Source organism: Drosophila navojoa, chromosome 2 (genome assembly GCF_054131105.1).
Source record: "Drosophila navojoa isolate 15081-1374.11 chromosome 2, UAZ_NAV_1.0, whole genome shotgun sequence".
NCBI lineage: Eukaryota > Metazoa > Arthropoda > Insecta > Diptera > Drosophilidae > Drosophila > Drosophila navojoa.
Genome location: NC_142890.1, coordinates 27,540,948 through 27,752,984, shown reverse-complemented (window position 1 = coordinate 27,752,984; position 212,037 = coordinate 27,540,948). Strand labels below are relative to the sequence as shown.

Genomic DNA, 212,037 nt, shown 5'->3' with positions numbered 1-212,037 from the left:
ACAAATGTCGTCATCGCCAGCTCGTTTGATTGAGTAATCGAGTTGGTGCTACGAATTGAGCCTTCCGATGGTAGTTCCATATTTTGGGGAACTTTCGAAACAATTTATGCGTTTGTATAGCTGCTGAAATGCGGGAGGTGGTGGTGCCGCTGCTGCCTCTCTCTTATCAGTCGGGGGTAGTCGGGGTCCCCTTAAAGCCTTTGAGATGATGGATTACTTTTGATTTTGGGCATTGGCGTTTGCGATAAAATATACAAAATAAATGCGCCTAATTGTTGTTATTGTTATTTACTCGCTACCTGAGCGCGATATTGTTTTCAGGTCGCAGCTTATATCTTTCAGATACAAGCGTAAAAAGCCTGTATATGTTCTTTCGAGGGCGCTTGTTTAATTGTTTACAGAGTCAAGGGAGAAAATCCAAGAGTTCTGCTGACAATCAACTTCATTATCATAACTTTGAAAACTTTACACTTACCCTTATGCTGAGAATTTTTTCAAATATATTTCTATATAATCCATTCTCACCCTTTCCATTCCATTTAACTAGAAAACTCCAAAGTCTACATAAACCAATTTACAGTTTCTCATGGAATATTATTATATTTTCCCCCAAAATTTGTCATATATTTCGTATAATTTAAAAAATATCAAGTAGGCTCCACGAACCTTTTGAGTATCTCACACACAGCTACAAATATATTTATGTTAATTAGTTTTATAAAGATAAGTGGGATGTTTCCTAATAAATTACCGTCTATATACATAATAATATTTTATGTTATAATTCTCAAATCTCTAGCACCATAGAGTGGTGGGTATATAGAGTAAGTTCTAGCACTTTAAATCGAGGGTATCAACAAAAACATAACCAGATTTTAAGTGCTTAGCTTTAATATCTGTGAAATGATTTCGACGAGCAATTCATGCATACTCTTTCACTTACTGAATATTTACTACTACTTCGAATTAATAATCAATAATCTTGCCGAATCGAACACATCCAATCAATGCTGATAAGCCTCCTTTCGGCTGAATAATAAAAACTCATTATAAAGTTTTCACTGTAAATGTCAATTAATAGGCTATTATGTGAATCATTGGTTTTTTTTTTTTTTTTAGAATTTCACGACTCTAAAATTAGTAGTAGAGTAATCAAATTTGTTGAGTCAATTTAGTTCAGTTGACGAGTAAAAATCCAATAAAAGAAGAGTCATGCTGAAATATGTAAAAAATAAGTAAGAAGGTTGCAGTCGTGCATTACCGACTGCGGAATACTCATTCACACCCCATAAGCAATAGTAGCCAAGTTTAGCTTTAATACTGTAGAAGTTTTTCTCGATCTGCCACGCCCCTACTGGGCGTAGACACTTCATTTAAAGCCAGCTCATGGAACAAGCTAACCGTAAACTAGCTGCAAAAATTTGGATGCTTACGCTCAATAAATGAAAAAATTACAGGGTATTTTTTGATATGCCACGCCCCTAAAGAGGCGTAACAATATTATTTACGGAATCGACAGAGGAGGTTACTAGTAACTTAACTATCCAAAATAGCTCTTAAACTTTAGGAGATATAATCTTTTGCGGTTTGCCACGCCCACAATGGGCGGACATATATCCACACAAAACTTGTTAGTCTTGGGAGGTCAGCCCGAGTATACATAACAAATTTGGAGTCTCTAGCATCAATAGCTGAGTTTGAAAAATTACTATATCTTCAGGTCCGATTTGCCACGCCCCTAAAACATATAATTTGCTCATGAATCTTTAACATTAGCTCACGCGCAAAATTTTAACATTCTAGCTTTAAAACTTTAGGAGATACAGTTTTATCCGATACGCTCCTAATGGGCGTAGAGCCGTAGCACGTGATCTTGGGTGGTCGACGCGGATCTACATTCTAAATTTCAGCTTTCCAGCTCTTCAAATAATATGATTTCTGGCATATCGAAAAATGGATTTTGCGATTTTCCACGCCTCTAGATCGGGAAATTTTAACACTTTATAAATCGGAGATATACTCCACTATGTGATCCGAATTTCAAGTCTCAAGCCTCAATAGCGCCGAAATGAACTGTGTTCACACGGACAGACGAGCGGACAGCAAGACGGACATTACACAAAACCAATATACTCATTTCTCTTTCGTGACTGAGTATAAAAAGGTTGAAACCGGCGAGTAATTGATAAGCAAATACTTTGAAATACTTTAACATTTTCTTTTTTCTTTATTTTTAATTCTTAAATTTCATTGTCAAAATTTAAGTGTTATGAATGAACACAAAAATGCCAATAATATATTGATAATATGTGCTATCGTAAACCCATTTAAATCCACCTAGGCGAGTCGCAAATGGCATTTATTGTGTGGAAGCTTATGAAAGCTAGATAGATTGGCCGACCCATTTCAGAGTTACGCATTAGATATATCGAAAAATATTATAGGTGTATATTATTTGTTAGAGAGTGTGTATATATTTACCATCCACTTTTTAATTAAATTTAATTACCAGATGATTAAGTCCTGATGTGATCTTAAGCTTGATGTTCCAAGTTCCATATTTTCTTATCGCTCAAAGTGCTTACAATAACTTCCAGTGAAGTTGCATATATTTACCATATATTCTTCAAACTTACCCCACACGACTGACACGTTAATCAAAACTGTATTTCCTGAACACCCCACATTAATAGCTTGATTTCACTTTGATGCAATTTCTGGTAACTATTGTGACCGTATGAAATCTACACATTTTTATACCCTGAACCCATTGAAAATGGGAAAATCAGGGTATAATGTTTTTGTGTAAAAGTATGTAACAGGCAGAAGGAATCATCGCAGACCCCACAAAGTATATATATTCTTGATCAGCACGATGAGCTGAGTCGATATAGCCCTGTCCGTCTGTCCGTCCGTCCGTCCGTCTGTCCGTCCGTCCGTCTGTCCGTATGAACGCCGAGATCGCAGAAGATATAAGAGCTAGAGAGCTGAAATTTTTTGTGCATACTCGTGTATACCATACGCAGTACGAGTTTGCTTTATTTTTTCGATAACTCATCCGATAACATTTTTATCGAGAATAATCGAAAAATTGATTTTGTTTTTTGAGCCTCATTGGAATACTATTAAACATAGAGACTTCAGATTTACTGTGTATATATATATGATGAATACAAACATTTTGTAATCAACAGATTTTGGATACCACGCCCCCTTCGCCCCCAATTTGTAAAAAACGTATTTCAAGTACTAGAGACTTGTGCTTTAGAATGTACACACATTTTGACCATATGATAACGCTCTGAAAATTTCATTAAGATTGCATGTCTACGAAAAAAGTTATTCATCAAATAAATTCTCATACTATTGCCCACACTGCAGCGCAGCCCAAGCGCAGTCGCTGCTTACTGCGCAGTTAGCAGAGCGCGGGCGCTTGAGGGTGGATGCATGTGTATGTATGTGTGCGTGCATAAAAGAAGTGCAGAATGATAAGAATATCAGCTTGGAGGGTTCAGGGTATCTCCTAGTCGAGCAGTCTCGACTAGAGTCTTCTTACTTGTTATATATGTATCTAAAACTATTTCGAGTTTGCGCACGGCCTTTCACGCCATTTTGAATTATTAAATGCATGAATCACAATTGGTGCTTTAATGTGCTTATGGGCATTGAATGCTATGACAATCGTTGCCTTCAAGATTGCTGCATAAACAAGCCCCCAAATTGTACTTAAACAAATTACCAAATATTGTGAAAACCTTGATAAAAAGAATTCGAACAAACGAACGCTCGGCGATAAATACAAATGCACCCGATTCGAATTCCAGAATTGATTGCTGTCTGCGCTATTTGGCAAATAAATGATAATGGATGTCGTTGGATGGGCTTAACTTTCGTCAAGTGACACTAAATTATTAGCAATTATCGTAGACAAACGGTTCGAAACGACTTTAAAATTGGGCATAAATTTCCAGTATAATAGAAGAAATATAGAAACAAAAATAATTTGGGAAAAGCTCTCGTAAATTTACGATGTGTCTTTCAATTGAAGCCGTGGGCCATGTGATAAAGAGCCTTAGACATATGATACTGATAGACATATTATGATAATTGGCATGTTTTACATTTTGAATGATCGTCAGGGGCGTCAATACATCAAAGTTCAATCATATGTGTTAAGACTTAAATATGTTGGCTCTTTATTTATATAACTTTATTCATTCTCATGCTTCAACCAATCGCCCTCTTCATACATACATACATATATATTTGTATCTGTTCAATTGATTTCTGGTTTTACAGCATGCTTTTCATATATATTTAAATATATATATATATTTGTGTAAAATTGTTGTTTTACAAGTGTAAACTAATTGATTAAATTGTTTGCGCAGCATTTTACGAATTATCTTCTTCATAACATTTCTTTATTATATAATGCATACGAATAAATATATATATATATAGCACTATCTTGCTGCACATGATTTGTAAGCAGTTTTTTTTTATTTATTGAATTAAATCAGTTATTGCATTTCATTTTTGTTTACAGTACGTTTCTTCTTCTTTATATTTAAAATATTTATATGATTCACAAGTTTCATTTGAGAGTTGGTTTTCTTCTTTTGAGTATTTTGTTTGGCTTCTTGTGTGAACCTTTGTAAAACTAAGACGCGAAATAAATAAATTATTCTAAAATTTCACACGTTCATTCGGTTTAAGTTGCAAGTTTTGAAATTCATATATATTTTATAACTTTTGTATTGGATTAGATCTGTATTTTAACTTTTTGGTTTAATAAGCACTACACGTTACAATGCTGACAAAAGTTCGGAGTATTTTTTTCTTTAAAATTAAGCATACAATAAAATTAATTGAATTAGTTTAGAAAATTCGAGTACCAAAAAATTATTAGTATAGTTAAAGTTAGGAGCTTGTTAGGAGTTCTTGACGTTTTCAATTTGCATAAATACAAATAGGCTATTTAAGTAAGTTTAGGATAGGTTAATAACGTTTAACATATATGCACGTATATAGACGTAGATATATACATACATATACATATATTTATATAGGTATGCTCATTGGTATTTGAATAGTTCGGTATCTTTTTAAATAGCTATCAAAGCTCTCTAGACCAGATTGGCCACATGCGTTGTGTCCATGTGCTGAATTAAGACGTGTATAAAGGACATCTCCTTGCGCGCATTCTCCAAAATCACCTTGGGATCATCTGAAGTGCATCGCAAACAATTTGGCGCAAATACCATTGCCAGATTCGACGAATCCATTTTGGTGCAGGCAACCACCTCCGGGTTGGAGAATTGTTGCAGAAAGTGTATTAAATACGTTAGGACCTGTTGTCAAAAAAGAAAATAAACATAAATGAAATTAGAATTCGACCAGAAATAAAATATTATACACTTACCAGTTGATTAATTTGTGGCAACTTATTAACTATTTCTTTGGCTTTATCGGGATCCTCAGTATTCACGCAATCCTCATAATAATCATCGGGTATAAGCGGATCGTATAACTCACGATACCATAACTTAAGCAAACTAGCAGGCGCATGTGCATCAACTGTTGAATAAAAATAATATTTAGTATTTATATTTGATGGCTGGAGTTTAGTTTAACACACCCATATTGTTCTTATAGTCAGGAACATCCCACCGATCCAAGCGGCTCTTCATGCAGTTCACCTCATCCACATCGGCGGATACACGAAAAATGCCCTCAGTTTGTTTGCCATTGAGCAGAAGCACCTAAATACATATATGTGAATAAGTTGGGCTATTTCTTGACTTGAATTTCTGGTAATACTTACATGCTCTGAAAGCGTGGTTTGTATCCAGGGTAGTTTACGCGTTGGAAACTTATCCTTTTGTAGATCCATCACCTCAGAGAGCGTGTTGCCAAACATACTGTTGCGTAAGATTTGTTGCTGAAATTCAAGCAGATTAAAAGGCAACAGATATATAATGGGTCTGTCAAATAATATATCTAATAATAATGCATTATATACAAAATAATACAAAAGTCAGCTAACCCGTGCCTGCTCCACCTCATCGACGGTGGGCTTCTTGGCCAATCGACGGCCGCTGCTGCCAATGCGATCCAAGCGGCGGCAACAAACAGTTGCATAATGTGAGATCTGCACGTGTATTGGCCATTTACAGACTTCTAAAAATCCAGTGGCAAACGAGGGATCACGATGACGATTAACATAGCTGCAAAGAGATCAAACAAAAAACCAAATTAGTTGCTTTGAATAGGTCTATAACGTGTTTGGCGCCTACTTGAGCAGCGTGGGCTGAAACGTCGGAGAAGGTGGCACAAACGATAAACAAATGGCCATTAGCTCCCAGCCGCGTATAAGTGACTCGCGTTTGGGGTTCTCCGTGGTCTGACGGCATAGCTGCACATAAAGCTCATCGCGTAATCTGCACAAGAAAAGCATATGATGAGAATCGAATCAAGCTTAAATTTCAATTTCAATTCAGGTATACTAACTGCTGTTGCGGTAGGGAAGCTACAATAATATCTATGGCCACCGAATTGAGGTTCATGCCCATGCGTGCCTTGCGATCACCCATGTAGATTTGCACCAGCTTGAACAGCTCAATGGCCGTCTTTTTGTCGGCCTTATCGCGCGACAAGGCCAACATCGGGCGACTTATTGCCTCCGCCGTCCAGCTGAGCATGTCCCGCACAGATGCCTTCTTGCGGAAGATGCCCTTCGAGTGCATATTCAAATTGTCAGCGGCAAACTTCTCAATATCACATTCCTTCATGCACGCCAGCGTTGGGGCACCGGGCGCCCGCTCGCTGGGTGGAAATATCTGCTGTATGGTGGGCTTTAGTGACGGCGGAGCCAGCTTATGATTGCCGCCACGGCTGAGGCTGCTGCTGCTGGCCAAGAGCTGGGATTGCTGCGACTGCGGCGTCTGCTGTTGCTGCTGCTGCGACTGGCCATGATTGGGCTCATCTTTGGTTAACTGACCGGCGACTAGACGGGAGATTTGACGATTGGGCGAGGGCAATGTCTGAGATTGCTTCTGTTTGGCGCTGGACGCATCACTGGGATCCAGATGCAGCTGCTGCTGCTGGTGGTGTGGAGGCGCCGGTGGCTGACCCAAGCCATGACCATGGCCATGGCCATGACTAGCGAACGGATAGGCGGGCGTATTTGAGTACAGCTGCTGATTGTTGTGCTGGTTGTACTGATGGCCCTGACCCACTGACGAAGGAGGGCAATGGGAGACGGTGTCATAGTATGAGATCTGATAACGGGGCTTGGGCTTGGGAGCCGCGACGGGATCCTGATTGCCGCCAATGCCCTCCAGCACGGCCTCCACGTTGTCGGAACTGTCGATGGGATGGACATAGTATAGAATATAATATACACAAAAAAGTTTTCAATTTGCTATGGCTTACATATCCTCGCGACCAGCTGGATCGTAGGGCGGATACTGATAGGCATAGTAGGAGACGCTGTCGCCCATATTGGCGTAGTCATCAATCATGCCGTAATTGTGCTCCAAATAGCCGCCATGTGTATCAGAGCCACCGTCGGAATCCTCATTGTCCGGCTCATGGCCAGAGAGCGAATGCTCCGACTGGCTATCCGAGTGATACGAATCCGAATCACCAACGCCATCGCCATCCCGTCCATAGTCATATCGACCATACAGCTTGGCCTGCTCAATGATGTAATGCTTGAGCGGCAGCAGATGCGGCATCTCCTGCCCACAATTGCTGTACAGAGGCGAGATGTTGCCATTGTCGTACTCCACATCGCTGCTGTCCGCATGCAAATGGTGCTGCTGCGTCTTGCTACGCCGCGAATCCCGCTTCTCACACGTGTTCTGCAGCGGATGATAGCCACGTTTGTCCAAGCTGGAGCTGGCGCTGTGCCGCAACGAACTCTGACCGGGATAATGGTGAGATGACTGCGAACGATTTGCTGTCGAGCTGTTGGATTTCTGACGCCTGGCCGTCGAGTCATTGGAGCCTCTGGACGAGTGTGTTAGCATGCCCAGATTATCGGAGCCGGCGCTTGGTGAAATGGGCGCCGCTTTGCCCAACGACATCCGCTCCAAGCTGAGACGATCCATCCCTGATCCAGGCTGCTGCAGCTGTGGCGGCGGATTCGTGGCGCTTGTCTTGGCCTGACGAGAGCTCTTTGTCTGCGGACTGATCGGACTCTGTGGACTGGAGTCGCTCGAGTGTTTCTTGTGGCCGCTGCTGCCGCTGCCGGTGGTGCCTTGGCTTTGGCTCTTGCTAGCATTGGTTGTGTGTCGGCGCCGTGAGAGCGGTGTATTCTCCACAGACTTAAAGTACTTTTCGTGCATGGAATCGTCGCTGGCGGCACCGCCATAGACAGCACCACCAACACTGACGCCACCACCACCACCAACGCCACCGCCATTTGCTTCAGCGCTGCTCTTCCGATACGATTTACTGTGATGCCCAGCCGCGGCTGGATTTATGGAGGAGGACATAAAGCTGCCGGAACGCGCCAATGAGACCTTGTACTCACGATCTGTAAGAATTTGAAATAGTGAACGACTTGAAGGGAGTAAAGAAATTGTTTGCGAACTTACCCCCAATAGCTGATCCAAATGGTTTACCCGAGGCGGGAACTGCTGCGCCGCTTCGTTGTGCGTTACGTTGTTGTTGCTGCTGCTGTTGTTGTTGTTGTTGTTGTTGTGCGTAGTTGTACTGTCGCTCGGCATCGGGCGATATCTTCTTCTTCTGCGCCTGCGGCGTATGTATCGAATGTGTGGGTGAGGCAATATCGGATGACTTGGAGGAGCAATATCCCTGCATATGGCTGGGCAGCAATTGATGATCGAAATACTTGTTGCTGTCACCAACATACGATGAGGAGCCTTGCGGTAAATTATGCGAGCTGACGCTTTCTTGCAACATCTCAAAGCTGATGAAAGCGAGAGACAGACAGAGGCAGAAGAGGAAGCGGGAGAGAAGCAAAGAAAATAATGTTCTTATTAAATGTGTGTGAGGTGCCAAAGTGTGTGTGTGCGTGTGGATTAGAGACCCATCCATTGGAAGCTTATATACCCAAATAATTTAATAAATAAATAAACCAACAAAATCCATATACCACATAGATATTAAATGGAGATAAAATAATAAAAAAAAGCAAATTAAATTAAAATTATCATATTAAAGTTGTGTTCTAATTTGAAAATTTTTGAATATTGTATAAATATTAATTAAAACAAAAACACAAGATCAGAATTTAAAATCTATATAGCAATTAATTATGTGCTCGGTATTAAATGTCGCTTATATTGAGCATACGCCCAGTCGACCAAGTCTATAAAACACTCATAAATAACCATTTAATGGCATAGTTTTTATTTCCTCCAAGCCTGCACCACTTTTAAAAACCTTCACAACCTGAACCCGCTTTTAACCTAAGTACTTACGCGCCATTATCCTTGCCGCCGTGCTGATGCTTCTGCAAGGAGCCCAGACGCAGCGGCTCATTTGGCCCTGATGCACCATTAGAGGCATCATTGAAGCGCCGATAGCCATGAGCGCTGGACAGACTCGAATCACTTGATTTGCCCGACTCCTTGTAATGATTGCAAGAGTCTATTGAGAGAGAGAGAGAGAGAAAGAGAGAGAGAGAGCGATAGGGAAAAGAGTTTAGTTTGAGTGATTTAGTATATAGTCAGCTCAATAACTTACCTTGTGAGCGACGCGATCCGTAGCCCTGTTGCTGCTGTGATTGCTGTTGCTGCTGCTGCAGCTCCATCGATCGGGCTGAGTCACCAGTGCCAACGCTGCAAAAGAGGAAACGAATTGAATCACATTAAGTAAATAAATATTCGTGCTGCTGGCAATTTTCAATTGAAGCTCACCGAAAACTTTGACGGCCTCGTGGACTAGAGATCATTTCGCTGCTGATCAGCTGCTCCTCGGAGCTGGCCATGGCGCCGTTGCCACGTTGGGCACGCCCCTTCTTATTAGCTGCCGACATGGGCGATGGCTGTTGCTGCGGCTGCTGCTGCTGCTGATGCTGCTGCTGTTGCTGCTTAGCCACCGATTGCTTCTGTGGCGTGGTTTGCTCTCGCCGCTCACTCGGATCGGTGTTCTGTTTGAGGGTCTGCAGCTTGGCCAGCGGTATGATGTCACACTTGCTCGGCCGATGCCACACGGTCTTCTGCGTTGCGGCATTATAGTAATAGAAGCGCTGCGTGTTCGTATCAAACAATTCCCACCATTGCGATGAGTCGGTTCGCTTAATTGGCACATCCTGTATAAGAGAGAGAGAGAGAGAAAGAGCGGGAAAGATAAGCGGAATGAGTGAGAGATTTAAATGAAAGTGAATCAGCTGAGCTAAGCTCATACATATATCATAACTGCATTAGCAATGTGTGCAAGTATGCGTGTGCGTGTGTGTGTGTGTGTGTGTGGGAGGTGTTGTGTTGAAAATGTCAATTATGCAGCATATTAAATGTCATTCACATTCCTTTAGGCTAGCCAACAGATCACAATGGAAGGGAGCTTTGCATATACATATGTATATATACATTTCACCTGAACGATAAAATCAAAACAAATAAATAAAATTCCGTGAATAGCCCTCAGAAAATAAAGTACACAAGTATATTTACATTTGCATAATTATTTCCTCGAGCACAATAGAATCATATATCTTTTTCGCCATAAATCAGATAACGCTTTTCACCCAATATATCTCGAGTGCACGTTTGCACAAACATCGAGCGAAATTGAATATTATATTTCATGAAAATTGACGTAAACGTGTCTTCATCCTCATTTCTCTCGCGCCCAGCATTTGCACTTGTCTGTTGTTTATTTCACTCAACTTACTCTGAACAAAAGCTGTGCAAAAACAGTTTTAAACTGGCTCAAATCAAATTTAAGATGGGTATGTGGATTCTGTGGATCCAGACAGCTCAAGACGCCATTTCACACATTTTATGAAAATAATGAATAGTGAATCATAAAGGGAAATGACTATACAGATTTTTAATTCTAACGATGTTGCTACAATTTGACTTTACATCTTTATCAGAGCTTGAATCTGTATTATGCAGTCGGCTACGGCCGACTCAAGGGCTCTCTCATTGCATCGGGCTTAATCAGCGTATTTCGACCCAATCGGCTGCATCTAATGGACAGTTTTGTTTGTTGTTGTTTTTCTCGTTGGCTTTATAATCGTTTCATTAGGTCTTGACAAAAACTCAAGTTTCCTTTTTAGTCCAGGCCCGTATATATGTATATGTATACGTACACACATATGTATATGCAGCCATCTCTTTCGGCTCTGCTAGTCGGCCTGTCTCTGTTTGGCCTGCTGGGCTAGTGCTGAGGGTTATATTTCTGCGCTGACCTTGAACTTTGCAACTGCAACTGCAGCTGCAACGCCCAACGCCCAACACCCCGACATATAGAATGAGAGCGAGCGCGCGCGAAAGAGAGAGAGAGAGAGAGAGAGACCAAGAGACAGGCCCTGACCCAGGCCCAGGCACGTGTTGTTTTCTTCTCTTTTAATCTGCCACATTTCTGTTGTTTTTGTTGTTGCTGTTGTTGTAGTAGTCTGATAACAGCAACAATGCGCTTTGCATTCACATTGAAAGCTTTCGACTTGGCTGGCTTTTCATTTCTGGTTTTCATTTCCATTTCCATGCGTTGCGGGTGCATTGCATAATTTTAGTTTTATTTTTATTTTTTTTGCAGCGCTGATTGGGACAAGGCTGCTGAGCAGGGCGAAGCGACATCATCGTTACGCTTTTTGCATTGTTGCGTTTCCAACTGTCAGTCCGTCCATCAGTCACTCAGTCAGCCAGTCATTCATCCATGCAGCGAGTTGAGCCGTTGAGCCGGACAGTCGGAGAGACTGACAGCGCATAAGTGGATCTGTTTCACTTTCAGCCCGCCTCCCAGCTCCTCTCCAGCGCGTGCCACTTGGGGCAGCAGAGAAAACAACAGATATAACTAGCTTGATAAGCAACGAAATTTGTATACCCTTAGTTGATATTTAATATAAAAGCGATTGATAGATAGATAATTTTAAATAGAAATATTTCCAATATCTTGATAAATAGCGCTTGGTTTACGATCCAAGAGACAATTTATTGTGGTTACATTAACTGGCCATTATTTCTTAGCTAATTGACATATCTGATTAGAATATCACAATAGCCTTTAGTGGAGCAGAGTATATACACACTGGTGTCTGTGCCTTCGACACGTCCTCATTTTGGCCTTGTGCGATATACCGAATATCTTGTAATTATGGAAATACAACAGCAACAACGAAAACAACAACCACAAACGCAACAAAAACTGCAACAACAACAGCAATAATAAATAGCAGCAGCAATGAGGTCTACATCTTTATCTCATTGATGGAATTTGTGCTTTTGCCTCCATTTAAGAAAATGAAATTAGAGCAACTCGAGCGCAGACACTGGCAAAAATAACTTTAGGAAAAATCTGTCGAAATTAATATGCATGGATTATATTTATGCACGCAAACAAATGAGAAACTGACAATATTTATAAATATTAGTCATACGCCTACAACATTTAACTATGAGTCAAAGCCAAGAGATGCGCAAAAAACAATTTGATGATTCTTCACACACACTTTATACATAAATTAAAGCATTGGACAACTGAACTATTTTATTGTGTAATAAATTAAGTAATATTTACAATTTACAATGTTGAAGCACCTATTTTCGAGTAAAGTCACATATTTAAAAAAAAACTAACAAGATAATAATTTAATGTCAAATATAAATATAAATTATTAAATATCTATAAAATAAGTTAGTAAATAATAAATAATGAATTTAATCAATTCAGTAATATAATTATGTAAAATAGAAAATAGAGGTTTAACCAAATGGATAATATTAGGAAATTTAACATAACAGAGACAAATCACCTGTTGCTCCAAAGCTAAAGCCCTATAATACCAGCAACAATTATGTATTTAGTAAAGTTCTTCAGCAAACTCAGGGAACTTTAGCTCAAGGTTTTCTGTTTTGGGCCCCATTTTAATTGCTAAAATTCCATTACTCCAATTGCTTCGAATGGGCACTGCATTCCTTTGTTTTCCTTTTCATTATAAATTCATTAAGTTTCGCTGCTTATAGAACGCGCAAGCTTATTGAAAAACAATTAAGCTTTTAATCGTGGGGCCAAAAGCGATTCCTAATCAGCATAGAACGCGGCCTATCAGCGCCGATTGCCGAGGTCAGTAATGCTCCCTCACAGACCCGTGCGCCAACAATACAAATGAGCAACACATCTGTGAATGATCGTGTGAGGCACGCGAGGGAGCGAGCGAAATAAATGAAACGTACACGAACATTCGGTCCCAAACATAAAGTTGTTTGTAAATTAGGTCATCATTGATATTACAAAAATAACAAAAAATAGAGAGAGAGGAAAGACAAACAGAAAAGAACTTCAGCTAAAAATAACATTGACGATAACATCGATCAAAGCAATCAAATGAAAAATTTGAAGAATTTTTGCAAACCCATTTCAAAATGTGTCAACAGCGGAAATAATAAATTCAAATGAAAAAAAAAAAAATTAATAAATAATAATAATATGATACATTATATATAAATATTATATATAAAAATATATAAATAAATAAATATTTCTTTGCATTGTATATATTATATATTATTGATAAGGTTTGTAGCGTTAATACATATGTAATTCTCTCGCAATTGCAATAATCACAACGAAAAACTTGCAAAGTAATATATTAATATACTTAATGTTAGTTAATAATTTTCCTATTATAATATGCAAATAAATATGTAAAAATAAATTATATTTCGCAGTCATTAAAACAGATTTCTAGAAACATTTGAATTTTTAAAAGTTGTTTTCTCAATTTTCCCAAAATTTGTAGAGCATACAAAAGTTGGTCCAGATCTAACAGCGCCAAAATTGTAATTGCTTTAGACTGATAATTAATTGGATTAATGGCGCGTGCACTGTTGTGATAAATATATAATTGTGAATGAAAAATATATACACAAAATACATATATTTAGATATATCTATATACTTGCATATATGTAACAAATTATGTGTAACAAAATTATTCTAATTAAAAATTCTGTTTTATATTGCTTTATGGCAAAAACACATGTTCGAGATTATCCATTATGGCTTTTGAGTCAAGAACATTTAGCAAATCTTTCTACAATACTTTCCAGTAAATCAGAGAATTAACCTTCTAAGCCCCACTTTCCACTGAACTTAAGAATCAAGGGAGTTGCTTAAGAACCCCATTTGGAATTGTATATAGTTTCATTAATGGCGCAAGCTCTCAACATATGAAACCGATTCGATTGAGTCAGCTTTTAGATATGGAAATTGGGAAACTTTTAACGAATTCGAATGACAAATTGTTTGATTTATAAAACTGTTCTAAATTCTCGGATGTGAAGAAATTTTATAATGCCCACATGGGCCACAGAGGAAGAAAATTAAGTGAACTTACCCATGGGAAAAATAATTAAAATACACATAAAATTATTACATATATAAATTATATTTAAATCAAATTGCTTATTCATCGGTCATAGCGTAAACCCCATCAACAAGTCTTAATATTTCCTGTAGCTGATGCAAGGCACAAGACAATGCCAACTACCTTTAATAAGCGAAGTCCATTAGCGATATTTATGCGCATTTAATTGCCATTGTAATTTCCAAACAAATTTATGCAGGCCGTGCAACTTGGCCAGGCTGATAACCCACTTGGCAATCAAACACAAAATATAAAATACAAAAATAAAGACAGGAAGCCGCGACGGCCAAAAGCGGTAAAGGGAATAACTAAACGATAGTCCAACGATGTGCATGAGTATGTGTGCGTTTGTAAGTGTACGCGCATAATGAACATTTGAAATATTTTGACGATTGCGTAGCATAGCCCCCAAAAACCACAAGACCTCCATTTTGGGTGGGTTGGGGCGCAGGCGCGTGGTTGAAAGCCACATAGTGCAGTCTTTATGTGCTTAGTTTTGGTCCGCTTTGGCGGACGCACGTAAGCATTATAGCTGACTGATTTTTGCCTCTCGCTTCTTGCCCGTTCCCTCTAAAGTTTCCTCCTTCACTTTTCTGCTTTTGCGACGTTTTGTAACACTAAGCGAGCAGCGTGTGGGCAACTTTGCTGTGCTTCTTTCCTAACCGGAAGTTTTACAAAGGCAAGTGAGCAAAAAGTATGAAAAAAGAAGAAAAAGCGAAGCACCGAGGGGAAGTATGCCAGAGAGTTATAATAAAGTCTTTAAGTGCATTCCAAAGCGTGACGGCCATGAAATACCCTTTAAGATCATAGATGCACATGCATTTGCGCATACAGCTTAGCTACACATTCCTCATTACCAATACACCCCATTTCTAGCTATGCTTAGAGGGTAGCAAATAGACAGTGGAGTCAACTTGCTGTGCATAATTTTCAAATCACGTACAATGGACGCAGCAATTGTTGCTGTCTTTGTCTTCTATAGCTGTTGTCGCTGCCTGCCGCTGACACCAAAAAAAGAGCAGTGGCAACAGCAAGAAGAAGCAATGACGACGTCATTAAAACAAAAAGCTGCCACAGGCAAAAACCGACAAAGCCAAAAAAAAAAAACAAATTGCTAATTTAAAGCGCGTTTGCAGCTGGGTGGGCGCATAAGAGCTAAAAAGAGCGAGACAGAGACAGACTGAGAGTGAGTTGAGGGTGAGAGTGAGCCTGCATGTGTGTGTGTGAGAGTATTGGTTTCTCTTGTACTGCCATGTGCCGGCCTGCATGTCCCTGTGCACGGTATGCTGCATCCAATGAATAGATTATATTGCGCAGCTAAAGGATTCTTCGTTCACTTCCTCATGGCAACTCGACAATAACTGCAGTGACATCTGCGTCGGCGCCAGCAGCGATGTTGCAGCTGAATTTAGGGCATATGTTAGGGCTATACCATGCTGCGATAGTGTGCAGTAAGGGTATACCTATTTTCAGAACTATTTTGCATTAGATTAGAATTTTATTTACAATAATACATATTTCCCTATTGACTAATTGCAATTAACTGTCGTAGTTAAATAAGAAAAAAATATTATGCTGCAAAAGTGTGAAGTAGAGTACATGCAATTTCTGATTTATTTTGTATACTTACATAAATGGTAGTAATAAATAGATAATTATACTGATTAACTATTCTCATTAGCAAGAAAATACTTTTAAATATTTATATTCTCAACTCAATTAGCAGTGTATTAAAAGGAGCGACCTTTCGTTAATGGATTTTCAGATTACGCTCACTTCCTGCAGAGCCAAACTCGGCCACACGAGTAAACATGTAAAAAGTACGGTAAAGTGTGGGCGATGACTCAAAAGAGAGCGAGAGTGACAAAAACCGAAAAGCAACGCAGCAAACACAGGCAAACTCATACATAATAACAGCAAGCAAGGCAAACTCACATACACATATACTCACTCACACTCGCACACACACTTGAACGGGAGAGTGCATTCAGAAGGCTTCGGTTTTTTAACTGCTATGCAACTGGACTTTGTGTGTGCGTGTGTACGTACATATGTTCATATATGTAGGCATATTGCCCCTGCCAGAAGGGTCGCAATAAATCTCAGCGTGAAATGGACAATAACACCCAAGTGAAGCCAAACGCTAGGCAACACCGTACTCCGCCTGTTCTGCAGTGTGCATGCGAAGGTTTACAGTAGGAATACATAAACACACACACAGAGAGACACATACACCCATGCCTCTGAGTGCACACAAGCAAAACGAGGACGCAGTCGAGGACATTTTGAGAGCCTCAGAACAAAATCAATGCAATTTTCACTACTTCCGGCAGTAGAAAAATAAGTAGGTGTGACTCAGTTCATCGTATCGATGTTATAAATATTCTGTAATTATTTCATACACCAAAACTAAGGAATTGATTAATATTATACGTTCAATTACATATGTATGTATTAGTTGTAACTGTTATAAATTTTGTGTTCAACGAATCAAATTACCTGGAATAGACTAGGATTGCATATAATCCTGTATATTCATGCCCCAAGTATTTGAAGCTCTATTTTAAAAATGAATGCGTAGAGCTTTAATAAATGAACACGAAGAGAAACAAAGTACAGCTTTTGTTTCTGTTGCATTTGTTTGCTTTGGTGGCTTAGCTTTGCTCCCCTTTGGCCAGACGTCTAAAGTTATTAGCCTGTGACACCTTTTGGTAATGTCGCATCGGCCAACCACGACAGCAGGAGAGGAGAAGAAGGAGGTGAACTATGGACAAAGCGTCTAAAGGAGCTGTGCAAACAGCTTTTAGCAGCCTTTGATGATGACGTTTTGTGTGCTCAGAAAGCAAAAGTTGTCAAAGGCGACGCATTGAAGTAGGATATTATCCCAGACTTGATGTAAGTACATGAAAACTGCGAGCACATGTGTTTTAGTTGGGATGACATATGTATGTATGAATATTCGATATTGATATTTTATAATCGATGCTAATCTGGTGTCTTAAAACTTAAAGATTATTCATTTCTGTTTGTATTGCACTTTAATGAACGTATATAGTATTTATTATTCATTTCTGAAAACATTTAAAATATATAATTATTAAACGTACAGTCCAGTTCCATTTAACCAATTACATAAGCTCATGCCCTAGCCAATGAAGCAAATGTTATGCGAAAAATGTGTGTTTTTCTTTTGTTAAATACAATTAATTAACATTGTTTACGCCATTGACGAACTGGGTCAAATTATTTTCCATAAACATACTGTATGCATGTGTATATTTCACTATAAAATTTGCAAAACAAGTGACCCATGTCAATTAAGCAACAGTCGGACAAGAAAGCTACAGCAAAACAACAAATAACGACAATTGAATGCCCTTAACAAATATGGCGCACTGCATTTATCAATTTATGATCTCATCGGAATGAAACAAAATAATAAGAATTATATAATTATTAAATAGGTAAATATAAGAAATCTGTTTGTATTAGGCATACATTAAATCTTTAAAAATAGTATTTTTTTCCCAGAATATTTGATAACAACTATTTCTAATTTTGGTTTCTTATTTCTACATGCTGGTGTTCCTTTGCAAAAGCCATGATATTCTGAGAATACTTTGTGCTATTGAGGCCAAAATTATAATACCCACACCCACAATAAGGGTATATAATATAAAACTGATAAAAACAAATGAGTTCAATAGCCCCCACGCGACATTTGGCAATTAGCGTGAAACTGTTAATGAAGCGTACTGTGTATGCGTGTCTGTTTGCGTGTCTGTATATGTACTATGTGTAAAATAAATAATTAAATTATTGGCACATCTGTGTGCTACGCTTACCTCGGGTGGATCCCAAACGCATTCGCCAGTTGTTAGATTGGCATACATATGCTCCTTAGTGCGCGGCTCGATTATTTCCACCCATTCTATTCTGTAATCCAAAATGAGACACAGAGAGAGAGAGAGAGAGAGAGAGAGAGTGAAAACGAAGATAGTGGGTGTGAGTGTTAGAAAATGTAACATAAATAAAGATATTAAAAGAGCGAGAGATATAGGAATTGCGGCTATTTTAAAATGAAAAGGCACCTCTGGAATGCAGCACACAGCGCATTGTAACTAAAGCAACAACAACAGAAGCAACCAAAACTTTAAGAATTGGGCACACACGCAGACAAATTTCATTCATTTCGTTCATTCATTAATACAAACGCGCAAAAGATGTGCTGCGAAAAAGGAACAAGCCCGAAAATAAAAGCCCAGAAATAAAATACCACCCACAAAAAAGTACCACCCGAATTGCCCTGTGCGTGAGTCGTCGCCCTGAATTATCTACATATATACGTGTGCGACTGTGTGTGCATTGCTGGTTTCCCCCATGAATGCTTGTTTTGGGCTTTTCTTTCTACACACACACACTAGCACACAAATACATTTTGTCAAACATTTTCCGGTTTTTCCTTATTTGAAGCTGCAGCTCAGAACGCCGCACCGTCCTTACTCACACACACATATACGTATATATTCACGCACATCAAATACATATACAGAGAGCAAGCGCTCTGACTCTAGCTATCTCTTTCTCTCCTGCATATATGTACATGTAGTAAACGGCCGCTAGTGCCAAACAAAAACGACGCTTGTTGCCGCGCCTTGCAAGAAAATCGATTTTGCAGGCCAAAATGCATAAATTTTGAAGGAACTAGCATTTCATTAAGCACAGGCGAATATAGTTAAGGTGCAGGGAGGGTGAGCGGCAGCAGCGAAAGCAATGCAATCCACACGCATACACGGCTGACACACGCACATTCAGACAGGCAGCGGCTGTGGCTGTCTTTGCCAACATGGGCTCGCCTTAAAGGGGAGGTGCTGCTGCTCTACACACCATTCGGCTGCGTTGCGTATAATTTTCGCACTTCCCAACACAGAAGAGAAGACAAGCAACATATTAAACAAAACATTTAACAATACGCCTCATTGTTGTTGTTGCTAATTTAATTGTGTACACTCTCAAACATTTCAATTCATTTCATTGTTGTTGTTGTTGTTGTTTTTCTGCTGCCAGTCTGCTTCCCAGTGCGCTTGCTGGTTATAGCTTAACGGCACACACCTTTCACAAGTTGAACTCATTTTTCCAACGCTTTATTATAACTTGGTCGCTTGTCGTTGCTGTCTCCTTTTGCTTTTTCTGCAGCAGCTGCTTCTTCTTTTCTTTGCACATGCACCCCACTGACTCTCCGCACACAAACACGTACAACAACTTAATATATTTTCACATATACTACTACACACTTTTATTTTATTTTTTCGTATTAGGGGGCTGGGGCAGCGAAATGCAATTTTTCTTTTTCAATTGATTTTTTCTTCCACTCGCACTCCTTTTTTCACTATGCCTGTGGCGTTAACGCTTGGCGAACACTTTCACATTTATGATATAATTTACAGGCCATATTTTCGCTTTGCTTTTCGTTTGCACAAATGCATTTTCTTTTTTCAATTATTTATGTGTCCGTGTTTATGATTAAAAATATTTCATCCGCCTTGCATTCACACGCCGCCGCCGCTGTTAACCAACTGTAAGCGTCAGCTGTTTTCGATTGGCAGTACAATCGATAATGCCACAACATCGATTTTAAACTTTCTACAGACTCTGTTAATTTTAATCACTAACATACCAGTTTCTCGCAGCTGATTTCGTATTTTATCGGGAAGGTAATAATTGTTAAAAGTTGAAATATAACGAATACTCTAACTATAAATTTAGTTTTCCCAATTCAAGCTTTAAAATCTTATATTAAAGAAACTATAATTGAAGACTTAACAATTTCTGGTGTGTTTCAGAAAAGAGTAAGACCAGTTCTTGTATGTCGGTCACTACATTTGGCCACACCTTTGTAAGTAACGGTCATTTAAAGCGGATGAAAATTATTTAAATTTTACTGATACATATATACAAACCTGTCGATGAAAATGAGAGTGAAAGCCAAGTCATGTTTGTTTATGTTATACGTTCATTGAATTTTATTTAAATTTTGCGAGTTAATACAAAAACGAAAACTGAAATTATTGCATTTAACATTAAAATCGCCCGCTCACCATTACAATGCCATTGAAAAAGGTTTGTTAATACTATGGTTAACTGATTTTTACATTTACTATTAAGTGTCTCGGTTCTTGTCTACAAAAATGTAAAATAATATAGTCACATTTAAAATCGCATAATTCTAGACAATTCTAGACCAGTGATGTTCGATTATGATGTACATATTGTTTTGAAGAAGATCGCATGCATAAAATGTTTTCAATTTTTTTGAGCTTTTTTTCTCTGAATTTTAATTATTTGTTTAAATTGGCTGTCGACGTAATAATTTTGAATTACTATATTTTCATATGCTTGAAATTTATTGCATTTTATATAATTAAATATATAAATATATATATATACATACATATACATATGTATACATAAATTTATATATATGCAACGTATGTACATCTACATCACGAATCACAGCAAAACTTTACATTATATTTATATTTTGTTTTTTAATTTAATTATGATAGGCTTTTGATTTTTCTTGAGTGTTTGAAAAATAAAAATAAAAAACGATATTAAAATATGGGTGCTATTATTATTGTTCAAGGTTCCAGTAAAGGGGTAAACAAAATAAATATTTAAATTAAATTTGAAATAGGAAAATAAGCTTTTAAAATTTTTATTCAAGCTGTTTGGTTCATAATTCGGTTGATTGAGACAGTATTTTTGTATAGTATGTCAGTGCACGTATAAAAGGTATTCAATTCATATCCATGTATATATATATATTCTTTTTTATAACGCTTTGTTATTTATTTTTATTTTAATTGTGACAAAAAAATAAACATTTTTTTTCTACTAATAAAATTCTAGAAAAGCACAACACCTTTATAATGGTCTTTTGGAAATACCATTTTTTCATTTATGTAGATTAAAAATAAATACACACACATTTTACATACATATATATAAATATGTATTATTATATATACTAGGTATCAAGATTTTTTCACTTTTATGCATAGCATTTAGTAAGGATTGAAAACATTATTGATTTTTTTGTGTTTTTAAGGGTTTCGCAATCTGAAAAAGTGTTCATCGTTGTTTTTCTTCTTGTTAAATAGTTTTTTATGCGAAAAACAAATTTGATTTTAGAGGTTTTGAGAGCCGTCAATATATGTAAATATATGGTTTCGCTATAAGCAAGTCATCTGTTTTTAGTACTGTCTGAAAATCTCTAATCTATGTTATATTCATATATGTATATACGGTTTATGTATGCTCTATATATATATACATGCAAGTGTCACAAAAATTCAATGCCATATAAGATGTGTGTTTATTTGTATAAAAAACGCTTTGAGTTAGTTTCAATGGTTTGATACGAATGGAGGGCAGGAATCATTTCAATTTACTTGGTAATTCTTTCTGTATTCTGTTTTATTAAGTATATGTATATAAACATATTGCTATTATATATGTGTATATTTTTAAAAACCGTACAGATTTACAGGCTTTGTAAATATCGTACACGTTATGCATATACATATTGTTAAGAAACACCATAATAATAGAAGAAAACTCTATATAGTTCCAATATATATAGATATTAATATATATAACTACATATTTGCATCTGATGCTCGGCCAGCGTGCTACTTTTAATAGACAAGTCACATTGATTCGAATTCAAGGAGGTTTTCGGTGTAAGTTATGTTATATACATATATATATATATATATATATATATATATGACATATAACAAAGAGCCTGGATAAACATGAAAAAGGCAAATCTATGAAACTGTGGAGCAGCCCTCGTCAATATGTATATATATATATATATATATATATATATATATATATATATATATATATATATATATATATATATATATATATATATATATATATATATATATATGGTTTAGCGAAACGCACACGTCTACGACAATACAGTTAAATAAGCCCACCAATATATGTATATGTATATGTATGTAGATCATATTATTATAATTATTATTATTACTGTATGTCTGTTGTGCTATCGCGCAATTTGTATATATATGTTCTTTCTGCGATTTTGTATTTTTTAGTTCATTTTTAGTCGATTTCAAAGATTGCTTATATGTTTCAAAGTTAGTTGCTTCGTTTATATTAGTGTAAGTATATATATATAAGTTTAAAACAAATATATTTAAACGATTGAAACGAAAAAATTGAAAGAGTTACATATTAGTTGATTTTAGTACTTTTTTTGCTTTCGCTTGCTTAGTGCAAAAAGAACTTCTTCAGTGGGTTCAGTTCGTACAATATACAGGATTTTCCAATAAGAACGCGCTGATCTTAACAGTTTACGGCGGCCATTTTGTGTTATGGAACACCATGTCCACCTTCAACTGTGAAAAACTTCCCATCCCTATTGAGTATATATATGCATATATATATATATATATATATATATTTTTTTTTTTAATAATTATTAAATTAAAATGCAATGCAAATATTATGTATGTATGTGTGTATGTATGTATATAAGAAAACATAAAGCATAAACAAATACAAATATATATTTATATATATTTTTTTTTAATTTTCAATTTTTTTTTTTTAATTTGAAGATATAGTGTTAATTAATGTGTATGTATGTATGTGGACAGCAACATTTTAAAATACACCATTTAGTAGAGATAATAGTAATGCTTTGTATACAGAGTATGCACTCAATTTTTAATAGATCTGCTACAATGTAATACACAAGGAAATTATAAGCACAGGCGGCAGTTGAGCCCAATTTGACTCAATTTATCTGATTTTTAATTTGCTCAGTAGTGCACAAAAAAGATAACAGTGTGATTATGAATTTTATGGTTTTGTTGAGTTTACTCATTTTCAACTTCTTCAATTTAACTATCGATGAGATATTATCGATAGTTGTGCATTTGATGTATGAAATCTTGGTGGTATGCATTTGAATATAATTACATTGTTAACATTACAATTTACTGTGTGTTGGTGTGTGTCTGTTTCTTCTTTAACCATTTACCGTTACTAACATACAACTACCGCCTAAGTAAAGTACTACGACAAGCTATTGAAGTGGTCTGGTTTAAAGGGGAAGCAATTTGGCAGTTGGATTCGTTGCGCGTTATATCAATTATTTAAAAAGGCTAACTGTGTGTATAAATGTTTGTTGTTTTTTGTGATTTTGTGTGTGCTCCATTTTTTTGCGGCACCTGGACGACGTGGCGAAAGCGTTTGGTTGTGGTACTTGTTATTGTTATTATTATTGTTATTGTTGCTGGTATTGCCCTAAGCGGCCTGGCTCTGCTGTGGATTGACGATGACGGCGGTGGCCGTGGCGGTAACAGTCGCTGACGCATTGGTGGTGGTAGCTGTGGCAATGTTACCATTTATTGAAGTTGTGGTAGTTGATCCCTGCGCCGAAACCTGCTGCTGCTGTTGATGATCGCCGCTCTCAAAATAATCGGAAGCGTTACCACGGCAGATCGGGCATGTTCGATTCGACTGCAAATATACAAAATCAAATGAATGGCTGACAAAGCTCAACACGAAATATCGATCAAATTGATACCATTCCTAGGCACACTATTTCAATAGGCTCTGTTGAACGGTTAATCAAGCGCCATTTGAGCATGCACCGTTAGGTGCTGACACTGCACTTAGAAGGAAGCAAGCATTAAACAAATATTTAACTTACGCGCAGCCATTTATCCACACACTTAGCGTGGAATTCGTGGGAGCAGGGCAATACGCGCAGCAACTGTCGCAGCTCGAAGTCACACATGCAGACCACGCAGGATGATTGATCGCCTGTTAAAGTTTATAATTAGATTACCAAAGAACTAGTAACGGGCACAAACATTAAATTTGTTTACCACTATGTGCATCTGGATTATATTTATAGCTGGGCAACTGATCAATTTCGTTGCGAGTTAGCCCGCGAGGCTTGGCCTCGCCCAAACGCTCAGCCAGGCTGAGCAGCGCCTCATAATTCTCCGTCTCATTGGTGTCCGCGGAGTTGAGATCGTGCTGGTTATACGGTGAAAGCGGGAACATGGCGCTGCAAAAAAATAAATGCAATAGATTAGATATATGAATTTTAATGATTAATTTCTTAAACTTACAGGAAATTGAGCAAGAAGCCCGGATTGATAATGCCAGCGGTGGTTTGGATTTGCACGGGCGCTTGATGAGGTGCCAGCGACTGCGGCGGCAGGACATGCCGGTGTGGTCCATGATTGGCCGGCCAGAAGCGCGGTAGGCGCCTGTGAGGCGGGAATGTGCGTCGCTCTGATGATATGATTATCTGCTGCGGTGCCGCTGCTGCCGACATTTGTGTGGCGTGTGCAGCAGCTGCTGCTGCCGCCGCGTTGGAATGTATATGCTGTGCAGCAGCCGCTGCAGCTGCAGCACTCATCGAGGCAATGTGTATGTGGCTCGGCATCTGATGCGCATGTGCATGTGGATGTGGATGAGGATGCGTTGCCTGGGAGCCCATTGGCACAGATGCTGCTGCAGCTGCGGCTGCTGCTGCAGCCGCTGCAGCTGCCGCCTGATGTCCGTCTAGATGGTGAGCATTGGGCTGTGGCTCCAATGTCAGATTAGCCACTGCAATAGCGGCCACATCACGTTGCTGCTGTTGTGCCGAAATCGTTGCTGCTTGGATCATGTGTTGTGCTGCGGCTGCTGCAGCTGCTACTTGTGTGGGTGTCGGCACCTGGGCTACCTGGAGCGGAGCAGCAGCCAGACCGGCAGGCGCTGCTGTGAAGGGTTGCGCATAAATGCCGTGCAGATGGCAAGGTGCCAGGCGAGCTTGGGCTGGCAACGGATACGTGCAGAAGGATGCCCAAATGGGCTCGTGACGCAGAGCCAGATTGAGGTCGACCATTAGCGAGGTGGGTGGCGGTGGCGGCGGTGCAGCACCTACTCCCTGCTGATGGCTGGGTGCCTGTGGTGGCGGCGGCGGTGCCTGCACCTGCTGCAATATGGCGCCCACAGTGCTGCTCGGAGCTGGCCCGCCAGCGTTGCCCACGGCCGGACCATTGCCAGCCAGATCCCACGGCGAGCGATGCGAGTGTGTGTGCTGATGCGGCTGCTGTTGCTGCGGCGCATAGTGCGCCTGTGGCTGCTGATGATGATGCATTGGATGGTAGTTCGGAGGCACCTGCTGCTGCTGCTGCTGCTGCTGCTGTTGCTGTTGCGAGTGATGGGGCTGTGGAGCGTATTGTGGATGTTGGATTTGTTGCTGCTGCTGCGTGGAGGTGGCCACATCGCGCAGTCGTGGTCGACGCAACGGCGGACTGCCCTGTTGCATCTGGATAAAAATTATTCGAATGGGAAATGTTTTAAATAGCCTACTCTACACAACGACTTACCATGACGCGCTGTGAGCGTCTAGGCTCCCAAATAGCTGGCGGTGATTGACTGGGACGACCCGAAATGCGGCGACGCTTGCGCGATGGACTATCCGAGTTGATGCCGTTGGGGCCGAGACCATTGTTTAGCGACAGCGTTGAGCCGGACAAACCGGAGCCGGACGGCACATCACCCATTAGGCCGGGCCCGGCGGAGGAGCCCGACGCAACATTGTTGTTAATTCCGTTGTTGTTGTTGTTGCTATAGCCATTGCTCATGTGCTGCTGATAGTGCTGGGCACCATTTCGACCATAGCTATTGCCGATTCCCCCATTGCGCATAAAGCTATAGCCATCAGCCCTATGATCCACATTCTGTTCCGAACTACCGTTATTAAAGTGCTGCAAGAAGTGGAAATATAATGAAAGGTGTGCATTGAACTATATGTCTATCCTGGAAAATACTCTGAACATCAAGCTACGGCTACGATAGTGCTAGTTGTAATAACTTTAAATTAAAAAGCCTTACAAATTTAACTTATCAATTTCAAAAATATTGAATTGAAAATATAGAAATAAGATCACAGATTATATAGTCTATAAATATGTGTAGAATATAGTGAAATAATATATAATATAAATAATAATATCTGTATACTTATACAATAATTATAGCATACAGTCTGTGAAATTATTATTGTCCATTTATAGTAGTCTATAAATGAATTTTTAGGTCTATATATCATTTTTAACATATGTATTTCGGTTTGAAGAAACTTATTTTGACTCATAATGCAACCATTTATTTTGTATAGATCAAATTATGAGTCGTTTATCTCGCTCTGTGCAATTAAATACTAATATCTGGAAATGGTCGAATCTATAAACTATAATGATTATCTTTTTTTTTTTTTTTTTTTACTTTCGTAGATTGATAGAGTAACTTGATATGTCACAACATAACGAAATGAATGATCCTTAGAATGTAAAATCAATTATTGTTTAATGTATGCATATCCATATGATGAAGGATATGTTCAATTGACGACCTACATGTTAATATTGAGAATTGGTTTGAGTCGTAACTCAAAAAAGTATTTCTTTACAGTCCTAATTATAGTCGTCTTTTAAAGACGATTTTTTATTTTAAGAGCCTTTCGAAATTTATTTGTAGATGGAATTGTTTATAGTTAGAGGCAGCTAAGTCAGATATATATTTAAATAGGGTTAGCTTTTAGATTGCTTATATATATGTATATCTATACCAATAACCTATGTATATATTAAATATACCTATACTATACATATAAATTTATATTCATATATATTGAACTGACTTGCTAACTCACATTATTGTTTGGATTTCTGTCATAGTTGCCATTGTGGCGACGACTGTTGTTGTTGTTGTTGTGGCCGTTGCCCAGATTGCTGTTGTTGTTGTTGCTGTTGTTGTGGTGTTGCTGATAGTCACGGGATAAAGCGGGGCAAGCGCGACGATAATTCATGTAGTCTAAATTGCTCATATTGATAGCATTATTGTTGTTGCTATTGCTATTATTATTGTTGTTGTTGTTGCGATTGTTGTAGATACGCTGGCCGTGATGTGGTCCTGCAGATCCTTGGCTATGACTATTGATGGATGCGTGGTTTAAATGAGTATCAGTCAATTGGTTGAGGTTTATCATAAGAAACGGCGGCGACAATTGTTGCAGTTGCATTTGTTGTTGTTGTTGGGTTTGAGATCGTCGTTGTCGTTGTGAACACAGTTGTTGTGGTTGTGGATGTTGTTGTTGTTGTTGTTGTGGCGCAGTTGATCCATGAGGAATTATATCGGTACAAGAATTGACATTCACAACATCAGTAGGAATACTATTTGTTGTTGTATTGGTTGAATTGAAAGTTGTTGCGGTTGTTGAATTTGAATTCGTACGTGTTAGCGGGAGGGATTGGCGATTAGTCGGTTGTTGTTGTGGTTGTGACAATGGTTGTGGTTGTGATTGGTGATATTGGTTGTTGTTGTTGCTGCTGTTGTTATTGTTGTTGTTGTACATGTGATGGGTGCTGTGATATTGATGATTATGATTGAAATTTTGTGGAAGGTGGTTGTGGTTGTGGTTGTTGTTATGCTGTTGGGCTGGTAAGGATATCAGGGCAAGGGGTGTGCTACGGCGTGTTGTAGGTGTGCTTGTGGGCGGGGCGGCAACAGTTAAACATAAGCGTGCTGGATTTAATCGAACAACGGACACGGACATTGAACCAAAAGCAGGAGGCACACTCGCAGCACTGTTGCACATATCAAAATAGCTGTTATAGCTGTGATTGACAATTGAACTCTGATTGGAGATTAAATACTGATTGGGATTGTGATTTTCATTGTGTTGAGTTCGTAAACTACTGCGATTACTGCTGCTATTGTTAACAGTGCAATTGTTGTCGTGTGCAATGTTGGTAATTGAATGATGATAGCTGTTGTGGTTAACATTACTGTTACTGTTACTGTTACTGTTATTGTTACTGTTACTGTTATTGTTACTGATACTGTTATTGTTACTGTTATACTGAGTGAGCTGGCTATGATGGACTTGTGACTGATGATTCTGTTGTTGTGAGGAGGCATTATGATTATGATTGAGGTTAAGGCTGTTGTTGTGATGATGCGTTTTGCTATTGTTATAAATACAAGTTCCGCTAGAATTACTTGTTTGTACATCGCTGGATTTTCGATTTAGGATTGCAATTGCGTTATGTTTTTGGATTTGGATTGTTTTTTTTTTTTTTTTTTTTTCAGATAATATGGTAATACATATAATAAGATATACGCATATAATATAATATATATATTCGATTTTACGAGATACATTTGAAAATTGTTCAATCAAATATGCAGTAGCAGTGTGGTGGTAGTATTAAAACACAACCCATATATAGTTATTTTTGTATGCATATACATGTACAGGTAGTAGGTAGTAGTAGTAGTAGTAGTGTATATATGCAGAGTGGTAGCCACACATATACGTTATTTATATAGTTTTTTTTATTATTATTTTGCAGTTTTTTTTCGGTTTTTTATGAAGAAGAAAGAAAAACGAAAAAGATAAAAATAATATATATGTAAATGGCAAAATGCAATAATTAGATTATTAGTTTAATATAGATATATATATATAATATATATTTATGTAATTATATAATATCAATATATACACACACATATAGTTTATAATAATATAATGGCAATGCGTGTATATGTAGCAAGAGTTTTGTTGCAATCATATAAGAATATTATTTAGTAATTATCTACATATACACACAAATGCAATATGCATTTAGTAGAAACAAATACGTACTAATTTTGCACAATTCTTTGGGTTTTTTTTTTTTTAATTCTTCTTATTGTTTTTGTCGTACTTATGCATTTTAAATAATTGTTAGTTTGCTATTTTATTTATTTATTTGTTTGGCTTTCGCTTCAATGCACACTACGCTTACAAAAAGAAATTAAAATATTTATCAAAAATATTACAACAAATGCGAGGAGTATCACAGTTTTTAGGACACTTTTCAACGCAACGCTTTCACTAGCTAAACATGAGATATATATATAGAGAGAGAGGCGTAGATTTATATGCACTTGTAAGAAATAGAGAGAGAGAGAAAGAAATAGATAGTGCTGTACATGCTCAAAAATATACAAAAGAGAACGCAAAAAACGTAAACCGTTAATCCAGCTTTTGAGGGAGCATGTATGCATGTGTTAGTGCGGCGCACTCTGACGAATCAGCTTTCGGGCACGCAATGTACGTAATCTCGTTAACGTAATGTAACGTAAGCACAACAGCATGCGTATGTAAGCTTAAGACAATATCTTAGGGTGACACAGATCGAGTAATCGAGCTGGGGTATACAAGATACTACTAAATTATATATATTATATATACGAACTGTATACATAATATATATAAATACACACATATATTCACACACACATAGACACAGCAGTTGGGTGGGCGTGGGCTAAAAAGCGCCAAAAAAAATTGTACGTTAACGTTTAACACTTACGCACTAATTGCAGATTGGTTGTGTCCAAAAAACTTAAGAGATGAAATCATATGCAATTATGCTAGATAGTAAACTATTTTTAATTTTTTTGGTTTCTTTTGCTTAACAGAGAGTGTGACAAAAGTTCAAAATTTTTATATAGTATATAATCGTTGCTTGGATTTAGAATATTGCGCTCACACACAATCACATATTGTATACAACTATGGATAAAAAGATATACGAAAGAAATGATAGTAACGCATTTACTATATATTGACATTTAGCTTTTTTGACGATTTTGCTTCCTCTGTTTTGGAGCTTCTATTTAGGTACATTAAAACTGTTTATTGAACATTCTAAGCCGCAGTGTGCATAATGCAAATAAATAAGTAAAACATTAAGCTGAGTTTCTTGATCATTAAATGTACATATATGTATATATAGTATGATTATTTAGTCAAATTTATCAGAGAATTTTTATGTATTGTTTACTGGCACCAAAAATGCAGTTAAGCGCTTATATAAATAGAAGTACACCAATCTATTAATTCTATTCAATAACAATCAATAAACTCAACTAAAATGCATTATATCATTCATTAAATGTTGAATTGAAAAAATATTACAACTAAGTATTTACTGTACGGTTTGGATAAAGAGGAAATTTTGTAACTAAATCGTTTTTAAATTTATATATATAATATATGTTGCTTGCACTTTGACGGTTGCAGTTATATAATAATCACATGGTTTTCAAACATCACAATATTTTTTTTTTTTTCAGAGTATTTAAAAAAGTTCAATTTGTAATTTTTTTTAGCATAAACGTTAAGCAAAACTATTCGCAAAAAAAAATGTAATAACCAAACACAGTTCGGAAAAAAGAATAAATGAAATATACAATCGCAGAGTAGACTAAAAAGTGTTATACAGCTGACTTAGCCGATCTATGAACTAGTTCGCCGTGTGGAACTAAATGTTGTATTTTTGATTTATCCGAGCCCAAAGTATGCATGAAAAACACTTACATCTATCACATAGTTCTAGCTTTCTCCGATTTTCAAAGTTGATGAATTCTCACATAACCTCGCTTTAAGATTAATTCTGTCGGAACTTGTTTGATTACATACATGGATATGAAAATGCGCTGTAATCATGAATGCGAAAATTGATTTTCGCATTCACAAAGACATTTTTGCATTGTAAGAAAGCTATTAATGTTTGTATAGCTATATATTATTAAAAATGTATTTTTCCATAACCGAAAAACCCTTTAAAGTACACAATACAAATTTACATACATACGTAGCATTAAACTAGTTTTGAAAAGAAAAGCAAACAAGTTATATGCAAACTCCAATTGCAAAGAGTAATTTTTGTTTGACCAACTACAGAAATTACGAGTTTGTACAGATCTGAATTTTGTTTGCCCGCGGCAAAGAAAATTGGTTTGTTTTGGCAAAAGTTGCAAAATAAATGTTGTTGTTGTTGTAAATTAATGATGTTGGCATGCTTGGTAATAGACCGTTAAGCGCACTTTACACAATATGTATGTACGAGAGAGTATGTAAAAGTATTTAGTAAGTACGATAAATTAAGAAGCTTGTTTTTGGTGGACAAAGAAACAACTACTAGTAAAAAACTTAGGACATTTGCTACGTATTAAGTTTTGCTCGTCATTTTCAAGTGCTCTTCATGCATTTGTTCTTGGATTTTTGTATTTTTTGTTAACGCTTGAAAATTCAAACAATTTCTGATAAGTTTTTAGATAAATGTTAATATATGTATCTACTATGGTATTTCGCCTGGTATGTATACATATTTGTAATTGAAGCGGTTAGAAAATTTACACACGGTACAATTAGGAATGAAGATTTTTTTTTTTTTTTAGCAGAACGAATATTTTGTTTTCTTTTTATATTTTAATGTAAATGCAAAAAGATACAACGATAATTAGTAGTTAGAGGTTATATATATGTGCCAATTGACGAAAATAAAAAATAACAAACAAAACAAAACATAAAGAAAATGTATAGTACGAAAGAGAGCAAAAATAACAAATGAATACGAGTTTTTTTTTTTTGTTTAAGTAGAGAGAACAAGAAAACAGCTGCAGCTGCGAACCACTGTGCAACACTGTCAAAGCCAGAGCGAGAGAGAACAGCAGTGTGTTGAAAAAGCTAGCTGCGCTAACTCCCACTCTCTTGCGATTCCCGAGCCTGCAGCTGTTTTGTTGTTGATGCAAGCTTTTTTTTTCTTTTTTAAGTGCTTCGAAAATTCAACGGTAAAAGAGGCCAAAGAAATGTTTTTGGCTGGGCTTTGTATGAATATTGATTTACTCTTTACTCTTTTTTTATGGACAACACGCAATTAATTACAAAATTCTCCCTTTACCCTAAAAGCGATTTTTATAACTGTGGTGTAGTTACGTAGAAGTAGTTAGATATATATTTATAGAGAGAGAGAGAGAGACAGACAGATATAGATATAGATAGAAGAGTAGAGAAAACTGTTCTATAGTTGTCGTGGGGAGCGTGGGGAACGAGTAACAGGGATGTTGTTATTATTATTATTTTTATGGCAGATCGTAGGCAATTATAATACGGTGTGGGATTACGGCGGGATAGAGGGCATTTGGATAAGGGGGTACTTCAAATTCGCTTTTATGTCACTTAAAGCTAACGTAATTTGCAAATATTAATTGGTATTTTTTATATACCACAAGCTGCTTAGCTCTTACCAATTCGAATTTCTGCCATCGATTGCATCTTTGTTATTGTTGGCATTGTTGTTGCTGTTGTTGTTGTTGCTATCATTATTGTGGCGATTCAGATTTACATTGCACCAGGGACTATGACCCGGCACAAGGCCATTGTTGTTGTTGTTTCTCTGCGGCTGCTGCTGTTGTTGTTGTTGCTGCTGCTGCTGCTGACCATGCGGATGCGGGGAATAGAGCATACGGCCACGATGCGAACGGGCCGAGGAGGAATTGCGAGAAAATGGCCGCCGACTGTTGCCCGAATGATTCGCATTGGAGTTCAGCATGTTGCGGCTGCTGCTTGAGACTTAACTGTTGTTGGTGTTCTTGTTTGTTTATTTTGTATTCTTGTTTGCTCAAACGTTTGTCTGTCTCATTTATAGCTGGAAGGAAAACGTTTGCTTTTTTCAAAAATAAAGTTGAACTATGATAAAGCCGCGCCCGCGTTCCAGTACACAAAAGCAATAACAACCAACAAGCCAACATGCTCAACAAAATGATTGATTATTATAAAATAGGATTCAAAACCAAAACAATACATAAGAGAGCACAAAACATTTATGGATAGAGGGATATTTATTTACTAGTACTTACTGAGGAAAACAGCATTAAAGTGTGTGTTTATATGGGTGTGTGTGTGTGTGTGTGTGAATATGTAAAGAAGATAGCGTATATATGCATGTATGTATATAGAAGAACATCTATTTGTATAGATATTTTTTTCTTGTTCATAAATAAAACAGCAAGAATTTGAGTTTGATTTTTAACAGTGTAGCTTTAATAAGATTTTGTCAATATTATTAAATAAATAAATGAGTGAATAATACGTGCTTGGTTAGTCTTCTGGGTAACTATATAGAGTACACAATATGCCTGATTTATGCGATTAATAATATGAGGAAAAAACTCTTGTCATACATTGCTAATAGTTATATATATATAAGGCTTGGGTATGGGTGTATGTGTGTGAAAGTATGTATGATAACATAACAAAAGGAAACAAAACATATTAGTAAGTATTCTCATTTGGTTTTTTTTTTTGTCGATTACAAAACTAGTTAGTACTCTATTGATAACTTCGTACTTAAGAGGGTAGAACAATTATCTTAACGGTATTTGTATAAAGTATATATAGTATTTAGTATATATATATACATATGTATTAGAAACACAGCACAACTTTGAGAATATATTAACTTATCTTTAAAGCTATTACAATGGCTTTTCAGCTATCACAGTGACACACGATTTTTCAACAAAAAAATCTGTGAGTATTTACTATTATGGAATATTAAAAAAAAAAATGTTATTTGAAAATTAATTAAACCTAAAAGTTTAGATTCCATACGATCTTCTTTTTGTATCCAGTGATTGCTCTTTTGAAATAAATTTTTTTGTTCTATATTATGTTTTTCTATATCTTGATCTAAGGATGAATGGGCAACGTAATTCTTCAATATGATCGAAAAGCATAAAAGTTTCTAGAAATGCTTTCTCATATTTAGGCATTACTTCTACTTAAGTCATCTATAGAGTAGATCAAAAGCTATTAAATTCTTCTGCTTTTCTTTTGTCCAAACTAACTAAGATTCGCACGATTTCTGAAGCTGATCATACAACTGTTACCCATAGACGGAAATATTTCAATTATCTTACACAACCAAAGTGGGCGTTAACAGTGATCGATAACAAAACTTGACACGTTTTATAAGCTTTCAATGTTTGCTTTTCTTTGCTGATACCCTAAGTAAACAAGATACATAATTTCACACATATATATTTATGTATATATATAACAGTGCCCATATCGCCAACAAATACGATTTGGTAAACGGATGTAACAATCTATCAAAGCTGTACTGTAATATTTATATACATAAATGCATGTACGTATCTGTGTGTATGTGTGTGTATAAAATAAACATTGTATGTGTAGCTGTTGTTTGGATGGTATAAATGGGGTTAGAGCAATATTGGAACCAAAGAACGTAGGACAAGTACAAAATTACAAATAAGATCGAAGGCAGGCGAAATGAAAGAAAAGGGAAAACTGGTTGATAATATATATTCAGATTATGTAGAGCCAATTAGATGTTTGTTTTTAATCTTTCATTTCGTATGCCTTACAATAAATAGTACAAATACGTTTAACAAATTTACAAGAAGAAAAAAAAACAAGCTTACAAACTAAAGCCGAGCCTGTTGCCAAGTTGCAGTAGAATGTTGTTGGTTGGTTGTTGTTGTTGATGGTGGTGGTTGTTGTTGTTGGTAGTAGTAGGCGGTACGAGGAATAATACAAAATATATAAATATATATATTTAATATATATATATGTATATATCAAATATATATGAATATATAAGTTGGCATTTATGGAGGCGAGTGAGCATTAGATGGAGCTCTATGTATAACTACATATATATGGATATATTCATATGTATATGCATATTCGTATATATATATATTTATTTATTTAGTTTTTTTTTTTTTTTTGTACTTGAGCTTGAGATTGAGCTTGGTGTGTGCGAATTGCAGTTGCTGTTGCAATAATTGTGAGATCTGATACAGATATAGATAGAGGCGCGGCAGTCTTATGTGCTAAATGTATATATACTTAGCATACATTTCAGTTTTAGTTTCGATATTTGTTTATACATGTCTATTGTTGATCAAAAACATATCATTGTTTTGTTTCTGTTACTTATTTTATTTAATTATATACTTTTTTTGTGTGTGTTAAAAAGCGGGCACGTCTGGCCACGGCCATTAACAAATGCAAATTTACCACCAAAACCAGCAATAAAATATTTTGTATGTATGCTAAAAACAAAGAAAAAACAAAAGTAAAAGAAATATTTGCAATTACATTCAAATTTTGTTTAAACTAATTTACGTTTTAGGACAGGTTTATCATAATACCCTTGCAGTCGGCATTGCTATTTAATTCAATAATCTTTAATATCGTGCTAGTGGTACTTTATAAATATATGAATATAAAAGCCCTTGAGTTTTTCAATGAAAAACATCTTTAATATAAATAATTGTTCAGACAGTATTCTCTTTTATGAATTGACAACCGATACTTTGAGGCATATCCTATCAAACTGCAAGGGTAATCAAGCTTCGGTTATTCCGAAAATAGATATATTGTTGATTTTAATATGTTAGTAAGAAATACAAGTGTGAAACGTGTTCTTTGGGCGTTGATGTGAAGATACATATAAATATATATAAAAAGCGTGTTTTTTAATGCCAAATAGTAAATAAATGCACATGTTATATAAATTTAATTGCTATGTAAGTTAAGCAGGCAGTTAAGCTATATGTATGTATATATGTTTTTATGTACGTAGGTATATGTTTACACGCATACAAATAACACACACATTTGGCACTTCGACTATTGCAGAAATCCTAAAACTTGACAACAAAATGCTAGATACTTTCGTTTTGTTTGTAATAATGCATTCATGTAAGACGTCTTATTTTTACATCGCATGTACGACTGTGTGAGTGTGCGTGCGTGTATATGCTTTGTGAGGTCAGCTCTTCATACCATCGAAAGTTGAACACACTTGCCACCCTCACGATATTAAAACAATAAATTATCAAATAAAAATATATATATTTATATATGTTTTTTGAAATGTACATACAAATGTATGTATTTATGCATCACTTGCCTTTTACTCTCAAAATTATAATTGAGAGTGTGAGAGAGATAAGCAAAAGAAAACCAAACAGACGGACAACACATACACATACACAGAGTACAACGGCAGTGAGCAAAAGAGAAAAGCAAAAACCCACCTAACCAAGTATCGCGCTTCGCTGTCTCTTGTTGTTGCTATTGCGTAGTCATGGTAGTCGAACTTCAACGACGATTGCTCTTTTTTGAGACACACGCATACGCACATCGATTATATGAATATATGTATGTATACTATAGAAAGGTATGCCTGACTTTTGTTAACTATGCACATACAAATTTTTGCGTTCCATAATATTATTGCATATATTTGTACATTAACAATATTCACAATAACGCGCAGACGAACAGAACTACACAACCACCACTGGCACTAACGATTGCAAAATCAAACCAGGGGAACAAAATAAATAATTTTACACATCGACGCGAGCGAGTAAAATACCAGCACGAGAACTCGCTTCAACAGACAAAGAGGTAGTGTGGTAAAATGTTCAGACAGACCATTTATTTGCTCCCTTGTTCGTTCGCTCGCTCAAACTCTCACCATTGCTGTTCCTCTCTTTCTCTTTATTTCTCTCTCTGTCTCTTGCTTTGTGTGTGGGGAGTCAAAACGTATCAATTGTAAATGCGTTGTGAGTATACATAGATATGGGTAAAAAAATCGAAACTCTGCGCCCCACAGTGGCTTCGAACCGCTCCCCTTTGGTCTTAGCTCACTTAAATCAACACAAGTTCACATATTTATTAGTGAATTGTGTGCCAGTAAGAGTGTGTGTGTACACATTCATTTAAAACCACATACATACGCACATTTATATATATATATGAATTCACAATGACAACCACTTCGTCACCATACAGATAAAAATTGGCATTAAACAATTGCGTTTTATATAATTTCACTACGTATATGCGCAAACGTTGATAATCACAATTTGAATTATACAAAAACTTAACAAATATGCTACTTTAAATAACAAATTTCACTTGATATTAAATGTACCAGAATTTTTTATGGGAGTTTACCTCTGCGCGACTCTCGACCTGACAAAAGAGCTGTAGATGTATGAATGTATGTTTTTTTTACTCCTCTAAACCGGTCACACTGTCTATATTAACGATTACTTTAACAATGTTGCACGTAAGATATATCGAATGAGTACAATGCCGATAGAGTGCGACCGTGCGTCGTTTATACAGCAGGCATCGATATATATATGTAATCGGAAAATAACAAATACATCGACAGGAACGCCATTGAATGTTTAACTTGACATTTTCGTGTATTAAAAGTTCTGTTTTAGCAATCATATTATTCACAATTTGACAAGATATCAGTGGATAATCAATTAAATTAAATATCAAGAACAAAATGTGGGTATAAGTGTCATTTCCTCGATCTATTTCATGACCGAAATATTTTCCCCCAATTAGGGCGCGTGCCCGGTCTCCCACCGCCGAGGGTGAAAAAGACAATAAAGAGAAAGATGTTAAAGAGAAGGACGCAAAAGCCGCTACATCCAATTCATCACGCAGAGAGCGGGAACGTAAACGCCGGGGCTCCGCTTCCTCCAGTAGCGACTCCAGCAGAAGGTGCATATTTATATCATACAGATTTTTCATTGCCGGCGTCTTAACCTGAAACATTTATTTCAATTCGTAAAGCTCATCGGGCAGCTCGTCGTCACGCAGCAGCTCAGGCTCCAACTCACGTTCTAGCTCGAGTAGCTCAAGCGATTCCTCCAGTAGCTCTTCCTCATCGTCGAGCGACTCGGATCGCAGCGAGAAAACTAGACGTCGTGGAGGTGGAACTAGCGGCGGTGCAGCAGGCGGAAAGGATACTTCCCGTTCGCCGCGCAGAACTACTAAATCGCCGCGTCCCAATAGTAAGGTGCGTAAGGAATCTGAACGTGAGCGTGATCGTGATCGTGTTCAACGCAGTCGCACTCGTTCAAGAGATCGTGCACGCCGTACTTCCAATGATCGTAGCGGCGCAGCAGGCGGTGGCGAGGTGAATAACGTGAAACGCGAGCGTTCACGCTCAGCTAGCCGCTCACGGTCGCCCCGTCGTCGTGGCGGTGGGCGTGGCACTGTAGATCGCACACCGCCACCAAAGCGCAGAGAACGCTCGCGCAGTCGCAGCCGCACCCGCTCACGCTCACCCACGCCAAAACCAGTGCGTATCCATGTTGGGCGACTTACCCGGAATGTCACCAAAGATCATGTCATGGAAATCTTTAGTAGCTTTGGCACAATCAAGAATGTGGAATTCCCAACGGATCGCTATCACCCCACTTTCGGACGCGGTATGGCTTATATCGAGTATGCAACGGCTGAGGACTGTGAGTCGGCCATGAAGCACATGGATGGCGGGCAAATCGATGGCCAGGAGATAACAGTATCGCCAGTAATTGTACCCAAGCAGCGACCGCCCATGCGACGTCCGTCGCCCCAGATGCGTCGTCCACAGGGCGGACGTTGGCGCTCCCCGCCGCAGTTTAATCGATTCAATAACCGCGGAGGCGGTGGTGGTGGAGGTGGAGGACGACGCAATTCACCACCTCGGGGTCGTCGTTCGCCGCGTCGTCGTTCCCGTTCACCCATTCGCCGCCGTCGTCGTAGCAATAGTTCCGATAGTTCCCGTTAAATAGAATTGAGATTAATTGAGAAAACCATCAGCAGGGAAGAACAACTAATGCCCATAAATTAAAATTATTCATACGCCGAAACAATTATTTAAATGTAGACATGAAATAAATTAAAAAAGCACACTAAATGCAACTAATTTCTTATATGATGCTTTGTCAATAATAAAGAATTGTCTAAATTAATTTCAACAAAAGATCCAAAATAAATTTTATTTCTTTGTATTAATCACAAATTATATGTCGATCTATGCTTATACAACTAATGTATAAAAGAGCACTCTTCATCCTCCAGTGGGCAACCTTGTGGATGGTGGAGCTTAAAGAAGCAGGGTCGTTTTTTGATTGTCAGCAATTTTCCAGTCTTGTCCGCAACTGCTTTGGGTTTTCGTATGCCGATGCGATCATCGCCGCAAAACTCAAAAACTTCGTGCTTATTCCGGAGTAGCGTTTTAATGCCGCCGCATTCGGACTTGATACCGGTTAACTCTGATTTGGTCAGCCCTTGTGCTATATCGCGCATTGTCAGCTGCTGTCCAAGCAGCCATTTGTTACCCACATCATTGCCATTATTTGTCTTAGTATTGGATAACAACATGTTGAAAATTTTCTGTACTAATGACTCGATTATGCTCTTTTCCACCTGTGTGCAGTTCTTCACACTCTCCGCTTTCTCTCGAAGCTTCACAGAATTATCTAAGCTTCCCGCTCTATGATTTTGTAGCTCTTGCTGCACTAAGAATTCCAACTCCAGGACGGGCTTCGCCGTCTGCTTCAGGCCAATCAACGATAACCGCTTGGTGCTTGGGATTTTAAGGCGATCCTGCTGAGTTTCAAAGCCACACAGGTCGGACAATTGGTGTGCGTAGAGCATAAAATCCTGATACGCGCTGATGCTAGTGTTCCGCCGCTGAAACTTGGCACCGGATAGCTCAAACGGACAGCAGGGCAGTAAGAAAAAACTGGTTTTCAGTCGAGACGCCAAGACGGGTAGCCATGGAGACAGTTCGTCGGAATGGTTGCCAATTAGCCAGTCAATGTCTGGATAAGTTGGCCGAAAACTGTTCGGCTCCACAGTTTGTTCAATTAGATGCGATCTCGTTGGCTCCGGATAGAGGGCCCACAGTTTACGCCGCCGCACATCGTAACCGTAGCCTTTATAACCTTCCGCATTGAGCACATGGACCAGTAGCCCATTCCCACAGCCGAGGTCAGCGAATGCTGTCGGCTGCGATAACGTGCAGTGCCAGAGCGTGATTAGGTAAGCAGCAATAGCCAAATCCTCGTAAATGAACTTTAACGGATCCGTCGATTCATTCGCCGTTTGCCAGTATTGTAGCAGACATTGCGCATGCTTCTGTTTCAACTTCTTGTAGAGCTCGCAGTACATTTCCACATCCAATAGTCTTAGCGATTTCTGCACATTTTTGTCTGGCCGGCTCTGTGCCCAGCTGAACAGCTTTGGCTTCAGCACAAACCGCGCCCAGCGTGCGGCTTGCTCAGAGTCATCGCCTGGTTGCTTTAGCAGCGGCTCTGCTTTCAGTTGGCCATCGATTAATTGCACGACAAAGTCATCGAATTCCGAGTCCGCTACGAAATGGCATTCATAGCTTTGCTTGCTAAAATCTATAGTTAAAACGAATTATCAATTATATGATGGGATATTAATTTTAAGCTTACATACTCACAATTCCATTGGCCAAAATATTTGAAGATAACTTTTTGGTCAACATTTTATAGGTAATCCTAAAACCTTCGCATGTTCTCGCATTGTCATTGCTTTGCAACAGCTGTTGTTCCAGCTCGGCCTCATTGGACTCATAGAGTTTTTCTAGCTGCAGTTTTTGCACTTCCGTTATTAGCACTTCGAATATTTTTTTATTCAAGGCATGATAGTTTCTTATTAATATAGCTATGGACTGCCAGAATTGCTTCTCGTTAAGATGCGCAGCGGCCATTTTTAAGCGTTAGCCCACACTGACAGACTAGTATGCTAATACAGCCTGAAATAAATATAGCAAAATTTTAAAAGGGGGTAAATTTTAAATATTCATTTTTTTAAATTGATTATCTAAAAATAAAAAAAAAATATAATAATAAAATAAATAATTATATTCAATAATCGCGAATTAATAGATTACATTGAATTATTAAATATTTTGCTTACAGAATTTTATCGATCAAGGGTTATGCGCTGCGTACATGGCTCAGCTACATACCTGTTGCGTAACGCAGCTGATTTGGAGCACAAGGCAGCCAGAACACAGCGGAACCAAATATAAATAAGTGAATTGAACTTCTACCTTGTCCTATTGTATTTATCCTTTCCGCTGTGCATTTGTAAATATGTCACTCCTCCGCAAATCCGTTCAACTTTTCAATGTTGCAAAGCTAAATACTAGAATGGTTAGTGTTCCTGAAGTTCCCATTAGAGTGAAATTAACTGTTTTCATTGTCAGCTTTCGGGCGTACAACGCAGCTACAGTGCTGGTGTTAAAAGAGTGGACGATCGTTATGCCTTTCCAGGTGCACGCGATGCATCATTTGTAAACAGTTTGAAACTGACAATGCCCGAAGATTATGCACCCATACCAATCTATCGAGTCATGGATCGCGATGGCTACGTACTCAACGAACAGGAGGATCCTCAACTGAGCCAGGAGGTAGTTGAAAAAATGTTCCGTGATATGCTGCTGCTATCCACCATGGACAAAATATTATATGAATCACAGCGACAAGGGCGCATTTCGTTCTATATGACCAATTTTGGCGAGGAGGCCTCACACATCGGAAGCGCTGCCGCCCTAGAAATGCGTGACGTGATATATGGCCAGTACCGAGAGGCGGGTGTCCTGGTCTGGCGCGGCTTTCGCATTGATCAGTTCGTCGATCAGTGCTATGGCAACGATGATGATCTGGGTCGCGGCAAGCAGATGCCCGTTCATTATGGCTCCAAAGAGCTTAATTTTGTGACCATCTCCAGTCCATTGTGTAAGAGGTTTGCATTATAAATGTGATCCACGTACTAATTTTTTTCTGTTCTTAACATAGCCACACAAATACCGCAAGCTGTAGGCGCTGCCTATGCTCTAAAACGTAAGCCGAACAACGACGCCTGCGTCGTTTGCTACTTTGGCGAAGGAGCTGCATCCGAGGGTGATGCCCATGCAGCATTTAATTTCGCTGCAACCCTAGAGTGTCCAGTGATATTCTTTTGGTATGAAGCAGAGGAGTATACTCCAAGCTATGATTAATTGGAATATTATTTTCAATTATTATTTTCAATTATTATTATTATCAATTATTATTATTTTTTGTTGCAGTCGCAACAATGGCTTCGCCATCTCCACTCCGTCGAATGAACAATACCGAGGCGATGGTATTGCTGGACGTGGTCCCATGGGCTATGGAATAGCTACAGTTCGTGTGGATGGTACCGATGTGTTTGCCGTCTACAATGCGATGAAGCGAGCTCGGGAATATGTTCTACGAGAAAATAAACCAGTTGTGCTCGAGGCCCTGGCCTACCGCGTTAGTCATCATTCGACGTCGGATGACAGCACGGCGTATCGCTCGGCGGAAGAGATTGAAATGTGGAACACTCTAGAGCATCCCATCTCCAAGCTGAAAAGCTATATGGTGCACAAGGGCTGGTTCAATGAGAAAGAAGAAACGGAATTTGTAAGCGGAGTACGCAAGCAGGTGCTCAAGCAGATCGCCATTTCCGAAAAGAAACTAAAGCCCAATTGGCGTGAGATGTTCGAGGGCGTATATGCCGACATGCCCAAGCATCTGCTGGAGCAACAGCGCGAGCTGGAGCAGCATGTGGAGGCCCATAAGCAACACTATCCCTTGAAAAGCTTCAAGCAATAGAGGGCTAATCAACAGAAAAAAAGAAACTGAAATCCTACAAATCTTAAACGGAGAGACTAATCGAAAAGTGCATTTATTAAGTTTAAGCAATATTGTGTTTTGTTTTGAATGGTTCCAAACCATCTGAAATTTGTTGCTAAATACGTAGACGAAACTTAAATAATTGGGGTTATTAAGGGACCAACAGAAATTAAAAACATTAAGTCGAGTGTCGTTACATTTGAAAATGTTTTTAAAAATTTATTAGTTTGATTTACATAAAAAATACAATACAATACGCAGAAGTAAAACAATACATTATAGTTACGGGTATTCCTGCAAAGGCCCAAGCTGAAGTTTATTGGATGCGAATTAGTGCTGTGCAGAAATTAGCTAAGATGGATTATCTCAAGATTTTAAACAATGCGCAACACTTAGAAAATGTTAAATATTGAAGTTCTTTAAATTTCGCTGAGCGATTACTGTGGTAAATCAATTAGAATATGACTGCATTACAGATTTTGAAGTTCCAATATGTAATATAATTTGTGTAGAATTTTGTAGCCACGCCTTAGGCCGACTAGGATTTAAATTAATTTAAAGCTTAAATATGATCTACAATTGATTTTCCTTTTGCGGGAATACCATTTTCAATTTATATATATATATATACTTTCGACTTAACGCACAGTGTGAAGGTGAGGCAGCTAACTAACATACTCCTTACTAAAATATAAGACGCAACAAGAGAGATGTTCGCTTAAGCTTGGCTGGAATGCGCGCGCGTGTGGGTGTGGGCGTGTCTTAGTTGGTGCGCAGCTGATAGTCACCGTTCTGGGTGATATAACGGACCCAGGGCAACGCCTGGTAGCCGCTCTTCTCAATGATCTTCAGGTAACGCACCTGTATGCCTGACGTAGTAAAGTAGGGAATTTCGAAGCGCACCTGTATGGGCGGTTTACCCTCAGTGTTGTCCTCGCTCTCCACGCTGGGCAGGCCAAAGTGGGCACGCATTAGATACTCCTTGCCGCCTGGGAACGATTTAATTGTCCATATGATGGCATTCTGCTCCGGGGCGTATTTGCAGCTGCCAATGGTGGTCTTAAACTTGGGCGAATCCGCATCAGCGGGCACGGGTATTACAATTTCCACATTGTTGGCCGTCGAGCGGCGCTTGAATTGCGATTTTGCCTTAATCATATACTCCACACGCGAATGGGCGTGTCGCTCAATAACCGATTCTATCCATATCAGTGGCTTGACCTGGTGTGTAAGAATACATTATATATAAAGGTTCTGTAAGATTAGGATAATTTATTCCACTCACATGCGTGTTGAGGCGATATGACATCAGCTCAAATTCGCCATCCGGTGGTATGAACGAGATTGTGCGATCGTTTTCGAAGCGGGACAGACGCACACACTGATGGAACTTAACATCCTCCAGCTCAACTGACTTGGATTTGCCACGTCCGGTGCTCTCGAAGAGAACCTTGTCGTTGAGGCCCAAACGAAGTTCCGGCATGCCAGATAAATAAACGCGCATTTTGATGGCCCCCACAATTTCGCTACGCAGTACATTGCCATTGGCATTTGCGAGCAAATTGACTGACTCGATGACATCCAGAAATACCTCATTCTTGCGATATTTGATACCCTCAGAGCGCCAGGACACTGCATTCGTTACGGCAACGGGTATACGCGGTTGCAATTCCAACTTGTGACCCTCTTGCGTGATATATTCCTGCAGTATTTTCGAATCCGTTGTCTGGGGATAGCCGAAATCAATGAGTTCGTCAAGCAGCTCGTATATTATAACGAAATTATCGCGGATGGACTCCTCCTCCAACTCTTTAAAATACTCCACAAACACCTGTGCGATTTTGTGCAGGAATACGAAAACGAGCGCAATATTTACATTCTTATTGCGCGGCGTCGTGGACACAATATATAAGTTATTTGTCTTAATATAGGCAAAGGTGGTCTCGGAGGTCTGCAGAATGGGTGTGACGAGACCTTCTTCTTCACGTTCCATGAGCAGCGGCATGAACTTATCGATTACAGCCATGTCAATGTTGTCGCCGCGATAATTGCGGGATATTAACACCTTCCCCTTCACGTCCAGCACAAATATGGCTGATGAAGACATTTTCCTTCGTATTTATTTTCCCGGTTTTAGTTTATTGGCCAACAGCTTCCAGCTGCCACTTGTTCTTGTTGTCCCAAAAGCGAAAACGGTGACTGTCAATCTTTTCTGTTTGTGAGCCTGCAAAGATATTAACGAATTATTGGAATAGCTTGCAACCATTTCATACAGTTTAATATTACATTGTTCGAATAATAAATGTGTAATTATCGTTCAACCTCGCCACTGGAATTAAAGTTTAGTCACACGAAAATTACTTACGTCGTCGACTCGTGCTTCTTCTTCTTTCGGTAATTCGCATTGTCAATGTTATTAAAGTGTTATCCAACACTCATGTTTTAAAAATACGTATAAGAGTATATATGTATCTTGTTTACGCTGTTGAAAAAACTACATTTATTTATTTTTCAACAAAAACTATTTTATAAAACTCGACATCGTATTATTTTTAAAATAAATGTAAAATATTTACTGGTCTCAATCATCTTTGCGTACAAAACAAATGTACAAATGTGACGTCATAGGCATAACTTATTGTAAGTAGTTCATCTTCTATCACGCATTTTTCGTGCGAGTACTTAAATATATCGTTTTGCTAAAGTATCGAATGAGACGCTGCTTTCAACAAATGTAAGAAAAATAAACAAAAAGGAAAATATTTTGGAGCATGCAAATGAATCCGAACATTACAATTGAAAGAAAACGCGTTGATTGCAACGCATTACCAAAGGGCTGGCAGCGCGAAGAAGTGCATAAGAAATCTGGTTGCAACACGGGCGTTGATGTGTTCTACTACAGGTAACCAAGCACTTTACTTGGCTGCTATTTAAGCAGGTACACGGTGAAGGTGGAGCCTGGCAACTAACGTAAACTGTAATATAAACACAAAAAACAAAGTGACTGCACGTGCGATAACGAATACGTTTAACTCACTCTCACCACTCTTTTTTTTTGTTATTACATTATTACTCTCCCACACACACACGCGCACATAAAAACATATACACATACATATACATAATATGAAATTTCCCACCCTCATACTTTGCGTTCCTGAAACGTTCATCTTTTGGATGTGTACAGCCCGACAGGCAAACGAATCGAGAGTAAACCACAATTAGCACGCCAATTGAATACCGAAATGTTTGACATCAGTAACTTTGATTTTCAAACTGGCAAAATGCAAACACAACGACAAATGCCCTCGCCATCCATATCGTTGTATCGTTGCAATGCAGCGGGCGCCATTATCGGCAATGCTGGCCCAGGCGTAAACCCTGCTAATGCTCTAAAGCGTAAATACAGCCGAGCTCAAACGCAAGGCTCCGCATCCAACAACATCAACAGTGGGGGAATTGCAGCATCGATAACAGCAGTGCCATCGATAACCGCAGCGACGGCAACTAATTTACGCCAGCAGCAGCAACAGCAACAGCAGCAACAACAACAGCAACAACAACAACAACTTGATTTCAGGTAGAGCCAAGTTGATTGTCCTTGGCTAAGCGAGCTCTTGCATGCGCCTGCCTACATCAATTTTTCGCCACTAACCATTCTATATAGTGCAATTCAATCGATTGGCCAATTTGTAATTAATAATAGCCCTAATTTTGTAAATTTCTTCATAGTTAATTGCTCTACAATTCTGTAATATTCTGCATGTACTTTCACATTACTTTCTTTATGCCATTTATAAAGCCATATATAATCTAATGGTCTCCCTTTTTGCAGCCGCAATTTGCGCACAGATGTCTCCCTGGTGCCACCTATACGACAGACAGCTTCAATTTTCAAACAACCGGTGACGGTTATCCGCAATCATGAGCCGAGCAAAGTGAAGCACGATGTTAAGCACGGCGGTCAGGAGAAGCCAAAACAATTGTTCTGGGAGAAGCGTTTGGAGCGCTTGCGTGCCTGTCATGACAACGGTGAAGAGCTTGACGATATATCACTGCCAAAAACAATTCGCACCGTTGGCCCTAATGTCAACGAACAGACCGTATTGCAGTCGGTGGCCACCGCCTTGCACATGCTCAATGCCGGCGTACATGGTCAGAGTTCGACAAAGGCTGATCTAACGAAGAATGCCATGGCATTCATGAATCCCGAACAGCCTCTAATGCATGCGGTAATCATCTCCGAAGACGATATTCGCAAGCAGGAGGATCGCGTGGGAGTGGCACGAAAAAAACTCCAGGAAGCGCTCAAGACATGAATACGCCAATAGAGCGGGACCATTCATTTAGAGATATTCCATTATGGCTCATATACGATAATAGCTATATATATATATATATTATTTTCACCAATTGTTTGATTTCTGTCTAAATTGATATCTTCTGAAAAACATCTGTTTTTTTTTCAATATTAAAACTATATTAATAGTAAGTTTAGTTTTTTAATAAAACATTCGTGTAGTCAAGCAAAAACACACATATCAAATGGGAGTTAATTTCTATATACTCGTATATACTACATCAAAATAACAATTGAATTAAAATTTTTCAGCATCAGTTGCACGTTTTATTACGCTTTGGTTGCTGCTTGTGTTGTTTCTTTTTTAACATACAATTTCATATAGGTAAATAGTTTTAAAAACAATGACAAAAAGTTTACGGCTCATTAATAATTTATATATGTAGCTTCGAATCGTATGTACATAAATATGAAGGTTTTTCTGTATTTTTGTTTTCTTAAATCTTTTTTAAAGGATTTGCTTATGGAAAAATTACTGCTGTGCTTTTAGATTTCACTCTTCTTCCTATGTTATTAATATAAATATACATCGATTGCTAGAACTATATCTGTACAGAACTGTAACTAATCCAAAACCTCATCTATATCGTCGTCCTCGTAGTCGATGCCGTCGTAGTCCGTTGACGAGCGTGTTAACTGCAATCAAAACGAAAAGGCCAATCAACAATTAAAGTAAAAAATTTCCAAACAATACTTAAAATTACCTTAAAGAATTTTATTGTAATTTTGTTGTACATATTTATATTTTGATTGATCCTACGTTTGAAGGTCAAGCAAATTTTTTAATTTGTTTTAAGTTACTTTAGAATTCCTTCGGCAATTAAATTATTTAATTTTGATCTATTTATTTTTTGATTATTCCTTTGTTTACAAGCCAAGTTACCTTCCTTATGATAAAATAATGAGTAGAAATCTGTTAGAAATCCTTCTTACCTGCGTGTAAATGCCTCGCCATGCTGCAAAGGCACCCATTGCCAATACGGCGCCAACGCCAGCGATTATCTTTGTATTGAGATCCGTCTCCATTAATTTTCGCTCTGAAGGTGTTAGCATTGTATCTGATTGGCTGGGTGCTTTTGTCATTTTGATGGAACTATAGCATTCATTCCGGAATATATCCTTGGTGATGCGCTTAATGAAATTCACTAAATTTTGACAGCCTTTTATGTGATTTTGTAGTGGATTATTGGGCAGTGTTATATGGTAGATAATAGCTAAATAACTATAGACAATGGCATCCAATTCACTGTACGTATCTCCAAAGAACCAAACTTTTCGTCCCAATTTACGAGAAAGTAAATTCACACATTTTTTGGCATTAGCTGCAAGCTGTAAAGAAGAAATTTATAGATTAGAGAGTTGAAGAATATAAAAAGGATATCCTAGCTAATATGAAGTCTGAAAGAATAACTTTTTAATAGTTCTATGATGTTTAAAACATGAAGTAATAATCACGTATAAATGAGATAGTACTTAGAGATCGCTTTAAGTACATGAGCAACACAGATACTTGTTGAATATAAATTCATATGACGCAACAAGTAAAAGAATTTATGAAAACGCAGTCAACAAAGCAACCGGTTATTAATTTATATATATATATATATATATATATATATGACAGTATTCACTTACATAGTCACCCTCATGCTTTTCCAGCTTATCATTTATATCAAAGCCTCCCAGCACCTGCACCACATCGCACGCCTCCCGCTGATACGTTGAAGGGTAGTAGAAATTGAATGGGAATGGTGTCCGCTTTGCGTAAAGGCCACGAGTAGTCGTATCATAGTTGTTCGGCTCACCGTACAAGTAATAATGATAGTAGGCATGCAGTTGTGTGAAAACCCAGTTCGAGTATGTAATGGAGAGATGTTTTTGTTTCGTATTTAAATGCGCATCGACCGGATAACCCTGAAAGACCAAAACATACATTAATTTCGCGCTCATTTGGCGTACATACCAAGCAATCACATGTGCTATAAATAGCCAACTGGTTTATTGACCCGGCTTATTTATATATATATAGATATATTCCTTTACCTCAATATCCAGTATTCGTTTGATATCTTTATAGCCATGAAATTTATCATTGCCAATTTGAAGATATGGTAATTTTCCAGTACCCGAACGCAAAGGATTCGCGTTTGTTTCAATTTCCATGGGGCAGCGGGTGAAACGGAGTAAACACTAAACATTTTTACCAAAATGACAATTGATTAATTTATAGATTAATATATTATATAAAAAATCAACATTTTAATACTTATTTACACATAGTATGTATTGATATGGCCGATAGCGAGGAGTTGCTTGCTGATTATGATGCAACGGAACTTACCAAAGCACGCAGACATTCGAAATCTATGGACGGCAGCCCCCATTCGCCTTTGTAAACGTGTAGCTTGGAGCCCAACTGCATTTTGTGTTGTATTTGTTATTTTTATTGTTGTTTTAACTTTGTTATCGTTTATTCAGCGATTCGCCTGCAATTGCATTGTTCAGGAATATTAATCAAAAATAAATAGATGTGTCGAAATGTGCCGGACGAATTGTAGAGAGACTTTTGATTGACACACTCTGCGCCGGTGTGAACGTGCTTACAAAATGTTGAGAATACCCAATTTTGACATAAAAATACCATCACAATGCAAGAATTTTGAAATTCAAATTATAAAGATTTAGTGCATATATGCAGGAGGTATTTAAAAATAAAATCATTTAAAGTCTATAAAAGCTTGAATTAAGTTTCTCAACAGGTATCGTGCGTGTTTTGTAAAAATAATCGATTGTTTTGTTCATTAAATGGTCACACCATTATTTTAATGGAAATGTAGCGAATATATTATTATTGTTAATATGGCTCTAGTAGATTATGGTAGCAGTTCCAGCTCTGAAAACGAGGAACCAGAGACGATAGCTCATGGATCTGTTAACTTGAAGAGGTAATGTCACCAATAGTTTATACCATGCTGTATATATATTTAAAATCCATTAGATCAGCTTTACCCACAGCTGCCTCCTTGTTGGGCGCCAAGATAGCGAAACCTTCCAGCGATGATGAACAGGATGATTTTGACAATCCGACGTTACATGGCGGACGCATACGTAGCTTTAAGCACGAGCGCGGCAATTGGGCAACATTTGTTTATGTACCCGCTTTTGCCTGTGCTGAACAGCTGGAAGATTTTCAACTAGAAGCTATTAAAAGGCTAGCACCACATCTTGGGCTACAGCCCAACGAATCACTGCATTTAAGTTTAAGCAAAACTGTGGTGCTACAATACCATCAAATTGATGAGTTTCAGCGATCGCTGCAGCATGCACTCCACAGCTGTGTTGGGTACGTGTTTAATATTTTTTATATTTTTTTTTTATAACGATAAGTTTATATTTATTTTTCTGCAGGTTTAACAGCACGCTGAATTCGGTTTGTAAAAGTCTAGCTGTATTTGATTGATTTTGTAATATATAACGTCTTAAATTCCAGCTGGAAGTCTACACAAATGAGGAGCGCACCAGAACATTTCTGGCCGTGCAGCTGGATGCCGCATATGCGACGAAAATGTCGGGGCTGTTGCATTGCGTGGATTCGGTTATGCGAGATTATCGCCTGGAGAAATTTTATAAGAATCCCTCATTTCATGTGAGTTTGCTTTGGTGTTTGGGCGATCAAAAGGCGATGTTGCAAGAAAGACTGCAGGAACTGCAGCAACTGCTCGATGATCATGAAACACTTAAACTGGCAGTACATGAGCTACGCTGCAAATGCGGGAATAAGGATTTTATTTTTAAGCTCAAATAGTAATGGAAACTCAAATTGTCATTTGAAGGCTTAACTCAGGCCTTTCTTTTTGTTGCCGTTGCCTTGTTTGGCCTGCTGCGCCTGTTCCTCCATCAGGCGTTCTTCCTCGAGCTCCAAAAAGCGTTGACGACGTCGACCCAATGGGGTTTTCGACCACCACGATTCGAACGCCTCCTCTTCCTCGCGATAGACTGGATCACGAGAACTGAAATGAATATATATACATTAATATAGGGTAATCAGATCTATATATTTATAAATACTCGCCAAAGAACATTAATGAGCTCTGCATTTGTTAGAGGTTGCGATCGTAGCTGTAGCTTGCGCTTGCAGCTCATCACCTCACGTAGGCAGGCATCAATCGCCCCGATGGTATAGCCATCCGAGATTTTTGCCATGGCGCTCGTATCTAAAGTGGAGATGCCTCCAGAATACTCACTGAAAAACACTTGGATTAAGAAACTGCAAAAATAGAGTAGATCAAGGGGATGAGTTACTGTAAAAGCGTTTTCCAGGCATGAGACATGGCGCCATAATCGGGACGTGGAATGTAGATGAAACGATTATAGACCGATTGCAGCAGTTTCTGATCTGCCTCCCATGGCAAACTTGTGGTGCCCACAAATATGACCCGATCCTCGGGTGCAATATTCTTGATCATCTTTGGTAAATCCTTTTTCAAGCGCTTGGGATCGGTGCGATCCGTTTTAGGTATTTTTTTCATAAACGGACGCTCTGCATCGCCCATATAAATGACAGCTGGTTGCAGCAACCTGGACACCTTGAGTACCAGATGTATCAACATGATTAGACCCGATTTACCTGGATACTTGCCAACAATGTTGGCTGGCGTAAGATCAAAGAGAACTGCGCCAACTTCCGTGCAAATGGCATGCAGCAGCGCCTTCTTGCCCGATCCGCGCGGACCGGCCAGCAGTACGGAGCGTATGAGTGGCGTGCAATTGTGTATAGCCTCTGAGCCGAGTGGCAGAATGCAATATTCGGTGAGCACCTGACGGATATCACCAGGCGAGGGATTAGTTCCGTTGCGTGCGGTCAGCGCCTTGTCGCCCAGAAATTGCTTTAATCTTATTTCTGGATATTTGCGTATGATGCCATTGGTAACCAACTCTTCGTAGAGGGATTCGATAGTGCGATCTGGCGTCAGATCCTTCTCCTTCTTCTTTTTGCTCTTTTTGCCAGAACGTCGTGTCTTTTTATTACTCTTCTTCACCTTTTTTCCTACCATCGTCTGAAGAAGCTCAAGCTCCTGGCGCATTACATCATCTACGGCACGTCGGAATCCCAGCTCCACCTCCTGATATTTCTCCGCATAAATCATGTCCTCGTAGGCTGCCTGGCTGAGTACTCCAGTCTCATCCTTGTCTCGCCAGGTATCATTGAAGCTGCGAAGGAACGGTCAATCAATAAATCAGATAATCCTGGAAACTTGGGAGCACATACTATTCAATTTCCGCACGTATATCGGGAAGGCACGCTGAGGCAGCCGGTTGGAAGTTGACATCCTCTTCCTGATTATCGTTAACATTCAAATCTCCGCTGCGTGCTGGCGACTTGGACTTATCCTTGGTCTTGCGCGATTCTTTGGAGGAGCGCGCGGAGGAACGACTATGTTCGCTTTCGGTGCCCGGACGACTGAAGATGTGCAGCGAGCCACCTTGATCCTCGGAAGGAAAATCTGGCAACTTGCCCGTTTTGTCATAGCAATCCTTGATCCAGGCCCGAATCTCATCGGCAATGTCCTCCCTCATAGTGGCACCATGCTTCTGCTTAATCTCCTCCTGTATGGCCAACTGGCGTGCTTCAAACTGCGCTGCATATGCTCGTTGCGCCTCATACCTTCGCCGAACGTCCGTCTCGATGTTCCGTTCATACTTTTCGGCACGTTCTTTGAGCACCGAAGCCGGTGGCGGCACCATGCCAATTAATATCATCTCGTCCATCTTGCGACGTCGCGTGATGCGGCGAGCCGTATGACCGCGCCACATTTTCTGTATCTTCATGGCAGCCATTAAGCCGGAGTCGGTGCGTTCCCTATCGGTGCGATCCTCCGATTTGCCCTTTTCCTTTCTAATTTCCTTCATGAAGTGTGCTCGGAGACGACCCTGACGTGCACGTTCGTGCATCTGCAGCAGCCTTATGGCCTCGATCTCGGTAAGCTGCTCCTCCAGTGGATGCTCCTCTAGCCAGCCCAGTTTAATCTGTAACTCGTGCATCGTACGCTTACGCTGCTCCAGCTCTTCCTCACGCTCGCGCAGAAAGTAACGTGGAATACGCAGCTCTGTTTCTATAGGCGTCAGACGCAGACGCTCCACAACCTCATCGTTGTAACTGAACTCCATAAGGTCAATGTTCACCAGATCATGCTTCAGCTCCACCACACGTCCCAAGCAGGCGTCCAGCAGCTTGCGCACTAGCTCACGTTTTTGTGGTTGAATCATCTGTGAGGAAGACAAAAGGTGTTATAGAAGTAGAAATGATCTATATTTTGATGTCCTGCATTTACTGATACTGACATTGTCGTAGACCTCCTCTAATCTATTGCACAGGCAAATGTATCGCAAATAGAATTCGTAGATGCTCGCCTGGAGCAGGCTCTTGGATTCGGCTGCAGCTGCCACAGAGCTGGACACAATGCCCGTGACTCCACTGATGGTAGCCACTGTTGTATCCACATTCTGATGCTGGCGCTCATAGTCGAGGATGGCCAATTGTTCGCAGTCATGCTGTGCCTGATGCCAGATCTCGTTGAAATAGTGGCTAGACATACCGAAATTAATTTCAAAAGAGCTATTATTTTTTGCTGCAAACGAATTGGGTAACCGGTGTAACGGTTGTCATGGAGGTTTTTCAACCATTTTCTAGTACAAAAGTTTAGCGCTAAACAGCCCTTATCTAAGCAGTGCTATTTCATCCACGGTTTAGCATTCATAACTGGTTTCCTATTTAAATGTATATATTGCTATATATTGCCTAAAACATTGCAACCTTCTCCTACATATTTAAAGTCCTTGAAATATTTCTATTAGTGTAGTCAAGAGACGTAAAGAAGATATATGTATATTTATATTAATCGCTTTATGAATAAATTATGGTACACATAGATATTTTACATAACAATATAATAGATTGTTTAAATTACACATAAATAGTTAACAATAGCAAGTATTATGATGCATATGGAATAAGCTGAAGTCGGGTACCTTAAAGATTATCTGGGGAGCAATACTTTAGCATGGATTTGGTATGTTTGAATTGTGCGCCACTCGTGGCCGAAAGCACTTCGCTGATGAAGCTTTGTGAATTGTGTACGGTGGTGCCGCCAAGGATCACCCGATAGCCAGCCTTGTTCAGCTGATGTACGGCAAAGGCCTCTTCGTACGTGGCACCGCCAATGATAAAAACCACTACCTCCTGTGGTGGTCGTCGAAATGGCACCAGCTCTGAATTGATAGCTGGATACATGGGATCTAGTTCACGGCCTTTGAACACATCCTCCAGCGTTTCCTTCAGCAGTGGAGTGTGCTGTGTGAACACATTCTCCACGCCTTTGAGACCCTTGATCAGAATTCTTGTTAACTTCACGGCATCTGTGATGCGCACCATATTAAATAGATCGCCCTGTCGCACATGCGTGCCCGCATACTCAATCAAAGCGGGCACAATCTGTGTATTGCCGCCACGTGTCTTGATGATCTGCAGCAATCCAGAAGTATCGCAATTTGCATGGCGTTCGTAACGCAACGCATACAATGCCACCAGCTTGACAGCATCATCGATGTGGATTCGTTCGTCGGAAATTAATTTTTTTATGCGTTGCAGCTGTGCTGAATGTTCGGCCTTGCAGGCTATCTCTTGCTCCAGCTCCGATACTTCGAAGAGATTACGCTTATTCGAAATGCTTGACAGTTCTCCCATGATGCATAAATGCTTTTGTACGGTGCCAGACATTTTCTTGAACTGCGGATAGGATTCAATGAAGTTCTTCATATCATTAATGCTCTCGACTTTCTTGTGATCATTCGCCTTGCGCTGAAACTCCTCCATAAGCTGTTTAATGGTAGAGCCAATCTCACCGTAATTTGCATACATATTGCTGCCATAAAACTCATCCTGGTCACCAGAGAGCACCAGCTCCTTGAACTCCTTGGGCACATTAGGGCGTTCAGACAAGTCAACGCGATTGTTGCGTATATTCAGCAGCTCGTGTACCATGGCTTGATAGGACCATTGATGCAGCAATGGTGTCACCGGGTCATCTCTGCGGTCCAGCAACAGGAGCAACGGTGGCGCAGCCCCATCTACATTGCCGCGGAAATCGAATAGAGATGATTCCTTGGTCGTCTGATCGTAGATCAATTTGGCTAGCAGCTGTGCCACTTGTGAGCCGGCACGATATCGTATGACCGGATTCAATTTGAGCGACAGTAGAACAGCCGTAATGCCCTGCACGCTGCGTGTCAATGAATCGGGCAGCCAGTTAAGATTTACCATACAATTGGGTAGGTTCAGGGAGAATAAATTGGGATTAACGCACAAGTAGTCCGCATACAATTCCTTTACCTCACGCACAGATTCTGACTCATCGCATTCAGCCAGATATTTAATATCAGTGCGCGGTATGATATTGCTAAAATCTGAATAAACCAATTAGTGTGAATTCTTTTTAAATGTTTCTACCATCTGTTACACTTACATATAAAGTAGGCGCTATACTTGGGATTGCGTAGCTCGTTGGCCAGCAGTTGGATATTTTGCTTTGTGGGGCGTATGAAAACAATGCATTTCAGGTACTTTAAGCGTTCGTTCGAACGGCCAGAATCCAACCGTTCAAAGAGATACACCTCACGCTGCAGCATATCAGATTGGCTAAAGGCCATTGAAATAATGCTTGTCTAAAAATGAAGTAAATGTTAACAGTGAGAACTTTAACAAGCCTTCCGAGCTATTACATACCGTTTCTTTGTCTAACAATATGATTTTCATGCCTGGTCCAGACTCTGTACACATCTTTTCAATATACAATTTAATACCACTTATTAAATTCATTGTTAAAACTAATTTTTTACTTTGCCAATAAAGTGGAAAATATTTAATTTGTGTAAACAGCTGTTGGCAGCGATGTGAAGAATGTTCGCCACCCACCCCAATAAAAGTACTCATTTGTTATCGATACTTATCGATCCACAAAAGCGCGCTTGAGTCCATTCAAATAATTATTTACATTATGATGCTTATAACAGTCTTGAGAATGTATACATTTATATTTATTTTCTCTTGTGTTTATGACAAAAATCACAACAATTCTATTAAACTATTACATGTAATTAAAAATATACTTGGAGCCTCAAACATTTACAAACTTAAGCAGCAAGAATCACGTTTTTTAAGGCAACAATATCTGACTAATAAAAAAATGGTCAGTCGCTTAAACTAAAGCACAACTTAATATAAAACGCAATGGTGCGATATGCGACATATGTACGTTGTGCGTGTTCACATCATTAGGAGTTTTCAAATGTGTACTATGGTTTACTGAGCAACAATTGGCTTCTCCTCCTTCTCCTTGTTCAGTTTTTCCTGCTCTATTTGGTAGTTGTAGGCGCGTCCCAGCTGTACCAACTGCGTCAGTCCCACAAACAAATTGACAGCAAACAAACTGTAATTTTTGGGTATAATCACCAGCGAATAACGTGACCAGATAATGCCTGTGGCAGCCAGTGCACCGCAAGCTGCTACGGAAATTGTGTCCGCCGGACGAGTCAAGTCACTTAACCCAGCAATGACAAGGCCCTATAAAAATGTTGATAATTATAATTAAAACGCAAGAATATTTATGTTCATTTAGATTTCATGTTGTGATTAGAGCGTTATCATTATTAAAGCGTGTGCAACTCTCTATGTATAATATATACGAAATAGTCTAGTAATAAAATAATAATAATATAAACGTATATATGTATGTTAATTAACATTAGACATTACGATTACAGTGTTAGCTACTGTTATCGTTTTTCTAGCATGTGAATTTGCAACTGTAATATAAATAAATACTTGAAACCCAATAATAATTCGCACGCAAGCACACTAATGCACACTTATCGCGTGTTGCCTCTTCAAACGACCAGCTGCGTGGAACAACAAACACATTACACTCAACAAGTTTTGCTCTGGCAGTATAAACAAATATTCATCAAAATTAATTCGCGCACTCTCGGAGATATTTGTGTATTAATGTCATTCAGATTTGCTATATCAGCAGCAGACAGAGATAATGAAAAATAGCGAAGGTCATGCAGTCTGTATTATGTAACAGGCTGTCTGTCAATCTGTCTAATATAGTTTGCTTACCCATTTAAAAATCGGTGCCCAGAAGAAAACGGTTTTTGGACCTGTCAAATAGTTAAATGTAAATACAAATTCGACACGTGGAAAGTTTCATAAACATATGGTGGCAAAAAAATTTATATTTCTGTTTGTATATTCTCACCTGCAGGATGCATCCAAAGTGGGCGCATTTTAGCTGGCACAAATTTGTCGCAGACGCCAATCATGCCATTGTATATCTTTGTGTGAATGCCCTTTCCAGCGGCCGCAGCAGCAGCTGGTGGAGGTGGTGGCGGTGCGGGTGCGGGAGCTGCTGTCGATGACATTTCGTTTGTACGAAATAAACGGCGAATAAGCAAGCAGAATCAAAATCCAAAGAAACCGATGCAGCCGCGAGCTTTGACTAGTGTACGGACAGACAGTTTCAACCGTACTAAATTGATTCAGCGTTCGTGAATAACAAAAGCGTAGACTTCATTAAAATACATAACATACCTTGACGCTCTCTCTCTCTCTCTCTACGTTGTATGTATGCTTGTGAGAACGTGAGGGGGTGCGAGAGCGCAGACCTACTTATACTCAACACACGAATCTCAGCTGAGAGGGCTATTATGTGAAAATTTAGACTTTCTAAAAATCAAATTACATGAAAAACAAAAACGAACAGGTTTTACTATCCACTTTTAGATTTTTTCATTCTCTCCAATTCTCTCTCACATTGCCCGTCTACTCTCAACGCATATGAAAACGCAATGTCCTTGGCCTTGACAATCGTTAAATGGTGCCGCCAATTTCCGCAGCGTAATGTTGACGGAAGCATCTAAAAGTGCAATCGAATGCAGTCGCAAGACAACTACAAATACAAATTTACAAGATGCTAAATATAGGAATACAGATGTAGGTTATATCGTTTCTTGCTCTGAGTGTATCACGCGACAATTGCAATGCACACATATGTTTGTCTGTTTAAGATCACATGCATGTAATATTCTTGAATATAAAATATATTTTTATTTTACAAACTATGATTGCAGTCGAATTTTATATAAGGTATTATTATTAAATTTTTATACAGAAAAAATAGAAAATAGAAAAAAGAGTCATTTCCACCGTGCAATCAAATATTAAAATTCAGCACCTGAAAAATGAAGGCAATGAGAAAACGGTTTCAATCGATAGCAAATCGACTGTATCATCAATTATCCAACACTGCTAGTGACCCTCTGGTTCACTCTAATGGAATGTATGTATGTATGTGTCGCACAGCCTCTATCAAATTTAAATACGCATACATACATATCGTGTGATTCACAATACATACAGCTCAGGCAATCAACTCTCAGCACAGTGGGGCAAAATGCAAAAACATTTACATTTTTGAGCGTCTATTGCGCAGCACTCATATCGTATGTATGTGTGTACTTATATACATATACATATGCCTCAGCTGTAACCTGATTAGTTTTTTTGCCCAGCTTTGAGCTGCAGACAAGTAAACACAAGTGTTTCCTTTTTTCCAGAACGTACTCATATGTAGGGTGTTTGCATTTTTCCTGAAACTGTAAATAAAACTAGAGAATATGTACGTGATTTTTGTTGTATCGTTTTTCATGTTAGAAATGTATATGTAATTTCAATTACAAATCAAAGGCGTACATGTCATTAAAATTATTCATTACAAATCAAATAGTTCTACGATTTTTATCATTCCTGTGTTTTGTTGTTGATTTTATTTGATGTTATTCTGGTGTTTGCTTATTATTTAGCACATATTTTGCAGATGCAATATTTCGTTTGCGCCTTTGCAGCTGTTTTTCAAAAATTAATTTATTTATTTGGAAGTGACGTTTTAAATTTTAACTTAATCAATTCAATGAAATCATAAATAATCTTAAAAGGATTTAGTTACCGCAACATGCATCAGACAAACTTTAAGAAATTCTCCACCGCTTTACTTTATACTTTTCTTTAATAAAATATGTATATTGCAAAACAAAGAATTTATAAAATATTATTTTGCGCAAACGATTTCAGGCTTTATGTCTGTGTGTAACCAAGCTGTCATATAGAATGTGCATTAATTCTTTTTTTTTTTGTTTGTTTTTTTTTTTTTTTTGCTGTCAGAGTTTGTTGGTGTAGATGGTAAGTGGGCACAGAGTATCGTTCGAAATTGAATTGCTATATGCTCTATATATACCAATGGGGTATACATCAATTTAGATGTGTGTTATCTCTGTTTACGCTATTAAAAGTTGAAGGGATTCATTGGTACTTTGTCTGTATTGGGATCGAAGCTGTATTCTGTGCCATCAGAGGCCGGTGCCAGATTAGATTGTTCGCCCTGTAAGTGTCAATTGATGGAAATGAATTAATATACATATAATCAATGGTTTTGAGAATGAATAAAGCGTCTACCTCAGTAAAGTATTTCTCAATAATTTCGTAAGCCAACTTGTAGATCTCAACGTTCTCATGGTTTTGCAGACGTTCGATTTTAGCGAGGCCTTCGCACTCCTCAATCAAATTAGCAACCTCCTCAACGTGTGATGCGGCCACTTTGAGCATATTATTGAGACCATCGAGCACGACCTTTAAAAATAAAAAATAATGTTTCTAAACAATCTATAGTTGTGAGAGTTGCGAGATCTTACATTGATCACTTGAGTGTCCTGGCATGAGAGCAGATCGCAGAATGGCGGTATGACCCCTTCTTGTATTAATGTAAACACCTGCTCGGGTCTGCCGCTAATAGTAAGATTACTGATGGCCCAGGCTGCCTCTTTCTGTGTCTGGAATTCGCCCTTGCTCAGGTTGTCAATAATTTTCGGGAGCAGGCCAACATTGATGACAGCCTGTACCTGGGATTCGTTGCCGGCGGTGATGTTTGATAGAAACCAGACAGCTTCTTTGCGTATCTTTTCCTTTGGATGCGACAGTAGCGCAGGGAAATACGATAAAGCATCGTAATTGAGCACCACTTGTGTCTGTTCATCCGATCCGGTTACAATATTTCCCACCGCACGCAAAGCAGCTGTCTGCACCTTCACTTCATTGTTGCCCAGAAGCGGTATCAGCTTTGGCACTACACCGCTATCAATAACCATTTGGATTTGATCGTTGCCGCCATCGGTCAAATAGCTAATGGCCCAGACCGTATCGACCAGGATGTTTGTGTCCGTGTGATGAATCAGCACATTGAGTGCGGGCAGGATTTCATGAATTGTGGCAGCTGGTGGTGGCGGATCCTTGTTTCGACATAAATTCACAATCACCCAGGTGACATTACGCAAAAACGATATGGGTATATCTGGCTTAATGAACGACAGCAGCGGCTGCACAACGCCATGCTTAATAACAAAGTCTCGAAGCAACGGACCATCGCCAATGATATTGCCTAGCGCCCAAACGGCTTGTTCGCAAACATTTGGAGCGGGTGAGTTAAGCAGTTGAAGGAAGAGCGGCACGGCACCGGCAGCAACCACCTACAGGCCAAGAAGGGAAGAAACAAAATGAAGAATATATCAAATATATGATCTGTGATTAATCAGCCATGCATCAGCAATATATGTAGAAATCATTTAACAAAGTTCCAATGGCATTATTAGGCTTAATTGTGTTTGCACCCATTACGGAATATACAACAAACAGAAAGTGACATCTTTGACCCCATAAATTACATGTGCACTATACTTATATGCATATGTATATAATATACTCAAGTCAGTATCAATTGCTGCGCTAATATGGCTTTTACTCGCCAGTCTATTTCTATGCACGTTTCTCTTCTATGTCTTAGCTTTAAATTCGCCATCTATATCTCATATATGCCTAATGTCTGATATAGGACTGCAAGAGCATTTGTTGACTTTCGTGGTACAGTAATATGAACAGCACTCACCTGATTGGTTTGATCAGAAGTTCCTGAGGCGATGTTGGTCAATGCCCATGCGGCCTCGAATTGGAGCATTGTGTGATTATGTTGCTTCAAGCATTCAACTAGAATTGGCAATATATCGCTGTTAATCAGATCATCAATGGGTGGATTTTTGTCCGATGACAGCAATTTGCGTGCCGCTTGAACAGCAGCCAACTGTTGCTCCGGTTTTGATGGATCGGATGCGGCCTGGCCAAGTTTCTTCAAGTTGATTGAATTGGGTAACTGCTCATCCTCATCTGTGTTCGAGTCGAGGTTAGGCACATTACGACGCTTCAGAATTGTTTCATCGCGTTTACTTTTGCGCAGTTCTACGGTAACCTCATTTCGCCGACGGCGCATCTCCTGTTGATTGAATGGTTCAAATTAATTTAAAGTTTAAACAATTTAAGCAAAACTTACATCTTGATCTTTTCCTTTGTTTTTAAAGTTTTGCAAACGATTTTGATCCAGCGATGTCATTTTACTGTTTCAATGTGTGTGTTGGTAAATATATATATGTACGTGGAAAATATGTCTGTATATATAACAGCGCCAATCCAAACTGAAATACCTATGCTTTTATATTTCCAAATAAGGTCGTGGCTTTTAGGTTTCGGTTTTTTTTTTTTTTTAATTATTTCTTTTTTTTTTCGTTGTCCACTTCTGTAGTTATTTCAATTATACGCGGAATGAAAATTTAACCGCATATACACAAATACCGACACAAACAAAAGGCCATCGTGCGGGGTATAGCAGAGAGCAGTGTAGACAGACGTCCGTTCGTTAGTTCCGACAAAATCGACATCGAGAGAACCAACACAATTGCACGGCAGAGCAGCAGCACGATGACAATGATAGTCGTTCAAAGGAAAGAGGGGAAGAAGGGCAGAGCCACCAGGCGATGAAAATTTATGAAAAAAGAAATGGCGTTAAGAAATGTTTGCTACGTGTAACCAACTGTTTGATTTACTAATGAATAAATATGTTTTAAATTTGGCACTTACTTTTACGTTTTGACACCGTACAGGCCTTTGATATAGTGATTAAACCTTTTTTTTTTGATATAAAAATTGCAATTCGTGACAGCGACGTGACTAAAGTTGGCTGCGCTTCAATTGATCAGGGCTGTAAAATTAAAAACATCGCTGCAAATAAAAATATCGGTATTGTGACATCACTATTAGGTATGTGCAAAATGTTTTTTGGTAATATTTTGGCCAGAAAATCTATCGATTGATATGATTTAGGCGTGCAAAAACTGAACCATTTGTGTATATATGTATATTTACACATTAAAAATAAAATCCAACTCGATGCGAATAGATATTACTGTGCGCTGCCATATGACGCTAGTGCGGAAATGACTGAAAAGACGGAGAGTACCAGCACACTTGAACACCAACCACGGAATTCACAGACCACATCAGATGCTCCACTGGTCCTCAACGTGAAACGTGAGAAGATTGATGTAGAGATCGAAGCAAAGCTTGGTGCATTGAATGCGACGGTCAAAACTGAGAGTACCACTCCCCCAACGGCATCGGGCTCGGACAGTGATGGGAGCAACAGCAATGATTCGTCACAAGACGACAAAAAGCAAATTGCTCCCGTTAAATCCTCTAATGAAATACTTGCCGAACTATTTGGTGTCTTTAATGCAGCGCCACCCGTTGAGTTGTTGGACGACAAAAATCTGCTAAAAAAGCATAAAAGATCAAAAAAGGAAAAGAAAAAAAGATCGCGCAACAAAGAAATCAAGTCCGATGGTGAGTGCAGTGACACTGATATTGCGTCTGCTGAAGGCAAGTCCAAGCATAAGCACAAGCGAAAGAAACATAAACACAAGCACAAGGATAGCAAAGATAAGAACAAGGACAAGGATCGTGAAAAATCCAAAGAGAGGACAAACGCGACTACAGCCAAGGTACAGGAGGAAAGAACGGACAGTCGTAAGAGACCCGCTACAGAAGACGCAATAGATGTGCCGGCCAAGAAGGAAGCAATAGATCACGAACATAGCATTCAACGGGAAAGAGAGCGGACACGTGAGCGGGAGCGAGAGAAAGAAAGAGAGCGTGAGCGCGAACGTGAGCGAGAGCGGGAGCGGGAGCGGGAAAGGGAGCGTGACCGTGATCGTGAACGTGTTCATAATAGCTTCTACAATGGCTACCAAGATAAACAGGAGGACAAGCAAGCACGCAACAAGGCCAACAATGGGAAATCCGTAAAGATTAAAACGGAGCGCCGCCAATCCGACGAGCTTTCGCTGTCTGACGAGGAGACATATTTGCGCGAAAAGGCCAATAATGGACGACGTCGTTTCTACGGAGCTTTTAAGGCCGAATCTACCGATAATAAACGCCATCCACGACACCAGAGCAGCACAAGCACCAGGCAGCGTACACGCACTCGCTCTCGCTCCCGAACCCGTTCCCGTTCAAGAGACCTAGGCATTGATAAGAAGCGTTTGCTGGAGATTGCGCGCCGTAATGCAATCAATATGTTTAAGCGAGGCAACATGGCCGGTGTGGCCCAGATGACGCCGGAGGTGAAGGATAAGGTGCTACTTAAAATGCGTTACGGTGGGCGCAGCGTACAGGATCTCACGGACTTTTGCAAGAAGATCTCCAACGGGGAAATTCTGTCTGATTTTAGTTCAGATGAGGACTCGGATGTGGACAAGAATGGCAATGCCAAGGCATTCCATCATCCATTTCAGCTCAAGGAGCGCGAACCGATTGTTATGCACATACGAAACTCCACACCCATAGTGCCGCCGTCCACGCGCCGCGATGAGCAGACGAAGGCTATAACCATGCAGTTCCCGGTCTCCTCTGGTCAGGTTCATCGCATGTCAGAGGCCTGGGTGCCAGTAGATCCAAAAGAGTCGCTGACGCCACTGCCTGCTCTACCACCGGCCAAGCAGGCCACAAATATGTTCAAGGATGTGCAACGAAATGTCTTCGCTAAGACGATTCCCCAGCAAGAGCAGCAGGAGCCCGCCTTCAAGCCTGCTAAGAATCCAAACGAAGGTTGCCCTGGCCAGCCGTCCCTACCTGTAGCTCCATTAGTATCTGTGCCTGTGCCTGCTCCTGCTCATACTCTTATTCCTGCTCCTGCACCTGGGCCTGTTCCTCCTCCTTCAAACGCTCCTACTTTTACGCCCACGCGTTTTGTACCAGAAGTGCCCATACCATCGACAGCAGCGCCTGCACCAAGTACTTCAATATTTCCTCAGGCCACGGAGCCAAGCATGGATGTCTCTAGCATTATTACTCAACGTCTCAGTGCAATAAGGCGTCTGCAGGTAAGTAATCCAAATATAAACAATTATAATATGAGGAAATGAAAATGATAAGTTTTAATAGGATAATCCTGCCGATTCGGAGGCATTGAAAATGATGTACAATGCGCAGCGGGACATGTCTTCCTGGGCCAATTCGAAATTTCTGCCTGGCCAGTTTACGGGCAGCACTGGTGCTCAGATCATGAAGGTGCATGAACTGAACAGCGGTCCGCAATTGTGGGCACGTCGCGATCAGTTGACCTCTAACAAACCCGTTACGGGCGGCATGGGCATGGCTCTACTTCAGAAGATGGGCTGGAAGCCGGGCGAAGGCTTGGGTCGCACAAAGACCGGTTCCCTGCAGCCACTACAGCTCACGGTCAAGCTGGACAAAAGAGGCCTCGTCTCACGCGAAGATATCAAACAGCCGCCGGCCCGCCCACAGGGCACACGACCCCCGAAAAACACAAGTGCCACGAATATTGCACAAGCTGCGCTCACTGCTCAGGACAAGCATCCGGTTTGTGTGCTCAATGAGCTGACATCGAAAAACAAATGGACGCCACCGCAGTATACACTGAAGGACGATTCGGGGCCCTCGCACAGCCGCATGTTCCTCTTCTCCGTGGAGATCAATGGGCAGACCTATACGCCTGCCCAGGGCTGTAACAACAAAAAGGAGGCCAAACTGAATGCGGCCAAGTTGTGTTTACGAGCTTTGGGTATACTGCCGCCCAGTTAGTAAAGAGACGAGCATCTGATTATAGGTGACTCTATTGTAATTGTATAGCTAGGATTATATATATCTATATAAATTTATGTATATGCTTCTGTATATAATTAAGAATAAATGTTAATTAGGAAAACAAGTTGTTTGTAGCAATACATTTTTGAACTCAAGAAAAGCTCCCATATCATATGCATTGTTAGTAGTCTATTGTGAACCAATCTATCGAATTCGAATTAAATTATCGAGCGTTACACTCAAAGCAAATAGAATTAAGAACAGGGAATTAGAATAGTTGAATTGTAAAAACAACTACAATAACAATAAATTAAATAAAATTTAAAATAATTAAATAACTACAAATAAATTTTGTTCAGCCCCAAAGTTAAACTTTTATACATATATGTGAAAAATCTTTATATTTCCCCTTCAAGAGAAGCTCCCTCCAAGCTTGTTTTTCAATTTGCGAAGCTTTGGCGTATTGGCCATCTAAGTTTTGCGCAAGTACACAAACAAAGCAAATCAGCTGAGCGGAGCCAAAAGCTGGGGTGGGCTAACACCGACACATGCGCCCGTTGCAATTCTGTGTGCGTGTGATGGCATGTGGGTGTATGTGTGGGAATTCAATCTCTACACAGACTCGCTTAAGCACACACAGCAAAGGTCAGTTCAGGCGGGAGTGTGGCACAGAAAACATCTCGCTTTTGAGTAAAGATGTAGCAAAATCATCCCGTTATTTACTGCTCCCATCAATAGTTATCCAGGAACACAAACATATATTTGTGAAGTGGTCCAGACTCGCAGCATCCAAATGCTTAAGCTTGCAAATGGAACAGATGTTGATAGCCAATTCCAGCTGTGGCCAAAAACATAAGCTTTATGTGTGCGGTTGTGTGTTTAGAGTTATTCCTAAAGTTGCATAACTTTACATGGACACGAAAACAAAGCCATAAATATACATACATATGTAAATGCTGACACACATACACACTTACATATGTACATGCAAGCCCAAATAGTGTGCATGTTTGTATGTCTGCTGACTGTTGCAATTCGGAGCTGGGCGTTGAGGTTTGATGTTGACTGCTCAGTTTGTTTACCACTGCAGCCATGGAAACGTGTCGCACCTGTGCAAGGTGCGATTTCGAAAATGGCAACAATTATTGGCTGGATATGTTTCATCCAACGCGCTGGCAGAGTGAAATGGCGCAAATTCGCGCAGAGTTTGTTAACTGGAAATTACAGGTGAGACCATGCTAAAGAGTCGGAAATCAAATCAAACAAAGTGCAGTTTACTTTGTGAAAGTTTGTGCACTGCATTTTAAGTAAGCTTTTGATCGTGCAACGGTGCGTATGGAATATCGATAAGACCATCAATTTATCGACATTCAGTGATCTGTGTGTGTTGATCGAAGTACGCAATTTGGCTATAGCGATAACTAATTTGGTAACGGAATTTTGAGAATAGCAAATGTTATTAACGTTGTATAAGTACGTTTACCATGACTTTATATACCTTTCACTGAAATTATTGTTGTGAATCGATTTAATATTGTCTAGATCTCTCCAAACGATGGACTCCCACAAAAAATTTGTAGCGATTGCTTTACAAAGTTCTGTTCCGTTTACACGTTTCGCATTGCTTGCCAGGACGCACAATTAAAGCTTTCGAATATTTTTGATAAAATCGATGCTAACTTACTATATGATAGACATGAAGAAAGCATTGAAGTTGAAGCTCATGATTCAGAAGCAACAACGAAAATATATACAGTAGCAGAAACAGCAACAACGACAACAACAGAGACCACTGCCATTAATGCGGACAAATCGCCCGCGCCCATTGAAATCTTTGTGGAAACCATTAGTATTAACGAAAGCGAATCCTTGCAGGCAGAAGATAAAGAAGCCAACTTAGGCTCAGATTGTAATTTATTGAATATAAGCTATGCTTGCAAGTTCTGTTACAAGCCGCAAGAAAGCTACGAGCTACAGCATTTGTTACTAGAGCACATCAGCGTCTGCCACGATCCAGATCAACCCTACAACTGCCCGGAGTGCACTGAATGTTTTCAAGACACAGCATCGCGTACCGTCCACATGAAGAGCGTTCATGTAGTCAAGCACTATGCCTGTGAAGTTTGCGGTAAAAAGTACGGAGACCGCCACAATCTCGACCATCACATCGAGAAGTACCACTCGGACACGGACTTCGAGTGCAGCATGTGCGAGAAGCGATTTTTTACGCGCAAAAGCCTCCACTACCACATGAACTGGCACAAGCCGGAGCGTCAGCTCCGATGTCGTCACAACGGCTGTGACCGGCTGTTCATCAATCAACGACATCTCATATGTCACGAGGCCACCCACACAAAGGGCTCCCGTAAGAGCGAGTATTGTGGCTTTTGTGGTAAAGGTGGGTCGCCTATTTATAAATATAAATAAATATATGCATATACATATAGACGCACACAAACATTACGCAACAGAAAGTATTCTTTTTAACTTTGTTCAACAATAAAAGAAGTTGCCAGCGAAATAAGAAAACAGAATGTAAGAAATATGCTTAAATAGCGAGTAAGAAAAAAGTTTTGGCTTGGTCGAAAAACTTACAAAACTTGCCTTTAAATTAAATTTATATTTAAATAAATGAATAGAGGCATACATAAACATACCTATACATACATACATTCTCACATAATTACACACCGAAATCTAGATAAGATTTGACATAATGCAGACACAGTAACCCACATATATATTCACATAGTCAAATACACATATTTTCCACAGCATTCATACATGTAAAAACCCTTCGTTGGCATATCTATCGACAGCATGGCGGAGAGAAGCCTTTCAAATGTGCCATCTGTACTGAGGGTAAGTTGAATCTGGAAATAAAAAAGCACTATAAACATATTTAGAATATCAATTGGGAGTTCTCATAAAATTTGTGTTAATATAATAATGGGCAGTTCCAGGCGCAATCATAAATTTAAGATTTTTATATTCTTGTTTTATTTTTTACTTCGATCTGTAATCCAATCTTTAATCTGCTCTGTTTGGAAATGCCCATATATGAAAATTATTAAAGAGATCTCTAAATACTTTAAAGTGCTTAGGCTAAAGTCAAGATTTTTCATTTTGTGAGCTTTAAATCACAGCTCACAAAGGAAAGTTGACTTTCCAAATATAAGTGTTCATTATTAATTCAAAATAAAACATCTGTCGCATCATCAAAACACTCATCGCAAACGCTTTAAAGATATATGAACCCAAAAACTTTGAAGGAGTCTATCTGCTGCTTTTTGTTCTGTGTTAGTCAAGTTAAGGGTAAACATGGCTTAGCTATTTTTTAATACTCCTATTAGAAAACTTAAAAAAATGAAGCATGTCAATAAAAGTTCATACATACTATAATATATAAAACAATATCTTGTCCAAGTTTTATTAATTCCTAGCCTTAGAATATTTTAAATATCACGAAAATCTTGCATAATAAAAAAAAATGTAATAATGCAGCAATCGTATCCAACTGACTGCCTAATACTCGTTCACCGTTTAAAAATGTATGTTTGAAAGTAATCTTTAATCCGTATTCGACAATTATGTATGAAAATTAATACTTTCAATTCATAATGTCAAAATTTTTATCATATCTTGTCAAATTGTATACCATTCGACTTCGCATCTATATATTACCCATATACCCATATGCCATCTTGACCACTTTGTGAACGAGTATAAGATTTCCACAGCCCTGAAGCGCCGCATGCAAGCCACTAATACCCAGTTGTTGTTACATAACACCCCCATAAACTAATGCTATGCTCCACAGATTCCCGATGTTTACTTTAACTTTGACTATCTCTTGAATTTCGTCCACAAAGTGTTTGCCTCCTATGTGGAGAAGCGCATTCATATGCTTGAGATGCACACCGAAAATCTGACGCATCAGGAGCGTAGCGAGTGTATGTTTCAGTCCTGTCGCCAGGAGTTTGATACGGAGCAGGAGCTCATCCAACACATGACCACGGAGCATGCTCAGCGTGAGAGTTCCTCAGCTCCGATCATTGCCAACAATAAGCGAGTGATCCAGTGCAAACGGGAACGACAATATACGGGACTCTTTCAGTGCAGCAGCTGCACTCAACGTTTCAACATGAAGTCCGCCTTGGAGCGTCACATGGCTGTCCACTCAACGGATCGGCTGCATGCCTGCTCGCACTGCTCCAAGCGCTATAAGCGTGCTCAGGATCTTAAGTGGCATATGAAGACCCATGCCAATGTAAAGCCTAATGTGTGCGATGTATGCGGCAAAGCTTTTGCCTTGAAATATGTCTTGACTCAGCATATGCGAAGTCATGAAGGTGAGTAAAATTTGATGTCTTAACTTGGGATACAAATCCGAAATGGAATTACCTTTTTAATATATAGCATATAATATTTATATACTTGTAGTTCTTGAGAAGAATTTCAAGTGTGAGACCTGTGGACGGGCGTATTTGTTCGAGAAGTCATTACGGTTGCATCAACGTGTACACACAGGCAATACCTATTATAAATGCGATCTGTGCCAAGAGCGATTTGTCACTCATATCAAATTTAAAAGTAAATTTTCTCGGCATGGAAATCAACTAAATGTTTTTTGTATATAAACTGTATTGTTATTGTATTTCAGCTCACATGAAGAAGGCACATGATGGCGACCAGTCGCATTCAAAGGATACGCTGGATGATTTGATCAATATTGTGATTAACTAAATTGTACCAATGATATAGAATCCAAGTGGAACAGCAGAAAGAATACTATACAATTATTCCATTAGCAAAGCATCAAAAGAAACACTATGATACTCTAAGGGTGAAACCGCTTTTAAAAAGTCACGCCCAACAAAGAATTTTTAAATCGTAGACCCTCCATTAAATCCTATCATAAGACTACTCTCATATATTTAGCTATACACATTTCAATATGCATCATGCACAGGGTACGGTTGTATGAAAGCTTTATGCTCTGTAGGCAAATTTCATCAAACTAAATCTATTTTCCTTAAAAGCCGCATTTAAGCTCACATGATAAGTATTTTGTCCATCCATTTCTTTAATCTACAATACCTACAAACATACATATGTCTATGTCTCTCACATAATGCACAATACATGACCATTTTAGTGATAGAAAAATGTTATAAAAATGTATTTAATATAATGCTCAAAAAAGATATTGCATTTATTTAAAAAAAAAAGAAGATAATTAAACACACATATTTACATTTACAATTATGAGAAGAAACATATATTAAGCTATATCAATAACATCATGTATATTAGTGTGGTAGTGCAATATATGTACATTTACTGAATTCGAGTTCGTTATATAGAAGTTTTTAATATGTTTACTTAACGTTTGATTTAAAATATGGGAGCGATAACTATCGCAAGTGGTTCGGTGAACCACGTATTAATAACAGCCCTGTTCTTCAGAGAGCTGCCAGAAGCTGCTAAAATCAGATGCCGCTAAGATGTCTGGCAGCACTGTTTTTTGGGCTGTTGTAGCTCGCATAACACGTCAGTGTTTAGGTTTTTAAGCAGCAAGTTCTACCAAAATTTAGGCAAACGTATTTGCTAAAGTGTAATAGCGAGTCGGTTACCGATCGAAATGTACATAAAGCAACAAATTGCATAGTACTATTTATATGATTCTTCAACAAATAAACGATTAAGTTTATAACATTCTTTTGTTCCCAAAAACGGATAAAACTATTCAGAAAGTGCGACAACAACAAACAAAGCACCTAGTAAGCAGGTGCAACGGTAAAGATTAGCAGCTGTGATACATAGACAATCGGAAGAAGAGCTAGACGCTGGCTGCCACGCTATAACGTGTGACGTGTGTAACGCATTTATATAAAAATAATTGGCCAAGACGCTTAGTAAGAACTGGTTAAGGCGCCTACAAACACACCCACTTACACATACACGCATAATGGCTTTGCCATTGAGCGATCTGCTGCTGCTTGGCAGCAGTGAAAAGAAATTGGCTGCCTGCGTCCTGCTGCTGCTTGTGGAGCTTTTCATGGAAGGTAAGTTGCAGTTTTTCCAGAGATGCCACTGAATGTCCCCTATAATACCACGAGTCAACAAATTTGATACCTTTTAACAATAACGGCACGAGTCCATCTCTAAATTAATCTTTAATCGCATTTTTCATACATTGATAACAAATAACAAAATAACGGCTACGATACACGTCATTCAATGCAGGCGCTGATGCGGCATCGGCGAGTCAGGCAGACATCGACAACCATCTGGAGCTAGGCAAAGACTTTCTGGCACGCGGACAACTTTCGGATGCATTGACGCATTATCATGCAGCTGTAGGTAAGTATAGGGCATTATTGCATTATTACGCTTGAAATTAGAACACGTATTAATTTACAGAGGGTGATCCCAACAATTATTTGACGCTCTTCAAGCGTGGCACCGTTTACCTTGCCTTGGGCAAGACCCGGTTTGCCATTCAGGACTTCAGCCGAGTGCTGGAGCTTAAACCCGACTTTACAGCAGCGCGTAGTCAGCGTGGTATTGTGCACATGAAGAGCGGAGACTATGATCATGCACTGCAGGACTTTGAGCTTGTACTGCGGGAGGAGCCGCAAAATAGTCTCGTCCTCGAACACTATGCAAGAGTGCGGCCAGCCAAGGAGCAGTGGGAACTCGTGCAGCGCCTGCTAAACAATAATGATGAACAGAATGCAATAGGCATGATAACACAATTGCTAGAGGTCTCACCCTGGTCAGTGACCTTTAGACAGGCCCGCTCTGACGCCTATTTAAAGACAAATGATCCACTCTCGGCTATTGCGGATTTGCGACAGGTGAATCGATTGTCGCAGGACAGCACAGAGGGACATTATAATATAGCACAGCTGTTATATAATATTGGACATGCTACTAATGCGCTGAAGGAGATTCGCGAATGCCTCAAGTTCGATCCCGAGCACAAACTATGCTTTCCATTCTACAAGAAACTGCGCAAAGTGGAGAAACAGCTAGTGACAGCAGAGACGGCACGAGAGGAAAAACGGGCACCCGAATGCATAGTTGCTGCCGAAGCGGTTCTCAAGCACGAGCCCGAGGAGACTATGATACGGTATGAAGCGCACAAGCTGCTCTGCTCCTGCTACACCACAGACGAGCAGTACGGCAAAGCGTTGTCTCACTGCAAGCATGCGCTGGACATTATGAAAGATGCACAGCTGTATTGTGATCGGGCCGAGGCGCTGATGGGCAGTGAGATGTATGATGATGCCATACACGACTTTCAGTCGGCGTTGGAAATGGATGAGAATAATTCACGGGCCAAGGAGGGCATCCAGAAGGCCAAGAAACTGCAAAAGCAGGCGGAACGTCGAGATTATTACAAAATACTTGGCGTGAAACGCAATGCCAGCAAACAGGAGATTGTAAAGGCTTATCGTAAGGCGGCACAGAAATGGCATCCGGACAACTTCAAGGATGAGGAGAAGAAGCTGGCAGAGAAGAAGTTCATTGATATTGCAGCGGCCAAGGAAGTACTCACAGATCCAGAGAAGCGGCGTCAGTTCGACAACGGCGAAGACCCCCTGGACCCGGAGAGCAATCAACATGGTTTCCGAGGCGCAGATCCATTTGCACACTTCCAGCACGGTTCGCCGTTCCAATTTAAGTTCCATTTCAATTAAACAGAGCTTAAATAGAGCCATTGTTGAGCCAGGGATTATTTGTGTTTTTTTCCTTCACCTCTTAATGCAGTCATATTGATATCCTTCATATCGCTCCAGCGTGCCTAGATCCGCCACGCTGCATTTTCCTTTTAATCCACGTCCCCTTCAAGCTTTACGATTTTACACTTGTTTGTGTTGCAACTCTAAAATAGCCTGTAAATATTAGCATAAAGACTAAATCCGATAACTGAAACACACACAAGAAAACAAAGATACTGAAAAACAAAAGGATTTACATTTAACTAGTTTATTTAATAAAATAATTGTAATGTAGTACATTTTTCTAATTATATATATATATAAATATAAAAAACAAAATGCAAACGATTATTAATGAAAAACATCGTTTAAAAAAGGCAAGGCTAACGATAAATTTTCGATCTTTCATTGGAACAAATTTATCTTTCACAGTAATGTATGTAATATTTAGGAAAAAATAAACAAAAAATCCAGTTTTCAATAGGAAAAGAAGCAAAATATCGTCAATAACCAAAAGGCTGCAGTTTGTTTTAAAATTATATCAACATTATTTCTGAAACTAAAAATGTATTCTGGTTTCCCAGCCTAAAAAAATGCTGACAGCAAGTCAATTATTTTTATTTTTTATTTTTGGTTTTATTTAACAGTTTAATAGCAGCAATAAAATACCAAATTCAGTGCTACAATTATATTATTATAGATAACCAAAAAGAAGAAAAATGCTCTAATCGAGAAACATGGGAAGAGAATATTAAGTTAGTAAGTTACATCAAAAATCAAATATATTTGGGATCATCTCTTGAGATGCTTCAGATTTCATCATGTCAGTCAGAAATTATTATTTAGAATCAGTTATCAATTGTTTGTTCGTTATTTATCTAATATGCATTTATAACAATTTTAATACACTGCCTGTACACGAGAATATTTTAAGTAAAACCATGACCAAAAGTCGAGAAGTTTCCAGAAATAATTCATATGGAATATGTAAAAATGTTCTGTATATAATAATTTTACATACAGTGTTTTTATATATTAATATTCATGTATAATCATATATAGATATGTTCTCGTGTTGCTTCAGACAGCGGGAGTGACTATCACATATATTAACGTGGCTAATATGACTGCCACTGTTAGACAGAAATAAAACTTGAGATTATATTGACGATCTAGGGATTCCATCAGCTCTCGAAATTTCTGCCTGGTAGCATTTGGATCCTCTTGGCGAATCGTTGTACGTATTTGTGGCCTGGCCAACGGTGAGGACCTCTTCCTTGTATCCAGCTGGCGCGAAAAATGACTCAAGTAGGGCGATTCGCCAGAAGAACGCTGCTGTTGATGCAGGTACTGCTGCTGCTGGGGTTGGCGTTGAATCTCCGGCTCGGATTCACTATCCGTATCTGTGTCCATCGGTTCAACAGAGTCGTTGTGCTGATCATAGAAATCATTTAGCTGGGGATACAATGTGTTCACATTGTACGTGGGCAAGCGTCCTCTGGCAGATCCGGTTTCTACATGGCTTGGACGCTGTCGTATTCCTGATGTTGTTGCATTAGCCATATTGAAAGGCGCCGCCGAGCCACTGTAAGTATTGCGAAACGCCTGCTGCATGCGAATCTCATTGAATTGATTAGGTGCTTCATAGCTGGTTGAGTTCAACTGTGTTTGGGTCAAATTTTGCCGGGACAGCTCTGGGCGATAGCTGCGTTCAACGTGCTGCTCATATACGGGTAGCTTGAATGCAGGTGCTGTAGTAGTCGCCTCAGGTCGCTGGTAGGTATAGCTTTGTGGCTCTTCTAGCTGTTCGTCGGGTTCTTCCTCGTAATGTGGCTTCTCCACTTCGCGTGTGTATGACGTGGTTAATACGCCGGATTTGCTTAGCGAGACAGAACGACGCTGACGAGAATCATCTCGCTGGGGCTTAAGGCTTGTTGGTGTATTTGTTTGGTAGTAGTAATCATCATCTTCTGATGAGCCCACATCGGACACGGTTGTTGTTGTTTCTACAGAACGCACAGACGAACTTTCTAGCGGATAATATTCCTGAGGCGTGGCTGCAATAGTTCGCCGAGTGTTGTTAATGATATTGTTGTGCCTCGGAATTTTATCTGCCGATCGCGACTTATTCGCTTTTGTGGCATCTGCCGGTGTCGTCTTACTGCTGTGCACGGTTTCACGTCTTGGCGTCTTTGTGGCAGCAGTTTTGTTGCTTTGCGTGCCTAAAATAGTGTTGCGCAAACGACGCAAAATTACTTTGCGACTAGTATCGGTGACCGGTATATTTGGTAGTCCATGTTCCAGGCATTTAGCGTGCAGCTCTTTGTTGGAAATCGTTTCGAGATAGGAAAGATCCGACATGCTTACGTCTGCTTGTGAAATTGTAAACAAAAATAGTGATGTCGTCACCTTTTGGAATGCGAATGTAATTGACCTTCAGTTCGGCACAAAAGAACTTATTAATATTATATTATTATTATATATAAGCAGTACTTGTAATTGGCATATATACGCAGTACTTGTAATTATTACACTAAGTTTTCATTAGAAGAATATTCAAGAGTTTTCGAACAAAAGGACGCTTCGGCTTAGCAAGACTGACTGACTGACTGTTTTGCCTTTTAAACAAATACTAATCGGACTGACAAGCACATTCGATATCCATTTGACATTTTATTACTTATCGAAAAAGTCTGCAGAGTCGCTTCATCCCTGGTAGAGCAGTTGTCTATCGGCCAAAAATACCACAACAAAACAATTGTAATTTTGTTTTCCGACAAATAATTTGTGCGCCGCAAACATGTCGCTAACAGTACGAATTTTTACACTCTCGCGTAATGGTTAGTAAAAGCACAGTGGTAATCATTAATACAATATAATAAACACAATTATGGTTCATTTAATCGAATGAGGTTATGTAACCTTATGTCATAGAGAAAACAAATCTTCAATAAATTCAAGTTTAGTATTTGAATAAAATAATATAATGATTTCTAATCAGGTCAGCGCATGTTTGGCACCAACGGCGCACGCCTGTTTGCCGCCCAAAAGGAAGCCAAGGACATAGTGCCTGTGCCCAAGGGCTATGTTTACGTTAACAACAAGGAACTGAGCATGGATTTGGATGCTATCACAGATCGTGCTGCCACCTCAATGTTTTTTGGCGAGCTGTTCCGTGGCTTTGCTGTAACACTGGCACACATTTTCAAAGAGCCGGCAACGATTAACTACCCGTTCGAGAAAGGGCCACTGAGCCCACGTTTCCGTGGCGAGCATGCACTTCGTCGGTATCCAAGCGGCGAGGAGCGCTGTATTGCCTGCAAGCTTTGTGAGGCCATTTGCCCCGCCCAGGCTATCACTATTGAGGCCGAGGAGCGTGCTGACGGCAGCAGGCGCACGACTCGATACGATATTGACATGACCAAGTGCATATATTGCGGTTTCTGTCAGGTAATTTATACATATAGATTACATTTTGATTGTGGTTAATAATTCTTTAATTAATAGGAGGCCTGTCCAGTCGATGCGATTGTTGAGGGTCCAAATTTTGAGTTCTCGACGGAGACGCACGAGGAATTGCTATACAACAAGGAAAAGCTCTTGTGCAATGGCGATAAATGGGAATCAGAGATTGCATCCAACTTACAAGCCGATCATCTGTACCGCTAATTCTTCTCTGTACATATTAGATTTTTGTTTAGAAATGTTTTTCCAATTAAAGAACTTCGGGTAACACTGATAACATAGACACATTTATGTGGTTATTGTATTCGCATAAAAAATCGATACTAAATAATACAATTCGACATTGGAATAAAATACATTTCGATTTATTGTCCTGGACCGGCCAAACTCTTCTCCATGAACTTCTTCTTCGCAAAGCAAGTCCACCATTTGTTTGGCTTGCCATCCTCGGTGTTAAATACCTTCTCTAACACACGATTGCCTGTTTCATGGCGCAGCTGTAAAATATACTGTCGCATAAGATCGGCATCCTGTGAGCTTTGAGGCTTGGCATAGACCGAATTTAGTGGAAAACCTGATTCGCCGGGTATATCGAACTTAGAAATAGCTAGGCTATACATTTCTTGTTGACCCTGGGCCTTGCTAGTGCAACGTGTCAGCCGCTTAAGACATTCGGTTATATATAACGTAACATAGATTAGAACTCGATCCACCTCCGACTACAAGCAATATATTAAATATATTAGTGTTGCATTTTTATTAATCTGTAGTCCAATACACACCTTCACTTCGTATGTCCGGAAGAATACATTTGCTTTGAAGAAATAAAGTGACTCATCAATAATATCATTTTCCGTATTCGTAGATGGGGCTGGTCCACGCACCTGGGTACGCAATGGTAGAATGGCCATGTTGCCTACCTGTTGACGAAAGTCCTTAATTTGCGAGTGGTATGCCTAGAAAATATGTAAACAATGGATACGAATTTTATATGTAGCCATCTCTGTGTGTGGTCCAGATGTTCGACAAAAGCTCGCTTTTATCAATGATTCTAATTAAGTTCATTTAGTGAGTATGGCATTCAACCCATGTACTCACCGGCATTGTTAAGATAAAATAATTTGCGGCTTTTAACTAAAGTTTTCGGGTTTCTATAAATTATTTGAGCAAACACCCACTGCAAATTATTAAGAGTGTAACCGAATTTTAAAAATCCCGAAATACCAAGAGATGCCCATGAATAAAATTGTCAACCTATCGATATACTTTACGATATATTTATATGTTATATTTCCTTTAAAATAGCGCGCTCATTGTCTGAAGCAAACTTTTGTGCAGTCCATCGATAGAAATGAAATAGACGGCGGGCTGGGCATTTAATGTCATTTATATTTGCATTCGTAAATAATATAACTTTCATATGTTAGAACGATAAGAATTCATTCTCAGTTTTTGGCGTTTTCTAAAATGGCAAAGAAAAATAAATCGAAAGCTGCTAAAAAGAAGGTGACAAAAATGTAATTATAGTATAACGATCTTACATTCTAAGCAAGTGTTTATGGTTATAGCTAGCTGACGAGGCTGCGCTTAAGAAGCAAGCGAAGGAGCAAAAACAGCAATCAAAACATAATACCGTTACATCTGATCCGAAGTCCAGGAAGAAGAAATGTGTTAATGATACGGGTATCGATGTAAATAATCTAAACGAAATAAGCTCAGTACGTGCGGAATCATCAGATAATATTCATCCACATAAGATGCAGTTGGATTCTATTGCCACAATATCAACGCGTCTTGACGACCATATAATAATGATCAGTGCTGTACAGAAACAGTTGGCTGAACTCCAAATTAAGCAAGTTAAATTACTTGACGGATGCCTTAATTTTTTTCATGAGTTGCAGGGGTTTCATGCCCAAAATGAGGAGGAAGAAAAACTGTTGCTGGAAACATTTTTGGAATTAAAAACTAAGATTAAAATTGTTTTTAAGCACTATTTACCCTCACAGGTAGATATGATGGAACGTGATATGAAGATACTTCAATCAGATGACAATACGAAGCAGTAATTTAAATATTCATTATAATTTTTTAAATATTATTTATATCGATACATGCATTCAATTTAAAATAAAACATCGATAGTTTGATTAGAATTTCCTTGATATGCATTCGTGGCGAACTATATCAGTGAGAAGAAGAAGCAAAGCGCGAAACTTGTGTCAAAATAGATTTAAAATTTACATTGGTTTTATATAGAAATGAGTCCACCCACAAGCCGTGGAGCTTCCAGATTTGTTCGTGGAAAAGCACGTGGTGGTGGTGGCTATCGCCCTTATTTCTACTTTCGACGAAATGGTCGCGTCATTCCTGCTGGTGGGAATCGCCAGGCGGGACCAGATCAAGATTCTGCTAGCAGAGACACTGCACAGCCACGAGGCTGGAATCGTGCTCGGTCCGAGATCGGTGCTGGTCGTAAACGTGCCACTAATGCGTCACTTGATTGCAGTTACTTGCGCCCGGAAAACTATGTTGCTCCAGAAGATGCACTACAGGTGCGCAGTCTTCTTGTGGACAATCCTCGCGCGTGTCCTGGTTGGCGTTTGTATTTTATGCGAGAGGAGTACGTCGCAGATAGCGAGATGGCTAAGCGTATCGTAGCTGTCGAAGCGCACTATCAGCGTAATCCCTTAATATATAATGTAGCACGCATACGTCAAAGTGGATACTTCCTGCTTTCAGCGCCGGTAATCCTCAATGACGAGCAGCTAAAGCTAGTGTGGCCAACACTGAAAGAGGATTTGCAGAAAAAGCCACTGCGCACACTGTCTGCAGTGGCCATGGCCATGCATACAGTTGTCGTCAACAATGGCCTCGACGTAGCTGCCGATGAAGCGGCGGACAGCATATTGCCCATGGTAACCACCAAGGATACGTATGTACCACGGCGTGGACGCACACGCAAGATTTACGTACGTCCCGAAGACTTTGTGCCAGTGGAGCTGATCAGCAGCATAAGCCACGCTCGTGTGGACAGCATGTTCGCAGTGCGAGGTATTGTAAGCAGTGTTGGCGAACCCACCTGTGGGCAGGCCTGGCAAGCCTTCCGGTGCACACGCTGCCAGACAGAACAGTCGCTGCGCCAGCGTGGAACCTACTCACCGCGTCCATATCACTGCATGAAACCTCTCTGCAGTGCCAAGGACAACTTTCTGGCGCTGCGCAACTCACCCTATACGAGACTTTCAGTGCGCCAGATCATACGGCTGGAGGAGACGAGCATCTCACTGCTGACAGACTATGATAATACACTTGCTGGTGAACTGGACATCGAGCTGCGCCACGATCTGGTGGATTCTGTGCAAGTGGGGCAGGAGATTATCGTCACGGGCGTCCTAAAGCTGCGAGAGCTGTGTGACAACAGTGAGCAGCCATCGACATCTGCGGCCGCAGCGAGCGGGGATACTCAAGCATATCTGCGAGCCTGTAGCGTGCAGCAGGCATCTCATATTAAGCCGGAGTTTAGCGAACGTGATCTGAAAGTCATTTCCATGATCAACTCGGAGCCCAATAACTTTAAGCTGCTGGTGCAATCCCTGGCTCCGGAGCTGCACGGTCACGAAATGGCCAAAGCAGCCTGCCTGTTGTCGTTGCTCGGCGAAAAAATCAATGTGCTGCTTGTGGGCGACCCGGGCATTGGTAAATCCAAGCTGCTACAGAATTGCGCACAGATTTCCGAACGAGGCGGCTTCGTAAGTGGTAAGCGTGGCAGCCAGGCGGGTAATCAATTGGGAACTAGCTTCAGCGGACGCAGCAAGCGGGCAATGGATGCAGGCGCACTGCTCACGGCCAGCACGGCTGGACATTGCATGGTGGATGGCGTGGATAAGTTGGCCTCCAAGCAAACGTTGCTCCTGCAGTCTATGCAGGCGGGTCAGCTAAATGTGGTACTGCCTGGTGCGTTTGCCTCCTACGACGCGCAACCAGCGATCATAGCCTGTGCGAATCCTCAACGTGGCCAGTACGATCAGTCCCGCTATCTGTTGCAAAATATACGGATTGCTCCTGCGCTGCTAAAAGAGTTTCATTTGGTCTACGTGCTGTTGGACAGGCCGTCAAAGACGCGTGATATATCCCTCACAGAGCATGTGCGAGCTCTGCACGCGGGCTCCAAAAAGCGTTCCCAGATCGCTGCACGCTTCGTACTAAAGCCCAAGAAAAGCGATTCCATGTGTGAGATTAATTTGAATGATGTTCCCGCTGCTCAGCCGAAAGCTGACGAAGACGATGATGACGACAGTATTCTGCAGCAGGATTATGATTTGGATAAGCGATTGGATCATAGCATCCAAGAGCATGGCGAACTGGATCTGTTGCCGCCGATATTAATTAAGAAATTCCTTTCTTACGCCCGCCATAATGTCAAGCCACTGCTCAGCGATGCAGCTACCAAAGCCATTAGGCGACATTTCCTGGAGCTGTGCCGCCGCAGCGAAGTGGAGCATGAGCAGAGCCAAATTGGAATGGGGTAAGTTTAGTAGTTTTGTATTATCGATTAGATTCGATAATTGTCGATTTGATAGCGGGATACGGTCAAATGGATTTTTGTGTTATGCTAATCGACTTTATTAAGGCTAAGTTACTTAAGACTAGGTTTCATTAAAAGTAAAATCTTTAGTATAAATAAAAATAAAGTGTAAGTAATGTTGACACTTGCTGAAAGCTCCAATATTACATACACAATATATTTAGCTTGAAGCGTCATCAAATTAATAATTTACCAAGCTGCAAATTACACAATTGTTTAAAAACTTTTAAGCTGAGCTTGATTAAGTTCACTTTAAGCTTTAAGCAAGCGCCATCACAAATTCAATTTTCATCCTTGACTAGCGCATGAGTTTGAGACATGACGATACGGGTAACTCCAAAAATATGGCCAATACAAGTGAACCCAAATAAGAGCCGCATAGTACGTAAAATATATATGCAAACTGAAAGGACAATATGAAAGATTTGAGTAACAAATGGATATAAATATCAATAAATAACATATAATAGTTACCATAGTCCCGGTGCCAAAGTAAATGGGCTCACGCACCGTGGCGAGGGCCACTCGCGCCACCAAGAGATGCACTATGAAGGCGCCATATGTGAGCCGTCCCAAAATCCGAAAGATTGGCAGGCAGGCAAATTTGCGTATGATCCCTTGGAAAGAAATATAGTTTTATAATTGCAGACGTGATATAAATTATTGGAAAGGTTTTCTTAACTACAGCTCTTACAATTATAATTGATTCATTGCTCATTGATCAAAATACTGTAAGTATTTTAAAGTAATTTTTGCCTAATAAATGGAATTGAACTATATCAGACTCCCAATTTTCATGCAATTGCAATTGATCATACAAATAAAACTATCAAAGAAATAAATTAATCAATAAAAATTAAAAATAATTACGCATAATTAAACGTAATTTGCAAATCATCACATTTAATTGCAATTACAATTGCAATACTTATGCCTGGTGTCTGTACTTACATCCCACTTTGGCGGCCATGCCCACGACGAATATGCCCAGGCCAAAGCCCCAAAGGTTGCGCTGCACGGTCGCAAAGAGGGCGCCCCAAAGGCGTGGCGTCTCTGCATAGTAGTGCTGGTAGATGGGATGCGCCATAAAGAGCCAGAGAACAGCAATTGGAATCAGCGAGAACCACATGAATTGGAAGCTGCGCAGCTCGCGCAGTTTGTACTGCCTCGCGGAGAGCTGATCGTAAGCAATGGCCGCCAGGACGCCACAGAAGTAGGAGCCGAAATTCATTTGGAATGACGTATAGAATTCAGTAAACTGACTGTTGCCAATAAACGAGTCCTTCTGCGTTCTGCAAAGTCGAAAGACCAATTTAAAATGTGATTTAATCGAAGCGCATTTTCATTGCTTACTGAGGAGTTGGAAGGAAAACGGGATAATAGTCCAGGATGTAGGTCAGCACACCTGGCAGCACCATAAAGATGCCCAGGACAATGCCATAGATCTGCTTGCTCCAGCGACTAAAGCGATGGCCCAGCATCAGCACCACCAGGCTCAAGGCAAAGGATTGCGTGTCCGAGGCCAGATACCAGCCTTGCAGCAGGCACTGCAAATACGAAAAATTCGAGGAGAGATCAAAGGATATCAAATGATCTAGAGCTGGGAGAGAGAACTACGAAACTTACTCTCTCACATTGTAAATAGATTGTTTCTATATATAGTTTCCAAGATTTTGACTCACCCGCTCATCGGTGCCCACATAATTGTTGATGAAGAGCAAATTGGTCCACCAGTTCTTGCGACAGGCGAGCTGCTCGCGTTGGTAAATGTGCCGCCAGAGCGGGCCGCCGGCATTCTCAAAGTAAACCCCACTCAGCAGAACCACAAAGCCATAGGGCACCGTTAGTCGGATATAGCGAAAGACATTGAACTTGACAAAGAGCGCGGCATACTTGCCGAAGCTCCATGTGCCAAGCTTGTCATCCGCCAAGGCGCGAGTCACCGCCAGCCAGTTGATGGTCAGCAACAGGCCGCCAATCACAAAGAACGTGACGGTGATTAGGGAGCCGGAGATGAGGAGCGTGCCGGCAGCTGTGTGCAGCAGGCGCTCTGGGTCTTGGGGATTGCTGATGGCGCCCTCGTAGATCACCCAATTGGTGTGCGCAAAGATCACCAGGAACATGGCGAAGAACTTGAAGCAATCGAGAAAACGCAATTCGCGTCCGATCTTGCCATTCGGTTCCTGGTTCAGGCGATACCAATTCCTGGCTATGGAGCAAGTGAGCAGCAGGCGCGTGACCAGGCTGCGTGGCGGCGTCTTGTAATGGTCGCGCTCCTTCAACATTTTGTCATGACGCCGACGCTTCAGATGCAAGTCGACGAGGCTGCTCAGGCAGGCCAGCAGAATTAGAACAAAGACCAGCACATAGAAGCTCACGTTCCACAGGTCATCTATGAAGGAGGAAAGGAAGAAAGGTGTAAGAGTAGAGCAAGACTAGTCGGACGGAACTCATTTGGTATATAGGTTCTTCTTCTCTGTTTGAGAGATATCCAATCAAAGGAAAGGCAACCTGGTTCCCTGTAGCACCTACCTTCATTGTTTACTTTGCCAGCTGTTGCGCCCGTATCACAATATTCCACAACACTCCGGGCCTGGACTTCGTATTGTCGCTGTTGAAGGCGCCAGTTGAGGCAGGCGTTGGTCAGATTGTTGTAACGCGCCCGATTGCTCGCCTCCATGTCAAAAAGCCGCACATATACGTTCACCTGCAGCGCAAGAAACCAAGAGATCAGAGGTAAACAAAAGACGTGAGACCCCATCGAATGTCATCAAATCGGACATTGAATGTCACAGCCTTGGCCCTGAACAAAATGCAACTGGTCCACATTAGATTGGGAACCACGCGTTTTTGTGTGTAGCCAATAAATTGTAAAGCTGCATTTTATTGGCATATGCAGCAAGTGACATTCAGTCAATCCATAAAGCTTGGAATTTCTAGCTTTGCCTAATTATGCAGCAGACGCACCTAAATGATGCCCGACAAGAAACTTCACTGATTTATTTGACGTAAAATGGATATTGAGATGGATGATCTGTATAAATTATAGCTTCCTCTACAACATAAAAAGGGCATGACTTTTGGAATTGTATTCTATTTTTTTAAATTTATTTATACTTTATATATTCAATTTAGTTTTTGTCATTATCTTCTTAAAAACTTCTTTAACATTTCAATATTTGGTCTTTCTTTCATCCTTAAAATACTCGAGTTCTTTTTACACGTTAAATTCTTGTTTCAATAATGTCTAGAATATGTTCAAATCTTAATTTATCTACTTAATACATTTCCCATTAAATTTTCTCACATCTCTTGATCCAATAGCCACTGTGTTAGGCCGACATTTGAATTGAATAAACTAATAAAAATTTTATTTGCTTATCAGTAGACTCCAAACTAAAGAGTCCATGGATTTTTTAAATCAGTTTATCAACCCTAACGAATATTGAGTAAAGCAAAATGAATAACTGGTAACGAAAATTGAGATATTAAAACGGTGTTTCAAGCAATAATCACAACTACCTACTAAAGTGTATCGCCTATTAAATAAACTGTCTTAGTTTGTTTTGCATTCGCTGGCGTTTAATTTTGATTGTTAAAAAATTGATAGGTTTCATTCAACATTTTGATTTCGTCTCGTTTTGGCTGGCTTTAGGTTTTATTGTCTTTTCTTGATCTTGATTTTTCTTTTTCTTTGTTTTGGCCTAGGGTGTTTAATTAAATTAAATGATGTTATGTCTTTCATTCATTGAAATGCAGTTTAAAGGCTCCGTTTTCATATGGCTGTGTTAATTTGAGCCAAGATTGGGCTGTTAGAATATTAGTCGTCCAAGTTGCTAATTCATTAATATTTATTACGATTCAAGTCAAACCACATTGGTTGCTTTGGTTTTTCTCTGTCTGATCTAATATGGATATAACTATATGCGTATATGTTGGTATTCACCTTGGCATTGTCCGTCAGAAGGCCCGCCTCCAACTTCTGCCTGGCATTGGCATCGAGTTCAGCCAGCTGCGCTTCGCATTTGTGCAGGCAGAGCCCAAAGTAGAGCTGGCGATGGTCAAAGTGATGTCTGTCATATTTCGAGATCTCCTGGATGGCGCGCCAGGCGGCCGCTGTGCTATTCGGCTGCACCTCAGCGCGCACAAAGCAATAGGTCCCGTCTCCATACTCCTGCAGGCAGCGATCGTAGTCATCAAAGTCGTATAGCTGCGGCATTTCGTAGTACTGCGTCACTGTGAAAGCAGTGCCAATTAGTAACCGTTAAGGAACTGAGTTGCATGAGTCAGCGGTGCAAAACTAGTTTCCATGCAATACATATAATGAATGCCACAAAAATCCCAAGAACAAGGTAGCCTCGACTAGCCTAATCTTCCTCTGCGATCAGTGAAGTAAAAGGAAACTCGTTTTCCTGCCTCCAAGTCGAAATGTCTTAGGACTCAGGCTTGAACTTGAACTTGAATGTAAAGGTGTTTCACCTTGGCAGAAATGAAATTTCTAGAACCTGATGTTGTTCAAAACCTCCACTCAGTACGAATGACTTAGAACACGAACCTGAATTTGTATTGCTTCATCTGGAGATGTCAATACTGTAACATGAGATTGAATTGATTGAATTAAAAGGTGTTTTAATTAAATATTATTTAAAACAAGTATGATAAATTTTTTTTTTGTTTTTTTGTTTTTTTTTGTTTTAAAGAATTTGTCTCTTCGACCCATAAAACCTTAACATCAATTATGAGCTAAAAGCCAGTATTTATTTTACAGTTTATTTTTATGGAGATTAATTTTAAATATATTCCCAGCTCAAAAGACTTAGCACACGAACTTATTTTTCATGCTCCAGAGACTCTACTCTAATTGTGCTCAATCATGCAGTAATGCCAAATCTCATGCTTAGAACGCCAACGTCTAAGATAAAAGCTTGAGTTCACATCTGAGGTCCTTGACTTTTGCCGGCTTTCACGCCGAGTGCAAAAAGTTGCATATATTTATTAAAAGAGTAAATCATCTGATGCTTGCTTTGTGTTGACAAGCTAAGCAAACAAATTATTCAAATTATTTTTTTTTTTTTCGCAGCTTTTAGCTCGTAAAAAATGGGATAAGTAAATATAAATTGGATGCATTATTCGTTATAATCTAATTAAAAATCAAGATTGAGGCTGAACGATTTATGGCCAAGTTGAATTTCTATTGTGATTAATTAATTGAATTATTTCAATACTATCTAAATATTCTAAAAATTCGTACAAAGAAGTATTTTGATCTACGCTAAAAGCTTTTTATTGAACGTAAACGAATACGAATTCGTGTTATGTTCTGATGATGTGTGGGGGAACTTGCCAATTTCATTTTGGGCAGAGCAAGAATACAGCTCAAACAGTTGACATGGAACATTTGATGAACGTAACAAATTTAGATGGAATCATTTGAGAAAATTATTTTGACGCCTTACAGTAATTAAGATCGCAAATTGATTTCATATCTGGTGAAAATCTGTCAAATCATCTGACGTTGATAAAAAACTCGACGTATCTGAGCGAAATCTTCCATTGTCACTGTTTATAAATTATGCGTTTAGAATGTGAGGCCTTGAAGATGAGTTTCAATTGTGCATCTTGGGGAATATTTAACAATTATATTGCTATTTTAATTGCATTTCTGTATAACCTGATTGATCACAGGATGAAATTTACAATTGATGATGTGGGCAGAAATTGCTTAGAAATTGATTTTCGATTTTTGAGGCATTTAAAATACCTATAGTATAGATGTCTCCATAAGGTGCTTAAGTTCGTATGGGATTTTGTATTCAATTCCGTTAAGGAAATAATTGCAAAGACAAATGGATTTGCATGGAGACTTGACATCTTAAACACATTATATCACATATAATGTGAGCAATTTCTAGGCATTACACAAACACTGTCGGCCATCCCATAATAATAAGAATTGTTTCTAATGCGATGACAACGCCCCGTCAAAACATTGCGTGCGAACGGGTTTTATTTACGGACTCGGACTCAAGACAAAACTGAAAACCCATAAAAATCCCCATTATAATATTAGGCATTGACACTTAATTCGATGTTACGGATTACTTACTGTTCATCTCGAAGCATCGCGCGGCTGGCAGGAGCACGCAAGAGGCGATGACAATGCTTAGCAGCCACATGTTCGTCTCTCTCTCCCTCTCCCTCTCTAAGCCACAATGCACTCAGTAATAAAAATAAAGATAATAATAATAATACAACAACGACAACGACACCTACTTAATTGTATTTGCTGCACTTTTGAATATTTTCGGGTTTGTTTTCTTTTTTTTTTTTTTTGTATTGAGACTCTTGCGACACTCGGCCGAAAGCGAAAAAATCTCTCGCCGCTGGCCAACTAAAATTTCATCAACGAAAACCTAGACATTAAACAAAAGCCGCTTCAATGCCAACTGTTAGGAAATTGCGCTACGCCTCCGTTAGCAGCTGCATTCGATGCGCTTTTCCACGCAACTTATATTCGGAACTCGAAATTGAAAGTCGCGCTGTACCGAACCGTGCGCGCCAACGTGCGAGCCGAGAATGAAATACAACGAAATTAATCCATTCAAATGAAAGGTGCGTGCTGTCAGTCAGAGCACCGAAGCTCCCCAGCTCCCAAACAGCCAGCCGGCCAGCCAGCCAGCCAGCTAGCCAGCCAGCCAGCCAGCCAACCAGTTGACCACCTGTTCCATCTGTAGCAGATGATGCTTTGATAAAAGTTTTCCGTTAAATTGCTTTGGAACATGCTCGATGCGCGCCCACATGCAGCTGATTTAAAGGGCATGCGGACAGCTTTATTGAAACGAGTTTGATGCCCATTCATTTGACGTATATAGAATAGATCAGAGGCTCTATAACCAAATAAGAGGCAGAAATAATATCTACAAGTTGCCAAATATGCTAATAGTGATAACAAGTACCCAGTCCTAAACTGGTTTTTATGTCACATTTTAGTCGTAGTAACTGACAACGGTTTTGGGGTGGCGAAATTCCGGGAGTCACCATTAATCATAATTAAAATTACAAAGAAGGAAAGGGCAAGAACAGTGGGCAAAGCAAGCGCCTGGAGCACAAGCGAAGAATTTTTGTTCTCTCTTTTAAAGGTTTCTTCATTTGACCTCTTTGCAGGCAGCTGCTCGGCTTGATTGGCCTCTCGCAGGCACGGGCCCGCCTGGATCTGGCCAGCACTGTGACGCCGCTGCACGTGCGAGATGTGATCGCCGTGGTGACAGAGAGCATGGCTCAGACCCGCCTCGGCGCCGCCTCTGGCCAGGCATCAGCGGCACCAAGCAGCTCCAGCAAAAAATCACAGTTACAGAGTTTTGTGCGCATGATGCAGATGCGATCGGCTGCGCTGGGTCGCTCCATCTTCGAGTTCGAGGAGCTGAAGGAGATGGGCACGCGAGCGGGCATTATGACGGGCATCTCTAATCTGGTGGAGCTCGCCAACTTGGGCGGCTATTTGCTCAAGAAGGGCGTAAACATGTACGAAGTGGTGCCCGACTAATCGAAATGTCTAGGTAAATATCTTAACAGTGTTTGCTGGGAAACTAATGTATTTATGTAATTAGCTTTGAGTTTTGCCGAGTCTATAAGCTGTTTGGCTAAAATACAATGTTGATTAGTTTCCTATTAGTTTCCTATTTCCTTCTAACGGCGCTCAACTGAAATGTTTACCAAATCTTTCGTTGGCTAATAAACGTTTTTGATTTTTGTTGACCTTTTGATGATTCATTCCATAGTATTCTATCAAACTACATTTACTTTTTTGACAGTGTGTTAAAATGCCCTATTTTAACTCTAAGATGTTAATTAATGTTAAGTTAAAACAAAAATCTTCAAGAACTCACAATGCCATGTTTAAATATTTTTTGTCTACGCCACCTAGCGGCGAGTAGCATATGCTCTGAGCACAAACAAAAACTTGCATACTTTTGCGCTAAGTTTACGATCTGTAAATGTTATTTACGCATACATTAATACAAATCATATCCATATATTCAAATATTAAAGGCTTGAATGGGACGAAACGACGGAAATATCTATTTTAGCGTGTTTATTATAATTTGAACGAAGCGTTGGTTTCAATTAATACTTTATTCACGTTGTATTCATAAAATTACATTGAATCAAATATATCAAATATAATATATGCTAAAAATCCAACTGAGAATGCTCCTTCTGTTCTTCGTCAGAGTAGTTTGTATTCTACGTATTTTCCAGTTCTAATTTTTGTTTTTGCATCGTGTTTCGGTAATCGTGAGGCCTTACAATTAGTTTATTTGATTAGTAACTATGGTATATAATTTGTATGCATTTTATATCAAAGATTCGTTTTCGTTTATAAAGTACAGCACTACAGGTAATTGGGCTTAGCCTAAATGGATTAGTTTCGTTTTAATATTAGATCTATCGTTTACCGTGCCTTTTAGAACTATATACAAGAAAATGATAAACAAATCAACGAGCGAACAGGCGCCTTATGATAAATATAGGGTATAAACGTACTTCAATATTTGGCATAACTGTTTTTCATTCGCTATCCAACATCCGTTAAAATCTTATGCTAATTCCAAGTGTCTTCCTTTAATTGAGATATATGTGACATAAGGCTTAATACCTTCGATTTGCTAATTAAGCATAGATTAGTATGGGTTTTTGATCTTCATTTTGTCATTTTGCGTATATTTTAAGCTAATCAGTCTAAATAAATTAAATAGAAGGCAACAAAAATTCAGTATTTGTGGCTAAAACGGAACAAATTGACACTAATTGCGGGCTAAATATTTTTTGCTACAGAGATATACATACATATAATATATATATGCTAGAATTATTATGATTAAGCTCTACTAATTTTACCTAGGATTAAACAGGCAATACATTAATGAAGGAAATCAATGTATATAAGTTTCGAATTGAAATAAATTTAGATATTGCCTGTTAATCATAAATTAGATAAATGATAAGCACAGTTAAAATAGTATAAGATATTATCTGCTTGTCTTTTGCTAGACACGTCAATTTAAAGAATACATATCCTTACGAATCATCAACTGCTTGAATTTTTGATAACAAGTTAAACATATTGCACAAAGTGTGGACCGTACAGTTTAGAATTCTATGGAGCTTACAATTGCTTCAACGGAATGCTCGCGGGCAGTGAAATGGTCTATTGGATATAGATTCACATAGGTAGTTTTGGTATACGATAACTATGCTCTGGGCTTTGTACTTTGCAATCTGTGAGACGCGGAGAAGAGTGTACGCTGCATAAATAAAGCTTAATGACATGCACTTGTCCCTACTTAAGAGTAAATAAATCCATGCCTTAACTAAACATCAAATAAATACAATAAATATTTTCGATTCTGTTACACATGAGATAAATCATAGAGGCTTCGCTAGATGCGGCCGTTGTCTGGGTTTCTGTTGGAGCTTACAGTGCTCCGCGAAAGGTTAGATTATAGGTGCGCAGCTCCATAGGCTCAAGCGTGATCTGTGCCAGCGAGCGTAAGCTTTGCGGCTGCGTATTCTTGGCCAAGCCCGTCAGGCTGGTCGCCTCGATGCTTTGCAGATGCAGATCCCCGAAGCGAACGGCGCCCAGTCCGTTGCCAGTCAGCGGGCACAAGCTGCTCATGTCCAGGTGCTGCGAGCTGACGCTGCAGTCGTAGCCCTGGCGATGCAGCACCATCAGAGCCGAGGCGGACGGAAACAGTTGCAGCTGTGGCTCCGAGAGAGTGCGCAGTGTCGTCAAATGGACATCGCAGGGCAGCGCTCCGTGTGGCAGAAGACGGACGAGTGGCTGCAGCGCCGCTTGGGGCTGCTCGAAGTTGCTCAAAAAGTAGAGATTTGGTGGATAGCGCAGGCCGTTGGCCAACTGTTGGGCCTGCAAGCTGAGCACCTTGTAGCTGGGCGGGTTGTCCACATGCTGGCTAGCCGGGATGTCTTCCACCAGCAGCCAGAACTTGTGCCGCGTCAGCCGACTGTCGACCACGCCCTCGCCCATGCCGCGATAATCATCGTAGAGTGTGCGACGATCCAGCATCACCTCCAGCTGGCCGGGCTCATAGCTGGCGGCGCCCTGCGCATGCGTGGTGAGCAACGTGAGCCGCAGGTGCGCATCCTGCATAAATGCCGCCGACGTAATGGGGAAGTAGTTGCCCTCGATGCCAATCGCGGGCACCTTGATCCGCCTGTTGAGCAAGCACAGATTACCATCTGACTAATCGCAAATGCAAATGAGAGTACTTACTGATGAAACTGGAACCCATTCTGATCAGTGTAAAATACTGGCAGTTCGGGTATGCTGGTCTCTGTTGGATCCTTGAGCGGATCGCGCTGCACTGGCGCTGGCGCAATGTTGTCTATGTTCGTGACCAGACGCATGAAGAGCTCTGTTTCCCGATTCTTGGGAGGCGGCTCAAAGTCGATGTCATTCTCGATATATATGGCGGCATCCAGGTGAGTGTGCGTGTTGAAAATCCGCACAGTATGCGCCATGAATGGCCCATAGATGACCGTCACGTCGCTGGCGATGGGCCCGGAGGTGATTATGATGCGCACGTCCTCGTACTGGTCCAGCACATCCTTCTCGGCCTCGCTCTGCTCGGGATCCGTTTTGAACAGATATGCGCCCGAATGGAACTGCGCGCTGCGATAGGCCGCGAATTTGATGGCGCACTGCATCGGATGCAGCAACTGCTGCAGCTTGTTTTTCCGGGTGATGGTCTTGAGGAAGCCGCTCTTCTCATCGAACAGCAAACGCATGTGGCCATTCTCCAGCTGGATGTCACCTGACGATGTGGAGGATGAAGAAATGAATGCTATTAGTGAAACTAAATCATAATATTGATCTGCTGGCTTACCGGCTGGCTTTGCCTTTGCCTCGAACTCCACAGGACTGGGCTTGCCGGGCGTTGTATTGGCAGCCTCGTTGACAGTCGCCTTCTCGGTGCAGTCGTCGCAGTAGATGGTGGCGATGTTGCGCTTGTAGTTGAACTCGTCCACCTGGACGCGGTAGGTAGTCAGCGAGAGCGGCTCCAGCTCGGCCACAAACATCACCTCGTACTGCCGCCTGGAGGTGCGTATGCGAGCGCCGGCGCTCGACTGGGGCATCGCGTTGAAGCCCTGCTGTTCGTAGGCATCCGTGATGTTCCACACGGGATTGATCTGGATGTGCTTCAGCTCCGCGCCGCGCTCATTGTAGATCCGCACGTTGGGCTGCTGCACTCGCAACGTGACGATCTCGATGCGCCGCTGCGTGAGCGCATTGAAGACCACAAAGCTGGCCTCGGCATTCTTGGCCAGCGGCACAGGTGATTCCCCCTCGGCGTCGTCCAGGTCGTTGCCCGTGTTGGTGGTGCCGCTGCTGCCGGCCTCGTCGCTGCCCGTGGCACTCGGATACATCAGCTGGATGGGCATCTTTCTGGGCAATTTGCTAAAGTTGTCCCGCTCGAATTCACTGATCAGGAAACCGTGCTGGTGCGAGCTGCTGTTCTGGAGCAGCAGCTCCACACACGCCTCCTGCATCTTGACCATGTTCTGGGTGCTGTCGAACAGCCGCATCGCATAGTCACGCATCACCGCCGCCTTGGAGGTGCCCGTGATGGCGTCGTGGTGCTGGAACAGGCCCAGATTGCGCCTCGCGTGTATAATTTGCTCATAGTTCTTCTCGTAGATCTTGATGGCGTCATCGTGGTGCGATTGCCGCGCCGTATTGTAAGCAATCGTGAACAGAATCTCCGCTGCGCGCAAATTGTGCTCCAGCTCGGCGCTCAAGAGCTTGTAGTAGGGCCGGGTCGTGAAGTAGCCCGACCAGTAGGCGGGTCTGCCCTCCGAGAAGATATCCGAGTAGACAAAGAAATCACCCTTGAAGCTGGGGAACGCCCTCTCCGAGCTCATGCGCTCTCGTATGGCCGCAAAGTAGTCGCTGGGCGTGCCAAACTTAATGTCCACGTTGTACAGCCGCTTGTTAGCCATGATGTGGCTGATGAGCTTCTTGTAGTTGCGATACTGCTGGTCCACCTCGCGCTCCTTGTTGTAGCGGAAGTCATCTCCCACGGGTATCAAGGCCACATTGTGCGGGAACAGGGAGGCGGTGCGTGCGTACTGCTCCAGCAGTAGCTCTGCCTTTTCCTCCAGGTTCTCGTCCGTGATGTATTGCGCCTTCAGCGAGTACTCCGTGTACTCTCCGGGTATCTTGCGAAAGTCAAAGTTCAGGCAGATGGAGGGATGCGGTCCGCAGGAGCCCTTTATGGAGTATATGTCGAAGGGCATGTTGTGGGTCAGCAGCTTGCCGTGCCCATTGGCCGTGCGCCAGTAGGGCGTCCAGATGAAGTCTCCACTCTGCTGGCGAGCGAACCACTCCTTCCATGCATAATGGATGCGCTGAATGATCGCGCCCTCGAACTGGGCGCCGGACAGCAGATAGGGCACCGTGCTGCCGTGCCCGAAGGGATCAATGGACCAGCCCACCTTGGGCGTCACATTCAAATTGTTCTTCAGCCACTGATGGCCCTCGATGAGCTGGTCGAGCATGGGATAGATGTGCACGTTGGCCTCATCCGTCATGACCCAACCGCCGGTGGTGATTTCAATGCGCCCCGAGCTGACCAGGCGCTTGAGGGCGCGCTGCTTGGTGGGATGGGCCTGGTCCCACCATAGCTGCAGAAAGCTGATCTCTGACCAGATGAAGGTCATGTCCTTATACTCCTGCATCTTGGTCACCAGCAGGTTGAGTATCTGGCGCGAGTCCGACTGGAAGTAGTTGTAGAAGGTCTTCAGCCAGCCGGGATCGTTGTGGGAATGCGGCACAACGATGACCTTCAGAGGTGGGCGTTGTTTATCCTTCTTCTGCGCCTCGTAGCGCTCCTCGAAACCGCGATCCCAATACTCCTTGGAACGCATCCATTCGGGCTGTGAACAGAGAACGATTGCAAAAATTACAATTCGAGTTTTATTTAAGCTAAGGTGTCTTTAATTTTACATATTTATGTTAATTTAATGAATATGCATCGATCCTTCTACTACTCTGGGTCTTTACTCAACTCGATTCAATTCCCATAGCGGTCATAATATTCTGACCTAAACATAACCGGAACTTTTTGATATAATTAATAATCTGTGCTCTATCTCTTTTATTCTCTAAGCAATCTTTAGTGCTCGTATCATTACAAAAGTTGTTAGGATTGCGACGTTCCATATTGACATAGATATATCCGTCATATCATTGCAACTCTCTTGCAAATCACAGATGGGTTGCGGAAAATACATTTTCCGATATCCTATAAAGGGCGTATATATATAAAGGGCAGGTCTATACACTAGTATACATATATACCAAATTTCAAGTTTCTAGCTGGAAGAGTGGGAAAATAGTTTTTCTCTAAGCGTACTGACGGACAGTGCAGATAATCAATATAATCATTTCATGTTCGCGACTGAAAGTAAATAGTAATCTCTTGGAGTATCCCTCAACACGTCAGTCTCCTAATGGAAAGATATAGAAAACAACCTTAAATCACTCTTTGTCGACTAATTACACTGCTTGTCAATATCGCAAAGTTCATTTTTGTTATCGTAAACCAAACTACTCGTAATTCTAAAATCCAAATGACATATATGACTCGAAATGTAACATTCATTTGAAGAGTAACAGACAGTTACCCAAGTAGATTGTCGACCCAGTAGTAGGCAATTAAGTAAATGAACTAGGGAAAGAAAAACCTTATCATTCACATTTTACTGAAAAGGGACAGAGGGTAATTATTTTGTAAGTGCGGAGAGTCAATTGACAGAAAGGAGAATGTAAGAGCTGCTCTACTTCTGCTTCCTGCTGAGTGCCAGGGTATGTGTGTGCAAGGAGTAAACCAATTGAGCCGTGCAGAGCCGGATAATGTACGCTAATTTAATATGAGGGCAAGCAGTGCAGTCTTACCTGGAAGTCAAATCGGCTGTGCTCCTCCGAGGCGGTAATGTTTGTTCTGCTCTGGAGCAGCACGTAGCACTTGTCGCCCCAGTGCTCGTTCCGCAGCGACTCCTCGTCCACAACTTCGTGCCGCTGCGTGCTGGGATATATTTTTTTGGCTTGTTGTTGTTGTTGTTGTTGCTGTTCCAGTTGTTGCTGCTGCTGCTCCTGCTGCTGCTGCTTCAGCTGTTGATGCTGCTCCACGCTAAAGCTGTTAAGCGCCGCCGCCTGGGCACGATTCATGCCCGCCGTATTGGCATCTGCGATGTGCGCCGGGCTCGGCTGCCCAATGGAGAAGTAGTAGAGGAACAGCAGAATGGTCACAAACGCCGACAGGAGGCCAATGCAGCGCGCCGAGCCACGGCGAAAGGGCTTGAAAGTCATCTTGCGCAAGGGGATCTGGCGTTCAGATTATCCCAGTTGTCGTTGCAGTCGCTTTGTGTTGCTCGGCTCTGCTTTTGTGTTCTTGTGCCCGATTGTTATCTCAGAGCATCTGCAATGGCAAATAACAACAATGAGAATAATAATAACAAGGGTGAACGTCATTAGCATCGTCATTATCATTCGTCAAATGGCCAAGGAAAGCAACACGATTTAAATGGGAATCTCAACAGAAATTTGCTGATGACAGGCAAGCTGACGAGTTGCATAGGCCAACAAATACTCTGTACTTAAATATTTGATATAAATGTAATAAATTGTATGTGAATATAATCTGTATAGGAAGTCAGTTAGTCAGTCAGTGCACAGACAGGGTATTTGTCGTTGTAGTGCAGTTGAAGTACAATGAAATCATTGCGTAATCCCTGACGGGAACAAAGCCAACGTCTCGATCTCAGTTGCTGTTGCTCATAAATTTAAGATGAGCCCACTTCTTCCAGCCATCGAGACCACTTTGCCTCAATTCGAGAGCAAGTGCTGTAATATTTCACATCCCATTGAATATTTCATGCTGGCCGAGGCGAAGGAGCCGCTTCGAGACGTCGGAGGCGCCTTGCGAAAATTTAATTAAGGCACATCCCAAATATGTTTCGCATGTCTGCGATGAATATACATATATATACAACGAATATATATACAATAGACAAATATTTACTTATATTTATACGTATATATAGTGCTTGAAAGGACGCTTTACAGGACCTGCGGACCTGCGCATTTCAGGCATAAATAAATTCGAAATGCTAAACGCAATTAAGGTTTAATAAACTAAAAATAATTCGTGTGTAAATGCGAGTAATTGTTGCATTATTGGAAATTACATTTAATCAAATATGCTAATAACATTTGCACTATCAATGGACGGAGGGAATGGCGGAAAGGGGAACCCGAGCCGAGTTGAGCTGCAATTAAATTTTATTCGCAATAACGAAATGAGTTTCTGCGTGCTGCTTGAGAGAGTATTCAGAGTTCGCATTCATTAAATCTTTGGTTTCTGTAGAAATTTCAGGCTAAGGCAATGCAATTTTTAAGCAAAAGCTAAGCTTAACGGTTCACTTAGCCTCAGCTCGACTCGTCTAGATTTATTTATTTATTTGCCATTTGGACTTGAACTGAATTGTATGTGTTTATGAAAACATTCACATCTCATAATGTTTTTGAGGTATAATAAAATAAATATATATAATATAAAGCAAATAAACAAAAAATAATTTATGTTCCAATTGTCTTAAAATACATTTAAAAATTAAATAACATTGTGTTTTTGAAGACATCTCCATTAAAAACCGGCATCAAGTCAATATATTTTAGAAGACTAAATAACCTACTAAATTAAAAATAAAACAAGAAAGAAAGCTCTAGTCGAGACAGCTCGACTACGAGATCCCCTGAACCCTACAAGCAACTGATATTTCAATGATAATTAGCAAACACACACGCACACACACACACACACGCATACAAACAAACACACGCACACACACGCATACAAACAAACACACGCATATACACACACTCACATATACAGGCGATTGCGCTTGGGTTGCGCTGCAGTGTTGGCAACTTATTTGTTGAATAATTTAATTTCTAGACGTACGATCGTAATGAAACTTTCAGAACGTAATCATAATGTTAAAATGTATGTATATACCGAATCACAAATCTCTAGTATTTGATATACGACTTTTACAAAGATGAGGGTGAGGAGGTGGATTTAGGGGTGGGGGGGGGGGGGGGGGGGGGTAAATTTTAACAAAAATCGAAATTGTATAAAATACATCTTTATATACATTTTAAATTTGGAGACTCTAGCTTGAAAGATGTAGGAGATATAATTTTTTAAGTGATCTTCGATAAGGGATTTTATCGATAAAAAAGTATCGGAATGAGTTATCGTTTTTTAGTGATAAACTCGATATGCGCGTGATATATACGGACATTTTAAAAAAAAGTTGAAGTCTCTAGCTCTTATATCTTCTGAAATCGACGCGTTCATACATACGGACGGACGGACGGACAGACAGACGGACAGGGCCAAATCGACTCAGCTTGTCGCCCTGATCAAGAATATATATACCTTGTGGGGTCTGCCACGCCTCCTTCTGCCTGTTACATACTTTTAACAAAACCATTATACCCTGATCTCCCATTTTCAATGGGTTCAGGGTATAAAAATTGTGATCGTCAGATAAAATCTTCATTAAAAGAAACTGATCCGCAAAAAACTTGATTCATACCGTAAAAACTTCGGAGAATTATAGTAGCAATGAAATGTTCTACAATTATTTCAATCAATTTCCAAAGCGAGTCTTTTGCACCTGCCCCACTCAAAGGTTAGGGAAGTGAACTTCAAAGAGTATTGCAAAGAAAGCTCCACTCGCAGCAAACATCGCAACTTTGTAATTATAAAGTACTATAAATTCAGGGAACAGCATTACAACCAAATTTTCCACATTAATATGACTGATTTTTTTCTTCCTATATTAAATAAAAGTTCCTTATGCCGCAATTTCTGTACTTGCCACACACAAAGTGCAGCAAAGTTGAAGGAAAAGTCAAAAAGTCAAGGCAGGCAAATTACGTTGCCCCCCAACGAACTTAACGAACCAAAAATACCAGAAATAGAAGGACTAGCAGCATATATTCAAAACTCAATCAAAAACTATTCGCACACACACACACACACACACACACACACACACACACACGTAAACGCACATAAAGTTGGTGAAAACTTTTGCCCAGTTTGACCCCAAAATTTGCAGCTTGTGCGGCGGCACACAGTGCGTGTGTGTGTGATGGGCACATGGAAATGCATCACGCATACGCCATGTAAAACAATTTTCAAATTATAATTTAATAAAGAAGCAGCAGGCAGGCAGAGCGAGATGCAAATGCATGTACGGCAGCTCAATTTGAATTGCATTAAATGTAATCTGTGCTGAAATGCTTCACTAGGCAGCATTATTCAAGTGCTGGTGTCGGCAGCAGCGCCTGGACCCCCTTAACCAATGTTTCAATTAGCCACACACACACACACACACACACACACACAAGCAGACACAGCCACAGCGTCAGCCCCTCGCATGCTAATCAGCGGCCATTAAGTGACGTTTTCTCTGCGAATGCCCGCATCCCGTTCAGCCACCGAAAGCACCTGTCACTGGCTACATGCAAATTTCTCTCTCTGTATGTGTGTGTGTATGTTTTCCTCTCGACACGTTCAGCAGTTAAGTTAAACGCTAAGCCCTTCCCCTTTCCCTTGCCGACTGCATGACACAATGTGCCCAGTGTATAAAAGAAGAAAGTCAGAATGTTAAAATCCCGCACAGTCGACTGCGTAATACTCGCCCACGGGAGGATTCAAATTCATATGAAATGCAGACTAACTTAAGCACTGGCTGGCTGAGGCGCTCAGCTTGGGGTTATACTATAGCTGAAGCTAAAGAAATAAATTCGATATAGAGGGCTTTTTAACCAATAAACAATCAGCAAAGAATCTTTTTTTCAGATTAGTGACGACAATTTTATATATTACGTATATCAATCATTAATTTTAAATTAGATCTTAAAATTTCTAGTTGAAGCCATAGCTGTGAAGTATAAAAATACAATATATAGCAGCATAATTCCCTTCCCTGACTTAATATACCTCTAATTTTACTTCATGAGCGAGTATGAAAACTTTTGCTTAAGCTCATTAGAAGTGCAGTGGAAGCAATGTAGGGGGCTCAACTGAAAGTGGACCGGGAACTAAAACTGCGCGTGCTGCACTCCGGTTGAAGATCTCTCTCTTTTTTCACAGCATTTCTTGTCACTTCTTCGGACAGAGCCCCATTGACAGCACACAAAATATAATAAAAGAAAAATAAGCATTTATCAAGTGGCATTCAAGTCCCTCTTTCAATTGACATTGAAAAATATGATTCGCGTCGCTGCCATAACTTTTCTCAACTTGGGGTGAAGGAAAAAAAACTGTGAAATTATTTAAGTGGTTTTTCAGTTTAAGAGCGGAGTTCAAACTACTTTGGAAGCATGCGCCTCTCAGCAATTCTGTTGGCATTTGCATTTTAAGTGGGTTTTTCTAACATTTTGTTTTCATTCCCAGATTTGAAAAGAAATTATACTGAATTTCTGTTGACAATAATAATTATAATACATTAACAGTTGTTTTTGTTGTGTTCTGAACTCATTAAGAATGTGCAGAGTAATCCTGATAAAACTTCTGAAACGAGCAGAAGGAGGCGTGGCAGAGCCGATAAAGAACTAAATGGTTTTGCAATGTGGCTTCGTCGATATGATTCATGTCGTCGAGGAATCATTGGTACTGCTCTCAACTATGATAAACTCAAGGGGAATAAGTAAATTTGTCTTTCGTAAAAATGTTGTGTTTAATTTAGTAAAGTTCTATTCTAAGAGAATGTGCCTTGTGCTTAAGGAAGTTTCAAGGTATCTCTTAGTCGGACACTCCCACATACGTTTCTAAAGAATTCGCAAATGTTTATACAATTCATTTGAATAACGAATATGAAATAAGTATATGTAAATATAGATGTTTATTTATATACTCTTACATATATTGTTTTATGTTATATTGTTTACTTACCCAACAATTTAAATACAGGTGAACTCTTTGTTAGTTGCCATGGATTAGTGGGAGGGAGTCAAAATCTTGCTTCACTGAAAGAACAAAAGAACAGAATGAATTACAGTTTGCATAAAAGGTAAAGAGAGGTAGGTGCGAGTGGGAGACGTAGACACAGAAAGGGATTAACTTGAGGCAATTACAGTATACTATGTGTGTGGCATGAGAATCGCCTAGGAGAGCAATACAGGCTAGTTCAATTACGTTAATACCAGTATTATGATAATAGAGCAGCACAGTCTTATTGCTTTTCTCACTTCATATAAAATTCCTTAATTTATGACAAACTGTCAATGAATGAACAGTATTGCTGCTGCTTAATTAAAAGCACACACAGCATCCATAATTGTGAGAGATATTTGAATGGGAATAACCAAATAATAGAGCAGAACTAAATTGGAAAGTTTCTTTTTGAATCAACTGTCTTAAAGTTTGCAAATCAAATCGCTCGATGGAACATTCCGACTTATTAGTTGCTCGAGAGGGCAAAAACTTTTTGCCAAATTTGATTTCATCGCAAATTGCTCTGGTTATAGCCTTAGGGACAGACAGGACGGGGCTTTCAGTAACCCGTCCGGTTGAGGTCCTTTTGACGTCCTTTTGACTTGCTGACATGTTTGTCCGTTGCCGTCGCTCGCTTTGGGTTTGTCGCCCGGTCTTCTGCACAATATGCGAGTCATTCCAGCTTAAAATTGTTTCAGTTCGTGTTCTATACCCTGTTTCCGTAAGGAAGATGGAATATAATACCGATATGGCATTTTATGGACCAGAGGCAGAAAATTTACAATTCAATGAGTTGGACTGTTTTTGTAGCTCAAACAATTTAAGTTTTGTATATTTATTTATTCTTAAAATGTATAATTAAAATTTTTTTTATACTGGATAATAAATAGTAAAACTAGCTTCATTTTAAGATATTTCATAATTAAAATTTCTTTCTATTTTTTGTTTGTTTATTTATTTAATTAAAATTCAACAAATTTAGGCCACAAGTTCAGCTTTTACTTAAACAAGTTCACTTTAGGTCATCATAGGGCATTTCCCAGTCGGGTTCAAGCGGTTTTTCAAACAGTTTGTCCTCGTATTTCTGGACTGCAAAAACAGTTTTGCCTGCACCCACAATAAGAACAACATCAAAAACTGAACAACGACAACCTGAAAGCAAAGTCAAAACGGAAAAGTCGTGAAGTTTTTCTCGCCTGGCATGCTGCTGAGCTTTTCCCTTATTTGCCCCTTGTTTTCCCAACCACAAAGTCAGTTCAGATTTTCCATATGCAGTTCTTGTTGCTAAAATGCATTGATTTCTGGCATTCCTGTTGCAGTTGTTGTTGCCAAACGAAAAAATCTTTGCAATTTTGTTTTTGAGTTTTGCATGTTCTGTTTTCCTTTTCTATTCTTTTTTTTTTATACCCTGAACCCATTGAAAATGGGAAATCAGGGTATAATGGTTTTGTTAAAATGTATGTAACAGGCAGAAGGAGGCGTGGCAGACCCCACAAAGTATATATATTCTTGATCAGGGCGACGAGCTGAGTCGATTTAGCCCTGTCCGTCTGTCTGTCCGTCCGTCCGTCCGTCCGTCCGTCCGTCCGTCCGTCTGTCCGTATGTTTGAACGCGTCGATTTCAGAAGATATAAGAGCTAGAGACTTCAACTTTTTTTTAAAATGTCCGTATATATCACGCGGATATCGAGTTTATCACTAAAAAACGATAACTCATTCCGATACTTTTTTATCGATAAAAAACCTTATCGAAGATCAGTTTAAAAATTATATCTCCTACATCTTTCAAGCTACAGTCTCCAAATTTAAAATGTATATTAAGACGCATGTCATACAATCTCGGTTTTTGTTAAAATTTACCCCCCACCCCTAAATCCACCCCTTCACCCTCATCTTTGTAAAAGTCGTATATCAAATACTAGAGACTTGTGATTCGGTATACACATACATTTTAACATTATGATTACGTTCTGAAAGTTTCATTACGATCGTACGTCTAGAAATTAAATTATTCAACAAATAAGTTCTCCTAATATTGCCAACACTGCAGCGCAACCCAAGCGAAATCGCCTGTATATGTGAGTGTGTGTGTGTGCGTGTATTTGTTTGCATGAGTGCGTGTGTGGGTGCTAATTATTATTGAAATATCAGTTGCTTGTAGGGTTCAGGGGATCTCGTAGTCGAGCAGTCTCGACTAGAGCTTTCTTACTTGTTTTTTTGTGGGTTTACCCGAAGTTTTGTGAGAGCTCTCGAATTCAATTTTTAACTCTGTTTATCAGAGTTCAATGTTTGTTACGCACTCCAAATTGTTCTTGTTGTTCGTTGTTTTGTAAATTTTTTGATAATAATTTTGAATTGAAAGGGCCAGCAGGAAATGGAAAGAGTTAGCTAACATGAATTGAGAGCGATGGGCTATTGCTCTGGCAGACTATGCATACATATAGGGGAAAACTAAACTGAATTTGAAAGATAAATAAATAAATAAATAAAATAAAATAAGCAAACAATATTTAAACTAGTTCAAGTAATCGCCGTTTGGCTGTGGCGCTAACGAAGCGCGATCTTAGCCGGATAAAGTTTGTACGTATATACATATTTCGGATACAGTGAGTTATTCTCTGATATATTGGAGAGTTGCGTTCCACTTTAATCGCAACTTTTATAATATAAATAAATGGCAAATGGCAAAGTCTCAAAGCAAAAGCAAGTTTGACTGAAGCGAAACTTAGTAAAAGCAGAAATTTTCGTAAACAATAACAGCAATTTGCGATTAATCAATTGCAACTGCACTTGAAAGCCAAATTGCGAATTTCCCAAAAGTTTCCGCCGGAAAATCTAGCAGCGAAAGCTTCAAAATCTCGCCATCTGTGTGTGTGTGTGTGTGGGTGGGTGTGCGTGAAGGGCTCTGCTGTTGACATCAGCACAAAAGCAATCTGGAGCCTGGCGGAAAGTTGAAGATTTTAATTAAACAAAGCAGCCAAGCACTGAAAATCGACAGAGACTAGACATAGCGGAACCGGTAATAGCGCTTTAGATAGTTCAGTCTCTATCTTCCGCTCCCAACTATCAAAGGGGCTAAGCTAGCGGGCAGCGACTAAGCGTGTGGGCACGACATGTGCGCCAAAAAAAAACATAACATAACCGAAAAGACCCATTAGCATAGTCAACGACCCAACAAACAAGGTAAAAAAATACAACACGAGCTAGAATTAAGGTACATATACACACATACATATGTATTTACATATATATGCATGTGTCTTATGCATATGTACAATTATAATTATGTGTAGCTAGAATATAAACATAAAAGTATTTGATTTAAAGAGTTTCTTATATTTTCGGCATATGAGAGCCCTTTTGCTTGCATACTCTATATGATGTATGCCGGTTATTAAAGATAATCTCGGCCAACTCTTTAGGCGTCCGCCCACTGCCGTCATTTAACTGGGAAACAACAACAACAACAACAACTTTAACACACAAATTGCTTTATGTCGATGTCAGTTGCAATTGAGCCAAAAGCAGCTTAAACGAACATTGGCAAGGGACCCCAAAAGCCGTTAGATGTGCACAAGCACAGCTACAGCTATAGCCAACAGATACGAGCACACAGATACATACATACACACTTACATATGCATGCATGTATGTACGCAGCAATAACAGACATTGGACAACATAAAGTCACAACAGACCAGCAGAACAGTTAGTCATTTTTACAGCGTGGCCTTCTGACACATAAACGACAACAACAACAACGTTTAAAAGGGTCACCAACCGCACCGCCAAAACTTATACACAGCGAGAAAAAAAGTTTAACCGGAATCTGTGATTGAATTTTGTGTTTAACCTGACAGCTTTACAGGTGTTTCATTCAATTAAACCCATGGGAAAAAGGTCTAAATGAGTTTAAGACGGGTGTGCATATGTATGCGACATGCAATAGGAAGTAACGCCCATTCAAAATAAGTGCTTGATTGAAACAGAATTGATGAAATAAATGGTAATAATATAGTAAGTGTAAAATACAGCATACTGTATATCTGTTGCTGGTTAAATTGGGAAATATATTATCAATATATAAAGGTTTTCGTCACTTTCCATTACTACCCATAAATTGGGCATTGTTCACATAAATTTCACCCTGTGAAAAAAATATTGAAATTGAAAATATACATATATATTTATGCATAGTATATATAAATAATATTTTAATATATATTAAAATATATTATATACAAAATTCTATAAATCATCCAGTAATGTCTTCTAGGGCTACAAACTTTAGATTTAGTAAGTAGAGTCTCCAACAACTGAACAAAGTTAAAAAAAAATATATATATTTGTCATACACTCGTATCAAAAAATCAATTTAAGTATACAACATTGTTAAAAGCAGCGTAGAAGTAGTTCCCGCAACGTAGGGGAATCTGAAAATCAACCTACGACCAGCTAAATATTTTATTGAAATGTGTCTATTTGTCTTCTCTTAGCTTCCTTCATGCAATCAGAGGCCAGCTGCAAATTCCTTTGTAAAGAGCTGTTGTAAATCTTGCTTCATGGGATCTGTTGCAGCTGCCTTAGCCTGGGGAACTGCTGATCTGTGCTTCGTTCATATATATTTATAAGAGTATCATGCATTGCCAGCTTCACGTGACAAGTTTTTGCCTTGTCTTGGGGACTTGGCAGTTTTTGTTTATAGCTGTTCTCTTAATTGAAACTTGTGCATATGATTTTCAATTTGCTCATATGTAAGCTGTAAAGTGCTGCACTGAAACATTTATGCAACTGTATAGCAGCGCTAAATTGTACCCAAGGAAATAAAATGCACAAATCCCAAATGATTCAAGTGCGAAGTTGTTGACATAATTTGAGAGTTCTTGGCATAGAATGCAGCAGAGATTTGTTTGCGGATAAGATAACAAGCATATACATATGTGAGAATATAATATTAGCAAAGCAAGAGAGCCGTGAATAAGTGATGTTCTTGCCATATTAGCATATCAAGTTTCTCGACAAAAATTCACAGAATGAATTTGAGTTTTTCTTTAGCCTTTCATTCTGTCATTTTGGCATTTGATGGCGCAAGCCCACTTTCGAAAGAAAGTCAAAGGGCTGGGGCTGGGCGCTGGGTGTTGGGTGGCCAAACGATTACCTAATGGCGCTTGTCTTGTTTTTCTTTAGTTTTCAGAGCCATTAAATCGATGCGGTCTCAACTCATTGCGGCCATAACCCGCTTCTGTCCACTGACATTTGCTAATGGCTGTAAAATGGCCGTGAAAGTGGCTGGAAAACATTTGCATAAAGACTTCCTCGGTAAACAGCGAATCTATAAATTAATTATTCACATTATTATATGCAAAGAAAGCAATTGATTAAGTGGAAAGTTAACGGCTCTTTAAAGAGCATGATTGCCAGAGGTGATATTGAAATTGAATTCGATGATTGAAACACAATTAAGACATTAAGTTGCTAGAGCAAGAAAGCCAATTGATAACTATGAAACGATTTCTATAAATTATACAAAGTTTTCGAATTAATAAACTGGGCATAATTTACAGCCTCCTACTTTTATGTTAATTTATGGCCAACTCAAGGCAACTTGAACTGTTTGAAGCGAAGAAAACTAAAGTCCTACTTCAGCTACTTAAACTACTTTTCATTCATTTGCATAATGACACTTTGCAACACTGGCAGCCATTTAAGAGCCGACGACTCTGGCTCTGCATTCTATGCAAATAGACGAACTCATTTCTTGTAAATTCGCAGCTCTTAACTGGTAACAATTAGTGCTTCACGAATTAGCCAGCAAATAAACAGCAACAAAGTGAATTCCAGATGCTGTCGACTCACTCAAAGTGCTTCTGGCATTCGTGCATTTGACCAGAAATGTCGAACTGCTGGCTTTAAAGCCGGCCAGCGAGCCAACCAGTGCTGCAAAGCGCTGATAAAGCACAAAAGTGCCTGGTCATAATATTTGAAACGTGAGAGTTTTACATTGTGGACCACTTCACGAAGGGGCGTGAAGAATTTTTCCTCTTCTCTTGCTCACTTCATTCTGTGGAAAAAACATACGCAGAGGCTTGGCTAAAGAAAATTTATTCCTGTTTTTTTTTATCATATAGATGGATATATACCCTTGCCGGCGATATGACGCAATCGAATGAAGCTCAACTGATAAGAAAAGTTGATACACTTATATTTACTCATAATATGGCTTTATTATTTCTTGATTTCTGTGTCCATAGCTATATATATATATAGGTATATTAAGTGGGTAAGGGTATCTTCTATTCCACTAACTGTATTCAATTAAATTCTGTAATTTTCCGCTTTTCCTGGCGGCGTTCAAACAAAAACAAAAGACCTGCCAGCGCCGAGCGCAAACAATAGAGCCGTTTATTGCATTGATTATGAAATTTTTCGTTTTATTATTATTATTATTATTATATTTTCCCCATTTCATGCAGTTTAAACTCTGGGAAATTACACACACAATGTTGTTCTACACATATGTACAAATATGTATAACAGGTTTACAGTTACCTATCATGTAATTATATACACAAACACGCGTGTGTGCGTGTGTGTGTGTGTGTGTGTGCGTGTGATAACCTAACGCAACTCTGTGGGAACTGGAAAATACTTGACTTATTTCAGATAGTTGTCTCATTATTATTTTTTGGTATCTAATTACGCTGAGTGTTTGATTTAATTTAAAGATTAAAGTGCTCCAAGCACACTCAAAGCCACTTGGCTTAGCAGCGTCTCAATGTAGATTCATTCATGGCTATATCAATGAGATCCCATATCTGGAAGCATTCGGAGTATTTAAAAAGTTTCTTGACAACTGGGTAAATCAATGGACGCTCATTAATCAGTGACTAAGGGGAACGAATTCATGACATCAATTGCAAAACGAGGTCTGTGGTTCTGCACTGGTGGGAATAGGTGTACATAGTATGTGTATTAACTGTAGCACGAAACCGTAACAAGCATTAAAAAAATAAACAAACAACAGATTGGCAGACGAGTACCAAATCTATTTGGTCAACTCATGATTGCTCGCACAGACCCTTCCCTGTGTTACGCATCATTAGCAAACTAGCTGAAAGAGTTGCGCTGCCAGGGGATAGCCGATGCGTAGGCACCTATGGTACATACATATATCGGGAGAGCGTGACCAAAGCTGTCGGCTGATATAATGATTATAAGGCCCGTTTATATGGTAAAACGATATGATTGCATGATGACATGACATATAATAAAGTCTATTGAAGAGCCTCACAGGCACAGCCGCAGCCGCAGAAACTCAGACGTCAGACAATGCCCAAGTAAAAGACAATATTTCAATTAGAGATGGGCGAGTAATAATAAAAAAATCGAGTAATAACACAAATCATTGACATTTCAATATTATCTGTAAGTAAACCATTCTGTTTACTTCTAATACAAAAGAGAAAGCAAGTGAAATACATAAGTAAAGCCTATCAGGGTCACTTGTGAAACCTTAAAAGTGTCGTACTTCTCTCACGGCACGCACCCATCTCTAATGTCAACCTTAGTGACATAAAAAATGAGACGCCAGCGGAAAATTGACAGCGCGCCAACAACAACAACAACAACAGCGACACAGAAAAGGAAAAAAAAAACTATTCGATCCAAACACGCGGGGGAGTTGTGAAAGGGGCACCGCAATCCAAGTAGTATGAAGTAATGGAATAAATGGAACACAGCATGCACCGAGAGAGCCTCGTGGGGGAGTCTAGCAACTAATTTTAGTGACACAAGTTATTAGCCGGCAGCATGAGTGTGCGTGAGTGTGTGTGTATGAATATGTGCACGATAATATCAAGGGATTAAAGTAAATATTGTGATACGGATAATCGATAGGCCGGCATTGGGGCCAGGCAACATAAAAGAGATAGTAAAACGAAATTGTTCAATAACTGATGATTATAATGACAGATAGAGAAATTATTACTCATACACTCATATTTAATTATATTACAAAAAAATATAATATGGAATTAAATCTTCGAATGGATATAAACATATTTTAAGGAAAATAAGGCACATGAATAAAAAGCTTAAAAATAAAGTACAACATGTTATGGAAGCAAGGAACTGAAACTGAAAAGAGAATAGTCTCTCAGTGATAAAGTGCCAAGGATTACAGGAAGCTGTTGCAATGAGAAAGAATTTAACAGAGTAGGAAAAAATTAATGTGCAAAGGAAATTAAATAAACAAATGAAAACAGAGTCGTGGGAGAAGGAAACGGAAGCAGCTAAATGGATAGCACATCATATCGTGCTTGCAGATCAAAATTTATGTACCACTGGGCTCTCCCTGGAGGACGGCAGCCATCCTCACACCTCATCCCTCATGCAAGCGCACACACACACACACCTCCTCTTGCCAGATTTAAATGCACATGTTATAAATGCCAACTTACAGAAAAATCAGAAAAGTTGTGCTGCAACTTTTAATGCCGTGCCAGCGAGTCCTGGGCAAGGACAGCAAAAAAACACAAACATAAATCAAGACTAACCCAGACACACACACAGGCACACAAATACACTCACTTGCACTGTAAATGTCTGCTATAAGGAATTAAAGAACAATGTGGCACCGTGAATGCTTTTCCAGGAACCAGATTCGCGCTACTTAATGCTCCAGCAACTGCGCGCTGAATTTGTTGTTGTTGGACGAATAATTAAAAACACGGCACAAAGCACAGCTACACAAAACGTTAACTCATTTATTTCGCTTACAATTTCGGTCTAAACTGTAGCGTACGTCCTGTCCAAGGGCTAAGATAAAGGCACCAACAAGCAGCCGTAAACGACTAATCAGCGCTCAGCCACGCTTCGCGATTCCGCAACTCCTCAGCTCTGCACAACCGTCAACAATGCCGCGCGAAACGCAACTGAACGCAGCGCCCGAACAAACGTACGAGCCTCAGCAATTACGACGGCGACTTCGAAACTTCACTCATTGGCTCGGCCCCAAAAGCAACAACAACAACAACCACAGCAGCGGCAGCGAGAGTAAGAAGAGCAAGAGCAACAGCTGCTCTGCTTTCGGCTTTCGGCTTTCGGCTTGCGGTGCGACAGCGTACGCCCGCCTCGGTTAAACGGCAGCAATGCGTTGGTTATTCTTGTCTTTGTTTCGCTTGTGCATTTCTTCGTGCATTTCCAACTGTAATTTTTGAAGTCTTGATTTGGAGTGTTTAGTTGTCTACACACACACACACACACACACAAACAAGGATTCGAGTTCGAATCTCAATGCTATTTGCTTTTAGTTTTTTGATATTCAATATTAATTTATGCTCAAAAGTGCTTGCAAAATGTATACCTAATGTTGGTCTATACCTAAGATCCACTGTATCAATTTGAGAAAGTTCCCCCCATTTGAGCTACAGTAAAGCTGTTGTAAAGTTCTTGAACCTTGTTGCCTATGAGCCATTTAACTTGGTAAAGTACTCGTGCGGCAACAACGTGGAAATCTTTACCATGGCATTAATCTGCGAACTGCTTGGCGCTGTGAGTGCATGCCTTCTGGTAGATTGGCAAGGCTCAAGGGTGCACCGGGTTCGCTTGAAGAGGGGGCTTAGCTGGGCTCTGTTGAGTGCTGCAATTAACTGTAAGGGAATACCTGAAAGTAAAAATCCGCAAGCGGCGTAGGTCGAGGCAAGAGGTAGGCAGAGAACGTGAGATTGACAGAGAGAAAAAGAGAGGGAGAGCTCGAGTGGATCTAAAGGCAGAAACAAGCAAATAGCTTAAGAAACAAAGAATCAAGTAACTTTTAAGTGGAGAAGGTCGCCGTTTATTGATCGCGGGCGAGGCGAACGACGCAGACGATGGTAAAAGCAAAAGTAAAAGCAACAGCAACTGCAGAAGCACAAACCGAAACAGACAACAAGAGAAGCGCCCGCAACCAGGAATTGGCACAGGCCCTTGAAAAATCCATTGAGCCCACGCAAAATGCGACGCGACCTGAAGATGACGACCAAGTGCAAGTGGCATTAACTGGCGAAAATAGGCGATGGCTAAAAGGCGCACACTCGAACGCCCTATACACTATAGATTATGATATAAGGGTAGCATACAAATGCACGCATGAAGAAATAAATAGATAACTTAATATTAATTACAAAAAATGAATAACTAGCTGACTTTTAAACGCAAAATTTAAATGCATTTATGAAGCTTATATTGTAATATAATATTTATATATTTTATTTTTTTTAATATTACATTATTAAACCTTCCAAAAATAGTATATATACATACATATATGATTTGCTAAAAAAAAAATGAACAAATAAATGTATATGTATGTAGTAATAATAATGTTCATATATTGATGAATAAAATATTCTAAATTTTACATTTTGATACTCTTTTAAGATTAATAAAAAATAATGTATCTACTTAAGATATGGCAAAGCTGAAAACGACGGTATCGTACGAGAAGGGCTTCGAAAATAGATTTCTCGTATATCTGCCTCAGTTTTCGAAAAATTATAAGGTGATCAACTGCACAGATCAGTTGAGACTTATATAATTATTATACTATAACTAATGTGCCATGGAAAATGAGAAAATATTGGCTTTGGAAATAATCTGCCTTGGAACAAATCTGCAGTCAGTCACACCGTTATATATGACTATTGACTTTAATTTTCCAAATATGTAAATACTTTTTGAGGATCTGGGCCAGCATATATACATGTGTATTTTTATATAAAAGTTCAAACATTGCTTTGTTAGCTCCTTACATAAATTGATGACGCGGCTCTTTGGTGTGCAACAAATGGGTCACGTCAATGCCCGGCTATTGGTAGCAGCCCTACGTGCAATGCAAAAAACATGTATTTTGAACAGCTGGCGGCTTAGCCAAGTTACCAAAGGCTACCAAAAGGCACTGAACCAAGTGCCACAAACACATCAGAAGTGAAAGAAGTAACAAAATTGCAGTCGGCTATAACCGACTGCATGATGGCTCTTAGAATTTGAGCGGAACGAATTGATTATTTTGATATTACAATGTATTGTGAATAGTAAAACAAAATAACAACAAATTAGAGTATAGCTTAATAAATTTAAATTTTCGAATAAGTTGACATAGACATACATATATCACATACTACATGGGGTAGAAATATAAAGGATACTTCAAAGTTAACTGTCAATTCAACAGTATTACACCTAGCCAATATGCCCATTGACATTTGGTGAATAGAAATAAAATGTTTTTCAATTGCGTTCCAGTCAACTATTGCCACTGCGAGGCTGTGTACAAAACCAATATATATTCTTTGTCAATTTGTCTATAGAGGGTATGATAATCGGCAAGTTTACTGTGGCAGGACATTTCACTTGACTTGCAGGTCAATTGCACTGCAGTCGGCAATCGAGAGTCGAGAGTCGACAGTCGACAGTCGGTCACTGTCCTCGTTCACGTTCACATTTTCGTACCCAGTTGGCAATACACTTCGGGCCAGTTGCAAAAGTACCAGCAGAGCAGAGCAGAGCTGCACTCAACTAAAACGTAACGGTAGAAAAGAGCCAGTCAGTCGAGCGTCAGTCTGTCCACTGTCAGTTCGTCAGTGAGCACTCGAAGTGCGTGCAACGTTTGTCAAATTGCACCGTTTGCCACTTTCTGTTCCCATAGCCAACAAGGGGAATTCCCCAACCCCCACCCCCCACACGGCCACAAGCTCCCGCCGCTCTCTTTCGCATGGCCCACACCAATCCCCAATATAGCCGCAACCGGTAGCCGCATCGCCAGCAGTTGACAAAACCCAACCAAGCAGCCAACAACAACAACAACAACAACAACAACAACAACAACAACAGCGACCACAGCATTTGTAATGGAAATGAAAATTCCTGCATTGAAATCTCGTTTTATTTGCTTTGTTGTCGTTGTTGTTGCTTTTTTGCGGTTTGTTATTGTTTATATACCCTTAGCTTTGGCTAATATAATTCAAAGGCGAGCTGAGATTTAGTCTAAGAAAGTTTGAAATCCTTATTAAGCCAATTATTTCATTAAGAGAATCAAATTGCATAGGCGATTAACTAATGTATTACATATATATCTAAATATATACTTATGCAGAAAATGTCGTCAATGAAATTATCGTTCAAATTGTAATGCAATTAAAGGCCAACGTATTCACACCAATCACCTAATGAATTAAAATTGAATTATATTATATAGAAAATTTGTTTGAATGAGCTAGACCATTATGCATTTAATCTAAATTAAGTAAGTAAGGGTATTAAATGTTCGGTCTGCTACAGCTAATAGTCATTCTTTCGCCTCCGTCTGTTTGTGACATTGCCCATCAGTCGTTGTCATTGTCATCGTTGTTGTTCCTTTTATTGTTATTTTAACTGTTGCACTTTTGTGCGCATTCCATTGTATCCATTAAATAAGTTTGGCTTTTTCTTCTTCATTCTACTCACGAACGAATGTAATGCCACCCAAAAGCGAAACTGAATTGGCAGAAGGAAAATGATTTTTATTAACATTTTGTTGTTGTAAACTTAGCACTTGTAGGGGATTTTCTGTTACGTTTCTGCTGATTCATTCAAATACAAAATTAATGTAATAATAGATGCAATAAAGTAAACATTAATTAATATTTTCTTTCGTTATGCATTTCATTCCGTTATTCAGCGTATCTATTTGTATTTATCTGGCTATAATTCAATTCTTGTCACCGTGACTTCAGCTTAATGCGAAAGAACCCAAAGAAGATACTAAATCTTGCTATCTCCCAACTTGTCTTCTGATAATGAATATAAAAGTGAAGAAAATATATAAAAGAAAGATCAACATCAAATCTGAAAAGTAAATAAAAAACAAAGTATATTTAAGAACTAAGAAAAAAAGTTTTTTCTAAAATGATTATTCGGCCGCTATATAAAAATATTCTATAAAAGTTTATTTTTATATATTTTATCTTCATTTCAGTAACAAATGCTTAAAGTTCGTTTCTTGCGTGCTTAACTATGATTACTATAAACCAGATTAGCGTATTGGCATGTGGTACATGTTGGTTCCAAATCGTTAACTCACAATTCGCTAACAACAAAAAATTATTTTGTACAACATTTTTAGCATGTCACTGGCAAAAGTTGTTCAATGAAGCTCAATTATTTAGCGCAAAGCCATGAAGGTATACCAGATTCATATCTTAACTCACTAAAAAATTATATAATACTTTAGTTGTACATTTAGAATGTAAGTTATAAACCAGAAAGAATACAGAGTAATCGTGATTACAGGGTATTCACTAGCTCAGCAATCGCCATTGAATGTGTTTTAATTAATTGTTTTCAATGAATGACAATTTAAATGAACAACAATTTGATTATAGTTTTGTGGTTTTGTTGTAGTCATATGCATTAAATGCAAATTTTAACTTCAAATCAAATTGTGCCGCTGGGTATCGCTTATGTCCGGAAACTTTAAATTTCTTAGAAGCTGATAATAATTCCAGAGTTTTGCCTTCCCAGTCTGCATTTGCCTATCTTTGGCCTTGGGCAACCACTTAGGGGAAATAAATTTGTTTAAATGCATATACATATGTATGTGTATGTGTATATGTCAATTAGTTTGCTCATTACAAAAAAACGTTGCACGACCAAACAGTAAAATGCAATTACAACAACATTTGCTGATAACAGTTTAAGTAATTCCCACGTTAGTTTGTGCAGGTAAACGCTCATTTTTTCTGCCAAACAACAAATAATGCGAACCAAAATATATTTATATACAAAAGCTTATATCCATAATGAATGTATACATACATGCATGTTTATATACATTTGCTTATATACATATACCAATTTGTATCTGAGTTACAAAAACATCAAAAGAATAAACAGCAAAGAGCAACAACAGCAACAGCAAGAATACCCGACCTAAAGCAAGCCTAGAAATGGGCAACAAGGTTTAAGAGCACAAATAACTGTGTAGTTGCTAATGGAGCCGCTTGGGAGATCGACGACGGCGACGTCAGCGGCGACGGCAGCGCCAATAGTGTGTGAAAAAGGGTCAAAGAAAGCAAAGAAAGGGAATGTATTTGTCTGCGTAGAAACAAGTAAGACAAAAGGGGAAAGTACAAAGCGATGCGAAAACAAAAAAAGAAGAACGATTATAAAAATAAAAGACGGCAACAGCAGAAAATCAATTTAAATTGAATTATACAATAAAGCAATATACGAGATGCATGCAGAGAATTGTTGAGAACTGAAGTAAGGCATAAGAAAACTGAATGAATAAATGTGAATGCGAATGCGAGTGAGTAAGCAAGAAAGCTAAATAAAGATGAGCTGTCGCGGCGGCAGCGGCAGTGGCTGCTGCATAAATTAAAGCCACAGCAATTTTGTAACAATTTGTAAGAGCAGCAGCAGCAGCAAAAAGGAGATGCAAATATTGTGGTGTGGCCAGACTGTCTGGGTTTCTTTATTTCTTTTCGGGTTCCACAAAATTGCTGATAGTGGCGGTGGTGGAGAGAAAGTGATAGACAACCTTGACGCTCAGCGTCAGGTGCGTTGTAACGGTAATTGAACGCAAGTACAATTACACGCACACACCCGTACACACAATAGCCGAGAGAAACACACACACATACACAGCGTTGTGTTTGCAGCAATTCTAATAATTTGATTTAAGTCAGGCAAAATTTACAAATTTAGTTGTCTTTCGTCTGGTGAGTTTGTGTTGCCGCTCAACTAAACTTGAATCCGGTTTCTTATATTTTTTTTTGTTCGGATTATAAACAGAGGGTTGAATTTGAATGTGTGCGTGCGAGTGTATGTGTGTGTGTATGTTAATGTGTCTGTGTTGTTGGGAAGAAAATACTATTGATTCTTGAGACCTGCCCAATGTACGAACCTTTTTGTATAGGCCTGCACTTGTTTCAGTCACTTTTTGTTAATAAACTTTTGCATTTTATATTATTTCAAACACACACTGGCAAATATGAACGTGCTCAGAGCGTCGCGTAATCCCTGCACCAACACAAGCGTAAAACCAAAGTTACTGATTTATGATTATCTTTAAATGTTTATATCTTGTTAAACGACCGTTATAGACGCGGTCTCACTAGTGTATTTAATGTTATTATAAATGTAAACATTACGCTTAATCAATTAAAAGACGCGCAGCGTGCCCATCGTAAGCGTCACTGTTGGGCAAGACTAAGCGCGAGACTGCTGATCAGTGTGACCGCATCATGAAATCTGCAAAAGGAGCAACCTATTTGTCAGAGATATGAAAACAATCGACTTTCCGCAGTAATATCGATGCTTTGAAACAGCTGAGCAGAAAGCAATCGAATATGTTGACGGTTAAGCTTAAAATTTTTAATGATTATTGATAATATACAAATAATTTAATAATTTTTAATGTCGGTATAGTTATATTACAAAATTGTATGGTGTCTAAAGGAAGAAAATGTATGACTGAGATTTTAATTTTCAGGTAAATATATTTCTTAGTAATTCAATTGATATTTTCCAATGCGGGGGAATTTTCGGCCTAACTGCGATGGAAGTTCATTGCCGTTGTTACCAAACACCAATAATAATCACTAAAAAACAGAGAAAAAGACAGAGTAAGGCAATAAAACCTAAACAAGACAAGACCTATTGACAATTGTTAATTATAGTCTAGCTGAAACAAAGTACAAGAGCTGAGATAACAGAGAGTATTGATAAAGTGCAACTCCCCGCAATGGTTTGATCAACGTATTTTTTCTGCTTGGCAAACAGCTGGCAATTCAGTTTCGTTGAGTCAGCAAAGCCATGCGGAACCTAGCTCCACTTCTAACTCTAATATTTGCGATCTCTTGGAAGATCTGTGAGGCCTCAGTGCCGCCGCGTCGCCCCGACGGACGCATTGTGAACGGAAGGGAGGCAAATGAGGGCGAGTTTCCTTATCAGCTATCGCTACGGCGCCTCACCGTTCACATCTGTGGCGCCTCTGTCTTGGACGGCAGCTGGGCCATCACCGCCGCCCATTGCATCGATGGCCACGAGAAAAGCCCCCAGGAGTTCACCCTGCGCCTAGGCAGCGTGAAGCGCTCCAGCGGCGGCAGTCTGATGAGTGTTCGAACGATCTATAAGCATCCCTCGTACGATGCCAAGGACATGAACTTCGATGTGGCGCTGCTGCGTACACAGCCGGGCGCCTTGACCCAAGATCCCAATGTCTCGCCCATTGCTCTGCCCGAGGCTGGGGCCGTGATCGAGGAGAATCAGCTGGCCGTTGTTTCCGGCTGGGGTTACATGAGCAGCACGGAATCGGTTCTGTCCTCTACGCTGAAGTACACTACAGTGCGGACGGTTAATCAGGAAAGATGTCACAACGATTTGAAATATCACGGCGGAGTAACTGATGCGTAAGTAAGGCGAGAGAGAGAATGTTAGAAAAAAGAGAGAGAGTTATATAGTGAGACAGAGAGATCTGATTCAGCCAATATCCAATTAATAACGAATTGTGTTTCTTGTTTCGGCAGCATGTTCTGCGCCTCTGCACGTAACACGGATGCATGTCAGGGTAAGTAATTAAATTTTTACCTTAATAAATGTCTGATAACATTGCTGCCTTCGTTTCGGAATAGGCGACAGCGGTGGTCCACTTACAGCTCAAGGCAAGCTCATCGGCATTGTGTCTTGGGGCGTCGGCTGCGCAGGTGAGTGCTTAAATTAGTATACTTGTATTACTATATCACGTATTATTCAACATTTCTAATTTAGATCCGTTTTATCCGGGTGTTTATACACGGCTGTCACATCCTTCGATCAGAGGCTGGGTGCGAATGTTAACAAAATTGTAAATTGAAATGTATTTCGACTGCTAATTAAATAAATTAATAGTTCAGATTTATCAAATTGCTTACAAATCCAACGATTTTCTCAATTTAGCATAAGTACTCACTTTTAAAGTGCGCGCACTCTTCTATCGTTGCAATCGATAGTTGCGTGATCCACTTGCTAGCTTCGCTCACATCACTAAGACCACTTCTTATTGGAAAATTCGTGCACACATCGTTTTGACTGCGTTTGTGATTAACCGACGATTTAATTTAGATTTAATTAAATATAGTAATTTCGATTAGAAAGGGTTTTAAAACCAACGAGTCGAGCAGACAAAATACAAAAAGTTCTTGAAAGATTACGAGTGGCACAAACGACAATAAGCAGAGTGGGAGTGGCAAGTGGGACGTTGGTTGGCGGCACGCATTTCTTATTGGGGTAAATGTAAACTAACAAAAAAACTAAAAAAAAAAGCCATTTATAAATAAACCAAAACAACACTAATTTGTGCGTTTAGCAGCATTTTGTAGTGAATGTGGTGGCGCTGGTGCTGGCTGTGCCTTAAAATGATCTACAAACTATTTTGCTGCACAATCAGTCTCGTCTTCTTCTGCTTCAATGTGCTGTGGTTCTTCTGCAATTTGGCCATTCCTTGGTGCACCCTGACCCTGGTGGCCATTTGTGTGGCATCCAAGTTCGTCAAGCTGCAGCGCAGCCCCAATGAGAAGCGTTTGCTCAGCCTGCTAAATACACCGGACGATTGGCCCAATTACTGGCCCATCGCGAACCGAGGCGCCGGCTACGATGCACCCGAGAATTCGCAGGCAGCTGTCAAAAAGGTGAGTGAGTGAGTGTGTTTTGTGACGTCATCGACGACAGTAGCAGATATCAGATGGTGGTTGTTCGGTAGTCAAAAATCAATAGTAACCAACCCCATTTGCCTTCGCAGTGTCTGGCACGTGGCTACCGAAATGTCCTGTTGGATGCCGGCATTACGGCCTGCGGCGAAATAGTAATAGCCAATCGCCTGACTTTGGAGCGTGCCGGCCTCACGGGCAACCTCTCGCATCACACGCTTCATGAACTACAACAGCTGAGCATAACGGAGCACCATCCAATGGGGTAAAATGTTAAAGAATAACTAAAGTTTCAACTATGTTAAAACTCCCATTTCATTTCAGCTCGCAGTATGATCGGGAGTCGGTGTCTACTTTGAAGCAATTGGCGGACTTTCTGGAAGAGCAGAACATGCCGCCCACTTTGTTCCTGCACCTGCAGGACACCAGCGCACTGATGATTGATCAGCTGCAGAAGTTTATGGCAGCGAATGAGACGTTTACGCAGCGAACCGTTGTGATTAGTCGGTCGCCCTTGGCCATTTACCAGGTGAGCAAAAGAAAACCACAGAGAATGCTTAGCTTAATAGAGTTAATTTTTTTTTTGTATGTAATAAAAATAAATTAAAATATATATATATATTTTAAAATTATATTTACAGCTGCGTAAATTGAGGCCTGAAATCATTTGTGGCCTGTGGCATGAGAGCTATTTATCGCTGTCCATACTCAAATCGTCAACGCTTGTTACCTCAATATATGGAGCAATTTTGCGAAATATAATTGCGCCTGTAATTGGCATCAGTGTTGTATTTCTCAACAAGGAAGAGTTCAATTTGTAAGTTATTCAAACGAAAACTAATTCAATTTGTCCTTGTTAATTTAATAATTTGGCAACGCCCCAAATACTGAGCTACGATAGTTTAGCAAAGTTCATCCTTAGCTTCAAATTGTATTTGTTACTAGGTGGCAGCCCTGCTGCATGGGTCAGTGACAAATTACAAATTCCTTGAGCAATCTCAAAATTGAATTCAGTTTACCTACATACCTATATAAAATTTAAATCTATTGCAGGCACATAGGCGATCTGTGGCGCAATGTGGGCGTACGTCCAATTGTTTATATGGTGAATTCGCCGAACGAGAAGCGCTATTTCCAGAAGACAATGAAAACACAATACCTCACGGACTCTCTGCGCTCCGAGCCGCATCTCTTGATGAAAGCCTAAAAAATAAAGAACGAAGCAAACAAAATTTGAAGTTGAGAGCAAAAAACATGCGCGCACAAAGCACACACAAATCATTAGCATTTATGTTTATTTTTAGAGAGTCTATGCACAATTTGTAAATTAATTGCTTAATTTGTAGTGCGCCGATCTACAAACTGAAGTTGTTTTTGTTTTATTTTTTAATGATTGAATATTGTTTAAAGTATTATCCAGTGAAATTGAAGCTATATTTTGTACTCTGTTTTTTATACATACATACAATTATTATTTATGCTAAGCTTACTGTTCGTAGATGCTATTTGCGATAAGATTTCCACACGTCCTTTATTATAATTTATTATTTTTATTATCTGTAATATTTATTTATCTCTATTTCTTGTTATGTATACTTTTATACCATTTTATATTCTATTATACCCGCATTTCCCATGCTTTCTCAACTGGCATACATTACATCAACATTTGTAAAAACAAAAAACTCTGCCACGAAATGTTCTCAAGCATAGGATTTATTTATACGATGTATGCACTAACTATGCAATAAATGTATAACCCACTATGGGCAGCTTTTATACTCAATTATACTAATATTTTGTAGTCCCTTGTTATTTAGATCCCAAAAAAAGAGGAATCATAGCTATACCTGTTGTATTGGAAAAAATACTTAATTGATACAAGAAAAAAGTAACTTTGATGTCTGAACGAATTAGTTATACGATTATACCAAAAAACAGAACTATTGTATGGATCTATTATGTATTTGCGTGAAGAATACTTTTAAAAATCAAATAAACTCAAATGAAACTATATATTTATTTGCCTTAATCTTTGAAGCTAATTAATTAGAATGTTTTGAAATTATCTTAATCTTTTCACACAAGATATCTAAGGTTACGGGTTTCCAGAGGATTTATCCAGAGCACACCGTTTGTATAACAAATTCTATGGATCAACTGATCGTATGTACCAAGCCATTAAATATATTGCATTCAGCATATCAAATTTAAGACTTTAATTTTCTTTATTAGTTGTTTTATTTTTGTGAGAATTCTTACACGCTAGGCTATTTATTTATGTATATATTTATATAAGTATTCATATGCATTGTTTAATTATGTATATCTAGAAATTAAGGTTTGTTAAAGTATGTATTCATTATGTCTGCATGCTTGAGTTCCGATATTCCTTCCCCATCTCTCTGTCAACTTTCAGATTTTTTATTTAATTGTTTGTTTTTAACTTAAAAATTAACAATACGTAGTTACATATATATTACCATGCTGTAGACATTTTTTGTACACAGGAGGCATAAACAATAACCATAAAAAAAGAGTTTAAACTTTAAAATATTAAGGTAATGGAATCTATTTGCGGCGAGACCGTGTCGAACGTGTGGGCGCCTCTGTCTGCGCTGTTGCGCTTGCTGCAGTCGCTGCCTCCTCCGTCGCCTCGAAGTGTACCTTACGGCCGCGTCCGGCGCGTGCTGGCGCTGTCGTCTCTGGCGCATCCACATTATCCTCGACAGCTTTTACGGTTCGTGCGGCACGGCCACGCGAAGCTGGAGCTCGCTTGGCGGTCGACTCTTCTGTTGGCACCACATCCACATGCGTGACCAAGATCGGCGTCTTGCCCCGCGCCTTCTTGGTAGCCGGCTCATCTGACGCCTCCTCTTCAGCTGCCGCAGCTTTACCTTTGCCGCGTGCATTGCGCTTAGTTGCCTGCTTGGGCTCCGCCTCCGGCTCCGGCGCCAATTCCTGTTCCACCTGTTCTTCATGCTGATTACTGGCGGCACTGTCCTTGCGGCTGCGTGCCACGCGTTTGCCAGTTGAGATCGCAACGGCGACAACCTCTGCTACGTCAGCTGGATCAGGAGCTTTGCGACGACCTCCAGCCCGCGATTTTGTGGCCGTAACAGGCGTTCCTTGGTCTGCTAAGGGCTTCTTCTCTGGCGGTTGATCGCCGTCATCTTTGGCCTTGCGCCGCCTTGGCGTTACGGGACGTTGCGCAGCTGCTGCTGTATCGACTAGAAGCTCTAGCGCCTTGACCGTCGGCTGTCGAACCCGACGAGCACGTGAGGTGCCCGGCTTGTCATCGTCCGAGGTCTCATTATAGTTCTTGCGCGGCACGTTACGTCCTTCACGTCGCTGAGAGCTAGTTGGCTCTGGCAGTACCACAGCTGGCCCAATCGGCGTATGAGGTACCAAAGGCTCCACTGTGGACTCGACAACCGCCTCCTGTTTGGTCCTTGGGATTGGAGTGGTGGGCTTCGCAACAGGTGGTGTTACGGCGCCAGCGGCTTTACTGGCCGCTTTGCTAGCTGCTGGTTTACGTGCACGACGCGGCGAGGACGTGGAGCCCCGCTTATCCTCATCCGATGTTTCATCATAATTTTTGCGCGGCAAATTCCGCCCTTCACGACGGCGCGGGGTCAGTTCATCTTCTGAGCTTGGCGGCTGCGGTCGTGGTGATGATGCAGCCACATTAACTGCAGACGATTCCGGCAGGTCCTTGGGCACCTCAAGTTGTTCCTCAACCACTGACGCTTTGCGTCCACGTCGCCCAGTTGTTTTCTTCGCCAATGTAGGTGTATCCATTTGAGCTGAAACCTTGCGGACTCGTCGCGTGGCCGTCTTCTTCTCCACTGCAGGTTCCGTTGCATCGGAGTCAGGATGCTCCACTTCAGCGCTGGGTTTGCGACCACGTTTAGCTAGTTTCTTCGCTGGCTCCGCGTCGTCCGTGTGAGCTTCATCGGCAGACGCCTTGCGACCGCGTCGTTTTGGCTTCACCTCAGCAGGCTCAGCTGGTGTCTCTGTGTCAGCTGTGGCTTTGCGTCCACGTCGCGAGCTGGTTGCCACAGCCAAGTCTTGCGGCGGAGCCTCCTCCGCATTAACAGACTGGCGGCGACCACGTCTTCTGATTATGGGCGTAGTCGATACAACTGGCTCTTCCACGCGCAGAATCTTCGTCAATGGTTCCTCAGCTTCTTCAATGATGTCCATGGTTTCCTTGGCTGGCTCGTGTTGCTCCACAGTTTCCGCAGAAGCCTTCCGAGTCGTTCGCGTCGTTTTGCGCTCGGCCAGTTCATGCGCTTCCTCTGCAGATGCTTTGCGCCCCCGCCGCTTGGGCTTCTCTTTGATAGGCTCTTCTTTGGGCTTCACGGGCTCAAACACTTCGACGGCAACAACTTCAGCGGATGGCTTACGTCCACGCCGCTTAGGCTTCTCCGTGTCTGTTGACGTATTCTCTGATATTTCTTCAGCAGTCGTTGTGGGTTTTTCTTCGTGTACGATGGGTCTGTCCAAGTCGGTTGTCTCTTCAACAAGTTTCTCTTGTTCCGGTGTTTCCTTTGATTCAAGATCTGCTGTCGTTGGCTTTTGGCCGCGTCTCGTTCTAGGCTTAAGCAGATCTTTTGCATTCGCAGCACTTTCCTCTTCCGATTTGTCCTCTGCATGTTCTTTACTGTCATCTTGTGTAGGTTTTCTTCCGCGCTTTGATTTAGGCTTATCAGCAACCTTATCAACTGTTTCCTCGAGTTTCTTCTCTGTCGACTCAGTTTGCTCTACTGTTGCTTTTCTTGGTCGACGCTTTGATTTAGGTTGATCGGGCTGCTCCTCAGACTTCGTTTCTATATGTTCAATAACTTCCTCTGGGACTATGTTAGGTTTCTTATCCTCAGCATCAACAGTTTCTTCCGGAGTTGACTCTTCCATCTTCTTTTCAACCGCCATAGTCTTTACTGTCTCTTTGTTTACCCGACGCTTTGGTTTGTGTGCTTCATTTTGTTCATCAGATTTAACTTCGGTATGTTTTATAGTTGCATCTGCGATTTTGTCCTGATGTTTGTTTTCCTCAGCATCAACTGATTTTCTTCCACGACGTGTTGATCTAATGGGATGACTTGATTCTACCAACTTGTGCTCAATTGGCTGTACAGTGCTCTCTGGTTCTTTTTCTTCCGTCTCGGCTGTTGATTTTCTTCCACGCCGATGTGATTTTGTCCGCTGCTCAGGTATCTCTGCATGGGTGATCGTTTCTTTCGCAATTGTGTCTTCCAATTTCTTTTCATCGATTTCCACTGTTGCTTTCCTGCCTCGACGTTTTGGTTTTTGAAGGTTGTTTGGTTCCTCAACCATAATTTCTATATTCGCAACCGTTTCTGTACGCAATTTCAATTTGTTTTCTGTATGAGTTTCAATAGCTTCCACGATTGCTTTATCATTCTGTTTTTCTTCTAAAGGCTCACAGCTTTCAGTAATATCCAACGAAGATGTACGTCCCTGCTCTTTGGTGTCGTCTTCTTTAACCTTTTCATTTGCTAGTTCGATCACTTTGTCCAGTGGTTTTTCATTTTCCACAGCTTCCGAATGCTTTTCCAAGCATTCTGTTCGCAGGGGCTTATCATTTAATGTTTCTGCCGTAATCGCTACTTGATTAACAACAGCAGCCTCCACCTGCTCATTTTCCACATCAGCAAGCAAATCTTTGGACAAACGCTCGCTTTGCTTGGTTTGCTTTTCAGTCAAAGCAGGCGTTGCGTTTCCTAACTCAGAAGGTTCAGTTTGGGTTTCCACATGCAGTGACGGGCCACTTTGAGGTTGATTCGTCTTGAGCTGCTCCCCTATTTTACTCTCTGAATTTTCAGCAATATCCACTTGCTGCACTTTAGCAGCCACTGTCTCCACGGGCTTCAGTTCAGAAACTGATTGCTGATCGACAGTTTCGTGTGTGGGCGTAACATTTCCCTTTTCCATGGTTGAAGTCGAGGTGCTTTCTTCAGAGATTTCAACTGATACTTGTTCTAGTGGTGGATTAGGCGTTCGTATTCCCGCATTTCTGTATGCACTCTGTTGGTGTGCCATCGAGTTGGAATCAGTTGAGGAGTCGTTCAGTTCAATTACCCCATCATCTCCAATAGAACATTTAGGTTCAGCTATAGAGCTAGAGTCTGCAGTTGAATCGTCTAGTTCAATCACAGCTGCTTCCTCAGTAGATTGAATTTCAGAAGAGCTGGGATCAGTTATAGAGTTAGAGTCAATTGTAGAATCATCCAGTTCAATTACTCCCTCTATCTCAGTTGGAGCACTTTCTGTAGGTATTTTTTCAGGTTCATTCTCGTCTTCAATTGCATGACTTTCGTCTTGGGGTGAACTAGAATTCGCCTGTGCCTCTTCAGTTTCAATAGTTTTTTTAGTTTTTAATTGCTCCACTGTTGGTTTTTCTTGGTCTTCCATTTTATTAGTTTGAGACGCATCCTGAACATCTAGTTTATTGGCGCTTACATCTTCATTCCGCCCATCTTTATTTGGTACAAGTTTCGTCTCACCCTCAGCCAAGCAGTTGGCATCCAAATCAATAATTTCAACAACTTGATTTGCGGATCCTTCGGCTGTATCTTTTCTGGCTGAAACTTTATGGTCTTCCTCTTCCATAGCCGAGCTCTTAGTGCTTGTAGCTTCAACATCAGTTTGGATTTGATTATTTTTTGCTGGCTCTTCTTCTTCTTCCATAGCAGTAGATTCAAGCGCTGTGGGTTCAATATTGGCATTTTCCTTGTCGGTTTTTAGTACGGTCTCTTTTTCTTTTTCTACAATTCCCATCGTTACATCATTCGGTGTCGATAGAACCTTAGCCAATTCTGCGATAGGACTTGATTTCGCGTCCACTTTTTCGCTTTCTTCGGTTGTTAATGGAGTATCTACTGCTACTGCATTCCCATCTTCATTTTCAGATATATACATAGATACATCATTTGAAACGACATCTGGGCTTTGACGACCTGACTGATTTGCTATTGAATCATCTAAAAGCGTATCAAGAGCTTCTTCTTTTTCTAGTGCTGTAGCTGAGGAAACTTCAGTAGCTGGCATTTCCTCTTTCGGCAAATCATCTGAGTTTGACTTAATCGCATTTTCATCTTTCGTCGTAGTCAAGGTTTCTTCTTTGTCTAGTGTTATGTCTAAGGAATCATCGATAGCTGTTTCCTTTTGCGACACATCAATTGATTTGCCATTAGTCGCAATTTCATCTATCGTCGTAAGCCGGGTTTCTTGCTCGATTTGGGTTGGGGTCTTAGAATCTGCGATAGTTGGCGTTTCCTCTTTCGGCACATCATCCGATTTAACGTTTGTTGCATTTTCATCTTTCGTCGTATCCAGGGTTTCTTCTATGTCTTGAGTCGAGGCAGAAGAATCTGCGATAGCTGTTATTTCTTCGTCGTATTTAGAAAGAGTCGCATTTTCATCTTTTGTGGTATCCATAGTGTCTTCTTTTTCTTGGATTGTGGCTGACGAATCTTTGATAGCTGTCTCCTTATTTGGTACATCACTAGGCTGTTCCATCTGCGTTTCTTCCAAAGCTTTGTCAACTGCAGGTACAAGAGAAGCATTCAATTCCTCCTCATTTTGAGGTTGAGGTGATGTTAATATAGAAGTATTTTCAATTGAATGCTGAACTATCTTATCTTTTACGCCGACAGACGCATCAGTTAATGATATCGCATCCTCTGATGATTCTGATGTTACGGCGGGCTGGGCATTGGCATCTGACTCTTCCTTTCTGTCTTCCTCTTCGGTTGCTGTATTTGATGTGTCGATTTCAATCAGTGACTTATTCGCATTGGCAGCAGGAGATGCACTTGTGTCCGCTAAGGATTCTCCTGAAGATCTAGGCAGAATGTCATCCGATGAAATATATAATTCATTTCGATTATCATCACGCTGATTTGGAGCTTCAAGAATATCTTGACGGGCTGGTTCTTCTGTGTAATTTTCCGACTCGCATAAATCTTGGTCAAGCGATGGTTGTTGAGCCCTTTCGATAGAAGCTTCTTGACTAAGTAGAGATTCACTTATGTTAGATTCGGGTTCATCCCCGTCAACAATTTCCGTTGATATGGTTTCAGCCTTTGATGTCGTTTCAACGATATCCTCAGCCCGAACTTCATTTGCTTCTGGCTTAAGAATATGTGATGTTGCACTCGTTTCGATAGGAAGGTCTTTTACATCATTATCGTTTGCGAGCATAGACGTATCAAGTTCAATTATAGACTCTTCCAGAATAATATTCTGGTCACTAGCTATGTCCCCTGTTATTGCTTCGATCTCGCTTTCAGGAGCCGTCGTTTTTACGATTTCCGTAAGTTGCTCCTCTAATTGCTGATCTACATCATTTTCTGTTAGCACAGATGCATCAAGTTCAATTATTGAATCGTCTACATTGGAGTCCAGGCTTTCAACTTTCGCTTTAATAATTTCAGGTAATTGCTCCTCTAATTGCTGATCTACGTCAATCTCTGCCAGCACTGAGGCATCAAGTTTTACTATAGATGCGTCTGCATTGGAGCTCAGACTTTCAACCTTGTCTACTGTTGTTGTAGTTGTTTCTTTCTCTTTTTCAGTGATTTCTGGAAGTTGTTTCTCTGGTTCAACACTTTCTGCAAGCACAGAGGCATCAAATCCAATTACTGACTCATCCAAATGACTCTCCCGACTCATCACGTCCTCCGGTGTTCTAATTTTCATAATTTCTTTTTCATCTTTACTTTTTGCTGTCAGTTCCTTCAGTTCTACTTCGAGATTTTCCTTATCTGAAGTATTTAAATTGGCTTCGTTCGAGTCCATAATATCCAGATGGGAAGTTGTAGCTTCCAGAACGCTGACATTCGCATCTGGCATTTGCAATTGTTCTTTATCTGATATTTCAGCTTTATTCGTAAGATCAGTCCTTAAACATTTTGTGTCTGTGTTTGATATTATTTCAGGACTTTGGTCCTTTTCGATCTTTTCTTCGCTGGGCAACTCACAGTTGATAACGTCTTTATTTTCATTTGTCAAGATTGGTAATTCTCTTACAGGAGAAGCGACAGCTTCCACTTCATTATCATTGTCCTTGACTGTTGTATTATCCGCAGCATTTGAAGACTCTAGCTCAATCATGGAAACTTCATCTTCTTCGGGAATTTCACTTATTTCATGGCTTACAGGATCTCCAGTTGTCGATTCCTCTTGCCCTTTACTCAGATCGTTCATAACAGTTTCTGTACCAGTCGTCAGCTTCTCACTCTTTTGAACTTCGCTAGTATTAAGAGCATAAATTGTAGATTTTCTACTATCAATAGATATATCCAAAGTTGACTCGGCGTTAGTTGCCTCTAAGTCAATCCGAGATATAGTTTGGCTGGATACTTCAAGTTGTATTGACAATTCTTCGATAATTGAGGGTTCAGGTTCCTGCTCCTTTTTCTGTGAATTATCCAAAGTAATTGATGTGCTTGCGCTTGGCTCTTGCAGTTTGACAGATGAGCTCTCAGCTATATCTGGGGCTGATACATTAGAAGTCTCTCTCTCTTGTTGAACACTTGGCTTCTTTGGATCAACTTCTATGTCGTCTTCATCGTCACTCACTACTAGAGGCTCTGCCAAGCCTACCATCGAATCCGTATCAGAGCAATCCTCCAGAATGCTCTTCCTTGGTGTACATGGCTGGCAAATCCCTGTTGCCTTTGTTTCCTCCAATGTGACGTCAGCTGAGTCCACGCCGGTGACAATCAGTGGCTCCGAGAACATAGAATCTGATGTCTGATCGAGCAGCTGTATTCCACTCATTTCGCAAATGCTTGATGATTTTCCTGTATCCAAATGACGCTCATTAATATCAGCTTGAGCACCAGGTTTAAATGCAGTGCTTGTTAGAGGATCTCGATGACTCTCATCCATATCGCCAATTGTCATTAGTGCCTCGGAGTTGACCGTGTCACTTGGCCCCAAAGAAGAAGCCAAGGGATCAGCTACAGCGTCGCTGGCAGTGCTTACAGTGGTTACATTTATCTCGACCTCGGAACCTTCGATTGGATTGGTTGTCTCCGCAGTGAGCATATCATCAAAGATCTTGTCCAAGTGTAGCGTTGCATTTGTTGCATTTAAATCGTATTCTGTAGTGGCTGCCAATGAAGCCTCGCGTGATTTGAGAACTGCACTAGCCGGATCATTTGGTATCATTAGATCCTTACCACTCGGCGTCTTAAAGTACAGGTCCTGCGTTTCTGGCCGGGTCAGCTCCAGGTTCACACGGCCCACGGTCACTTGACGCTTAGGCGTAGTACTTGCATCATTTGAATCCCCCTCCAGCAGCTCCTCAATATGGTCTAGCACGGGTGAGGTTGGTGCCTTGGGAGTGCGCATCATCTCACGCAATCCCTTGAAACGCGGCGTACTGCAGCTTTTGGGTGTCTTCAGCAGCTCTCGCATGCCGTGGTAATCAATTCTGTCTGGTTCATCAATCGCATCAGTTGGCAGCTCGTTGCCATAATCCTCATCTGGTGGCAATTTATTGTCTGCGAAATATTGGTTTAGTACATATGTATATAAAGTTATTGCTTGCATAAAGCTCACCTTCCAGCTGCGCGGCATCCTCCTCTTCGACTATGACGCCCATATCGCCCACGGACTCATCTACTTGCGCTACTGCCTTTGGTGTGGTGCTTATCCGGCGTACCGATTTGCGTGTTGGCGTCGACAGCTCTTCAGTAAGGCGTCGCTTGCGTTTGGGCGTGGTCGTGGCCAATGCGGTGGCTTCGTGCTCCAAGGTCGAGGAGCATGAGGCACGACGCTTTGGCCTGGCTAACTGCTCATCCAGCTTATTGCTGGCCTCAATGGATGCTCGGCGCACACTGCGTCTGGGCGTCACTGCGACTGCTTTAGCTTCCATTGAAGAGCGTCGTGTGACGAGCTTTGTTAATGGACCTGGGCTGGACTCCGCTAACTCATTCACATCGTCCTCTGGAGAAGCTTCAAGTACTAAAATTTATGAATTATTTTGATTAATTGCATCAAGTTATTAGAAATGCTTTTTCTCTTTTCTCTATTCTGCATTGAATTCTAATAAAAATTGGTTTGACATTTCATAATTAAATATTTGAGAAAAGTCTAAGATATACTGTGATCTCTAATTTTCCATTTCTGTATTTTGTTTTGGTTTTTCTTTACAATTTCTTACCTTCAGCTTTTAAGTTATCCTGCGGGCTAATGCACACCTCCTCGCAAATGGAGTCCTCGGCTAAGTTAGCAACGGCTTCTGCTTGAATTATTTACAAATATTAATATTAATTGATTTCATACAATTTTCTAGGGATTTACCTTCTTGATATGTGGTTATTGGTGTCACCTCCTCGCAGATGTTATCCTCAATGATATCAACTGCAGGTGAGTCCTTTGAGAATTCGGAAGCTGTTTCCCGCAGTACAACACTCTTAACAGTTGCTGCATCTTCAAGAGTCTTTAAACTCTCATTTGCAGTCGTTAGCTGTGGCGATGCTTTCGAGGATGCAATGCTCTCATTCTTTAGCTCCTGAGAAACATTCGCATCAAAGGTTCGATTGTGATTGCCTTCATGGGTTGAACCAGCCTCATCCACTTTGGCATCGTCATTGGGAGAAAATGTATTGTTGCTCTCATCCAGTTCTTTTTGAGACGTGTCATTGGGTTTCAGCTCATTCAGAGATGAATTTAACTGTTTGCTGAGTGCCAGGGCAGGCATTTCTTCATCATTTATTAGGGAAGCCATTGCCTCCAGAGCTGCTGCTGAGGATACGTTGCCATTGTCCTCATCTAAGGTGAACGTGCGGCTCAGCTCAGAGGACAGATTCTGCCCAAGATCCGGCTCGTTGGACTCTTCATGTGGTGTATTCACTTTGGGCGACTCGATGCGTTGCGGTGAATCTTGCTTGGGCGAGTTGAGGGCGCGACGCGCCTTAGCCACCAGCTTGTTGCTCATGCCGACGCTTGGACTCACCTTGGCGGCGGCGGCCAGCGATTTGCGCAGCTGCGAGATTTTGTTGTCGCGCGGACTGCTCAGGCTGACGGACGATTGGCGTTTCCGTGGCGATGTCAAGGGAGCCTTGACTGGAGTGTTGGCTATTTGGCGGCGACCCGGTGTGCGCCATTGCGGCTGCGGATGGAAAGGTAGGCGTCGAGGCGCCGTCAAGCACTGACGACGTGCTTCGAGCAGCGACTGACGAGCGGGCGTCGTGTGCTTGCTCTTACTTGCTTCAGGCAATTGCTTCTTGGCGCTGGTGAGCAGTGCACGCTTCATTAGCGACTGTGGCGTGCGCCTGGGCGTAGAGCTGGCAACCAGCTTCTGCTCCTTGGGCGTTTTGGCTGTCAGACGGGACTGTTGCTCCTGCTTGGTTGTAGTTGCTGACGATGTTGACGGCGTGGACAAATTGGTTATGTCTATGACCATCGGCGAGTCAGAGGATTCATCAGTGGAGGTCACACTGATGACGCCAGCACTGGCAGGCGTCTGCTTAGGCGTCCCCGACAATGTGGGCCGCAATCGTTGCGGCGTTGTTAGGTCAATTAAATACATGGAAGATTGTCGTTTGCCAGCCAGAGCCTTTTTCGACGTGGATGGCGTACTGAACTCCATTAAGTCGCGGCTGCAGCTGTCATCGTTCTGTTCGGACAGCACACTCTTCGGCGTGCTGTAAACGCTCTTCGGCGTATTTGACGCGGAGAGCAATCCAGGTCCGAGTCCTGTGCTGGGCTTGATGACGCGTGTAAAGGATTTCTCAATTTTTACGCCCGTTTCACGTGGTGAGAACGATGTGATGACAACATCGGAGCGGTCACACAACTCTAGAAGCAGTTTGTTGCAGGGCGTCCTGGTGTTCTCCTTATTCTGCGTTGCCTTCACTAAATCGACTTTGGGCAGCGACTCGTCCACTTCTTGGACGGACGGGGTAACACAGCGCTCTACTCCTGCTTCAGCTGTCGGATCTATTTCTGCATTGCTGCTCGTGCTGGTCTCCAATGGGGGCGATTCAATCGATGTATTGCCCTCATCGTCTGAATTGATGGAATATCGAAAGCTGCAAGCATTATATCATTAAAGCAATATTCATTAATATATCAAATATGGCCTCAGCACTAAAATATCCTGTTATATTACTCTCTTCATGTTCAGAATTCATTAATAATAATGAACAAAGTTAATATATACTTAATTAGAAAATAATAATAATAGCGAAAATATGTCAACTTTCGACGGTTCTTTCGGCTCCCGTTCGTAATATCATTTTATCTTATTTTTCAACATTTTCTTTATATTGATCAACAAAGTCCGTATGAAATTAATAGTTGAATGATTGGCAATGTTTAGCAAGTATATTATTATATATTATCTTGCTAAAAATTAATTATTTTTATTTTTGTTTTCACGTATCTTGTGATTATGTTGTATTATAAAACGACATTTTTTTATATATGCTTGTGTTAATATTATAATTTAATTTTACGACATAACTTTATATTTCGCCCAGTATACAAAACGTCTGCTATATATTTTTTCCCACTACAGTAATATCAAAGTAAATTCAATTGTTGACTGCTCAGTATTTCCTAAATTCTTGAGTCTGTCTTGAATTCTTGATTGCTGTCTTGAGGTTTCTATATATATATTTTCAGAGCATATGCCCGCTCGTTTGGGGGTTAAATGTGTGTGCTTGTCCTTTTCTTTTTGACTACCTGGGTTGCTTGCTGCCTGCCTTGCATGCTTCATGCTGTGTTTGCGTTTACTTACTTGTGCACGGTGAAGCGATTCTCAAATTGACGACGTGGTCGATGAGTCTGTGAAAATGGCCAGAGCCAATTAGTAAAGCGTATATCTAAATGCCTCATGTTATACTTACTTTCAAGCTTGGCGATGAGTTGGCCGCTTGTTCGGGTGGCGCTCGGTCCGGTGTGCTGGGCGCGTCTTCCACTTTGGGAAAATGCCATGTATACAATTCATTCAGTATTTTAAGGCGTGCGCCATGCACCAATGGACGCTTGCAGGTCGCCGGAACAACCTGATCGTTCAACAGGATGGGCTCGTTGACTGAATAATTGTAGACGGTTACCTAGATATAGCAATTATTAATATTGTTTATTAAATGCCATGCCAAATCGATACGCGCGCATTTTATTTACACGCACATATACACACAAACACAGTACTCACCCTGCCAAAGGCATCGCATTGTATCTCGCAGTGAATGCGCTCGGCATCGGGCAGCATCAAATCGGAGCCCAGAAAAGAGCCCACATTGAACTTACGTCCTTTGGCTGGGTATGCCACTGAAATGCCATCAGCATTCACATGATTCAATTGCGCGCCATCCAGCGACATTATACATTTAGCATTCAATTAATTGCAAATGCAGCTGCTAAAAAACCTCTACGCTTGTGGGCGGCGGTGTGAGTCTCGTCGTCGGCGGCTGCAACTTTCGCTTGGTGCAGAAGTAAAAGACAGAGAGAGAAAAAAAGGAAGCCGCAAGCGACAACTGAAGCTAGACTTTTGTAGCGCGCATAGAAATACCACAAACACTGGCATACATGTACGCACAACAATAATAGAATACTTTTTCTCTTTAATAGACGTTTTTACGCACTCTATTATATATTTTTCATACGCACAAGCAGCCCGGTTTTCTGTACAGGAATTCTTTTTGCAAGGGACGCGCGGCGTGGACATGCCAACCTAATTAAAACTGCTGTTAAATTCAAACGCACGAAATCGCTGGCTGTGCCAGACCTGCCAACTTGATTTTACACATCCCAGAATTTAAAAGCAGTTGGTTAAGATAAAAGAAATAGATATAAAGTGCTTGAATATAATATACTAATTTTCAAGCAATATTTAAGTCTGTATTGTGTATTTTATTAAACGATCTGTAAAGCAATATTTCAAAATTGGTATTATCGAAAAAGAGGGTCCGTGATATATCGATAATTTCTTAAAGTTTTCCCAGCCCTGTGGCTTGGTTGGCCTGGCGCTGGCAGTTGTTTTTATAATTTAGGATTTTGATTTTACTACTACAAATATTTAAGTATACATAGTTAAGCACATTTATAAAAGACACACCATGTCGATAAATATAATGAGCCAGTTTACACACCCACAGCGTGTTCGTTTGCTGTACAAAACCATATTGAGGCTACATCGAGGTAAGTCAACCCACAGCAAACAATAAACAAACAACTTTTGACTTAATATCAGGTCCATATTTAAATTGAAGGGTTACCCACTGAGCTGCGTGCCTTGGGCGATAATTACGTGCGGGATGAGTTTAGGCGGCACCTCAAATGCAATCCTATGGAGGCACAACTTTTCATGACTGAATGGGCTGTAAGTGATTTACGTAAGCGGATTTGAGTTTTTTGATTGCCTCGATTCTCTTTTGTAGCGCTACGCGTCCACGATCACAAAACAGCTGGGACTGCGCGGCAAGCCCAAAGGGGAATTGGGAGAACCACTTGACTCACAGTCAGTGGAAATGCTCAAAGACGATCAAGTGGTCCAGCTGTATGAGCTAATGCTGGCCGCCAAGGGCCTCCATGGCGACACGATAACAGCAGACGATGTGAGAGGCAGTAATAAATAAATGTTGTTTGTTTTTGTTTTATATTTTTTCGCGTTTTTCCAATATCTTGTACTCAAACTTAATGCCATTCTCCTCCTGTACCCCATGAGGCGTGTCCTCGGTGAGCTCTACTTCGTGAAAGTTCGCCGGAATGTTGGGAAAGAACGTATCGCATTCGAATCGCTCTTGGATTTTAGTTATGTAGAGACGATGGCAACGGGGAGACTCCATTGCTTCTGCATATACCCCACTGCCACCCACAATCCAAATGTTCTCCACCCGATCACACAAGGGTTTTCTTTCTAACGTCTGCATGGCCTCGTCGAGGCTGCGGCACAGTAAAACACCCTCTGGAAGCTCCTCCTGGGTGAGTTTGGTGCTTAGTACAATATTTAGACGGTCAGGCAGTGGGCGCTTCGTGGGAGGCACACCAAAATAAGTCTTCTTGCCCATAATCACGACATTGCGCTTGGAGGGATCATTAATTCGCTTTGTTGTGCGACTGAAATATTTAAGCTCTGATCTGTGCAAGGGTGTGTATGAAATGTATAATATAGGGTAAACAAGTTTTTAAAATAATCTAAAATAAAACAAGTTCCGTAATGCGCATGTTTTCTTGACTTACTTTAGACGCCAGGGGAGGTCGCCCTTGAAACCAATGCCAAAGTTTTCACACACCGCAACAATTAAATTATACTTAAGCATCGCGTTTGTCTAACACAATAAACGGCGATAATGTGCAACTTATCTTTATCTCCTGGGATTCAAAAACAAAGTGAAGGGGCACAGCAGATCATTTATCGGCCCACTTTGCCGTGATGTGCTTGTTTGACAGGTTCTGCCGCCAATAAATGGTGAGGAAACTTATCGATCTATCGTTATCGAACATATGGAGTATTCAAACGCTTTATTAACGTGACATACAAAAGTTATGGTTTGTACCACAAATATACATATATTTTTATTGGTTAGTAAAGTTCAGTAACAGATTTATTATTCTTCTGGTCCCTCAAGCAACCAATAGGTTTCCATATCGCCTTTGCCTTTGACTTTTACAAAGCCGCGTGCCTCCACCTTGTAACCCACATCTCGCACTTTCATGGCCGTATAGTTAGATAATTGTATTTTCCAAGGATCGCAGCTGCTCTCCATGCGTGAGGCCGTGTTCACAGTATCGCCAAAGAGACAATACCGTGGCACCTTCAAGCCCACAACACCCGCCACCACTGGGCCAGAGTTGATGCCCACTCGAATGGCCACATCCGGCAGATTGTGGGACTTCACCTTCTTGACGACCCTCAGAGCTAGGTCGCAGGCATGCTGGGCATGCAGGGGATTGATATCTGGTGCCCCGGACACTGCCATGTAGACCATGCCCACAGTTTCCACCTTGTAGACGAAAGGTGATATGATCTCTTCGTCCAGCGCGGAGAAGACTTTATTTAGGGTGTTTACCGCCTGCATTGCTTCCTGTACATTGGTTGATCCACTATCGTAGATGTTCATAACTTCAATAAAAATAACGGAGACCTCTTCAAAGCTCTGGCAGACGTGCTCTTGACCCATACGCATTCGTTCCGCAATTGGACGCGGAATCATCGAGTAGAGAAGTTCGTCTCCCTGCCTCTTCCAGGAATCGGCCAACTCCAAGGACTTTTCTAGCTCATCGGAACGCTGTTCTTCTTTTTCGAACATCATCTCCAGTTTGGAGCAATGCTGCCAGCCCGCCATGACAAGTTCTCTGCTCAGACCATGTGGATTCAGATCATTCAGGTACAGGCCAATGCTGTGCAGCTCATCCAAATTCTCTATAAGGGGACTGCATAGGAAAATTAACGAGTCGACATCCTTGATGTAGAACATCTGTCCCTTCAGGAGAATAGAACGCAGACCCACTGAAGGCCTACGTTGTCCTGTGGCTGGATCGATCTCATCACGTTTGGTAGCTGCCGCTTCTTCTTGTTCCTTCTCTTGCTCCTTCTCAAACTCATCGGCCTTAGCCAGTGCCATGGTCTGGGCTTCGTTTAAACTCATTTCGTCAAAATTCTCATAGTCCATGTTCAGAGCCGCGTCGTAGGCATCCCGATTGTGCCCGGTGCGAATTAGCTCCATCTCGAAGAGAACCGTTCGCATCTGTAGAATGGTGTTCCAATCAATCTTTGTGTCCTTCGGACGACGGCATTTGAACACATCCATGACATGGGTGCCAATGAAGCTTTTTGGATTAACTCCCGGATTATGCAATATCCAAGTCTCAATAATCTTCTCGCCAGCTAAAGTGATCTTCATATCGTGATTCAAAACAAACGTGAACGGAAACAGCTCCAGAAAGACATTCAAGTCTACAGGGGGCATCTTAAGCTGAGTGGGATGGGCGACAATGTTGACACGCTTAGCCATATAGTCGCGGTTATCAAAGTCCAGACGATACTTCACTATAACCGTTAGAGGACCCTCTGTCAGCTTGATTGGTCCCGCTGTTCCGCCGCAAATATCGTTCTGGCTTTCTATTACATAAGCTGTCATTTCGAGGCCATAAAACTCCTTTGCCACCTCCGTCATCTGGCCAATGAGATATTTCGACATACCCGTTCGTCCACTTCGATATAATATGACCGCTCCATTATCATCCATATTGGTCAATTGCATACTGGGCGACTTCATCTTCGGATAGGTGAATCTCATCTGGAGGTGTATATTATCGATGGACTGCAGAAAATCACAAAAATAGCGACCCGTCGAACGTATCATCTTGTCGTAGCCGAAATTACTAAAGAATCGCACGAAGCACCTGCCAAAGAAGTTCATGCAAAAGTCAAAGGACTCGCCCGTACAGGCCGAAAGGGCCGCCGCAATATCCGGCATCAGCTTGTCCGGATATATCTGATGGGTCTTAAAGGTGTTGTGCTTGCAGTCGACTATCTGGCATATCTTCTTCCACGTCTCCATGCCGTACTCCTCCTGTATATAGTGCTGCACGCTCTCATATAGCATGCCGTACATGTTGCTGGTAGTGCCACCCCCTAGGAGATTGTGGCCGAGGGCTTGCTGGGTGGTTGCGTGCCAGGTGTGTGGGCCAGGTGTCAGCCCTCTGTGCTTAAATTGCTTGCGTCAAGTTTATCTGCAACGAGGGAAAGTTTGTAAGCGCATAATTAGGGTGGACTATTACAAAGTTTTTCCATTATTCAAAGCACGATAAACTTTAGTCAATTTGCAAGAGATTACCAAAGGTCAAGACTGCGATAGGTCGTTAATTATACTTAAGTTATCTACTTTAGTTCAGTTTTTCTGACTATTCTCTCTGGATTTGACAATCTATTAGGCTTGCTATTGAAATAAGTTATGAGAGAATCATACTTTTTTGTTACATCCAAATAAAGTACTAGCTAATTTTTTTATTTTAGGTAACATTCTTAACACAAAATATAATTAATTGGAGCTCTGAGCTAGATATGCAATCTTTATTTAGACTATTTTGTAAATAAATTGGAAAGTCATTCATCAATCAAGCAGATAAATAAATGTTTTTTAGTAGGTTTGTGATTGATAGAAGATCTAGTTGATTAACATATTTCCACATTTTGCGTTGAGTGCTCAACCCGTTTAGGTTCTGCTGTCAAGCATAAAATTGAGTTAAGGATTTGACGAGTGTCTCATATGCATCACAGACCACAAAACATGCCCCCAGGACTCACGGAGAGTCAGCCAAGTATATCTTGCGCGGCGCATGCAGAAAAAGCTAAGAGGCTTCGTCCCAAGTAAAGAAATATCTTTTGATTTATTGCTCTGACAGTTTAATTTGGTTTACTCTCACGCGCGCCTGCTTCCGAGGCCTGCCCCACTTAGTCCTCCTGCCAGGAGAGCCCCGTTCTTATTGCTTGTCACGTTCGTGAAATAACAACAGCAACAGCTCTTTGTGTTGTTCTTAGCTTAATTCCTGTTCTTGTTGTGCTCTTTTATTTTTCAATTTGCCCTTGTAAAACATTTGTCTAACTAACCGGGAACCCATAAATTTTGCGCGAATTTAATATGGCTGGCATGATAAATTTCCAACGTTACCAACCGAAAACTCATTCAAGTACTTTATATGGCGTGAATAATTTGTTCAATTTTCAAAATAAATTCGTTAACGATGCAATTTTAATTAAATAAAAAGATGAATAGATTTTTTAAGGAATACTAGCGATATATAATAAATAAGATACTTTAATGTTTTAAGGCGAGCATTAAATGCCGAGCATTTAATCACTTTAATAATCCTTATTAGTAATAATTGAAAAATATGTGTAAGGTAACGAGAGATTGCTTGAATGCGACATCCCCTAAATCCTCCGAAGATTTGATATTCCCATTATTCGACCCATTTTTTCTGCATACAGAAGAAGCAGCATATGCCCACGCATAAGCACGCTCTCACTAAGTACGCTCCGAGTAAAAAATGAGAGATTTTTTAATTGATTATAATAATGCCATTCATGTATCTAATATTTGAAAAGAGTTTTCTGTTTCGAATATAATCTGTTGATTATATAAAATTTACCTTTTTAGCTCAACAAGTCACATATTTTATTATCATTCATTCTTGGACCTAAACAATATGGCTATAAGAAATTTTTAGCTATTGAATTGAGGTATATCTCTTATGTTAGTTTAAAGCCTACCAACTCCAATCTTGGCAATGGCATCGATCTGCCTGTTTTATAAACTACAATTGAGAATGCATACCTATTATTTAAGCTTACAGTAAGTAATAAATATATGCTTAATATGTTTAATTAATTCATGTCTATACTGCTTAGAAAATCTAATCCCAATAGTCATCCAATCAACTCCAATCTCGACAATACCAACAGCCAAGTTCACAAAAGGCTTGACTTATCAAAGGTCACTCAATTCGTGGTTATTTTGGGCCTCGGATAATCCGGATTGCTACTTAACATTCCAATTAGCATATTTATTGCCCGTGTATTAAATACACGGCATCTTGCTTACATTATGAGGCAGCAGTCCTTAGATATGCGAATGAAGTCCAAATGAGATTCTTGCTTAAGATGTAGTTTTGTGCTCGCTTTCGCTGCTCTTTGGTGTTAAATTTATCGGCGGCGCATTGTTTATTTATAATTTAAAGTTGGTCGAATAAAGCATATGCTTTACACACTCTCTCACACACACGCACACACACACACACATAAAGGCACGCACACAAATTTGCCCGGATTTGTCGCAGTTTCCCGTTGTTTAACACTTCGCCGTAGACGACTCACAGTCTGTCGCTGTCGGCTGCTGCTATTCAACTAATTTGTTGTTGTTGCCTTGCCGCATTTAACGGCGATGCTCCGAATGCTATACTTCATACGCGATGCTTTGCCTTCAAAGCTTCGTTCGCTGTCGCCGTCGCCGTCGCCGTCGCCGTTGCTTCGTGAATTTGCTTCGGACAGGGTTTCACAGCGTTCGCACCGCGTCGTGCGACTGGAGCGCGCTGCGTTGACGTCCAGGTCTTTTATAGGCGACTCCACATTTCCACGCACTTTACGCCTTTTTCTCACTTGTGTGTGTGCTGCCTGCCTGCCATTTACCTCATCTCTCTCTCTCATTCTCTGTGTAGACACGCACAGCACTGCTTCGGCCTGCATCATCATCGTTAGTGTTTCATTTCATGTCAGTGCTCGATGTCCCCCTCTGCTCCACGACGGGTCTGATGCCAATTGACGGACGCTTTTCGATAAAGCATCCAATGAAAGTGAGTTTATTCTTGCGTCCTTTGTCATTACGTGCTTACGCGCTCTTGGCGCTTTCTAGGAAATACTGTCCCTTGACTCTGTTACAATAGGGACGGACGCACGCACACACACAGATCACAGAGCAATATTTCTGTATGTGTTCAGGTATATTATTATATTGTAGTATATTATATTATATTAATTGAATTATTGATTGAGCAGAAAATTGATTTATGCATGCGTAATGAATGTATGTATGTATACCAGGTACAGCAATTTATTATCCCCTGGAAAAAAACTTAAATAATAACGGAATGTTAGCTATGACTTTTGAGTGTTTTTAAATTATTCTATAAGATTTTGATAGCCTTCTATATGAAGCAGATTTCTTATATTAACGCCAGTTCGAGGCATATTCGTCCAGCCCTGGTATCTTTGTCTGTTTTCTCACAGTTCATGAAATGTATCATTTTTGTAGCCTTTGCCTTTGCCTTTGCCCTGGGTGGACTCGGTTGATGTCCCACTGCTGCTGCTGTATTTAATGCTCTGACATTTTCACGCATACCCATAAAATCCAGAAAAATGTGTCTATGTGGGGGTCTGAGTGTGCGTTTGTCCTTACGTTTTTCACATTGTGTTTTAAAGCAATTTAATGCGGATTTTTGTTCGGATTTTTAGGATTTTTGGGTTAGGCAAAGAGCAAAAAAGGCAGGATTTGTGATTGCTTGACAATTTTATGGCCGAAATGATGTTTCATGGTATAGGCATGGATGAGACTTTAATATTTAGCTTAACAGAAACAAGGATTCCCATTTGAGAACATTTAAAAGCTACTCAAAATGCCATCAAGGATAGACAGCAATGAATTATGTTTGAATACAATAACCATTTATAAATTATTATGATGTACACGCGAGGAATGCAGTTCGGAGCAATCGAAGCTCGCAATTAATTGGCTTCACTGGTATATTTAGGTGTCCCCTTGGTCACGCAGAATGGCTTAATTTAATTACAGGAGCAGACGGGGAGAAGTGCGCACAATTGCCACTTAAGTTCGCCAGGAAGTATGCTATACAAGAGTATCTTTTAGGGGCCACGTCTGTGCGCACAATTTGACACGCGAATAGCTCATAAAAGTTATTAAAAACGAGTAAGCACCTTGTAATCGGTTCCACTCGACTGCCTAATACGCGCTCAATTCTGATAAACAATGTATGCATTATATTAAATTATACGGCGTAAGCATGCCATCTGTATGAGAAGTATTTCTCTGTTTTTGTCAGATAGACAAAGTATAGCCAATATGCCCTGTATGTATACTGTGGGCGAGTATTGTAATATTTTTTGGATTGGCATGGCATGTTAGATAATACGGAAAGGAGACAGTCCACTGCGACCACGTTATGGAAACGGACGTCAGGGCATTACGTTTTATGGGACATAACGATAACAATCGAGCTCATCAAAGCATCGGAATCAAGCTGTGTGGGAAGATGACAACCAGTTCTCTCTATAAAAAGATACTTGTGTGAGGTTATATTACGTATGTGTGTATTGCAATAAAGTTAATATCTAATTGGGGTTTCTTTTCATGGCAGGCAGATGACAATTAAGTTGAGAGGACGATGATAAGATGATTCGATGAGTGAAGCAAATGGAGAGGAAAATACTGAAAGGAATAGCAAAGAGAGAAAGAGATAGCGAGAGAGAGAGAGAGAGGCAGAGAGAGTGAGAGAAAGAGAGGGAGTCATAACTTTTTAGAGAAAGAGATAGAAATTAGTAGAGAGGGAGAGATTACGGCAAGGAGATAGAAAAGGGATCCGAATGAGAGAAAGACAAACAAATAAATGGTAAATGGAGAGGAAATAAAGACAGAGACGGAGAGTATAGGGAGTAAGAAAGAGAAATGCAGATAAAGAGAGAAAGAAGATAAGGAGATAGATAGAAGGAAATAGAAATAGAGACTAATAGAGAAAAAGAAGTAGGGGGAAGAAGTAACTGACAGAGTACAGGGAGAAAGACTGAAAAAAGCCTCAGAGAGCAATAAAAAACCTGAAAAAAGTAATTGAGACAGCTTGAAAATAGCTCGAATTGAATACAGAGAAAAAAAGAGCTATGGAGAGAAAGAAAGTGAGAAGAATAAGCGGGGAGGCACAGATAGACGAATTTATTATTATAGCGCTGGTAAGTTTCTATTCCTTTAACTCACACATAATAGTATACCAGCTCTATAATGTCAAATCCCACCAATTATATAAAAGACAGTCCACAAAGGAGATTACATAGATTTAATGCAATAATGAGAGCTTCTATAAATGCAGTGTAATGTGCTAGCTATATATGAATAGATATGTGATATACGTGTTAAGTATTACTACAATAGAAATTTCAATTTTATTAATCTTCAGGTCCTTCCACGAGCCAGAATGTTTCCATTTCACCTTTGCCCTTCACATTAACTCTGCCGCGTGCCTCCACTTTATAGCCCACATCTCGCACTTTCTCGGCCGTGTAGTTGGACAATTGTATTTTCCATGGATCGCAGCTGCTCTCCATGCGTGAGGCCGTGTTCACAGTATCGCCAAAGAGACAGTACCGCGGCACCTTCATGCCCACAACACCCGCCACCACCGGGCCAGAGTTGATACCCACTCGGATTGCCACATCCGGCAGATTGTGGGACTTCACCTTCTTGATGACCCTCAGAGCCAGGTCGCAGGCATGCTGGGCATGCAGGGGATTGATGTCTGGTGCCCCGGACACTGCCATGTAGACCATGCCCACCGTTTCCACCTTGTAGACGAACGGAGATATGATCTCCTCATCCAGCGCAGAGAACACTTGGTTTAGGATGTTCACCGCCTGCATTGCTTCCTGCACGTTGGTTGATCCACTATCGTAGATGTTCATAACTTCAATAAAAATAACGGAGACCTCTTCAAAGCTCTGGCAGACGTGTTCATTGCTCACGCGCATTCGTTCCGCGATGGGACGCGGTATCATCGAGTAGAGAAGTTCGTCTCCCTGCTTCTTCCAGCAATCGGCCAACTCCAAGGACTTTTCCAACTCGTCTGAGCGCTGTTCTTCCTTCTCAAACATTATTTCGAGCTTGGAGCAATGCTGCCAGCCCGCCATGACAAGCTCTCGGCTCAGACCATGTGGATTCAGATCATTCAGGTACAGGCCAATGCTGTGCAGCTCATCCAGATTTTCTATGAGGGGACTGCATAGGAAAATCAAGGAGTCGATGTCCTTGATGTAGAACATCTGTCCTTTGAGCAGGATAGAACGTAACCCTTGGGAAGCCCGACGTTGGCCCGTTGCCGGATCGATCTCTACCTCGCTGGACCCATCATCTATATCACCCACATTGTTATCGCTGAACTCTTGGGCTTTCGCCAGTGCGATAGCCTGGGCCTCGTTGAGGAGCATGTCATCGTAGTTCTCAAAGTCCATGTTGAGTACAGCATCATAGGCAAGCCGATTGTGCCCGGTACGGATCAACTCGAACTCAAAGAGGACCGTACGCATCTGGATCAAAGTGTCCCAGTCGATGGTGGTGTCCTTTGGCCTGCGACAGTAGAATAGATTCGTGACATGGGTGCCTATAAATGCCTTCGGATTGGCGCCCGGATTATGCATTATCCACGTTTCGACTACCTTCTCGCCCGCATGCGTTATTTTCATATCATGATTGAGCACAAAAGTGAAGGGAAACAACTCCAGGAATACATTCAGATCCACAGCTGGCATCTTAACCTGGGACGGGTGCGCCACGGTATTCACCCGCTTCGCCATGTACTCGCTGTTATCAAAGTCCAGACGGTACTTGACTATGACAGTTAGAGGACCCTCTGTCATTTTGATGGGTCCCGCAGTACCGCCGCTTATATCATTCTGGCTCTCGATCACGTAGGCCTTGATCTCCAGCCCATAAAACTCCCTTGCCACCTCCGTCATCTGGCCGATGAGATACTTCGACATGCCCGTGCGCCCACTTCGATATAGAATGACCGCTCCACCCTCGTCCATGCTGGTCAGCTGCATGCTGGGCGACTTCATCTTCGGATATGTGAAGCGCATGATCAGATGAATGTTGTCGATGGACTGCAGGAAATCGCAAAAGTAGCGACCCGTCGAACGTATCATCTTGTCGTAGCCAAAGTTGCTGAAGAATCGTACGAAGCACTTGCCAAAGAAGTTCATGCAAAAGTCAAAGGACTCGCCCGTACAGGCGGAGAGGGCAGCCGCAATATCCGGCATCAGCTTGTCCGGATATATCTGATGGGTCTTAAAGCTGTTGTGCTTGCAGTCGACGATGCGGCAAACCTTTTTCCATACGTCCATGCCGTACTCCTCCTGCACATAGTGCTGGACACTCTCATACAGCATTCCATACATGATTTGAAGATTTTACTATTTGGGCAGAAACTTTCTGCAAGTAGTCAATGTGGAAGATGAATGAAAATTATTATATCATTTAATATAATTTTTTATTATTTTATTTTTTTTTTATTTATGTTTTATAATGGTTTCTTGCGTTGAAGATCTGATCTAATTTGTATTAGTTTTTTCTTTCAATTAATACATATATGTATTTAAGTTTGGTGGGATGAATTAAAAAATGTGGTATTTTAGGATTTTAGCTAATCCTTCCTTTAGACTATATATTTTGGTTAAGTTTCACTTTAAATTTTGCATATTTTGAATACCTTTATAGTATACCTTTACAATTGCTTTTGCCTGGCTTTAAATGAGCAACAGGCTTGGGTTTTTAATTGAATTAAACTTCGTATCCCCGTATCACTTTGCAACTGTTTGTAGTTTTGCCCGCATTTCCCAGCGGCACTTATTTATTTATGGAGCAAACGGAATGTAATTTCCCACAGCACAGGAAACCCCAGCGTGTAATTTTTGTTGTTGTTTGCTTGCTGGTTCTGCGCTTTGTATACCGGAAGAGGTTGTTGCTGTGATTTTCCGTTATATATAAATATATATATTTTTTTAAAGGCTGTTCGTACTGCTTGTGTCTGCGTCCTGCGAATGAAGCGCCTGCCTGAGTCGTACACGACTTTTATAGCCAGCTGCCCGCTACATCAGCCGCCCCGTTTCGGAACCCTTTCGGGTGCTTCAGTGGTGGCCCCATGCCCGCCGCCTCCTCTGCTCGTTGACAGTGTTTCATTACATGTCATTGCTCCTTGTTGATGCCAATTGACGCTTGCTAAGTCGATAAAGTACCCGCAATGAAGTATGCTTTCCCTATTTTTATTGCTTTCACAACAATAACTCACACGCACAAAATGCGTTCCTTGCACTCCTATCCATGTACATAAATACTGTTTTGTTAGGGGTTAAGTCCATAGTGCTGATTGGGGTTTCCCTTTGGCATTTAAATAGCTCACACTGTCTATTCATTTATATACTTGGCATATTCATTGTCAACTGAAAGGAATCTAATCTGTGGTTTATTATAAACACATAAAATGGCAATCAAACGATTTCTGAATATTCATTTCTTAAGTAACTTTCATTCTCAAAATTATAAAAATAAATAAAATAAGATACAATCATTTCTTCTGTACGTTGATACTACTCATAATGTGAATATTATTGTAGTATATCCGCATTCAATTGTTTCCAGCTCCAAAGCAAGAAGATTTCTTAACTGTAAACCTATACAGTGAAAATCGCAGAATTTGCTTTAGTTACGAGTCAGGCACAAAAGAATAAGAGTTGTTTTTGGATCATCGAAAGAGTAGCTCGACAATCCCTTACAGAGTCAGTCAGGCTTCCTTCTGCATAAAACAAAAAGCAATATTTCGAAAAACAATATTTCCTGAATTTCAGCGTTACTGCATGAAACGGAATATGTTATGGGTATTTAAATATTCATTTCATAAAAGCTTTTTGTTTGCTGGCAATTAATTTGATGCGAGTTCAAGGATGTCATTGTCCAAGGACAAAAAAAAAAAAAAAACAAATCACAGTAGGCATACAAATCTACGTAAGGGAGCCGAAAAACAAATGTTGACAGCTGATGACAGCGGTTAAGCGCTAAAGGATGTTGTGCTATTTATATTAGCTATCTGGTTACAGTGCTGAGCTATGAAAAACGTTAAATTGTGGATAAAAGTAGGCTAAAAGAGGCTAAACTTCCAAAATGGAATACCAGGCTACATACATATATAAATGTGGAAGAAACATATTTGCTTATCATAAAAATAAAATAAAAATCAACAAAATAAATTGACATACAATACTATGCTGACCATTTCCTATTTCTTTTTAATCAGAATTTTCTCTTTTCTCCAATTTTTATGTATGTATGTCTTCTAAGTATTTTTGTCCTCCTTGTATTTCCGTCAAGTCTTCAATGCTTAGTTGAACGATCAATAAATTTTCAAACACGCTTAACTTCACTTTAATGCACGGCACAGTCGATCCTGGGCGACTGAAGAAATGCTGCAGCTGCTGCCCTTTATATAGGGCAACATTCACTCAAAGCCTTAGTCGCTCTCAAATGTTGATCCAAGCGCCAAGTAGAGGTCGTTCCAGTCTACCTTTAAAAGAAAAATGAGAGCATTGTCTACACTCTCTGCAAGCATTCTAACGTCGTTTTACTTAAATACATACAGCAAATGAATATTACTGCATACATATAGACAACTTAAATAATCTTCTATAGTTCTTTATCCATTGCTTTTCTCAGGTAGACAGACAGCGAGGCAAATATACAGATATACAGTCAAATTTCTTTACCTCATTACGCTGCTCAAGAAAATGTATGTTTGATAGAGTTGAATTCTAAATAGCTTATGTACATTAATAGTTACAGTTATTAGATGGCAAGACAGCAATTTATTTTTAGCAATTTAGACAGTAATTTTTTAGTTTCCAGGTTCTCTTAAGAACTAGAACTTGAGAGTCTGCCTTGTCTGCCTCTATTTCCGGCTATTCGCTAATTCATTTTCAAAGGTCTTATCATCATCTAGCGAGATAGGCTAAAACTAGCCTGAAATAGGCTAAGCTGGCAACACTGGCCTGGTAAGTTACACACACACACAACATATATGCGAGGAAGTCTTCGAATAAGTAATTTAATATTTAATAAAAGCTTCATTTCAGCTTTTTGGTGCTGGCACGTGAAAGTCCACTCAATTAAAGCCTCTGCTCTTGACACACCTGGATTCAGCCCTGTGCCCGACCGTTAAATAAACACTTCTGTAGTCTTCATGATTGATGTGGCAAATAAGATTGCATTTATCATGGAAAATGCAACCTAATTGGTTATTTATATATATATTTATGAATACAAAGTGTTCTTTAGATTGTTCTTCGGTGCTGCCTATTTGCCCAAGCCCACCTTGTTGAAGAGCTTGTCCTTGACAAGTTGGGCCATCAGGCCGTGGATGAGCTCGATAGTGGAGCGGCTGCAGTCGCGCGTTGCCTTGGACAACTTGTCCTCGGATCTCTTCTCATTGATGTCGGTGCCTGGGGAAATAGATTAAATTTTTATTATAAAAGGCGAATCGTGAACTTTTTACATCAATCAAGTGTATGTACCGCGACCTAAGAAGTTTTCACTTTGCTCCAGCTTCTCGGACAGGTCCATGATCTGGCCGGTGGTGTATTCCGTATTGGTTAGGAGACCTGAGCTGCCCAGTGTATTCACCCAGTACTTGTTCCACAACGAGTCGAGCAGTTTGCGATCCAAGTCCGACTTGAAATAACTTATCTCCAACGGATAGTATTGCTTGCAGTGAACACCAAAGTCCTCGATCTTGTTGAGCGGGATCGTCTGATACTCCGACGGTTCTTCGTTGGGCGGCTTGTAGCCTTTAGGATATGTGCGGAATGCACCAAGGCATACTTTTCCAGCAGACACGGTGCGCACCGGATCAACAACAATGGCGACGAAGGGCTCCTGGTAGGTCTGATTGAGCATCTGGGTGGATACATCAATGCCCGACAGCCAGCAGCCGTATCCTGGATGACTGTGATACCAACCAACAGCGTGCTCTAACCGTCCCACTTCTTTGGCCGCCTCCATGTAGGCGGTCATATACTCATAGGCTTGGGCCTGGGCATTAACTCTCGTCTCTGTTCCCTCTACGGGCAGTGCAAAAGCATCCATGACAATCTACAATTCAGTGCTTTAATTTCGAGCTTTTTCTTTTTATAGTTTTGCTCACCATTGTGTTGTCCTCCACTTTGCCCAGCATTAGACCCATCACCTCCAACGTTCCACCAGAGCGAGCGTGCATGACCATCTTGAGCAGTGCCAGAGCCGAGATTTTAATATCTTTAAAGAAATGCGGATCCTTTTCCCAGGGCTTGGCGTCAATTATTTGGCGCTGCTGCTCGGCATCATAACGAAAGATTTCATCGCAGCTGGGCAATGTCTGTACGTTATTCTCCAGCTCCCATTTCTTTTGTGCAGCATCAACATCCATTTTGTATTTTTATTTATGCTCCAATTTTATTTGTCCGGCTCGAAGTTTCCTACTGTTTTGTCCTCAATAGGTACTGTTAAGTCGTATACAGAGTAGTCAATTTAGGTGGCAACGCTATATAGCTAACCATGCGTCATATTTGCGTTTACAGTAGTGAATTCATCGTCAATTCTAGGTTGGCAGATTAAAACAGCTGTTGCTACTGTGATGAGCGTTTGCAGTGTGTCTTTTAACAGTGGCAGTCACTTATACTTCTTTCCGTTACGTTTTATGTTAACTAACAGCTCTGCTTTTAATATCAAACAAGAAATAAAAATATTGATAAAAATTTTGATATATTTACAAAATATATAATACAAAATATAAATTACTTCCATAGACTCAGAAAATATTCAATAACTTTTCGAACTGATGAAATAGCCGTCGCTCTGAGAAAATGAAAGGCTAAATTCAACTTATTTTGCTGCACCTGTTGAACCTGGCCATCCACCGTATCCTTGCAAAAAAACTGATAGACGGAAACATTTCTGTTTTTCTGATCCAGACGATAGATGGCACTTTGTGGTTTCAAATGCGGATTCCAGTGACAATCCATGACCAACAAAGAATTGGCTCCATTTAAATTTAAGCCAGATATCGCCAATTCCGACGAGAGCAGTAGAACGCAAGGCTCATCAGATTCGTTAAATTTTCTGATTGTATCCTGCGTATCACTGCCAGTTAACGTTATAATCCTTAGTTCTCTGTCGACGCTATTTAAATATTCTTTCAATATTTCCAGCAGTATTGCCATCGTTATACTACAATGATTTTCCCCTTATTTTGCAGTACGCATTATTATTTATTATCTTAGTAGCTTCAAGGATTTTCGTTGAGGGAGTGGCCCGGTCAAAGATGGGATTCTTTAGGCTCAGAGCATTAGCATCAGATGTGTCACTGTAGTCAAAGTCGCTTTCGCCTTCGTATTGCCCCTGTCTAATTATGCTCATCTGTATTACAATATATTTAAATAACAAATATATTTAATTGTGGTTAGTTTCATGGACACAGATTCTGAAACTTACCGAACGGATTAGATATGGATGCGCGCATAGCTGTTGAAGGCGTTGCACCCGCACCAAGTGAATCATGGAGCGCCTATGGACTCGTCGATCCAATTTGCTGCGAACTTTGTCATACAATATTCTTTCCTGTTCATTAAGTTCTATTTCAATGGGAATTTCATTTAAAGTTGGAAAATTCTGAATCTGTTTTTTGTTGACAGTTGACTGAATATCAGACATTGTACGCCTTAAGCACAAGCGTTTATCCATCGTTAACTGTTATCCGCATAGAAAGCCGAGCAATGCCATATAATCATTTACATTATTCTGAATTGGCTCTCCAGTCACAGCCCATCGAAAATGGCTGTTCAGAGCGCGGATTGCTTTTGAACATTCCGTCTTGGTATTTCTTATGGCTTGGGCCTCATCCAAGATGAGGCGACGCCATTTGAGATTCAGCGGATTCGGTTCTTTCTTCCCATCAAACGTTACAATTCTATAGGTGGTAATCACAATGTCTGCCTTAGAAATGTCCTTGGTTTCGCGATTTGTTCCGATGTACTCATAAACCGTTAGCTGATCCCCTGCCAAAGCTCTAATCTCATCTACCCACTGGGTCACAATAGCTTTTGGACATACAATCAAAGTGTTGCCAGTATAATCTAAAACAAATTAAGTAATTGTATGACGTAGTATAAGTGAAGAAGAATACTTCGAGTTATATTTTGTTTGTACCAGGGGTCAAGATTTTTAAAATGATTATTTATGTTTGTTTATGTTTATCCAAAAGTCTAACCTACACTACAAGTGTTTGATATATTATGCTTCTACATTCAATCATCAAAAGTCGTAAGTACAGTAAGGCATACGATTAGAGCAGTTTTGCTTCTGGAATTTCATTATCTACACAGGAATATGAGAATTCAGAAGAAGTAAAACTGCTCAAATCGGTCGAATTCCAGTCGAGATATACTAATATGTTGATTTAATATCTTTTATACTTTTATATATACTTTTATATATATACTCGATGCACAAATATGAGTGGATGTGGGAAATGATCTGAAATGTGTAGGAACTTATCATATATACATATATACATATATGTATGTATATGTATATAATAAATACTTGATAAGTTCCTGCAAATATTTGAATATTGTGCATATGTATTTATAAACGCATATGTGTATGTATGAAAGCCCGGTTTCAGATACACTATCGTTTGCTCAACGTAATAATACTAATTAAATAATTCTAATTGTTTGTATTGTAATTGTAATGGGATTGATATGCGAATTTGAAATATGTATTTATCTCAGTGGTCTACATATAGATCGCTGATCGTGCTAATCAAGAATATATACATATTTTATTCTCTACCATGCCTGCCAAGCTGATTTTTTTGCTTATTTGCTTTCAGTCTACATATAACTCGTATTTTTAAATTAAATATTAACTTAGAGCTTAACTTACTCTTGTTTGAAGTGTCCCCATTCTCCAGTTGTTTGAGGAGTACCCAGCAAATCATAGTACACGTACTACCTAATCCTTTATCATCGGCCAGGATACCACCGAATGGTCTCATACTCTCACACAAGTCCATCCAATGGAGAGCTTCTTCTTTATGATTCTCGAGATGCACACCGAGGCGTGATATACTACCGGGCTGGATTGTAAATCTGCCTGAAAAGCTGGCCAATTCTTTCTTGAGTTCCTAAAAGTAATTAAATATTTAAAATAATATGTTTAAAATTATTTTTTCGAGACACATACCTGGCTGGAACTTATATGCAACGGCATTTTGGGCGACTATAAAGTTGTTCACGTTGCGAAAAAAGATCCGGATGTTTACTGTTGGGGATATACACAAAAACTAATTCTATATCGGATGAATGTTCATTATGCATACTAATAAGAATTTCACATTCGAGTTATGACACACAAGCGTATAAGAATACATTCGTATAAGAGATTTGTTTTGCGTTTAACAGTAAGTTAACAGTGACATTTTAAGAAAGGCGCGTGCTTTGAATTTGAGTCATAACACTGACCAGAGAACACATAGACTAGACATGTAGAACAAATTTTTCTACACCTCGACACTGTTAAGTTGAGCGACCGCTATACTTCGTATTTGCTCGGCTCGGTCGCTGGAGGTTTGAGCAATGAAAATACTGCATGACAAAAACAGTGCGCTGTGAGCGCTCAACCGAAATGGTCCCAATTCCGTATGAAGCACAGCTATGAGCCATTTTTTCTACTCTTTCTCTCTCTCAGTCCCTCTCTCTCGCTCTCTGTGGTCGCTGAAATCATCACTCTCAGCCGCGCACAGAAATTGAAATTTTTGTTCGCGACGATCCCAGCTCTTTCCTTTTAAGTGAAGGGTATACCGAAATTTGTAAAGCGTTTGCCACGTTCATACAAAATGCTAGCTTTTTCATAATTATTTCTAAAAAGGGTATGAAAGTGTTGATGCTCATAATGAAAATGTTTTCGCGATGAGCATGCACACACACAGTCTTCGTTGCTACATGTATTATGAGCATTTGTATGCCTGTGTGCGAAGCTCTTGCTGCCTGTAGCAATTTTAAAGCCCAGCATTTGCATTTGGTCGATCATGAGAAGTGCTCACATACATACATACATATGTATATATGTACATTTGATTGTGTGTACGCATGCGATGCTATGGATTAGCACTTGTAGAAGCATTTGTTTGCCTTGTTTGCCTATTTGCCTTTACATGTGCGTGTGTGTATGTGCATGTGTGTATGCATGGGACATGAACATTGGCGTGTGCCTACCTCAACTTAGAATTGGTTGACCGAATTAGGGCTCGAATTGCAGAATCGCTTGTCTATTTAAGTACCTTTTATTTTTTATCTATGATGGTATGATTGCCTATCGAAGCCATTGATTCATAAAAACAATTGTTTTAAATAAGAGTTTGTTTAATTTCATTTAATTAATTTAATAAATAGAAAAATAGAAAACATAAATCTTAATATATAAAACAAATCAAAACAAAGATAATTCAATAAATTTATAATTCAGCAACATTAACTAGATAATTCAATAAATTTATAAATGTAAATTTCTACATATGTACATAATTTCATATCATTAATTTAATATAATTATAAATAAAATAATTAATATAAAATTAAAAAACATAACATTCAATAAGTATCAACAAAAACAAAGATTATTTATTAATAAAAGCTTAAATTATATGATTAATATGTACATATGTATGTATATATATATATATACATATACATATATATGCAAAAATGAAAATTCCCTGGCGACGATCACATTGGCCTTCTGATGAGTATACCACACTGTTGAAAGATTTTACAATGATTATGTAAAAATAAAAATTTTTTGTTATTGTTTTTACTTACATGTATACATATCCACATACACACATACATGCATATGTGCAAATCTTTATTCGCTGCCCTGTGCTGTTAATAGTGTACGTGCGTATACATATATGTACGTACATATGTATGTATGACGAGCATGCATACACAAATTTACAGTCCCTTGATACATGTATGGGCTTTTGTGTGCGTGCGGCGCGATAGTCAATTCTTTCTCAGTATTTTCGTCAATCTTCAGTTAAAGTCCCGTTTTACATGTATGAATAAGCTATTATGTGTTAGTATGGGAAACTATTCTTGCTGCCTGAGGAATATTGTGTGTATGCTCATAATACGTGAACATTAGCTTGTGACTGCCACGGGCTTTTAATTGTGCGAGCGATTTGGAATTAAATTTGCAGAGAGAGTGCTAAACATTATTTAATTATTATTTACATGTAAGTGATTTTTCTATTGTTAAGAATCGTGTCAATATTTATATAAGTTTCTTTAAAAAAAAATGGATAAAACTAGTATTTTAAAGAAATCACGAGGAAGTGGGGATAAATGCATTATTGAAGCGTGTGGTGCTAGTTATAGAAAAAGTTCAGTTAATTTTCCCGTTAGGTTATTTTCGTTTCCATCAAAGGAATTTTATTTAAATAAGTGGATAAAAGCTTGTAATCTACCCAGTAATTTCGACTGGAAAAAAGCTAAAATTTGCAACAAGCATTTCGAAAGGAAATATTTTGGGAAATTTAAATTAAGAGTCAGTGCTGTCCCAACCTTAAATTTGTGCAGCTCAAATTTTGTTTCAAATAATAATGCTGACGTAGGTGATGACATTTATTCAATAGATATTCAGGAAGAAGATATTACTCCATATAGCTACCAAAGGAAAAGTTTAGAAAAAGTAGTGGATGGCTTTGTGAAGCCATCCGACCCAGAACAGCAGCATCAGATCAGCAGCATTCAAAGTCAAAGTGACGAGGAAGAAAATTTGGATAATTTTTTGTGCTTTGACAATAGTTTAAAAAATCAATTATGGCAAGATTTAAGCGCCGGTAGGTCTTCGTTTTGTTCAAATTGTTTAAAAAGAGAGCAAAACGAAGCATATTATAGGAAAAAATATTATGAAATGGAAGTAGCTTTTAAGAACATACAGAAAGAGAATCATAATTTGAAAAAAAGGTATTTATCTTTAAGAAATGCTCATAGGCAAAGAAAAATTTACCAAAGAGCCAGAAAGGAGAAAAAGCATGTTAATATCTTCACGACTATTAACAATTTACCTCATGTTTCAGACCAATCAAAGGTCTTATGTAAAATGCTTTTAAAAAAAAATCAGGTATATAACAGCGCTGAAAAAGTTATTTCGCAAAATATGCATTTTTACTCAGCTAGGGCATATGATTACTTAAGGGATGTTCTTAATTTAAGACTCCCGTGTAAGAAACAATTAAATCGCTGGGCGATTTTAAAAAATTTAGTTCCTGGATTTAATCCAGAACTATTAGAAAACTTGAAGGGCATTGTCGAAAAAATGAGCGCTAAGGCGAAATATGCCGTTTTAGTTTTCGACGAGCTAAAAGTAAAAAGAGGGCTTCAATACAATTCATCTCTTGACGAGATACAGGGATTTGAAGACGATGGTGTTAAAAGGAGTAAGTTTTTAGGACAGCAAGTCTGTGTTTTTCTTGTTAGGGGTCTTTTTGATAACTGGAAGTATGTTTTAAGCTATACGGTTTCAGCCCGTGGCATAAATCATACTGACCTGAAAAATAAAGTAGAAGAAAATATTGGACTAGCGCAAGCATTGGGGCTTAATGTCAAAGCCGTTGTTTGCGATCAGGGATCCAATAATAGAGCAGTTTTCAATAGATGGGGTATTAATTTAAATAATTCTTCATTTGAAGTCAATGGCGAAGAAATTTTTGCAATATTTGATGCACCGCATCTAATAAAATCTCTTCGAAATATTCTTTTAAAGAATAATATTTCAACACCTGATGGCACAGTTTCATGGGGAATAATAAGAAAATTATATGAAACTGAAACCAAAAATTTAACTCGCTTATGTCCGAAATTAACTCTAAAACATGTCAGTCCGAATTGTTTTGAAAAAATGAAAGTTAAATTTGCCACACAAATCTTTAGCCACAGTGTAGCTTCTGCGATACGCACTGTTATAGATTCAGGTGGATTTGCTGATTGCAAAGACAGTGCAGTTGCAACGGCAATATTTATTGAAAAAATTAATAACCTCTTTGATTGCTTAAATAGTCATGTGCTATTTGATAGCAATCCTTATAGATGTGCTCTTAGGGAGAAAAATAATATTCACGCATACCTTCTGGAAATGCGTGATTATTTCCAAAATCTGCATTATCCACACAAAGTGTATTGCATTGATGGGATGAGAATTACAATCTCATCGGTAATTGCTTTGGCAGAAAATATTTGGAGTGACAACAATGATCTGTTCTTTGTTGCCACATCTAAATTAAATCAAGATCCGCTAGAGAATTTATTTTATTTGATTAGATGTCGGGGAGGAACAAATAGTAATCCAACAGTATTCGAATTCAATACAATACTGTCTAAAATGCTATCCATGAAAATGTTGACATCAACTTCGGTATCTGGAAATTGTATTCCAGATGAAGATTTGATGTTGGCCAATATCATAAAAGATAGCGGGTCCAAATTATCTGTTTTTCATGAGCAATGTAATTCATCTCACACTCCAACAGATATTGAACCATTAGATGATGATTTAGAAATAGAATTGTCATTAGATACAACCATTGCCAATATACAAAATGATTTTAATGAAAATGCATTGCGATATTTTGCTGGGTATCTTCTGCACAAACTGTTGCAAAACACTGATTGCGAAGTTTGTACAAATCTTCTAAAATCATCAGACGAAATGCAGTGTTCTTCTGAGTATTTGATACTCAATAAAAATTTTCATTATATAAATAGATATCTTAAATTGAAGGCCCCTTCCGACCATTTTTACAATTTGATAAAGCTGCATTTCGAAACATTTAGGACTATTTTCGAAAAGAAGCCACACATCGCTCGCATTAAAGAGAAAATTGTTCTGTACTGCATGCACGCTACAGCAAAATCATCTTTAGATAAGGAATGGTTTTCCCCCACCCATCCTTGCTGCCAGCACCGAAGATTTATTATTGATCGGTTTGTTTTAATTTTAATTAGGAAAAATTGTAAGTGGCAAACCGAAAAGATTGTTGGTAAAATCAACATAAATAAACGAAAATTAAAAATAATTAAAGAATAGGTAGTTAACTATATATTGGCGCGATTCTTAATAATAGCAATAACACTTAACACTTCCTCCGCGGAGCTGATCAAAAGTCGTCCGCACAATTAAAAGCCCTTGGCAGGCGCAAGTCAATGTCACGTGTTATAAACATTCATATGTGCATACATATGTACGTACATATATGTATACGCACGTACACTATTAACAGCACAGGGCAGCGAATAAAGATTTGCACATATGCATGTATGTGTGTATGTGGATATGTATACATGTAAGTAAAAACAATAACAAAAAATTTTTATTTTTACATAATCATTGTAAAATCTTTCAACAGTGTGGTATACTCATCAGAAGGCCAATGTGATCGTCGCCAGGGAATTTTCATTTTTGCATATATATGTATATGTATATATATATATATACATACATATGTACATATTAATCATATAATTTAAGCTTTTATTAATAAATAATCTTTGTTTTTGTTGATACTTATTGAATGTTATGTTTTTTAATTTTATATTAATTATTTTATTTATAATTATATTAAATTAATGATATGAAATTATGTACATATGTAGAAATTTACATTTATAAATTTATTGAATTATCTAGTTAATGTTGCTGAATTATAAATTTATTGAATTATCTTTGTTTTGATTTGTTTTATATATTAAGATTTATGTTTTCTATTTTTCTATTTATTAAATTAATTAAATGAAATTAAACAAACTCTTATTTAAAACAATTGTTTTTATGAATCAATGGCTTCGATAGGCAATCATACCATCATAGATAAAAAATAAAAGGTACTTAAATAGACAAGCGATTCTGCAATTCGAGCCCTAATTCGGTCAACCAATTCTAAGTTGAGGTAGGCACACGCCAATGTTCATGTCCCATGCATACACACATGCACATACACACACGCACATGTAAAGGCAAATAGGCAAACAAGGCAAACAAATGCTTCTACAAGTGCTAATCCATAGCATCGCATGCGTACACACAATCAAATGTACATATATACATATGTATGTATGTATGTGAGCACTTCTCATGATCGACCAAATGCAAATGCTGGGCTTTAAAATTGCTACAGGCAGCAAGAGCTTCGCACACAGGCATACAAATGCTCATAATACATGTAGCAACGAAGACTGTGTGTGTGCATGCTCATCGCGAAAACATTTTCATTATGAGCATCAACACTTTCATACCCTTTTTAGAAATAATTATGAAAAAGCTAGCATTTTGTATGAACGTGGCAAACGCTTTACAAATTTCGGTATACCCTTCACTTAAAAGGAAAGAGCTGGGATCGTCGCGAACAAAAATTTCAATTTCTGTGCGCGGCTGAGAGTGATGATTTCAGCGACCACAGAGAGCGAGAGAGAGGGACTGAGAGAGAGAAAGAGTAGAAAAAATGGCTCATAGCTGTGCTTCATACGGAATTGGGACCATTTCGGTTGAGCGCTCACAGCGCACTGTTTTTGTCATGCAGTATTTTCATTGCTCAAACCTCCAGCGACCGAGCCGAGCAAATACGAAGTATAGCGGTCGCTCAACTTAACAGTGTCGAGGTGTAGAAAAATTTGTTCTACATGTCTAGTCTATGTGTTCTCTGGTCAGTGGTCATAATCAAGCAGCTTGCGATTCGTTTTCACATAGAAATATATAGATTAAATAAAATAATTGTAATTATATTAATTCCTTAGAATTATCAACAATACTCAACAGTTTAATACTTATCAGTGAACCTCTCAATCTTCCAAGAGCTCTTGGTCCTCCTATGTGATCCGTTATGTTATCTAAACATGTGTTAACCAGCAGGTAGTGGAAAATATGCTGTTAAGATTATTGAAACTATTGAAAAAATTGCACTTTTGTAAATACATACATATATGATTTTCTATTAAAAAATGCTGTTTGCATTTTATTTAGATAATAATCTATATTAGAGAATAGATGAAAATGTACATTTTTCAATTAGAATACACGTTATATTAAATTCAAAATGTTAGTATATGCCGCTAATATGCAAAATGCGAAAAATGCTTAAATATAGAGCAATAAAATCCAAATAGCAAATGCGATAAATTCAATTAGGAATATTTATATTTTTCCACTATTGTCTGTCCAATGCCTCGATTATCAGTTTAAGAATATTTCGCTTTAGCTCATCAGCTATATGGGGTGGTAGGCGGCGCATTTCGTCGGCTACAAAATCGCCAAAGATTTGGTGAGAATGTGGCTTTGGCTCCCTCACTGCTGACGATCCTTCATGCAGTTCTGGAGCTTTTGCAGCAAAGGAGAACAGAGTGGAGCAGGTGTCGACCTCTTCCATCAATGGCTGTGAAGATGAGCGCTTGATGCAAACCTCATCATTCGGTTCGAGCTGTAACTGAAAAGTGATATCATAATAAAAATATATACATATGTTTATATATATGTAAATATGTGATTGGTGACTTACAGAATTGGCATCGAACTTCCGTGGCTCGCAGATTTCCTGCAAAAAGCTTAAATGCTCAAAGTATTGCCATTTGACCTCAATGTTCTGCTTCGCCTTCGCCTGATAGCTTCTATATTGGGCTCGCAGGTTGTCCCACTTGGCCTTGCAGTCGGCCAAGGTGCGATCCAGTTTGCTGGCTATAATTTGAAATGCTTGCTCGCGCAATTTGCTATCCTTGTGATTCGAATTGCTTGGATCCCATAGCAATTCTCGCTGTTCCACGAGCCGGATGAGCAAACGGACATTATCTGGGGTCCACTCCTGTTCGATTCTCCGTGATCTACGACAGCGTTTGTTGGCACTTACCTAGAAATATGTATTTGAGTTTAAATCATTTATTGAAAAAGATATTTTTATCAATATATTACCCAATCTTTAAAGTGTTTGGTTGTTGTCTCCATTGCTTATATGGTGTCTGTCAGAAATCTGGCATAGCGCTGCCAGACCAATATGCCCACAACTTACTATGGCCGCGACTGGCCAAGTAGTTGCCAGATCTATGCTGCCTTTTGTATGACAGCCATTGGATCGAACAATCATCATATGACAGCATTTGCTGGTTATAGTGCTGCCAGATAGTCTTCTATGGCAACATATGGTTGCTTGCCTGTTAAATTGTTGCACTGCTAACAAAATGCATTGATGGAATTGTATGACTTGTCAACATATGATAGCCACCGGCAATTGAAACAACAGATGGCGCTATTGAGAGTTTAACAGATTTCTAATTAGACATTTGTTTATTTTCATTTGTTACCTTGTTTTTTTTTTGTTTCTTTCATAAATATATATATACCTACATACATATATATAATCACATGTGCTGAATCATTGAAATGGAAACTTAAGGCCAATTGCATTAAATTGTACAACTGAGCATGGAACTCAAATCAAACAATAATACACACATACTTGAATCCAACTTTGGCTAACTATTGCACGCCACTCGCTTCGTTCTCTCTCTCTCTCTCTCTCTCTCTTTCAGTATCTCAATATGTAGCTAATCTTACCAAGCACCAGGTGAAAGGTGGCGGAGGGTTCTTAACGTTTAAGTCTCGTCCAAATGCTATTTGTTTTTGTGTTTTCATTTTTTGTTTTTTCTTAATAATTTAACAACACACGCTGCTTGCTTGTTTTTTGTTATTGCGCTGCCGCTGCTGCGGGCTGCTCAGCTGCATCTGGTGCTTCATTGGCCTCGGCCGGTGCATCTGGCTCCACTGGCTGACCCTCGCCGCCCCACATAAAGCCGCCAGGGCGATCTTCGGCAGCAGCTTGGTAATTGCGTTCAATGTGTTCATTGAAAAGTCTTTTACTGTACGAATGATAAAGATATAGAATAAATCCAAGCTTAAGTTCATGAATAAGCTATCTTACAGAAAATACGGCGTCTTAATCAGTCGGAAGCCGTTTGATAGGTGGGGATAGACATCTTCGAGCACATAGTAGATGTGGCCAACTCCCATGCCAATGATATCAACCCAAATGGTATTGCCCAATATCATGGAACAGCAGAGGAGTACCCAAGGTAGATACGGCGCCTGCCCAGATAATGGAAAACATATTAAATATTCAATATGCAATTGCAATTATATTTGTGGGGCTTACCTGAAAGTTGAGCACACCGAAGAAGTTCATGGGCACCAAAGGATTGCGCCTGGACCACACATAGACCAGCATTAACGTGAATGCCTGGCCGAGGAACAGCAGATTGACGAAGATGCCAAAGAATGTCATCAGCACGCCGCCAAAGATGAACATCATCACGAAATCGGAGCTGCGCCCGCGGAAGGAACCGTCCTCCAGCATGCGACAATAGCGATAGGTGAATATCATATTGAAGAAGAAACTGATGCCAATGGTACCAAAGTATAGGAATGTGGTGGCCAGACGCCAGATTTGAAATTTGCGTACAATCAGTGTGGGATTAAAGTACAACTGAAGCGGCGAGACTAAATCCAAGTGCTGGCAAATCAAAGATAAAGGCAAGCCACAAAACATATGCAGATTACGGTACACGTCAGCGTGCATTAGAATCACATTAGTTGTAACTGTAAAGGACTCACCACCGCCAACGTTGTGAGTACACAGACTGTAGTATACGCCCTTGTCACTATGGGCACTTCCATGTAGAACTGTCGCATTGCATTCATCCTGGAGCTCTTTTTGTGGATGGCTGTCTTCAAGATGACGGATCGAAATTTGCTGGTTATTTTGTGCGAGTTGTTGTAGTTGGGCGCTCTGGCAGCGCCTGCGTTCACATTTGTTGTGGCAATGTCTATGTGGCTACAAAAACAACTTGTAGATGTAGGGTTTACAATTATTATTGTTTCATGTATTTTTTATTTTGCTAGGCTTTGGAGCTATATAAAGTAAGTTTATTATCGATTATCGTTATACACAGTTATCGCCAAGTGCAACTGACCATCAGCTGACTAGTTAATGTTCCAGTAATTTCGTATGCTGCTTATAACTTCTTTAAATGTACATACACATAAGTAGATGGTAGATATTAGTAGGTAGGTAGTAGATTTTGATTTATATTGTCACGGCACCAGTGCTAATTGCCAGCCTTAGCTGGTATAATTAAGAAATATAAGGAATACCGCAAGTGAAATAATATCAAACAAGTGTGGCAATAAAAAGTATATCGATATAAGTCCACTCACGAACAATCATCGATATAACACCGCTCACTATTCTAATCGGCTGCAAAAGTACTGGTCGCCATTATCGATTTGTGGCAAAAAAAGAAGAAAAAAATAGAGAATTAAAGATCGCGTTACAGCGTTACGCACCGGCTAAAGAGCGCATCAAACGCGGTGTAAAAATTAATTTGTGCAGAAAAAAAATCGAATGAAAAGTTTGTGGTGCGCCAGCTAGTCGTGTTTTATTTTTCGTTAAACATTTGCCACAACAACTAATCAATATCAATACGTCTCCCTGCCTCTGAGTGTGCGTGTTTGTGTTCGTGTGCGTGTACTGGCCTGTCTCACAGTGTATGTGTATGTGTGCTGTTTGGTCCATTCTTTAGTGCACATAATCAAATTAGATTGGATATATAACTAGTGTTAATTAAGTGAAACCAACAACAAAAACAGCTTCATCATGACTATGGCTGGGCAAACAATCAACGACAGGCTGCTGGCTGCTCGTCACAGCCTTGCGGGCCAAGGACTCGCGAAATCAGTGTGCAAGGCCACAACTGAGGAATGCATCGGGCCGAAGAAGAAGCATTTAGATTGTAAGTGCAATTCAAAAAGAATACAAAATAAAAACAGAACAAATCACACAGTTTTTAACCGAATATGAAAAGGGAAAAATAACGGTCAACACACACATAGTGGCAAAAAAAATCTGTCACCTTGTCAACATTTTGCCATTCATTCGAAGAGATTCACACAAAGAGACATTTGCTCTCTTCTTTTCTAGTAGAAGGCTGACGTATTTTCTTTTTCTTTTTTTGTTTTTTTGGGTGACTTGTAACGTTACATTTGGATGTGTGTGTGCCTTGGGAGAGTTTTTCAATATTTTATCTTGGGTGTTTCGCTATGGCAATTACTGTAAACTGTTATCATGTTGTGCATAGCTTGCTTTGTTACTCACTGAAATTCCCCTCAAATTCACGCCTACTCTTTAAAATTTGTATTTTTTTTTTGCAATGCACCTGCTGCCTCGCCTCAGCTGCTGTTTGTGGTCTTTCCTTTTGACTGCTTCGTCAGTCGCTCTCAATGCTCTAGGCCTCTCTTTCTAATGTTACGTCACTTTCTCACGGCTGCACGTGTGTATGATTTACAATGAGGGCTTGTGTGTGTGTATATGTATGTGTGTGTATTAGATATCATATTTGTTGCTGTTGTTGGAGTATGTACCGTTTCAACGGTGTCATTGCCTTTTAAATTTATTCATAATCTGTGTGCAAAAATAAAAACAACAACGACTGCAAGAAAAGTCTGTTTTACATTGCATTTCTGATTGACTAAACAAAGTGATCTTTTGTCTTGTCTTATTGGATTCTGGTTGACTGTTTTGCCTCCACTGCTTTTTCATATGTGTATGCGTATGTGTGTAGTTGTATGTATGTGTGCTGCTTTGACCTGCTTCTTATTTAAGTTTGCCGTTTCTTTGGCACGTTTGCAACTTTGTTGTTGTCCAATAAGCGCGAAATGAGTCATGAGAAATTTTCGGTAATGCTTAGTACCGTTGGCAAATACATACACATACACATATGTATTTATGCTCATGTATGTATGTCGTGATTGCATTTTTACTACATCTTTTGTGTATTCTTTTTGGAAATTATGTGGATTTGTCACACAATGAGCATACATTCTACATATGTATATACATACATATCTAAAGCCTTGGCTAGAAATTATTGTGCTGGTATTTGTATGTATGTGTGTGTTTGTTATTATATATTATGTACGTAGGTAAACCAAAATAAATCCAGCTGGAGCTTGCGGTCAAACATTGCCCGCGTAATGCTTCAGCTCTGATTGGCCAAACTGATTCAAAGAGGATTCGTTTCTGATCAGAATCGATCTGAATTAAAATTTTAATATAATAATTTGAATATAAAATATATTTAAATGCTTCAATTGCTATTTTTTCAATTTATATATTGTACCGTTTGGTTTACAAAAGGCATTTAAATAAACGCCCATAAAAATATGATAATTGGATAGTTTGTTCCAAGCGAGATTGAAATAAGTAAGCTTTATTTCTGATCAGAATCATAATGCTATTCATAGGAACAAGAAGACGAATAGAACCTAGAGCAACCTGTGCCTCAACGCCAGCTAAAGCTGGAAAATGAAACCAAAGCCAATAAAGAAATAAAAAAAAAACTCATTAAAAGTCACACATCAGCTACAACTTAGAAATTAAGAAAGAAAGAGTAAGAAAAGAGAAAACCAGTTCTCCGATTACATTTTGCTCAAAGCAGGTAGAATGTAAAACATACGATTAACTCCTCTCATTTACCCTTTCAACTCTTTGTTTTTCTTTGCTAATAACGAGAAATAAAACTGTGAATGAAACCAGTTGTGAATTCAAGGAAACTCAGGTACTTTACCTAGACAACTCTGCAGCCGAAGCTGTCCTAAGGAATGAATACATTTAAATACAAGTTCAATTAGCGCTAGTCTCGGAAATTCTGATGTAAAGCCTCAAAAAATATGTAAAGCTTGGAATTAGAAATAGCCAAGCCAAAACTAATTTGAATATTATATTTATTTCTTCTTTAAGCATGCTCCAGTTCAGTAAAGTAAATTCTAATTTGGGTCAATAGGTTTCAAGGGCGTATACCCTGTAACCTGTGTGTAGAGGCATGCATAACGTATAAGGTAATGAAGTGAAGAGCTAGATCTATATACAGATTTTTTGAGCATGCATATAAAGAGTAATACACCTAATTAAGGATGTATGTATATATTATAATATATTTTATATTTAATATATATGTATATATAGGATCTAGGATATAAACTAGCCTACTACATACATATATATGTATGTATATTTAACTTAATTTTGTTTCCTTTAGGGGTGCAAAAAGCTTATTTCGAGCTGAAAAGTTTTTAGTCGTTAGCCTTTAGTTAGTCTTTAAATCGAAATCTTTGCTTTGAGCTAGTTTTTATTATAAGTTTCAAGTTTCAGTTGAGCGTTAATTTAAAGAATATCAAACGAATTTCCATATATTTACGTATTTATTTCAATTTATGTGCACATATACGAATATCAATTATTGAATTGAATCAAATGATTTAAATGTTTGTATTGGTATGTGTACATGTGTACATATATACATACATATGTGTATGTATGTGTCTGTGTCTGTGTGTGTATGCAATCAACGAGTGCATTTAAATCATCTGCCCATATGTCTGTAAATATACGCCCCTCTTTAAATGCCGATAACAAGCTGTTGGGGGAAAAACAGTCTGATGATTCTTATATAATATCCACAATATATGAATATATATACATATGTATATTTTTATGTACTACGTATATAATGTCATTTAAATTGTGCGTCGTTTTCTCCAGAGACAAAGCTTATCGCAATTCGAATGCAGGCGGCATAAAATGTCGTCTGTGCAGAATGTGAGCGTGATAAGAGCATTGCAACGAACAATGGATAGGCCACAGAAGTCGGCACCAATCAGATGATAACACCAAATGAATGTATGCACAGTGAAACCCAAGTTGAGCGAACACCCAAGATATTTGGCATTTAGTAGCATTGTATAAGTACTTTAGTGGAATATTTATCATACACACAAGATTTCAATTTCATTTCATTTCTGAACTCTCTTTGCAGATCTGGTGCACTGCACAAACGAACCGAATGTCTCGATACCCCATTTGGCCAACTTACTTATCGAGCGCTCGCAGAACGCCAACTGGGTGGTCGTCTATAAGTCGCTGATAACCACACATCATTTGATGGCGTATGGCAATGAGGTTTGTACTAGCTCTCTAAATGATCCGCTGTCTACATAGGTACTCAGGGGGTGTATCATATATACATATGTATGTATACAAGTGAAGAGAATAATGGTAAATGTAATTTAATTGATATAAATTTGCAATTTATCTATTATGTATGCTGTACTATTCAATTTATGATTATTTATGTAATTTATATTTGAATTTAATTTCCTTTTGCTTACATACTGCTTTTACTTTTATTCTTTTCACTCTTGTTTGACCTTTTTTAGCACTACGAAAAGGTCACGTTCATTGTCGCTTTGTTTGTATTTAATTTGTTTTATTCTCTTTTATTTCTGTTGCTGCTTGATTTGCCTTGTTTTGCCCTGCGTGCTCTTTGCCGCTTGTGTTATCTTTTACTTTCATTTATTTGTTCTTCCTATTTCCTCTTTTGGCGACACATTCGCCCAGTTTTCTTTGTACCCAATCGCGCATTCTGTGCTTTAATTGGAGCTCCTCCCAGCCGTTGCTTTGTGGGTGCTGAAAGCGAATACGACTTCAGCTGCTGATGAAATGATATATGTATGTAGTGGAATACGGCTTTAATGTAAGGTCAGCTTTAATGGACTAAATATTTGTGCGCATTATTCATAGATTCCTGTCACGAATTCCTGTTTACTAACTCAGCTGTCTTATCTGTCTTCTTTTCAGCGTTTCATGCAATATCTCGCCTCGAGCAACTCAACATTTAATCTCAGCTCCTTTCTGGACAAAGGAACTGTGCAAGGTATAAACACGAATAAATTTGCAGGCATTCAAAGACCATAAAAGCCTTTGAAGAAGATGAAAATGATGAAACAATGCGAAACACTTAATGCTTTCTAACATTTGCTCATGCTCTCCACAAACACAGCATACAACAGAACATTTAACTATTTAACTTTGCAATACAAATATAATATTACTTGCTTCTCCCTCTGCTCTTCTCTTTTTGCTCTCACTCACATTCGAATGCTGCGAATCGCGTTTGGCCTATTCATTTGTGTAATTCGTTCTAATGATAACATTTAAATAATAATAATAATAATAATAATAATACTGTGCCTCGACTATCAACTAAAACGCGCTGCTTACTCACATACAAACACACTCACATCTATACATATAAAACAAAAATTCATATATAAAAATCATTCTTAATATATAAATATATAAATAATATATGCAATGCGAATTATGAACCTATACTACAGATGGTGGCATGGGCGTTCCAGGTGGCAGAATGGGTGAGTATTTCTTGAAGAAAACACGTTTTCATAGTGGCTTACGGGGTTATCCAGGAACAGCAAAACATGCAAAATGTATACTAACATCTATTGAGGTCATGGCTCTGAACTAAAGCTCAAGAAACCATATTTATGTATACAAAAGCAAGACAAATTTTTGACTAACTGTATTTGACTAAACCCATAACCCGATTGTTTTATTTGGCGTTCAAAATTGACTGTTCGACAGACGTATACTTAATGTGTCTTATCGTAGCCACAAATTGACTGAAGAATAATACCCTATTATTATCACGCACCACAGGCTATGACATGTCGCCCTTCATAAGACGCTATGCCAAGTATTTGAATGAGAAGTCGCTCTCGTATCGCGCGATGGCTTTCGATTTTTGCAAAGTGAAGCGCGGGTAAGTTGAGCAATTGTAATAGTTTATTCCATGATTCGTATTAATTAATATACAATTTTAGGAAAGAGGAGGGCTCGTTGCGTAATATGAATGCGGAGAAGCTGTTGAAGACGCTGCCAGTTTTGCAGGCTCAATTGGATGCACTTCTGGAGTTCGACTGTCAGTCCAATGATTTGACTAACGGTATGTGCATGCCACGATATCTTTGCTTCAATGTATTCATATATCTATGTGTACTCTTTCCGTAGGCGTCATCAATATGAGCTTCATGCTGCTCTTCCGTGACTTAATTCGTCTGTTTGCCTGCTATAATGATGGCATTATCAATCTACTGGAGAAATACTTTGACATGAACAAGAAGCATGCACGCGATGCTCTAGACTTGTACAAAAAGTTTTTGGTTCGCATGGATCGTGTGGGGGAATTCCTAAAAGTGGCCGAGGTGCGCGCAATAAATTGCTTATAAATTGTACGAATTTCTCAACTGTATTGGCTTTTGTCCTTTGCAGAATGTTGGCATTGATAAGGGCGATATACCCGATTTGACAAAGGCGCCCAGCTCCCTGCTGGATGCCTTGGAGCAGCATTTGGCCACGTTGGAGGGTCGCAAGGTCTCTGCGGCCAATACACCCACACAATCGTCGAGGTGTGTTGCTGTAGATAGTTAATTTGACTTTGAAGATTACGAAATTAGTTTATGAATATGTTATTTATTCAAGTTAGAATTGAAAGTTCCTTGTTTACTTTTATATATTTTGCTTTAATTATTTCAATATTTAGTTTATTTGCTTTGTAAGTTGATTTATGTTTTCCATTTTCTGTTTCTTTTCTATGATTTGTTGCATTTGATTTGTTGGCGCAGCTATCAACGCACAAATGTTAAATCCGCTGTCTCTGCACTCTCTTCAACTAGCTCGGCATTTGGCACTGCGGCAGCGTCTAGTAAATTTGATACCTCCAATGGCATTGACGAGCAGCTGAAGGCCCAGGTGCTGGCTGAGGAGGAGGCCGCCATGAATCAGTACAAAGTGAGTACATCAATATGATGTAATTGAATGTAAATGATAGCGAATTAACTGTCTTATTCTCCCTTGCTCATCAGTCCAAGGTATCGTCGCCCACTAGCAGCGGTGCTGGTGGTGCTAGCGCTGCACTAACAAATCCATTCCTATCGTCACCGCCAGCCGCCCAGGCTGGTCAGCCGATAGTTGATCTGTTTGGTGCCGCGTCGGCACAGCCCGCTGCTGCTGCAGCAGCATCTGGCGCTTCACAGGCGCTTGCCACAAAGGCGTCCGACGACTTGCTGCAGCTGGGCAATCCGTTTGCCGACATGTTCGAGGCCAGCGGCAACAGTGTGGCAGGTGCCACAGCCGGAGCAACAGGTGCTGCACTCAATGCCAATAATTTATGGATGCATAATAACGGTAGCATGCTATGATTTTCTTATTATTTAATTAATTAAGATTTTCAGTTGACTTTAGTTAGTTAGTTTAAGCTTTGGCGCTTAGGTGTTGCCTTCAAGTTTTACTTTTTACGATATAAGTCTATATCTCTATATATGTATATGTATTACCCATGTTGTCTCTGTAGCTGTGTCAGATCCAGACATTTAAAGGCGCGCACTCCGTCCCAGCTCTCTCTCTCTTACTCTTTTTCTATCTCTATTTCTTCTCGCTCTCTCTATATTATACATATATGGCCGTCCTCAAGCACAAACTTTTGATGCACATGTTTTTCCTATCATAAATAACATTAACTTTCAATTATGTTTATTTTTTGTACATTATGTATTTGATATAATTTCGTAAGTTATTATTTACTCATTTTTGAATTTCTTCGTCTAATGTATTGTTGCTCTTCATTTTCATCACTGGTTTTTTTCCCCACTACCCTAAAACAAACAACCAACAACCAACAACTACAACAACAACAACAACAACATGACTCGATAAATATTCGATAAATCACACACACACACAACTATGAAAAAAAAAACTCCCATAAAAAAACCATAAAATAGGTTTCAATGGCTCTACAGTTTCCTCCGCTGCTGCTACAAATGCATTCGTTTCCGATAGTAATTTTACGTCCGTTTTCGGTAATACGGAACCAACAGGTAAGTGCTACCAAAGAAGCAATCAAAGCCGGTTTAATTCTCTCATTAATACATTTACAATTGCAATGCAACTTAATTTTAATCAATTCGTACATATATATACTTAACTGTAAAGCGATTTAAAGTAATTCAAAGTTCTAACACGAGGGGGCTAAAAACTAGTTAAAGTAATGCTTTTCTGTGGTGCGGTTCTCTTAACTCTTAACTCTTAGCATACATAAATGTTTTTTTTTTTCTCTACTCATATTAATTACTGGTGTGTTTAGCATGCTGTACTAATATTTTACCTAATACACTCTAAAGTTTTCGTGTTTTGATAATGCCAAGCGTACACCCGCTCCAAAGAATGTCGAGAGAAGGCTAGACTACAGTCCATCCATCACATCTAGTTTTAAGTTTTGCCCACACCTGAAACTTTTGCTGTATGCGTGAAACTCAATTCTACACAGTTTTTTCAAGCTCTGATAATTTTGGAACTTTGAGTGCATAATTTTGTTGATTTTATAGATTTTGTTTTACCTATGCTTATAATTTAATTATTTTTCTTATGGCTATCCCCAACGAAATATCCTTGCGAATCTGTTTACTTGTGTCGAATGACAAAAGCCGCGTCGTCAGCACCGTTGCCAAATCCCTTTTTCGATGATGCTATCGCCTATGGCCAACTTGGAGAGCCACAGTATCAGCCACAACAACAGCAACAGCAGGCCGTATTATTTTATATGCAACAACAGCAACAACAACAGCGGCTGCAACAGCAGCAGCAGCAGCAACAACTGCAACAGCAGCAAGAGCTGGCTTTATTAACGACCTCCACGATGTCTCCATTCCCCACAGGTGAACAATTGCGAGCCAAATGAAACGCAGAACCCAATTTTTACGTTGCGCGCTTTGTTTTTGTACAAAGCTTCAGTTGTCCCACACTGGCCTCATCTTTGTTGTGCTTGTAGTGATGCGTATACACACACACACTTACACGCATACACGATCGTCTAAAGTCTGTCTCTCTGCTCAATAGAGTCTATCGCAAATGCATTTCCAAGTACTTACGACTAATGCTAATAAAAGTGATAAAAACTAAAAAAAAAATATATATATATAAATAATAATAGTCTTGATTAGGGTTTTTTCAGTAAAAGAAAACAAGTTATTTAAAGTATACTTAACTATATGATGGTACTTTGATTATATTTTTCGATGTGCTAAAGAACTTAAAGTATTTCCATTATTTGATAACCTCTTCGTTTGTACTACGACCAAGTACTTGATATGCCTTGTCCTGCTTGGCATTTGCAGACTCCTGAAAATGCTTACAAATCCCACCGCTATTCATGTACGTAAATCTTTTGTTCTCGAAACAAGTTTGTTGTCAGTCTTGGTTCTTAATTTATGTTTCTACTCGTAAAAATTGCGTGAGTGTGTCCTGAAATGTGTTTCATAATGTCTAAGTCAGATTTACAAACAAACCAAATAAGACGAAAGAAAACAGTAATTAAATAATTATTAATACATTTTTAGTTTTGGGTCTCTTTAAGTCTTTGAGCTGTCCTTAGCTAGTACAAGTCTTACGGGTCTCTTGCTAATGCTATTCCTGTTTCGTCTCTGCTTCTATTTCAATTCTTTATCACTTAGAATTTTAAAGTTATTCGCTTCTAGTTAAATAATTCATAGTAAATTAACATACCATATATGCACCTCAATTAATACATGCTTGGTAAACCGCTTAACTAATTATATGCTAACTAACTAATGCCAAATTATCATACAAAACCCGTCAATTATGAAACATTTTTTTATAATTATGCACATAGAACATTATATAGAAAAAGAACAAACGAAATCTTTATTCTCGATATTTATTTTGTCAATGTATTTTTTCTCTTTTTCTCTCTTTTATGTTCTTATGTACGTAACATAAAATAAACAAAAATACAAATACATTAACACACATTGTCTCATGTTTACAATACGTTAATGTTGGTGGCACAAATCCTTGAACAAAAACTCAATTGAAAACTATGCATATATTTACATATACACGTATCATATATGTATATATAATTATATGTCTCCTAAAAACGACAACGAAATCATTTTAAAACCCGGCGAAAACTTGCAAATCGAAACATACGAATATCTCATTAAACATTTGTTGTGGGCTTTCATTTGTATCATAAAAACAACAACAACAACAATAAAAACAACAACAACAACAATAAAAACAACAACAACAACATCTGTGTATGTCTGTGTAAATGTCTGCCTAAAATGGTGTGCTGGCTATATCTCGTACAACAACAACAACAACAACAACATCAATTGTGTGTCACATATATATAAAAAAAAAGGCTTTGATGCTTTGGGCGATGTTCTGAAACCGGCCACAGCCAACAGCAATCAAATGAATGTTGTCGCCGCAGGTGCCGCTTACCAGGGCTTCAATGCCAGCAGTCCGGCCCTAACATTACAACAGCAACAGCAAATGAATACACAACAGCAGCAGCTACTCATACAGCAACAGCAACTGCAGCAGCAACAGCACCAACAACAACAGCAACAACAACCAACTGGCACTGGCAAGATAATAACGGGCGACCTGGATAGTTCACTAATGTCCCTAGTTGATAATTTAAATATAAATAAAACAGCGAGTGCAAAGTGAGTAAAATCGACAAGTAACTGTGCGTATGTGTGCGTGTGTAGATTATCCATGTGCGTCTGTGTGTGGGAGGAGTATGATAAATGCATCAGCGAATCACCTTCAGAATGTCTCATCAAACAAAAAGCCTCGTAACATACTCCCATCTGAGCATTTCCAGACGAAGGTCAAGCATGATCCAAATTTATGTGTATGTGTGTTAATACAAAAAAAAAAATACTAAGCCGAAGAGCAAAAAGTACCAGCTTCTTATGGTCAGTCTAAAACATAGATTTTTCATATATACAAAAATTTGTAATATTCTGAAACAGAATATCCCTCTAAAGTTTTGAAAGAAAACTTTTCTTATATACTTATGAACATCTCTGTTGGCTAACTCAATTATAAATACAGCTTACTTTGACAATCTCAATGCTTGACCCTGGAAATGCTCTCAAGTCTCGCCCCATTATAATTACCCGCATATCCCATCATTTCATGTTCCATTTGTGTACATAACCAGTCTCCCCATTTTAGTTTCCGATTCGAGTAAATATTCTTAGAAACGTAATCGAAATTCAAAACCAAAAGAAAAAAAAGAAAGTTTCATTGATTTCGTGTCTCTCTATATATCATTACTCTCTTACCCCATATGTATCTCATAGACCCGTGCAATGGAATTCACCTAAAAATACAGCGAAACCAGGTGCTAATTGGACACCTCAACCAATGGCGGCTACAACTGGTGCTGGCTATCGTCCAATGGTGAGTTATGACCACAGCTAACTCTCTACTCTTTCTTTCTCTCAACTCAACTCAACTCAACTCAACCGAAACTCAACTCAATCAAAACTCAAGTCAATCGAAACTCAACTAAATACAACAACAAATAACAGAGCTATGAGAGTTATATGTACATATACATATATCATATACATACATATATAACTTTATAGATAGACCTTTTGTGCTCTTAGAGCAAATGACCAAGAATGTTTGAGGGAAGCATAGGGATGAGGGTATCCCAATGATTGTGTCACACAACACGCTAGGCTCAGTATCCATGTAACATACAATTTCTCTTATGATTATGATTTTGTTTCTTATATTTTTCAGTTTTGTACATTTCTCCTATTTTTCAAATATTTTTCATTTTAAGAATCGCACTTTGCCTAACAACAACAGCTACTTGGTTTACTTATTTATAATGCCTTGATCTGTGATTTGATTTAACCCAAAAATATTATCTAGATGTCGTGGCCATTTTTACTATATAATATATCTTTTTTATAAAGCTTTAAAAGCACAAACCAAGTTGTTGCAAGTTGAACGTTTATTTGAATCGTTTCGATTATACCATATGATGTATTGGTTAAGGTCTTCTCATATATTCACACTGCATCACACAACGACAACAACAACTACTATTACTATTACTACTACACCTAGCACTAGGGCAAACTATTGTGGCACACCTCGTCAGTGTAGGTATCGAGCAGCTACTTGAAATAGCTAACCTACATAAGCAGGCCAATTATTCACTTGTACTCGTACATACACACCTAACTGTATTTACTCCATTTTAATTTGATTTTCTATTTTTATTTAGTTCGTCTTAATATTAACTTATATATATATATATACACATACATATATATAAACTATCACTTTCTTTTCTTTATTTTATGTTGCTTTATATATTTCAACTATCCAACGCATACCGCAATATCGAAATATACCCAAAAAAATAATAATAATAATTTATGATAAATAATAACAAATACAAATAAATAATATAATGAAATTTCAACACCTGAAATAAATATGTAATTCACGATGCTCCTGTGCTAATGCTGACTGTATGCTTGTGTTATATACATATGTATTGAAATATACACACACACACAATATATACATGTGCATATCTATATATGAATATGTGTGAATATTGATGTATATATGCATATATTATATATATTTATATGTATGTATACATAGGCACATGGCATGACCGTAAGTCCTGCGCCAATCACAATCAATCATCCGTATATACATGCTAGTTATCCTGTTATGCCAAATTATATGCAGGTAAGAATGATGCAAACGAACCGAAACGTAATCAACAATTATACGATAATACAATCAAACGACCATACAGAAACAATTTTGAATAAAACATAATCAAATATAAATGTTATACTTGCTATAATTTTCAGTTGCCTTTAGTTTACTTTCATTAAACAAATTATATATATATATATTGTGCGTATTTACGACTTTTAATTTTGATTATGTTTGAACTTATCTACTTTATTATTTATTTTTTTTTTTTAGTTTTTCATTTTGATTTTGCCTATCTTTAGTTAAGACTTCACTCTCACTATCAAATCTACCTACTCTGACTTCTGCCCTACGCACAGAGCCTTCCGAACTGTTGCCCCGTGCTCTATTTCTATGGTTATGGTATCCACTATCGCAACCCCGTCTCTCTCACTCTCTCTCTCTCTCTCTCTCTCTCTCTCTCTCTCTCTCTCTCTCTTTATATATAGGTCTCTTTTGACATAATACTCGAGAAGTTTTGATTTTCCTGTTTGAAAATTTACATTCCTATGAGTTTGATGAGGCTTATTTTGGATTTCCATAATATTATCATTATTATTATTATTTTTTTTTTTTGTAGAAAAAAGTTTTCTGAACTGAGTTTTCATTTTCGTTGTATGTCCTATGTAGAGTTCACTAACCCCAAGTTTTGAAAAATCACATATGTATATATATATTTCTATATATATATATACTATATATGTATGTAGCTCACGGCGGCCAATCTCAAATAGCCAAATACTTGTTAACCAACAATTCTTTCTATCCAGTAACTTCCGCAACTTATGTCTAATCCTTAGTCGTTGAAGTAATCCTCCAATTCCTTGCATGATTTGGAAGTTTGATCAAACGATAAACGCTGATATTGATTTGAGAGTGTTCTAATGAGTTATTTTCGTGATTGTAGGGCATGCCGGTGATGGGGCAGCAGCCGAGTATGCTGCCACAAGCAGCCCCTTTGACTGGGGGGCAGCCGACGATGATGGGCGTGGCGCACAGTAATGCGACGGTGCCAGCAGCGACAGGGATCATGCAACCCACGCAGGCGACGCAGAATGGAGGCAATAAAAATGTACCACTCGATCCGTTTGGGGCGTTATAAGGCGCCACCTGAACACACACACACACACAACACACATAACACACATAAGGAGACACACACAAGCACACACGTACACACATTAAGCGCTATAACCTCATAGACAACATTACAAACACACACACACACACTCACACACACACAATATACATAATATATGAATATATATTTGCAGATATTATAAAAAGATTAAAGAAAATTCAAATTCAACACAAAAGTATGAAATTATAAATGTTTACACTATGCTACAAACGAAATGAAAATGCTGAGAGTTCTATTATAATGTTGAGCAAGCATACACAAACACACATACACATACACAAATTGCTATATACATATATACATATACATATACATATATATTTATATTATTACTATAAAACGTAAAATGAGTTTGACTATTTATATGTATACAACAATTTATATAACTTGTATGCAAGAATTTCCATAATTAGCTAAAGTGAAACAAAAGCAAATACAAAAACGAAACGTAAAAGAATACAGAGTAGCCTATGTGAAATATACCTACATACATACATATGTGTAAATCCTACATAATAAGTGTAAGCAAAAACCTGTAGTTGTGTCCTACGCCAATCACTAAACCTAAAGCTAAAGCTAAAGCTGAAAACAAAACACACGTCAAATGGAATCTGTTGAATACTGAAATTTATTGTACACTATCGGAAATTATATATATATATATATTTATTATTGAAATCTTTGTAGACGCCATAAAGCTATAAACTATGTTACAATTATGCTTAGATGAGAGCGTATTTGAGCCTCTAAAACAGTTTGCAATATTTTAAACCGTTTATAAATCTATTAGTTTCCTATTGTTATCTTTAGTCTATTTTTCCGACGTTTAATTTTTGTTTATTGTTGTAAAACGCGAAAACGGCAGTATGGAAAATGTGGAAAAGAAAAGTTATTCGTATTTGTAAAAGCATTCCAAGCTAGTTTCAATTTGGTCCCAAATTCAATTTGTATATTTTTAGGTATTATTTCAATTTGAGCCGAGTTGCATTATTATAATTGTATATTTAAAATGAGTGGAAATCAACTATTATATATTTATATTTATATATATATTTGTGTGTATATGTATAATGCTTTAAGGCATGCGTTGTATTAGCCATTTATGAAATTGTTTGATAAGCAAACGCAAAAATTATACAAATCACATCCAATCCAATATATAAAATAATATATATACATATACGATATATATATATATATATGTATAAATAGATCATTTATAAATTGTTTAAATAAGCTAAGGGGCGGCAATACGCTGGAACTGTGTTTAAATAAATCTTCGCATATACATAATACACGAGATAAATGATTTCTTTTTACTTATTGTTGTTAATACTCTTCTGTTGCAGTTGAATTCGTTTTTACTTAGGGCTTTTGCAACTCGAATGCAAACTCGTAAGAGCCAACTGCCAAACTGCGTTTCCCTTTCGAATTGCGCTCTTTAGTATTTAATTTAAAAGATTTGAAATCGAAAACATGTACCTAAAGTATCTCTGACTAATTTGCGCTATGCCTACAAGTAGGCGTTACTTTCTTATAAATCGCGGGAGATCGCCGTGCGTCGTAGAGTAGGCAACACAAAATACACTCGCACACACTCCCACACACACACACATACACAGCAATGCAATAATATTTAGAAGCAACAATCATACATGGAATTTTCATGAAATCTATAGCTACAAGTAAAAATCGAACAAATCAATGTAAATTATAAATTATACACTAAATATTACTATAAATGACAAACAAAAGAAAAAATGCAAAAAAAAAAAAAGAGTTTTATGACAATATTTGTACGCTGCTGTTTGAGCTAAACCTTAATCCAGAACAAAACCTTTATCTAGGCCTGTGAAGGAGAAATCATTCAAGAACTACCTAAACAAATAAAGTACGTATCCAACTCTATCTACGCCTAAGAATTTCCAAATGAGAGCGACCACTTGTTGATGTCTTCAAGCAAAAAATTACAAAAATTTGGCATGAAGGAAAACTCGAAAGGAAAATTGAATATTTAAATTAAAAAATAAAAAAAAACAAGCGGAAATTAAAGGAAATTAGCTTTTCATTGAGAGATATACAAGCATACACAACTTGTAGATAACTGTAAGAAGTGCAATAGAGTTGATCGTGCACATGATATATATAAACAATATACAGTTTACTTTGAAACAGAACAAATTGTTAAATGTGTTTCTATTAGTTAATTTCTTGCCCAGCGAAAGCAAAACAATATATGTACACCAAATATTTTCACGAAAATATAGAAGAAATTATTTTATGCAGACTATATAAGTAATACCACAACATACTCAAGTACAAGCTAAGAGAAAATTCTATTGAAACATTTTATGAATTGTATAAGATTTATGTTTAAAGAAATAATAAAAAAAATCAAAAAAATATAATTAAAAAATGTTAGTGCAAAATAAATGTGTAAAATAAACTCTTGGCGCATTTTCTTCTAGTAAACGATAATTTACTATTGTGCATGGCTTTAGTGATTCCAGCAATCTAGTAATCCACATATGTCATGTACAGCATTAGGGACCAATTCACAACAAAAATATTCAGTACAACCATACGACTCAACACGAGCACATAACACTTACAGATATTAAAACCCATATACTCAAATACATAACTCATTCACATATTCAAACCCATATACTCAAATACATAATTCATACATAGACATACATAATATACAGACAATAGACGGACAAGATGCCCTGTTTCAAGCAGGAGAAGAGCCTTGAGTTCCGCTCTCGGCGGGATACCACCAATGATAGGGATCCGATGGCGCCCAAGCCGGTGCGCCCTCGCGCCATGCGATACCACGGACTCTTCGGCATGTCCATTGCAGCCCAGCATCTCATTGTGGACGAGAAATGGACGCCCAGCTCTATAACCGATCTCTATGGCAACATGGCCGAGCTGCTGAGTAAGTGACCCATCATCCATCATGCCATTTGTAAAGATATCGTGGTCTGATCTCGTGCGAGTGTCTAGAGCGGCGCGTTATCTACAAACGGCACGAGACCAGGGCCCATCGCGCCCTGCTCCTGGTGGAGAACAAGCGCGTGAAAGCCGAGTGCGCTGATGGACGCCTCAAGCTGCAGAAAATCACGGTCGGCAACAATGCGCACCAGATCCGAAACTATCTGATTATGCACAGAGATATGCAGCGGCTGTACCAGAGGATGCCCATTTATCTGGTCGCCGACAACATCAATCAACGGACCTTCGTCATGCGCAAGGAGCGCGATCGTCTGGACGCTCGATTGCAGCAGCTGAAGGAGAAATATCGAGTTTTATTGGTAATGTGTATAGCTGAATCAACAGATGGATCGTAATTCACATTCTCTATCCGAAACACAACAGATGGAGAGGTCCAGAGCGATTAATATGATTAAGTACGAGAATGAGTATGTCCTGAAGGAGGAGCTGCAATCGCGCGTGCTCCTCAAGAAGATAGAGAACTCGAATGTGCGCCTGAATGCCATCCGTACCATTAATACAACATATAAGAAAATGCGCCAGGTTCTGCTGCAGGATGAGATTTTCTATGAGCCGATTCTGCGCTCTCTCGATGGCGATATGGAGGACCAGGTGAACTTCATCAAGCACATACTCTATCTGGGCATGCCGGCCATCGCCAAGTTCAAAGTCCTGAATCGCGAGCTCTTGCAATTGTCGGAGAAGGCTCGCAAGAATCAACTAGCAAAGATTCAGATATTGAACTCGCTGAAAAAGCCAATTGTTATTGGACCCCCACAGGTCGTAGTCAGAGAGATACAGACCAATAATCCCAAGCGTTATCTGCGCCTTACCGAGAGCATGGCGATTCTCAAAGCTGAGCTCCAGAAGATTGAAAATACAATAAAAAATCTTCGATTGACCGTTTTATGTTCGCAGGCTAAGGAGATTTATCCACGGTGAGTGCTTTAAGATCCCAAGTAGGTAATCTAACAGATGTAAGAATCATTGACTTTTAGCATTAAGACTCAAATGGAAAACAATGAAAAGCTAAAACGGGAACTCGCAAAAAAGATGCAGGCCAAACAGACGCTCGAGCAAAAATTGAAATGCTCCACTCTGCTCTCGGATGTACTAGTAAACAATCTATCCGAGGAAGAAATTAAGTAAGCAGCTCCGATAGCACTTGACTTTTATATGGACATATACATAATCCATTTATCTGCCCGACAGTCGTCTAGAGCGCATTAGGGAGCTACGGCTGATGATGAAGAGTGACGATGAGTTTGAGGAGCAAAGTATCGCCCATATAAAAAGTCGAGCCGATGCCTATGTGCTAATGCGGTATGCTTTCATTATATGGGCACCTCTTTTCTGTATAATCTTACCTCACTCTCTCTCTATCTCTCTATCTCTCTATCTCTCGGTCGTCATTAGATGGACCGTTTGGAATCTGTGGGAGATCCTTCGTCATGTAGATCGCAATCCTAAACTGTACAAAAGACAATACCCAAATGAATGGTTGAAACTTCCACTTCTGAAATTCGAGCTTTTTGAAATGAGAGCCTTCCCCCCCGAACTTTTTGAGGAAGACGGTTGGCAAATGACCTAATGAGCACTTAAAGCAGAGAAATCTAATCACATTTCCCCGTTCTCCACACAGTCGATTCAATAATGCACTACCTTAAGCGTAAGGTATACAAACTAATGCAGTCATTCACTCCCGCCATGGCAGCGGCTATTCCCCAAAGTCGAGAGCGTTATCATCGCCTTTATTTGGAGACAGTTGAGCCGGTTAGAGCGTTTGATGATGACCAGCAGGATGGGCCAAAGATTGATGATCTGTTGGAGGACAGGACCCTGGCCTCCATACCGAATCGCAAACAGATCAAGGCACAGAGCGCCAGACTTATAGAGGAGGTTTCCAGGCGGGACGAATCGTAGCCGCTCGTTTTGGATTGATGTCTATAAATTTTCTAGTTTTTTACATTTCCACAAATATATTCAACGTCTAATCTTATTTTATTGCACAAAGAGGGCAATTTCGGGCAATCGATTATTATCGATTGTTCCAGGACTATTACCTTCGTTTAAGTGTAAGGATTATATTCTAGAGTGGTGGCTGTGCAGTTGCTTTCAAAATGAGGAACTTAAAAACGAATGAATATGCTCGACTACTTGAAAAAATATTCATTACAATCGCGACGCACATAACAACAACAACAAACTCTAAAACGAAAAATATTTACATATATATATAAAATTATTTTACATATATATTAAAATATTTATAAATATAAGATACATTCGAAATGCCGTGCGGTGTACGTAGTAAGAATCTATTGACCCGCCAAAGGAGGCACAGGGGTATTCTTCAACCACTGAAGCTAGCGCGTCCTCGAGACCCCAGCACGCATGGACTCCTCGGAACTGCGAACGTCACCCAGCACCAAGTCATTGACGACACCTGGACGCCCACTTCGCTAGTGGAGCAATACACCCATTTGAACAGCCTGCTGGGTAAGTAATTGTAAGCAGCTCTACGAGAGACTCAACGCCTGAGGTACACCTCAGTCGTTCGCAGCATTTACAATAAGTTCGAGAAGGAGGCAAGCCAAAAGCGCATTCGGGCGAAAGCAGCGGAATTGAGAGAAGAATGCCACGATGGGCGCTTGAAGCTGCAAAAGATATCGGGCGGCGACAGTGCCCATGAGATACGGAACATGCTGAGCAATCACAGGGCTATGCAGCGCCTCTTCCACAAGCTGCCCATAGACCAGGTGGCCGACAATATCGATCAGAGCACCTTCGCTTTGCGCAAGGAGCGAGATCGTCTACAATCTCGCCTAGAGCAGTTGAAGCGTAAATTGTATCAGTTGCAGGTTCGTATATATGTAGGACAGTCTCCACTCCTGCTCGATTCTCTCTCTCTCTGTAGTTGGCAAAAACTAATTAAGCAATTCCATATAGATAGACCGTTCCAAACTCGAGAACCGCATCAAATATGAGAATGAGTTTATTTTGGAGGAGGAAATAAAAGCGCGAGTCTTACAGAAAAAACTCGATTGCTCAACTGTGAGGTTCAGGGCGATAAAATCAATAAATACAACATACAAGAAAATGGTGCGCATCCTAGTGCACGATGAGATATTTTATGAGCCCATTTTAAATTCGCTCGATAATGACATTATGGATCAGACTAGGATGATTAAGTTTATTATTGACCTGGGCTTGCCTGCCATAGATAGATTTAAGCAGCTCAAGCGAGAGTTTCGACGGTTGGAGGAGAGGTCGCATGCCGATTTCGAAACCAAGATCAAATTTGTTGCCGAATTGCGAAAGAGACGGACTTTTGTGCCCCTGCCGGCCAAGGACATGCGGCAATCTATTAATATTCCGGAACGCGAGCGCTACATGCGCGAGACGAAAAGTATGACGGAGCTAAAGAACGAATCGGTGGCCATTGAGAAACTGATCAACGAGCTAAAATACAATACTCTTTGCGCACAGGCTAACGAGATTTATCCACGGTTCGTCTACAAAAACTTTGAGCCTTGAACCACTAAAAAACTGTCTCTGTTTCAGCGTCAAGAGTCAGATAAAGAAAAACCAACAGGTGAGCCGTCATATCGTATGCGAGCATTTGTATCGTGATGTCATGGAGGAGAAACAAATTTCTGCGAGTATGCTGCGGGGTGTATTAGTGCACAATCTGAACGAAGAGGAAATCAAGTATGTACTTCACGATTTGTTAGACATATATTGAGAATTTGATTTTCCCGACAGGCGACTTACATACATTGAAACACTGAAAAACGAATTGCAAAAAGAAAAGGAGACTCAGAAGGACACGTTGGAGTACATCCAGAATCGTGCTAGAGCTTTCATCATGATACGGTAGAGTCGACTATTTTTAGATAGCTCTCATTGCTGTTGCTCATGAATTTCTATTGCATCCGCAGCTTGTGCCTTTGGAATCTGGCAGAGATCCTGCGATCCATCGATCGCAGTCCCTATTCCACTCGTCGGCGTTATAGAACATCGTACTTGCGATTGCCTCTACTCAAATTCGAGCTGTACACAATGCTTGCGATGGCGCCTCCAATTTTCAAGGAAGACAGTTGAGTAAAGCTGAGATATTATATAAGTTGCATACTTACGTTCTCGTTTACTGTTTAATGAACAGTTGATAAGATCATGCACCTTATCAAGCGCAAGCTCTACAAGCTGGTGCAGGCCTACCAAAATGTTCCACTTCGCGACCTGAATACCAAGAAGTTTGTTGATGAGTATCACAGCCGTTACATGGATCGCATGAGACTCAGTGCCGACCGGCAGAGTAGTCAACTAATTGAGCCCAGGATAAGTTTTGACGATGATAAAGTGGACCCCACTATTTTGACACGTAAACAGATTAAGGCGAAAAGTGCAAAGACCTTGGAGGAAATCAGAGAGAGTTACGAATAAGAAGTATAATTCTATATATAAGGCATGCTGGATCTTGATGATGACAACGTCGACCGCAGTAGTCTGTACCGGACGCAGGTTAAGGCGATGAGCGCCAAGCTTGTAGAGAAGGATACCAGACACGGCTACAACTAAGACCTATAACTTTTATATTTTTCTAAAAAATATTAGATTGATGGAATATTTCATTGTTGACTTGTACTAATCAATTAACATAAATATGAACTACACAATCGAAACTAAAATGTTGTTAATTATTATATATACATAAATGATATGAGAGTAGTTATAATTCTGAAGATCTTAATGGATGAATGAAGATATATATGTACACTTTATATAAGTTATACACACAGAGGAACGGACAGATAATTCGACATAGTTATATCGAGTCATCTTGATTAAAAATATGAACCGCCACAGCTCCTTCTCTGCCATTGGTAAGTTTCTTGCTTGGCTGTGGATTTGCTTTCAAACTACATGAAAACATTCGACTACATGAGAACAAATCATTCAAATACAATCGCGACGCACATAACAACAACAACAACAGCAAACTCCAAAAAACACAAATATATTCATGTGAATAAATACATACATACATAAATATATAACTACCAATCCTATAAAGCACATACTACTCCAAAATGCCTTGCTATAAGCGGAACAGACCACCATCAAAACGCCAGTTGCGCGACAGGAAGCGGACTCTGGTGAAGCCGGTGCGTCCTCGAGATCCCAATGTGCATGGACTCTTAAGCTACTCGCACGCAGCCCAGCATCTAATATTTGACGAGAATTGGACGCCCAGCTCGATCACCGAGCAGTATACATTCATCAATAGTCTGCTGAGTAAGCGAATATGCAATATAAAATATTATAAATATATGTATATCATATTCGAGCTGATTAACTGATTCAAATATATATATTCCATGTTCCAGCTTCTCGGCTCATCTACAACAAACATGAGAAGGAGACCCTGGTGAGTCGTCTGCATCAGACGACCGAGCGCTTGAAGGAAGAATGCATGAATGGGCGGCTCAAGCTGCAGAAGATTTCGGTGGGCAACAATGCCCACGAGATACGCAACATGCTGAACAATCACAGCAGCCTACAGCGTCTCTATCAGAGGATGCCCATCCATCTGGTCGCGGACAACATCAATCAGAGCACATTTGTCATGCGCAAGGAGCGGGATCGTCTGCAGGCTCGCTTGGAGCAGCTGAAGCAAAAGCTGAATGATTTACTTGTAAGTGGTTAACTCTGAATCATTGTGGGATAATGATGCTAATTCTTAAACAGATAGAGCGTGCCATTGTGGAAAACCGCATCAAATATGAGAATGAGTTTGTCTTGGAGGAGGAACTCGTGTCTCGCATGTTGCTGAAGAAAATCGAAAACTCGACTGTGAGGTTCAGGGCGATCAAAACGATCAACACAACATATAAGAAAATGGTGCAGGTGCTGCTGCAGGACGAGATATTCTATGAGCCCATCTTGAGTTCCCTCGATGATGACATCGCTGAGCAGACGCATATGATCAAGTACATCATTTATCTGGGCCTGCCTGTCATAAGCAAGTTTAAGGTGCTCAACAAGGAGTTTCGACGCTTGGAGGAAAAGTCGCGAGTGGACTATGCGGCCAAGGTGAAGCTGCTTGCCGATTTGAAGAAGCCGCGGGTTTTCGTTCCGACCAAGGACTTGCAGGATATTGTGGGAAACTCGAGAAAGGATCGCTATTTGCGTGAAACGAAAAGCATGGTGGAACTTAGGAAAGAACTGCAGAGAATCGAGAAGATCATCAAGGAATTAAAGTTTACAACACTTTGCTCGCAAGCAAAAGAGATTTACTTACGGTTCGTCAGTAGAAAAAACATTTAATTGGGCAACTTTTTAAACGTATTTCTGCAGCGCGAAGACTCAGATGGAAAACAACAAGAATCTGACTCAGCAGATTCAGTTTGATCTAATGAGTCGGGAAATGCTCCGTAACAAACTAAAATATTCGGGTGTACTAGAAGGCGTACTGTTGAACAATCTATCCGAGGAGGAAGTAAAGTGGGTATATGATATATGAGTTATTGAATTTATTTTGAAACATCAACTGTCGATAGTCGTTTGGAATACATTCGTTCATTGAAAGCCACATTGACTGCAGACAAGGAATTCCAGCAAAGTAGTGTGGACCATATAAGAAATCGTGCGAATGCCTACGTAATGCTACGGTAAGGAAGATTCTGTAAATTTCTCAGTTGGTAATTTGGATAAAATGCAAAATCGATTTATTTTGCAGCGTTAGTCTCTGGAATCTCGTTGAAATATTGAGGCACATCGATCACAGCCCCTTTATGATTCGACGTGCCTATCCCAACTCGTATCTGAAATTGCCGCTCCTCAAATTCGAATTGTTCGACATGTTAGCGGTCAACCCACCGCTTTACGAGGAAGATGGTTGAGTATATTTACGATTTGCTTCTGCATCATGTCTATAAGTTCTTCTATTTATCTCACGCAGTTGACAAGATCATGCATTTGCTCAAGCGTAAGCTCTACAAGCTGATGAAGGGCTACGAGAAGCTCGCCGAGGCGAATAACCGCGAGACAGTGAGCAGCTTTAGAGAGAAGTACCACAAACGCTTCCTGGCCACTCGCGTATACAGCGACACACAGGGCACCGAAGGCGACATGAAGGTGGTCGACTACGATGACGGCAAAGTCTACCTGAGTGTGCCGTCACGCAAACAGATTAAGACGTGGAGCGCCAAGGTGGTAGAGGAAGCGAAAGCTCACGAAGAGTACTAGAATACTTCCTTAGGTATACCCTGTTTTTCCAATTTCACAGATTGATATTATGATTAGATTGATATTCGAATTTAATTCAATTCAACTATAAACGAATCTTACACTAAATTGTTGGTTTTATTTCCGGGGTGCACTCTCACTTGGAGGATGTATAGTGCATTTAATATTAATAAAAGTTATAAAAACTATTTTAAAAATCTATATAAAATAGTTCATATACCTTAATTTAGGGAGTGAATATAGCAAGCCATGGAAAGGTGCATGAGTTGATGAGCGTTCGTACATTGGAAAGTATTTACTTCAACACTGTAAGCATTACACAACAGTTAGGTACACTACAGAAAACACAGAAACACAAATAAAATAAATAATAAAAAAAAAATTAAAAAAATAAACAAATATACATATAAAAACTTAAGTTTATATGCATACATAAAAGCAAACCAAAGACGATATCGACATGCCTTGTTTTCAGCAGGAAAAGAGCCTTGAGTTCTGCCTGAAAAAGAAGAACAGCGGACGAGATGCCTTGATTCCCAAGGTGATGCGGGCTCGTCCCATTCGCTTTCATGGACTCTTTGGCATGGGCTATGCCAGCCAGCACTTGATTGTGGACGAGAAATGGACTCCTCAATCTCTGACCGATCAATTCAGTGGCATGGCTGGGCTGCTAAGTAAGTAAACTTCCTATCTGTAGCCAGAGTCTGACTGGAAGTATTGCTCAAGGTCGTCGCATCGTCTACAAGCGACATGAGACGAAGGCCAATCGATTGCGTCTCCTTAAGCTGAGTAAGCGTTTGAAAGCCGAATGCTTTGATGGGCATATCAAGTTGAAGAACATCTCATCCGCCAACAATCTGCATACGATACGCAACTATCTGAATGACCACATTGACATGCAGCGCCTCTACCGGCAGATGCCCATTCATCTGATTGTGGACAATATCAATCAGCGGACCTTTGTCATGCGCAAGGAGCGAGATCGTCTCGAGTTTCGCTTGGGACAGATGAAGCATGAATATAAAACTCTGTTGGTGAGTGGCATTCCGAAAAAACATCAACATCAAGTAAAATAGTTCTCTCTCAATCTACAAATCTGTAGCGTGAGCGCTGCAAACTGGAGAATCTAATGAAGTATGAGAACTTATATGTGTTGGAGGAGGAGACAGCATCTCGTATATTGATGAAGAAAATAGAAAACTCAAATGTCCGCCTGAAGGCCATTCGAAACATAAATACAACATATAGGAAAATGATACAAGTCCTGCTGCAGGATGAGATTTTTTATGAGCCCATACTGCGCTCGCTCGATGACGATATGACCGATCAGGCGCTTCTGATACGGCACATACTGTATTTGGGGATGCCGGCTATTGCCAAGTTTAAGGAACTCAATCGCGAGTTCCAAGCCTTGCAGGAGAAGGCACGAGTGAATCTCCAAAATAAGATACAGATGCTCGCCTCGCTGCAACAGCAGCAGCCAAAGGCCGTGAATCAGCGCATTGTAGTGGAGACCAAGGAGATTCCATCAGCAAATCCCAGACGATATGTGCGTCAGACGTACAGCATGGAGCGGCTGAAGATGCAGCTACAGTCCATCGAGAAGACCATCAAGGAACTGAAGCTGGTGACACTCTGCTCCCAGGCCAAGGAGATCTATCCACAGTAAAGTATATGCCCAATTACTCGGTAAGAGGTACTTTAGGCTCTGTGTCCGCAGATTCAAGGGTCAGGTGGAGAGCAATGTGCTGCTGGAGCGCAAGATCGAGCACGATAGGCAGGCTCTCAATGCGCTCAGGAGTAAGATGAATAGTTCTAGTGTGCTGGAGGGGGTTTTGATTAACAATTTGTCCGAGGAGGAGATAAAGTAAGAGCTGCTTTAACGCATACTGAAAGTGTTCATTAATGAATCAACATTTATTGCTTGTCAGCCGCCTGAATTACATTGATGCTTTAAAAGATACGTTAAAGAAGGACGAGGAATTCGCAAAGTCGAATGTGGAAAGTCTCATAGATCAATCACATGTTTACACTATGTTCCGGTAAGATTTAGATATGTACGCATCCAAGTAGTCTGATTTATGTTTGAGACTCTTTCAGCTTTAGTGTGTGGAATCTTTATGAAATTCTTCGACATGTCGATCGTAATCCTAAAACATTTCGTCCCACTTATCCGAATTCGTATCTAAAATTGCCTCTGCTAAAGTTCGAGATGTTGGACGCCTCTGCCGTGCCACCCGAGTTATTTGAAGTCGACGGTAAGTAAATTTTACGACAGTTAAATATTATGAAGGACTTTGTATTTTTTTTTTTTTTGCTATGCCTAATCTTCTGCTTGAAAACAGTCGAAATTCTTATGAATACACTCAAGCGTAAGGTGTACAAACTGATGAAGCACTATTCAGACAAAATGCTGCCATCGCTACAGAAGAGTAAACAGGCGTATCACGAACAGTTTTTGGCCACCTACGAACGACGGGAGCCCTACAATGACGAGGATCAACAAACAGGCATGACAATGGGTGGCGATCTCCTGGAAGACACCAGGGTCAATATCAATGTCCCGAACCGCAAGCAGATAAAGGCGCAGAGTGCTAGGATAGTGGAAAGCGCTATCCGACGGGAAGAATCATAACGTTCCGATCTCTTTTAAATCATTAATAAACTTCACACGCTTTCCTTACCACTTTGAAAACCAGATTTTTTTATTTATTTATATTTTACTATGCAAAAATGTAGTAGTCCCTGAATTTCAATTCTAGTTGAATTTGTATGAGTTTCTAACGCTTTAAGATTTAATTCAATTGTTAGGTACACCTCAGTAACACAATTCAAAAAAAAAAAAAAAAAAAAAAAAAAAAAAAAAAAATAAAAAAAAAAAAATAAAAAATACATTTACATAAGAAAAGAAAAAAAAATGGAACATAATTCATCTTCTGAAAGGAGGAATGGTCGTCCCTCACGGCGGATTAAGCAACCGCTCCGAGATGACATGGCCCCAAAGCCCGTGCATCCGCGTGCCGTCAGATTCCACGGGCTATTTGGTGAGAATCTCGTGCGTCAGCATTGCATAGTGGACGATCGATGGACTCCCGACTCGTTATGCAGCCAGTTTTCTGGCATGGCCGATTTGCTGGGTGTGTGAGCAATACATAAATATATATTTGTACCGAGGGCTTAGCCATTGTTTCTGCTCTAGCCCGCTTTGCGATCTTCAAGCGACACGAGATAAAAGCCAATCGACTGCGGGCCATCCAAGAGAGCAAGCGACTCAAGTCACAATGCCGCGACGGTGGCGCCAAGCTGCGGAACATTATCTCCGTGGACAATACGATTGCCGTGCGGAACCTACTGATCGCGTACAAGGACATGCAGCGTCTCTACCAAAAGATGCCCATCCATCTCGTCGCAGACAACATCAATCAGCGCACGTTTGTCCTGCGCAAGGAACGCGATCGTCTCCAGTACCGACTAAATCAGCTGAAGGTCGATTACAGGCAAAAGCTGGTGAGTCAGTGGGTATGCATTATAAAATATATAATATAATACAAAATATGCAGATGCATCGTGCGGTACTGGAAAATCATATAAAATATCAGAATGAGTTCGAGCTTGCGGAGGACGTCAAGTCACGTGAATTCATGAAAAGAGTGGAGAACTCGCAGGTGCGCTTGAAGGCGATCAAGGCCATCAACATAGCATATATGAAAATGGTGCAAGTGCTGTCCAATGATGCCATATACTATGAGCCCATACTGCGTTCCCTCAGCGACGATATGGAAGATCAGGCGACATTTATTAACCACATAATCTATCTGGGCACGCCGGCTATAGCCAGGTATAAGGAACTCAATCAGGAGTACCGCCAGCTGGACGATAAGTCTCGCAGGAACGTACAGGATCATCAGAGCAAGCTGGGATTGCTGAAGAAAACCTCTCGCGACACAATGGAGCTATTTAAACGCAAAAAGACTGGCAGGAAGCTCGACGAAGTGGTAATCCGGAATCATTACGTGCGGGAGACGCACGGCATGTTATTGCTCAAGAACGTAAACAAGGTAATCGAGAAGGTTATCAGGGATCTCAAATTTGGTACACTGTGCTCCCAAGCCAGGGAAATATATCCTCGGTAAGAGAGAGAGAGGAACCTTTAAGTATTTCGTAAGTAAACTTCTGGTTTTGCAGGATGAGGAGCGGCATTGAGTGGAACCACAAGATGTTAGAGGTCGCCGAGTTACAAGGAATAGGTCGATATAACCTTGAGGACAGAAAGACATACGCCATGGTGTTAAAATCTCTACTAGCCAATAATCTAGGCAGCGAGGAAGTCGAGTATGTTCCTCATCGAATTTACGCATCAACTTAAATAATTGCCTTATAATTGAAATGTCTTACAGGCGGCTCGAAAAAATTAAGGAGTTGAAAACGGAGTTGGCAACGGAAGAAAGCCAAGAGCAAGACACCTTGAGATATATGCAAGCTCGTGGCGATGTGTTCAATATGTTTCGGTATTTCTGTCTTTGCATACAAAAATATAATATGATTTTTTATCTAAATATGTATTCAGGTGGACCCTTTGGCATCTTTATGAAGTATTAACCAATGTAGATCGTAATCCCAGAATACTAAAACAGAAGTATCCGAATTCGTATCTGAATTTGCCTCTCCTTAAATTCGAGCTGCTTAATATGTATGCCCAGCCACCTGATCTATTCCCCGTAGACAGTAAGTTGATCAATTGGTTTGTACCACTTTTTTTTTAATTCTATTTCCATCACAAACAGTCGAAGAAATTATGAGTGTGCTCAAGCGCAAGATCTTTAAGCTGACAAAGGCCTATACATGGGAAATGGAACCGCAAATACCTAGCAGTGTAGACAAGTATCATGCAGATTATATGGAGACCTGTGATAAAGTTAAGGACTCGTCGGAAGATCAGGAGCAATCGGCTGTTCCTAACGAGGTATTATTAAAGGAGAAGACCCTGTACAACATACCGAGTCGCAAACAGATCAAGGTGCTGAGTACCAAAGTTATTGATCAAGCAATCAAAATATACAATACATAGACTACATATACTATTTATTGATCAATAAACAAAAAACAGCATACAACAGAGTTTCAAGTCTTCTGATAAATCAAATATAACCGTCACACATATATATAGGGATATGTGATATCTTTTCTTATAGCATTCCAATTTTCATTCAAATTCAATTGGATATATTTGATATTTCACTAATAATTTAGAAGTAAATTATTGTACGTTATGTGCAAGATTTTATCATACAGGTCCTTAACTCACATTATTGAATAAAATATGAGAACACAATTAAGAAAGTTCCATAGACTGCTCGACTACGAGATGTCCTGAATCCTTCGAGGGTCCTCTAATAAACCTGTTAAAAATGAGTATGCCATGGAACGGCAAGATATAGAGAACTATAGAACGGAAGAGCAACTGCTGTCCATGCCATCTAATAATTATTAAGATTAATGGACATAACTTCTTATTTGGCGTATCAATGTTTGGCATTAACAACAATACAGATTGCTTGTGCACCACGGTAGGGTAAGCCGATTTAACTTAGAGCTTTCGTATATCTGTATGTTTGTATGTATATCTGTCTCATTGTCTGCCTAAGAAAGGCAATTTATGAAGATTATTTAAATTGTCTATATGCATTCAGAACTATTTGTTTGGTATTTATATATCAGTAGAACGAAGCCAGACTGCTTGCAGAGATTGTTCTCATTGGTAGCTTAAAGGTGGACTACAACGATCTCTACCTGGTGTTGGGCTCAACATTTGAGAGAAACATAGCGTATGAGTGAAAGTTGACCTATATAAAGGGCAGCAGGTGCAGCATTTCTTTAGTCGCCCAGGCCTAGTGGGTGTCAGTCGTACAGTGTTGTAAAGTGAGGTGACGTGTGTGCAAATATTTAATGATCGTTCAGAACTGGGGGAAATACGTTGAGGAAAATATAGACGAAATACGTAAAAGAAAATACGTAAAAAATACGTAAGAGAAATACGTAAAAATATATGTAAAAGAATTACGTAAATACGATCACGTTGATGGCATACGTAAAGGAACTTGTAGTGGAAATGTATAAAGGAAATACGTAGAGGAAATATGTAAAGAAGTACGCAAAGGAAACATGTAAAGAAAATATGTAGACCAAATAAGCAGAGGAAATTCGTAAAAGAAATACTTTGGAAAAATACATGTTATATTAAAAATCCAAAGATCGGGCGATGCTTGCCCACGACTAATTATAGATGCAAATTTGAAATTTAAATTTAAATGAATTATGACAGTAGCATTATTATTTACATATTTGGTTATTATACTCGTTCACTTTGCGAGTAAGTATGTTGGCTCTGTGCGATGTTTGTGATTAAGTCCACATGAGCGCAAACCACTTCTGCGCTTCAATAGCGAACTCCTAACATTTTGAATATACACTCGTATACTCGTTTTCTGAAATGCCAAAGATCTCCCGATAAGTCCACTGTGGGCGCAAAATACGATATCTGGCACTTAGGCCATACATATATAGGGATATCTAATCAACTTTCATCTTAGAAAGGCGTGGCATATGGAACAAGCGTGAGTAGCATCGCCCGACCTAAATGAATACTAGATTTACAATATTTTTGTTTGATCAATATAGGTTGCCAATGGAATTGCCCTCATTACATTTATTCAGATTATGTTTGTTTATTGTTCAATTGTTAAATACACTTAATTTTTTTTTTTTTTTTATAATAAAAACACTTACATTAAAAAAACACACACCCACACTTACTATGTCTTGTTTTAAGCGCGAGAAGAGCCTGACGTGCTCGACCCGTCGCACCAAGTGGACTGATCGGGATCCTCTGGCGCCGAAGCCCGTCCATCCGCAGGCCTTGCGGTTCCATGGACTCTTCGGCATGTCCTATGTGCGTCAGCACGTGATGGTGGACGATCGTTGGACGCCGGGGTCGTTGACCGAGGAATATGGTGGCATGGTCGATTTGCTAGGCAAGTGAAATAGAGAGATTTTCCTATATATATATATATACTGAATATTACGTATACGGTATACCTCGTCCTTTAGCGCGTCGTGCCGAGTTTAAGCAGCACGAGACGAAAGCAAATCGTCAGCGCTACGTTTTGGAGAGTAAACGCCTCAAGATACAGTGCCGCGATGGTCGGATCAAGCTGCAGAATATCCGGGTCGGGGACTGCACCCACAAGATTCGCAATTTGCTGGACCGCCACAAGGACATGCAGCGCCTATACCAGAGAATGCCCGTAGATCAGGTGGTGGACAACATCAACCAGCGCACCTTCGTCATGCGCAAGGAGCGCGATCGCCTGGAGTGTCGACTGGGCCAGCTGAAGAAGGAATACAAGCAGAAACTAGTATAAGGCACTCTCAATTCAGTGATATCACATTCATATTGCTCTTTGCAGCTGAATCGCGCCTTGCTAGAGAATCGCATCAAATACCAGAACGAATATGTGATTGACGAGGAGGTCAAGTCACGCGACTTCATCAAAAAGATCGAGAACTCGAATGTGCGCCTAAAGGCCGTTAAGGCCATCAATAGCACATACCTGAAGATGATACAGGTGCTCCGGCACGATGCCATATTCTACGAGCCCATACTGCGATCCCTCAACGGCGACATGGAGGACCAGTCAAATTTCATAAAGCACATACTCTACTTGGGAATGCCGGCTATAGCCAAATTTAAGGAACTCAATCAGGAGTACCGCCAGCTGGAGGATAAGTCGCGGAAGAACGTGCAGGAGAAACTGCAAATGATAGCCTCCCTTATGAGCATTCGACCCACCACCCCCGTCGTGTTGACATCGCATGCCAGGCCCAAGGTGGAGATTCCACCCAGCGCCAATCCCAAGCGTTTCATGAGGGAGACGCGCAGCATGGTGGTGCTGAAGCTGGTACTGAAATCCGTCGAGAAGACCATCGAGGAAATCAAGTTTGTGACCCTGTGCTCCCAGGCCAGGGAAATCTATCCGCGGTAAGTATTATTCCCTATTCGCCTAGTTCAGGACGTGAGGCCTTTGCTCATTTGAGTTGAAAAGAATATTATCTTTGGGGTAAAATAAGATATTTTGCACATTGAAAAAGATTTCTACTGAGAATTGTTCGTGCTCTGCTTTGAAATGAATTTATGCACAGGGTGCTTCACAGTTTTGTGATAAAGAGAAAAAAATGGGATTTCTTTTAATATTTTTTTTTCTTTTTGAAGAGAAATTATAAAATATATTTATATACAGCTTAGCGCACCGCTACCTTATTGATAACTTAATCTAAACAGAATTACAATAATTTATCTACTTAAAAGCTATATTAATATTAATATTATATATGGAGATATTTATTGTTATTTATGTACATATAATTCTGACAAATTTGGAGGTGTTTATTTTTATAGTAGTTAATTTTATAACAAATTTTCATCTGATTTTGTGTTTGTTTTTGAATATAGAAAATCGCACGCATAAATTGGGACAGACAAATTAATATGAATATTAAATTAATATTTTAAATGAAAATAACATAAATATATTATTATTATTATTATTATTTTTAATTTGCAATATTTTTTAATTTAAGTCATACACACTTTTTGGTGTTAACTAATTTAAATATCCGGCTGGTTTGAGTGAGCTCAATCTATATGACTATATGGATTGTTAGCTATAATTCAATGAGACCAAGCTCTTATTAAAACAAGTTGGTTGCGACAATAATATTTACTTTATATCGCTTTCTACTTGACAAGTCGGAAAGTGGACCCTAATTGACGTTGTTCTAAGCGTTTTAGACTGGTTATGCTCTAGAATTTCAATAATTGTGCATATGCCTAAAAGAGACATATTTTATAGTAAAGTTTGTATTGTATATGCTGTCTTCAATTAAGCCAGATATTTCTCCGTTTCGCCGGATGGAATGACGAAAAAATTGAGCGTAGCCTCGAATATAGCCATTCCATTACCATTCATAATTTATTTAAGCCATACGTCAATGTGACTATGAGATATCTGTTTTCTAGAAAATTTGCAGTTGTTATCACTGACACTTATCAGTTGATTCTATATGTAGGGCAGGCGCCTGATACTTTGCTGTAAGTTGTTGCTTGATGACTTTTGTGTGATTTGTTTTGACTTTTCTATTTCTGTACTCTGTGAGAGTTTGATAGCCAGAGAGTTAGTTAGCAAGTTGAGTTGAACCATTTGCTTGCAGCATGAAGTGCCAGGTGGACAACAATGATAAGCTGCATCGGATTATCGAGTGCGATATGTTGGCCCACGAGATGCTCGAGACCAAGATGAAGTGCGCCAATGTGTTGAAGGGCGTGCTCATGAACAATTTATCTGAGGAGGAAATTAAGTGAGCAAATGCTGCTTACAATGTGAATTCCAATTAGTTTCAATCCTTTTTAATAGCCGCATGGAGCTCTTGAAGGACTTGCGCAAAACTTACGCCGAAGAATTGGTGAAAGAGCAGGAGATGCTAGGATATCTGAAGAATCGGGGCGATGCATTTGTCATGTTGCGGTAAGCGGGAAACGCTATACATACATATTTCTCTAATATATGTTAAAACTCTGGTCAAGGGCCCTATTCCCAGCTCTATTTATTAATCATTCCGTTCCCTTGCAGCGTCAGCATTTGGAATATGATTGAGATCCTGCGACACGTGGATCGCCAGCCAAAGCTGTTGCGTTCCCAGTATCCGAATTCGTACTTGAAATTGCCGCTTCTGAAATTCGAAATGCTCAATGTTCGCTCAGCGGCGCCAGAGATTTACGAGGAGAACAGTTGAGTATTAGATCAAAGAGTATTTCTATTGTCAGATCATAGCAAATTTGATTTCCTCACAGTCGATGTTGTGATGCACCTCCTGAAGCGCAAACTGTATAAGCTGATGAAATCTTATCTGATGGAAATGAAACCGGCTCTGATAGCTCGCAACAGGGAGGAGTATCACGCCGATTTCCTGGCTAGCCACAACATGTACGAGCAGGTAAATGAGAATGCGCAGCAGATTGAGCCCCTTGATGACAATGATATGCTCGTCGAGAACAAGACGCAGGCCAATGTGCCCTGCCGCAAGTACATTAAGATGCAGAGCGCCAAGTTCCTGGAGGAGCTGGCCAAGCGCGACTAATAGAGCTCGCACACTTCTCTCGCTATTTATTTTATTTAACACAAATTTTAAGTTTCTGGCCCTATTTGGAGATAAGTTGCCCAAAATTTCTTACAGTGGCGCATACACTTTTAGCTGCAGTGGAATGCAATGAATTTCGTTCATAATAAAGAGCAACGTAGAGAAGGAGCAAAATCCAAACACACTGAGGGGGAGGTAAATAACTGGATAAATCGTGAGCAGCATTTGGACAATCGTCAGCCAAACAATGGAGGCGCCGAGGCTATGATGATGTCTGCAGAAGCCGCTAGTTAACTTTATATAATTGATCCAAAATTGCTGCAAACAGTCGCCGTGGCTGGGATCTCGTCGCCTCAACTTTGGCTTTTGGCTGCGAAATGCGACGCCCTCCAGTTGAGCTAACAGAAGTCGCCACAATTGTGGCCAGAATTGCCACACAGGGCAATTGTGTGGACAGGCTAGAGTCTTCCCGTTTTATTTATGAGCTGTAGATGGGTTGATAGCCATATCGGTTCTTCGTAGTCGCATCTATTGTGCTCGAGTTCAATGACACTTGCCTGCTAAAGACTTAAGCTAAATTCATTCATTTGGCTTTCAGCTATTAATAGGGGCCATAAATCATTTCCTCTGGATTCGATTCGATAATGCAATTTCCTCTGCATAGAAAAGAAACCTCCAAAATCTATTGTGAATACTGAAATCAGACAAAAAATTAGTAACAAAATTTAAATTTAACAACTTTATTAAGACAAAACAAGTAAGAAAGCTCTAGTCGAGACTGCTCGACTACGAGATCCCCTGAACCCTACAAGCAACTGATATTTCAATAATAATTAGCACCCACACACGCACTCATGCAAACATATACACGCACACACACACAATTGCGCTTGGGTTGCGCTGCAGTGTTGGCAATATTAGGAGAACTTATTTGTGGAATAATTTAATTTCTAGACGTACGATCGTAATGAAACTTTCAGAACGTATTCATATTGTTTAAATGTATGTGTATACCGAAGCACAAGTCTCTAGTATTTGATATACGACTTTTACAAAGATTAGGGTGAGGGGGTGGATTTGGGGGTGGGGGGTAAATTTTAACAAAAACCGAAATTGTATGACATGCGTCTTAATATACATTTTAAATTTGGAGACTCTAGCTTGAAAGATGTAGGAGATATAATTATTTAAGTGATATTCGATAAGGGTTTTTATCGATAAAAAAGTATCGGAATGAGTTATCGTTTTTTAGTGATAAACTCGATATCCGCGTGATATATACGGACATTTTAAAAAAAAGGTGAAGTCTCTAGCTCTTGTATCTTCTGAAATCGACGCGTTCAAACATACGGACAGACGGACGGACGGACGGACGGACGGACGGACGGACGGACGGACGGACGGACGGACGGACGGACGGACGGACGGACAGACAGACGGACGGACGGACAGACAGACGGACAGGGCTAAATCGACTCAGCTCGTCGCCCTGATCAAGAATATATATACTTTGTGGGGTCTGCCACGCCTCCTTCTGCCTGTTACATACATTTTAACAAAACCATTATACCCTGATTTCCCATTTTCAATGGGTTCAGGGTATAAAAATAAGATAGCTGCGGCATCCTAATAATCATCATCAACGAGTAGAGACTTAATCGCAACGTAAATCTCGACTAGATCGACTAGAAAATACCCAGTTTTTTTATTTATTTATTTTTTTTATATCATACAATGTTTAAAATATTTAGTATATTTTGAAAACTGAAGAAATGGTAAACTTAGATAAAATTATGCTTGAGTGAATTAGAAAATATATTAATATTAATATCTATTAAGACTTTCTATAGATAATTATCAAACTTACTCTGCTATAAATTTTATTTTATTTATACTTATTTTGGTTTAATTTGTTTATATTTAAGGTCATAAAATATAAATTGATAGCAGAAAACCGATGGATAATTATCGATTTTTATCGATAGAAACTGACAAGGGTTAGTTATAAAACCTATATATACAGCATATGCTTCCCGCTGAGAGCTGTTTGCAGCAAACACCTTTAAAATCAGCATACCTGAATACTTATTCCAATCCATTTCGAATTCAGATTCAGGGCACAAAAACGGAGCTCGACTTTTGGGCTCCGCACGCTTCAGCTTCAATCTCGTGTGGCGCACTTGTCGCTGTATCTTTTTCGTCTCTTATTTGTATCTGCGTACACGACATCACGCGAGCTGCGCACATAAGGCTCACAAATGAGGTTATGCAAGTCCGCTTAGACAATCGGCGTGCCAACTTTTACAGCCAGGCCAATGTATATTCATATATACAGCATGCCCGATCTCTTGTATTATTCAGTCGAAAATTGTATACATTTCGTACGGCTCTTATCACCTGTTGCGGTTTTCAATGCTGATTGGCTGGCAGAGTGGTGGGCGGGGGGCGTGCTTCCGACTAAAGAAATTCCGCACAAGTGCCAAAAATTAGCTGACGATATTTCGCGGTTGCCCTTAAGAGCCAATGTTGCGGCCATTGAATGAAAAATAAGACTTAAACACAAATTGCTTGCTCCAGTTCATTTCTTTTGTAAGTGCTCAAATTAGGTTGTTGTGTAAATAATACGAATAAATACAATCGCCGTCATCTAAATAAGTCTAGTTGATATATAAAACCGTTTGCATTTTTTTCATTTTAATTGGTATAAAATATGTGTAAATGTATAAAAATTATATTTAAAATAATTCGAATTTGGGAAATGAAAAAATTTGTAATGTTTTTTTTTTGTTTTTTTTTGTTTTTTTTTTTTTTGTGATAACATACCTATGTATGAAAAAAAAAAATGTTCAGTAAAAACTAAATTTTCTCAATTTAATGTGTGTATTTAAATATAAATTTAAAAAAATATAAATTATAAAAAAATTAATGTTCTTAAATTTGTACTAGGTATATATTGAAAATTAAAATTTAATAACTGTGTATTTTTTCATTGAGAGTACACGAATTATATTTTAATATGTTTTAGCACAAAGCAAATTTTTGTCTAAAATATAAAATCAAAATACATTTTAATAAAAAACTTGTAAGAAAAAAATGTTTTTTTTTTCTAAAATATAAATTCAAAAAAATTTTAAATAAAAAATATAAATGTTTATTTCTTTTATTTTCTTTAATTTATTTTATTGCTATTATTATTATATTTTGAGCATGTATTTATTTTAGCGTCAATGGCTGTATATATGGAGATGAAATTAATAGAAATGAGGGCAGCTGTCAGCTGTGCGCTGCGATTGACCTGTGTGCCACACACGCGCATGCACACGCGCTCACACACACACGCACACACTATAGACATTAGTGAAAAACTAATTTGTTAAGGCTCGCCCTTAATACGGCTAAGTACACATGCATAATTCAATTATAAACATATTTATCATCAACATGAGCTCAAGCGGTGCATAATAAATCATATACATATACATATCTGTACGGAAATATTGAGTAATGGAAACAGATCAATTTGGAATCGCTTCTGAGGTAGGTCTCCTTCCAGTCGAACATGACCCCAGCCGAGCAAAACGAATTGAATATTTGAGTAATGTAAATATACATTTCGATTGTCTGGCAGACAGACCTATTTAACCCGATGCTTTGCACTCTTGGCCCAAAGAGCAGCTGCAGTTGGCAGCTCCTATAGTTAGCTTCTTTTTTGTTTTTTCCTGGTTTTGCTTCTTTTTGGCTTTTACCATTCGAACGGTTACAACATTTTCCAGAAGCCACAGCCCCACAGAGACCGCAAACGGCTTGGGGTATTGATAATTATGAACCTTCTTGAATGTTGGCGGCAGTTTGTGTTTGAAATAATTCGTGAAGGAGTCGCAGATTCGTGGCTAAAACAATTGGTAGTCAGTCAACTTAACGCGAACTGCGAAACTGGCCAATTTTTATGCTTTTTTCAGCCAGCCGAATCGTGGCCAACGCTTTTTTCTCTTCTCTCCTTTTCGTACAAATTGTAAAACGAAGACGGACAATGGACATTATACACAGTAAGATTGGGTATGAAAAAGTGTGGATACTCTAAAACGGATCAATTAGGGATATTTAAATGTAGATTGTTAAATATATAGTAGATATATACATAAAAGATATTCAAAAATGCAAAATATGTAGGTGTAGACTGGAATGATTTTGATGAAAGAGTGAATACGAAAGGAGATTATAAAACGTGGATGAGCGCTGCGATTTCTGAAAGAAAGAACACGGTCTGGTAGATGCTCACACATACTTTTTTAATACTAATTTGAGGTCTTAAAGAGGCTTTAAATTTTCATTTTAATAATAAAACCCGAAATCATACAGTAAAATTCTTAAAAAAAAATAATAATAATAAAATAAATATAAATACTGTAATTGAATAAAAATTATAATAATAACAAAAACAATTTTAAATTTTCGAGGATAATCGAGAGAATCTATTTAATTAAATATAGCTTTTGCTACAACTTTAAACTTTTGTATTTAATTTTGTTATTTGACTTGAATACGCTAAATTTAATATATATATTTTTGCAATATTGTCATAGTCTCTGTTCGCTTAGAGTATTAAAGCGAATTTACTGCGCGCATGCAGCTCCTAGGAAATTATCTTGTCAATGGCTGCGCTTCAATTGCGGTCCAGTCTCTTGCATGGGCTGGGCTGTGCCCATGTGGAGCCCATGTGCACACGTCGGGATGGTTAGGATGGATGGGGTAGCGGGCGGGGCATGTAAGTGAAGGCAGCTACCAGCTTGAGCTTCCCTTTTGGCGAACAGACTTCTTTTTGAGGTGTGTTCCTGCTGTTTGCATGCGATACTCGCTGAGCAGCCCATCGCATCGCATCGCATCGTATTCGTGCAATATTTCTTCTTCATTTGTTGGCATAATTTACATATGGTTATGTAAGCCGAATCCGACTGCTTCATGTTTTATTTAATTGCCAAAATCCAGCAAACGGCCAAATGGAGAAAGATCCGTCAATCGGGCACAGCAAAAAGCTAGCCTAATATCGTTTTCAGCACTCCGTGGAGCGATTACTTTGGGATGGGTGCGTATCCGTTGTCCAATTTGTGGGCCATTTCTCGGTCACAGCATGAGAGCAGCGCTATAATTGGTAAACAAATTCTCAATTAACATAAGCCGAATGGCGCGCTCAGTCGAGCACTTTCCAATTGAGTCAATGCTTTCGACCGTTTAGAGGGAGAGATATGGCACATTGTTGTATTGTTATATTTTGTATATTAGCAATAAAAGTTCTTTTGATTTTGCTCTCGCTCCCATATCCCCCCGCGAAACCGGCTTTGGGCTCAAAACAAAACTTGACAAATGTTTTTATTTTTTGTATATTTTTTTGCTATAAATAAATCTGTGTGACCAACAAAAGCGGGCCAACAAAAGCCGATTTAAATACATATTCAAGCCATTCATGATTATGCAATTTATAAAATTAAGTGAGAATGTCAAACACGCAAACTGCGTTTTGTTGTTGTTTTGGATTCTTTCATGTATTTTATACTTGTTTCACTTCGATTTGGCCAATAATCTCGACTTAGTTCTAAGTAAAAAATGAAACTTTCCCAGCATAAGCAAATGATTCAGGCAACGAACTTGGCCGCCAGAATTGGAAAATGTCATGCATAAATATAGTAATAATGTTGTGAGCTCTGCCTAATTAAGTGCGCCCCATAAATATTCAAAATCGCTGATTGATCAAGAGGAGTCGCAGCTCCATCGCAGCTCAATGCGGCTGCACGTTCCATTTCGTGTTGGGATGCTATTAAAGCGCAGTCGAATTTGATTCTAGGCGGCCGCAGCATATTGCAAAATCACTCTCACAATCTTATATTCAGAAATATATAAAGATATACATATATATAAGTAGGAATTGGCGGCTGTGTGAGCGCCATAACCACTTATTATTTTAATTAAATTTTATGATAAAGACAAAGCCAACCAGCCGCCCAGTTGTCAATGGCAAAAGCCAAAACAAATGTGCTTGTTATACCCTGCATAACATTTAGCTGTTGCAATGGGTAGATAGATGGATGAAAAGAGAGAACAGATACGGAAATAGCAAAAAATGCTCTGTCCAATTAACAACATCTTTTCCGGTGTAAATAAAAATTAAAACAGTGAACTTGGCCCTGAAAATAATTGTCAATTTTTGAACGCCACTCAGGTGTTTACTATATTAGGCTAAAGTAAATACAATTACTGCAATGTAATTATAATTTTTGTTGATTTATATGAGACGCTTTATTTTCACTATGACTATGGTATACTAAAGCATTGTTTTACATTTTTGAGTAAAGTTATTATAATTTATTTCTTCATTTATATAATTTTGCAATAAATGATTTTTCAATTTTTGGTTTGTTTTTAGTTTAACTAAAAATACTCTAAAATCTGTACAATTCATCTTTTATACAGGGTAGCTTTAGTCGATGAGAGCTCGACTTTTTGCTGCAATTATGCAATTGTTTAGCTTGGCCCGCGCTGGTTAGCTTCTCGCGTTCTCGACGGCAGCTGCTGCTGCTGCTGCTGGATCTATGCAAATTCTATGTCTTTATGCCGAAGCGAAATAATTATACATACAGCTGTAGTTATCAGCAAATTGAAACAACAGCCGCAACGAGTAGACCTTAGGACCCCCGAAAATCTATTGTCGATTGCAGCAACGCCCACGATTTTGGCCAAGTCAAATGCAAGGCAAAACAACAACAACAACAACAACAACAACGACAACAGCAGCAACAATGTTGTCTCTTGCCCTTCAATAGCAGCGGCAGCTGCTTGGCATTGTTATTGCTGCAGTTGTTGTTGTTGTTGTTTTTGATACTGCGACTGTTGCTGCTGCTGCTGCTACTGCTGCTGCTGTTGTGCAGCATGATAATGCAAACATTATGCACTTCATTTCATTTGGATTGAAGATTGAAGTAGCGGTGTTTTTTCTCTTTTCAATACCTCAATTAACTCATTATGCGCATGCGCAACTTCTGTTTAGCCGAAAATCTTGCAGCTTTGTTTGCCCAAGATGTCTATCACACCAGAAGCTTACACGACCATTTTTTCAGCATCTGAGATTTCACATCTCGTGAGCAGGGATAGTCGCTTGCTTCTGGTTAGGAAATCGTGAGCTGTTGGCAAAAACAGTTCCGTTTTAACGTTGCGCTTGAGTTAATTGGTAATCTGTTTTATTAAAGCTCAGAAAACTCTTGAAAGCGAACAATATTTACAATCTACAGGTATTTAAATGAACAAACCGAAGGTTGAGGTAATGCTAAAGCTGCATAGTTAAGTTGTATATAAGTCTGATTCGTTCAAATCAGAGTAAATATTAAAAAATCAAAAGCTGGGAGTGCTCGACTGGAAGACACCCGAACTCTTATATATAAAATTCCTGCATAAATGACACTGATGTCACGTAAAAATTACTTCACCCAAATGCTTGCATTTGCAAAAGCGCAAGTATAAATAAATTGGTATTCATTGCAGGCACCTTTATTAAAAATTCCAAAAAATTCTTTAAAATTTCATTGTAATACACATTCTTTTGCATTGCTTCTGCTTCAAGTATATTTCTATTGTACAACATTTTACGTGATAAGCAATAATTTTTTTTTTTTCAAATATATTATATAGGTTCGATAGATCTTTTCCCTTAGGTAACAAATAAATTATCTTTAGTATTGAGATTAACTTAAAATTTATTATATTATTTGAAATAATTGCGTGTGCGATTGTCATATAAGAAAATTTCAGCTGTGCCTAGGCCAGGGGCACCATTCATTCGACATCTGTCTCGCTAAGATACTTTGCATCCCAGGCAGCCATGAAATCTCATAGACTGCACGCTGTGTGTAAGATATGGTATACTATTAGTGGCCATCTGAGAGTTGCGTTCAGCTCGTCTCATAGTTAGGAGATTGGTATGTAGCTAGAAAAAGTTGTGAGGGGACTCAAGTCAAAATTGACCCGGGACAACGCTTGTCTCGCTTTCCACGAGAGACATTTGCCCGGTGGCATATATATTAGATATTTTCAAACAAATCAGGAACGACCCGACAGTTCAGTTATTGTTAAGGACGCCAGATATTGAATAAATCAAATTCACTGAACTTGAATGACAACGGTATTATGTTGGGCTCTACGCAATTTAAAGGTCCGGTTAAATCTGCAAAGGCATTCATATATCAGAGCTTAAGTTATATTCGTGAATGATGGCGAGTATTTCGTGCTACTTTACTTTGGTTCTGAGTTTATCCGAAAAAATTTAACTTGTATTCGCTAGTAGGTTCAAGGAGACTATCCAGACAAATCATTTACGTTTGCGGAAAATTCTCCAAGTCCAATTGCTCCTCGATTTGATGAGACACTTGCTTGCCGAGCCTCGTGCTGTCAGGCATTGCCGTTGGCAGCTGCTTTCCCGGCATGTTCTCTGTCGTCTGTTCGCGACTGTGAGGGAGCCGCCTGAGGTGTATTATTTTTGTGTCGCAGTTGGAGAAGAGTCGACACCACGCCGAGGGCCAATGGCAGCGGCACGGGGGAATGTGTTCCAGATTGTCGTTAGTCTTTGGCAGCATTCTCAGGCCGGATTGGCGCATTTGCCTCAGCCTGGCCACATCCTCCATCGCAATAATCAGGGTGAAGATCATCAGCGCACATAATGTGGCAATTACCAGGAAAAAGAGAACATTCTGCAGCACTGTCTCCACGCAGTTGACAAGCTTCGACAGAAGCCGGCGGCCCCTTGAGGGCTTCGTCTCATCTTCCCCGAGCTCCATATTGCGAACACTAAGAACTGCTTAAAATTTTGTTTACATTTATATATGTAAATACATATGCTTACAGAATGTATTTTTCCTAAAAATCTAAAATCAAATACTAAAACTAACTAATGATGCAGAGAAATGGAATGACTTAAAACTCTGTGAGCCTCTGTTACTTGATAAAGTAAGAGTGCTCGACTAGGAGATCCCCTGCATGGAGCTGACATTCCAATCATTCTATTCACCCATTCTCATACACACGCATGAATTATCGTTAAAGGGAAATGGGACTGATCAATCAAATATATTCTTGTACTGCGTATGGACAGACAGACCGATACATGACTCAGCTCGTCATCCTGATCAAGAATATATATAGTTTATGGGTTCTGCCACGACTCTCTGCCGGTTACATACATTTCCAATATACTGTTTTCCCATTTTCACGACTTGTAGCGCTGTCAACCCGATTGACAGCTATATATCTCTGGTGATCCGTCGTTACTATCTGCACTACTGCACTACTATGCTTTAAGCTATAATTGTGAAGAATGACATGACATCCCCAATCGAAAAGCATTGGCAAAACCAGCTTATAATATTCCCCATATGGAACCCATTTAAAGAAAACCATGCGACTTATTGAAATATTTATGTCATTATTTACAGGATGGGATATATCATGTGTGTAGTCAGCAATAGGGATAGTGTTTTTTTTAAGGGGTAGTTTTATAGTTATTTGCGGAAGACATCTTTTGATATGAATCGGGATCCAGCTGTGAAATAGTTGAATAAGCATTAATTAGTTCTCACAGGGCATTCGAGACTCACCTTTTTGCTGCCTCCGAAACAAATTGAAAAGCTGGGCGTCAAAACACATGTAGTTATAATGGCCATTTGAGAGTTGCATGCTGCTTATCTCATAGTTAGGATTTGCGTATTGTTATGTATCTTTAGGTTTAGGTATTGCTGCGTATGCAAGTGTTTGCATATTGTTAATATTGACCCGGGACTATGTCTCAATCTTGACGAGAGACATTTGCCCGGTGGCATATATATATTATTTAACTTCAAACTTTATCAGGAGATACCCGACAGTTCGGAACTTTAAGTGACGCCACAGTAGAGGGGGAAATGGTGTGCTAATGACAAGTAAGGTGCAGTTGTTTCTATTTACAGAGTGATATACGTGTGTGCCATATTGGTTATAATTAATTGCCTCTATTTACGGCTTATTTGTATTCTGAAAATAATTCAAATTAGCATGTGTATCCACACATAGGGATCTATGGTTATATTTACCGACAAGCTGATAACTGAAGACGTATTCACCGGCTGAGGATGGCTCGTCTCGGGGCAGTTGGCTGGCGGTTGAACAGGTGGCACCATTCCCTGGGCCAGAGGCAACCGTCGGAGCGCGGTCGGCGCTTGAGTTCCTGCGCCGTCAAACTGTTGAATGCTGAGAAAAACAGCACAAAAATCAGCGCCGACACCGAGAAACAGATGAGAAATATCAGCAGCTCCCGTAGAAGAACCTTTAAAAACCCGACGAAAGTATCGGGCTCCTCCTCGTCGCCATTAGAATTTCGCTTCAATTTATTAAGCACTGTCATTACAAATGAAAAAAAAAAAAACAAACAAAAAAAATACAAAACTAGTTTTTAGCAAAAATTTGACATAAAAAATAATTCCGAAGCCGAAATAATGAAAACAACTTTGCGTTGAAAATGCCAAAGATATATAGAAACTAAAATTTTTGTGCCTCCTGCATTTAGAATATTCTCAAATGCAATGGCAAAAAATTGTAAAATTTTGTTGGTTACACAAAAAATTTATTTCTTATTGAAATTTGGAAGCCGAAATATGGTGTTAGCTGCTCAACGTGAGCACCTAATATGATTGAAATATGTTTGCCTCCAGCTTAGGTACCAAATCGTTTGCCGATGAAATCCAGGGCCTACTGTTGTTTGAGCATTTTCCCAACTTTCCCTAGCAGCTAGGTGCTGACCGAATCTCAAGCTCAATTTGGTGTAATTGAAGGCCTTTAACGGCATTTTAGCGATCCATTAGACTGGCGTTTGATGTGATTGAATTATTGGACACTTAAATGGGCGTCTCGAGCCCAACTTGCAGATGTCCAATGCGATGCCCCCTCTGGCGTGGAAAAGCGTGAAAAACCTCTTTATTGTTGCCCATTTAGCAGCTCTCTCAACACTTCTGTTCCTGTCTCGCTCCACCAATTCCCCCTCCGCAATTCGAAGACTTCACATATCGTATTATTGCTGCTAATGAAGATGTTGCCCCATGGGACGAGAGCTCTGGCGTTTTATTAGTCCGGAAGTGTTATACTACATGTTGGAATCTGCACATCTCCGACAGTTGACTGCAATGCACAGTGGTTGCGCCCATAGGCCAAAAGTCAAAAAATCCATCGCAACCAATTTTGACAAAACCCACACAAATTGACTCTTAAATGTCCAAACTTCTTAATGGCAAACCGGGTTTTCCTAGATTTTCACTGGTACTTTTTAAAAATAGCATTGAAATGCCGAAAACGTGCTCATTTTCGCACAGCTGATGCGCTCAGTAAGCTTTTTTTCACTTTAGCGTTGCATTTCAAAGTGGTCATACGTTATCTTAAGTGGTCCAGATTAATTTTTTTAGTATGGATGTTGAAGTACAAGGTGTTTACTCTAATTTCCAATCAAAATTGCTAGTCAACTAATCAAATTGTTATTGTTAAATTAATTTGTTTGATTTAATCTTTTTATGTATGTTTTTAAGCGCCTTTTTTATGTTTAGGTGGACTTTTAGTTATGATCCCACAAAATTCCACAGAAATATTTTATATCCCCGTATTTGTCTGACTTTTAAGGTAATAAATGTGTTTAGTTTAGGTGCCAAAATTTGCCCATGCATTTATAAACGTAAATAAAGCGACGGCGTCTCCCATTATAAAAGGTCAGCTGTGCCCTGCGAAACGTCTGATTGGCGTAATGTTTTGTTGTTTTTGTCTCTCTTTTCGTCGTTTGTGGTTATATATGATTTGAAAATTGATTATTCTTTTATTAATTAATCGTTTTTATTTGATTTGGTTGATTGAATTTCGTAGACAATTTTTATAGGTGTGTTTTTACGCGCCTATATATTTTTGATTTTTGGTGCACAACAAATGGAACCAATGCAGAAAAACTAAAGACACTGATAGAATTTGTACACATTGAAATTAAAAAGAGCCGACCTGGATGATTTGCCAAAGCGTATTTCGTTCATTTGTAAAAGATTCGCAACTCTTTGGCAAAAACACAATCGTACAAAATTCTCTGTAATGCAATATCAAAATATTTGGCTTAAAGAAAAGGAAACAATTACATTGCGCTGTGTATACCCAAAGCAACTGTTCATCGAGTCAAAGAAAGTTACCTTGCACAAAAAAAAAAAAAAAAAAAACCAAATTATTGAACAGTACATTCAAATTATTATTAGAAGAGTAAATATATGTAAATATAATCATAGAACTTGATAATTTTAGTTTTTCTTACTATTTGCTTCATTTATTTTTAATAAATCATCTGTTTTGTTCTAATGTTATATTAGAAAAAAAATTTTTGTTGAGGTTACGTATTGGTGTAGGGTGTTGGTGGGCTATACGACTTATTTAGGCATGCTATATTACTTATTATATTTTTATAGAATTTTGGAAAAAATTTCATCATTTTATCTCCACTAGAAGTACTTTTGGCCGCTCTCCCCATACAAGCGCAACCACTGTGCAATGGGCACTGATAGATGAAGCACGTTAGGGGTAATTGGAGTTTAATTTGATTAAAGCATTGACGCTTACGTAATGCCCGTTATTTAACAGTTATTTTTAAGGCATCTTTGAGGATGCTATACCAGATGCAGATGGTAATGAAGCCCTGCAGTAAAGAGGCCATACTTTATATGAAGTCTTTAAGTTATCTATATGAAATGGTTTAGTTAGGTATTTTTCTGTATCTCTGTATCTGTATCTGTATCTGTATCTGTATCTGTATCTGTATCTGTATCTGTATCTGTATCTGTATCTGTATCTGTATCTGTATCTGTATCTGTATCTGTATCTGTATCTGTATCTGTATCTGTATCTGTATCTGTATCTGTCTCTGTATCTGTATCTGTATCTCTGTATCTCTGTAACTCTGTAACTCTGTATCTCTGTATCTCTGTATCTCTGTATCTCTGTATCTCTGTATCTCTGTATCTGTATCTGTATCTGTATCTGTATCTGTATCTGTATCTGTATCTGTATCTGTATCTGTATCTGTATCTGTATCTGTATCTGTATCTGTATCTGTATCTGTATCTGTATCTGTATCTGTATCTGTATCTGTATCTGTATCTGTATCTGTATCTGTATCTGTATCTGTATCTGTATCTGTATCTGTATCTGTATCTGTATCTGTATCTGTATCTGTATCTGTATCTGTATCTGTATCTGTATCTGTATCTGTATCTGTATCTGTATCTGTATCTGTATCTGTATCTGTATCTGTATCTGTATCTGTATCTGTATCTGTATCTGTATCTGTATCTGTATCTGTATCTGTATCTGTATCTGTATCTGTATCTGTATCTGTATCTGTATCTGTATCTGTATCTGTATCTGTATCTGTATCTGTATCTGTATCTGTATCTGTATCTGTATCTGTATCTGTATCTGTATCTGTATCTGTATCTGTATCTGTATCTGTTCTGTATCTGTATCTGTATCTGTATCTGTATCTGTATCTGTATCTGTATCTGTATCTGTATCTGTATCTGTATCTGTATCTGTATCTGTATCTGTATCTGTATCTGTATCTGTATCTGTATCTGTATCTGTATCTGTATCTGTATCTGTATCTGTATCTGTATCTGTATCTGTATCTCTGTATCTCTGTATCTCTGTATCTCTGTATCTCTGTATCTCTGTATCTCTGTATCTCTGTATCTCTGTATCTCTGTATCTCTGTATCTCTGTATATCTGTATCTCTGTATCTCTGTATCTCTGTGTCTCTGTATCTCTGTATCTTTGTATCTCTGTATTTCTGTATCTGTGTATCTCTGTATCTGTATGTCTGTATCTGTATCTCTGTGTATCTATCTCTGTATCTGTACCTCCGAATCTGTCATTTAAACTTTGTCTACTTTGACTGATGCTCCAGTAACTTACAATCACTTAAGTCTCTATGTTTTCCAATTTTCAATTCTAATGTATGTTTTTGGACTCTGCAGCAATACTTAATTATGGATACTTAAATTTAATAACCGGAAAATGTTTGTAATGCAGCGGAAAGAGTAACAAAAGTAAGAACTATTAAGCAGACGAGTCTTTTCCAAATCCCCGATTATTTGGATTTCTTTAGAGTAATTTTTGAAACCTCTTTCAATGGCTGCTGGCATTCAATTACGCTGGCTGTTATATCACCCAGTGCATAGGCTGCGAGTGCAATTTAAGTGCAAGCCAAGTGCTGATAAGCAGCGGCAGCCCGGGCCGCAACAATAGCAGACAGGGAATCGTTGCACAATCAGTCCACAAAGCGACTCCACGGAGACCCAAAGCCCGACTAACCCAAAAAAAAGCTAAACCAAAAAAATAAAAATTGTCGTAATACAGTTTACCCAGCTTTGAGCTTCTAAAAAGCGATGTCTGTCTGTATATATGTGTGTGCACGTGTATGTGTGGGAAACGACAAATAAATTACAACAATGCTTAAGGTCAAGTGATTTGTGCAGAAAATAAGGCATATAGAAAAACATATTGTTTTGGGCTAGCCATGGCTGCTCTTTTTCTTTGTCGTTTCTGTTTTTGCTTTTTTTCATTTGATAACCAAAGAAATGAATAGGCCCGGCCCGGCAAAGGAAACGTGGCTGACGCTCAAAGCGCTTGGGGGTCAAATGCCGTTAAGGTAACGAGCGAGCGACTTGCCGTTGGATCATCACATTTCAACACCACTCCAACACGTGGTTAACTCTTTTGCTTAAGAGCAGCCGCCGCGACGTCTTAAAAAAAGAAGAAGAAGAAAAAAATTGATTGCCACTTTGGAAGGCCGTTTGGCTGCCGTATGAATCAAGAATGTCTGGCAACTGCAGACAGCCCCAGCTCGAGCCCAAGTCAATTGCCTCTGACATTAGCCCCATGGCTCTTCTGGGAGTGCCGACTGCCAGTAAAATGGGGCGTCAGTTGGTGCTCTAGCTGCCCCATTAATTATATTCGCATTAGTTGCCAAATCATTGACTTGCAGAAGGCTCGTTGCAAATGGTGAGAATAAAATGGATGATTTTGAAAACACTTTTGTTTATGTTAGTTCTTGTTTGATTGGGGCTAATAGAGCAGACCATTCGCCTGTGCTGCAGCTCTATTTTCAAAAGAATCTTGGCTTTTTCCCATATTATGTGACCGCATTAAGTAATCAGCCTGTGTTTCTTGAAGGTATTTCTCTTTGCAAATTGAAAAAAAAAAAAGAGTTAACAACTTGAAATTTGTGTTAGTTTTGTAATTTTGCTCGCGTGCACAACGTCAATGTTTGCTTTTTGTTTTTATATTTGTTGTACCGTTCCTTAAAAAAGTTAAGAAACAAACAACAACAAGACATTATCACAGGCAACGTGATTTCCGGAAGTTAAAGCGCAACAAAGGCGCCTGCGCAAATGTCGTCGCTGTCGAATTGATTGTTGTAGTTGTTGTTGCTGCTGTTGCTGCTGCTGCAACGAAGAAGCTAAAGAAGAAAGTCGTGCGGCAACAGCTGCCGCAGTTGCAACTGTAGCCTCAGGTTCCATGTCGCACGTCCCACGTCCCACGTCCCACTGTCATCCTGTTTTCGTGCGAATAATGTCATTTGTGTTTGTTTTATAACCAAAATTACAACAACTTGGCCGAGTCAAGCGACAAGGGAGCCCAAAATAAACATGCAGCCAGCATAATTGTCGACTTGCTCGCATCAGCTGCAGGCGGGGGGTAGAGTCAGCGCTTGGTAGCTGCTAAAGTTCACTTGCGATTGGGGCTGGGGCTCAGAATTTTTGCATATCTGGATAATTGATGATGGATAATCGATGGCTTGGCCACTTAAAGTGTGGGGGCCAGCTCGTGTTGTGCCCATATACGGGTGCCACGTGGCGCAGCTGGCAGCCCAGCAGCAGCCAGAGATTGGCTAGACCCCACGAAATTGGCTGACAACCAGGTAACAATTGCGAATGCTTAGCTTGGCTTTAAGCAAACACCTGTCTACAATTTAATGTGGGTCTGTGCAGTTCCTCTTTGCAATTGCTTTCATTGCAAATTGCCTTAGCTCTGTGGGTGGCAGGTGTGTCAGCTGCCGAATGGGACTGAAGAAAGAATATAAACTTCACAGGTTTTATTTTCGAATAGTTGAAAACTCGCTTTTACAGGGAAAGTTATTATAGCAAACTCTGTCTATATATATGAATGATTTGTTTTCCCCCGAGCCATCAATCATTTGCTATGAACTCAACAGAATCAATATGCTGATTACATAACCCAAAGTCAAGGTCAAAAACTCACTTGAGTAGGGAAAAGAAATAAGAATGATCTTATCTGGATTGATCGACTGGGAGCTACCCTGAGCAATACCACGAACTTTCTTGAAGACTTGCATAAGTTTACTTCAGCATTGCATAACTCTTTTATACTAAAATAAAAATATACATTTCATAAGAGTGTCATTTATAAGCGTTATACCCTTCCTTTGTTTCTTGAGGTATGCAAAGTATTTTGTTTGTTTGTGATTCCTTATAACTCTCATTGCCAATAGATTAATTTCGTATTAGGCTTTTGTTGTCTTCATGGAATTCCTATAGAAACGCAGCTGTCATTGGCCAGCGTAAATTAGAATTAAAGAAAATAGAAAATAGAAGTCCATTAAATTGAAAGTTATCGTCAGCTAATTAGTTGTTAAGTTAAGCCCAACCCGGCCCGAATGGTTCTTTTGGTCTCTGGACCATTCTTTTTTCGACCATTCTTTGATCATGGCTAATTTTACGCCTCTCGGCGGGCTTTGAGTGTTTGGCAAGTCGCAGATCTTTCGAAAGTGGAGTCTCCGAGTCTGGCATTTAATTAATGGTCCAACATCAATTTATGTTTTCGCTGCCTCAGCTGAGATTCTATAAGAAATTATTTTCGGCTACCTGTCGTGACTTAATGACCTTTTCGGAGCTGATGCCTGGCATCAACTTAGGTTATATTAATTATTATTGACAGCCGTTTTACAAGGCAGCCGACATAGAATAATAAAAAAGCAAGTAACATTTTAGCAGGTGCTGGGTAGTGCTCGACTGCCACATACACTGTTCATCAAATGTTGGATGAAAGAGACCAATTAAATAAAAGTATGGTATTCAAATAATCATATTTTATATATACAAAAATATAGTATGACCAGGAAGTCAGGTACGGCTCTGTATACCTTTCACATTTGAGAAACAGGGTATTTCAGAGAGCTTCAGCGAGTCTCTGTGTTAATTGCAGCTTAATTTTCTATGCACTTCAATCGCCGGCATCTAATTAATTATAAGTCTAGTTCTTTAAGTGGCCAAAAACCTGTACTGT

General features: G+C 39.6%; 42 protein-coding genes and 2 long non-coding RNA genes across 75 annotated transcripts; 21 read left to right on the top strand and 23 right to left on the bottom strand.

Moving 5' to 3' along the window:
• Positions 1-4,249: 4,249 nt before the first annotated feature.
• RhoGAP93B (MyTH4 and RhoGAP_KIAA1688 domain-containing protein RhoGAP93B) lies at positions 4,250-20,165 on the bottom strand. The gene is made up of 14 exons (XM_018110549.3): positions 19,682-20,165; positions 18,415-18,505; positions 9,894-10,288; positions 9,721-9,815; positions 9,456-9,624; positions 8,607-8,941; positions 7,438-8,545; positions 6,514-7,368; positions 6,300-6,443; positions 6,050-6,230; positions 5,828-5,944; positions 5,642-5,765; positions 5,426-5,580; positions 4,250-5,354 (listed from the first exon to the last, which is right to left on the bottom strand). The coding sequence occupies exons 1-14, from the start codon at positions 19,699-19,701 to the stop codon at positions 5,130-5,132; spliced, it is 4,014 nt and encodes a 1,337-aa protein (XP_017966038.2). The 5' UTR covers positions 19,702-20,165; the 3' UTR covers positions 4,250-5,129.
• Positions 20,166-22,351: 2,186 nt separating this feature from the next.
• On the bottom strand, positions 22,352-33,072 carry mura (ring finger protein murashka). The gene is made up of 7 exons (XM_089261630.1): positions 32,768-33,072; positions 27,336-28,698; positions 26,008-26,388; positions 24,757-25,946; positions 24,508-24,692; positions 24,330-24,442; positions 22,352-24,136 (listed from the first exon to the last, which is right to left on the bottom strand). Exons 1-7 carry the CDS (start codon positions 33,070-33,072, stop codon positions 23,921-23,923), a joined length of 3,753 nt encoding a protein of 1,250 aa, XP_089117756.1. The 3' UTR covers positions 22,352-23,920.
• On the top strand, positions 27,913-33,246 carry LOC149092344 (uncharacterized). The gene is made up of 2 exons (XR_016197011.1): positions 27,913-28,031; positions 32,761-33,246. It is a non-coding gene; the product is annotated as an uncharacterized LOC149092344 (long non-coding RNA).
• Positions 33,247-37,687: 4,441 nt separating this feature from the next.
• On the top strand, positions 37,688-39,154 carry RnpS1 (RNA-binding protein S1). Its single transcript, XM_018110724.3, has 3 exons — positions 37,688-37,871; positions 37,932-38,090; positions 38,163-39,154. Coding segments are annotated over exons 1-3 (1,143 nt in total). The 5' UTR covers positions 37,688-37,869; the 3' UTR covers positions 39,145-39,154.
• Positions 39,155-39,369: 215 nt separating this feature from the next.
• LOC108657992 (putative tRNA (uracil-O(2)-)-methyltransferase) lies at positions 39,370-41,137 on the bottom strand. Its single transcript, XM_018110654.3, has 2 exons — positions 40,827-41,137; positions 39,370-40,768 (listed from the first exon to the last, which is right to left on the bottom strand). Exons 1-2 carry the CDS (start codon positions 41,098-41,100, stop codon positions 39,405-39,407), a joined length of 1,638 nt encoding a protein of 545 aa, XP_017966143.1. The 5' UTR covers positions 41,101-41,137; the 3' UTR covers positions 39,370-39,404.
• A 216-nt stretch (positions 41,138-41,353) lies between these two features.
• Positions 41,354-43,321, top strand: BckdhA (Branched chain keto acid dehydrogenase E1 subunit alpha). The gene is made up of 4 exons (XM_089261642.1): positions 41,354-41,548; positions 41,602-42,133; positions 42,194-42,359; positions 42,466-43,321. Exons 1-4 carry the CDS (start codon positions 41,489-41,491, stop codon positions 43,013-43,015), a joined length of 1,308 nt encoding a protein of 435 aa, XP_089117768.1. The 5' UTR covers positions 41,354-41,488; the 3' UTR covers positions 43,016-43,321.
• On the bottom strand, positions 42,465-45,557 carry AP-1mu (adaptor protein complex 1, mu subunit). 2 transcript variants are annotated; one of them, XM_018110704.3, is made up of 3 exons: positions 45,402-45,557; positions 44,322-45,260; positions 42,465-44,257 (listed from the first exon to the last, which is right to left on the bottom strand). In XM_018110704.3, the coding sequence occupies exons 2-3, from the start codon at positions 45,141-45,143 to the stop codon at positions 43,799-43,801; spliced, it is 1,281 nt and encodes a 426-aa protein (XP_017966193.1). In that variant the 5' UTR covers positions 45,144-45,260; positions 45,402-45,557; the 3' UTR covers positions 42,465-43,798. The 2 variants fall into 2 exon arrangements, with proteins under 2 accessions (XP_017966193.1, XP_017966201.1); XM_018110712.3 differs by having other exon boundaries at positions 45,323-45,477.
• Positions 45,558-45,698: 141 nt separating this feature from the next.
• Positions 45,699-47,487, top strand: MBD-like (methyl-CpG-binding domain protein 2). Of its 3 annotated transcripts, none has more exons than XM_018110732.3 (3): positions 45,699-45,938; positions 46,224-46,616; positions 46,872-47,487. In XM_018110732.3, exons 1-3 carry the CDS (start codon positions 45,808-45,810, stop codon positions 47,353-47,355), a joined length of 1,008 nt encoding a protein of 335 aa, XP_017966221.1. In that variant the 5' UTR covers positions 45,699-45,807; the 3' UTR covers positions 47,356-47,487. The 3 variants fall into 3 exon arrangements, with proteins under 3 accessions (XP_017966221.1, XP_017966227.1, XP_089117784.1); XM_089261658.1 differs by having other exon boundaries at positions 45,708-45,770; XM_018110738.3 differs by lacking the exon at positions 46,224-46,616 and having other exon boundaries at positions 45,706-45,938.
• A 147-nt stretch (positions 47,488-47,634) lies between these two features.
• LOC108658103 (metaxin-1 homolog) lies at positions 47,635-49,971 on the bottom strand. Its single transcript, XM_018110764.2, has 5 exons — positions 49,738-49,971; positions 49,440-49,586; positions 49,032-49,310; positions 48,330-48,725; positions 47,635-48,032 (listed from the first exon to the last, which is right to left on the bottom strand). Exons 1-5 carry the CDS (start codon positions 49,816-49,818, stop codon positions 47,961-47,963), a joined length of 975 nt encoding a protein of 324 aa, XP_017966253.1. The 5' UTR covers positions 49,819-49,971; the 3' UTR covers positions 47,635-47,960.
• Positions 49,960-51,235, top strand: LOC108658125 (U6 snRNA phosphodiesterase 1). Its single transcript, XM_018110785.3, has 5 exons — positions 49,960-50,097; positions 50,156-50,341; positions 50,395-50,739; positions 50,805-50,826; positions 50,887-51,235. The coding sequence occupies exons 2-5, from the start codon at positions 50,256-50,258 to the stop codon at positions 51,199-51,201; spliced, it is 768 nt and encodes a 255-aa protein (XP_017966274.1). The 5' UTR covers positions 49,960-50,097; positions 50,156-50,255; the 3' UTR covers positions 51,202-51,235.
• Positions 51,166-54,153, bottom strand: LOC108658150 (dynein regulatory complex subunit like-11). The gene is made up of 5 exons (XM_018110803.3): positions 53,739-54,153; positions 52,666-53,663; positions 51,699-52,607; positions 51,469-51,639; positions 51,166-51,406 (listed from the first exon to the last, which is right to left on the bottom strand). The coding sequence occupies exons 1-5, from the start codon at positions 53,988-53,990 to the stop codon at positions 51,232-51,234; spliced, it is 2,505 nt and encodes an 834-aa protein (XP_017966292.1). The 5' UTR covers positions 53,991-54,153; the 3' UTR covers positions 51,166-51,231.
• Positions 54,154-54,281: 128 nt separating this feature from the next.
• On the bottom strand, positions 54,282-56,385 carry Vps45 (vacuolar protein sorting 45). Its single transcript, XM_018110644.3, has 3 exons — positions 56,179-56,385; positions 55,919-56,117; positions 54,282-55,859 (listed from the first exon to the last, which is right to left on the bottom strand). Exons 1-3 carry the CDS (start codon positions 56,383-56,385, stop codon positions 54,427-54,429), a joined length of 1,839 nt encoding a protein of 612 aa, XP_017966133.2. The 3' UTR covers positions 54,282-54,426.
• Positions 56,386-56,472: 87 nt separating this feature from the next.
• Positions 56,473-58,008, bottom strand: LOC108658137 (mitochondrial pyruvate carrier 2). Its single transcript, XM_018110793.3, has 3 exons — positions 57,713-58,008; positions 57,574-57,614; positions 56,473-57,015 (listed from the first exon to the last, which is right to left on the bottom strand). The coding sequence occupies exons 1-3, from the start codon at positions 57,873-57,875 to the stop codon at positions 56,755-56,757; spliced, it is 465 nt and encodes a 154-aa protein (XP_017966282.1). The 5' UTR covers positions 57,876-58,008; the 3' UTR covers positions 56,473-56,754.
• A 1,137-nt stretch (positions 58,009-59,145) lies between these two features.
• On the bottom strand, positions 59,146-62,609 carry Kap-alpha3 (karyopherin alpha3). The gene is made up of 6 exons (XM_018110663.3): positions 62,470-62,609; positions 61,886-62,128; positions 61,448-61,828; positions 60,201-61,031; positions 59,965-60,138; positions 59,146-59,890 (listed from the first exon to the last, which is right to left on the bottom strand). Exons 2-6 carry the CDS (start codon positions 61,943-61,945, stop codon positions 59,795-59,797), a joined length of 1,542 nt encoding a protein of 513 aa, XP_017966152.1. The 5' UTR covers positions 61,946-62,128; positions 62,470-62,609; the 3' UTR covers positions 59,146-59,794.
• Positions 62,610-62,663: 54 nt separating this feature from the next.
• Son (Son RNA binding protein) lies at positions 62,664-65,834 on the top strand. Its single transcript, XM_018110634.3, has 2 exons — positions 62,664-64,772; positions 64,834-65,834. Exons 1-2 carry the CDS (start codon positions 62,826-62,828, stop codon positions 65,491-65,493), a joined length of 2,607 nt encoding a protein of 868 aa, XP_017966123.1. The 5' UTR covers positions 62,664-62,825; the 3' UTR covers positions 65,494-65,834.
• Positions 65,835-66,109: 275 nt separating this feature from the next.
• On the top strand, positions 66,110-70,730 carry LOC108649080 (uncharacterized). Of its 2 annotated transcripts, XM_018098080.3 has the most exons (6): positions 66,110-66,723; positions 67,039-67,894; positions 68,272-68,358; positions 69,369-69,848; positions 69,940-70,089; positions 70,160-70,730. In XM_018098080.3, exons 1-6 carry the CDS (start codon positions 66,589-66,591, stop codon positions 70,240-70,242), a joined length of 1,791 nt encoding a protein of 596 aa, XP_017953569.1. In that variant the 5' UTR covers positions 66,110-66,588; the 3' UTR covers positions 70,243-70,730. The 2 variants fall into 2 exon arrangements, with proteins under 2 accessions (XP_017953569.1, XP_089112811.1); XM_089256685.1 differs by lacking the exon at positions 68,272-68,358.
• Positions 70,731-70,971: 241 nt separating this feature from the next.
• Positions 70,972-73,565, top strand: P58IPK (dnaJ homolog subfamily C member P58IPK). Its single transcript, XM_018113658.3, has 3 exons — positions 70,972-71,564; positions 71,746-71,862; positions 71,923-73,565. Exons 1-3 carry the CDS (start codon positions 71,468-71,470, stop codon positions 73,203-73,205), a joined length of 1,497 nt encoding a protein of 498 aa, XP_017969147.1. The 5' UTR covers positions 70,972-71,467; the 3' UTR covers positions 73,206-73,565.
• Positions 73,566-74,040: 475 nt separating this feature from the next.
• bocks (bocksbeutel) lies at positions 74,041-75,836 on the bottom strand. Its single transcript, XM_018098087.3, has one exon. It carries the CDS (start codon positions 75,585-75,587, stop codon positions 74,307-74,309), a length of 1,281 nt encoding a protein of 426 aa, XP_017953576.1. The 5' UTR covers positions 75,588-75,836; the 3' UTR covers positions 74,041-74,306.
• A 71-nt stretch (positions 75,837-75,907) lies between these two features.
• On the top strand, positions 75,908-76,968 carry ND-23 (NADH dehydrogenase (ubiquinone) 23 kDa subunit). The gene is made up of 3 exons (XM_018113422.3): positions 75,908-76,066; positions 76,228-76,676; positions 76,734-76,968. The coding sequence occupies exons 1-3, from the start codon at positions 76,027-76,029 to the stop codon at positions 76,893-76,895; spliced, it is 651 nt and encodes a 216-aa protein (XP_017968911.1). The 5' UTR covers positions 75,908-76,026; the 3' UTR covers positions 76,896-76,968.
• Positions 76,969-77,034: 66 nt separating this feature from the next.
• Arpc3A (Actin-related protein 2/3 complex, subunit 3A) lies at positions 77,035-78,786 on the bottom strand. 2 transcript variants are annotated; one of them, XM_089256684.1, is made up of 3 exons: positions 78,693-78,786; positions 77,474-77,647; positions 77,035-77,410 (listed from the first exon to the last, which is right to left on the bottom strand). In XM_089256684.1, the coding sequence occupies exons 2-3, from the start codon at positions 77,600-77,602 to the stop codon at positions 77,057-77,059; spliced, it is 483 nt and encodes a 160-aa protein (XP_089112810.1). In that variant the 5' UTR covers positions 77,603-77,647; positions 78,693-78,786; the 3' UTR covers positions 77,035-77,056. The 2 variants fall into 2 exon arrangements, with proteins under 2 accessions (XP_089112810.1, XP_017968912.1); XM_018113423.3 differs by lacking the exon at positions 78,693-78,786 and adding an exon at positions 77,790-77,944.
• LOC108654716 (uncharacterized) lies at positions 78,057-78,774 on the top strand. The gene is made up of 2 exons (XM_018106266.3): positions 78,057-78,197; positions 78,260-78,774. Exons 1-2 carry the CDS (start codon positions 78,159-78,161, stop codon positions 78,758-78,760), a joined length of 540 nt encoding a protein of 179 aa, XP_017961755.2. The 5' UTR covers positions 78,057-78,158; the 3' UTR covers positions 78,761-78,774.
• Positions 78,787-78,868: 82 nt separating the features above from the next.
• Positions 78,869-96,421, top strand: rec (minichromosome maintenance 8 factor recombination-defective). Of its 3 annotated transcripts, none has more exons than XM_089256663.1 (3): positions 78,869-81,219; positions 88,444-88,835; positions 96,403-96,421. In XM_089256663.1, exons 1-2 carry the CDS (start codon positions 78,953-78,955, stop codon positions 88,820-88,822), a joined length of 2,646 nt encoding a protein of 881 aa, XP_089112789.1. In that variant the 5' UTR covers positions 78,869-78,952; the 3' UTR covers positions 88,823-88,835; positions 96,403-96,421. The 3 variants fall into 3 exon arrangements, with proteins under 3 accessions (XP_089112789.1, XP_089112788.1, XP_017968908.1); XM_089256662.1 differs by lacking the exon at positions 96,403-96,421 and adding an exon at positions 88,894-89,481; XM_018113419.3 differs by lacking the exon at positions 96,403-96,421 and having other exon boundaries at positions 88,444-89,481.
• Positions 81,305-87,931, bottom strand: LOC108660131 (O-acyltransferase like protein). 3 transcript variants are annotated; one of them, XM_089264495.1, is made up of 9 exons: positions 87,538-87,931; positions 87,386-87,477; positions 85,226-85,515; positions 83,812-83,986; positions 82,962-83,671; positions 82,633-82,826; positions 82,231-82,571; positions 81,754-81,896; positions 81,305-81,682 (listed from the first exon to the last, which is right to left on the bottom strand). In XM_089264495.1, the coding sequence occupies exons 2-9, from the start codon at positions 87,453-87,455 to the stop codon at positions 81,578-81,580; spliced, it is 2,028 nt and encodes a 675-aa protein (XP_089120621.1). In that variant the 5' UTR covers positions 87,456-87,477; positions 87,538-87,931; the 3' UTR covers positions 81,305-81,577. The 3 variants fall into 3 exon arrangements, with proteins under 3 accessions (XP_089120621.1, XP_089120626.1, XP_017968909.1); XM_089264500.1 differs by having other exon boundaries at positions 87,386-87,498; positions 87,553-87,931; XM_018113420.3 differs by having other exon boundaries at positions 87,386-87,931.
• On the bottom strand, positions 89,394-115,633 carry alpha-Man-IIb (alpha-Mannosidase class II b). Of its 3 annotated transcripts, none has more exons than XM_018112977.3 (6): positions 115,297-115,633; positions 100,332-100,405; positions 95,255-95,777; positions 92,184-94,233; positions 91,571-92,111; positions 89,394-91,511 (listed from the first exon to the last, which is right to left on the bottom strand). In XM_018112977.3, the coding sequence occupies exons 3-6, from the start codon at positions 95,666-95,668 to the stop codon at positions 90,755-90,757; spliced, it is 3,762 nt and encodes a 1,253-aa protein (XP_017968466.1). In that variant the 5' UTR covers positions 95,669-95,777; positions 100,332-100,405; positions 115,297-115,633; the 3' UTR covers positions 89,394-90,754. The 3 variants fall into 3 exon arrangements, with proteins under 3 accessions (XP_017968466.1, XP_030240317.1, XP_017968467.1); XM_030384457.2 differs by lacking the exon at positions 115,297-115,633 and adding an exon at positions 109,152-109,305; XM_018112978.3 differs by lacking the exon at positions 115,297-115,633 and adding an exon at positions 108,963-109,115.
• A 248-nt stretch (positions 115,634-115,881) lies between these two features.
• On the top strand, positions 115,882-117,307 carry LOC108659849 (trypsin-4). The gene is made up of 5 exons (XM_018112982.3): positions 115,882-116,017; positions 116,072-116,803; positions 116,921-116,961; positions 117,026-117,097; positions 117,162-117,307. The coding sequence occupies exons 2-5, from the start codon at positions 116,208-116,210 to the stop codon at positions 117,239-117,241; spliced, it is 789 nt and encodes a 262-aa protein (XP_017968471.1). The 5' UTR covers positions 115,882-116,017; positions 116,072-116,207; the 3' UTR covers positions 117,242-117,307.
• Positions 117,308-117,433: 126 nt separating this feature from the next.
• LOC108659848 (glycerophosphodiester phosphodiesterase 1) lies at positions 117,434-119,864 on the top strand. Of its 2 annotated transcripts, none has more exons than XM_018112981.3 (6): positions 117,434-117,659; positions 117,742-118,060; positions 118,171-118,343; positions 118,403-118,607; positions 118,720-118,895; positions 119,132-119,864. In XM_018112981.3, the coding sequence occupies exons 2-6, from the start codon at positions 117,755-117,757 to the stop codon at positions 119,283-119,285; spliced, it is 1,014 nt and encodes a 337-aa protein (XP_017968470.1). In that variant the 5' UTR covers positions 117,434-117,659; positions 117,742-117,754; the 3' UTR covers positions 119,286-119,864. The 2 variants fall into 2 exon arrangements, with proteins under 2 accessions (XP_017968470.1, XP_017968469.1); XM_018112980.3 differs by having other exon boundaries at positions 117,739-118,060.
• A 431-nt stretch (positions 119,865-120,295) lies between these two features.
• LOC108654800 (uncharacterized) lies at positions 120,296-132,871 on the bottom strand. Of its 2 annotated transcripts, none has more exons than XM_089256518.1 (7): positions 132,282-132,871; positions 131,971-132,180; positions 131,862-131,908; positions 129,419-131,151; positions 129,279-129,359; positions 128,675-129,079; positions 120,296-128,616 (listed from the first exon to the last, which is right to left on the bottom strand). In XM_089256518.1, the coding sequence occupies exons 1-7, from the start codon at positions 132,447-132,449 to the stop codon at positions 120,650-120,652; spliced, it is 10,611 nt and encodes a 3,536-aa protein (XP_089112644.1). In that variant the 5' UTR covers positions 132,450-132,871; the 3' UTR covers positions 120,296-120,649. The 2 variants fall into 2 exon arrangements, with proteins under 2 accessions (XP_089112644.1, XP_089112645.1); XM_089256519.1 differs by having other exon boundaries at positions 129,279-129,356; positions 132,282-132,870.
• Positions 132,872-133,045: 174 nt separating this feature from the next.
• Sdhaf3 (Succinate dehydrogenase assembly factor 3) lies at positions 133,046-133,729 on the top strand. The gene is made up of 3 exons (XM_018098121.3): positions 133,046-133,267; positions 133,339-133,448; positions 133,507-133,729. Exons 1-3 carry the CDS (start codon positions 133,186-133,188, stop codon positions 133,702-133,704), a joined length of 390 nt encoding a protein of 129 aa, XP_017953610.1. The 5' UTR covers positions 133,046-133,185; the 3' UTR covers positions 133,705-133,729.
• Dhfr (dihydrofolate reductase) lies at positions 133,712-134,532 on the bottom strand. The gene is made up of 2 exons (XM_018098119.3): positions 134,309-134,532; positions 133,712-134,206 (listed from the first exon to the last, which is right to left on the bottom strand). Exons 1-2 carry the CDS (start codon positions 134,386-134,388, stop codon positions 133,723-133,725), a joined length of 564 nt encoding a protein of 187 aa, XP_017953608.1. The 5' UTR covers positions 134,389-134,532; the 3' UTR covers positions 133,712-133,722.
• A 43-nt stretch (positions 134,533-134,575) lies between these two features.
• Positions 134,576-139,176, bottom strand: LOC108649055 (soluble guanylate cyclase 89Db). Of its 2 annotated transcripts, none has more exons than XM_089256520.1 (2): positions 138,870-139,176; positions 134,576-136,804 (listed from the first exon to the last, which is right to left on the bottom strand). In XM_089256520.1, the coding sequence occupies exon 2, from the start codon at positions 136,684-136,686 to the stop codon at positions 134,677-134,679; it is 2,010 nt and encodes a 669-aa protein (XP_089112646.1). In that variant the 5' UTR covers positions 136,687-136,804; positions 138,870-139,176; the 3' UTR covers positions 134,576-134,676. The 2 variants fall into 2 exon arrangements, with proteins under 2 accessions (XP_089112646.1, XP_017953543.1); XM_018098054.3 differs by having other exon boundaries at positions 138,676-139,175.
• Positions 139,177-141,674: 2,498 nt separating this feature from the next.
• Positions 141,675-143,889, bottom strand: Gyc89Da (Guanylyl cyclase at 89Da). The gene has a single exon (XM_018098055.3). It carries the CDS (start codon positions 143,802-143,804, stop codon positions 141,801-141,803), a length of 2,004 nt encoding a protein of 667 aa, XP_017953544.1. The 5' UTR covers positions 143,805-143,889; the 3' UTR covers positions 141,675-141,800.
• A 2,743-nt stretch (positions 143,890-146,632) lies between these two features.
• Positions 146,633-147,863, bottom strand: CSN5 (COP9 signalosome subunit 5). The gene is made up of 3 exons (XM_018097978.3): positions 147,596-147,863; positions 146,967-147,543; positions 146,633-146,894 (listed from the first exon to the last, which is right to left on the bottom strand). Exons 1-3 carry the CDS (start codon positions 147,854-147,856, stop codon positions 146,749-146,751), a joined length of 984 nt encoding a protein of 327 aa, XP_017953467.1. The 5' UTR covers positions 147,857-147,863; the 3' UTR covers positions 146,633-146,748.
• LOC108654878 (transcription termination factor 2-like) lies at positions 147,757-150,788 on the bottom strand. Its single transcript, XM_089265170.1, has 4 exons — positions 150,676-150,788; positions 150,376-150,616; positions 148,921-149,561; positions 147,757-148,845 (listed from the first exon to the last, which is right to left on the bottom strand). The coding sequence occupies exons 1-3, from the start codon at positions 150,700-150,702 to the stop codon at positions 149,179-149,181; spliced, it is 651 nt and encodes a 216-aa protein (XP_089121296.1). The 5' UTR covers positions 150,703-150,788; the 3' UTR covers positions 147,757-148,845; positions 148,921-149,178.
• A 6,823-nt stretch (positions 150,789-157,611) lies between these two features.
• LOC108654966 (uncharacterized) lies at positions 157,612-158,642 on the bottom strand. Its single transcript, XM_018106631.3, has 3 exons — positions 158,449-158,642; positions 158,042-158,386; positions 157,612-157,969 (listed from the first exon to the last, which is right to left on the bottom strand). The coding sequence occupies exons 1-3, from the start codon at positions 158,479-158,481 to the stop codon at positions 157,694-157,696; spliced, it is 654 nt and encodes a 217-aa protein (XP_017962120.1). The 5' UTR covers positions 158,482-158,642; the 3' UTR covers positions 157,612-157,693.
• Positions 158,643-158,785: 143 nt separating this feature from the next.
• On the bottom strand, positions 158,786-160,490 carry Der-2 (Derlin 2). The gene is made up of 4 exons (XM_018113278.3): positions 160,144-160,490; positions 159,686-160,042; positions 159,455-159,618; positions 158,786-159,392 (listed from the first exon to the last, which is right to left on the bottom strand). The coding sequence occupies exons 1-4, from the start codon at positions 160,228-160,230 to the stop codon at positions 159,221-159,223; spliced, it is 780 nt and encodes a 259-aa protein (XP_017968767.1). The 5' UTR covers positions 160,231-160,490; the 3' UTR covers positions 158,786-159,220.
• Positions 160,491-160,756: 266 nt separating this feature from the next.
• Positions 160,757-176,616, top strand: lap (phosphatidylinositol-binding clathrin assembly protein lap). Of its 18 annotated transcripts, none has more exons than XM_018113264.2 (16): positions 160,757-161,321; positions 164,403-164,545; positions 165,224-165,299; positions 165,766-165,798; positions 166,103-166,205; positions 166,267-166,388; positions 166,454-166,647; positions 166,715-166,851; positions 167,119-167,233; positions 167,308-167,587; positions 168,226-168,321; positions 168,928-169,158; positions 170,670-170,979; positions 171,625-171,724; positions 172,958-173,047; positions 173,967-176,616. In XM_018113264.2, the coding sequence occupies exons 1-16, from the start codon at positions 161,186-161,188 to the stop codon at positions 174,159-174,161; spliced, it is 2,361 nt and encodes a 786-aa protein (XP_017968753.1). In that variant the 5' UTR covers positions 160,757-161,185; the 3' UTR covers positions 174,162-176,616. The 18 variants fall into 18 exon arrangements, with proteins under 18 accessions (XP_017968753.1, XP_017968750.1, XP_017968749.1 ...); XM_018113261.3 differs by having other exon boundaries at positions 167,308-167,629; XM_018113260.2 differs by having other exon boundaries at positions 167,068-167,233.
• A 122-nt stretch (positions 176,617-176,738) lies between these two features.
• LOC108649136 (uncharacterized) lies at positions 176,739-179,199 on the top strand. The gene is made up of 7 exons (XM_018098143.3): positions 176,739-177,144; positions 177,213-177,520; positions 177,585-178,138; positions 178,199-178,345; positions 178,413-178,523; positions 178,617-178,774; positions 178,843-179,199. Exons 1-7 carry the CDS (start codon positions 176,928-176,930, stop codon positions 179,121-179,123), a joined length of 1,776 nt encoding a protein of 591 aa, XP_017953632.1. The 5' UTR covers positions 176,739-176,927; the 3' UTR covers positions 179,124-179,199.
• Positions 179,200-179,358: 159 nt separating this feature from the next.
• Positions 179,359-181,832, top strand: LOC115561818 (uncharacterized). Its single transcript, XM_018098145.3, has 7 exons — positions 179,359-179,699; positions 179,754-180,061; positions 180,150-180,709; positions 180,765-180,911; positions 180,966-181,076; positions 181,142-181,299; positions 181,366-181,832. Exons 1-7 carry the CDS (start codon positions 179,492-179,494, stop codon positions 181,644-181,646), a joined length of 1,773 nt encoding a protein of 590 aa, XP_017953634.1. The 5' UTR covers positions 179,359-179,491; the 3' UTR covers positions 181,647-181,832.
• Positions 181,833-182,138: 306 nt separating this feature from the next.
• LOC108648971 (uncharacterized) lies at positions 182,139-184,559 on the top strand. Its single transcript, XM_018097951.3, has 7 exons — positions 182,139-182,498; positions 182,591-182,898; positions 182,952-183,505; positions 183,561-183,707; positions 183,764-183,874; positions 183,943-184,100; positions 184,165-184,559. The coding sequence occupies exons 1-7, from the start codon at positions 182,294-182,296 to the stop codon at positions 184,449-184,451; spliced, it is 1,770 nt and encodes a 589-aa protein (XP_017953440.1). The 5' UTR covers positions 182,139-182,293; the 3' UTR covers positions 184,452-184,559.
• A 176-nt stretch (positions 184,560-184,735) lies between these two features.
• LOC108648970 (uncharacterized) lies at positions 184,736-187,151 on the top strand. Its single transcript, XM_030387602.2, has 7 exons — positions 184,736-185,125; positions 185,178-185,485; positions 185,554-186,116; positions 186,172-186,318; positions 186,383-186,493; positions 186,552-186,709; positions 186,797-187,151. The coding sequence occupies exons 1-7, from the start codon at positions 184,912-184,914 to the stop codon at positions 187,084-187,086; spliced, it is 1,791 nt and encodes a 596-aa protein (XP_030243462.2). The 5' UTR covers positions 184,736-184,911; the 3' UTR covers positions 187,087-187,151.
• Positions 187,152-187,267: 116 nt separating this feature from the next.
• On the top strand, positions 187,268-189,569 carry LOC108648972 (uncharacterized). Its single transcript, XM_018097952.3, has 7 exons — positions 187,268-187,588; positions 187,651-187,958; positions 188,012-188,580; positions 188,637-188,783; positions 188,849-188,959; positions 189,019-189,176; positions 189,236-189,569. The coding sequence occupies exons 1-7, from the start codon at positions 187,369-187,371 to the stop codon at positions 189,517-189,519; spliced, it is 1,797 nt and encodes a 598-aa protein (XP_017953441.3). The 5' UTR covers positions 187,268-187,368; the 3' UTR covers positions 189,520-189,569.
• Positions 189,570-191,224: 1,655 nt separating this feature from the next.
• On the top strand, positions 191,225-194,810 carry LOC108648969 (uncharacterized). Its single transcript, XM_018097948.2, has 7 exons — positions 191,225-191,482; positions 191,559-191,866; positions 191,918-192,489; positions 193,719-193,865; positions 193,922-194,032; positions 194,138-194,295; positions 194,359-194,810. Exons 1-7 carry the CDS (start codon positions 191,266-191,268, stop codon positions 194,643-194,645), a joined length of 1,800 nt encoding a protein of 599 aa, XP_017953437.1. The 5' UTR covers positions 191,225-191,265; the 3' UTR covers positions 194,646-194,810.
• Positions 194,811-202,938: 8,128 nt separating this feature from the next.
• Positions 202,939-203,621, bottom strand: LOC149092343 (uncharacterized). The gene has a single exon (XM_089256066.1). It carries the CDS (start codon positions 203,462-203,464, stop codon positions 203,003-203,005), a length of 462 nt encoding a protein of 153 aa, XP_089112192.1. The 5' UTR covers positions 203,465-203,621; the 3' UTR covers positions 202,939-203,002.
• Positions 203,622-204,085: 464 nt separating this feature from the next.
• LOC108648973 (uncharacterized) lies at positions 204,086-205,356 on the bottom strand. The gene is made up of 3 exons (XR_001925430.2): positions 204,752-205,356; positions 204,281-204,692; positions 204,086-204,225 (listed from the first exon to the last, which is right to left on the bottom strand). It is a non-coding gene; the product is annotated as an uncharacterized LOC108648973 (long non-coding RNA).
• Between the last annotated feature and the right edge of the window lie 6,681 nt (positions 205,357-212,037).

Excerpts from the sequence above, each read along its gene's own strand:
- RhoGAP93B (XM_018110549.3), bottom strand. The coding sequence starts at position 19,701 with ATGAGTTCAACTTGTGAAAG. Across the intron at positions 18,506-19,681 it reads ATGAGTTCAACTTGTGAAAG|AATAGAATGGGTGGAAATAA; the intron begins GTGTGTGCCGTT and ends TTTGGATTACAG. Across the intron at positions 8,546-8,606 it reads ATTTGGATCAGCTATTGGGG|ATCGTGAGTACAAGGTCTCA; the intron begins GTAAGTTCGCAA and ends AAATTCTTACAG.
- mura (XM_089261630.1), bottom strand. The coding sequence starts at position 33,072 with ATGCTGAACTCCAATGCGAATCATTCGGGCAACAGTCGGCGGCCATTT. Across the intron at positions 28,699-32,767 it reads GATGGCAGAAATTCGAATTG|CGATGTACAAACAAGTAATT; the intron begins GTAAGAGCTAAG and ends TCGAAAATCCAG. Across the intron at positions 25,947-26,007 it reads GACGCTCACAGCGCGTCATG|ATGCAACAGGGCAGTCCGCC; the intron begins GTAAGTCGTTGT and ends ATTTTTATCCAG.
- RnpS1 (XM_018110724.3), top strand. Across the intron at positions 38,091-38,162 it reads AGTAGCGACTCCAGCAGAAG|CTCATCGGGCAGCTCGTCGT; the intron begins GTGCATATTTAT and ends CAATTCGTAAAG.
- LOC108657992 (XM_018110654.3), bottom strand. The coding sequence starts at position 41,100 with ATGGCCGCTGCGCATCTTAACGAGAAGCAATTCTGGCAGTCCATAGCT. Across the intron at positions 40,769-40,826 it reads TTTGGCCAATGGAATTGTGA|ATTTTAGCAAGCAAAGCTAT; the intron begins GTATGTAAGCTT and ends TTTTAACTATAG.
- BckdhA (XM_089261642.1), top strand. The coding sequence starts at position 41,489 with ATGTCACTCCTCCGCAAATCCGTTCAACTTTTCAATGTTGCAAAGCTA. Across the intron at positions 42,134-42,193 it reads GACCATCTCCAGTCCATTGT|CCACACAAATACCGCAAGCT; the intron begins GTAAGAGGTTTG and ends TTCTTAACATAG. Across the intron at positions 42,360-42,465 it reads TGTCCAGTGATATTCTTTTG|TCGCAACAATGGCTTCGCCA; the intron begins GTATGAAGCAGA and ends TTTTTGTTGCAG.
- AP-1mu (XM_018110704.3), bottom strand. The coding sequence starts at position 45,143 with ATGTCTTCATCAGCCATATTTGTGCTGGACGTGAAGGGGAAGGTGTTA. Across the intron at positions 44,258-44,321 it reads CATATCGCCTCAACACGCAT|GTCAAGCCACTGATATGGAT; the intron begins GTGAGTGGAATA and ends CTTACACACCAG.
- MBD-like (XM_018110732.3), top strand. The coding sequence starts at position 45,808 with ATGCAAATGAATCCGAACATTACAATTGAAAGAAAACGCGTTGATTGC. Across the intron at positions 45,939-46,223 it reads GTTGATGTGTTCTACTACAG|CCCGACAGGCAAACGAATCG; the intron begins GTAACCAAGCAC and ends GGATGTGTACAG. Across the intron at positions 46,617-46,871 it reads CAACAACAACTTGATTTCAG|CCGCAATTTGCGCACAGATG; the intron begins GTAGAGCCAAGT and ends CCCTTTTTGCAG.
- LOC108658103 (XM_018110764.2), bottom strand. The coding sequence starts at position 49,818 with ATGCAGTTGGGCTCCAAGCTACACGTTTACAAAGGCGAATGGGGGCTG. Across the intron at positions 49,587-49,737 it reads TCGAATGTCTGCGTGCTTTG|TGTTTACTCCGTTTCACCCG; the intron begins GTAAGTTCCGTT and ends AAAAATGTTTAG. Across the intron at positions 48,726-49,031 it reads AAAAGCATGAGGGTGACTAT|CTTGCAGCTAATGCCAAAAA; the intron begins GTAAGTGAATAC and ends TCTTCTTTACAG.
- LOC108658125 (XM_018110785.3), top strand. The coding sequence starts at position 50,256 with ATGGCTCTAGTAGATTATGGTAGCAGTTCCAGCTCTGAAAACGAGGAA. Across the intron at positions 50,740-50,804 it reads GCACTCCACAGCTGTGTTGG|GTTTAACAGCACGCTGAATT; the intron begins GTACGTGTTTAA and ends ATTTTTCTGCAG. Across the intron at positions 50,827-50,886 it reads TTAACAGCACGCTGAATTCG|CTGGAAGTCTACACAAATGA; the intron begins GTTTGTAAAAGT and ends CTTAAATTCCAG.
- LOC108658150 (XM_018110803.3), bottom strand. The coding sequence starts at position 53,990 with ATGTCTAGCCACTATTTCAACGAGATCTGGCATCAGGCACAGCATGAC. Across the intron at positions 53,664-53,738 it reads TAGAGGAGGTCTACGACAAT|ATGATTCAACCACAAAAACG; the intron begins GTCAGTATCAGT and ends TCTTCCTCACAG. Across the intron at positions 52,608-52,665 it reads ATACGTGCGGAAATTGAATA|CTTCAATGATACCTGGCGAG; the intron begins GTATGTGCTCCC and ends GTTCCTTCGCAG.
- Vps45 (XM_018110644.3), bottom strand. The coding sequence starts at position 56,385 with ATGAGTACTTTTATTGGGGTGGGTGGCGAACATTCTTCACATCGCTGC. Across the intron at positions 56,118-56,178 it reads TATTGTTAGACAAAGAAACG|ACAAGCATTATTTCAATGGC; the intron begins GTATGTAATAGC and ends CTTCATTTTTAG. Across the intron at positions 55,860-55,918 it reads GTATAGCGCCTACTTTATAT|ATTTTAGCAATATCATACCG; the intron begins GTAAGTGTAACA and ends TGGTTTATTCAG.
- LOC108658137 (XM_018110793.3), bottom strand. The coding sequence starts at position 57,875 with ATGTCATCGACAGCAGCTCCCGCACCCGCACCGCCACCACCTCCACCA. Across the intron at positions 57,615-57,712 it reads ACTTTGGATGCATCCTGCAG|GTCCAAAAACCGTTTTCTTC; the intron begins GTGAGAATATAC and ends ACTATTTGACAG. Across the intron at positions 57,016-57,573 it reads GGGCACCGATTTTTAAATGG|GGCCTTGTCATTGCTGGGTT; the intron begins GTAAGCAAACTA and ends ACATTTTTATAG.
- Kap-alpha3 (XM_018110663.3), bottom strand. The coding sequence starts at position 61,945 with ATGACATCGCTGGATCAAAATCGTTTGCAAAACTTTAAAAACAAAGGA. Across the intron at positions 61,032-61,447 it reads CTTCTGATCAAACCAATCAG|GTGGTTGCTGCCGGTGCCGT; the intron begins GTGAGTGCTGTT and ends CTTGGCCTGTAG. Across the intron at positions 60,139-60,200 it reads AGGACACTCAAGTGATCAAT|GTCGTGCTCGATGGTCTCAA; the intron begins GTAAGATCTCGC and ends TTATTTTTAAAG.
- Son (XM_018110634.3), top strand. The coding sequence starts at position 62,826 with ATGACTGAAAAGACGGAGAGTACCAGCACACTTGAACACCAACCACGG. Across the intron at positions 64,773-64,833 it reads GTGCAATAAGGCGTCTGCAG|GATAATCCTGCCGATTCGGA; the intron begins GTAAGTAATCCA and ends AAGTTTTAATAG.
- LOC108649080 (XM_018098080.3), top strand. The coding sequence starts at position 66,589 with ATGGAAACGTGTCGCACCTGTGCAAGGTGCGATTTCGAAAATGGCAAC. Across the intron at positions 66,724-67,038 it reads TTGTTAACTGGAAATTACAG|ATCTCTCCAAACGATGGACT; the intron begins GTGAGACCATGC and ends AATATTGTCTAG. Across the intron at positions 67,895-68,271 it reads TTGTGGCTTTTGTGGTAAAG|CATTCATACATGTAAAAACC; the intron begins GTGGGTCGCCTA and ends TATTTTCCACAG.
- P58IPK (XM_018113658.3), top strand. The coding sequence starts at position 71,468 with ATGGCTTTGCCATTGAGCGATCTGCTGCTGCTTGGCAGCAGTGAAAAG. Across the intron at positions 71,565-71,745 it reads TGTGGAGCTTTTCATGGAAG|GCGCTGATGCGGCATCGGCG; the intron begins GTAAGTTGCAGT and ends CATTCAATGCAG. Across the intron at positions 71,863-71,922 it reads GCATTATCATGCAGCTGTAG|AGGGTGATCCCAACAATTAT; the intron begins GTAAGTATAGGG and ends ATTAATTTACAG.
- bocks (XM_018098087.3), bottom strand. The coding sequence starts at position 75,587 with ATGTCGGATCTTTCCTATCTCGAAACGATTTCCAACAAAGAGCTGCAC.
- ND-23 (XM_018113422.3), top strand. The coding sequence starts at position 76,027 with ATGTCGCTAACAGTACGAATTTTTACACTCTCGCGTAATG. Across the intron at positions 76,067-76,227 it reads TTTTACACTCTCGCGTAATG|GTCAGCGCATGTTTGGCACC; the intron begins GTTAGTAAAAGC and ends ATTTCTAATCAG. Across the intron at positions 76,677-76,733 it reads TATATTGCGGTTTCTGTCAG|GAGGCCTGTCCAGTCGATGC; the intron begins GTAATTTATACA and ends TTTAATTAATAG.
- Arpc3A (XM_018113423.3), bottom strand. Across the intron at positions 77,411-77,473 it reads TCCGGACATACGAAGTGAAG|TCGGAGGTGGATCGAGTTCT; the intron begins GTGTGTATTGGA and ends TATTGCTTGTAG.
- LOC108654716 (XM_018106266.3), top strand. The coding sequence starts at position 78,159 with ATGGCAAAGAAAAATAAATCGAAAGCTGCTAAAAAGAAG. Across the intron at positions 78,198-78,259 it reads CGAAAGCTGCTAAAAAGAAG|CTAGCTGACGAGGCTGCGCT; the intron begins GTGACAAAAATG and ends TTATGGTTATAG.
- rec (XM_089256663.1), top strand. The coding sequence starts at position 78,953 with ATGAGTCCACCCACAAGCCGTGGAGCTTCCAGATTTGTTCGTGGAAAA. Across the intron at positions 81,220-88,443 it reads CAGAGCCAAATTGGAATGGG|GCAGCTGCTCGGCTTGATTG; the intron begins GTAAGTTTAGTA and ends ACCTCTTTGCAG.
- LOC108660131 (XM_018113420.3), bottom strand. The coding sequence starts at position 87,455 with ATGTGGCTGCTAAGCATTGTCATCGCCTCTTGCGTGCTCCTGCCAGCC. Across the intron at positions 85,516-87,385 it reads GCGATGCTTCGAGATGAACA|TGACGCAGTACTACGAAATG; the intron begins GTAAGTAATCCG and ends CTGCTTTCACAG. Across the intron at positions 82,827-82,961 it reads ATGTGGGCACCGATGAGCGG|TGCCTGCTGCAAGGCTGGTA; the intron begins GTGAGTCAAAAT and ends TCGTATTTGCAG.
- alpha-Man-IIb (XM_018112977.3), bottom strand. The coding sequence starts at position 95,668 with ATGACTTTCAAGCCCTTTCGCCGTGGCTCGGCGCGCTGCATTGGCCTC. Across the intron at positions 94,234-95,254 it reads ACAGCCGATTTGACTTCCAG|CCCGAATGGATGCGTTCCAA; the intron begins GTAAGACTGCAC and ends CTCTGTTCACAG. Across the intron at positions 91,512-91,570 it reads AATGGGTTCCAGTTTCATCA|GCGGATCAAGGTGCCCGCGA; the intron begins GTAAGTACTCTC and ends CTTGCTCAACAG.
- LOC108659849 (XM_018112982.3), top strand. The coding sequence starts at position 116,208 with ATGCGGAACCTAGCTCCACTTCTAACTCTAATATTTGCGATCTCTTGG. Across the intron at positions 116,804-116,920 it reads CACGGCGGAGTAACTGATGC|CATGTTCTGCGCCTCTGCAC; the intron begins GTAAGTAAGGCG and ends TTGTTTCGGCAG. Across the intron at positions 117,098-117,161 it reads TTGGGGCGTCGGCTGCGCAG|ATCCGTTTTATCCGGGTGTT; the intron begins GTGAGTGCTTAA and ends TTTCTAATTTAG.
- LOC108659848 (XM_018112981.3), top strand. The coding sequence starts at position 117,755 with ATGTGGTGGCGCTGGTGCTGGCTGTGCCTTAAAATGATCTACAAACTA. Across the intron at positions 118,061-118,170 it reads CGCAGGCAGCTGTCAAAAAG|TGTCTGGCACGTGGCTACCG; the intron begins GTGAGTGAGTGA and ends TTGCCTTCGCAG. Across the intron at positions 118,896-119,131 it reads AACAAGGAAGAGTTCAATTT|GCACATAGGCGATCTGTGGC; the intron begins GTAAGTTATTCA and ends AATCTATTGCAG.
- LOC108654800 (XM_089256518.1), bottom strand. The coding sequence starts at position 132,449 with ATGTCGCTGGATGGCGCGCAATTGAATCATGTGAATGCTGATGGCATT. Across the intron at positions 129,360-129,418 it reads AATAACCACATATCAAGAAG|CAGAAGCCGTTGCTAACTTA; the intron begins GTAAATCCCTAG and ends AAATAATTCAAG. Across the intron at positions 129,080-129,278 it reads GGATAACTTAAAAGCTGAAG|TACTTGAAGCTTCTCCAGAG; the intron begins GTAAGAAATTGT and ends CATAAATTTTAG.
- Sdhaf3 (XM_018098121.3), top strand. The coding sequence starts at position 133,186 with ATGTCGATAAATATAATGAGCCAGTTTACACACCCACAGCGTGTTCGT. Across the intron at positions 133,268-133,338 it reads CATATTGAGGCTACATCGAG|GGTTACCCACTGAGCTGCGT; the intron begins GTAAGTCAACCC and ends TTTAAATTGAAG. Across the intron at positions 133,449-133,506 it reads TTTTCATGACTGAATGGGCT|CGCTACGCGTCCACGATCAC; the intron begins GTAAGTGATTTA and ends TCTCTTTTGTAG.
- Dhfr (XM_018098119.3), bottom strand. The coding sequence starts at position 134,388 with ATGCTTAAGTATAATTTAATTGTTGCGGTGTGTGAAAACTTTGGCATT. Across the intron at positions 134,207-134,308 it reads GACCTCCCCTGGCGTCTAAA|ATCAGAGCTTAAATATTTCA; the intron begins GTAAGTCAAGAA and ends ACCCTTGCACAG.
- LOC108649055 (XM_089256520.1), bottom strand. The coding sequence starts at position 136,686 with ATGTACGGCATGCTATATGAGAGCGTGCAGCACTATATACAGGAGGAG.
- Gyc89Da (XM_018098055.3), bottom strand. The coding sequence starts at position 143,804 with ATGTATGGAATGCTGTATGAGAGTGTCCAGCACTATGTGCAGGAGGAG.
- CSN5 (XM_018097978.3), bottom strand. The coding sequence starts at position 147,856 with ATGGATGTTGATGCTGCACAAAAGAAATGGGAGCTGGAGAATAACGTA. Across the intron at positions 147,544-147,595 it reads AAGTGGAGGACAACACAATG|ATTGTCATGGATGCTTTTGC; the intron begins GTGAGCAAAACT and ends ACTGAATTGTAG. Across the intron at positions 146,895-146,966 it reads TGAAAACTTCTTAGGTCGCG|GCACCGACATCAATGAGAAG; the intron begins GTACATACACTT and ends CTATTTCCCCAG.
- LOC108654878 (XM_089265170.1), bottom strand. The coding sequence starts at position 150,702 with ATGCCGTTGCATATAAGTTCCAGCCAG. Across the intron at positions 150,617-150,675 it reads TGCATATAAGTTCCAGCCAG|GAACTCAAGAAAGAATTGGC; the intron begins GTATGTGTCTCG and ends AATTACTTTTAG. Across the intron at positions 149,562-150,375 it reads TGGGGACACTTCAAACAAGA|ATTATACTGGCAACACTTTG; the intron begins GTAAGTTAAGCT and ends AATTTGTTTTAG.
- LOC108654966 (XM_018106631.3), bottom strand. The coding sequence starts at position 158,481 with ATGGAGACAACAACCAAACACTTTAAAGATTGG. Across the intron at positions 158,387-158,448 it reads CCAAACACTTTAAAGATTGG|GTAAGTGCCAACAAACGCTG; the intron begins GTAATATATTGA and ends ACATATTTCTAG. Across the intron at positions 157,970-158,041 it reads GGAAGTTCGATGCCAATTCT|TTACAGCTCGAACCGAATGA; the intron begins GTAAGTCACCAA and ends ATCACTTTTCAG.
- Der-2 (XM_018113278.3), bottom strand. The coding sequence starts at position 160,230 with ATGAATGCAATGCGACAGTTCTACATGGAAGTGCCCATAGTGACAAGG. Across the intron at positions 160,043-160,143 it reads TACTCACAACGTTGGCGGTG|CACTTGGATTTAGTCTCGCC; the intron begins GTGAGTCCTTTA and ends TTGATTTGCCAG. Across the intron at positions 159,393-159,454 it reads ATTAAGACGCCGTATTTTCT|TAAAAGACTTTTCAATGAAC; the intron begins GTAAGATAGCTT and ends TCATTCGTACAG.
- lap (XM_030387605.2), top strand. The coding sequence starts at position 161,186 with ATGACTATGGCTGGGCAAACAATCAACGACAGGCTGCTGGCTGCTCGT. Across the intron at positions 165,300-165,765 it reads GGACAAAGGAACTGTGCAAG|ATGGTGGCATGGGCGTTCCA; the intron begins GTATAAACACGA and ends CCTATACTACAG. Across the intron at positions 165,799-166,102 it reads CGTTCCAGGTGGCAGAATGG|GCTATGACATGTCGCCCTTC; the intron begins GTGAGTATTTCT and ends CACGCACCACAG.
- LOC108649136 (XM_018098143.3), top strand. The coding sequence starts at position 176,928 with ATGCCCTGTTTCAAGCAGGAGAAGAGCCTTGAGTTCCGCTCTCGGCGG. Across the intron at positions 177,521-177,584 it reads AGAAATATCGAGTTTTATTG|ATGGAGAGGTCCAGAGCGAT; the intron begins GTAATGTGTATA and ends GAAACACAACAG. Across the intron at positions 178,346-178,412 it reads CTATCCGAGGAAGAAATTAA|TCGTCTAGAGCGCATTAGGG; the intron begins GTAAGCAGCTCC and ends TCTGCCCGACAG.
- LOC115561818 (XM_018098145.3), top strand. The coding sequence starts at position 179,492 with ATGCCGTGCGGTGTACGTAGTAAGAATCTATTGACCCGCCAAAGGAGG. Across the intron at positions 179,700-179,753 it reads CCATTTGAACAGCCTGCTGG|TCGTTCGCAGCATTTACAAT; the intron begins GTAAGTAATTGT and ends GGTACACCTCAG. Across the intron at positions 180,710-180,764 it reads GCTAACGAGATTTATCCACG|CGTCAAGAGTCAGATAAAGA; the intron begins GTTCGTCTACAA and ends TCTCTGTTTCAG.
- LOC108648971 (XM_018097951.3), top strand. The coding sequence starts at position 182,294 with ATGCCTTGCTATAAGCGGAACAGACCACCATCAAAACGCCAGTTGCGC. Across the intron at positions 183,875-183,942 it reads AATGCCTACGTAATGCTACG|CGTTAGTCTCTGGAATCTCG; the intron begins GTAAGGAAGATT and ends TTTATTTTGCAG. Across the intron at positions 184,101-184,164 it reads ACCGCTTTACGAGGAAGATG|TTGACAAGATCATGCATTTG; the intron begins GTTGAGTATATT and ends TATCTCACGCAG.
- LOC108648970 (XM_030387602.2), top strand. The coding sequence starts at position 184,912 with ATGCCTTGTTTTCAGCAGGAAAAGAGCCTTGAGTTCTGCCTGAAAAAG. Across the intron at positions 185,126-185,177 it reads TGGCATGGCTGGGCTGCTAA|GTCGTCGCATCGTCTACAAG; the intron begins GTAAGTAAACTT and ends GTATTGCTCAAG. Across the intron at positions 186,117-186,171 it reads GCCAAGGAGATCTATCCACA|ATTCAAGGGTCAGGTGGAGA; the intron begins GTAAAGTATATG and ends CTGTGTCCGCAG.
- LOC108648972 (XM_018097952.3), top strand. The coding sequence starts at position 187,369 with ATGGAACATAATTCATCTTCTGAAAGGAGGAATGGTCGTCCCTCACGG. Across the intron at positions 188,581-188,636 it reads GCCAGGGAAATATATCCTCG|GATGAGGAGCGGCATTGAGT; the intron begins GTAAGAGAGAGA and ends CTGGTTTTGCAG. Across the intron at positions 189,177-189,235 it reads TGATCTATTCCCCGTAGACA|TCGAAGAAATTATGAGTGTG; the intron begins GTAAGTTGATCA and ends CATCACAAACAG.
- LOC108648969 (XM_018097948.2), top strand. The coding sequence starts at position 191,266 with ATGTCTTGTTTTAAGCGCGAGAAGAGCCTGACGTGCTCGACCCGTCGC. Across the intron at positions 191,483-191,558 it reads TGGCATGGTCGATTTGCTAG|CGCGTCGTGCCGAGTTTAAG; the intron begins GCAAGTGAAATA and ends CTCGTCCTTTAG. Across the intron at positions 194,033-194,137 it reads GATGCATTTGTCATGTTGCG|CGTCAGCATTTGGAATATGA; the intron begins GTAAGCGGGAAA and ends GTTCCCTTGCAG.
- LOC149092343 (XM_089256066.1), bottom strand. The coding sequence starts at position 203,464 with ATGGAGCTCGGGGAAGATGAGACGAAGCCCTCAAGGGGCCGCCGGCTT.